Below are 241,663 nucleotides of genomic sequence, written 5' to 3'. Positions count from 1 at the left end.
CCTTCACAGAGCCCCCGAACCCTGGAGAGGATTTGTTCACCACAACCCCCTGCTCTGCCCGCAGCTCACACATCCCACCCAGTGCTGGCTTCCTCTCCAGGGATTTCAGAGCCAGGACAGGAGGGAAAATGCACCTGGAGGCAGAGCTGGTGGGAGCTCTGTGAGCTGAGCTCCTGGGGTGACAGCTGGGCAAGGATTAGCCAAGGTTTCATTTTCATTGCTTGGCTCTGCTTTGGCAGAGGTGGAGGTTTCAAATCCAGTTTTGGGATGGACGCTGAGCAGGGGATGATCCAAAGGTGGGATCCACAGGAAGCTGGGGAGCTCCTTGAGAGGCTCAAGGCAAGTGGGTACCTGGGACCTCCCAGATAAGAGCAGCAGAGGGGCAATGGGTGCTCAGCTGGGCAGTATCAGCTCCCAGAACTGGATTTTCCCCGTGTCTGTCTGGGTTTGGAGCTGGGGGAAGAAGAGCCTCAGGTGGAGGATTTACTTGGGCAGGTGTGAAACCTGGGGCAAAGAGAGGGGGGACGGTTAAGAAGGGGATGGGGCAAAGAGAGGGGGGACAGTTAAGAAGGGGATGGTGCAAAGAGAAGGGATCAGTGCAAGGAGAGGGGATGAGGCAGAGGAAAGGGGATGATGCCAGGAGAGGGGACAATATCAGGGGAAGGGGATGGTGCATGGAGAGGGGGAACGGTGCCTGGAAAGGGGGATGCTGCAGGAGAAGGGGACAATACAAGAAGGGACAGAGCAAGGAGAAGGGGACGATAGAGGGAAAAGGGGACAGTGCTGAAAGGGGTCAGTGCAAGGAGAGAGGGACAGTGCCAAAAGCAGGGGACGCTGCGACGGAAGCTGCCCTTTGTCCCGGCTGCTGCAGGGATTAGCCGGCACATCTCAAAGAGCCCAAACTGTGCTAATGTCTTCACATGTCTGCCGGGAGCCCGGGCTGGGCGCGGGTTTAACGCGCTAATCCCGCATGCCGGTGGTTCATTACAATCAGCCCCGAGACAAGAGGGCTCACGGGGCTGTTTCAATCTCGCCCGGCCGGGGGCTGAGCTGATTGCGGGAGTTTCGTTGTTCTATGGACACCTCTAATCCCCCGGGAGCTGGCGGGGCTCAGCCTCGGGCAGGACCGGGCTCCTCCCGGCAGCAGTGGGGGACGCGGCCCCGCTCCGGGGATGCTCCCGCAGGGTCTGCCCGGCTCGGCCCCCCCTGCGGGGAATGTCCGACCTGGGAATGATTTAATTAAAACTGCTGAGCTTGATCGGGTTTTTAAGAATTTACTTGTGTATGAGACGGATTAAATCACATCCCTTTGGCACTTTGGGATTTGACCGGGAGGTTTTTGTCATGGGGAGTGATAACCCCTGAGGGGGTGGCCGGGCCCGGGGGGTGCGCGGGCTCAGGATGGCTCTGTTCCCTTGGGACAGCTGAGTCACAGGGAATGCCGTGCCTTGTCCTCCTCCCACCCAGTGATTGACCTATTCGCAGGTCCCTTAGGGTGGGGAAGGGACTTTGGGACAAAGCAGGGATTGCTGCTCCAGTGGGGATGAGAAAAGCCGAGCCCCCAGGTCTGCCCCGATCATGGGATGGACGTGATGGCTTGCAGAAAAGCGGGATTCATCCCGGGCATTTTCTGTCCTGCTAAGCCCCTGCCAGCCTGGGCATCCTGGAGAGGGGGTAGGAATACAGTTTCCTTCCATCTCCCTCGCCAATCCCGCCGTCTGCAGCGCAGCCCAGCTCCTGGCAGCTCGACTGCGGCACGTGGAGTGGGATCAAGTCTCGGCACTGGAAAAGAAGGGAGAGAGACGCTTGGGAAGGTCTTGGGCTGGATCGATCCACTTGGGGCAGAGCCTTGGTCCTCTCAGCCCCTAGGAAATCTGTGTATAGAAGAGTGAGAATAAAGAGAGAATAAGAGCTGTGTGTTCTTACCCAAACCCCCCCACATCCCAAAGACCCCGCCAGTCTCTTCCCAATCCATGGCTCTGTGAAAGACGCTGGTTTTTCACCTGTCTGCAAAACCCGAGGTGGCTTTCAGTGACAGATAATTAAAAGGAAGTGAGAATTAAGCAGCTTTATTAAGGGGATAAAGGTTATCTGCCAAAGTTGCAGCGCTGAGCCCTTCCCGGCAAATCCCCTCTCGGCTCCGTAGATAAGTGGGAGGCTCGGAGGACAGGCACGGTGTGGGATGGGTGAGTGGCTGTATCAGGGAGAGGTGTTTTCCCGGAGGGACTGCATGTGGATCAGATGGGCGGGTGGATGATTGGGATGAATGCGGGGCGCTGGTGAAGAGGTGCAAATGGCTGGCTGGGTAAATGGGATGGGATACGGATGGAGAGACTGGAGAGACGATAACCAGGTGGAGCCGAGGCACTCGGGTTCTCGGGGTGCCCCTCGCTGCCGTCCTTCCCGCCGGGATTATTCCTGCTGAGCACACGGCGACGGCCGCGCTGCGCTGCCCGCGGGACGGGGCCGCAGGAGCAGCGGGACCCCCGCACCCCAAGGCCGTGCCCGGCTGCGCTCCCCGGCGCCTTCCCCGGGCTGACCCCCCCATTTGGAGGGGGTCGCTCAATGGCATTAGCGTGTGCCAAGCAAGGCCGGGCTGCCGGGGGGCGCCGGCGGAGGTTCAAGGCAAAGCCCGAGCCGGGCCGGGGGCGGCCGTGCGTGTTCCGGGCTCCATCCCCTCGTGTAATCTTGTTAAATGGTCAGGGAGCATTTCCCTGCTTCTCCCTCCCCGCTAATTCCCGATTGAAACATCAAATAAGTTTCCCGAGGCTGCTGAGCGGCTCTGCCTGGTTTCAGCGGGAATATAAAAAAGACAGCACGAGCAATGGGAGGAAATCCCACAACATCCCATATTTTCCAGACTTTCTGGGATGAATTTACCCCAAGTTGCCTCCCACAACAAGGAGCAAAGGCATCGCATTTTTACATTAAACTCTCGTGGATGCATGAAAAGAAGGATGAAATGGGGTGACCTGCCTGGAAATGCAGCAGGGGAACGGGTAAACTGAGGAGACCCCTCTATGGAGTGAGCATTGCAGTGACCAAAATCTTCGGTTTAAAACCCCTGGTTTAAACCAGTCCTGGTGAAATGAGCTGTTACGAAAAAAAAGAAAAAAAGATGAAATTTCACCATCTCCCTCTTTGCAAACGGTTTGTGGCAAAAAAACTACCAAAGCCCCTTGTCTGTGTGGCGCTGTCCTCCCAGCGTGGATGGGCCAGGATTTCCCGGGGGGGAACCTGGCACCAGACCCGCTCTGCAGGGTGTGATTTTGTTTTAAAAGCTGAATAAATCATGAAATAAGTGAGCCCTGATGCTGTGGGATGAATACGGGGATCCTGATGGAAGGTGTGGGACTGGCGGGCGGATAAAGCGCTTCCCAACTCTGCTACAACCTCGTCCTGGGGTTTATTTCGGCTGTGGCGCTCCCGTGCCTCAGTTTCCCCCGCCGCAGGAGCTGGGTGAGCGCAGCCTCGGGCACACGGGGTCCGGGCCGGGGCTGACCCCGCTCCCAGCCGGCACCCCCGCGGAGAGCCGAGCCGGATCCAAGCCTTGGATCTGCCCCATCCTTCCCCCACTCCATCTCTATTGATTTAATAAGATGGAGAGGAATTAACGGGGCCGGAGCATTGGAATAATGAAAGATGAACAAAGGGGCAGCGCTAGCAAAGATGCTGCCAGCTTTTAATGATGAGGCCGGGCAGATCCCCCGCCAGTTGTCCCTTTGGAGTGGCGATTAAGAACATACTGTTATTGTTAAGGCCGAGAGATAAATCCCTGCACCGTTTCTGATGTGATCAGCCGGGGCTTCTCCCTACAATTTGTGATCCTATTGTGGACGGTGTTTGCCCTGGGCAAGGAGAGTCTGGGAACCACTTATGAACCATCCTTTGGTCATTAGTCTCCTCATTAGGGGAGAACAATGTGGGAAAAAAAAGATAATTGAAGGGAGCAGCGGGCTGATGGTGCACTCAGGCCCGGCCCAGCGCTGCCTCAATGCTTAGTTTGTTTATAATTCCCAATTAATTTTAAATGCGCAGGTTTGGAATGCTCTCGACACCTGGAATTGCAACCCCTGTGAGCAGGGGCTCCCGGGCTGTGCGTGACGGGAGGAGCACGGAGCATCTTGAGTAGTAATTGATTTTTGGAGGCCTCCCAGACTTTGCTGTCCGCTGGATGTAGCCCCATGGAATCACGGAATTCTATGTTTGGAGGAGACTTTCAGTAAGGCCAACCCCACCGTGGACCCAGCTGATGCACTCGAGGCACGCCGTGCCCGGAGGGACCCCAGGCAGCCGGGCAGGGTGAGGGCGGTGGGGTGCAGCACGTCCCGCTCCCTCACCCCACATCTGGCTGAGATATGGGGCCAGATGTGACAGCGAGGGGTGGGGCACGGAGGAACGAGCCCGCTGGGATCACGGAAATCTCCCCAAGGAAGAGCTGGGGCAGAATCCGGCCCAGCCCCGCCTGGCTCCGGGGGCTGCCCTCGGCTCCTGCCTGGACAAGCCCGCCTGGGGGATGAATCAGCCCGGGCTGGGCGCGGGACCCTGCCCCGGGGAGGACGAGGGGGAAAAGCCGTAATTCCTCAGGATGCTCGATATTATCAAGTGCTAATGAGGCCTGGATGGGGCTGAGGTGCTTTGCAGGCCATTATCCCAAATTAACCTGACAATGAAGCCGGGGAGCGGTGTCTGAAGGGCGGCTCGGGTGTGTATTGGCTGTCTGGGCTGGGGACTGGGGGATGCTGTCCTCTGCCTCCCCCCGGAGCACAAACCAAGGGCCTGGGGTTTGCTGGGGGAATTTTCCACTGCATGAACACAGAATCATGGAATGGTTGGGGCTGGAAGGGACCTTGAAGTCCATCTCGTTCCACCGCCTGCCATAGGCAGGGACACATTCGACTGTCCCAGATTGCTCCGGACCTGTCCAGCCTGGCCTCGGACATGTTGAGTGGGCTCCTGGGGAGGTTTGGCAGGCAGGAGACAAAATGAGGTGACAGGGATGGAGCAAATGGGGACAGACGTCTCTTCAGGCCAGCGTTTGGGAGAACATTCTTCCATGAAACTCGCATGTTCCTAACTTCTGTCCATCTCATGCTGCTACTGACACCGGGCTCTGGCAGGAGTCCTTTGGGGGTGGCCTTGCCCTTGTCACCTGGAACCCGGGCTCCCCTTGCTCTCCAACACCCTCAGAGTGCAGGGTGCTGCCCTCGCCCCTGTTCTCACCCAGTCTGGGGCTGTTGGTGGGACCCTGCGAGGTGCTGAGCATCCAGGAGGTGACTTGGATCCTCCTGCAACAGGAGAGATGGGATTTGCCAAGAGCAGTAGACTCCAGCACCGTGTTCTGGAGCTCCCTGCAGCCCCCCGGGGCCTGGCTGAGGGTGACAAAGCTGAGGCAGGGTGGCTCCTCGGCACCCACTTCCAGGTGCTCCCAGCGCACAGAGCACCCACGGTTATTGCTGTTAGCCAGAGGAATTTATCTTTTCTGGGCGTTACGGTGAAGGAACAGGAACGCATCCGTTATCCTCCTTGGAGAAAACCTGCGCTCCTCTTCTCACAGCCAAGATGGATCCCCACTCCCCCCTGCCTAGAGCATTCCGTGGCATCCAGTCTGGAAAGGGGCAAATCACCAGCTCAAGGAGCCACGGGGTTTGAGGACATTCCTGATTGCCCATTACTGGTTTATGGATTATTATTTATTGGTACTGTGGATTAGCACAGGAGAAACCGTCGCAAAAATCTGACATGAGGCCAAAATCTGGTGCTCAGAATCCCATTTTTAAGGCAATTTTTATTAAAAGACATGAGCTCAGGATTTCAGCCCACTCAGGTTGGTGGTGCCGGGCCAGTTACCCTGATGAGCAGGAGCTCGGCAGCACCGGGAGCCCGGGATCCATCCTCCCCCTGACTGAAAGGATGCTCCCGATCCAGGCGGTATTTCCCCGCCGGCAGGAGGACTCACGCCTCGGATTACAGATGCACCAAATCCCCGTCACGTTTTCGCGTGTGCTTGCTGTGGGTTTGGGGAAATTTCCGCCACCTCTTTCGCCCCGCTGGGATGGGTTTGCGGCTGGAGGAGGGATGGAAATGGAGCCGGGCTCTCCTCACCGGCGGAGAGGCGAGGTGTGAAATTTCTCATGGGCAAACAAGTGAGAGCTGCGGGGTGCCCAGAAGAAGGGGGACAGAAAAGATGAAGCGGGGAGGGGGGGAATGAGGAGGAGGAGAGAAAGCAGCAGCCAGGGAGGAACAAAAATCCCTAAAGCACCAACCTGGATTGAAGAGTGGGGCGTTTTCTATGGGGGGATTGTAAAATGCGCTCTCTCTTTCCCCTTGGCAGGGGGGAAAAGGGCCCCCCCTCTATCTGATAGTCATTAGCATCAATTAGCCCCGTTTGAAGTAGGCAACATCTTTGTCTCTTTGCAAAAAAAGAAATAAAAAAACCTTTCAGGGAGCCCATAATAACATCTGGAGCAGGAGAGGCTGAACTCGAGTTCCCCACTTTCATCTCTTGTCGAGGGACTTGGAATGTTAATGCAGCCTCATTCTTTAATGGAGTTATCAGGAAATGCTTTTCACCTCCTTCCCTTTGCTCAGGGGGGATGTTTACAAAGGGCTGGGGGCTTTTTGGGGGGCTTTTTGGGTTGTTGTTTTGTTGTTGGGATTTTTTTTTTTACCCCTTCCCTAAGAAATTCCCCCTAAGAGAGTCTCCCCCTGCCCCTTTTATTTTCTACATTCTTGGAAAACAAAACGGGAATAAAATATAATGAATAGAATACAGTGAATAAAATAAAATAAATAAAATAACTACCACCAAGAAACCAAAGAGGATCAGATCCCATCCTTTCATCTCCCTTCTCTGGATGGGCTGGGGCTGGTGGCTGGAGCTGGTGTGGGCAGGGGAGGTGGGGGTCCCGGCCAGAGCCCCCTGCTCTGCCTGGCTACTGGGTGCTACATTTCCCAAGTCATTACCAGCGGGTGAAAAGTTCCAGCTTTCCCACCAAAATGCATTAGCTGAGCACACAGCACTAATGGGAAACAGGACGCATCATTAGGCAGCGCCTGTGGCCGAGCAGGAGAAGCCGAAGGGAAAAGTCAGCTGTGGTTTGGCTGGTGGTGCATCCGTCTGTCCATCCCAGCGACTCCCTGTCCACCCCAGCGGCTCCCCGTCCATCCCAGCAGCTCCCTGTCCATCCCAGCAGCTCCCCATCCATCCCGGCGGCTCCCTGTCCATCCCAGCGGCTCCCCATCCATCCCAGCAGCTCCCTGTCCATCCCAGCAGCTCCCCATCCATCCCAGCAGCTCCCTGTCCATCCCAGCAGCTCCCCATCCATCCCAGCAGCTCCCTGTCCACCCCAGCAGCTCCCTGTCCATCCCAGCAGCTCCCTGTCCATCCTGGCAGCTCCCCGTCCATCCCAGCAGCTCCCCATCCATCCCAGCGGCTCCCCATCCACCCCAGCGGCTCCCCATCCATCCCAGCAGCTCCCTGTCCGCCCCAGCAGCTCCCCGTCCATCCCAGCAGCTCCCTGTCCATCCCAGCAGCTCCCCATCCATCCCAGCAGCTCCCCGTCCATCCCAGCAGCTCCCTGTCCATCCTGGCAGCTCCCCATCCATCCCAGCGGCTCCCCATCCACCCCAGCGGCTCCCCATCCATCCCAGCAGCTCCCCATCCACCCCAGCGGCTCCCCATCCATCCCAGCAGCTCCCTGTCCACCCCAGCGGCTCCCCGTCCATCCCAGCAGCTCCCTGTCCACCCCAGCAGCTCCCCGTCCATCCCAGCAGCTCCCTGTCCACCCCAGCAGCTCCCCGTCCATCCCAGCAGCTCCCCATCCATCCCAGCAGCTCCCTGTCCATCCCAGCAGCTCCCCGTCCATCCCAGCAGCTCCCTGTCCACCCCAGCAGCTCCCCGTCCATCCCAGCAGCTCCCCGTCCATCCCAGCAGCTCCCTGTCCATCCCAGCAGCTCCCCGTCCATCCCAGCAGCTCCCTGTCCATCCTGGCAGCTCCCCGTCCATCCCAGCGGCTCCCCATCCATCCCAGCGGCTCCCCGTCCATCCTGGCAGCTCCCTGTCCATCCCAGCAGCTCCCTGTCTATCCCAGCGGCTCCCCATCCATCCCAGCAGCTCCCTGTCCATCCCAGCGGCTCCCTGTCCATCTGTCTGTCCACCCATCCTGCCAGGGGGATCCATAAGCACCCCTGCCCTGCCCTGCCCGCCCATCCCAACAGCCTCAACACAGATCCTTTAACAACCGCAGCAGCTCTGACATCACTTTCCGTGGGAGTCACGGCACCAGTCAGGACTCATTATAACGCGCAAAAATCATGAATTGATTTAACAAGCTTTTAATAAAACAACCCAAAACCTCATCTAATGACACCAGTGTTCAATCCCACACACCCTCTGTGCCAGCAAAGCAGAGAGCTGTGAATCTCCAAGGATTTTTTTTTTTCCAAGGTGTCTTGTTTTTTGGGAGAGGCTTCAGCACTCACCCAGCTTTGAACGTGTGATTCCAATTAAGGCCGTGGTTCCACGGCAGCAGGATCAGAGCTGCCTGTTTGGATAGGGAGCAATAAAGCAGCAGCTGTATTTATTCACTTATTTGGAAGCTGCTGGGGAAGACAGGATGCTAAAGGGCAGGAAAAAACATGTTTTAAAGGCAAACTTAAGGGACTCTTTTGTCTCCTGCGGGCATCCTCCTCCCCGAGGATCCTGTAGCCATCACCAGGGTGCTTCCTCGTGAGCAGGATAATCCTGCCTGTGTATTCCCATCTGCTTTGAAATGCTCAAAAATACAGAGATTTTGATAATTATTTCTATGGATTGTGCAGGGAAAAGAAACTTTAAATGGCATGAATCCCTATTTAAAGCAGGATTTACTGGATATGGCTCGTGAGCCTGTGCATGCAGGGATGGTTAATGCTGGGTTATTAAACCACAGGGGATTTTTGCTCTGTGTTTATTAACCTGGAGACTCCGGGATTTCTCTGTGTTTGCAGACGCTGGAGTGAATTTCCAGTGAGAATTTGTTGGGATTTGAGCAGGAATCCCACCTGGGAGAGGTGTCTGTGCCATCCACAGCTCCCCATCAGCCGGCGTGGCTGTGCCTGGCTCCGCGGGTGTCACACAGGGATGGCACCGGTTCCATTTCCAGAGCACAGTCACCTCGGACCCTGTGCGAGCTCCCGAGGTGCTTGTCCATATCCCAGATATTCCGACACACTCTGGCACACCTGGACAGGTACAGACACACCCCCCTTGGCACAGGGGCACGACGTGCTGGCACAGCGCGTCCTGGGGCCCATGCCCTGAGGAGTGTGGCTGGGGGATGGTGTGGGGGCTCCTGTGAGGCCTGCGGATATCGGGGCCAGTTTGGGAATGGGGCCTGGGGGATACCGTAGGTGTCCCTGTGGGTGTCCGTGGGGAAGGAATTGGTGCTGGTGTGACGTGTCCATTGGGAAGGAGGTTGGGTGTTGTTTTGGATGTCTCTGAGGAAGGTATTGGTGTGGGGGTCCATGAGGAGGGAACCATTATCCATGGGGCAGCCACGGGGAAGGAGGCAGTGTCCGTGTGGTGGTCCACGGGGAAAGAGCACAGGTCACTGTAGGGGAAGATACAGGTGTCCACGTGGTGACAGTGGAGGCGACAGCAGGGAAAGAGGGGTGTCCATGGGGGTGCCAGGGTGGAAGCAGGGGTGGCTGTGGGGTGTCAGTAGGGAAGCAGGGATGTCAGTGGGGAAGCAGGGGTGTCTGTAGGGTGTCACTAGGGGAGCAGGGATGTCAGCAGAGAAGCAGGGGTGTCTGTAGGGTGTCACTAGGGGAGCAGGGATGTCAGCAGAGAAGCAGGGGTGCCTGTGGGGTGTCACTAGGGGAGCAGGGATGTCAGCAGAGAAGCAGGGGTGTCTGTAGGGTGTCAGCATGGAAGCAGGGGTGTCAGCAGAGAAGCAGGGGTGCCTGTGGGGTGTCACTAGGGGAGCAGGGATGTCAGCAGAGAAGCAGGGGTGTCTGTAGGGTGTCAGCATGGAAGCAGGGGTGTCAGCAGAGAAGCAGGGGTGCCTGTGGGGTGTCACTAGGGGAGCAGGGATGTCAGCAGAGAAGCAGGGGTGGCTGTGGGGTGTCAGTAGGGGAGCAGGGATGTCAGCAGAGAAGCAGGGGTGCCTGTGGGGTGTCACTAGGGGAGCAGGGATGTCAGCAGAGAAGCAGGGGTGTCTGTAGGGTGTCAGTAGGGGAGCAGGGATGTCAGCAGAGAAGCAGGGGTGTCTGTAGGGTGTCAGTAGGGGAGCAGGGATGTCAGCAGAGAAGCAGGGGTGTCTGTAGGGTGTCAGCATGGAAGCAGGGGTGTCAGCAGAGAAGCAGGGGTGCCTGTGGGGTGTCACTAGGGGAGCAGGGATGTCAGCAGAGAAGCAGGGGTGTCTGTAGGGTGTCAGCATGGAAGCAGGGGTGTCAGCAGAGAAGCAGGGGTGTCTGTAGGGTGTCAGCATGGAAGCAGGGATGTCAGTGGGGAAGCAGGGGTGTCTGTAGGGTGTCACTAGGGGAGCAGGGATGTCAGCAGAGAAGCAGGGGTGTCTGTGGGGTGTCACTAGGGGAGAAGGGATGTCAGCACAGAAGCAGGGATGGCTGTGGGTGTCAGCATGGAAGCAGGGATGTCAGTGGGGAAGCAGGGGTGCCTGTGGGGTGTCACTAGGGGAGCAGGGATGTCAGCAGAGAAGCAGGGGTGTCTGTAGGGTGTCAGTAGGGGAGCAGGGATGTCAGCAGAGAAGCAGGGGTGTCTGTAGGGTGTCAGTAGGGGAGCAGGGATGTCAGCAGAGAAGCAGGGGTGTCTGTAGGGTGTCAGCATGGAAGCAGGGGTGTCAGCAGAGAAGCAGGGGTGCCTGTGGGGTGTCACTAGGGGAGCAGGGATGTCAGCAGAGAAGCAGGGGTGTCTGTAGGGTGTCAGCATGGAAGCAGGGGTGTCAGCAGAGAAGCAGGGGTGTCTGTAGGGTGTCAGCATGGAAGCAGGGATGTCAGTGGGGAAGCAGGGGTGTCTGTAGGGTGTCACTAGGGGAGCAGGGATGTCAGCAGAGAAGCAGGGGTGTCTGTGGGGTGTCACTAGGGGAGAAGGGATGTCAGCACAGAAGCAGGGATGGCTGTGGGTGTCAGCATGGAAGCAGGGATGTCAGTGGGGAAGCAGGGGTGCCTGTGGGGTGTCACTAGGGGAGCAGGGATGTCAGTAGGGAAGCAGGGGTGTCTGTAGGGTGTCACTAGGGGAGCAGGGATGTCAGTGGGGAAGCAGGGGTGTCTGTAGGGTGTCACTAGGGGAGCAGGGATGTCAGCAGAGAAGCAGGGGTGCCTGCGGGGTGCTGTGGCAGCCAGCGGGGTGTGCGCAGCCCCCGCCGCCCCCCCGCCGCCGCTTTGCATAGGAGCGCGGCTGTCCCCGGCCCCCGCCCTCCATATAAGCGCTCGGGGCGGCGGCGGCCCCACCGGCCCGGCCATGCTGCAGAGCCCGGCGCTGCCCCGGCCCGGGCCGCCGCCCCCCAAGACCCCGTTCCACATCGAAGCGCTGCTCGCCCGGGAGCCGCCTCGCCGCGGCCCCGCCGCCCCTGTGAGCCCCGGGCCGGCCCCGCGCTGGCCCGCGGCGGGACCCGCACCGGCCCCGGCCCCGGCAGCGCCACCGGCAGCGGGGCTGGGGCTGGGGCCGCTGCCCGGCGCCTGGGGCTGGGGCTGGGGCTGGCCCGGTGCAGGTGAGCGGGGTCCGGCCGGGCGGGGGTGCGGGGCCGGGCGCGGAGCGGGGATGCCGCGCACGGGGCAGGGATGCGGGAGCGGCCGCCGGGCGCTCGGCCGGCACCTCCCGCTGGGAAGTGACGGGGTCGGGGCCGCCGCAAACCGCTCCGTTCCCCCGCTGCCGCTGCAGTTCAACTCCCCGCAGCCTCCGGAGCAGCCCCGAGCTGAAGCGTTGGGCTGCGGCTGGGGGACATGGAGAGGGAGGGGGAAAACTTTCCTTCGAGGTTTTTTTTCTCCTCCGTAAGTGATCAATATAGCGAGACCAAACAATGAACGTTTTATCTGGGGGGGGGTTGTCTGTTTATTTGGGGTTTTTTTTATGTTGCGAGGCAGTTTCTAACACACCTGATGTCTCTGAACACCGAGAAAGAGCCTGTGGTTGATTCCTAAAGACGCTACGGGATTTTACTAATCCATCATTCAGTCCCCAGCCCAGAAACTGGTGCAGAATATCCAAACTCACTGTTTATATTTGAGATGGAGACAAAAACTTGGACTAGATTTAATAGTAAAGTGACAGTAAAAAGAGTATTGCAGCGCCTGGGCTGGTGGAAGGTGTCGGAGGTTGGAACTGGGTGATCCTTAAGGACCCTTCCAACCCAAAGCAGTCTGTGATTCTGTGAGGTTTACACACACTGGCATTTATTTCTGCTTTCATACATCAGGAAGGCACTTCACTGCCAGACTTTTAATCAAAAACCTGCTGTAATTTCCCAAACCCTCACTCCAAAAATTAATTTCTTCACCTCTGCTGTTGTGTGGGTCCCTCTTCTCCCAAATTTGCCCTGATCCCTCTCTAATTTTCCTTTCTCTGCAATTTTTCACTCACAGAAGTGAAACTGCCAAGTGTTTTGTGGCACCTGGCTCTCAAAACTTCATATTTTTAGTGCAGAAGCATCTAAGGAAAAATGTGTTTGCTGATTGGTGGGTAAAATTTACAGTGTGGTGATGGATGATACTGCCTGATCCATCAGGCTCTATATTTTCATTGTAACTTTGTAAAGACAACCATCAATTGATTTTAACAAAATATCTCTACTCAGAGTATTTTTTTTGAAATTAAGTATTCCTTTTTAGCATTCAGAGCGTGATCTTGCTGTTGTCCAGGCAAAACCTGCAGCCAGGCCCATATTCCATGTGTATAAGCAACTCCAGATTTGATCCTGATGCTACAGTATTCAGATACCAAAAGTATTTGCTAATCTTTTATTAAGTACTTAGCACAACTATTTTATATATTATTTCTTTCACGAGACAGCATCTGCAGAATTGTGTTAATCTTTGTATTATATCAAACATACAGGTATGAAAACACAGTTAAACAATTCACAGAGCTATTTCCACTCAGCATTTCATGTTGGAAATTACACTTGCCATTATCCCAGTGTTAAAATAGAAACAAAAAGAGATGGGTGAAACGATTTTAATGATGAAAATAGTTTTAGGTGCAATTACAGCTGTTAAGCTGTCAGGTCTCCATCCCACAAATCCTTAAACACACGCAGAACTTACACCCAATTAATGAAAATAAGTAGGTCAAGGTGCAGGTTTGTGCATGGAGAACGTGACAACGTCAGTCATTAAAGGAGAGATAAGTAGCAGGTGTGAATGGGTATCATTATGTGCAGTATTTCCATAAAATTTAGAGCAACCTGGCTGGCCACAATATTTTGGAACAGCAGAGATGGGGAGCCCTAATGGCCTGGTGCTGCCAGTGTGTTCGGTGCTTTCCACAGGGAAAATCCCACCGGTTCTTATTAGTGGATTATCTTAAAGTGAATCTGTGGTGCCAGCAGTGCTGGCCTTCCCTGCCTCCTAAACCCTCCACGCTGTGCTGTGAGCCCTGGAGGAGTTCTCCAGCACAACCACCTGGGCATGGCATCGCAGAATGCTTGGGCTTGGAAGGGATTTTCAAGGACCAACCCCTCTGCAGTGAGCAGGGACATCACCTGGATCAGGGAGGATGAGGGATCGAGGAAGGGGAGACGCCACTGCTCTTAGTCAGGTGCCAGCTGGTGCCGAGGTAGTGCTGGTGTTGGATTGTATGTTAATTTATGCTAATTACGGTTATCCTCGGGCCACAGCTGGAGAGGAGACAGAGGCCAGATACACTTGTTAGTCCTGCTAAATCCTGGGCACGCTGGGAACTTTATTGGGAAGAGAGGTGCAGGATGTGGTCCTGCATGAGCGCTGGATCCTGGACACTGAGCCCATGTGCCAAGGGAAGGGTAAAATCAGGGGCCAGTCTGGGGTAAACTCCCCCAAACTTTGAACATTTGTGATTTGGGGCTTCATGAGACAGAGATGGGATTTTTGTTCTGCAGCTCTTGATGCAATTTATTATCCTGTTACAAAGATCCTGAGCAGGCAGAGGACAAATTCTGCCCACCTCACTGAGTGCTGATTTCTTTGGGTCTGGCGGCATGTCCAGGACTGTCCTTGGTGGACCCTGAGGGTAAAACCATAGGACAGGCCCTCAAAAGATCTTCTTCTCCAGCTTTTCATGGGAAAGGGAGCCTAGATGAGGTTATGTAGGCAGGAACAGGGCAGGGACATCCCTGCTGGTTTTGCTGCTTTCTCCCAGCTCCTTTAGTGCAGACCCCTTCAATTTTTGCTGCTTTCTCACAGGTCTGGAGCTGTCTCACTGTGTCGGGACCAACTCACTGGGCCCCGCTGGGCCTTGGAGGTCGGGGGGGCCCTGCAAGATGAAGAGGGTCCGCACAGTCTTCAAACCAGAGCAGCTGGAGCGGCTGGAGCAGGAGTTCCTGAAGCAGCAGTACATGGTGGGCACGGAGAGGGTGGACCTGGCTGCAACTCTGCATCTCACAGAGACTCAGGTAAGGGATGTGGGAGCTGGGCTGGTGAACTGATCCTGGGGCTGCTCTGTGGTGATGTTCCTGCTGGGAAGCGCGGTGGGAGGAGGACACGGTGCAAAGTGACCCGTGGGACACCCTGCTGCCAGGTGACATTGAAGAGTTGTGCCTGGAGTTTGGATGGTTTCTGGATAAGATTTCTGAATCCATGAAGTGGAACAAAAAGCATTCAGGAACACAGCCCTGCTGTGCTTTAGAGTTCGAGCTGGGTTGGTTGATGTGTCTGCATTGTTACAATCCTCTGGAGACTGTGTTTCAAGGGTCCTTTCATGACACTCGATATAATTATTTCCCTGCTCTTCCCAAGGAGTTCCTGCGCCTCCCACAATAAACTGCTTGTTTAGTATGGAAAGAACGAGCCAGGTGATCTTCCACAGTGGGACCTAAATTCAGCTGGGGAAAAGGGAGAGCAAAGCAAGGCCAGTTCTGGGGGGACAAGGGATAATTTTCGGCGGTCTCATCATGTCCTCTGGCAGCTGCAGTCCTGGGGATGGGTTCAGGGGCTCCTTAGGGAGCTGCTGCCTTCACTTCCCTGGCCAGAATCTCCTCAGTGCAGCTGCATCCCCCTCTCCCCTGATCCTTTCCCATCACCGCTCTGCCCTCTGTAGTTTCACCTCCTCCTGTTCTCATTCACTGTTCCCTGAGGGAATAATGCATGTCTCCATTTCAAGGAACTCTGCTTTTTGGGGATATCCACCTCAGAAGCATGTGGTATTGGAAAAGGGCTCCTGGAGCCCTTGGATTAAGCTGTCGTGCCTTTCTCATCCAGGTGAAAGTCTGGTTCCAGAACCGGAGGATCAAGTGGAGGAAGCAGAGCATGGAGCAGAAGGCAGCAAAGCTTTCACAGTTTGGGGTGATCCAGCCTGCCAGTGCCGACTCCACAGACAGCAAGGAGCACGAGGAGGACACCGTGGACGTGGAGCTTTGAGCAGCCGAGGAGATTGGGCTGGTTTTTGATGCCTGGGGATGTGTCTGCGCTGCTTTGGTCCAAGCGAGACTCATCTGAGAGCTGGAGCTACAGGACTAAACTGCAGCCAGCTGGAGGGAACCCCCCTGAATTTCTTCGGCTGCTGTTTGGTAGCCCTGTGCTGTAACTCCTGGGGCTTCATCACTTGATGGCAGGTGATCTCCTGTTTGCTCTTGAAGCACCAAGACACACAAAAAAATTCCAGCAGAGAGACTGGGGTGACAATCAGGGTATCTCTGGTGCTGGGGTGACAATCAGAGGGTGACTTTGATGTTGGGGTGATAATCAGAGAGTCTCTGATGCTGGGCAGACAATTGGATGCTGTCTCTGATTGCTCTGAGCACAAGGGCATTTAAAACCAGGGTCACATATGTTATGTGTGGCAGTGTGCTCCAAGGAGTGAGGAGAATCTCCCTGATTGCTTTTCCTTAACTTGACTCCCGTGTTTGATGCTCAGAGCAATCACAACCAAAAACCCCCAGACTGGGGAGCCCTTTGCTCCCACCCGCAGACCCGTTGCTCCTGCAATGCGATGAGCAGGGTCTGATCCTGCCCTGGAGCAGAGGTGCCTCCTCTTGTCAGTGCCTTGGTTTACCTGTGCCTTTTTTATGGCTTCCCAAACCCGGATTCAGAGCCCAGTGGTCTCTGTCCCCTGGCACTGCCGTCCTTGCCCGAGGTGTGTACGCTGCTGCTGCTGCTGCTGCTGCAGGGACCAGGCCCCGGGCTGGCCGAGGTGCAGGGAGGGAGGCTGCTGTAAAAACCAGCTTCCCAACACCTCTGCTGCTTCAGACGACCCCCTGCCCCGCGTCCAGATGTGCCATTCTGGCCAGACAGCAGCTGCTCTGTTCTCTCCTCATTATCCGTGCAGGTGCCCTGGGACACAGCACCTGGAGCGCTCGGAGCACATCTGCAGCGGCCCGATGCAGTTACCAGCTGGATTTCTGGGGGGGAGGGAGGGCTTTGGGGGGTCAGGACTAAGGACTCAGGCTGTCACCTTGCCTTCCTACAGCTGCTCAGGGTAGCAGCCACCACAGCCCGTCAGCTCAGGATAATTCTGTCTCTTCCTGACCTAGAACACTGTATATCACTCTACTCTTATACTGTTATTTATAGAAATATCTTTTTTTTTTTGCCTTAATAAGTGTCACTTATTTATTTACCTTAATAAAAATCAAGTTAATTTTAAAAAGAGAGATGGAATGAGTGCCAAAAAAAAACCAGAAGGAAAAATTTCCAAGTACTCACTTTAATGTTCAGTTGAAATTAGTAAGAAAAAAATGAAACCAAATGTATTTTCATCCTTCTCAAAAGAGTTGGAGGATTTTTTCTCTTAATAAACTGTTTTGGACAAAAGATATACTAAAGATCTTTTTTTCAATTGATTGATGACCCCATATCAAAGTAGGTGAAGGGAGTTATTATCTCTGGGCTGGTTCCTGCAGAGATAAAACTACATTTTCATTAAGACAAGTCATGCCCGGTGAGTATGGGGTGCTCAGGCTCCTGGAGAACAAGGACCTGTGTCTGCAGGTGGATGTGGCCAAACCCTCTCTGCAGCTCCTGCTCTGCCAGCCTGAGGGGCTGGAGCGAGTCCAGGAGGGGAACAGAGCTGGGAAGGGCCTGGAGCTGGAGCGAGTCCAGGAGGGGAATGGAGCTGGGAAGGCTCTGGAGCCCCAGGAGCGGCTGAGGGAGCTGGAAAGGGGCTCAGGCTGGAGCAAAGGAGGCTCAGGGGGGACCTTGTGGCTCTGCACAAGTCCCTGCCAGGAGGGGGCAGCCGGGGGGGTCGGGCTCTGCTGGCAGGGAACAGGGACAGGAGGAGAGGAATCACAGAATTACTGAGGCTGGAAAATCCCTCCAGGGTCATCGAGTCCAAGCTGTGCCCGATCCCCCTCTTGTCCCCAGCCCAGAGCACTGAGTGCCACGTCCAGGCCTTCCCTGGACACTTCCCGGGATGGGGACACCAAACCTCCCTGGGCAGCCCCGTCCAATGCCTATTCCACTGTTTCCATGAAGAAATCACTGTGGAAACGGCCTCAGGTTGTGACAGGGGAAGTTTATATGGGATAATGGGGAAAATTCATTCACGGAAAGGGCTGTCCAGCCCTGGCACAGCCTGCCCAGGGCAGTGGTGGAGTCCAAATCCCTGGGGGGGATTTAAAAGCTGTGTGGATGTGTCACATGGGGACATGCCTCAGCTGTGGCCTTGGCAGTGCCAGGGAACACTGGACTCGTTAGTCTTAGAGGGTTTTCCCCACATAAATATTCCATGGCTCTCTGAGGATGTAACGGGAACAGGAGTCATGGCAGCGTTGTCCCACCTGTGCCTTGTCCTTGTAGCCCCTGCCATGGGCAGTGTGATGGAGAACAGCCTGCGCTGGCTCCACCGGCGCTGGATCCCACAGCACGGCCAGGGAACGTGGCCCTGGCAGCCTGTCTGTCCCTTGTCACGCGGCCGGGTGCCCGGAGCAGTGTCCGGCCCTGCGGCTACGCTGTGGGTCAGTGTCCAGTCCTGCGGCCGTGCTCCAGCTGCTGTTCTGGGCGTGGAGGGGGCAGCTTCAGCCTTGTCACCCGGTGTCGTGTCCCCGCCACGAGCCGACAGTGACATCTAGTGACACCAAATCACTCCCCAAAGCCCCGAATACGGAATCGTCCCAAATTCCCAACCGTGCTCCCGCCGCCTGCTCAGCGAGGCGCGGGGCTCAGCCTCGGCGCTCTGAATTAGTAAATACAACCAAACACGCATTTCCGTGGACTTCAACGCTTTGCAGACCCCCAAGCAGGAGGTAGCGAGGGCAGACTGGCCACAGTAGCGTGTTTTGAAGGCTTTTTTGGGGAAAGTCGGGCCAGTTTTGGGTGCGCAAGGCAGTGGGCGATGCCTCCCCTCTCCACGAGGGGAGACCTCAAGTGAGGGGGCAACTTGTGTTCCCGCCTGACAGGGCTGTGACGGCTATTCCTCTACCATTAAATAATAATTAATAATAGGGGAGAAACAGCAAACTCTTGTACGATTAGGGGCGGCAGTGGGAGCGCCCCGGCCCCGTTTTGGGGCGTTTTGGCGGTGTTTTCAGACGGTGGCAGGGGCTTTGAAAGGGGGGGCCAAGATGGCCGCCGGCCCCCGTGCGCCCCGGGGCTGAGGGGGGCGATGGCGAGCGCGGGCCCCTGAGGGGTGCAGGGGGCGGGGGAGGAGGAGGAGGAAGAGGAGGAGGAAGAGGAAGAGGCGCTGCCCGGCGGGTCAGGGCGGGGAAGTCGCCGCCCGAAGATGGCGGCCGCGGCGGGGGGACACGCCGGGGCTGCGGCGGAGGCGCGGTTCATCAGCAGCGCCAAGGTGAGCAGCCCGCGGTCTCCCCTCCGTGAGGGTCCCTCCCTTCCCGCCCAGCCTGGGGGGACAGAGGGAGTCGAAGCCCACAGGGTCCCCTCGGGATGGAGCGGTTCCCTCAGCCTCCGGGTATGACTCGGCTTCGGGCGCGTCCCTGACCCGCGGTTGTCCCTCGACAGGGGAAGGGCTTGTTCGCCACCAAAAACATCCGCAAAGGGGAAACAGTGTTCGTGGAGAGGCCGGTGGTGTCATCCCAGTTCCTCTGGAACGCCCTGTACAACTACCGAGGTGAGCGGCTGGCGCTGGTGGCACGTCCCCATCCCTGTCACCTGTCCTGGTGAGGTGACCGCGGGGCCCCAGAGGAGCTGCCCTGTACCAAGGGAAGGGTTCGGGTTTGTCTTAGTACCTCTGTAAAGGTGGCCCTGCTGCCTTTTCTACTTTTGCACGAAACTGTTGACAAGTTCAGGTGTTGTCTGAGGGATGGTGACTTCCACCAGCTCTGGAAGAGTGTGCCAGGTGCCATCACGGAATCTTGGAATGGGTTGGGTTGGGTTGGAAGGGACCTTAAAGATCATATTCCACCTCTGCCGTGGGCAGGGACACCTTCAAGCCCCACCCCCTTGTTCCTCTCTGATGTTGGTACCAGTCTTGTTGTCTTGCCCTGAGTTCTGGCCTCTTTCCTTTCCGAAGGCTTTCCTGTGGCATGTGTCTGTCCATCCATCCATCCGTCCGTCCGTCCATCCACCCACCCACCCATCCTTCCTTCCTGTCTCCCCACAGCCTGTGATCACTGCCTGCGGGCGCTGGAGACGGCGGAGGAGAACGCCCAGCGCCTGCTGGGGAAGAGCTCCCTGGTGCTGCCTCACCCGGAGCAGTGCAGCATCCGGAAAGACCTGCACCAGCAGTGTCCCCGCTGCCAGGTACGGGACTGCCTGGAGCCACCATGGTCTTCTTGGGATCGTTGAGTCCTTTCCATCCAGCCAGGCTCTTGTGCTGTCTGCCTTTCCATGCTATGGGCTAAAGAACCAGGGCTCTGCGGGTCAGGGAGGGGGCACAGCTGGCTCTAGGAGCCCCTTTTCCTGCTGCCACAGCCAATGCCGGTGCTGTCCCTCGCTCTAGGTGACGTACTGCAGTGCAGAATGCAGGCAGGCAGCTCTGGAGCAGTACCACCAGGTCCTCTGCCTCGGCCCATCGCGGGACGACCCCACGCACCCCCTCAACAAGCTGCAGGAGGCGTGGAGGTAGGGCCTGACCTGCCTGCTGCTCCATGGCCAGGGGAGGTGGCTCTCCTGGGCTGGCTCCTTGCTTTGCATCCCTGCAAAAGGGGGCTGGAGGGTGGGGATGGCCGTGGGATACTGCCAGGCTCTTCCTCCTGGTTGGGTGATGGGGTGTTGGCAGCCCAAGGGTTTGGACACGCAGCTGAGCACTCCTTGTTTTTCTCCCAGTCAAGAGCTACAAAGCACGGAGCTGCACATCCCTCACTCCTGCCGTTTCATGGTGCTCCTGCAGATCTCCACCCTCTGGGAGATCCTCCTTGTAGCGTCTCATGGGCCCATTAAATTTCTGTCCCTGCTTTCAAAAAAAATGGCCTCAGAGGAGATAAGCAACATCCCTGACCCAAGCCTTGTCCCAAGCCCCAGCTGAGTTACCAGCATGGAAGGGGATTGTTTGTATGGCTGGAGCAGGAAGGTGGCTGCAGGTTCCTCTCCACCGGATCCCCACACAGCGGTGCTGCACTGATCACTTTGGTGTGATGGATCAGTGCAGGCCTGGCCACACGTATGGCAGCTGCCTCTGCCTCCCTCCAGCTTTTCGTTCCCATGCCAGCCCTGACCTGCTCATCTCTTCTCCATCCTAATCCCACAGAAACATGCATTATCCCCCGGAGACTTCCAGCATCATGCTGATGGCCAGGATGGTTGCCACCATCAAACAGGTACAGTGGGTGGTTTCGTTACCTGTTGTGGAAGTTATTCCCAAGGCTCTGTTTCCTTGGCCTGGCTTTCTCAGCATTTATTCTGACAAATCTCCCTCTCTCTGGGCTGTGGAGGAAAGTGGTGTTGGTGCAATGCCTCTGCTTGGTTCTTTTGTCAGGCTAAAGACAAGGAGTGGTGGATCAAGGCCTTCTCCCAGTTCTGCAGCAAGACAGCGAATGAAGAAGAGGAGATTGTGCACAAGCTGCTGGGGGACAAATTTAAGGTAAGACCCAGCAGCTCTTGAATCCTTGAGCCTTCCTTCTCCTGCCTGTGTCTGTGAGCCCACAGGTGCAGAAGCCTCATTGCAGCGGGGATGGGAAACACTGGGAATTCCAGGCTTAGAGGGAGGGCCCTGCCAGTGGGGAGGTGGGCTGCTTAGAGGGTTTTGGCCTTGTGGTGCTCCCATGGGATGTGCTGCTCCTTCCCGTGGGGGAGATGTTCCTGCAGTGGGCTGGGACAGCGTGATATTTAGCTGCTGAGTAGGTGGCTTTTGCTGCTAAAATGGGTGGATTTCACGGCTATGAGGGCAGCAGCCTCCAGCCGTGCAGGGCAGGCCGAGGAGCCTGAGTCCTTCCGGAGCCTCTGGCCTGTGCTGGGCTCAGCCTCAGCCCGGGGCTGACGCCCACAGCACCTCCCACCCTGACTGTGCTGCCACGTCCTGCCAGGGCCAGCTGGAGCTGCTGCGCTTGCTCTTCACTGAAGCCCTCTATGACGAATATCTCAGCAGGGTGAGTGCATCTGCCTCCCAAATAGCCCAAGAGCATTGGCCAGGGCTTGCTTCCCCCAAAGTTCCCTGTGGCATTTGAGGCGTTGCAGAGCGAGGTGCTCCTGCAGGCCGGCCTGGACTCAGTTCCTTTCTGCTCTCCCTTGGGCAGTGGTTCACTCCAGAAGGCTTTCGATCCCTCTTTGCCCTCGTCGGGACCAATGGCCAAGGCATAGGAACCAGGTAATGGGGCTTTGTGGGCGCTCCTTGCAGGGCAGTGGAGATGTGGAGTGTAAGTGGCTGGGTTTAAGAGAGCGGAAAGGAGAGAGACTTAAAAACTTCATCCTGGCTGTGTCCCACCGTTTCACACCCCTCTGCCAGACCTTGGCTGCTCAGACCCACCTTGGATCCTCTCTGGGAGGTCCGGCTGTGTGCTGACAGCACTGTGGGACTGTAACAATGTCCCACTGCTCCCTGACAGCACGGTGGGACTGTGATGGGTCCTGCTGCTCCCTGACAGCATGATGGGACTGTGATGGGTCCTGCTGCTTCTGACACCACTGTGGGACTGTAACAGTGTCCCACTGCTCCCGACAGCACTGTGGGACTGTGACAGTGCCCGTTTCCCAACAGCTCCCTGAGCCAGTGGGTGCATGCGTGCGACGCGCTGGATCTGCCCATGCTGCAGCGGGAGGAGCTGGACGCCTTCATCGACCAGCTCTACAAGGACATCGAGAAGGGTGAGGCTCTGTGGGAGTGCAGGGACAGGACACGGAGCCTTGGGATGTGAATCTTTGTCCTCCATCCCCTCCCAGTGGGAGGGAAAGGCTCTTGGGAAGTCACCCTCCAGCACCCAGTCCCAAAGCAGTGCTGGCTGTGGGTGTTCCGTGCTGATGGACATCCCTTTGTGCTCGTGTGTGGAAGAGCTGGAATGGACTATGCAAAGCTCTAACCCCTCTCTCTGTGCTGCAGAGTCGGGAGAGTTCCTCAACTGCGAGGGATCAGGGCTCTACGTGCTGCAGAGCTGCTGTAAGTAACACAAGGACTGGGAGGAAAACCAGTAGTGAGGGGGGAAATGTCCCGTGCTAGGCTGGCTGTCTTCCTGACAACCCCTGGAGAAAGGGGTTTGTGCTTGCCATCTGTGGGATGAGATGGGATGGGGTGCATGTGATGGGTGCTGCTCCCTGTGTCCCCTGGCACCTTGCCCAGCTGTGGAATGGCCAGTCCTGCCTTGGATGTACTCAGATGTGATGTGGGTTCCAGGAGCCACTTAGGCATTTAGCAAAGAGATTGTATTGCCCGTAGGTAACCACAGCTGCATCCCCAATGCCGAGACATCCTTCCCAGAAAACAACTTCCTCCTGCACCTCACTGCTCTGGAGGACATCGAAGCAGGAGAGGTGAGACAGCAGGGCCTGGGTGACATCACACTGTGGCATCTCCCCTGTGTCCCCTCCGTCCTCCATGGACCCCAGCCCCAATACCTCCTGTGTCCAGTGTTGTCCTTACTTCAATCCCCATCCTATGCAGGGGCTGCCAGACCCCGTGTTTCTGCCTGCCTCTGAGAGGGACTGGGACAAATCCTGCTGCTTTGGGATCATGGGGAGTGGTTCTGAGCCCAGCCCGTTTCTGTTTGCTCGCAGGAAATCTGCATCAGTTACTTAGACTGCTGTCAGAGGGAGCGGAGCAGACACAGCCGCAACAAGATACTCAGGTAGGGGCTGCCCGGAGGTACCTGAGGGGGAGCTCACACCCCTTTACACCCCAAACAGTCCATCAGGACAGCACCCCCCCCCGGGCTGTGTGTGCCTTGGGGTGTGGCTGTGCACCAGCTGTGACCTTCAGTGGGCTTGTGACGAGGGGTGTGTGCAGCACGTGGTGCTTGTGGTGCTTCAAGCTCCTTGTAAAGTGTTGTAGCCTTGGGGACCAAGGATTTGGGATCCCCCCCTCTCTGCAGGAGTGAGCTGCAGAGTGGTGTAAGCCTCAAGGGTTCTCTGCCCCTCAAGGGTAGAGGTTCCTGCTGGTGGTCACTGTCCCCATGTCCATCACCCTTGTCCTGAGCCAGCAGGATGGAACCCCGAACTCCTCTGGGTTTGACACATTCAGCCCCTTCCTGGCTGTTCTCTTCCCAACCCCCTGCCCAGCAGCAGTGTGGGATCGTACCTGTCTCAACACCATCCCTCTGTCTCCTCCTGCCTGGCCACCTTCCAGGGAGAACTACTTGTTTACCTGCTCGTGTCCCAAGTGCCTCGCGCAAGCCGACGATGCCGACGTGACGTCGGACGAAGAGGAGGAGGGCGAAGGAGAGACGGACGATGCCGAGCTGGAGGATGAGATGACAGATGTGTGACCCTGGCCCCGGGCAAGAGGAGAGGGAAAGGACAGGAAGGGAAGGGCCTGGGGGTTCCTCCAAGAGGCAGCAGCTTTAATTCTAGAACAGGGTTGTGTTGTGGGGTCGGGTGGGCACCGCGTGCCGGAGGTGCCGGAGTGGGGCAGCCGGGAGCCGGAGGCAGGCCCTGCTCCCGCCTGTCCGTGTTGTCTGTGTGTGTGTGTGTCAGGCTGTCCCCCGTCCCTGTGAGGACAAGCTGTGAGCTGGTGGCCCTCCACCACATCCCAGTTCCTGGCAGGGCTGGCTGGTGCTTGCAGTGGAGGCTGGAGGACAGTGGGATCCAGCCAGCCCCTGGACACCTCACTGGTCACCTGTTGGCCACTCTGCCGTGTCTGTGCCAGCCGTGGATGCAGAGGAGCTTGTCCTTCCCACCCTGCAGGGACCAGGGGAACGTGTGGGTGTGTGTCTGTGTGTCTGTGCACAAGGGGTACTATTTAATGTCTATATTAGCACTATCTACACACACTGGAGCCGGGGCCCTTATATATCCTCCATCCCATGCCTTGGCCAGCACGGAGGGGCAGGGGGATCTTGCAGGGGACCCTTAGAGGGTGGCTCAGAGCTCAAGTCCAGCAGGGAGAGTGGAGCTGACCCTGCAGGCACCTCCTTCCCAATTCAGCCTCCTTCCACGACACAGAGCCCCAGGCAGCAACTGCAGGCCCGGCCCGTTTGGGGATGAAGAATGGCCTGGAGCTGACATGGGCTGTGGTGTCATCCAAAACCCAAAAGACATTCTGGGTTTTGCAGAGAGGGAGTTGACCCTCCCTCCAGCCGGCTGTGGGACGAGGATGTGCCCTTGTGGGAGCAGCCATGCCCAGGGATGCTCCATGTGCTGGGTGCTTCCCTGTGCCCAGTGGTCCCACATGGAGATGTGCCAGCACCGAGTGGTCCTGCTGGACGTCCCTTATCATCCATCCCACGCTGCCACCCTCAAGGCCACACCATGCTGCGGTGTCCCTGCCTGCAGACCGTGTGGCTGGAGGGCCAGCACGGCTCCCAGCGACAGGCAGCAGGTCAGGGATGCACCCGGGGTTATTTCCTTCCTCTGTGGATTCTGGGGAGCTGTTTTCCTGCCGCCCTGTCCATGGCAGCTGGATTGTGGGACCGAGGGTGGCACACCTGTGACACTGCTATCACTGCCAGCCCTGCCTCCCACTGCTTGTCCCCAGCCGTCCCGGGGCCGCGTCCCCTTCAGTGTTCGCAATAAACTGAGACTGGTGACAACTGGGGCCCTGTGCTTTGCACTGGTAAACTGGAGGGTGCTGAGGGCAGAGAGGGCTGTGACCCCGGGACTGGTCCCAGGGGGACACAGGTCTGGGGACGAGGGAACAGACACCTATGGAAGTGTGGGCTCTGGATTTGTGACCAGCTCACCCTTGGGGACAGCTGCTGGAGGCTGTGCTGTCTCACGAGGCTCTGACTGAGCCCTGCCCCAGCTGCAGGAGGCACTTGGGAAATTTTACTAGGAAAAAGTTTGAGATTTATCCCTTCATCCACTGACTGCTGGAAATAAAAGAGAAACTTCCCTTTCTCTAAAACTTACTCAGACTTCATTAGCTCAGACAAAAATATACAGACAACAGGTGAGCCCTGCTGATACAGATCAAGCCTGTGTCGCTCTCCCCCCGATCCCTGCCAGTCCTGCATCCTTCCAAATCAGCAGCACAAGGTCAAATGTTTCCTGGGAAGTGCTGGCCTGCTCTGGGCCTTCACCTCCCTCCCACACAGTCATGGTGCAGTGCCAGGCTCAAGGCTCCCCCCTGGCACTGGTGTTTGCCCTTGGCCACACACTGGTCCCAGCAGAAAGATCTCCCTGTCGCCGAATCCAGCGGGATCTCTGGAGCACGTTGGGATCCTTTCCTCAAACCTGGTCCTTAGGGTGAGATCCTGGGATCCACCAGAAGTCCTCAATCTGCCACAGCCTCTTGCTGCTACCAGAAGGTCCAGGGGGGCTGCATCATCTCGTAGGTGGGAATGCTGGTGACGTTGACAGGAATGGAGATGACGGCCCAGGGGAGCCCGTGCTGCTCCAGGGAGCGCCTGATCATGTACCTGGAGGGAGGAAGGGGTGACAGGTGTTCCCAAGCTGCCAGGGCTGGGAGTGCAGCCACACCTGAGCACAAACCACAACTCAGCTCAAACTCTGCCAATTCACCAGGACTGAATCCCTGCAAAATGTGGCTCCCAAAGCCCGGCAGGGCCACACTGATCACTGGGACCTCCCTGTTGTGAGGGCACAAGGCTGGCACCCGGCCATTCCTGTGAGCTGTCCCACCCCTGGGAAGGCAGCCCGGGCACGTACCCATCCCTGCCCAGCAGGAAGAGCGCGGGGATGTCGGCCGTGCGCCGGGAGCTGTCCTGGATCATCTCGATGTAGAAGCTGTCGTTGTCGTAGGCGTTGTCGGCGATGATCACGGCCCGCCCGCCATGCTCCTGGATCACTCGGGTCTTGGACAGGAAGGAGCAGCCCCTGTGGCACATGGTGACCACACAGTGACCAACCTGTGGTGGCCACACATAGCACCAGAGTCTGCACGTGCCAGAGCTTGCCTGGAGAAACCCAAACGAGGGATTGTCTCCCTGATTCCACACCTCTTCCAAACCCTGCTCCTCTGAGTCTGTATTTTAGGCACAAGCTACCCACGCTCCTAAAAAAATATAAAATCGTGGAAGGGTTTGGGTTGGAAGAGACCTTAAAGCTCATCCAGTTCCAGCCCCTGCCATGGGCAGGGACACTTTCCACCATCCCAGGTTGCTCCAAGCCCCATCCAACCTGGCCTTGGACACCTCCACGGATATGACGCATCCAGAATTTCTTTGGGCAACCTGTGCCACGGCCTCACCACTCTCACAGGGAAGAGTTCTTTCCCACTGTCCAATCTAAACCTACTCTTTTTCAATCTGAACCCAGACAGGGTTTCTTCCACCTTACCACAGGCTAAAAGATACAAGATGAAATGCTCCAGGGTAGGAACCCCCTCACATTTTCTTTGTTTACCCACATGGGGAAAGCCACAGGAATAATCTGGAGGTGATGCGGAGATGTGGCCAGGGCTCCCCTCCTGCCTGAGGGTCCCCCCAGCAGCTCCCATGACGCCAGACCTACCCCCTCTCCACCAAGGCAATCTGGTCCTGGATGAAGACCCCATTGTTCAGCTCTCCACAGGCTTCCGGAGGATCCGCTGGGACCAGGTGGATCTGGTCGTACCTTGTGTTCTCCGAGGAGACAGGCAGGGTGAGCCGGGGGGGGATTGGAGCTGCTTCCCCTCCCCTCCCCAGCCCCATGCCCTGCTCATCCCTGAGGGGGCTGGTTTTGGGGAGATTTTGGGCTCCCAGGTCCAGGGACGCTTGGAGCCAGCCCTGGGGCCAATCCCTGCCTCTGGAATCCTGCTGAGGCCAAGGATGCTCATGGAAGAGCAATGAGCTCCATTTTTATCAAAACTCCAGATCACTGAGCCCCATCAAGGAGCAGTATTGGGATGGAGGGGCCCAAGGTGACAAATTCAGTTTTTAATACTTACAAACACGCCACCGAAATCCTTGGCTGGGGTGGCAGTGAAGATGTAGCGGATGTCTCCGGGGCTCAGCACTTGGAAGTACAAATACTCATGGATGCGTAAACCTGGGGGTGAAAGGACAGAGCTGAGAGGCAAGGGAAACTAAAGGCAAAATCCCTGAAAAAAGGGGAAAATTCTCAGTTATCACTCCTGAACCATGGGGGAGGGAACACACCCTTCAGCAATGCCAACTCCTGGCTGGGCCCAGGACCCAAAATGCCCCAAAAGTTTTGGGGTGTTCCAAGGGCAGATGCAGCAGTTCCCAGGGGCTGAGATGGGATGGAGGCGGGAAAAGCACCGGGATTGGGGTGCACAAGGGGAAGGGGAAAATGCTGTGGGACTATGGAAGGGATAGGGGTGACAGGCACCCACAGAGGGGAAATGCTCCCGGATCACAATGCACCAAGGGGAAATGCACTTGGATTAGGATGCAGCAGGAAATGTGATGGAGCTGGGGTGCAGAGACGGGAAAGGTACCTGGATCACAGGGCCCAGAGGGGAAATAGAGGGGGGTCAGAGTGCAGCAAGTGGAAATGCTGCTGGATTGAGGCGCTGGATGGGGAAATGCAACTAGGTCGAGGTGCACCGAGGGAATTGCACCGGCACTGCGATGCAGAAGGGGAAATGCACCCATGTTGGGATGCAGGAAAGGAAATGCATCCGGATTGCGATGCAGGAGGGGAAAGACACCCGGATCGGGATGTAGGAGGAGAAACGCAATTAGGTGGGGGCGCTCCGAGGGGAATGCCCCCGTACTCCGATATAGGTACAGGAGGTGAATCGCAACAGCGACGCGGTGCCGGGAGGGGAAATACACCGGGATAGAGACACAGGAGGGGAACCGCAATGGGGCCGGGGTGCCGGGAGGGAAAATATCCCGGGATCGCGGTACGCCAAGCGGGGAGGCGGCCGGCCCGGGATGCTGGGGGTGTGTGCGGGCTCCGGGTGCGGGGTGCGGGTCGGTGCGGCGCGGGCCCAGCCCTGTCCCCGCTCCGTCCCTCCCTCCGTCCGTCCGTCCGTCCCTCACTCACCGCGGGCCGGGCAGCAGCAGACGCAGAGCCAGAGCCAGAGCCAGCGCAGCATGGCTGCGCCACGCCCCGCCCACCGGGCCGCCCCGCCCTCCCCATTGGTGGACGCCCCCGCCGCGCTCCTTTCTATTGGTCTGCGCCGCCATCAATCACGCGCGAGCCGGCGCGGGCAGCTCGCTGTCACCGCGGTGTCCGCTGCCAAATAAAGCGCCTTTCCATTTCCCCACCGTGCGCGCCCTCTTCCCTCCCTGCCAAATAGTGTTCCCTCCCGGCCCGCCCCCGGGAAGGTTCTGGGCGTGCGCGGTGCGTTGTGTGGCGGGGCCGGGAGCCAGCAGCCGCCGCGATGATGGTGAGTGACCCCCGCGCCGCCGCCATCCGCCGCCATCCGCCGCCATCCGCCGCCGTCCCCGTGTCCCGCCACCCTGCACAGGCCGCGGGGCCCCCGCCGCCCTCCAGGGACCGGGTGTGGCGGGGTCTGGGCGGGCTGGGCCGCGAGGATGGAGCCGCCCCGCCGCGCAGGCCTGGCGGTACCCGGGATGTGCCGGGGCGGGTGGCGGCCGCTCCCCGCCGGCCCCAGGCCGCGCTGGCTGCAGGGGCTGGGAGCGGGCAGTCCGGAGCTCCGTCCCGCGGCCTCCGCCCCGTTCCGGCTCTGGTCCCCGCAGCCGTACGGCCTCGGCCCTGGGTCCCGTGCCGCCCCGGCGCTCCCCGGCTCCGAGCCCCGCGGTGATGTGTCTCCACCCTCCTTTCCCTGGGGATAAACGGTTCTTTTTCCATTGAGATTCCTGCTCTGCTGGGTGTGGGAGAAGGCTGTACGTTTTCTTCTACAAAATCTTTTCAGGTTTCAGGGATGACAGAGCAGTCAGGGCTGGAGATGACTCAGTTTAGCCCCCTGCCCAGGCAGGGTCACCTGGAGCAGGTGACACAGGAACGCATCCAGATTGGTTTGGGCTGTCTCCAGAGGTGAACACTCCAGGCCCTCCATGTGCAGCTGTCCCAGGGCTCTCTCATCCTCCATGAAAGAAGTTCTTCCTCATGTTGAGGTGGAACTTCTTGTGTCTTAATTCCTGTCTTGTTGCTGGGCACCACCAAGAAGAGTGGCACCAGCCTCTTGGCACTGCCTTGGAGAGATTTGTGTGGATTGATGGGATCCCCTCTCAGCCTTTCCTTCTCCAGCCTAACCAGGCCCAGCTCCTGCAGTCTCTCCTCATGTGAGAGATGCTCCAGACCCCAAAGATGCTCTTTGTGCCCATCACTGAACCCTCTCCAGTAGCTCCTTGTCTTGTACTTGTGACCCCTGAGTGCGACAGCCAGAGTTTAATTCTCTTCTCTGCCTGCTGGCAGCTGTTCCAAACCAGTGCCTCCCAAAGTTTGGTTGTGTTTGGGCTTTGCCTGAGCTCTGCCTGTGAGATGGTTGCAGCACTCATGGAATGGTTTGGGTTGGAAGGGCCCTTAAAGCCCATCCAGTGCCACCCCTGCCATTGCTCCAAGGCTGCTCCAAGCCCTGTCCAGCCTGGCCTTGGACACTGCCAGGCATGGGGCAGCCACAGCTTCTCTGGTGCTTCCACCACGCAGATTTGTTTGGTTCCTCACTGTCTCTGTAATCCATACATGTTCTGTCTTCTCCAGCCCAGCATCAGAACCTCACTGGGCAATGCTGCCCCAAGGAGCCCCCCTTATTTTTGGGACAGTTACTGTGTGGTTGCAGAGCCTGTGGTGGAAGCAGTTGGGTGAATTCCCAGTGCTGTGGGAGCAGTGGGAGGTGGAAAGCAGCTGGGCTGTGTGGAGCAGAGGAATTACAGCGGGTCTGTAGGTCTGCCCTTGTTCTTGCACAGTTGTGTCTCTCTGGGCTGTAGGGAGTTTGCTGCGGGTTGCTGGGATGGGGGTAACAGCTGTGCCGTGGTTCTCCTGCAGCCAACTCCGGTTATCCTGCTGAAGGAGGGCACGGACACCTCGCAGGGCATCCCGCAGCTCGTCAGCAACATCAACGCGTGCCAGGTGATCGCCGAGGCCGTGCGCACCACGCTGGGCCCGCGCGGCATGGACAAGCTCATCGTGGATGATCGGGGTAGGCATGGGGCCGGCAGCAGTGCCCTGGGAGTCATCTCCCGGATTTGCTTCATCTCCCTGTCAGTTAAACCCAGCATCTGCATGTGTGTAAATGGCAGCAGCCTCACCTGAGCTAAGCTTGCCTCTCACAACAGAGGTTCACTTTCAGTTTCGGTGTCAGCTGAACACCTCGATGTCCTCTGTAGAGCAAAGGACAATTGCCAGTCCAGCCTGAGGATTCCCTGTTTTCTGCCTGCCAGCCTGGGCTGGGGCACCTGGGGAGGTCCAGGGTCAGTGGGGTTGGGTGTATCCAGTGTGAGGCTGTGCCAGACAGGAGAAACAAAGAGTCTGAACGTGTCTTTGGGTATTTTTGGCCATCTGTACTTATTTTTGAATGAGGCTCATGATACCTGTGGAGTTACTCAGTAGTTGTGGCTGAGTGTGAGGTCAGTGGATGTTCCTGGCTTGATTTTTAATCTTTTTTTTTGAGTGTGATTTAGAGATGAGCTTTGCCCTCACTCTGAAAAGACTTGTATGAAGTCACCAAACTATATATTATATTTTTTACTGAAGGGTGGGGTGAAAAGTCTTAGTATTGTCTTTAAATAGTTTTTACAAATAGGAACTGTAATAAACCCTTGTTCAAAAGGGTAATTGGATTTAAATTTATCTAACGATAACTAACACAGTTTCTAGGCTCTTTCTTCATGTGAGTGTCAGACTAGAATATGGTTTTATCTGTCTGGGGAGCCTGTTGAGAAGAGACAAATGAATTCCAAACCTTTGTTGCAGTGGAAAGTTGTTCTGCTCTCAGACTGGCTTCACTGAACCTGCTCCAAAATGGGCTGAAAAGATTCAGTTCTGGTGGAACAGACGAACCTGCTGAGATCTCCTGACACCCCCCAGAGACAGGGCTTTACCCCTGGTAGTGTAAAACTGCCTTTAACTTCCTGTTCTCCATCACTCCCAGGCAAAGCCACCATCTCCAATGATGGGGCCACCATCCTGAAGCTGCTGGACGTTGTCCATCCGGCCGCGAAGACCTTGGTGGACATCGCCAAATCCCAGGATGCAGAGGTGGGAGGGGAGCCTGGCTGTGCCAGGGAGCATAACAGAGCAGCCTGAGTGTCAGGGGTTCCCTGGGCTTTGTGGTTAATTGTGGTGGGAATTGCTCCAGGAGTGCTGGGACTTACTCTGCCTGCTCTAGAGGCAGCCTGGGAGAGCTGGGAATGTTCCCCTGGAGAAGGGAAGGAGCCAGGGAGAGCTGCGAGCCCCTTGCAGGGCCTAAAGGGGCTCCAGGAGAGCTGCAGAGGGACTGGGGCCAAGGCATGGAGGGCCAGGAGGCAGGGAATGGCTTCCCAGTGCCAGAGGGCAGGGATGGATGGGAGATTGGGAAGGAATTCCTGACTGAGGGTGGGGAGGCCCCGGCACAGGTTTCCCAGAGCAGCTGTGGCTGTCCTTGGATCCCTGGCAGTGTCCAAGGGCAGGGTGGACGGGGCTTGGAGCACCCTGGGATAGTGGAAGGTGTCCCTGCCCTTGGCAAGGGGTGGCACTGGCTGGGTTTTAATGTCCCTTCCCACCCAAACCACTCGGAATCCCTGGGGAATTCAGCCACAAATCTGTGAGCAGAGAAAATCCTGAGCTCTGGTTTCCCTGGAAGCCTTGGCGTGGTTTTGCAGCTGCTGTCGGGGGGTCTCTGCGGCGTGGGGGTGACCCAGCGTGGGGGTGAGGGTGACACAGTGTCCCCTGTCCGTGCAGGTGGGCGATGGCACCACGTCCGTGACCCTGCTGGCGGCCGAGTTCCTGAAGCAGGTGAAGCCCTACGTGGAGGAGGGGCTCCATCCCCAGATCATCATCCGCGCCTTCCGCACGGCCACGCAGCTGGTGAGGCACGGGCTGGGGGATCGCTCCCCGGGGTGCCTGGGCCAGCTCTGTGCCAGCCACAGCGGGATAATGACACACTCCAGGGAAAAGCCACTTGGGAATGGGCGTGGGCAGTGCCAGCAGCGATCTGCTCCTGTCCCCCTGCAAGCAGCAGTGCCTCTCCCGGTGCCTGTGCCTGCTGTTACCAGTCCGTACCTCTGGAGTGCTGTCGCTTCCTTTGGGTTTTTTCCCAAGGAAGAATGAATCAGTGGAAAACTCATTTCCCATTCTGCTGTTCTCTGCTGCTCCTTAGTAAACCGTGTGTCTCCTGGAGCCTGTTGGTCCCATTAAGCTGATTTTTGGAGGTTCACTCCTCAATAGCCCTTTGATTCCCAGGATCTCTGCTGAAAACAGCGGAGCAGCTCTGAGCCTCCTCCCACTCCTCATATATTGGTGTGTTCCTTGGAATTACTGCACTGGCAGGGGTGGAATAACTTAAACACTTGACACTTCAGTGGTGTTGAAGCAGAGAACAAAAGATAAAATACAGAGAGAGAGGTTGAGGATCTCATCAGCTCGGGAGCATAAATCATTAATCCAGCTGTTGCTTTTTTGCCAGGCTGTGAACAAGATCAAAGACATCGCTGTCTCCGTGAAGAAGGAGGATAAAGAGTAAGTTTCCCTCAGAGATGACCTGGTTGTGTTCTGGGCTCCAGTTAAGTGCTGTGAGGGTGCTCCTGAGTTCTGTGGCTCTGGCTGAGGTGTCCAAATGGGACCTGGAGCTGCAGCTCCCACTGGGGTTATTCCCAATTTGCCTGGAATTTCCTGCTCCTGCAGGGGCAGCGCTGTGTTCTCGCTTGGCTGCAGGGAGTGATGTAGGGCAGTGTCTCCCAGTGCTCACGGAGGAAGCTGGGCACCAAAATAAATGGCCTGATTTCTTTTCTGCAGCGGTGGAGTCTCGCAGCTCCTGCTGCAGTCAGTGGCAGTGTTAAATCTCAGCACTTCCCTGAGGATCAGATCCCTTTTTAGCTGTCACACACCGGGGTAGATAGCTCCTAGCAGTGAGGAAGTGATCCCTGCAGCTGAGGGGAGAACACTGGCGTTCCTTTTCTCCCTGGATTTTAAGTTCTTGCCTACTTGACCTTGCTAATACCTGCAGTCAATCTCAAGTATCTCAACTGCGTAAGCATCTTGAGTAAATCAAGATGGGTTGTCCAAACCAAATGCTGAACAAAGGCTGGAAAAAAAACCCAAATATGGTCCTGTGATGGGAAATAGAGTGGTTCCCATGGTCAGCAGGGACTGGGGGATAGAGCCTGGCAGCTGGATCCACACATCCCTGGTGTCTCTGTGTCACCTATTCTGCTGCACATACGTTACCTGAGTTAGTGCTTCAGGGCATGTGCTGCCTTTAGAGGGTTTCAGAAACATCCTCCTGCCTTGGGATGAGGAAAAGGACCTGCCCTTTTTTGATTTTAGGTGCCTAAATCAGTCTGGTCAGTGCTGGGCTGATGCTCGAGCTCTGAAAAGGAGACCGGGATTTGATAGTTTGGGATTTGTGCCTTGTTCTCCCTGTGGAGAGGAGGGAGCTGATCATTGCCCCCACCAGAGAGGATTTTGGGCCCCTCATGACAAGGGAGCCGTGGAGGGGCTGGAGCTGTCCAGGGAAGGGAATGGAGCTGGGAAGGGGCTGGAGAATTCCTGAGGGAGCTGGAAAGGGGCTCAGGCTGGAGCAAAGGAGGCTCAGGGGGGACCTTGTGGCTCTGCACAAGTCCCTGACAGGAGGGGGCAGCCGGGGGGGTCGGGCTCTGCTGGCAGGGAACAGGGACAGGAGGAGAGGGAACGGCCTCAGGCTGGGCCAGGGCAGGCTCAGGGTGGACACTGGGGAAATTCCTTCACTGCCCAGGGCAGGGGTGGAGTCCCCCCCATCCCCAGAGGGATTTCAGAGCCCTGTGGATGTGGCACCTGGGGACAGGGGCAGTGATGGCCTTGACAGTGCTGCACTCAATGATCTTAAATGTATTTTCCAGCCTAAACAACTCTCTGATTAACAAAGCCTCACATGGTGTCTGGAGCTTGTGAAAAGATCTGGCAGGTGACCAAATCCTTGTTTTCCCTCTCCTGCAGTGAGCAGAGGAGTCTCCTGGAAAAGTGTGCAGCCACAGCCCTGAGCTCCAAGCTCATCTCCCAGAGCAAGGAGTTTTTCTCCAAGATGGTTGTAGATGCTGTGATGATGTTGGATGACTTGTTACAGCTCAAGATGATCGGGATAAAGAAGGTGCAGGGAGGAGCTTTGGAAGTAAGTGTTGTTGGAGCCTTCCTGAAGGGATGGGAGACAGGGATCCCAGCTCTGCTGGGGGGTTGGCTCTAGCAGGAGTGCAGCCTGACTTGACAGCGCCTGTCAGGGAATTCCCAAAGTGGAACAGAGCTGTTGGTGTGAAGAGAAAGCTTGGCACATAGGGCTGGATTTCTTTTCCATAGGTAGAGAATCTGTTTTTTGAGCTAAATACACCCTTCACCTCACTGCCCTCTGCAGCAAAAGTTGTTACTGGTACAAATTCCATTTATCTCTCTGTGAATAATGATTTTTTTTTTTGGTGGGAAATCTTTGTTACTTCTGGATCCAAAAGTCCTGGGTGTATGTAGGATTACTGGGTTGGGAAAAATGCAAGGAAAACCTCATGAGGAAGCTGGTGTAGTGGTGGGCAGGGCAGGTGGGATGTGTGGTTTATGCCACAGTGCTGAGAAACCCGTTGTGTCTGGGGCTGCACCTGGGTACGTGGTAGGGATTGTTCCTGGCTGTGGGACAGCCCCTGTGGAGAGGGAGATTCAGACCCTGATTTCTCTTCTCCCAGGAAATTGAGGAGCTCATGCCAGGGAATGGTGTTGGGCAGGGCTGCCCTGCTGCAGAAAGTCTGGGAGCTGGTGATGGAACTTGGAAAGACAAACCAGAGCAAAAACCAGTCCCCAGTGGGGCTGTGGATGAGAAATATCCAAGTTCAAAGGGGAGGAATGGGAAAGAGATCAGGGAGAGAACCGATTGCTCCCCTCCTTGATCTTCAGGTTGTGCGAGGAGTTTTTGGCTGTGGAGTCTTGAGGGGTAGAGAGGAAGCTGCTTTTGTGAGCTGAAAGAAATCCTGGCTGCTTATTTCCTCTAAAAGTGGGTCAATCAAGGGAGACAGTGCTGGGAAGGCTTTGTAAATGAGGCCTCTGGAAGCAGGAAGGGAAGGCTTTGTAAATGAGGCCTCTGGAAGCAGGAAGGGAAGGCTTTGTAAATGAGGCCTCTGGAAGCAGGGAGTGTCCTGTGGGAGTTGTTACTAACCCTGTGCAGAAAACCCTGGTGGCTGAGCCTGAGGCAAATCCCTGTGTTCCAGGACTCCCAGCTGGTGGCTGGAGTTGCCTTTAAGAAAACCTTCTCCTACGCTGGGTTTGAGATGCAGCCCAAGAAGTACCAGTCCCCCAAAATCGCCCTGCTCAACGTGGAGCTGGAGCTCAAAGCTGAGAAGGACAACGCCGAGGTCAGAGTGAACACAGTGGAGGTGAGAGCCACAGGGGAACCTGGCCTGCTTCCTATCCCTGGGACACCTGGGGGCTGCTCATCCAGTGGGGTAAGGGGGAGGTGGGAGTGCCATGGACGTGCTGAGAGCCTGAGCCAGGCTGGGACAGCTGAGGGGTGTTCACCTGGAGAAGGGGAGGCTCCAGGGAGAGCTCTGAGCTGTAAAGGGGCTCCAGGAGAGCTGAGAGAGACTGGGGACAAGGGCTGGAGGAACAGGACACAGGGAATGGCTTCCCAGTGCCAGAGGGCAGGGCTGGATGGGATATTGGGAAGGAATTGTTGCCTGGGAGGGTGAGCAGGCCCTGGCACAGGGTGCCCAGAGCAGCTGGGGCCGCCCCTGGATCCCTGGCAGTGCCCAAGGCCAGGTTGGACACTGGGGCTTGGAGCAGCCTGGCACAGTGGGAGGTGTTCCTGCCCATGGCAGGGGTGGCACTGGATGACCTTTAAAAGGTCCCTTTGCACCCAAACCATTCCATGATAAATGAGTTTGCCTTCTGCACATCCTTCACCTTTGGAAACACCTAGTGGGTTGTACAGCCGCGTTTGGAATGGGGGTGCAGCAGCCTGGGAATCCCAGCAGGTTCAGGACACGTTTCTGAGCTGTCACTGTGCCCCAGCTGGGCTGGGCCACCAGCTCTGCAGTGGCTGCCTTAGGCCTAACAAGTGGCCTTCCAGGGAAAACTTATCCAGCAGTGCTTGGCGTGCTGCAAGAGCTCCTCAGGTTTGAGCAGGCATTTGGGCAGTGCCATAAAACAGGGCCCTCCTGACTGGAGTGCTTGGAGCAGCTCTGTGCCAGGGCTGCACGTGGGGCGTTCCCTGTCCCCTGGCACGGGAACACCTGTCCCTCTCTCCTCCCTGCCAGGACTACCAGGCCATCGTGGATGCCGAGTGGAACATCCTGTACGACAAACTAGACAAAATCCACAAGTCAGGAGCCAAGGTGGTGCTGTCCAAGCTTCCCATCGGGGACGTGGCCACCCAGTACTTCGCGGACAGGGACATGTTCTGTGCCGGCCGCGTCCCCGAGGAGGATCTCAAGAGGACTATGATGGTGAGCTCCCCTGGTTTGGAGTAAAGCCTCTGTACTCAGTTCTGACCCCCCCAGGCTGGTCATTCCCAAACAGCTGCTCACAGATCTCACTGCTCCTTACAAGGATTCGAAAGGCCAAGGCTGTTCCTTGGTGGGATGAACAGTCACACACTGACTGCGCCCGCGCTGCTCTTTCTTTCTCTGGTGGTGTTGTGTATAAAGATCTGATCAGTGCATCAGTAGAGGTTTATTTTCCCGAGTTCTTCCCTGTTCCATCATGAGTGGTTTTTTCCTGAGCTTTCTTTGTGTATCTCCTGGACTCTGGAGCCTGTGAATCAGCACCTTGAAGCTGCATGATCTTACTTTGCTGTCGAGGGTTGGCCTGGGTCCGTGAGATGGGAGGGAGGAAAAGGGTTTTCCTGAATCTGGTTGCAGGGTGGGTTTGCACCAAGTCAGCAGCTGGGCTGTCCCTGAAGAGTGGAGCCTGCTGGGGTGTGGATTGTCAGCACTGTTTGTCTCCATTCCCTGCAGGCCTGTGGGGGATCCATCCAGACCAGTGTCAATGCCCTGTCGGACGATGTGCTGGGCCGCTGTGAGCTCTTTGAGGAGACCCAGATAGGGGGAGAGAGGTAAAGACACCAGCTGCAAACCTGCAGTGCTGGGCAAGCCCTCTCACAGCAGGTGGAAAAGTTGGGGTCAAAGCATTGGCAGGTTCAGCCTCTCAAGGTGTTGAGATGAAAATAAGGCTGTTACAAAATGCGTATTTTATAGTATCCAAGAGCTGCTTTTTGAGGCTGAGGGAGGGGGCAGGAGCAAGATTCATTGAGCTCTTACCTCTTTTAAATCCTTTTAAAAATACGTGTGTGTGTATTCTGCAGTGCCTTGCAGAAAGCACGGTGGTACTGTTGCATTTGTGACGGAAAAGCAGCACACTTTGGGGTTGGTTGTGGCACTTGTCTGACACCCCACAGTGACACTTCCCTGTCAGGGCAGGTGAAGCTGGGGACAGTACGCTGGGGTCCTTCCTGTTGCTGGAGGAGCAGTCCTGTTTGGGGCTGGCTGCTGCCTTCTGTGCTCCTGCCAACTGCAAACTGGGAGCTCCAGTTCGGAGTGAATCCCTGGCAACAGGAAGAGAGTAGAGTGGATTTTCCTGGGTCAGCTGGAACTTCACTTCTGCGTTCCTTGGCTCTGCTCCTCCTCAGCCCAGGATCTGCTGGGGCTGTGAGGGGGACAGGGCTGCAGGGTTGGCTGTGTTCCCACACTGCCTGTCCAGCAGCAGCTTCTCCATCCCCAAACCCTCCCTTTTCCAGGTACAACCTCTTCACGGGCTGCCCCAAGGCCAAGACGTGCACCATCATCCTGCGCGGGGGCGCGGAGCAGTTCATGGAGGAGACGGAGCGGTCGCTGCACGACGCCATCATGATCGTCAGGAGAGCAATCAAGGTGAGCCCGGGGCAGCCTCCCCCTGCACTGCCAGGGGACCCTGGCACAGCCAGGACTCTGGAAACCTCCACACGCACCAGGGCTTGGCCGAGGGCTCTGTGCAGAGTGAGCAGCAGCCCATGGGTTCGCTCGAGTGCTGTTCCCTGGCCAGCTCAGCGTGGCTTTGGCAGCGTTTCCAGCTGCTTTCCAGGCACTTTCCTGGGTTTTGCCTGCACTTCTGCACAGCTGTGACTGGTGCTTGCTCCATCCTCCACCCTAAAGGGAGCAATCTCCTGGCTGTGCTGGTTGCATCTTCAGGAGATGGAACAGCAGGATTGTTGTCACATGCCTGTCCATGCCCTTAAAGCCACCCATTCCCTCTCTTGGTGCCCAGTCCGAGGGGGTGACAGTCCCCTGGCTCTGAGGGCAGGATGGCAGCACCAAGGCCCCTCTGGATGTGTGTTTGGTCCTGGGTGACGCTGTCAAGCTCTGGGTGTTTCTGGGTTACACAAAAACGTGTCACTGTAGGGATGGCTCCTGGTTAAAAACAGCTCTGAGGCTGCGTGTCCTGAGAGGCCAGGAAGAAGCACGTCAGGATTTTTGGAGCTGTGGCTTTAGAAAGAACGTCCTGATCTCTCCTGAAAAAACAGCAGAACTGATCTGCCAGGTGCTGCTGCCAATATCTTTAGTTTTGGATGCTTTATGGAAGTGAGGGAAGTTTCCCTGGCCCGAGTGGGCTGTGAGCTGCCATCCTTCCCTTGGTACAGTGTCCCCAAACCCCCTTTACCCTGTGCACAGCTGAGATGAGCTGCTGGAGCTGCCGCTGGCGATGGTTGGTGTGTCCCTGCCGCTGCCAGCAGCGCTGTCAGGCAGTGCCAGGGGCGGCAGCAGCCAGGGCTGTGGGCTGCCCTGGGTTGCAGGCCTGCAGTGCCCTGACAGAGCCCTTCCTGCTGTCCCCTGCCTGCCACGAGCGCTCCTGTGTCCCCGCAGAACGACTCGGTGGTGGCGGGCGGCGGCGCCATCGAGATGGAGCTCTCCAAGTACCTGCGGGACTATTCCCGCACCATCCCGGGCAAGCAGCAGCTGCTGATCGGGGCCTACGCCAAGGCCCTGGAGATCATCCCCCGGCAGCTCTGCGACAACGCCGGCTTCGACGCCACCAACATCCTCAACAAGCTGCGGGCCAAGCACGCCCAGGTAGGGCCCCGGGGCTCCCGGGGCAGAGCCGGTGTGTCCGTGATTCCTTCCTCCCGGGTGTTCCTGCTGGCGCCTGTCAGAGCCCGTGTAACTCAGCCAGGCCGTGTTGATGCTGTGCCCCTTTGATTAAATGCTGTGTTTGTTTCAGGTCAGGGGTGGGCTCAGCACAGGTTGCTATAAATGGAAAGGAGCTGTTTTCCCTTTGATCCCAGCTGTCGGGTGACTTCCTGAGCTGGGAGTTCTGATTTGCTTCTTAAAAATGCATCATTTGTCAGGAAGGAGCTGCTGTGTTAAACATGAAAGGAATCAGTGCAGGAGCCAGCTGAGCCGAGTGCTTTACACAGGAGCTGCAGGCTGAGGGTCCCAAGTGCTGATCTCGTGGAGATCCCAGCTCCAGGGCTTGGAGGTTGCCCCTTGGATTCTGTCACTCCCGCCACGTTTCACCCTGCTGCTGATGGTGGGGTTTGGGGGAATGCCCCAAAACGAGCGTGCAAAACCCAGGCAGTGAGGCAGCAGCACAGGGGGAGTCAGTGCCGTGAGGCTTCTACGGCTCCATGGCAGGGGCTGCCCAGGGAGGTTTGGAGTGCCCATCCCTGGAGGTGTCCAAGGAAGGCCTGGATGTGGCACTCAGTGCTCTGGGCTGGGGACAAGGCGGGGATCGGGCACAGGGTGGGCTCGATGGTCTGGGAGGGCTTTCCCAACCTCAGTGGCTGTGATCCTAAACTGGAATGAGCCTTCTCTTCACGAGGCATCGCTGGCACTGGTGGCTGAAAGCAGAGACTGCTCAGTTTGGGTTTCGTGTGTTTTCCTCAAAACGCTTCCTTCCCAGCGGAATGGGAGGGAGGCTCCAGCCTCTCCCTGCACCTTTGCTTGTCCTTCCCTCCCAGTCTTTCCTCAAGTCCCATCCAGCCCTGAGAGCAATCCCTGTCCCCTCTGTCCCTCAGGGCAGGATGTGGCACTGATCCCTGTCCCTCAGGGTGGGATGTGGCACTGATCCCTGTCCCTGTGTTCCCTGTGTCCCCCAGGGTGGGATGTGGCACTGATCTCTGTCCCTCAGGGCTGGGTGTGACACTGATCCCTGTCCCTCAGGGTGGGATGTGGCACTGATCCCTGTCCCGCTGTCCCTCAGGGTGGGATGTGGCACTGATCCCTGTCCCTGTGTCCCCTGTGTCCCCCAGGGTGGGATGTGGCACTGATCTCTGTCCCTCAGGGCTGGGTGTGACACTGATCCCTGTCCCTCACGGTGGGATGTGGCACTGATCCCTGTCCCTGTGTCCCCAGGGCGGGATGTGGTACGGTGTGGACGTGACCAACGAGGACATCGCTGACAACTTCTCCGCGTGCGTGTGGGAGCCGGCGGTGGTGCGGATCAACGCGCTGACGGCCGCCTCGGAGGCCGCGTGCCTCATCGTGTCTGTGGACGAGACCATCCGCAACCCCCGCTCCACCGTGGACGCTGCTCCCGGCGGCCGCGGCCGCGGCCGGGCCCGGCCCCACAACCACTGAGACCCCCGGCACCGCGGGGCCGAGAGCGGATCAGTAATTAATGCCCGCGTTAATTAACGGCCGTTGGCTGAGGCCGTGCTGAGGGCTCGCAGCAGCCCCAGCCGTGGCAGCCGCAGCCCCCTGCCCTGCCCTGCCCTGCCCTGCGCTGCCCACCCAGCACCGCTCCGTTCCCTCGGGACGCTCCGTTCCCTCGGGCGGAGCCAGCGCGGGGAGCGGGCTCGGGGCCTATTTATACTGGGTTATTTTTGTTCTGCTGGGCGCTCTGAACCCGGGCTCCAGCACAATAAACCGAGTTGGTCTCAGTGGCAGGTTGGGCTTTCCTCTGTTCTCTGCTTCATTCCACACGGTGGGAGCTCAGGGTTGGGGTTAAAAAAGGAACCTTTCAGGCTGGATTTTTGCCCTGTTCCAAAGCAGGTGCTGTGCTGGAGAGCGGGACAGACTCCAGGCACATCCCAGGAGTGCTTCTAGGGTGGAGCACCCACCACTGTCTCTGTGCTTGGAGCTCTCAGGTATTGCTCAGTGACATTTAAATTGGCTTTTGCTCAGTGGGGCATTTACATTTTCCGTTTGCTTCATGGAAGGAGGTTTGGGGCAGCAGCTGTGTGACAGCTCCAAGGGGCTTCAGGGATGGATCCAGGCATCTGGGGGGACTGGCAGGAAAATCTTGCCGGGAGAACACGGGAAAATTTCACTCTGGTGAGTTGGAAGGGACCATAAAGATTTTCCAGGGACACCTTGCACTATCCCAGGTTGTCCCCAGCCCTGTCCAGCCTGGCCTTGGATGCTGCCAGGGATCCAGGGGCAGCCCCAGCTGCTCTGGGCACCCTGTGCCAGGGCCTCACACCCTCAGTGCTCCCCCCGTGCTGCCCCTGTGTCCCACTTTGTCCCAGTGCCCTGTGATGCCAGACCAGTGGAGCCCACAGACCTGCAGAGGGAGTCAGGAGGACGCTTCCAGTAAGCCCCAAACAGCAACTGGTGCCACTGGTGTGGTGCTGGTTGCGGGTCCAGTGTGACCGCCGGGAGAGTGAAAACCCAGCTCGATCTCCAGAGTCTTTATTCAACACTGAATCATAAAATAGCTCTTTACACGCTTCGCTGGGGGTTGTTTCTCTGTAATTCTTTAAATACACATTGTTTACACTTGCCAAAGTTTCAAAGCAACAACATCAAAGTGCGTCTACAGGTGAGAGTTCCAACCAAAGTGCTAAAAACACGGACTCCTGGCCGGAGCTGGGCCCTGCTCCCGCCACACCCCCGGAGCCTCCCGTGCCCATGCCCGGCTGCAGCCCCGTCCCAGCGCTCCCCCCTTCCAGGACATCATCTCCAGCAGACCTCGCCCCAAGGGCCCGGTTTAGCATCGACCACAGGATGGGGGGGAAAAAGGGATGTTTGGTTCTCCAGACACTGGCATATCGCTGCGGAAAGACTAAAATAGACCTAAATTTATATAGAGTTAAAAAAATAACTTGGGAGGCCACAGGAACCTTTGGGGAGGGGAGGTCGCTGTACAGGGCCCCTCGGGCTCCGCTCACAGAGCTGCTGCCACCGTGCAGGGCTTTAGGGAATGATTCCAGCTCCTGCATCGATATATCTCTATTCTCTGCACTGATTATCTCCTCTGATTATCTCAAAGCAACTGTGCATCACCCCTTCGCTTCCCAAAAACTGCCCCACACCATTGCACCCACTTGTCCCCGGCCCCAACCTGCCTCGTTGCCCTCCACGGGGCTCAATCCCGAGGCTGCATTAGAAAATCCCTTTTTTTCCTTGCTTTTGGGCAGTTTTCCCTCCTCGCTGCTGCTGCAGCTTTTCCTCAGTGCTCTCCCACCCTCCCTGGGGATTATTTTGCCTCCCGCTCATGGGGAAGGCCCATCACCACCTCACAACACCCTGCAATGCTTCAGTCACAACAAACCGTCTCTGCTTCCCAAAATCTCCCTGCTCCCTGGGACTTTCTCCCTTTTAAAGCATTTTCTCATTTGGCACCAATTCCCAAATGGTTTTGCTCCACCCCAAGCTGCTGTTTCTCACCCCAAAATGAGGATGAAGCAATGCTCCAGCTCCTGGGCTGGGGCCTCCCCTAAGAGCTGAAGGAAAACATTTGTTAGCCACTTCAGGAGCCTTCGCCAACACTTCTGGGGTTTTTTTTGTTCTGTTTTCCCTAAATCCAGGCTCTTCTGGAGGGTCCAGCCAAGCCCCTGCCGTGGCTGTGCCCTTGGTGGCAGCAGGGACCAGGACACACGTCAAGAACTGGGATAAAGAGGTTTAAAATCCTCCTTGGACAGCGTCAAATTGGGGGTTCCCATTTCCCTCAATCCCTGACACCCTGGAGCCCCAGACCAGAGGGATAAGGCAGGAGGAGGCAGCTGATCCCCAGAGCATTCCTGGCTCCTGGGGGCTCGGAGCGTTGGAGGACGAGTGAAATCCTACACGAGGGAGACGCAAAACCACGGATTTAGGATAGATTTGGCCCCCGAGCTGGCTTTGGTGATGTTGTTCCTCTTGAAATCCCTGATCAGCACCCAAATTCAGGCGAAGGGGAATGCTGGGAATGTCGGCCATGTGGAAACTTTGGGAAAACTCGTTAGAAAAAGAATGAATCTCCTCAAAACTGGTCCTGCAGGAGCCAGGCTCAGAACCACTGTCCATCCAACCTCTGCCAGCTCTGGCCATCCCTGTGACCCCGATCCTCTCCCGGATCCACGGATTTTACTGGGGATTGTCATCGCAGAGCCCCTCTGGCACTTCTCATACGGGGCTGAGCTGAACGTGCTGTGCGATTTCAAGGCTTTCCCAGGAAATTTGGTATTTCTGTGTTCCCATCACTTCCAGAAGCTCCGTGACCGAGGCGGTGGCTCCACGGCCGTGGGCAGCGTGGCCGGAGCCAGCAGGGGCCACGCGCCAGCAGGAGGGGGGAAAGCAGCAGCGCAGGATCCATCTGACATTTCAGAGCCGTTAATGAGCTCGTTAACAAGCCAGGCAATTAGGAGGCACCAGGAGAGCCCTCGTTCCCACCACTCCTGTCAGTGCCAGCCGCCTTCATCCCCAGCTGAGGAGGAGGAGGAGGAGGAGGAAGGCATCCATTCAAGCCCTAGTAAAAAAGGGAGAAACCCCCACTTCCCATCTTCCAATCCTTGAACCTGCTCAAGGCCTTGTGTCATCAGAGGATTTTGTAGAAAGGTGGCTTTGCTGAGATGGGTTCTTGGGGAATGCCCCAAGGGGAGGCGACGGTTTGATCTGGTTTGGGGATGCACCAAAGCACCGAATGCAGGTGAGGGTCCTGCAGTGACCTCCAGAGCCCTGGTGGCAGCGGGGCTGGGCATGTCACAGAGCCACCCACGCCCCAACACCACCACACACACGGCCACTGCTGGCATGGAAGGTTTCTCTGAGAATCCTCAACACCTCCCCTCTTTCCGTCACGTCATCCTCGCCTTCCCCTCGGCCCCGAGGAGCCGGGACAGGGTCCAGGCACCGAAAAACCCGGAGCAGCCATCTCCAGGCTTGGGCCACAAGAGTCTTTAAGCATAGAGTGTATAAACATGCTGAGTATATAATTTTCCTTTAAAATCTTTTTTTTTCCTTCTTCTCTTTATAGAAATAAATACTTACTTTGTTTTTGTTTTTGTTTTTTGTTTTTAAGGGAATTTTGCAAGTCCCTGCACTGTGGTGGTGACATCTCCGCTGGGCCACGCTCCGGGACGGGGCCGGATGGTCCCCGGGGGTTGTAGCTTTGCTGGGTGGTTTTTTGCTGGTTGGGGCATCCCTTGCTCCTCTTGCCCCTGGGTTAGGAGTGTCCCAGCCTCCCCGGGGTGGAGGTAAACCCACGGTGGGCACGGCAGGGAGCTGCTCCCGGTGCCGGGGAGCTCAGCCGTGGGGACGGGGTGGGATGCAGGAGTTTCTCGCAGGCATTTTCGGGCTCCCACATTTTGTGCATTCAGGGAGCAGCCTTCTCCTGAAAGCTGCACCAGGAGGGGGAGCAGAGGCGCTTCCCTCGGGGTTATGGCCACAAAACCCTGACCGTTTGAGAGCAGACAGCGCAGGTGGGATGAAGGGTGGGTGAAGGGTCTCCTGAGGTGGGGTGGAGATGCAGGAGCTGCCTCCAGAGCCCCACCAGCCTCAGCGATTTGGGGGTGATTTTCCTTCGTCTGGGGATCCCCACGGGCTGTCTGGCAGCCCCAGCTGAGGTCAGCAGCTCTTGTGCCATGGATGAGGAATGTGGTGCTGGATCTGCAGCCTGGCTCCGGGAGGGCTGGGGAGGGGACAGGCGCTGGGAGGGGTCTCCCCACAGCCACTCCGGCCAACGGGCACCAAAACCTCCAGCGCTGGTCCACAGAAGAGGGAAAAGCCCCAAATCCACTTTCCCAGTCGGTTCCTCTCTGCTCAGCCTGGTGGGTCCAAGGACACGGGCTGGGGCTGTGGGCACGGCTGGGGTGTCCCCACTGCTGGCAGTGCTCTGATGGGTGTCCCCAGCTCCAGGGACACCTCCTGGGACTTTCCCCCAGGGGGGAGGATGGAGACGCCTGACCCTGCTGGATGCCTTTCCAAAACCTTTTCCTATGGAAAAAGGGTATTTTGGGGATGATGATGCCCTTGCAGGCAGAGGACACTCGGAAGAAAACTCAGAAACAGACAATGGTGGCCGTAGACAAGGGTCAGCCAGGGCTGTTGGTTGGTGCTTTCCCCAGGATGATTTCAGGATAATCTGGCCACGGTTTCTCCTTCAGGCTGCTCAGGAAGGCGATGGGATGGCAAACGTGGGTGTCCCGTGCCAGTCTCTCTCTCCACATGGGACAAGTGACCCGGACAGAGTCCTGGTGGTGGGGACAGGAGCGTGACCCGTGTTCCTGGTGGACGAGGATTTTGGAGATGGTTTATTGCCTTGGCAGGAGGGTTTTGGTGGAGAGGAAGTGAGGCCAGAGACCTCTGGAAGAGCGCCCATCTCTCCTGGCGTCCTCTCAAAGCCCCCGAGGAGCAGCTCTGCCCTCGGGCTTGTGCTGCGGGGGCTGCTGGTTTCTGGGGGCGTTCCCTCTGTCAAACACGGAATGGAAACGAGCGGAAACCCCGCGGGAAGGCCGGGCACTGATTCCTGGGGAGGAGCAGACCCTTCCCACCCCACCTCCATCATCCCACGGAGAGGCCGGGCTGCAGCGGCGCCAAGAGCCCCCGGAACGGGCCGAGCCAGCCCCAAATGGGCAGAGATCCCCCAAAACAGAGTTCGACGGAACAGCCATCCCCAAACGCGGATCCGTGGCGAGGAGCAGCCGCAGGGGTTCAACGCCATCTTCCCTCCTGGGAGAGAGCCTGGCCCTGGCTCTTGGGGCAGCCAAAAAATGTCCTTAAGTAGCACCTTCTCGCCCGCGAGCGGCCCCGGGATGGCCCCGGCTGCCGGTCCCGAAGCCTGCGAGAGTTTGGGGTTCCTTGTGCACGAGCCGGGGGGTCCCTGCTCCGGCCCCGGCCGCGGAGGAGCGGCCCATGCTGGGTTTGGTCTCAGGGGCCTCGGGCTCCGCTGGGCAGAGCAGGGAATGTGCTTTGGGTTCCCTGAAGGGCTAACAGCCTCCTTCCACCTTGATGTGTAAAATCTTGGAGAAGCCGGGTCTTTTCCTCAGGGCCTGGAAGAGGAGCAGAGAGTGGGGTCGGGGGGGAGCCAGCAGTGCCGCTGCTCCATGGGGCCAGGGAGGGAGAGGGGGAGCACCTCCAGTCCCTGCCTCGGGAAGGACACAGGTGAGAGAGAGAGAGAGAAGGGAATCCCTGCCACTGGAAGGACACAGGGCAAGGGAAGGAGAGGGGGGGATATCTCCAATTATCTCCGATCCCTGCCTCAGGACAGACATGGGGTGAGTGAGGGAGAGGGGGGAACATCATCTCAAATCCCTGCCACAGGAAGGAAAGAGGCAAGGGAGAGAGAGGGGGAACATTTCTGATCCCTGCCAGGGCAAGGACGCAGGGCTGGTGACACCCCTGTTAGCTGGCACTGGGATCCTTCACCTGGAGTTTGTTCACCATTTCTTCAAACATCTTCCTGGCTTCGGGGCTGTGGGGCTCCTTGAAGTAGTCCACAATCCCCACCTGCACCACGATGGACTTCAGGTTCCGGCACACACCTGGGGGCACAGACACCGCCTGGATCTCCACGCCTGGGCACAGGCAGCCTCCCCAGGTCCCACCCTGTGCTCCTCAAGGCCTCTGTGTGTGGGGAATCCTCACCCTGAACGTGGGGGAGCCCTGGCCAAGGTCCGTGCAGGGATGGGCCATGGGCTGTCTCTGGCTGCTCTGTCCCAAATCAGTGTCCTCCCGCTTCCTTGGGAGTCCCTGACTCTGCCATCCAGAGGGGTGGGCTCCCAGCAAGTCCAGCCACAGTCACCTGAGCTGTGGCCACCAGGACAGACCCTCCTGAGGCTGTGGACCTCCTGCCCTGGCCAATGACTTCAGCAAACACTGTGACCCCAGACTCAGGTTTGTCACAAGCCTCAGGCGTGTCACAAACATTGAGGCCTTGGCTACCCCGGGGGGACCAGGGAGGGAGCGGCTCCATCCTCCCTGCGGCCCGGGGCAAGATCAGCTCTCCTTGGCCCGTCCTTGGCAGGGGATGTTGGACCCCCTCTTAGACACCTTCCACCACAGAGCTCCCAGCACCCTCCAGCGTCAGCAGCTCCCGCGGATGGGGCTGGAGGGCCGGTCTGGCCCATGGGTCTGGGTCCCTGCTCAGGGGCTGCTGGCCCTGGCATCGCTACTCACTGTTGAAGTGCAGCAGGGCTTTGGGGGTCACCGGGGTGGACGTCAGCACCAGCATCTCCAGCCCCTTCAGCCCCTCCCGACACACCTCGGCAGCCACCTCCTGGTTGATCTCAGCCACGTGGTCCAGCTCCAGCACCTGCAGCCTCATGCAGTTCCGGGCTGCGGGGACACAGCATCCCCTGTCAGCATCCCACGGGGAAGGGACCAGGACAGGCAGGGGGAGGGGGGGTGGGAAGGATGGGTGGCACAAGCAGGGGCAGAGAGCACCCATGGACCTCGGGGTGGGTGAGCTTCTCCACGGAGATCCCCACGGAGCATCCCCCTGCCTACAGCAAGGGCCCGCTCGTTGTTCCATCCAAGAAGGAGGGAGGGGCTGCCCAGGGGGGTTTGGAGTCCCCACCCCTGGAGGTGTCCAAGGAAGGCCTGGACGTGGCACTCAGAGCTCTGGGCTGGAGACAAGGGGGGCATCGGGCACAGGGTGGACTCGGTGGTCCCAGAGATCTTTCCCAAGCCCAGTGATCCGCGCTGTGACCCCGGCACCCCGAGCGCTGCCTACCTAAGGACGCCAGTCCCTGCACGCCGCAGCCGGCCCCTCCGACGCCGAGCGCCCGCAGGTGCGGCCAGCAGCGCCCGATCATCTGCAGGCAGCGGTTGCTGAAGCGCGTCGGCTGCTGGCTGGGGACACGAGGGACAAGAGCTGGGGGTGGCACGGGTCAGCCCCCGCCCCCGCGGGCACTCCTGGGAGGGGTGCAGGATTGGGAGCTCTCCCACCCCACCAGCCCGGGGTCACCCTGGGGGAGGTGTCCCCATGTGAGCAGCACCCGGGGCTGGGCTGCCACCGGGACAGGGCAGCTCCGTGTGCCCAGGGCCCCAGCCCTTGTCTGGAGCAGCTGGGGCTGCCCCTGGATCCCTGGCAGTGCCCAAGGCCAGGCTGGACATTGGGGCTGGGAGCAGCCTGGGACAGTGGGAGGTGTCCCTGCCATGGCAGGGGTGGTGCTGGAGGGGCTCTGAGGTCCCTTCCAACCCAAACCATCCCATGATTCTGTGATTCCAACCTTGGAGACCCAAACCAGGCCCTGAACTCTGCTGCTCGCCCAGATCAAAGCAGCAGCAGGGCCTGGACCTCTGGCCCAGGTGGAGAGGCTGAAGTGCCCGGTGCTGCTTCGCCAGGGCAGACAGGAGCCACCCGGCCCTGGCACCCGGCCCTGGCACCCGGCCTCTCCTGCCCAGCCACCTCCCCTCTGGTGACACTGCCATGAACCTCCCAGACAAGAGCAACGCCCAGGGGACATTCCCAGGCAGGGAGCTGTGTCCTGCTGTGTGAGCCATCAGCTCCCGAGCACCCAGACATTGTGGGGAGGCTCCAGCAGCATCTCCCCCAAAATGCTGTCCCAGAATGAGAGCAGCTGCAGTGACACCCTTCCAACAACACCCAGGCCCTGCAGGGCTGCTGCTGCTGAGCAGTGAGAGCTCAGACAGGCCTTTGATGTTCAGTGCCACCTCCCAGACCCATCACAGATCCCTTTCATCTCCGAAGTGAGCAGCCTCTCTGGGAACATTCCCGGCTCAGCAGGGAGGGGCAGACACCCAGCAGCGCCCAGTTTTCACCGGGAGGCATGGGGCTGAGCTCCTGCTTTCCCGGGCTGGGCTCCAGGATTGCTGCTCATCCCATGAAAACCCTCCCTAAGGAAATCGGGTTCTGGCAGCCAATTTCTTTCCAGCACCTCACACTCAATGGCCTCCTCCAGACACAGTTCCATCCCTGGCAGTGTCCCAGGCCAGGCTGGACACTGGGGCTTGGAGCAGCCTGGGACAGTGGGAGGTGTCCCTGCCAGGGCAGGGGTGGCACTGGATGGGCTTTAAGGTCCCTTCCCACCCAGCCCATTCTGTGATTCCATGCCTTACCAGGGATGCAGGGGTGCAACCTGGAGGGAGATGATGTCCCTGCAGCCTGCTCCAAGGGCCCAGATGACTTCATGGCCCACGGGGTCTGTGGAGCTCCTGAAACAACACAGGGAGCACGTGGTGGCCCCACCAGCAGCGGTGCTGCCCCGGGGCTGGGTCTGCATCCCCCAGGGAGCTCCCTGGAGCAGCCAGAGGTCCCCATCTGGTCATTATTTACAGCCCAGGACCTGCCCCTGGAGCAGCCAGGCCCGACACCAACCAGTGCAGGAGGTTGGAGGCATTCCCGTCGGGAATGCTGCCTATGGATGTGCAACGGCAGAGCAGCGCAGAGGGTGAGGCTGAAGGTGAGGAGGAGGAGGGCAGGCTGGAGGGGAGGTTGAACACAGAAGGTGAGCTGGAGGTGCATCTTCCAGAGGCAAAGGTGACAGGGAGAGACTGCCAGGCCGGGTGTCCCTGCAGGGCACCCTGGGCTGGTGTCCCTTGCCACCTGCCCGGCCTGGATGGGGACAGTGCCAGGGGCTGGGAAGGGTCCCAGCCAGGGGCAGGGGCTGCTCCGCGGGCTCTGCCCCTGCTCTGCGGTGGTGCCACCGTGGCTGTAGGTGGCTCTTGGCCACGTGTCACTGCAGGGGTTTGCTGTGGCTCCTCCTTGGTGCCTTTCGAGGTACCAGGAGAGGCCTCCTGGGATGCTGCTCGACCCGGGCAGCGATTGGGGCAGGTGTGGGTTCATCGTGAGCTGGGGTGGAGCTCAGCAGCGAGGAGAGGTGTCAGAGAGCACCATCCTGGTGCCACCAGCCCAAACAGAGTCCCTCGGCTGTCCCACCACACCAGGAGCCTTCCAGGGACCGAGGCTGTGTTTCCCAAGTCTAAACGCCCCACTTCAGAAAGCAAGCCTAAAAATAAGGCTGGGTGTTATCTCAAGTGCTTCACACATCTCTGCTGGAGCAGGGTGCCAAGAGCAGCAGGTTCATCAGAGCGTGAGTCACAGGCACAGCTCAGGACGCACCAGGAGTGCTTGGACTTGATCCGCCGCCCTTGGAAGAGCCGACGGAGCAGCCTTGGAGTTAAACCTGGCAGCTCTGGGCTGTCTCCTGTCTCGTGGTGTGGGTCAGAGCCAGGTCTGGGCTCCTGGGGTCCACACCAGGGGAGTGGCTGGATGTGCTGTCCCACCTGGAGGATCCTCTGTCCCACCTGGGTGAGGAGCGGGTGGAATGGACACTAAGGCTGAGGTGGTTGTCTGCAGGTGCAGCAGAGCAAGGACCATCCTCCTGGAGGGTGGAGGGAAGGCCAGTCCTGTCTCCATGGGAGGCAGAGCCTCTTCAGAAGGTGGCCAAAACTGAGTGCTCAGTGATGTCCTCCAGGACCTGTGACCTCCTCCAGGACCATCATGGATCTTGTGTCCTTGACTCAGGCAAGGTGTCCAAGTTGGCTCTTTGCTCTCCCACAGCAGAGCTGTTCCTCCCTCCCAGGAGGGAGGGACCCCGAGCCTCCTCTCCCCATTAGAATCCTTCATCAGGGTGTGACAGCCAGGGGGGACCTCACTGGCACCTCCTCCTCACCCTTCTCTAACACAAGGTGGTGTCTCCTTGCCAAGACCCCGGTCACGCCTCCAGCCGGGATGAGATTGGTAACAGGACACTGGGAATGGAGCTGGAAGTGAATCACCTGCATGGGGACAACCTGGAAGGGGATGGGAGTTGCAGGGACAAATGGCACTGGGGACACTGGGGTGGGGCCATGGAAAGGTGGGTCCTTCACACCTGGACAGGTGGGCTGTGCTCTGCCAGGGAATGGGGGTGAGCCCCGCACACCCCGTGGGCATTCCCGGCCTTGTCCCAGCGCTGTGGCAGGCGCTGGTGGCCGTCCTTACCGGTAGGTGACCGCCTGCAGGGCCCGGCAGTAGCAGCTGGCCAGCCAGAGCGAGCGGTCGGTCAGCACGTTGGGGCAGTGCGAGATGCGCAGGATCAGCAGGTTGCTGCCCGTCGCCTTCAGCAGCGACTCCAGCCCCGCTTCCAGGCAGCCCCTGCCAGGACAGAGGCAGGGTCAGGCACAGGGGCCCACCCTCACCCTCCCCAGGGCCTCTTCAGGACAGTGACACGTCCCGTGGGCATCCGTGGCTCCAGGACGCCCAAAACCCACAGCCGGAGCCGGTGTGCACTGGGGTCCAACACGGAACGGGTGTCGGGGCTCGTGGAGCTGCAGCAGCATCCGTGGGGAGCAGCAGCTCCGGCTGTGGGAGGAGGGACACGGGGACACGGGCACTCACCGTGTGCTCTTCATGTAATCCTCCTTGCTCTCCTTCTTGCCCCGCTGGCGCGGCTTCAGGTTTTGGAGGGTGAGGGAATGCATCTGTGTGCACCACTGGGACAGCATGGCCAGGAACTGGGGCACAGGGGTGGCTGTCACTGACAGGGACACCCCAGCACGTCCCACCCCTGGCTGCGCTCACGCCTGACAGAAACGTGTGAAGAGGCACATACGAGGCCATGGCAGAACGTGTGCCACAAAATCATGGCTGTGACCACAAAATCGTGGCTGTGACCACAAAATCGTGGCTGTGACCACAGAAGCACATGAACACCTGTGCAGGTGGGAGCTCCTGCCCTCGAGCATTCACCTGTGCACCTGCACCACCTCCAGCACCAGAGCAAGTGCCCCCCTGTGTCCCCCCATGACCGTAATGGCACAACCATCCTGGCCACCAAGGAGATGCTTGCACAGCTCTACCCTTCTGGAAGAAAGGCTTCCCCCCAGGCAGTGCCACCCCTCCCCAGTACCTTGGAGGACACCCGGGCGTTCTCCAGCAGCACCCGTGTCCACACGGCCGGGTGCCGGGCCACGAACTTCCAGTCCTTGCACACCTCGGCCGCACGCAGCAGGGTCTTGGTGTCCAGGTAGGTGAAGATGCAGAAGAGGGCCGCCCGCATCTTGAGGATCTCGGGGCTGATGACCTCGCTGGAGTGGCCCGGGCTGCCCCGCTCCAGCCGGCACACCTTGCCCCCGGCCCCCTCGGGCCTGCCTGTGGGACACCCGGCATCGGTGGCCACTGGTGCACGGGAGAGCAGCGGGTAAGGGAAGCTCCATCCCTGTTCCCAACTTTCAACCGCCCCACCCTCCACCTCCCGACCTCCCCACCCTCCCACCCCCAGAAGACCCCGCTGTGCTCTCACCCGTCAGCCGGCAGCTGCCAGGGGGCCGGGACACGGCGGATCCCGGTGCCTCCGGCTCCCAGCCCTCGGCCTCCGACTCGGTGGTGCGGGAGCCCACGTCGGACACGTCGCCCTCCTCGCCCTCGGTGCTGTTGCGGTAGGGCCGGCGGTGCCAGTTCTGGATGGCCTGGCGGCGCAGCCCCGAGCCCCGCGCACCGTCTCGGGCCGCGTACGGGTGTCCGTCGGCCGTGTCGTCCGTGGGACACGGCTCCGCGCTGTCGCTGTCGTAGCACCCCGAGCTCTGCGACACGGCCTTGGCCCGGCTCGAGGCCCTGGGGACGGGGATGTCCGACCTCAGGGCTCGCCGGGGTGTGCGGCCCCCTTCCCATCATCCCGTTAAAATCCCGAAGAGGCGGCAGGGACGGGCACTCACCCGGTGCTGGAGGAGGAGCGCTGGTTGGACACGCCGTAGGGACCGTGCACGGCCACCCCCGGTCCCGGGTGCCGCTCTCTCTGCAGGGACAGGGGACAAGAGGAGCCAACGTGGCACAGCCCGCCGTGCGTGAGGGAGGGGACCCCGCTAACCCACCGGTGCCGGCTGCGTGCCGAGGGGACACCCTCACCCAGCGGGATGCAGAGCAGCATCTCCAGCACCGCCCAGGCCACGGGAGCACCGACCCGCTGAGAAGCAACTTCCCTTTGGGATCCCCCACCCGGGATTACCCATTTCCCATGGCGAGGAGACGGGGCACCTACACCGCCCCGCTCGGCCCCTGGCAGAGGAGAGCCGGGGCCGCATTCCCGAAGCCGAGGGTGAATTCCTAAAGCCGGGGGCGCATTCCCGAAGCTGCGAGCGCACTCCCGAAGCCGAGGGTGCATTCCCAAAACTGAGGGGAGATTCCCGAAGCCGCGGGCGCGTTCCCGAAGCCGTGCCCGTGCCTGTGCCCGCAGAGGTACCGGTCGGGCGATGGCCTTGGTGGCCGGGGTGCCGCAGCGCCCCAGGCTCCCGTTGGGGGTGGTGCCGCAGCTGCTGCTGATGATCTGGAGCTGCTTCTCGGCGCGGTCGGCGCGGTCCAGCAGCTCCTCGATGAAGTGCTGCAGCCGCACCTTGGCGTTGGCCTCCCGCGCCGCCGTCTCCTTCAGGAACTGGTCGATCTGCAGCACCTCCCTGGCGGAGGGACCCGCGGTGACACCCCGGTGCTGCCCACCCCTCCCTGCTCAGCACCCCCGTCCTCGTGTCCCAGCTGGGACCGGCGTCAGGAGTGCTCGTGCACACCCGGATTGTTCCATCCTCAGCCCGCTCCGGGCCAGTGCCAGCCCAGGGGCTCCCGGGGTGGGCTGGGGCAGGGCAGGGGTGAAGGGATGCTCCCAGCAAGCGCGGGGATGTTGCCGCCTTGTTTTAGGGGTGAGGTGACATCCCCTGCACCTTGTCCATTGCTCCCAGGACTGGAATCAGGCTCCTGAGCACGATGGAGCAGAGGGAAGAGGAGGATGATGGTGTGGGAGGGCGAGGGAGGAGGATGGCAGTGATGTCCTGCCTCACTCAGGACAGACTTAGGAAAGTCCTTAAGGGCAGCCTGGCACCCCTAAACGCTGCTCAGCCCTAATCCCTGTTCAGCCCAGTGGTTGCAGGGCCCCGGCTCCCTCATTAACACATTAATTAGCAGGTGCTCTGGAGCTCCGAGCCTCTGGAAGGGCTGTTTCCCCCAGAATGTGGCCAGCCCTGGGGTGCGGTGTGACAGCAGCTCCATGACCCGAGCTGACCCCACCCCACCACGAACACCTGCGTGAGCACATGCAGACACAGGCACAGGCACACCCCTGAGCCCACACTGCCCAAAGCACACGTGGCCACCACACCCCTGCAGGTGCACGTGCCCCGTGAGCACCCAGGCACACACCAGGTACACACACACACAGAGACCCCTGTCCTGCACACCTGAGCGCCCCACACACCTCCAGGAGAGCACAAATCCAGCACACAGCCGGGCACACACAGCCAGGCAGCATCAGGAGGGTGGGCAGGCCCTGGCACAGGGTGCCCAGAGCAGCTGGGGCTGCCCCTGGATCCCTGGCAGTGCCCAAGGCCAGGCTGGACACTGGGGCTGGGAGCAGCCTGGGACAGTGGGAGGTGTCCCTGCCCATGGCTCACCCACGGGATGAGCTTTAAGGTCCCGTCCAACCCAACTCATTCTGTGACTCCATGCCCACCCACGTGCCCTCCCCTGGCACGGGCACAGCTGCTCACAGCTCACGCTGATGGTGCGCACACACACACACACACACACACACACACACACACAACTGCTCACACCTCCCCTCAGGAGCCCCTGGAGAGGCACAAACACAGCTCTGCACGTCTGTCTGGGGCACACCTGACCTCGGACACGGGACCGCGCACACCTGGACACACAAACCCGGCCACAGAAACCCAGCTGCTCACACCTGACCACACACACCTGACCTCTGGCCCCTGGCCATGCACACCTGACCTCAGACACCTGATCACACACACCTGACCTCTGACCTCTGGCCATGCACACCTGACCTTGGACACCTGGACACAATGATCTGCTCAGAAGCACAAAGGAAAAGGAGGGGCAGCCCTTAGTGACATCATTCCTGCTGCTGGCTATCAATTACCAATTAATCACCAATTAATTACCAATTAATTTCTCCCCAACCTTCCACTTGCAGGCTGAGCCTGGGAGCTCTGGGGATGCTCTGGGAAGGCTCCTGGAAGGGGCCCCAGGGGATTTGGAAGGCAAATGTGGAGCTGGGCAGCAGCTGTAAGGTGATGCTGATGGTTATCGCCTGCGTCTCTCCCATTCCCATGGGCTGGGTGGAAAAACACCCCTGGCAAAGGAAACGGAGGCCAGCAGCCAAGGGTCTCCCAGGAGGACAACGGCTTCAGGGTGTCTTGGAGCTGGGAAATGCCCCCACAGTGTTTTCAGGCAAGGCTTTGCCGATTCAAACAATTTCTGATAACCTCCCCACATCCGGGGAAAGCCTCCTCTCACCATCAGTGCTTCCCACACTCTCCCTGCAACCTCAAAAGGGAGTTTGTCCCTTGGGGTGGAGGAGTTTGGGGACTGATGGGGACAGTTGAGGGGCAGGAGGGTTTCCCTGAGGAATGGGAGGCCCAGGAGGCAGTTTTGGGGCATAAACCCAGGGTTTTAGGTGGTAACAATGTCCAGGCTCCACCAAAAGACATTTGCCCCTCTATTTACCCTATCTGGCTGTCTCCAGGCCCTGCTCCAGACTCATCCACGCCGGTGTCCCTCATTCCACCACCACATATCCCCAAGGTGCCCCTGGACAACACCCACGGGGCAGCTGATGGCAGCCCCCAAATCCCCCACTGCCTGTCCCATAACCGTGCCCCCAAACCTGGAGGTGTCCTTATCCAGCCCCAGGGTCACCCCGCTCCTCACCCAGGACATTCCCCCACCCTGGGAGCCCCGTTTCTGAGCCAGGTCATTCTTTTGGAGTCAAAGTCATTCACAAGCGTGCAGAGGATGATGGGAATCAAGACAATTCCTTGAGGAATCCCAGCAGTGCTCCCAGCCCAGCACAGCCACGGCTGTCCCCCACTAACTCCTCACTGACCTTCTGGGCCCCTCCAGATTTGCTAAAACTCCTGAGGAGCAAGGTCTGGTTTGCTTGGGCAGCACTGATGGGCAGAATGACCCAGTGCTGGACTGGAGGGAAACTCGGGAGCAGCGTTGGGGCGGGCAGGGGGTGTTGGGGGGGAATATGGGATGGAAATGAGGATGAGAGTGTCCCAGTCTCAACAGCAAATGGAGGTGGTACTGCTTGGGCTGCCCCATGCTCCCTCTGGGAGAAAAACCTGGAATTTGGCATGGCCACGACAGGGGGTGGGAATGAGGTGGGATTTAAGGTTCCTTCAACACAAAGCAGTCTGTGACTTGGTGATCCCCAGCCTGGCCATGTCCTGGAGCACCAGGGGCTCTGGGACAAGGTCTGGCTTGTCATGACCCAGCCATGGAGGGGCCCAGGTCTGTGTGGGCACTGAGTGGGTGGGAGAAGATGCAGAACCTGCTGAGGGCTGATGCTGCCGGGCATCACCAAGGGGCTGTGCCTGAGCCCTGGCCCTGAGGGTTTGGGGGTGATGCTGGGCTCCTCTGGACTTATGGAATGGCCTGGATTGGAAGCGACCTTAAAGCTCATCTCATTCCACCCCCTGCCATGGGCAGGGACACCTTCCACTATCCCAGGGTGCTCCAAGCCCTGTCCAAGCGGCCTTGAACCCTCCAGGGATGGGGCAGCCCCAGCTTCTCCAGGAGTCGCTGCCAGGCACCCCTTTCCCCCCACCCTGCAGCTGGGACAGGGACAAAGGACTCACTGCTGCTTCCGAGTGAGCTCCTGCTCCTTCTGCACCAGGTCCTGCTTGAGGGACGCCAGCATCTCCACGCTGACGTCCACCTGGCGGGACAGCTCCGACGCCCGGTCCTCCAGCTCCTGCTTCTCCCGGCTCAGCCGCAGGCTCTCCTGCTTGGCCTTCTCCAGCTCCGAGCTCTTGCGGTCCAGCTCCACCTGGAGCCGGCCCACCTGCGAGGCGATCTTCTGCTCCACCTCCTCCGTCAGCTTCTCCAGCCGCTTGTCCACCTCCAGCTTCTCGAAGGCACGGATCTTCAGGCGGGCCAGGCCCTCCTCGTAGGCCGTGTCCATGGTGGCTGGCGGGGCGGGCGCGGGCGCCACGGCCTTGCCCCGGGTGAAGATCTCGGTCAGCGGGATCTCGATCTCGTGGACATAGCGGGGCGAGGGCGACGAGGACGGGGCCGGCTCCAGCTCGTCGGCGGGGACCAGGTCGCAGGAGAAGCGCTGGTCCTTGCCCTGGAAGGAGGTGCTCTCAAAGTAGTCCCTGCGGGCGGCCGGGGTCAGCAGGGCCCCGTCGGCGGCCAGCGGGAAGACGGCGGCATCGCAGATGCTGTTGGTCTTGGAGAGCACGTAGAGGGTCTCGTAGGTGTGGTTGTACTCCAGGTGTGCGCGCAGCGAGGACAGGCTGCGGAAGCGCTTGTGCTCGCCGCAGCGCGGACACCGGTACGGCAGGTCCAGCGAGGCCATCGCTCAGCTCTGCTCCCCGGCGCGGGGCACCCGCGGGGCCCCGCTCATGGCGCGGCGCAGACGCTCCGGGGACACGCGGGGGACGCCGGGGAGCCCCCGGCAGAGGGGTGGCGGCTCCGCCGGGACATGGCGTGGGGACGGCCCGGGATGGAAGGGGGATCCGACAGTCCTCGAGGGGATCCGGCAATCCTCGGGGGGTGTCAGCGTCGGGCGGTGCCGGGCGCTGGAAGAGATGGGGGTCAGTGCTACTGGGATGGGGGGCCCCAAAAATCCCTCCTTGGTCCTTCCTCTGGGTCCCCTCTGTGCCTCCATCCCACCCCCTCCTGTTCCTCCCACCCACACACATCCCTTGGGAGGGCACATGGCGAAAGAAGGTGCAGAGCCCCTGGGAATGTGCAGAACCCTGGGAATGTGCAGAACCCTGGGAATGGGCAGAACCCCGGGAATGGGCAGAACCCTTGGGAAGCTCCAGAACCATTGGGAAGCTCCAGAACCCCTGTGGAGACCCACAGCTTTTGGGAAGCTCCACAGCCCTTGGGAAGGCCTGCGGCTCCTGGACTCAGTGACCTTAGAGGTGTTTTCCAACCTGAATGATTCTGTGGTTCTACGAACCCTTGGGAAGATCCATAAGGGCTGGGAAGGTCTCCTACCCCTTGACAAGGTCTCCCACCCCCTGGGAAGGTTCACAGCCATTTGGGGGGAACACAGCCATCAGGAAGGTGCACAACCCATGGGAATCTCTCTCCATCCACCCCGAGCTTGTCTCACAGGAGGTGGCAGAGGTGGCCCTTGTGCTCTCTTGCCCAACCACCGCCCAATGAGCCCCTGCAGTGCCGGGGGTCTCTGAGGCCCAGGATCATCCCTGTGTCCAACACCGGGAGCAGGTGCTGGGATCCACCTTCTCCAAGCAAAGGGTGACCCATTCCTGCTGGATCAGCCCGTGCAGCCTCGGAATGGGATTCGCCCCCAAGAGTTCTCATCCATCCCTGGGCCCCCCATGCTGTCCACTGCAGGGGACATGGTGGCCTCTCCTGCCAGGGCAGGTGAGGGTTCCTGTGGGACCTGGTTCATCCCCCCCTCATGAAATCCTCCACGACACCAGTGGGGGAAACCTCACCCTTGTGAAACGGGGTAAGCCAGTGAAAATCCAGCCTGGGAGGCTGCCACAGTCCCCTCCAGCCTGGGGGGCACAAACACACCTCAGGGCACAGGTTTTTTGCTTTTCATTCATTTTTCATTCAAAAATGAACACTGCAATGCTTTCACCCCAGAACACTGAGGGCGCCCATGGGTGGGAGTATCCCTTCCTCGTCCCCCTGCAATATCCCACAAACAGCCCTTCCCACCACCCTCGGAGCCCTCCTGCATCCCATAACCACCAGCTGGTGAGCACGGAACTGCCACGGAACCTCCACCCGTCCCTGCTGGTCCCCAGGGCAGCATCCCTGGAGGCTCAGCATCCCCTCGGAGGGACAACCAGGCCACGAGGCTGGGAAACCATTTTTTAAGGGAAAAACCAGCAAAGGCAAGAAATCCATGCAAGAAATCAAAGTAAGATGAGCCAGGAGGGTCCGTGACCTGCCCGGCTGTGTTTGGGGTCGTTACCAAACACACTCTCGCACATTAACCCCACCTGGGCGACCACCGGCTCCGCCCGGCCGAAACCCGAACCCCGGCGAGCACAAAGCACGTCCGGCAACTTCGGCCGCTGCCGGGGGGATGAGAAAGCGCTTTTCCAGCGCAGGGATCAGGAATCGTGCCGTGGTGCCTCAGGCCTGGATCCCTGCCCGCGTCTCCCGGGGCACCCGAGCAGCCTCAGCCCCAATTCCCCGGCCAAAATCCAAGGCAGAATCCGGCCCAGGTGGATCGGGAAGCACATAGAGCCCGCTCCTCGTCCTGGGCAGGTCCTGCCCCGGCCGCAAAACCTCTCCTCCCTTCCATCTCCACGGCAACAGCCGGGATTTGAGGGAATTGTTCGCGGAGTCATTACTACGGCGGCCACGCTAATAAAACCCACAGGCATCCGGAGCCGGGAGCCGCTCCCGACCGCCGGGATTGCAGCATCCCCGGGCCGCTCCAGCGCCGCTACCTGCGATTCATCATGGAGCCTTTCTTCGCATTGTTTAACGCTTTTCCTGCCCACCCACCCCCCCCCCCCCCCCCCAAAATATTACCAGCAGGCAGCTCCCCTGCCTGGTTGAAGAGAGAAGGGGGGGATGGAGAAGAGAGGCGGTGGGGGATGCTGCCGGGGTGGAGAGTGCTGCCCGCGCCGCTGGTCCCCATCCTTCCCCGGCGCTCCAGCGGGGTGGGAAGGAGCGGGGTGGGAGCACCGCGGTGGGCGAGGACGGCTGGGTCTGAGGCTCAGGGGGCTCGGGGGAGGTGGGCATGGAAATCCGGATGCATTTTTTGCCGCCCAGCGCCCGGAACACGGAGCGGCGGGTCCGTCCTCACATCCTGGCAGCGGCTTTGTCCCCACTGCGTCCCCCTGCTCCCGGGGGCCCTGGGTGAGGAGCATCCTCGGGAGAAGCCACCACCTCCTAGGGCACCATCCCCTCTCCATCCCATCCCCTGTCGCCCCATACCTGCTTCTGGCCGCCGACCTCCCGCGCTGGGCTCCTCCGGCGAGGGCAGCATCTCTCCCGCTCGCCCGCGGGCCACCCCCGAGCCGGGGGGTGCGGGGTGGGGGCCGGAGCCCGCACAGCCGCTCCGCCGCACAAAGGAGGAGGCTGCCGAGCGGCTCAGGGCTGCGCCGGGGCGGGGGGATGCGGGGCACGGGGGATGCGGGCACAGGGATGCGGGGCAGGAGGGATGCAGCCCGCGGGAAGCACCCGGCTCCCTGCGGCCAGCACCTCCATGCCAGGCAGGCCCCGGGGAAGGAGGGAGGGAGGGTGGTGGCTGCGGGGTGGGGGGAGGAGGAGGAGGCGGAGGAGGAGGAGGAAGGAAGGAAGCAGAGGCTGAAGGCCCCGGCGGGGTGCGGGGAGGCTGGCGGTTCTGGGCACCCTGGGGTTGGCGGGTCCCCGGGGCGCGGGGGGCTCAGCGGGGGCTCAGCATGGCGGGGGAGGGAGGGGCGGAGGGATGCAGGGATGGAGAAAGGCGGAGGGCGAGCGCCGGCAGCCGCCTCCTCCCCTGCAGCCGGAGCCGGGGCTGTCTCGCTGCCGGTTCTCCCGCACAGCTCCCTCTGCCTGTCTCCCCACGAACACGGCGGCCCGGCTGCCATGGCACCCCCGGCCCCCCTGACCCCAGACCCCCCTGTCCCCACCGCTGAAGCCCCTGCCCCTGGCAGCTCCTGGCCGGGGTCACCCGGAGCATCCTCCCCGGGGGATGCAGTGTCGGGTGCGCGGCCGAGCCTGCGCTGCTCCTGCCCCAGCCCGAGCTGGACACACGGGTGCCAGGACACGGGCTTGGTCCCAGCACAGTCCCTGATCATTCTGTCTTCATCCCTGGCTTGATCCTAATTGAGCTTCCGAGTATTATGCCTTGGTCCTGATCCAGTCCCTGAGCACCCTGCCTTGGTCCTTGGCTTGGTCCTGAGCTGGTACCTGATCATCCTGGCTTAATCCCAGGCTTGATCCTGATCCAGTCCTGAGTACCCTGGCTTGATTCCCAGCTTGGTCCTGGTCTGGTCCCTGAATGCCCTGGTTCGGTCCCCAGCTGGTCCCCAAGGCCCCTGATTTGGTCCCAACCCAGGCACGGATTACCCTGGATCAGTTCCCAGCTTGGTCTTGGTCTGGTCCATGGCTGCCCTGGTCAATCCCTGTCCTGGTCCTGACTGAGTCCCTGAGAAGCCTGTTTTGGGCTCTGGCTTGATCTCAGATGGTCCCTGGGCACTCTGGTTTAATCCCGGGCTCAATCCTGATCCAGTTCCCGAGCCCCGTGCCAGAGGCATCCGGCACAGCCATGTTTCCTCTCCGGGGTGGGCACGGGAGGGTGGCAGTGCTGGGCCCAGGGTGCTGCTGGCACGGGGTCAGGTGGGTGTCCCCATCCCCTGGGACTCGGGGTGCCACTGCTCCTGCCCTCCTGCACATGTGCCCAGTCCCACCCCAGGCAGGAGCAGCTGTCCCAGAGGCTGTGGGGTGGCTGTGGGGTCTGTCCCATCCCTCCCACCTCCCTGGCAGTGCTGGCTGGAGGAGCAGAGGGCCAAGGCTGGAGCGGTGCCTCTGCAGAGCTTCCAGGCTCAGCATCAATTATTGATGACTTCCCGAGGGGTATTAATCAAGTCGTCCTGCATCATTCATGGCCAGCGGTGCAGGGAGAGCCTGGCTCTGCTGCCCAGGGGATCTGACATCCCCCGGAGAGGGGCCCTAACCCAGCCCCTTCCCAGAGGAAACCTGAGGTCCTTGTTGGTGTCTCCCCAGAAAAGTGGTGTCATCTGGGTCATTTGGGTGTCATCTGCACCCCTTGCAGTGGTCCTGGCTCAGGATTAGGCTCTCACACCCTGGGAGGGTTCACCCGAGGGTCACGAGCACCCTTGGGCGCTATCGGGGTGTGAGATTATAGGGACACATCTGAGGGCAAATTTGGGATTTCCCCCTCAGCCAGGTTTCCTTCTGGCCCCTTCCCACATCCCGTCTTTACTGTCATCTCCCCATCCCCTGCCCAGCCTCCCAGCCCAACTCCACAGGGTCTCTGACTCCATGCAAGCTCAGATGCTGCTGGGATACCTGGGACACTGGATTCTGCTGGGATTACTGGTGTTTAGCCCCAGAATGCTCCAGCCCACATGTTGACAAAGGGCTGAGGGGCATGGGGAAGTAAGACGGGGTTACCTCTCTCTCCTTCACAGTATGGCTGGGGGGCAGATCCCCCCTCTCCAGGGCTGCCGGAGGGGACAAAATCCATCAGAAAAGGAAAGAGCAGATTACAGCGGTGTCCCTTCCCTGCCTCAGTTTTCGCCTCTGCAAGGAAAGGACCATCACCCCTCAATCACCTGAGCATCGGTGACAAAGGGGCCCTGGCCCTGCTGCCTCCATTCCCACAGGCACCTTCTCCTGATTAACGGAGACCAGAGCTCGGCACGCCTCATCTGAGCATCTCCCTCTGGAAGGATGAGATGTTGGGATTTTGTGATGATAACTGATTTTTAACCAGCAGGGGAGGGAGGTTCTTCCGTGGAAGGCACATTCCTGGCTGCAGCAGCGTCTCCTGTGCCACCCGGCCCCCGGCCATTCCCGGGAGAGGGAAACCAGCATCCCTCCACCATCTAAAATTCCAAAAGGCAGGGAGCAAACCCCCCCCCCCCCCCTTGTGCAGGGGTCCCCATCCTGGTGCTGCCTGGATCTCTCCAGCCCTGGGGCTGAGCCAGGTGGGAAATGGGGAATGGGGATGTCTCTGATCCCATTTCCTGAGGGTGAAGCCGAGGGCGTGTGGGACGTCCACACCCCACTGGGGACCAGGAGCCCAAGCTGGGGGCTTTGGGCTGGGCTTTGGGGTCCCCATGGGAGAGGGGCAGATTCCTCCAGGAGTCAGCCCCATCGGAACAGACCCGGAGCCACGTCCTGTGTTTGGAGGGAGACGCAGCAGCAAGGAGCAGGGATCCCTGCTCTGCCCCAGGACAAAACCCTTCTCTTGGGATGAGCCCCCACCTGGGATTTGGGGCTGCTCAGGAGGTGTCACCAACCACCCCGCTGCACTGACGGATTTTTTTCTCCCTGTTAATTATGGAAGCACCTTTTTTCCCCAAAATGCAGCAGCAGAGGTCAAAAACCCAACAGAAATACAGGATGGAAAGGCAGAGAGCAACCTCAGCGAGGGCTTGGATCAGCTCAAATCTTTAATTAGAAAAATAGACACAAATTTGAAATATTCCTGATAGAGGCCTTTTCTTTTTACAAACCGAATGATAATAATAATATTAATAATATTTATAATAATAATATTATTAATAATAGTAATAATAATAATAATAATATTGAAACCACCTTTCCCAAAGGGCTGTTAGCACCGTTTGCCAGAGCCCGGTGGCGTCTCTCTCCCTGGGGAGAAAGGACCGGAGCAGTCGCAGCCCCAACCGTGCCGGCCGGAAAATCTCCAGCCAGGAACATCCTGCGAAGTGCTGGCTTGGGAAATCACAGCCCGGGCGCTACGAACGCAGAGTGTCCAAAAAACCCACCTCGGTGGTGATTGCTGTCTGTACACGGGTTTTCCTTTCCCCTCCTTGGAACAGGAGCTGTAAAATGGCTCAGTCCCTGCGCTTCGGAGATGGCTCCGGGCGGCCGGGGCTGCCACATCCCATCCCCGCAGGGAGCGGTCCGGCCCCGCGGCATCGCCTCGCCTCCCGCGGGCCCCTCTGGTGCCCGGCACGGCTCCGCCGCCGCCTCTCCTCCAGGGCCACCCAGGAGGGAATTCCCACCCCGGCTCTCCCGTGAGACGCTCGGGGGACCTCGGGAAACGCCGCCTGCCAGCGCTCAGGTTGGAGGCTCAGAGTGTCCCGAAGGAGAGCCCCACGGAAAAGAACCCCAAGCCCTTGAGCTTCTCCTCGGTCCGCGCTTTCTGCTTGAGGTGCACCTTGCTGTGGCGCTTCTTCTCGTCGCTGCGGGCGAAGCGGCGGCCGCAGGTGTCGCAGGAGAAGGGCTTCTCGCCCGTGTGCGTGCGGATGTGGGTGGTGAGGTGGTCACTGCGGCTGAAGTTGCGCAGGCAGATGCGGCACTGGAAGGGCTTGTGGCCCGTGTGGATGCGCAGGTGCCGGTTGAGCTCGTCGGAGCGGGCGAAGCTGCGGATGCAGTTCTCCACCGGGCAGGCGAACGCCTTCTCGTGGGGTTTGGGGCAGAAGCACTTGGAGGAGCACTTGCTCCGGCGCGTCTTCTTCTTGGGCTCGGCCAGGGCGGGAGGGGTGGCAGGCAGCAGGGAGGGGAGCGAGGAAGACGCGGGGTGGCCCAGAAAGTCCGTGGGGGGGACAGAAGGAGAGGGGTGAGGATGGAGGAGCTCGGCGGAGCTCATCAGGCCCGGCAGGACCTCGGGCTGGGCCAAGGAGGCGTCGAAGTCCGGCATTAATGGCGCGGGGATGTTGTGGATCTTGGTGTCGGCGAAGTCCCCGCGGGCTGGGAAGTTTTCTGGCTCGCAGCCGAAACCCAGATGGGTTCCAAAGCAGGCAGCGTCCTCTGCCAGGCTGCCGAGCTCCGACTGGCAGCTGACGGACAAGACGCTCTCCATCTTGGAGCCCAGCGGGTGGAACAGCCCCTGGCCGCTCTCTGCGGCCGGGAAGCCTTCGGGAGACTGGAAGCCCGCGGGCAAGTAGGCCTGGTGCTGCTGGGAGATGGGCTCCCACTGGGCACAGGAGGCTTTGAACTTGTCCAGGGGTGGGGAGCCGGAGGACAGCTTGATGTCCTGCTTGGTGTCCAGGAGCTTGGGCTGGAAGAAGCACTGGGAGGAGTTTCCCAGGGCGGGCTGTGCCTGCAGGGGCTGAGCCCCCTCGGCCGCAGGGAAGGCGCCGTAGCCCTGCTCCGGGAACGGGGCCGGGCTGGATCCGCTCATCTCAGGCTGGCAGGACGAGTACAGGTCCAGCTGGCTCTGAGCCACCTCGGGACAGGGGTAAAGAGCATCCAGGTGCCTCTGGTGGCCCTCGGAAGAGGCGAAGGGGGAGATGCCCAGAATCCCCGACATCAGGTTGAAGAGGGACTCCTGGTCATGGGGGTGCTCCGGTACCGCCTTGATGAAGAAGCTGCCGGTGTAGCTGAGGGAAGGGGAGGGCTGGCTGCCCAGCAAGGAGTAATCCACGGCCCCGCCGCTGCCGGGGGCACCCAGCAGCTCACCTGGAAACAGAGGAGACGGTGGTGAGGGGGCCGGAGGGATGCGGGGCTAGGGGCGGGATGCAGGCAGCAGCGGGAGGCTGTTGCGTCACTGCGAGGTCTCCGTCCCTGGAACCGCACAGGGAGCCCTGGGATTCACCCCCTCCCCCAGCAGGACCGTCAGGACCCCCAACCTGAGCTAGCGGGGGACTGTTGAACCCCCAGCCCGCGGCTGAGGGCAGAGGAGGGGAAGGTTCCCGATTCCTGGATGCAGCGATCGCTCCCAGTGGAGTCCTTCACCCCTGCCCGGCTCCCTCCCGCCCTTACCTCCAAGGAAATCGGCCTCTGCCAGAAGTTGCTGCTCAGGCTGCCCCAAGCCCTGCAGGTCTCCGGTTTTCATCTCGCAGCTCTCCTCGTACTTGGAGTAAAGCGGATCCGGGCAGGAGAAATCCATAACGTTGAGCATCTTCCCTGGAGACGCGGCCTGAGCGGGGCGGGCGGGCTGGGACGAGCCAGGAATGCTCGGGGAGAGCCGGGAGGCGCTCGGGGAGAGCCGCGGAACGCCCGGGGAGAGCCGGCGGATGCTCAGGGGCGAGGCGGGAGATGCTGCAGGCGAGCCCGGGGATGCTCGGGGCGAGGCGGGCGATGCTCTGGGAGAGCCCGGGATGCTCGGGATGAGCTGGGAATGGTGCCCGGACCGATCCGAGGGCTGCTCGGGGATGAGCCGGGGGACGCTCGGGGTGCCCGGACCGATCCGAGGGATGCTCGGGGCAGGTGCCAGGGACCCTGCAGGTGACGCTCCGGGGTGCTTGGGGCAGTGCGGGGGGTGCTGGGGCGGGGGGCCCGGGCGCTCCGGGGGCGGGCGGGGGCAGGGCCCGGGCGGGGGGGGCAGGCAGGGCCCGGCGGCGGCGCAGCCCGAGCGGACACCCGGAGCTCCCTCCCCGCCGCCCCCTTTATAGCGGGAGCGGGGCTGCTCCGACCTTCCGCCGCAGCCATTTCTGGAGTCCCCAGTGAGGCTGCCGTGACGTAAATGCCCATATATGGACTCAGGATGTAGGCTAGGGAGTCCCAATAAGGAAATCTCTCCCGTGACGCGATGCCCCTACCCTCCCCCTTCCCTCCTCCCCTCCCCCTTTTCTCTCCCTCTGTTTTTCGTTTTTTCCCCCCTTCCTTCTCTCTTTTTAACTAATAATCGCGATATTTTTAACAAATCTCTGCTGCTCTGTGTGCGTGTGTGCCCAGCATCCCCTCCCGCAGCCCGGCCCCGCACGGGTGTGCCCACGCGTGTGCAAGACCCGGGTGTGCAGGGACGAGCCTGCGCTCGCAGCCTTTGCTTTCCCCCAGGGTCGTTCGGCCCCTGCGGCTCCCACGGTTTTTGGGAGGCTGCCGGGCATCCCCGCGGCTCCGGCCCCTGCTCCGCAGCCTTGGCTCCTGTCCCACCGTGGGCCGCTCTACCCCCACATTTGCATCTCCCCAGGCTCTCCTTCGCCCCGTGCTATTTTTTCCCCGTGAATGCCTTTTGTAGCTCCTGTTCCTTCTAGAAGCGCAAAAGGTGCCGGTGTTGCTCCTTCCCTTCCCTTCCCTTCCCTTCCCTTCCCTTCCCTTCCCTTCCCTTCCCTTCCCTTCCCTTCCCTTCCCTTCCCTTCCCTTCCCTTCCCTTCCCTTCCCTTCCCTTCCCTTCCCTTCCCTTCCCTTCCCTTCCCTTCCCTTCCCTTCCCTTCCCTTCCCTTCCCTTCCCTTCCCTTCCCTTCCCTTCCCTTCCCTTCCCTTCCCTTCCCTTCCCTTCCCTTCCCTTCCCTTCCCTTCCCTTCCCTTCCCTTCCCTTCCCTTCCCTTCCCTTCCCTTCCCTTCCCTTCCCTTCCCTTCCCTTCCCTTCCCTTCCCTTCCCTTCCCTTCCCTTCCCTTCCCTTCCCTTCCCTTCCCTTCCCTCCTTTCCCTGCCAGATTTTGCGATACTTTCTGCTGGCATTTCATGTTTGTTGGATGTGGAGCGGGAGGTGGATGCCGGCTCCTCCTGCGACAGAGCTAGTGGCCAAGAGGAGAAGGCAAAGGCTGTCACCAGCTCCCTCCCTCTCCAGATTCAGTCATCCCAGTTCATGGCTCCCACCCAGGCTGGCGTGTGGCAGGCGCGGAGCTGGGCCGGAGAAGGCAGATCCATCCTGCAACCCCCACCATCTTCCAGGGGGAAGCTTTCAGAGCGGGCTCAGCACACGCAGGGATCCGGAGGGATCCTGGCAGTGCGTCCTCCCCTGAGCATCCTCCTGACTCCCAACCTCTGCCGGGGGTGAAGCCTCTGTGGGGAGCGAGGCTGGGCCGTGCTGCTTCCCCTGGTTGGCTGCCTGGAGATTTCCAGATCTCCAGCATTGACTTGGAGCTGATCCTGGCTGAGCAGGGATGCTTTGGGGAGCAGATTGTCACTGGCACAGTTTGGGTGGGGAGAGGAAGGTTTTCTCTGGGTATTTTGGCTGCTGGGCTCAAACCCCACCGTAGAAGATGTTCATACCAATATTTGGGGTACAAACCCACTGTTGTCAGCACAGAGCGGCTGAGAAGGTGACCTCGGTGTGCAGGAGGGAGCTGTGGGATGCAAAGGAGATGGGAAGGAGGAGGTGGCCTCCCCTAAATGCCTGTTTTCCCTGCCTCCAAGTGCCCTCAGCCCTGCTGGAGGGCCAGATGTGCTGGGGCTGTGCCCCCGTGCCCACAGCCGTGCCAGGCGAGGCCCCAGCCGGGAGCAGCAGGTGAAGGGGCCCTGCTCCCGTGCTATTCCTGGCTCCGGGATGAGTCACGGCGTCACCTTGGGCAGAGCACTGGGATTTGTGTCTCGAAGCACCTCCTCTCACTGGGGGCAGCTGCTGCCTCTGCAAATGCACCCAGAGCGCTGGCACAGAGGGGCAAGGAGGCACCAACCCCCCTGGGGATTCAGGGAATGAGCCATGAGGGCCAGGCTGGAAACAAAAGAGGGGCTGGAGAGATCCAGGCAATGACCAGAGTGTGGAAGTGGGATCCCACCATTCCCTGTCTGTCGCCTCACAGGAGATGAGGGGAGCCCAGGGCAATGGCCAGACCGTGGGTTTCAGTAAATCAAAGGCAAATCTCACCCTGCAGTGCTCAGTGATGCTGGAATTTGGAGCTTCAGGACATGAGGAGGAGCAGGACGGTGACCAGGTTTGAAACATTCCACCTGTGGCCACTGAGCACCAGCCCAGCCTGCTGTGAGGGATGTGCTGGATGCCGGTGGGACACGACCAAGGGATGGACCTGGGGGTCCTGGATCTCCTCTCCACCTCCCCTGGGCTGCATCACTGGACCCACCCGGCCTCGGTCGCTCTGCTTTTATTTGGCTGTGCCCATTTTGCCCGTCAGGGATGTCAGGCTTTGGGATGTGTAGGATCTCCAGTCTACGAGCTGGAGTCAGGATCTTTGCTGTGCACACCTAGGACAACTCTGCTGCCAACACATCTCCCAGACATGGAAAATACTGTCCCTCCTTTTAGGCAACACCTGGGAGGTTCCTGCCACAGCCACGGGTCAGGGGCTGCTCTCATAAACCTTCCCTCAGCCTCAGAGCTGATCCTAAAATAGGAGCAACTGTTCAGCTCCCCAGGTAAGAAAATCAACCACCATTCTGTGGTTTATAAACCTTCATCTGCTTGTGCAGGAGTGGCTGTGAAGGTCCTGTCTGATGTCCCCACCTCCCCTGGATGAATGCTTTCATCCCTTAAGCCTGATAGAAACAGAGATTTCTATTAAAAAGCTTTTTATATTACATTTCTAAATGCTAAAACCCAACCCAGTTTAAAGTGACCCTCTAGGACGGCACTGTCCGTGAAGGGAGTGTGGCTGTGGAGGTGACACCACGCATGAGGTAATGGCAAACGTGACCACGGCCGAAGCCAAGCTCTGGATCAGGTGCTGGCACCGCATTTCCCGTGCCAGAAGGGGCCCTTGGCTGCCGAGGAGGCGGGATTGCCTTCCTGGGGGGAATCGTGTCGTCACAAGGAGCAGGGAGGAAATCCGAGCCGTGTCCAGCTCCCCCCGCCGCTCACACACCCCGGGGGGACCAGGCTCAGGCACTGCTCCGGTTTTTGGGCTCGCTCTCTTTCCCCGGTCCCTTGAGGTGCTGCCGGAGGCTTTGCACGAGGTGTTTGGAGCTGCAGTGGTCTGGAAAGTGCTGGGGCAGCTCCCCGGGTGCCCGTGGGTATCTTCCCACCAAGGGTCAGCCAGGCACAGGGATTTGGGGTCCCTCCGTGAACTGGGGGTGTCCTTGGGGCAGCAGAACGACCCCAAAGCAGGGGCTGGTTCTGCCTCTGCTGGGAGCTGGGGGTGTCTCTGGGGGTGTCTCCGGGCTTTCCAGGGGCTCAGGCAGCTCCAGCCCCTCCGAACATCCCAGGGGCTGCCAGCCCGGGGCTCCCCCTGGCACGGCCATCTGCGCCCGCCTGGCACCGGCCACCCACCCTGGGCTCCTGCCCACGCCCAGGGTCCTGCCTGGCCAGCTCCTCGCTGCTCCTGCTGCTCCACCCCGCTGATTCCCCCGGAGCCGCGACCAGCTGGGTCCCAGGGCCACCTCTGTCCTGCCACGCTGCCACCAACCCACTGCAGTGGCTCAGCAGCCTCCTTCCCTCCCAGTTCCCCAGTCCGTGCTCCCAGCTGGGGTTACAGCATGGAAATCCAGCCTCAGTTCTCGGCTTCGTCTGGTTTCTCCCCTGGTTTTCATCTTTGGAGGCTTGGCTCGTCTCTGCCCCTTAATCTGGCAGGTTTTGGCAGGGGTTGGATACTCTCGGGATTCACAGCCCTGTTTAAGGGAGAAGCTGCCATGGAAAGGAGGAAAATCATCCTCTTCCTCCCGCCTTGCCTTGCCACAGGCAGAGAGAAGCTGGGGGAAGGTCTGGGAATAACTTTGCCCACTGAAACACAAGGCAGGGAAGAGCAGGCAGCCCCAGGCAGGGGCAAGGGCAGAGATGGGCAGCGCTGATGTGAGACTGGAATTCATTTTTCCAGAGGGATGGGCTCAGGGTTGGCTCATGGCAAAGCTCCTTTGGCAGCCAAAGTCGGGGCTGTGTGCCCAGAGCCCACAGGCAACTGGGGAAAAGTGCAAGTTCCAGATGTCTTCTCCAAGCTCTGAATGTTCATGGCACCTCTGCAGCACCTGGTGCCCCACATTTAGTGCTCCTTGGGGGATTTTTCCACTGATGCCTCTTGGAACCCTCTCCATTTCCTGTGCTGAGAGATGATGTCAGTTTTAGGAGAAGAAATCCCCGTTTCTGTGCCTTTGGAGCGTTCCCAGTGTTTCCAGCCTTGCAGGTTCAGAAAAGCCTCCGAGCAATGGGTGTGTGATGGATCCAGGGCTGCTCAATCCCCTCCTCCTGGGGAGCAGAGCCCCTCTGTGCCGATGGGCAGAGCTGGGAATTCCCTGCTGGGATCACCGACCCCTTCCAAGGCTTCTCCCACGGATGAGAAAAGCTCTGTTGGCTCTGATCCTCAATACTCAAGAAGACACTTCTGGAATGCCAACGTGGTTTTTGATCCTGGAAGCTGAGGGAAAGACAAGAACCCCCCAGCACTTCCCACTCCCCAGCACTCCCATCCCTCACTGCCAGCAGTGTCCCTGGGAATCCCTGCCCGTTGCTCAGGTTTGCTGTGCAGCAGGAGCGGAGCAGCCGATGGAATTGGGAATGTTAAAGGAATCCCGCTTGGAAGTGCTGCTGATACCCCTGTGGCACAGGGGGCAGGGACAGGGTGGGCACTCAAGGGCGGCTGCCCTGCAGCACCCACAGCTCCCCAGCTGCTGTGTGGGTGCTGCACCCAACCCTGGAATTCTCTCCCCACCTCCAGATCCATCTCCTTTGTACCACCCCCACCAAAGCCACACCAAAGCCAACCCCAGAGCCCAAATTCTTCAGCAAGCACCCCAGAGCTCCCTCTGCCAGGTCTCTGGGATGGAGAAGGGAGCAGCATTCCAAGCTCTTGGAGCTGGCAATGGATTTCCCAGAGGCTGGAGGGCACAGTGTGGCTCAGCAGTGATTCCTGCTGGGATGGCCACAGGAGAGAGCCCAGGGATGGAACACTGGATCAGGGAATCCCAGAATGGTTTGGGGTGGGAAGGACCTTAAAGCCCATCAGGGACACCTCCCACTGTCCCAGGCTGCTCCCAGCCCCAGTGTCCAACCTGGCCTTGGGCACTGCCAGGGATCCAGGGGCAGCCACAGCTGCTCTGGGCACCCTGTGCCAGGGCCTGCCACCCCCACAGCCAGGAACTCCTTCCCAATATCCCATCCATTCCTGCCCTCTGGCAGCGTGGATCTCATCTCCTTGCCCTCCGTCTCCCACTCTGATCGCTCCATCCATCTCCCCTTCCAGAAGAACGCAGAGCTCCGCATTTCCATGGAAACTGGCCCAGGCCCAGCGGCGCCGTCTCTCTGGGTGCCTATTCCTGGTGCCTGTAGAGGATGCTCCGGAGGCACAGGAGACAACCTGGAGAGGTGGGGCAGGAGCTCAGGGCCACCTCCCGCCGTCCACCAGCCCCGGGAGGAGAGGGGCTGCTCCAAGGATCCTCTCCAGGGAGGATTTTCCTCAGGCATGGCCGGGCAGCCCCAGCAGACTCAAGCAGCACGTGAGGCTCTATGAAACGCCTGCCAAAAGGGGCTCCTTATTTTTAATTCCTGGGCACGAGGCTGGAATTTCAGAGCCTGGGCCAGACGAGGTCAGGGCCGATGGTTATCTCCCCCCTGGTTTTAGGTTGCTGCACATCTCCACATTCTCCGGGTGCTCCACTGGCCACCGCAGCTCTCCCTGCCCTTCACATTTATGAATTCCTTCTCCTGCGTCCTTGCTTTTTTACCCCAAGCCACCGATTTTGGGGCAAAATCCCTGGAATGTGGCTGCTGCCTACAGCTCTGGAATGACACAGAGTACAGGAATGGCAGAGCAGCTTGGCAAAGCCCCGCTCCTAAAAATAGGCAACAGTCAGAAACAATCTCTGCTGCCCCCCAAATAACCAAATCCCACCCCAGACTAAAGGCAAGGCGCTAATTCCAGCAGCTCTGGCAGCATCCAGAGGGAGCAGGAGCGGGGTTTCTATTCTCTCCTTCCTCACACGCCCTAATCCCAGTATTTTTAGTGTGTTTTTGCACACAGCAGTCGGGGGCAGGAGGATTAACCGGGCTCGGGGTGAGCACGGGGCTGAGGCCAGGGCTCCCAGGAACGCCAGGATTTGGCTCTAACAAAGTCCTAAAGCATGAGGGGACCGTTTTCTCAACTTCTTTCTAAAATCACCTTTTTATCCTAAGAGTTTGTGTGCCTTGATGTAATGACTAGGAAGCTGCAAACATTTCCAAGTCTTTCAGTTTGAATGAAATGATTCACTGAGCCCCAAATAGGTCTTTCTTCATTTATCTCACGCTGGTTTTAATCACCTCTAAACAAATTGTGCATATTTTTAAATAAAGCATGTTTTAAACCAAATTACTGGACTGCTTTATTTAGAAAAAGCCTGAAGCAAAACACTGAACTTCTATTTTACAATTTTCAGCTGACGCTCCTCAACGAGCCCTGAGAATCGTCCGGCTCCTAATTAGCTGCAGGACATCCCAATGCCCATCGCGGATGCAAATCTGGAGGGTTGTGCGTCCTCTCCGGGCCCCTGCTGCTCGGCTCCGCGTGGTCTCCCAGCCTGGGCAGGGTTTTTAGGGCAGGACAGAGGCTCGTGGGCTCCCCTGGGGCTCCCGGGAGAGGAGGTGAGGAGTGGTGGGGTGGCAGAGGCCGTGCCGGGGACGTTCAGCTGTGCCGGGGACCCCGGGCCCCAAGGAGATGCAAGTGCCAGCCCTGCAGTCAGATCAAGGCGTTCATTAAGGAGCCATCGGGCTAAAACCCCCCCGGAGAGGGACAGGGCACAGAGGCTGAGCTGGCGGGACGGGGAGGAGCCGTTTCCTCGCCCCGGGACGGGAAAAAGGCTCCAGGCGCCTCTGTCCCCTCCCTTCCCAGGCAGCCATCCAGTTTCCACACCCGGTTTTCCAGTGCCCACGGGGATTACTGGGAACTGAGGTCGACCCTGGGAATGAGCAGGGAGCGTCCTGCAGAGACTCGAGGGAGGCTGTGCCAGGTCCTGCAGGTTGGTCCCAGCGTCCCCTGCAGCGCTCGGGGCTGGGGCAGAGGGGCTGGGAAAGGCCCTGGGGATGCTGTGCCAGCGGCTGGACACGAGCTCGGGGTGCCCAGGTGGGCACGAGGCCGATGGAGGCCAGTGGCCCCTGGGCTGTCCCAGCACTGGAGTGGCAGCAGGGCCAGGGCAGTGCCCGTCCCTGTGCTGGCACTGCTGGGGCACCTCCAGTGCTGGGGGCAGCTCTGGAGAGACCCTGAGGGGCTGGAGCTGTCCAGGGAAGGGAACGGGGCTGGGAAGGGGCTGGAGAATTCCTGAGGGAGCTGGGAAGGGGCTCAGGCTGGAGCAAAGGAGTGTCCCGAAGTCCAGAGGGTGCCCAGTGTGTGACTGCAGCAGGAGGTGCTGCAACAGCCCAGGGACATCTCTGGCGCCACAGGGATGGGGTCATGTCCTGGATTGGGAATGTGGGGTTCTCTGAGTCAATCTGAACACCGATCCAGCCACATTCCTCACCCCATGGTACTTTGGGGTAAAAAATGCCCCCTGGTACTTGCATTTCAGGGTGATGCTTTTCCCCTGTCCCCCAGCTTTGGGCGGCCCAGTTGAGTGAGAGGGGAAATTCTGCTCTTCCTGTGGCTGAGCTACAGAACAGATCTAATTTGTGTTCATTTACATCCCACACTGTAGCTCAGAGTTTCCCTAATTACACACGGAGACACCAAAGCAGCTCATTTGAAGAGTTCCATGGATGTCCCTGCACTCCCAACCTTTGGCATGAACATCACTGAGTTTTATTAATGTAATTAATACTGAAAAAAAGGATTGCTCTCATTTTACTCCTGGATTTTGGAGTTGAGTCAGGATCACAATTCTGCAGCCACCTGCAATAAATCAGGGCTGGCTGGATGGACCTGCCTTTGTTAGCAGCCTTTAAATTTGGAGGAGGAATTGATGGCACAGAGCTGACTTTGGAGCCTGATGGGTTTATTGCATGGAGAGCAGAGTTAATAAATCTTCCCGCTGCTCTGATTAACGATTCTGGAGAGCGTCTCTCCACATTCTTGGAAGCTTTCCTGAAAAGGAGCAATGAGCTGGTCAAGGAAGCAAATAACTCTCACAAATGAAAAGCTGTTGGATAAATTCATCTCCGAGTGGGGCTGGGCCAGGTGTGAGTTCCCTCCTTGTGATCAGAGGGAACAGGAGCTGAGGGGGGGTCACGGGCACGATTGGAAGTGGTGCTTGGAAAAGCACCAAGGGCTGCAGGGAGCATGGAATTAATTCCAGCCTCTGCAACATCCTGGCCAATTCACTGAGTGTGCCCCACTGGGTGCACAAACACAGAATCCCAGAATTGTGTGATTGGAAAAGCCGTTCCAAATCCATCGAGTCCAGTTCTTCTCCCAGCACTGCCCAGGCCAGCACTGCCCCGTGTCCCCAGGTGCCACATCCACAGGGCTCCGAAATCCCTCCAGGGATGGGGGCTCCAAACCTCCCTGGGCAGTCCCTGCCAAGGCCTGAGCACCCTTTCCACGGGGAAATTCCTGCTGCTGTCCACCCTGAGCCTGCCCTGGCCCAGCCTGAGGCCGTTCCCTCTCCTCCTGTCCCTGTTCCCTGCCAGCACAGCCCGACCCCCCCGGCTGCCCCCTCCTGTCAGGGACTTGTGCAGAGCCACAAGGTCCCCCCTGAGCCTCCTTTGCTCCAGCCTGAGCCCCTTTCCAGCTCCCTCAGCTGCTCCTGGGGCTCCAGCCCCTTCCCAGCTCCATTCCCCTCCCTAGACATGCTCCAGCCCCTTCCCAGCTCCCTCAGCCGCTCCTGGGGCTCCAGACCCTTCCCAGCTCCCTCAGCTGCTCCCACCAGACCATGGCACAGGGTCAGGTTCGCTCCCAGGTGCCCTCCAGGACTCTCCTCTCTGGGCAGACCTGGAGGCACAAGCCCTGGTTAAATCCTGCAGGAGTTAGAAGGAAACGCTGCTGTCTCCTTGCTTTGTGTCCGGAGCTCTGCTGGATGGATCCAGGGGAATCCTGGGTTACTCCTCATGGACAGAGCAGGGCCCGGCCCACTCTGACAAACACAAACAGAATTAGCACGAAGCACAAAGTGCTGCCAGGACAGTGCAGTGTCTCCATAGAAACCCCTGACAAGAGAACCTGGTGCTGATTTAGCGGCAATGCTGGAGCCTGTTGATGCTGTAAAGTTCCTTCTTTGAGCTCTCTTTTGCCAGTTTTCCCAAGGAAAGCGGGATGTGATGGCTGGAGATGCTGCTGGATGGGAGGCAGGGCACGGACACGGTGTCTGTGGTGCTGTGACAGCCAGGGATGACAGATGCAGGCTCAGCTCACACTGAGTTCTCCTTCCCTGCTCCAGTTCACAACTAAAAATAAACAGGAGAAGGAGCTGAATCTGCTTCAAGGAATTCTGGGGCAATAGATAAATAAAAATAAAAAACTATGTTCCTGCAGGCAGACACTCATAAAGCTTGATCACCTCTTTCAGGGCTGGCCCTTTAAACCTCTGCCCAGGAACAACCACCAGATCAATGATTCCATGTAAAAACCAAACATTTCCTTCCCTCACAGACAGGAAAAATACCCAGAAATGAGGATTTGCTCAGAGCTGTGGACCCAAAGTGTTCTGGTAACACAATGGTGACTCCCCAGATTGCTGGATCTGTATATAAAGAAAAGAATTTTATTTCCTGTTTTTTAAAATGCTTTCTGCTTTCAGGTCTCAGAGCAGTGCTCGCACTCAGCCCTGGCTGTTGTGATTCCCCAAATCTGGGTTAGGCAGTCCCTCTGTGCCAAACAGAGGCTATATTTTAACTGGGAAATCCTCTGGAAGTCCTGGGTCGTGTCTCTCCCACGCTCTGGCTCCATCCCAGCTCCTTACCCAGGGAATTCTGGCCAGGCACTGACCCATCCCTCTGCTCCTCTTTGTCCCCTGAGCACTGAGAAGGGCTCGGAGCTGCAGCGAGCTGGGACTGAGGTGCTGGGGGGAATCAGGATCCTGGGACAGATCCAGCCAGTTCAGCTGCACGTTTGAGCACTGGGAATTGCCACCTGGAATCAGCAGCTTTTCCTGCAGGGGATTTCAGCTCCCAGGAAAATGTTGAGTTGCCCAGGGTTTCTGGGATCACCCCTCTCCCGCAGGGCAGGGCTGCGCTCCCTCGGCCACCCCTCGGCTCTGCTGATTAAAGGAGGATTATCTCATGCCTGGATCATGCCCTGGCCTCCCGAGGGGAAAGGACCTGGTTAAACATCCTCGGTCCATGCCCAGGTCACCTCTGGAGAGGGAATCCATGAGTGCTCCAGAGCCGTGGGTTATCCAGCCCTGCTGGCTGAGGCTCCGGAGGCACCTCCCATGAGACAGGTTTGGGAGAGAATCAGGGAGTAGTTTTGGTGGGAAGGGACCCTAAATCCCACCCAGTGCCAGCCCTGCCATGGCAGGGACACCTCCCACTGTCCCAGGCTGCTCCAAGCCCCAATGTCCAGTCTGGCCTTGGGCACTGCCAGGGATCCAGAGACAGCCACAGCTGCCATGGGCCAAACCCAGGAAGGTTTTTTGATGCCCTGAGGCAGAGGAACATTGTCAGATTTAATTCATTAATGTTGGGAAGTGTTTTAGAAAGGGCCATCAGGTGAAAATCCCCCACCCAACGGGGATGGGGGATTTGGTCAGAACTGGATGGAACTGGATGATCTTCAAGGTCCACTCCAACCCTGACCACCCTGGGACAATCCTGCCCTGCCTCCGACGTCTCACACACGCAGACATCTGCTGCTGTGCGCAGCTTTGTTTCTTCAGTGACTGGAGGGAATTCTCCTTTCCTCTTTTCTCCATGGAAGAAATAAAGCTGATTTCTCAGGAAATACCCATTTCCTGCATTTCCTGATTTGTCCAAGGCATGATCCCTGTGCCCTCAGGGTCTGAATATGCTCATGACTATTTACTCTTAGCTCTGAGACAACCAGTTCTGTACAGAACATTTAAATATTTTCTATTTTAACCTCCACACAGCATTTTCTTCTCTTCCCCCCCTATTTTTAGACTTCAAACACTGACAGTAAAAGCTGCAAAGGCCAGGAAGCACTGGAAGCTCGAAGATTTCCAAGGAAGACACACACCTGTTTTCCAGGAGATGAAATTTCACTGGCACTGCTGTGACTTTCCTGTGGTGCAAGGCTTTGAAGGTGTGACATCAGAAGTGGTGATTCGGCACTTTCTCCTCGGTGATTCCAACCTCTCCCTGCTCCAGCTTCCCTGCACTCGGGAATGAGGTGAGGGATAATGTTTGCTGTTTCTCTGTGTGTTCTGTAAAATGCTGTGCTGCTTTGCAAACTTCAGGCTCTTGCCTGAGCCAAGCCTGGAATGTTTGTTAAGGACTGCCAGGTTTCACTTCCCCTTTGTCATGGGTATGTTCATGAAAAACAGGGAATACGTTCCCATTCCCACTGAATCACAGGGCCAAGCCAGCCCCTGGAGCCACCTGACACCGAGGAGCTGACTCATGGAATTAGCTGGTGCTGAATTACTCTTCCCTGGAAGAGCAAAGCTGGGGCTTTAACTCCCCAGAGGTGTTCAAACCCTTTTGTGCTCTTTGCCAAAACATCTGTGTTTGCTTTTCCTTCTTATGGAATCATTGCGCTTCCGATATTGGAAAATAATGGGATGGGGTCGGTTGGAAGGGACCTTAAAGCCCATCTCATCCCAACCCCTGCCACACTTCCTGACACCTTCCACTGGACCAGGTGAACAAGAAAAAAAGCCAGATTTCCCAAAGCTGTTCAGGAGGATTTTCCTGGGATAGGATCTCCACATTTTAGAGCACTCCAAAACGTTTTCTAATCTGGCAAAACAATGTTTATTTTCTCCTCCCCTCATTCCTGGAAAACCACAGAACTGTTTCACCAGAAACTTCACACAAAATCTCAGGTAGAGAGGAACATTTGTCCCAGAAAATTCTTGTCCAAACAATTTCAGCTTGGCAAAAGCTCTGAGCAGCTGAAAGGAGATGTTGGAAAAGGAACAGCCAGGATGCCTTAATGAGCAGCTGGAGCAGGAGGAGCCAGCAGCAGAGTGCCCGTGCTGGGTGCAGCAATTCAGCTTTGCATCCAGGAAACAACTTCACTGGAAACATTTCCTTTCTGTACCGGCAGGACTGGAGCTTTGCAGGGCCTAAGTGGGCTCCAGGAGAGCTGCAGAGGGACTGGGGCCAAGGCCTGGAGGGCCAGGAGGCAGGGAATGGCTTCCCAGTGGGAAAGGGGAGCTTGGGCTGGGATGTTGGGAAGGAATTGCTGGCTGGGAGGGTGGGGAGGGGCTGGGCTGGAATTGCCAGAGCAGCTGGGGCTGCCCCTGGATCCCTGGGAATGTCCAAGGCCAGGCTGGACACTGGGGCTTGGATCCAGCTGGGATAGTGGGAGGTGTCCCTGCCCATGGCAGGGGTGGCACTGGATGGGCTTTGAGGTCCTTCCCACCCAACCCATTCCCTGACTCTCTGAAGTGCACATTCCTCCTGTCTGCACTCTGCAGGCTTTGCCTGCAGCGTCCCTGATCACTGCCCTGCTCCAAGGTCAGTCCCATGGATGTTGTGGCCTTTATGGCTCAGCTCCATCTCAGCAGGCAAAGAACCCAAAAAGTAGGGGACTTCTCCTTCCCAGGCAATGGGATTACAGGCTCTTCAGACCTGTGCTTGGCCATGGCTTTGTTCTGCTGTAGAAAATCCCAAATTCGTGGCACACGGATTTTCAAAGGAGCTTCTAAGATCAGAGTAGGGCAGATGCCAAACAGCTCAGCCAAGGGCATCTCCCTTCACAGGTGGGAAGGCCCAGAAACCCTGCTGATCGAATTACTGAAAACTCCCACACCCCCACAACACTCAGGCTACCACAGTTCACTGCCCACATGCACATTCCGGGCGATCCTGTAGCCAAAAGTGGCAGCTGGAAAAGCCCCCTGAGGGGACCCAATTCCTGCCTGTAACTGTGTCCAGGGGTGACATGGTGTTGGGATCCGTGGATCCATGCTGAGCCAGGAGCAGTGACTCAGCTCGGCCCTGTTAGTCACTGTCAGAGATCAGAGGTCGGGATTGGCACATCGTGGGCACGTCAGGGGAATGGAAACCGAACAGGGAAAAGGGCAACGGAGTGGAAGAGGGGCTGATAAGGAGACGGAGGTGGAGAGGGCAACTTCTGACATAAAGAATTGTCTGGGAGAGGAGAGAATTCAGCCCAGGCAGGTGGGGATGGTCAGGTGGGAGCCAAGTGAGAGAAGCCGAGCGAGTGAACAAGGTGGGCAGTGCTAGGGACACCAGGGAAGTCTGCGGTCCTACAGAGCTGCAGCTCTTAATTGGGTCCCCTGATACCCCCCAGGGCTCTAATTAAGAGACTCCACAAAAATCTTTCCATGCTTGGGACATTCACAACATTTGGGTTATAAAATCATAGAAAATCCTCCCCTGGAAGGGACCCACAGGGATCATCTGGTCCAACCCCTGGCCCTGCCCAGACCCCCCAACAACCCCACCCTGGGCACCCCTGGCAGCGCTGTCCAAACGCTCCTGGAGCTCTGGCAGCCTCGGGGCCGTGCCCACTCCCTGGGGAGCCTGGGCAGTGCCCAGCACCCTCTGGGGGAAGAACCTTCCCTGATATCCAAACTGACCCTGCCCTGGCCCAGCTCCAGCCCTTCCCTGGGTGCTGTCCCTGTCACAAAGATCGGAGCTGCCCCACTGAGCTCTGCCCTCAGTCTCCTCTGCTCCAGCTGAACATTCCAAGTGCCCTCAGCCATCCCTCATATGGGTTCCCCTCGGGACTCTTCCTCATCTTCATGGCCCCATGGCTGAAGCTGCCCAAGGCTCTCAGTTATCACTTTATTCCTTTAAAATTGGGAGTATGAACAGACAGAGGGATGGATGTGCAGTCACCTAAGCCTGGTTTCCAAGGAAGCTGAGCTTATGGGTGTCTCAGGCAGCCCAGGGGATGAGGATGGATGTCTTGCGCCTCTCAGGTATTGATTCTGAGCCCCCACACTCAGCATGACCTCCCAGACACAAGTCCCCATCACATGTTCCTGGTGACAGCTCTGACAAGGGCTGTGTCAAGTCCCAGCCTGGCAGTTGGAACAGGCAGGAGAGTGAAAGAAATGCACTTTTAAAATCAATCCCCATTTTAGATTGGTTTCTGTATTGAAGGGAGTGGGGGAGAGCATGAAAAGGTTGAGGCAGCACAGCCAAAGTGACTCAGCCCGGAATAGGTCAGTGGGTGGGGATGGACAAAGCCGGGAATCTGGGCCTGGCTTTGGGGGATGCAAACCAGGAGCTGCCACTGTGGATGGGTGACCCCTCCCAGTGCTGCACTGGGGGTTGCATTTTGTCTTTGCAACTAAAACAATCAAAACCTGAAAGAGCTCACTGTGGACATTTGGTTCAGCCAGCAGCATCTGCACAAGGTAATTACAACTCTGATTTGTTTTTAAATCAGGGATGGAGTTCTGTACTGATGCAAACGGGCTCCGTGTCTGTGTCCCACACACGCCTGATCTGCTCAGGTGGGGTAAAAAAGAGCCCAGCAAAGAGAAACACCTGGTTTAGGGCTGTGGATACTCCCTAAGCTCCACTGCCTGAGCTCCACTGCCCCTCTGGCAGCTCGGAGCCATCCAGGTGGGACAGCCATGTGCTGGCCAGGACAATGGGTCACCTTGTGTGCCCGTTCTGCCTCAGCTCGGGCCAAGTGACTTGAATTGTGTTTCTGTACCCTGGAGCCCAAGGGGAGGCTTTGCTTTGTTGGACCATGGCCAGGACCCAAATAACAGCATCAAAGATAAAAATAATAATGATGATAATGATGGGGGCAGCAGGATGGGGGCAGTTCTGACCATCCCAGCAGTGACCAGAGCTGTGCCCAGGGTACCCTGGCTCCGCACGGCCGGGTCTCACCCCAGGACTGCTGGACCTGACTCCTGAGATCTGCAGGGAGCAGTGTTGGCAGGAGGTGTCCCAAACCCTCCTTGCTGCTCATCCCACCCTGCTGCACGCCCGGGTCCCTGCACGCCAGGGACAGGAACTGCTCTGTTCACAGCAATCTCAATTTCGCCTGCAGCGCTGCAGAGCCTGGAGCCAGCCCTGCCAACTTCCCTGCCTGTGGAATGCGGGAGTGATGACAGGGAGATTGGATGTGAATTCCCATCTGCCTCACATGGCTGTTTTGGGCTTTAATTAATACTTACAAACGACTTAAAAAGCCACATATAGGAGCTGTTATGTAAGCAGAAGTTATTATTATTTAAAAAACATTACGAGCGAGTTATTAGTCTGACAGATGGAATTATCAGCGGAATTATATTTTTATCAATCATCTTGCGTTTCCTTTCCTCTCATCTTTCTTTTACCACCCTTCAGCTCGAGGTTGGCAGCCCAGCACAGGGTGTTTGGAGCGTTTATCACCGATGGCTCTCAGGGCACAGGTGAGTAACTGAGCTGTTCCCAGGCAGCGCAGAGCCCGGGATGGAAAATCCTCTGGGATCCATCTGAGGCATGAAATGGGCACGAGGGATTTAGAACAAGGATGGCTGAGGCCTGGAGATCATTGCCCCCACCCCTGCTGGCTCTGGGCTCAGGCAAAGCTCCACGGGGGAGCTGGGCATGTGAGGAGGAAACCTGCTGTGGAAAACATTCTCCTTTATCTTCTGGAGACATTGGGGAGTTAATGGCACTGTCACATAAATGTTACCCGGGGGACACTGATGGGTGCTGCCTTCAGGGCAGGGAAAGCACAGCTCAGGCTCCCAGGCCTTGCTATGGGCTCTGTCCTCCAGGAGAACCTGATGCCTGCAAAGCCCAGGGGATCTCTGGGGGTGGAATTTGTGAGGGTGAACTGCCAGAGGGCAGGGCTGGATGGGATCTTGGGAAGGAATTGTTCCCTGGGAGGGTGGGCAGGCCCTGGCACAGGGTGCCCAGAGCAGCTGGGGTTGCCCCTGGATCCCTGGCAGTGTCCAAGGCCAGGCTGGACATTGGGCTTGGAGCCAGGGACAGGGGAAGGTGTTCCTGCCCATGGCATGCCCACTGGATGGGGTTTAAGGTCCCTCCCAACCCAGGCCATTCCCTGATGCCGTAATTAGGAAGAGCTCACAGTGGCTCTCACAGTGGCTCCCACAGTGGCTCCCACAGTGGGAATTGCAGAGGAAGCTGCTCCCGTAAGGTTGGTGGTGAAGCAAAACTTTCCAGGACTTTTGAACAGCCAAAGCCCTCGGAGAGGTGACCATCCCCATCCCAAACTGGAGCTGCTCCTTTTCCCAGTCTTTGGTGTGTAACTCTGAATAACAAACCCCTCCTTCTCCCCTTGGTCAGTGCTCAGCGCTTTGCTTCTGGCTGGGACTTTTACAGCTACAAGACATAAATATTGCCTTCTGTTACTGGATTTCTCTGGAGTTAATCTGTATCCAGAAAGTGAAATGTTTCTGGGATATGTGTCCTATAAATACAGAATCAGGGAATGGTTTGGGTTGGAAGGGACCTCAGAGCCCCTCCAGTACCACCCCTGCCATGGGCAGGGACACCTTCCACTGTCCCAGGCTGCTCCCAGCCCCAGTGTCCAACCAGGCCTTGGGCACTGCCAGGGATCCAGGGGCAGCCACAGCTGCTCTGGGCACCCTGTGCCAGGCCCTCCCCACCCTCACAAGAAGAATTTCTTCCCAATATCCCATCTAAATCTTCCCTCTTTCAGTTTAAAGTCATTATCCCTTCAAGAGAGAATAAAATAAATAGTCAATGTAGAAAACATCTACAGATGGCATGATCCTAACTTCTGTGCAAGGAAATCCCATTTCCTTCTTGACTGCACTGGGAATGACCAAATGGGACAACTCGAAAACAAATTCCTGGGACTCTGCTGCTTTCACACCATTCCCCCCCTGCCCAACCACCCTACCTGTGAAACCCTTCACAGATTTGTTATTTGCTCCACGTTTCCTTTTAATTGCTCTGTTAATTTATGATGCAGTTGCAGACTGAAATAGATAACCTGCTTGGCAGCCTGGGTTCCTAAAATAATCAAGTTCATTAATATGATTAAGAGCAAAATCTTTTACTGCTTCAGGTACTCGGTATTAAATTGAATGAGCATTGAAATAGTTTCTCAGGTAGGTCTCATTTTTACAAAGTATAAAAACTCAGTTAATTTTAAAGGTTTCTGTTCCAAAATAGCCCTGTACTGTACTTCAATAGAAAAGCAATAAAAAACCTTTCCACGAAGTAAGAAAGAAACACAATGTCAAGTATTCCAAGTTCCCAGACACCCAGGGCATGACTAATGCTGGGCTGAGGATATTCTGACTGGTCAGCAACCAAGAAATAATAAGAGGATGCTTGTGCAATTAACACGGGACGATGGTTTGTGATTCGTGAGATTTTAGTTACCAGGCTAAATTTAAACCCTTAATTTACCTAAATTAAAATTGCTCAGTCTGGTTACAGCCTTTTCTCAGCCAAGTCTGGAAATGAGCTCCAGTTGCATGTTATGACTCTTACTTTGGAGGTTTATAATTGTAACTTCGGTAATTTCAGGATGATCAGATGGTTAAAACTGAGGCAGTCACTCGTTACCCCTGGGGACGATTTGGGGAGGTCAAGTCTTGTACAAAGTCAAGGCTTCTCTCTCATGCAAGGCAAAGGCCAGGCCCCCATTGGCACGAGTTCAATGAAGGAACTGTTATTTATATATAAATTACATAAAATAACGGTTTGTTTATTGAACTCCCTGATTAAAGTGCCTGTTAGCCCCGCTCCCAGCCAGGCCCCGCTGCAGCTCTCGCTGCTCAGACCCAGAAATAAAAAGGACAGGCTGTGTCTCACAAAGGTCTGAGGCTCCGGCAGCACGAACAGATGGGGCCGGACAGATGGAGCAGGGAGGGAACAATGAGCCAATGTCGGCCAGCGTGAGGGGAGCAGCGTGAGGGGAGGCAGAGTGAGGGGAGGCAGAGTGAGGGGAGCAGAGTGAGGGGAGGCAGAGTGAGGGGAGCAGAGTGAGGGGAGCAGAGTGAGGGGAGGCAGAGTGAGGGGAGCAGAGTGAGGGGAGCAGCGTGAGGGGAGCAGAGTGAGGGGAGCAGAGTGAGGGGAGCAGCGTGAGGGGAGCAGAGTGAGGGGAGGCAGAGTGAGGGGAGGCAGCGTGAGGGGAGCAGAGTGAGGGGAGCAGAGTGAGGGGAGCAGCGTGAGGGGAGCAGAGTGAGGGGAGGCAGCGTGAGGGGAGGCAGCGTGAGGGGAGCAGCGTGAGGGGAGCAGAGTGAGGGGAGGCAGAGTGAGGGGAGGCAGCGTGAGGGGAGCAGCGTGAGGGGAGCAGAGTGAGGGGAGCAGAGTGAGGGGAGGCAGAGTGAGGGGAGCAGCATGAGGGGAGCAGAGTGAGGGGAGGCAGAGTGAGGGGAGGCAGCGTGAGGGGAGCAGCGTGAGGGGAGCAGAGTGAGGGGAGGCAGAGTGAGGGGAGCAGCGTGAGGGGAGGCAGAGTGAGGGGAGCAGAGTGAGGGGAGGCAGAGTGAGGGGAGGCAGCGTGAGGGGAGCAGCGTGAGGGGAGCAGAGTGAGGGGAGCAGAGTGAGGGGAGGCAGAGTGAGGGGAGCAGCATGAGGGGAGCAGAGTGAGGGGAGGCAGAGTGAGGGGAGGCAGCGTGAGGGGAGCAGCGTGAGGGGAGCAGAGTGAGGGGAGCAGAGTGAGGGGAGCAGCGTGAGGGGAGGCAGAGTGAGGGGAGCAGAGTGAGGGGAGCAGCGTGAGGGGAGGCAGCATGAGGGGAGCAGAGTGAGGGGAGGCAGCGTGAGGGGGGGCAGCTCCGCTGCCCGGGCCCTGCGGGGCAGCTCCTGCAGGAGCGGAGGTGCTGAGGGAGCGGAGCGGGGTCCTGGTGCTGAGCGGGGATCGGGGAAGGCGCGGGGCTGGAAGGGACCCTAAAGCCCAGGGAGTTCCAGCCCACCTGCCATGGGCAGGGACACCTCCCACTATCCCAGGTGGATCCAAGCCCCAGTGTCCAGCCTGGCCTTGGGCACTGCCAGGGATCCAGGGGCAGCCCCAGCTGCTCTGGCAATTCCAGCCCAGCCCCTCCCCACCCTCCCAGCCAGCAATTCCTTCCCACCATCCCAGCCCAAGCTCCCCTTTCCCACTGGGAAGCCATTCCCTGCCTCCTGGCCCTCCAGGCCTTGGCCCCAGTCCCTCTGCAGCTCTCCTGGAGCCCCTTTAGGCCCTGCAAGGGGCTCGCAGCTCTCCCTGGCTCCTTCCCTTCTCCAGGGGAACATTCCCAGCTCTCCCAGGCTGCCTCCAGAGCAGAGGGGCTCCAGCCCTGGAGCAGCTCCGGGGCCTCCTCTGGGCTCTCTCCAGCAGCTCCACGTCCTTCTGCTCTTGGCCCCAGGGCTGGGGCAGCTCTGCAGGTGGGCTCTCACCTGAGGGGCCCAGGGACAGAATTCCCACCTTTCCTGCTGCCCACGCTGGGATCAGCCCAGGGCTGGGGGGGTCTGGGTGCCAGCACACATGGCCAGGGCATGTCCAGTTCTCTTCCAGCTCATGAAGGGGAGAGAAAATCCTCTAAAGTCCACACTGAAGATGTCTGCCCTGAAGGAGCCATGGGAGAAATAGGAAGGTTCCAGAGAAGGACAAGACTTCAAGGTGAGGGTAACTTCTGGAACTGACTCACAGGTCAGGAAAGGTGAGGATGAACCACTGGATTTAACTTTTTTTACATTTTATTCATTTAACTTTCATGAGGGGCTCTGGAATGAGCATTTCTGAGGTCTTGAAAGGGATGGGCACTGGAAGAATCCTAGACAGGCTCGGTATGTCATCCTTGGAAGTATTCAGAACTTCACTGGACAAAGTCCTGAGCAATCTGATCCAGTTGGATTTGCCAAGTCCTTGAACTCGTCAGTCTGCGGTAGCAACTGTTGAGTGTGTTCAGGGACCTTGGAGGGGGAGACAGAGCAGGGTGGGGCAGGAATGGAGGTGTCAGATGGGGGTCAGAGCAGAGGGGTTTGGCCGTGAGAGAACCTAAGGTGTGACTATGGGGAGAAATTCCCAGTCATGGATGGGGTGTGGGGGCAGAGCAGGGAAGGGATGGAAGGGAGTGAGAAGGACACAGCGTGAGGTACTTGAGGCAGGAGTGTGGAACATCAAGGAACTCTTACATCAGGAGGAGAAGAGTGAAAGGCACCGGGAGGACCGGGAAGCTCCAGAGGTAGGGAAGGGTCACAGCATACGTTGTCTATAAATTCTTGGGAGTTGTGGGCAAGATCCTGTCCTTGGAAAGAAGCAGAGCAAGGAAAGGGACCCTCAAGGAGTGAGCAGTGCATCAGCCAGGTAGCAGAGCTTGAGGCTGAGTGCATCCCTCCAAAGAATGAATATATAATGGATGAAGTCACCCTTCCCCTTCATTGTTGCAATTCATTGGCCCAAAGATAGACTTTCATTGCACAGACACCTCCATCTGAGCAAGTCACGTTGGGTTCCCTTTGAAGTCAACAGAGAAGAACAGCAAATTTGAGGACATGCTTCATCTCCTCCCAAAATAGAGACTAAAACAGATTAGCTGACTCATGCCCTAAAAGACTCTGATTTTCCCCCAGAGATTACAGAGAGAGCTCACACACCTGGGCTCGGATTAGTCTGTACTGAGGGAACTGTGCTTCCCATGCCTGCCATGCTGCCAATCCAGCCCAAGTACTCTGCACATGGCCACAGATGTGCAGGGATGTTCCAGGGATGGGCTGAGACTGGGACACTTGGCAGAAGGACAGGGGAGTCAAAGGCAGAAGAGACCAAAGAGAGGGCACCAGGCCGAGGGGAGATGGCTGAGCACAGAACCAATTCCTTAATGCTGGTCATGTGGCCATCATGGGAAAATGGCCTGTGGGCTGATGGTCAGTGAGGAAAGAGAGCAGGTGGCTCCAGAACTCAGGGAAAACAGCACAAAGGATGGTCTGGAGTTCTGATCCCCTGAGTGCCACGAGGGCACTGGTGTGATGGGCAACCTTGTGGGTCTGCAAGTGAAGAAGACATTGGAAACTTAACACTTGTCAATGTTTCAGGCATTAAACAGATAAAACAGATATGAAACAGATGCCTTGGCTTCCCCAAGCCCCGCCGCAAAGCCCTGATGCTGCTGCAGATTGGATCAGGGGGGTCAGTCTGGGGGCGTGGGCAGTCCTGGCACATCTGGGTCTGAAGTGCCTAAAATCCACCAGTGCAGTTAGAGAGTCATGGAATGGTTTGGGTGGGAAGGGACTTCAAACACCATCCAGTGCCACGCCTGCCACGGGCAGGGACACCTCCCACTGTCCCAGGCTGCTCCCAGCCCCAGTGTCCAGCCTGGCCTTGGGCACTGCCAGGGATCCAGGGGCAGCCCCAGCTGCTCTGGGCACCCTGTGCCAGGGCCTGCCCACCCTCCCAGGGAATCAGGGGCTGTGGATGTGGGGCAGCACAGAGAGCAAGGGCTGAATGGGTGATGGTGCACAAACAATTCCACTGCTGGAGCAGCAGCAGAAAATGTTCTGCAGGAGCTACTCTGCATCTGAGGGTGAGAGAAAATCTCCAGTTCCCAGCACTGCCATTTTTCATCTCCACGAAATTCAGTTATTTTCTTGTTTAAACTTAGCACAGAACTCAGGGAACGCAGCGTTTCAGCTTGACAAGTGGTTTATTCAGGAGTTGATTTACCAATTCAAAGGCTACTCCCTACAGACTCCTACCAGAAATGTTCACTCGTAAACCTCTGATTTAATTAAAGACTTAGACCTTCAAACATTATCGCAGCTGGAAAATCCATAATTAGCTGTACATTTTTTGAAGGAACTTTCCCCTGATTTGCCTGAAAACCTGGGGAAGGGCTTCATATATCCATCATAATTCCCCAGCACTTTCAGCTCAGGCATTAGAGACGCTGTGTGGGCAGATTTAATCGGTTCTTTCTCACTTCCTGGGGAGGAGAGGGATTGCATAAGACGTGAGTCAAGACACCCGTCCCGAAGCTGTGCCTGTGGCAGCGGCAGGAGCTGCGCTGGCGCTCCGGATGTCAGGCCATGGAATGTTTTGAAGCAGCTCTCAGCCCACTCTGGGTCACTGGAGAAACTCAAATGTTCCCCTTTTGTCTGAAATCGGGGCTCAGCATTACCCAGGAAGGCGCTGGAGCTCCTTCTCCCATCCCAGCTGACACTTTCACACTCCAAACTGCATCTGGAGCTCGCTGACCCTCAGAGTAAAGCTTCATTTGGGGACGAGTCCTCTCAATCCCTCTCTTAGGCTCCCTGTTTATCCCCAGTACCCTCTCTGAGGGTGTTTCCCCCCCAGGTCCAGACCTTTCCAATGCAGGGGTTTCATCACTGCATATGGAACAAATTTTAACTCATGCACCATTGACACGAAGAAATCCCAAGCTTTCCCTAGATTCCAGTTCCCAAAACCTGGGTCTATTTAACCTAATTTTGGGCATCTTACCAGAGTAGCTAAAGCAGGTGTTTGATTTTCCTGGGCACCCTCTGGGCTCACTGGAAGGAGCTGTGTCCCCTCAGAGACTGCACCTTCCTGAGTCATTCTTCCCCACGGCACAGGGACACTGGCACAGGGTGCCCAGAGCAGCTGTGGCTGGCCCTGGATCCCTGGCAGTGTCCCAGGCCAGGTTGGATGAAGCTTGGAGCAGCCTGGGATAGTGGAAGGTGTCCCTCCCCATGGCAGAGGGTGGCACTGTGTAGTTTTTAAGGTCTTTTCCACCCCAAACCACCCATCGCCATGGACTGCGAGGCAGCGGCCATCCCCACTTAAATATCCCAGTCTGAGCTTTGGTGGGGGGATGCTGAGCCCAAGTTCCTCCAATCATTCTATCCCATTAAACTGTTTTCCTGGTTTAATCCTGATTTGCACTTTTCGGATCAGAAACCACAGCTAAGCCCAGATTCTGTTTATCCTTCAATCTGATTTAGCCAGAATCAGCCAATAAACCCTCCAGCCTTGCTGCTGGGATTTCAGCAATCAGGGCACTTTGCTGGTGCTGCTGCAGCCAGCCAGGAGAAGAATCCGTCCCCAGCTTTGCTCAGTGGCGTGCCCTGCGCTGCCTCTGTCCCACCGTTCCAGCTCCGGCTGCTCCACGCACGCCATGGAGCACATCCTCCCCATTCATGCTTTCCTTCCCTTCATTCTCCTCGGAGCCTGCGCTCTGCTCGGGAGCTCTACCTCGCTATTATCATCCTTCTCCTAATTCCCGGTTTCATGTCCTGCAGCCTCAGACTGAACTCCTTCGCTGGCACTAATAATACACATTTCAGCTCCTCTTTTAGCTGAGAACTCCCACTGTCCCTCACTAATTGAATCACCTGCCTCATCACTCTGCTGGTGTGTCAGCACTTGCTTTCTCCTCGCTGCCCACCCTTCTGACACACTTCATCTTCACTCACTTGCCTCTTCCTCTCCATTTTTTTAACTGGAACTGGATGTAGAGATTACCTGGATCTCTCCCATGGAACCAAATCAATTTTTTCAATCACAAACCAGGGAGAAAAAGCTCAGTCTGGTGTAGGTGTTCTTAGGTTACCTGACACTGAAATAGACAGACACTAAACCAGCTGAGATTTATTTTCCAGAACAGCTGAGGAATCCTGTTGATCAGATCTCAATAATGATGAGTTTCCAACTACCTTGGAGCACAGAAATCCTCACGTTGAAAACTTGGCAATTAACATGTCATTGGCACCAGCCACGACCTGATGTTCAAATACTCCTTTTTCCCAGGGTATTTGCAGTCACGATTGTATTTTATATTCTCCTCTGCAATTAGCACATTAATCAATCCCTGTATTTTAATATGTTACATTCCACCTTTAACAGCACCTGGGGTTGACAGAGTTTTTGGGGAAGGCAGGTTCATCTCTCTCCAAGAATCTCCCCCAGCGATGGCCTTTCTAAAAATTCCTCTGCCATTTTCATTTCAGGTGACATTTTACTGGAGAGGATTTGAGCATATTCCCTCTCAGCCTGAGTAAGTCTCTGGATATTGTTAGTCAATTAATAAAGAATGTGAACAGCTTCCTGTGTGATGTGTGAGCGATAAACATTCAGCAAACCCTTCCTCCTCCCCTCCCTGCCTGTGAATTGCTCTGCTAAAAATAAAGGGAATGACAGAATTTCGGGCTTGTGTGACAAGAGGAGCCCTTCAGTCACTTGCAGTGGAGAACAGCACTTGGCAAGTTCCTCCCCGATGACATTTGGAGCTGTTCTCAGCACTACAACCGTGCTCGTTCTGCTCGCCCTTGCACCGCTGTAACGAGGGGAAACGGCACTGAAATCAAGCAGGCTGTTCCTTGTACTTCCAGGGAAAGCAAGCATGGAACTGCTGCTTCTTCCAGCAGGATTTACTTTTCCATTGCTGCCTCTCCTCTCCCTCACCCAGTCACCCCCGCCATGCACCCCCATGGGTGTTATTTTCTTTAGCCCCACTCATAAATTATGAGGTGATGATTTTTAGGGATGTGGATAAACAAGTGCCAGGACAGGCTGAGCCAAACATGTTTAATTGGATTTGTAACAGGAGATGGGTTTGAATATCAAGCTGCATTTTCTTGTCAGCATTTAAATTATTTTAAGGAATGTTTGCCTTGCTGTACTTGAGCGTTCCCATTTATCTAGTGCTGAAAAATAACATCCAAATCACTGCAGAGACAGCGCAGACACTGCCTTTTGGGAGATGTTCCACTGGATACACGGCAGATAACTGCCCTGAGCAGAATAAATAACTCAGGAGACAGGAAATGTTATGGAGGCACCTTTATTTTCCAGTTACTTCAGCTTCCCTACTCGTAGAGGATGAAAATCGGTGCAGTTATTTATTGTCTGGTGTGCAGAGAGCTGGGCAGTCTGGAGCTAATCCATATGGACAGCTGGACACATTGCCAACGCCACACCAGGAAAGTTTAATTGCTGCTGAGATGGAGCTCAGTAACTATGAAAGATTAACTGAGGTTGTGCCAGCGGAACCTGGCTCGTGGAGCCGATGGCCCCAGGGCTCCTGTCCCTGCTCCTCGGGAAGGACTGGCAGTGTCAGGGCACAGAGCTGCACCTGTGCCTCAGCTGCCACCTGCTCTGTGGCTTCAGGGCAATGGAATGCCACAGCAAAGTAAATAAAAATCCTGATTTTAAGGGGGAATTCCTCCTTTGCCCTTGCTGACACCAGCTGAAATGTGGAATGTTAATCGGTGCTTGTATGAATGCCTCAGGGAGAGCGTTATCACAGAATCACAGAATCATGGAATGGTTTGGGTTGGAAGGGACCTTAAAGACCATCCAGTTCCGACCCCCTTGTCACAGGCACGGATATCTCCCACTGGATCAGGCTGTGGTTGTGCCAGGGGAAAGCAGAGCTCCTCCTGCCCTTGTGGCACCTGAAGGGAAGTGATGTGGGATGGCAGGGACAGGGAAGCAATGGAGGATTGCAGGGATTGGGAAGCAATGGAAAATTGCAGGGCTCAGGAAGCCATGGAGGATGGCAGGGATCAGGAAGCGATGCAGGATTGACACCCAGATCTAAAGGTGTCCATGGAGAGGTTCCTCTCATCTTCTCTACCTGCCCAGATTGCGGAGCATCTCCCCAAACTTTGAGTCTGTCCTTTCAACCCAACTGGGAAAATGGTTCCTTACAGTCCACCAGAGACCTCCACTCCTGCTGGAGAGCTTGGGAGTGAGTTGAATGGAATTCCCATGTAGGAAAATCCCATCTCATTTCCCAGTAAGACCAGCACTGTCTCAAAATGCCCGATATAGGATTTCAATGTCCATCCATCACCAAGGGGCTTCAGGAGAGCTGGAGAGGGACTTGGGACAAGGGACGGGACAAGGGGGAATGGCTTCCCATTGCCAGAGAGTAGTTAGGACAAGAGGACAAACATCAGGAAGGCTTTATTCACAGAAGGGGTGAGTGGATATTGGAAGGAGCTGCCCAGAGAGGCCATCCCAGGAGGTGTCCAAGGAAGGCCTGGATGTGGCACTCAGTGCTCTGGGCTGGGGACAAGGGGGGCATTGGGCACAGCTTGGACTCGATGGTCTGGAAGGGCTTCTCCAACCTCAGCGATTCTGTGATTCTGTGATCCTGTTAGATCGGATATTAAGGGGAAACCTTTCCCTGGCACAGGTTTCTCAGAGCAGCTGTGGCTGCCCCTGGATCCCTGGCACTGTGTAAGGCCAGGCAGGACGGGGCTCGGAGCACCCTGGACAGCGGAAGGTGTCCGTGTCCGTGTCCGTGTCCGTGTCCGTGCCCCTGCCCCTGCCCGTGCCCGTGCCCGTGCCCGTGCCCGTGCCCGTGCCCGTGCCCGTGCCCGTGACCGGCCCCTACCAGGTCTCTCCGGCCCGTGCCCCCCACCGCGCCCCTCGGCCCCGCCCCTCGGCCCCGCCCCCGGGTCCATCCGGGCATTTCCCCTGCCCGCCAAAACCCCCGCGCGCGCGCGCTCCCGCAGCCCCGCCCCGCCCCTTCCCACCCGCCAATCACCGCGCAGGAGGCGGAGCTCGCGCCCCGCCCCCGCCCCTCAGTGACCAATCACGGCGCGGGGAGGGGGCGGTCCCCGCGCGTGCGCGCGCGGGGCGAGCGCGAGTCCCTGGCGACGGGGCGGCCCCGGGAGGAGAGCGGGACAGGGACGGCGGCACGGGCACCGGCATGGACACGGGCACGGGCACCGGCATGGACACGGGCTCCCTGCCCCGCTCTGCCGCCGTGGAGCCCGGCGAGGAGGAGGAGGCAGAGGAGCGGGTTCGGGTGAGCACGGGTTCGAGCAGGCGGCCTCGGGGGCGGCGTGGCGGGCAGGCGGGAGCAGCCGCTCACCGTTCGCAGCGGTTGTGTGTGCGTGCGTGTGCGTGTGTGTGTGTGTGTGTCTGTGTCTGTGTCTGTCTGTCTGTGTGCGTGTGTGTGTGTCTGTCTGTCTGTCTGTCTGTGTGTGCGTGTGTGCGTGCGTGCGTGCGTGTGTGCCAGACTGGGGCACTCCATTGCTCCTTATCCTACGCGTGTTTTTGTGGGGGTGTGTGTGTGCGCGCACTCCATTGCTCCTTATCCGCGTGTGTCCGCGCCAGGCTGGAGGTGTGTGTGTGTGTGACACGCTGGGGCACTGCACTGCTCCTTATCCTGGGTGTGTGTGTGTGTGTGACACGCTGGGGCACTGCACTGCTCCTTATCCTGGCTATGTGTGTGTGTGTGTGTGTGACACGCTGGGGCACTGCACTGCTCCTTATCCCGGGTGTGTGTGTGTGTGTGACACGCTGGGGCACTGCACTGCTCCTTATCCCGGGTGTGTGTGTGTGTGTGTGACACGCTGGGGCACTGCACTGCTCCTTATCCCGGGTGTGTGTGTGTGTGTGACACGCTGGGGCACTGCACTGCTCCTTATCCCGGGTGTGTGTGTGTGTGTGTGTGACACGCTGGGGCACTGCACTGCTCCTTATCCCGGGTGTGTGTGTGTGTGTGACACGCTGGGGCACTGCACTGCTCCTTATCCCGGGTGTGTGTGTGTGTGTGACACGCTGGGGCACTGCACTGCTCCTTATCCCGGGTGTGTGTGTGTGTGTGTGACACGCTGGGGCACTGCACTGCTCCTTATCCCGGGTGTGTGTGTGTGTGTGACACGCTGGGGCACTGCACTGCTCCTTATCCCGGGTGTGTGTGTGTGTGTGTGACACGCTGGGGCACTGCACTGCTCCTTATCCGGGGAATGGGACAGCTGGCCCAGTGTCACCTCCTGCTCCATGAAGGGGCTTTTAATGGGTCACTCTTCCCCCCCGGGGAAAGGGGGGACGTGGCTGACCTGAGCCCCCTTCCCCTGCTGCTCCAGCAGGGGCCGTGGCCGCCCTGGTCCCTCCCGTGCCCTGCACTCTCCCCTGGGAGAAGGGCAGCAGTGACTCTGGATTCCTCCTTCCCTCCTGGGAAAAGGCTGTGTGTTCTGTTATTATCGTAATTATAATCTAATAATTATAAATTATTCTGTTTCCTTCGGGCCTTATTCTGCCCTGCTGACAGGTGAGTGCAGCTGGCTGAGTCACTGACCCTCCAGGGAAGTCAGGGATAGAGAGGCTGAAGTCATGGAATCACAGCATGGTTTGCTTGGAAGGGACTGTAAAGATCATTTAGTCCTACCCCTGCCATGGGCAGGGACACCTCTCACTGTCCCAGGCTGCTCCAAGCCCTCTTCAGCCTGGCCTTGGACACTTCCAGGGGTCCAGGGGCAGCCACAGCTGCTCTGGGCACCCTGTGCCAGGGCCTCCCCACCTCACAGGGAAGGATTTATTCCCAATATCTATTCTAAATCTCTCAGCTTTTAATTTAAAGCAGTCCCCTCTTGTCCTATCAGTATCTGCCAGTGTAAAAAGTTGGTTTTCTTTCTTAAAAGCCACCTTTAAGTCCTGGGAGGTACTGGAGGTCTCCCTGGAGCCTTCTCTTCCCCAGGCTGAACTGGCTCCATGGAGGGGTTGTACACGGCTCTGTGCACTTGGCTGTGCTCATATTTGTGCTGGAGACTGGGAGGAGATCCATGGAAACGGTGGCCCATCAGATCCATGCAGGAATCTGTGTCCTCCTGAGCTGACACCTTGTGAGAGTGCTGGGGAGATCCTTCCTGTGGTGTTGCACTGTTCTGGCACATGGTGATAACCGTGTCCCTGTGCTCACAGCCAAGGTCCCAGGGTGGTGATGGCTCCAGAGCAAGGAAGGAGCTCAGAGGTGCAGCAGCCACATGGAAAACAGAGGTAGATGCCTTATCAACTTTTAGAAACATTCCCTGGGAGGAAGGACAGACTGGTGCAGGTTCAGTCTCACCAGGACAAATAATAAAACCTGAAACAAAGGATGGAAGCGGCCATGGGAGTAAATAGGACATCTTAAAGGCAGGTCTGACTTCGATGAACATGGGCAGTCAGGGTAGTCTTAATGCAGTTTCCAGAACCCTTCTGCAGAAGGACCTGCCCTCTGTGTTTTTGGGAAGGGTAACTTGCCACAGGAGAGCAGGGCTGGATCTTGCACTGCTGCTTATTCTTATGTATATTTAAATAGAAATGAAGTTCCTTTGAGTGCTGATTTACAGGCAAGTTTCACAGTCACTTTGATTTGCAAGTTGTGTTGTTGTAAAGCAGTGGATTTCCCTCCTGTTCCTTGGGTTACCTTTGTTCTGCTCATCACAGGTCAGTTTATTTGGGTCGGTTTTGGGTGTCGGGTGTTGTTTCCTGGTGGAGTGTTGTTTCCTGGTGGCCGTTGCTTCCTTCTCTGTTTGTTGTGCTCTGGGATGTGAGTGCTGCTCTGACAACCAGAGCTGAGCTCTGGGAATCCCAGCTGGAGCTGAGCTGAGCCCGTTGCTGCTGCTCCCCCGGGGCTGGGGCTGCAGGGGCAGGCAGAGCAGCCGGGGGCATCTTCTGCTGCCCCAGGACTCCTGCTCTCACACCTCTGCTGTGTATTTCTGTTCTATTCTGAGATTATTTCAGCTGTAATTCCAACTGACGAGGAGAAAATCGCCTCTGCTGGTGACTTGTGGCAGGCGGGGCTGGCGGTTCCCAGGCGCATCCAGAGCATGGAGCCCAGCCCAGCAGTGAACAGGAGTCGCCTGTGCTGCCGTGCCCTGCTCACCTGTCCTGGCCTCTGGGGTGTTCTGTCACACGTTGTGACAGGAGCCAGCACAGATTTGCAGCGGACTGAGGTTCAAACTGGCTTAAAAACACTTCTATTTAACACTTCCCTCAAGGTTTTGCTCACTGAGGAGAGGCTGGGAATGCTCTCCCAGCCCAAGGGCCAGTTTGTGGTCATTTAACAGGTATTATGGCCATCAGAGTGTAACAGTGGGGGGCAATTCTGTAACCACCATAAGGAGACTTCTTACTGTTTATACCACTTCTGGCTTTATCACCTCTGTCCATTTCCTCTTCAGTTTATTTTTGGTGCTGAGGATGATTTAAGCCCTGCCCTACAAAGTTTCTGATTCTACATTTAGCTAAACTTGAGTATGACAAATAAGACCTAGGAGGATCAGGTTCCTGGTTTTCATTCTTAAATGCTGCACATTGCTGGTTATGTTCCAGAACGTCCATCATTCCTTCAAGTTCTGTGTTCTGCTTTTTGTTTTTTTAAAGGTACGTACAAATAACAAACTAAGGTACCTGCTAACAGAGGTACCTCTTATTTCAGTGGTGGAAAAGATAAAAGAATGAGCATTTTCCTAAAAACTGGAGGACAGTGCAGCTCTTGCAAGTATGATTTAAAAAGAGAATAAATGAAAAATCAGGGGATACTCAGTGCTTTTTAGTGGTCCAAAGCTGAGAGTGTAAAGAAGTGGTAGCTTCTCATTCCATGAAGTAACTCAGAAATGCTGTTAAATATTCATATTGGAAGTGAGATTTGGGCAGCAGGGAGTAAGGGGGCTTTGCACAGGAATGAAAATCTGATGGCAAAGCTACCCTGGGTGACTCTAAATTTTATTGGCAGTAAGCCAGGAGAAGGCTGATTTTGGGGGGAAGTTCCTGGGTTTGGTTATCAGCTGGGGGGGGCTGCAGCACTGTTAACTCTGCTTGTGCTTTTATTTTGGAATTGGGCTTTTCCCTTTCCCACATGAGGTTGGAGCAGATGATCTTTCAAGGTCCCTTCTGGCTGAGCTGCTCCATGAAACCCAAAATAGTCAGTTCAGAATTAACAGGAAGAGGAATCCAGCTTCAGTTGGAAAGAAATGGGATAAGCCCACAGTGCAGTGGAATGTTCCTCCCTGCCCTGTGTGCCTGGAGAAGAGTTCGGGGGTGAGGTGGTGCCTGGGGCGGTGGTGAGGGCTCAGGGCTGCTGGGATGAACTGGGCAGACAGCAGTCCAGAGGGCTGGACAGGTGGCTCTGGGGGTGCTGGGATGGCCCCTCGATCCCCTTTGGAAGGTGGTGGTGGGCAGAGGTGTTTGTGAGAACTGCAGAAAGGTTGGGATCTTTTTCAGGAAAGGCAGGAATGAGGGCCTGGAGAGCCACTGCCCAGTCAGCCTGGCCAGCTGCTCAAAAGGCTCCTGTCCCTCTGGGGCCAGTCCCTGGGCTGGGGCTGCGTTGTGCCATCACCGTGACCCAGGGGACGTGCTGGGGTTTGGGTGACACTGAGCTGGGGCAGTGCCAGGCTGGAGGCGGGGGCTGCCATTCACTGGGACCTTGGCCAGCTGGGTTAACAGCCCCAGAGGATCCTGAGCTTTAGCCATGGAAAATACAGAGGGTTTCTCACTGAGGGATAAAATCCTGGCACTTCAGTTCTGGCTGGTGGCCCTGCAGGGAAGAGCCCGAGGCCCTGGTGGGCAGTGAGGTCAGGGCAGGTGGCAGTGCCCTGTCTGCTTCAGGCTGCATTAATGAAACAACACTGAAGGGAAATTATTCCCTCCTTGCCCTCAGCTGGATCCTCTCTCCTGTTTGGGGCTGCCAGGACAAGGGACAGGTCAGCAAAGTGGCCTGAGCCTGGTGGAAGCACCAAGGCAGTGAGGGCTGGGGCACAGAGTGCAGCGGTCAGTCTGGGCTGGGCAGGAGGAGGAGGAAGGTGAGGAGGTGGCAGTGGTGCTTCCCTGCCGGAGCAGGGTTTGGAGAAGGCAGAGGAAGGCTCCTGGAGGTGCACAGTGATGGGTGAGGCTGCAGTGTGAGGTGTTAGAGCAGGAGGAATCCCAACTGGAGCCAAGGAAATCAGCCTTTATGAAGAGGGTGGGGAAGTGCTGGACCAGGTCCTTACCCACGGGGCAGAGCCTGAACCCTTGGAGATAATGACAGGTTGGCCCTGCAAAGCTCAGGTACCTTGTGATGAGCTGAATAAAACCTGTGCTTCAGGCACTGAGGGGGGTGACAGTGCCCACACTGTCCTACAGTGCCCACAGTGTGTGATAGTGCCCACACTGTCCTACAGTGCCCTGCCAGGGATGTGACAGTGCCCACCCTGTGTGACAGTGCCCACCCTGTGTGACAGTGCCCACCCTGTGTGACAGTGCCCACAGTGCCCTACAGTGCCCAGCTGAGGTGGGGCTGTGAGCAGGGAGTGCTGTGCTCCTTGGAAGCTTTGCTTTCCTGGGAAAAACAGGAGACTTGGTCTCAGACCAGCAGTGCTGAATTTGCCCCTTGGTTTTGGCGGCTCCATAAATCCGTTGGTGTCAGGAACCTGATGGGGGTAACTTCTGTTTCTAAGGGATCCCAAGTGATGCACTGGCAGTGCCTGCAAGGGCAGTGGATGTTGTGTGAACATCCAGGCTCACCTTTCTGGAGTGCTGGCAGCACATCCCTGGCAGTTTGTCGTGTCAGGAATCATGATTGACATCTGCTGTGCTGGGTCTCACCTCTTGTGGACCTTGGAAGCCCAAAGATTGTTACACAAAATAATCCAGTTCAGAATTTACCAGATCTGCTGGTGGCGGTGCCTTCGTGGCAGGAGGGAATGGTTTGGGTCTGGAAAGCACTGCTGGCACACCAGTCCTGACTGGAAAAACGAGGTACAGCTTCAGTAATTTGTGTTTCTCATACCTGACAGCACCAAATCATTGTTACATTTCTGTGACGCTTTTGGAAATCTGTATTATTTATTGGCACGTTCACAGATGAACTTCTAGTGCTGAACTGGTTGCAGACAGTGGGAATTTTTATCCATTTCAGTAGCTGGACTTAAATTTGAATGATTTTTATCCAGTTTGTGCCACTGGGCTTCTGGCCAAAAAAAAAAAAGATGTAGAACCTTATTTGCAGTTAAATGAGACTTTGGTTTTTTATTAACAATTTTTTGCACACGTAACAGGGTTGATAAAGATCATAAAGCCACGATAAATTAAATTGTTGGGTTGTCGTGGATTGCAGTCACATTTATTGGCATTAAGGGAACTGTGAAGTGCTGAAGGGCTTTTGCACAAGAGCTGCTTTGCTTTTCCTCGCCGTTCATTCCAGGCTGGAAGCTGCTCCGTGAAGGAGCAGCTTGGTGTCAGACAGCATGGCCTGCATCCCGTGTGTCTGCCAGAGAGATTCCTGTAGCCCATGGGGCAGAGCAGCCCATTCCTGCCCTGTTTGCCAGGTGGGTTCCTGTCTGGCCGTGTCCCTGCCCGGAGCAGCGGCTGCGGGCTCCCGGCGGCTCCGGGCTCTCACCGTGCCGTGGGATGGTGAGCAGCGCTCCCTGCTCCTGCCCTGCTTCCAGAGGCTTCCTGGGCCGGGGACAGCGCCTGGACCGGCTGGAAAGCTGCGTTTAGCTCTTATTTGTGACACCTGAGACAGTTTTGAATTACTCCCACGTTCAGTTTGAACATAAAGTAATGCACAAACAGAACCCAGAGCCTTTCAGAGTGTCCCGGCTAACAAACATCGGGACAAGAGGGAGCAGCCTCAGGTTGGGCCAGGGGAGGTCTGGGTTGGATATTAGGGGAAGTTTCTTCCCTGAAAGGGCTGTCAGGCACTGGAACAGGCTGCCTAGGGAGTGGTGGAATCACAATGCATGGAAGTGTTCAAAACACGTGTGCGTGTGGTCCTCGGGGATGTGGTTTAGTGGTGGCCTGGCAGTGCTGGGCTGTGGTTGGACTCCATGTGCTGGGAGAAATCAGGGTATTTCTGATGTCCTGGGAAGATCAGATAGTTGGGATTAGTTATCTAGGGAGATCTTTCCCTTGTCTCCCTAGGTTTTTCCTTTGTTCTCCTGTGTTCTATTGTGGGATACTTTCAGAGGTCTGTGGGGCAGAATGACGTAAGGAGAGCTAACCTGGATGTTGAAAGTAATTCAGAACTGAGTAACATTCATATTTCTTTCCATGAACTGCAGCATGAGTTCAGAGCTGCTTTTCCAGCTCTTTAATTCATGGCACTGTGTGGTGTGGGGGTGGCTGTAGTTGTTCAGCTTTATTTTTGTCTTTACCCCTCTTTATGTATTTAGCAGCAAAACCGATGTATTGAATTTCAAGAAGAAAACGTTGTTACATTTTCTTCGTTTGATTTAAATGACATGGGAGCCCTCGGAGATGATTACACTCATTTACTAAATCCTTCCCTCTGCCTCGTTCTGTGTGCTGTGCCCTGGCACACCCCGTGATAACACGGGGCAGTTTCTTACCCTGGGCTATTTCCTTCATGGTGCTCTCTGGAGTGAGGATTAGAACTGGAAGAATGCAGCGGCGTGTCTGATTGCTGCTCCCCTGCCAGGCCCTGGAAAAGGAGGGATTGCTCCTGTGTGGTTTGTCCCATGGGAGCTGCCCCTTGGAGCTTGGGCTTCTGGCGTGGGACAGCACAGCTCAGGATCAGGAATGGCAGGAGAATCCTGCCTCGGTGGGAATCGTTTGACTGCAGGAAGGAATGGTCTTTCCTTAAGGTTATGGTGGAGTCCTCATCCCTGGAGGTGTCCAAGGGATTCCTGGAGGTGGCACTGAGTGCTCTGGGCTGGGGACAGGGCAGGGATCGGGCACAGCTTGGACTCCATGGGCTGGGAGGGCTTTTCCAGCCTCAGGGATTCCATGATTCTCTTACTTCAGTGTCTCAAGCGTGGTTGGCTTCTGATCCTCTTCAGAGCATCACATGGGGATAAACGCAGGGCTGGATAAATGCACTTGTGTAAAACTTGAAATTTTGCTTTCTTTGAAAGAAATTTTGAAAGAGCAAACTCCAGAGGAGTCTTAGCTTTTTCCAGGGATGATTTTATGGAATATATTGGTGTCGTAGAATTATGGAATGGTTTGGGTGGAAGGGACCTTAAAGCCCATCCCATCCCACCCCTGCCATGGGCAGAGACAGCTCCTGCTGTCCCAGCTGCTCCAAGCCCCAGTGTCCAGCCTGGCCTTGGACACTGCCAGGGATCCAGGGGCAGCCCCAGCTGCTCTGGACACCCTGTGCCAGGGCCTGCCCACCCTCCCAGGGAACAATTCCTGCCCAATCTCCCATCCATCCCTGCCCTGTGGCAGTGGGAAGCCATTCCCTGTGTCCTGTCCCTCCAGCTGTCGTCCCCAGTCCCTGACAGTAACTGAGGGGGTTTGGGGGCACCAAGGACGTGGTTCCTGGGATGATGTGCAGGAGCTGACCCCTTTAGACACCAATGCTGGCATGGGGGAGTTGTTGGAGTGGAGATCCATTTGTCATGGCTGTAGTTTATTTTTGTAGATGTTACATAAAAAAAAAAAATTGCATTAATAAGTGGTCAAGAGTGAACTCAGCTTGCTGAAGTTCCAGTATGGATGAGCAGTTTTGTAATAGAATTTAAAACATCTTCAGCTTTTATTCACATCCCTCCAGCTTTGCATAAGGATGGAGCAGAACCCAAGTGAGAGTTTAGCTCATCTGGGAGGGAATATTCACACTGCAAGAGAACAACCTGAAATGCTGAACTTTACATTTAATTTCCATTGGAACAGCTCTGTGTTCTGGACTTTTCTCTCTTTCATTCTGGGAAATCCTTTTCTGTCTGTGACTCTTTTCCCACGTCACTTCTCACTTCATCCTCCCTGATATTCTCCAGCACTCATCTCCAGATTTTTTGGGCTGACAGCTCCATTCCTGCAACATTTCTGTGTCCCAGAAGTGCAGTTTCCCAGAGATGATCCGTGTGTGTGAACCTGGCTGACTCTGTCTGGGGAAAGCTGTTCCAGTGGCTGTGTCCTCAGGGCTGGGATGAGAGAGGGGAGAAACTTCACTGGGCTCAGGAGCAGCTTCCTCTGGTACCTCGTGGGGAAGGAAGTGTTACAGCTGCTTTTCCAGGCAGGAATCCAATTCCACTTCCATTCCTGCCTCAGAGTATGGCAGATATTGCTACATTATAATAGAGAAATCAGCCCAGGCTTGCCTGAAGATATTTACATAAGATGCCTTTTAAAATACAGTTTAAAACATTAATATAGATAAAATCCTGTTTTAATGAAATAATAAATAAACATTAAAAATAAACTTAAAAAACACTATTAGAAACCCCAGCAACCACTGGTAATAAATGAGACAGGACAAATGCCAGCAGCTGACCGTGATCAAGGTGCTGAATTTTGAGTTTTGGTATTTTGTGATTTACATGGATTTGGGAATGGGAAATTCCTGGCCCTGGGAAGGGATTGGCTGCTGAGCACAAAATGATGCTCACAGGGAGCTAAAGTGGGAAAGGAACCTGCCCCTTTTAGTAAAGTTTGGGACGTTTTAATGGAGTTTAAGTCCCTGCCCAAGTCCGTGGGGCTGGCGCCCAACCTTTCCTGTTGGGGATGGCCTGAGTATTTTCTCTATTTCATTGTCCATGGAGCACATAAACACACACTGGGATACAAAACAGTAACCTGTGTTTTTAACCAGCAAATGATCTCTCCCTTCCAGCCCATTGCCACCACTCCCCCGTGCCGTGCCTGGAGGGAGGAGTCCCTGAGCCGCAGCAGCAGCAGTGGAACCCAGGAGTGTGGGAGCAGCGGGGCGTCCCTGGGAGCAGCCATCAGTGAGGCGTCCCTGGGAGCAGCCATCCCTCAGGAAACCACTGCTGCTGCCAGGGTGTGTACTGAGCCCGTCTGCCTCGGGGGGAGCGGTAATTACGTGATTGCAATTAACAGGAGGTGCTTTGTCTGTGTGATGCCGACCTTGCACTGCGATGCAGTCGCAGGAGATCTGCTGGATGTGCTGCCAAACACTGAATTGCTCTGAGAATTCCCTCAGCTCACAGGTGTCAAAAGGCTGAGCTGATTGGTGTGATCTGAGCTGAGTAAAAAAATCGGATTTCCAAGTGGTTGTGCAGAGATTCTGGCTCATACAGCAAAACTCTGCTGTGGGAAGGAGCTTTAACACCTTGGTAGTGTCTCCAAAGGCAGAAGAGCTTCGGCAGGGACAGTGCTGTCCTTTTCCCAGTTCACTGGGACACTTCCCTGCTTTTATTAATGAATAAAAAATTCATTCTCAGAATGAAAGATTCTTTCACATCCAAAGCTGAGTATTTGTATAGGAAGTACAATTTACAGTCAATGATTGCATTGTTTCAGTCTCATGCAGCTTTGATGGTGCTGGAGCAGCTTTTCCTCCCTCAGGGGATGGAGCCGTGGTTCCGGCTCCCAGCAGAAGCAGAGAGCAGCTGTTCCAGCGCTGCCTTGGACACCAGGCTGGGCCTGAGCTGCGGCAGGCAGGACCTGTCGGAATTCCCCACGCTGGAGGAAGGGCTGCTGCCCTCAGCAGAAGCTTCTCCTGGAGCTCCAGCCCCTGCCTCACTGCTGGGTATGTTCCACGTGCCAGCTGCTGCACAATTAACATTTTACTGTTCAGTCAATCCCTGACCTGGGTCTGACTTGACTTTAGTGAGAGATGAGGTTTGCAAGGTGTGTTTGGTGTAATTTTGTTGTCAAAGCCCACCTCAGGAGGAGGTGAAGGGTTCGTGTGCCCTCTGGGGATCCTCTAACAGTCAGCAGGTTCCTTTTGTCTCAGGTGAAACTTCACTCTTGTTTTCCTGTGGAATTAAGAATAAACCTGAGTGCAGCTTCCACCCCCGGCAGTGCCCAAGGCCGGGCTGGACAGGGCTTGGAGCAGCCTGGGACAGTGGGAGGTGTCCCTGCCCGTGCAGGGGGTGGAATGGGATATCTTTGAAATCCCTCCCGACCAAACCATTCCATGATTTTTGTTCCTTTGCTATCACTGGTGTTTGGGTGCAGTTTATATTGCTGCCACCGAGACTTTCCAGTTCTAACACGTTGGCTTCAGCCAGGTTCACTGTCTCGGTTGCTGCTTTTCACATCGAATCCCAACAGCTCAGTTAAAGGTGGGTTTGAGAAATTCCAAGATGTAAAATTTCACCTTTTTGCTCCATTGGCTCCTTTCGTTTTCACATGGACTCGGAGCATCCTGGTAAATCTGTGGTAGCTCCAGCTCAGTGGGAACACAGAAATGCTGTTCCTCAGCCCAGAGGGGCTCTTTGGGCATTGATCCCTCTGCAAACCCAAGAGTTCCCTTCCATTTGTGACTCACCTTTCCAGGACGTGACTGAGGCACGAAGGTGCCTCTAAAGCTGCTGCCACCACACCGGTGGTGTTTCTTCACAAACAAACAAAATTACTGAGAGGCAAATAACACAATTGTGATATTTTAAAATAAACCTTCTGTGCTTACAGTTAACTGCAAGCTCAGCTGTGCAATTTGCCATTGCTTGTGTCACCTTGCCTGTGTGTAGGCTGCTTTTTGGGGTTTTGTTTGGAAGTTAAAGCACCCCTTAAGGGCATGGAGTTGAAACTGCCTCGGGAATTGCCTCGTAGCAGCTCCTGAGGGTTTTATGAATTTGATTTCTTTTTTTTAATGCAAAGCTCTTGGTCATTTTCATCAGTTTTTGTGATGATCTTGCTCCATCCTTTGTGAAGGAGCCTCTGAGAGGAGAAGGAACATCTTGGGTGGATTCTGGTTCATCCCAAACCCTCTGAGGCCCGAGGCTCAGTCCCTCCCACTGTGGTCTCACCCCGATGGCTGCAGCTGTCCCTGGTGTCTCTGTTACATTTACTGCAGAGACTAAGCTACGTTTGGGTAACTTGGATTATCTGGTTCAAAGAACTTCTGGTTGAGCCTCTGGACTGATTTGTTTTCCATAGGCAGGTGGTGAGGACAGGGGAGCATGGAGTGAGTTCCTGTTCTGTGTCGCAGCACAGACAGGCTGGTAAGGGCTGAGTTCGTTCACAGCTGGTTAATTGCTGACTGCTGGGCCTTTGGAACTACTTGGGAGATGTTTTTGAAGAGTTTTTCTCCTTCATGAAAGGAAAACCATTCTTGAGTGTCTCAGATTTGGGTCTGCAGGCGGCTTGGTGATGAAAAGCTGTGTGTGCACCCCAGGGAGTTGGTTGATAGTGAATAAATCCCCGTTTTTGTAGGAAATTGAGGGTCAGGACAGATCTCAGAAAGGGGGAAGACATGGAAGGCTGGCCATGCTTTGTCCTTGCCCACATCCTCTGGGCAGGATTCTTGTGATTCATGTGTTTTACAGCCCTTTTCCCCCATTACTGCTATTTGCAGAACTGGAAACCGTTTAATAAAGAAAAACTTCTTGATATTTGTCCAGCTTTGTGTTTCCAGTGCAGCTGGAATTAAGGAGCAGGCAGAAGGCTCTTTGATGTGATAAAAGATGCAGAGCCCTCTCCTCTGCTGCTGTTTTCTCTATTGCTCTCCAGAGATGTGCCAGTGGCTGCAGCTTTGTGCGTGCACTGAGTTCCCAGGTAGGGGAGGAGAGGTGAGAGGGGAGGAAGCCATGGCTGCAATACTCATTTATTTCTCCTTCTCCTCTTCAAAAAGTGCCTTGGGTTCAGCGCCAGGCGGAGTGGCAGTGGCAGTTGTACCGAGATGCTCCTGCTGCTCTGTGGAACAGCTTGACAGAGCCAAGGCTTTGTTTTTGTTTCGCCTTCCTTTTTTATCCCCCCAAATGGCAGCTTGACTGTGGCATTCTGACTTGTCAGGAGGCTGTGAGAAAAGGAACAGGCCCAGCTTTGCCTGCTCGGTGAGCCTGACTGGGGAAGCTTTTGACCTTCAGAGTGACAGCAGGAAAAATCCCTGTTTTGACACGAGATGCTCTGGGAGAGCGGGGCTGACGTCACTGCTGCTCCCAGCCTGGGCATCTGCTGCCAGCCCGGCTCTGGCTGGGCACAGCGAGCCTGGATCCCCCTGAGCGCCCCAAATGTGCCAGCAGGATCCTCCTGAGCACCCCAAATGTGCCAGCAGGATCCTCCTGAGCACCCCAAATGTGCCAGCAGGATCCCTCTGAGCGCCCCAAATGTGCCAGCAGGATCCTCCTGAGCACCCCAAATGTGCTCCCTGGATCCCTCTGAGCGCCCCAAATGTGCTCCCAGGATCCTCCTGAGCGCCCCAAATGTGCCAGCAGGATCCTTCTGAGCACTCCAAATGTGCCAGCAGGATCCCTCTGAGCACCCCAAATGTGCCAGCAGGATCCTCCTGAGCACCCCAAATGTGCCAGCAGGATCCTTCTGAGCACTCCAAATGTGCCAGCAGGATCCCTCTGAGCGCCCCAAATGTGCCAGCAGGATCCTCCTGGGCGCCCCAAATGTGCTCCCAGGATCCTCCTGAGCACCCCAAATGTGCCAGCAGGATCCTCCTGAGCACCCCAAATGTGCCAGCAGGATCCCTCTGAGCGCCCCAAATGTGCCAGCAGGATCCTCCTGAGCACCCCAAATGTGCTCCCTGGATCCCTGTGAGCACCCCAAATGTGCCAGCAGGATCCTCCTGAGCACCCCAAATGTGCCAGCAGGATCCCTCTGAGCACCCCAAATGTGCCAGCAGGATCCTCCTGAGCACCCCAAATGTGCCAGCAGGATCCCTCTGAGCGCCCCAAATGTGCCAGCAGGATCCCTCTGAGCGCCCCAAATGTGCCAGCAGGATCCTCCTGAGCACCCCAAATGTGCTCTCTGGATCCCTGTGAGCACCCCAAATGTGCCAGCAGGATCCTCCTGAGCACCCCAAATGTGCCAGCAGGATCCCTCTGAGCACCCCAAATGTGCCAGCAGGATCCCTCTGAGCACCCCAAATGTGCCAGCAGGATCCTCCTGAGCGCCCCAAATGTGCCAGCAGGATCCCTCTGAGCGCCCCAAATGTGCTCCCAGGATCCTCCTGAGCGCCCCAAATGTGCCAGCAGGATCCTCCTGAGCGCCCCACATGTGCTCCCAGGATCCCTCTGAGCGCCCCAAATGTGCCAGCAGGATCCCCCTGAGCACCCCACATGTGCTCCCTGGATCCCTCTGAGCACCCCAAATGTGCTCCCTGGATCCCTGTGAGCGCCCCAAATGTGCTCCCTGGATCCCTGTGAGCACCCCAAATGTGCCAGCAGGATCCCTGTGAGCACCCCAAATATGCCAGCAGGATCCTTCCTGGGCGCCCCAAATGTGCCAGCAGGATCCCCCTGAGCACCCCACATGTGCTCCCTGGATCCCTCTGAGCACCCCAAATGTGCCAGCAGGATCCCTCTGAGCACCCCAAATGTGCCAGCAGGATCCTCCTGAGCACCCCAAATGTGCCAGCAGGATCCCTCTGAGCGCCCCAAATGTGCCAGCAGGATCCCTCTGAGCGCCCCAAATGTGCCAGCAGGATCCTCCTGAGCACCCCAAATGTGCTCTCTGGATCCCTGTGAGCACCCCAAATGTGCCAGCAGGATCCTCCTGAGCACCCCAAATGTGCCAGCAGGATCCCTCTGAGCACCCCAAATGTGCCAGCAGGATCCCTCTGAGCACCCCAAATGTGCCAGCAGGATCCTCCTGAGCGCCCCAAATGTGCCAGCAGGATCCCTCTGAGCGCCCCAAATGTGCTCCCAGGATCCTCCTGAGCGCCCCAAATGTGCCAGCAGGATCCTCCTGAGCGCCCCACATGTGCTCCCAGGATCCCTCTGAGCGCCCCAAATGTGCCAGCAGGATCCCCCTGAGCACCCCACATGTGCTCCCTGGATCCCTCTGAGCACCCCAAATGTGCTCCCTGGATCCCTGTGAGCGCCCCAAATGTGCTCCCTGGATCCCTGTGAGCACCCCAAATGTGCCAGCAGGATCCCTGTGAGCACCCCAAATATGCCAGCAGGATCCTTCCTGGGCGCCCCAAATGTGCCAGCAGGATCCCCCTGAGCACCCCACATGTGCTCCCTGGATCCCTCTGAGCGCCCCAAATGTGCCAGCAGGATCCTCCTGAGCGCCCAAATGTGCTCCCTGGATCCTTGTGAGCGCCCCAAATGTGCCAGCAGGATCCCTCTGAGCGCCCCAAATGTGCCAGCAGGATCCCTCTGAGCGCCCCAAATGTGCCAGCAGGATCCTTCCTGAGCACCCCAAATGTGCCAGCAGGATCCCCCTGAGCACCCCAAATGTGCCAGCAGGATCCTCCTGAGCACCCCAAATGTGCTCCCAGGATCCTCCTGAGCACCCCACATGTGCCAGCAGGATCCCCCTGAGCACCCCAAATGTGCCAGCAGGATCCCCCTGAGCGCCCCAAATGTGCCAGCAGGATCCCCCTGAGCACCCCAAAGTGCTGATTTATTGCCAAATGTTGTGATCTGTGGGCTGTGTGTGTGTCTGTATATGCACATTCACTTTATTAATCTGGGTATACAAAAGGTTGGCAATGTCTGGTTTTGACAGGTTTTTTTTTTTCCCCGATTATTTTCTGCTCCTTTCCTTAGCCCTCTTTGTTTCTTCATTTCCAAAGCACACCCAGTTTTTATTGTGTGGGAAAACCTTTTCTTTAATCACTCCTGATTTTCAATTTAGCTTGAAAATACATTTTCATTCGAAGTGGAGAAGTTAAGCTGAAAATCAGAAAAGCTTGTTTTCCTCTTCCCTTGCATGACTAAAAATAAGGTGCCAGTTCTGCTGCATGAAGTGTGCCATGATGGGAGCTGACAGGTCTGATTTGATAACTGCAATTAGTATTATTTGTTCACTAATACCATTTTAAATAGAAAACAAGATTTGGGAGGGGACAAAGTCCATCTGACAGAGCTGAGAGAGTTTAGATTCCAACTTACTTAATGTTTCTTAAAAGACATGGGTTTCCATCCTTAATGCAATTCTGTGTCCAAATTAATCTGCTCAGTATTTCCAAGTGTAGCAGCAAAAGATCTCTTGGAGTAGATGTGCACTGAATGGAGCAAAGGCCTTGGGAATCCTGTGAGCTCCCAGTTCATGGCTGGGAACAGGGAATGTGAAGTCCAGGCTCTGTCAGCCCCAGCCCTGAACACAAATCTCTCTGTTCTCTGTGTGTCTGAGAGAAACGGGAAGCAGATCCCAGGGAATCAGCCCAGTCTCCTATTCCTGACTTTAAATCAGGATTCAGAGTGTGATTGAGTCCCACCATTGCCCCGACGCCACCATTGCCCCGACGCCACCATTACCCCGATCCCATCCCTGCCCCGATCCCATCCCTGCCCCAGTCCCTTCCCTGCCCCGACGCCACCATTGCCCCGACGCCACCATTGCCCCGACGCCACCATTGCCCCGATCCCACCATTGCCCCGATCCCACCATTGCCCTGATCCCACCATTGCCCGAGTCCCGTCCCTGCCCGAGTCCCGTCCCTGCCCTGATCCCACCATTGCCCCAATCCCACCATTGCCCCAATCCCACCATTGCCCCGGTCCCGTCCCTGCCCCGGTCCCGTCCCTGCCCCGATTCCATCTCTGCCCCGATGCCACCATTGCCCCGATCCCATCCCTGCCCCGATCCCATCCCTGCCCCGATCCCATCCCTGCCCCGATCCCATCCCTGCCCCGATCCCATCCCTGCCCCGATCCCATCCCTGCCCTGACCCCACCATTGCCCCGATCCCATCCCTGCCCCGATCCCATCCCTGCCCCGGTCCCGTCCCTGCCCCGATCCCATCCCTGCCCCGATCCCATCCCTGCCCTGACCCCACCATTGCCCCGGTCCCGTCCCTGCCCCGGTCCCGTCCCTGCCCCGATCCCATCCCTGCCCCGATCCCATCCCTGCCCTGACCCCACCATTGCCCCGATCCCATCCCTGCCCCGATCCCATCCCTGCCCCGGTCCCGTCCCTGCCCCGATCCCATCCCTGCCCCGATCCCATCCCTGCCCCGATCCCATCCCTGCCCTGACCCCACCATTGCCCCGGTCCCGTCCCTGCCCCGGTCCCGTCCCTGCCCCGGTCCCGTCCTTGCCCCGGTCCCATCCTTGCCCCAATCCCACCATTGCCCCGGTCCCGTCCCTGCCCCGGTCCCGTCCCTGCCCCGGTCCCGTCCCTGCCCCGGTCCCGTCCCTGCCCCGGTCCCGTCCCTGCCCTGATCCCATCCCTGCCCCGATCCCATCCTTGCCCCAATCCCACCATTGCCCCGGTCCCGTCCCTGCCCCAGTCCCATCCTTGACCCGGTCCCATCCCTGCCCCGGTGCCATCATTCCCATCAGGGGGTGCTCTGAGCCCCAGTTTTGGTTGTGCCCTTTGGTGAAACAGAGCCCTGAGGAGCTGCTGTGTTATCAGGGACTTGTCCTCACCTTGCTCCTTAATTCCTTGGCTCTGTCCCTCTGTGCCGGTGCTGCCATTTTCTCCTCTGCTGCTTTACACTTTCACGTGTGTCAGAATTAATTTTGTCATCCAGCTCTGCCTTCCAGTCCAGATTGAACCCTCTGGAATAGCTATTTAGACCTGTTTTTTAAAGCTACATCTCATTTCCTTTCTCTAAACTTCCAAAAAAGCATTTTAATCATATTTGGTATTGCAAATTCAATTATTTCTATCTGTGTAATTATCCTCTCGCTACCTAGAGTTCTAAAGTAATTAAAAATGTTAGTTGGAAGTATTAAATTAAGAATTAATAAGCAAGGTTGCCTCGTGGTTGGCTGCCCCTTGTCAGGTGATGCAGTGTGGGCTGGGGAAGCCTCGGGGTGGAGCTGATATAATGAAAACTGGATTTTTTTTTTTGTGTATAATGATCATTTTGTGATGTGATTGTGCTCCTCTAAGAGGTGCAGACTGTGGCTTGTCTGGGGTGGTTGGAATCTAATGAGCCTGGATTAAATAAATGGCATTTCTGGGTTAGGAAGTCATGCCCTTGGCCACAAATAGCTCTTTTCCTTTAAAAATAAAAGCTTGCTTGAAATACTAGGAGTGTTTCTTTGCACCCATCAGACATATGTGTAGTTATTTACACTCCTCAGATACCTTAGAGTTTAAAAAAGGAGAGAAAAGATCCCCAAACATACAGTTATATCTAACCCTCCCCTGATAATTACCTGTGTGTTGTAGTTGTTTTTATTCTTGTGCTGTGAACCATTTCCATTTGTTTTTGTAAGCAGTGAACTGGAGAAAAATCCCCAAGTACCCCAAAGAGCAAAGAAATACAGCATAGAAACTAAAATGTATTGCTGCAGTAATCATGGCTGTCTGCTAAGTTTGATTATTACTTTATCTTGAATCTGTAAAGAAAAAAATGTCAGGCAGCCTTTGCTGGAATCAGAATTTATGGGAGAACAGAGAGTAGGGAAGGCACCATTGGATCCTTGGTTTGTAAAGAAGCAAAAGGGGATGGGATAAAATCCCTGTGGACACCCCACCTGGAAATCAGGAGAGAGGTGCTGCCTGGGGTGGAACAGGATGGGGATGGCACAGAAGGAATTTTAGGGTAAGTTGGGGATGGCAGTGCCAGGAGTGAGTGGAGGCCTGGATTTGGTATGGGGTGAGAAAGCTGAATTTAATCCAGGAGGGATTTAATCTGGATTTAATCCAGGGGCTGTGGGGGTGGGACTCCTTCCCCTTCCCTGCAGCTGGGATCTCTGGGGCTGTGAGGCTGTGCTGCCAGCCCTCACTGCCCTGCTGGTGTTTTTCTCTCTCCCAGATGTCCAGGAGAGCAGATTCTCCCCCTGCCTGCCCCTGCTGCTGAGCCCAGCCCGGGACGAGACGTTCCTGCAGGGATCCCAGATGGATTTCATTGCCCTGAGGTGGGCTGGGGTTCCTGGGGCTGGTTCTTTCCCTGAGTGGCCGGGATCTGCGTTGGATAGTTGGATAATGGCAGTTTCTGGGCGCAGAAATGTGGGGGTTACACTGGTTTTGGGGTGTGTGGAGAGAAGGCACCTCTGGATTCTGCCTTCAGAAGAGTTGGAACAAGGGAAAAGCAGGACCAGGCTCTTCTGAGCTTGTCATGCTGAGGCACCCAGGGAAAATGGGAAAACGAGGAACTCCACCCTCTTCAACATCTCCGTTGCTTTCTTAGACTCTGGAATAAACGTAATGAGATTTTGGGGACAAAAATCAGAGTTTTGTATTTACAGGAGTGAAACATCCACGGACAGTGTTGTGATTTGGGTGTGCTGGAGCAGTATGTGTGATTTAAAATACAAATTTGGGTTAAAATGCGTAAAGAAAGAGCTGTTTCAGTAAAAGGCTTTGTCTCCTTCATTTCAAGGCTCTCCACTTGCATGCAGTAATATTTAATAGGGTTTGAGGGTATGTTTAATATAAAGAAACTATTAATTAAGTGATCCCCAGTAGGAGTATCAGAACTTTATAGGAATTTGTTGTTTATCTGAGACCTGGCTGCTTTTTGTATTTATTTATAAATATATTTATTATTTGAAAAATAACTGAGATAATGAACTGAAGTAGGTGATTTGCATTAATAAACCACAGGCAAGCTGAGATATGTGTAAGTACATACTGCATGTTTTGCTCAGCTGATTTTATTTATTTATTTAATTAATAACAGCCTGTCAGTAAAAAATATTTCAGCCCTAAGCAGGGTGAAAAATATTGCCATACTAAGAAATTGATATTGTTATAATATTATTTTTGAGCCTTTATTTTATAGATTTTTGGTATTTCTTTACATTCCTTCAGGTTTTGCCCCTTTAAGGGATGTGTTTGTGTATTTATGTGCATTTATGTGAGTGTTGCTAACCCCCAGTTGTTACCTGAAGTTCTTTTGCCTCTGATTTAAACCAGAGATGTTGAAACAAAAGATGTGATCAGAAATTCACCTGTCTTGCCCCTTCCAGAGGAATCCCGGATGTTTCTGGAGCATCCCTGGAGCGTTCGGAGCCTTCCCACGTCCATGGAAGCGCATCCCTGAGGGACGCAGCCCCTCCCAGAGAGCTCTGCGCTTCATCCCAGCACTGCCATCCCGTCGGACCCGCGGATCCCGGAGCTGCTTCCCAGAGCTCCCTGTCTGGGGAGCGCCTGGGCAGCGAGGAGGGGGCCGGGGACAGAGGCACCGAGCAGGAGGCAGCGGTGCCCCGGAGCAGGGGGCATCCAGCACACCCCGCTCCAGAGGAGGTGCTGGGAAAGGGGCTGGAGCGGCCCTGGAGCACAGCCGGGAAGGATGGACTCTCCCCCCCTGGCAGTGACGACCCAGCAGCTGGGTCTGAGCTTTCGGAGAAGGACAAGGAGTCCCCAGGGCAGGAGGAATCCTCGTCCTCGGGAAACTCCTCCTACACAACAGCACTGACCAAATTCTCAGAGAGGAGTGAAGGGGGGATGCGGAAGGAAAAGGTAAAAGTGCTTGGGAGTGAGGCAGGAGTCCTGGAGAAGCAGGAAAAAGGAAAGAAGATGCCTGAGCTCGATTTGCCAAACAATTTCTCCGATGGCTTGAGGAGAGGCCATTCTAAAAACTCAGGTGCTCAAGACGTTCTTTGTGCAGCGACTCCCGAGCCGGGCAGAGGAGTGCTGGAGGAGCACGGAGTGGAGCTGGAGGGCTCTGAGGGCTTGAGGCTCAGGGCTGCTCCTGGGGAACTGCAGGGAGCTCTCCTGGATCATCAGCAGGAGCAGCCATCAGGGAGACTGGGGCGAGAGGAGCTTGTCCCTGCTGTGGCAGGCACCGGGGCCTGGGCACCCAGGCAGCCACAGGGGCCGGCCACGGACACAGCTCCGGGCACCGAGGGGTCCCCGGGGGGAGCAGGGCCTGCGGGAGGCAGGGATGAGCTGACTGGCTCGGACTTCTCCATCGAGAGCGGCCACAAAGGCACGGAGATTTCCCCCTCCTTCAGTCTGGGGGCTGAGGGCTCGTTCTCCGTACACCTGCCTCATCCCAACTTCCAGTCCACTCCGGGGATATTCCTCAAGAAAGCTGGGAAGGCAGAAGGACGTGGAGTCCTGGTGATCCCTTCGGACCTTCAGGCCTCTTCTTTGTGTTCAAATGAAGAAACCTCAGGGAAGCCCCCTGCCCATACCCCTGGATCCCTTGGGAAGCAACATCGTCCCCAGAGTGCTCCGAAAGAAACGTGTGAACATTTCGAGTCCTTGAAGCCGGAATCCCCCCACCCTGGCAGGATCCAGTCCTTCCCATCGCTGAGTTTCATGGAGAAGGTGGGAGCTTGGAACATGAGCCAGCCAGAGGAGGTTCCTGACGCCGTGAGCTCCGGTGTCCCAGCTGGGCTTCCTCCTGGAAGGAAAGCCTCCAGTGCACTTGCCATGGCTCCAAGCAGTATTTTATCGGTACAGAAAAGTCTTAGAGATCCCCAGGACTGTGCTGCTCCTTCCTGCAGGGAGGCAGGTTCTCTGGGAAGTTTGCACTTCCCTCACACAGAGCCGCTGCCTGCCCCCCGTCTGAGCAGATCCCGGTCTGACAATGCCGTGAATGTTCGCAGCAGGAGCAGAGCCTGGGCTGGAGTTACCCCAGCAGCAAACTCTGCAGAGGCCCTGCAGCCTCCAGGAGAGAAGAGTCCTGCCTTGGGAGAGTTGGACAGCACCTCAGGAGGCTGCACGACACCAGAGGTTGTTCCTGGATCTCGTGGTGAGGATGTGGAAAGCACCGCAAGGCGAAGCTCAGCCCCAGCTGTGTTTGTGTCCAGTGTTGCTCAGCTCCCTAAAAAGGATGGAAGCTCCCCAGCTGATGAGCACAAGGATTGTGATGCTCAGGAAAATCAACCCCTCAGCCTAAATATCCCCACTGGACACAACATCATGGACAGCTTTGGAGCCATTTCCCTGGAGAGTCTGGATGTTCCTGTCAGTTCTGGGGAGCCTCAGGGGGCCCTGGGCTCTGCTCGGGGCTCTGCTCAGGGCTCCCTGGTGGTGCCCAGGCCCTGCCCCAGTGCAGGAGGGGACACTTCCATCCCTGCTGGAGCAGTGCTGGAGACTCCAAAGAAAGAAGAGTTTAATATTGAAGAAAGGATCCCAGTAAGTTTGGTTCTAATTTAAACTCTGGTTCCAGAGTTATCCATTTCTTTTCCCATAGTTATCAGGTTTTTTCCCCAGAGTTATCCATTTCTTTTCCCATAGTTATCAATTTTTTTCCCCAGAGTTAACCATTTCTTTTCCCATAGTTATCATTTCTTTCCCCAAGTTAACCATTTCTTTCCCCAGAGTTATCCATTTTTTTCAGTTACACTTTTTTTTCAGAGTTTTCCATTTGTTTGTCACATTTCCATTTTTCCCCACTGCTCTTTTAGGAGAGGTTTTAGTCATTACAGCCAAAATAAATGGTTTTACACAGGGCTGTGCTACAGTGAATTTCATCCATGATACTGGTTCAGCTTATCTTCAATAGAGGTGGGAAATATTAGTAATATTTAGTAATATTTGCTTTGGCCAAAGAAAGGGTTGGATATGGGAAAGGTGCCTTGTCTTTCCCAGGGACAGCTGAGTGTAGGGGAGCAGAAGGAACAAGAAATGGGAGCTGGTGGCTCTTTCAGAAGATCAGGTTCTCATGATCCAGATGTGAGGTTCAGACTCAGGTGCTGAGTGAGGAGAGCTGAGCTCCACCCCCCAGCTCTGCAGGAGCAGCAAAGCCAACACAGCTCCTTGGAAATGAAATTCCTTTTTTCCCTATGAATTCTCATTTTGCTTGTTCACCTTGTTCCAGTTTCTGAGGCCTCAATTCTGAATTCTTGATGTGTTCCTCATAAAGGACCTTCAGAGCTTCTTCATCCCTTCCCTGCTTTCCATCCTGCCTGGCTAATCCAGATTTCCCCGTTTGCGGGGCTGGAGGCAGTGGAGAGCACTGGGCAGCCATGTGAAGCGCAGTAATAGCTGTTGGGGGGTAGAGCAAATGAGATGCAGATTTATGGTAATGACAAACATGTAATTATGCTCTGAGTAAGAGGCTGCTCCTCTCACAAGATGACTCCATAATCATCAGGTCTTTGGGAATGTGCTCTGGAAGCTCTTTTCACTCTGTTGTCTTTGCAAACCCGTGGGGAAACAAATATAAATGTTGTAGGGAGGGTGTTTAGATGAAATTCATGAGGCAGAGAGATGACTTCTGTTCCTGGCTATAATTACACATTCTCCAGCCTGGTTCTGAGGAATTCTGCTCCTGTAAGTCACTGGCAGGTAAAGGAGATCAGGTCACCTATCTGGCTGTTAATGTGTAAGTTTGTAATAAACCCACAGGAAATGGAGTTGGCTGTGATGTGTGAGGTAATTGATTTAATTTTCCTGGCTAGTTTAGGACATAGTGTGGACAAGTTGAAATTAATTTGCCCTACAGGTGATGAAGTCAAGGGAAATTCTGGCTGTTTTTTTCCTGCATGTAATAATGTCTGTATGTAAACCAGCTCTGACAAAAGTGCTCCCAACTATTTGCCTTGAAGGCTTGAACAAACTTGTCCTAAAAAACAAGGAGCTTCCCTGCTGCTGGCTTGAATTCCCAAGTCTGCCAGTGTTTTCTGTGCAGCAGTTTTTTGGGGAAGGAGAAGGTGTTTAACCCAAACATTTGTGTTCTCCTCCCAGCTGCAGTTCAGCAGCCTCCCCTGAAGAATCCGAATTCTGACTCCTGCAGTGTCCAGTGCTGGGGTGAAGGAGCTCTGCCAGCCCAGGATCCACGGCATTCTCCGAGTGTTTGTTCCTTGTTTTCCCAGGTCTACCTGCGGAACCTGGGCATCGAGCAGTCCCCTGGCACCATCCTGGCGCCCTTCGTGCCCCGGCGGCCCCTCCGGGAGCTGGAGTTCTCCCCCGTGGAGCTCAGGACCCTGAAGGATCCCCTGGACAGGCTGGCCCGGGCCCCTCCACAGGCACAGGGTACGGGGAGGGGTTTGGGAGGCCTGGAGAGCCCTGACGTCCCCCACCTGTGGGGTCAGGGGTGTTCGTGGGGGTTGAGCTTCTCCCATCTCCAATAGATTCTGGCATTGGGAAGTATCCACAGCTCTGAAAAGCTGCCTCCAAGGGATCCAGGACTGTGGGGCAGCTGCCAGGCAGTGCAGGGACACTGTGTCTTTATTCCCTTTATTTCTCTGTGTACAAGAGTCCTTGAGAAGGATGTGGTTTGTATCTTGAGATTGAAGAAATGGGACCAGACTTTTTCTTCCTGGGAGAGGAATAAGTCTTGGTTTCTTTTTCATTCTGGGATTTCTTGGTGTGACAAAAAGTTGTCAGTATTTTTATAACTGACCAAATCTGCTCCTAAATCCATCCACCCATCATCATCATCAACCAAATCAGAGTGGCCTTACCAGGGCTGAGTCATTTCTGAGTGCTCAGGCAGGGTTAGGGTGGCTTCAGGGCCTTGCCCCATGTCATTAAAATGTGAAAATGTGCATGGAAACTCCTTCCAATGTGTCATTTCCTGAGAGTGTCCTGGTTTGGGATTTGCACCTGTGGGAAGCTGAAGGCTCCTCACGAGTCCCTGTGTGACCCTTTCCATTCTGACCTCAGCCCCCTGCACTGGCCGGGTTCTGTGACCAGATGTTCTCTTGTTTTCTTTTATCATTTTCCCCTTCTTTGAGGGTTATGGGAGACCTGGCAACTTAAACCACTTGGCTTTTGGGACAGGGGAAGATTTGTCCTCAGTAGAACCATGGAATCATTGAGGCTGGAAAAGCCCTCTGAGCCCATCCAGTCCAACCATCCCCAGCACTGCCAGGGCCACCCCTGCCCCATGTCCCCAGGTGCCACATCCACAGGGCTCTGAAATCCCTCCAGGGATGCCCCGGGCAGCTGTGCCAGGCCTGGACAGCCTTTCCATGGAGGAATTTTACTTTTGTAAACCAGGTGTTCATTTGGACATCCAAGCACCACTGGGTCATTTATCCAAGAGCGTTTATTTCAAATCCAGTCTAAGCAGTTGTTTAAAAGCAAGGAACTTCAGTTACCAGGGAAAGGTTCTTCCCCCAGAGGGTGCTGGGTGCTGGGCACTGCCCAGGCTCCCCAGGGAATGGGCATGGCCCTGAGGCTGCCAGAGCTCCAGGAGCGTTTGGACAGCGCTGCCAGGGGTGCCCAGGGTGGGGCTGTTGGGGGGTCTGGGCAGGGCCAGGGGTGGGACTGGGTGATCCCATCCAACTCAAGATTCTCTATAGCTCTCCGATAAGTTTTGCATTTTCTTTGATGTTTAGCTGAAATACTCTTGAGATCTTTCAGGAGATAGTTCTTGTGGAGATCTTAGTTCAAGTCTCATTCTAAGAACAGCATCCTAAATATTTTCCAGGATTTGAATTCTTCCCTCCCTTTATGTGCCCTCTAGTACAAGTATTTGCTGATGCCTCTGTGTTCTGGAGCCTCCAAATTAATGAATGTTGTGTTCCTTTGTAGGTGAATTGCTGCCAGCCTTTGAGATGTCACACATGAGCTTTGACTCTGACATCTCCACTCCGAGCGTGTCCATCCCCGTGGAGTCCGAGGCTGGTTCGGGTGCGCTGTCACCCCGGGAGCTCTGTCCCAGCTTCCCAGGGCTCTTTGGAGAGGCCCCAGTGAGGCAGGGCAGCGTGTCAGGGCCCCAGCTGGAGGTGGCTGCCCCAGGTCCCACAGCCCGGGGTGCAGAGCGTTCCACGGGATCTGCTGGAGCAGAGCCGGGCCCGCCCCGCTGCTCCTCGGGCAGGGAGAGTCCCTGGCTGGGTGGGACAAGTGCTCGGGATCCGCCTGCTGACTGTGGGCCCAGGAGCTCGGACAGCAGCCTGCAGGAGTGGGCTGCTGGAATTTTGTCTGGAGTCAAGAATAAAATGGAATCAGACAGAGGGTCGCAGACCCCCAGCATGGGAAGTGAGAGCAGCAAGGGGCAGGAAGGGGATTCCCTGATGGGCTCTGGGGCCCTGCGGGAGCTCCGTGAGCTGCTGGCGCAGGCAGAGGAGCTCGCTGCCAGCTGTGCTCATCCTGCTTCCCCCACAGCCTCCTGCAGAGAAACTGGGGAGTCTTCCCCAGTGCTGCTTAGGAAGGAGGATGATCCCAAAGATTCCAGGTTAGGGAAGGACTGGATCCCTCAGCTGCAGAAAAGACTGCCGTGGGATGAGGCCACGACCCCGAGGGGTGTGCGGGGAGAGGGGCTGGGGATAAATGCTCTGGGTTCTGACCCCTGTCGTTTGGGATGGGGAAATCCTTTGGGTGTCGGTTTGCAGCGCAGTGAAGGGCTGAAGGGAATGGCCCAGGAGCCGAGGACAGGAAAATCCGCGGGGAGGTCGGAGCCCGAAGGGTGCAGCAGCGTGACCACAGACAGGAACCAGCCTGCCCGTGTGGGGCTGGCACAGAGCAGTGCCAGCAGCGACCTCAGCACCGGGACAGCTCCGGAGCTGGGCAGTCCCCCTCCCCTGGAGCCCCTGGGCAGCATCCCCGCTGTCCTGGGCGGCTCCCGGAGCTCCTCGTCCCTGGCTGGGGTGGCTGGAAGGGCAGGAGGGACGCGAGGGAGCGACGACAGCAGCAGTGGGGATTCCCTCAGTGCCCGTGTCAGGAGCCTCCTGGGGAACCCTCCGTGCTCCCAGCAGCTGGGCAGTGCCATGGGGGCATTCCAGAGCATCCTGCCTGCAGCTGGGGCTGCCAGGATCCAGGCAGGGAGCGGCAGCAGCAGCGGGGATTCCCTGGCTGCCCGAGTCCGGAGCCTCCTGAGGGCTGGGTCTCCTGGGATTGATGCCAGCCGGATCCTGAGGAGTGCAGAGGAGCAGGAGAGGAAGATCCGAGGTAAGGACACTTCTCAGGTGGGTTTATCATGCGCTGTGTCAGAGGGCACATCTGGGGTTAGGGGTGGGTGTAAGGGATGGGATGTGGAGGCTGGCAGAGCTGAGTCTGCTCCCTGCTTCAGAGGGGATTATTTGGTATTAGAATGAGAAGCTTTAATGGGACAGGGCTTAAATGAGGGATGCTTCACTGTAATCTTCTGTGCTGTGGTAGAATGGGGATGGAATTGAGCTTTTCCAGTCTGAAAACCTTTTCCTGACATCAGCGCAAGGAAGTATTTTGTCCACACAGGTATTATCAGGAATGTGGGAAGGAATTTTGTGAGTGAGCTCTGACTTGTGTCTGAGACTACAAGGATGACAGAACCAGGAAAGGGTCTTGGGTCCATCTCACCAAATAAATTATTCAAAGAGCCATTTTACATCGTATTCCTGGTCATTCCAGGAGCTCTGGAATTTGGTGTGGTCTTTGTTCTTTGGTTTCTTTTTTGGTCTTTGTTCTCTCAGCTGGGGTAACCAGAAGTGCATGGCTTTGATTTTAAGTTAAAAACTGTTCTCATTCATGAAATGGGAAAGGAAACCTCTCCTGGTTTGTGTTTTTGGCAGCCTGGGTGAAGCTGAAACTGGCCAGCCAGTCCCAGGAGTCTGGGCCAGACTGGGATGAGGAGACCCAGCAGAAGATTGAGAGAATAAAGGCAGAGCTGCTTCCAAAGACCAGGAACGCTGCACAAGCCAAGGTACAAACCAACTCAGGTTGGGGGAAATGCTGCTGCACCTGCTCTTGGGGGGTTTTAGGGTTTTTTTATGGTTTTCCCAGGCAGTTTGGGGTGGTTTGGGTGTGGGGGGTGACACTCAGCTGCAGATGTCCCAGAGGAAGGGATGTGGGGGGAGAATTGGTGTTGCTGTGAGAAAGTGCCCACAGCTCCTGGTTCTGGATTGGCTGGAGGAATTCTTTTCACAAAATATTTGTGGAGGTGCTGATTGTGACTGGGAAACTCCTCCTGCTGTGGCAGGAGTTCAGTGTCTGTGGAATATCCTCGGGGCAGGAGGCAGGATCACCGTGCAGGTGAGGCTGCCAGGGGCAGTCGGGGCGCTGCTCACAGGGGGCTCCCACAAAGAGCTCGGGCAGCGTCCGTGGGGGCGGTGGGGGTGTCCGTGCTGGGCAGGGGCAGGGGGCAGGGCTGAGGAGGTTCAGGATCCTGCAGCTCTGATTTCCTGGGAAAACTTGCCCTGGCATTGCTGTGGTTTGTGCATCTCCTTTGGAATCTTTCGAGTTCGTGTATAAAATCCCTCTCTGGGCTGCGCTTGGTGTAAGCAGGAGTGTGTTACCTTTGTTTTCTCTGCCAGTGTCCATTTTTGGCACTGCTCTGGTGTCTGGGGTGATTATGGCAGGATTTCTAGGGACTGGTGTCGGGCGAGTGCCCTGAGCTTTAGGAACAGCTTCCTTTTTATCTTTTTTCCTTGATTTTTTCCTGTTTTCTCCTGCAGCCTGCCTGCCTCCCGGGAAGAGCAGCAGGGGTTGGTTTGTTTGTTTTAATTAAATGCCTTGCATTAGCAGGAGTGACAAACTGTGCTTTAGGAGTACTCTGTGTTTAGGGCTTCTTTGGGTCAGCAGTGCTGGGAAGAGACGCAGCAGCTCCCAGAACCCACCAGGCCAAACTTCCCAGGTATTCCTGGACTGGTGGAATTTCTGGGCAGCTGGGGGAAAAGAAAGTGACTATTTTATTAATATTTATTATATAAATATATTATATAAATATTAATATTTATATATTAAAAAATATATATTAAAATAAATATTCTAATATTTTAGAAATTCACATTTCTTAAAATTCAGATTTCTTAAAAAAGAGAACCAAAACACAAATGCAAAAGCAGAGGCCTCGAAGCTTTTCCCCCCCCAACTTTTAGATTTTGTTTGGTCACAGCTTTGTCCCTAAGATGAACTCTGTGCAGTGTGGAACTGAGGATTTTACCTTTCTGTGATTCAGTGTCAGCTGGGGATTGTTTTATCCACATTTAGAGAAAGAAGAAATTCACCATAATTTTGCAAACCCAGTTCCCAAGAAATCTCTTTAGTTCAACCACAGCACCTCGTGCTTTGATCTCGAGAATGGTTTTGCACTGCAGTGTTTTTAATTTGAGATAAAAAATGGTTTGAATTTGCAGAGTGAAGGTGACTGGGGCTTTTTTATTGTACTTAAGATAAATGTACTTTTCCCTCCAAGCCAAACACTGTCACTAAAAAATAGAGATTGTTCAAAACTACTGCACTGAAGAAACCACAGCCAGGCAAAATAATCTCCTGTAAATGTAATGGGAACTGTTGTGTGCAGCAAGTGTGGAAGTCTTAGAGCCAAAGTGCCAGGCATGGACTTAAAAAGAGCAGAACAAAGATTAGGAAAAGGCATTTTCCTTCTACAAAACTTTTACGACTGAGGAGGACAAACTGTTCCTGTTGCTCAATCCAGCAGGATCCTTGCTCAGTGCCTGTGGGGCAGGTTTGGGGTGGATGTTCTTTGGGAATGTTCAGACTCTCGTTTTCAGAGGTGACAGCTCGGGAAATTCAGGTGCCACTGTGGCATTTTATTGTTTGCCACAGGAACTGTGTGAAGTTTGTGGACAGAGGAGGGAGCAGGACACTGTGGGGAAGTTCTCTGGGATCTTTTACTTGGAAAGATTTTCCATCTTCTGAGGCAGTCGAGGGTCTCTGAGAGCTGAGTGTCACATGCAGGGAAGAATCCTGTGGATTCCCCAGGTCTGGCTGAGCAGAGGGTCCAGGAGGGGCCTGGGGTGGGCACAGACAGGGGCTGCAAACGTGGCCTGGAGGGCTCGGCTGAAGAGGGGCTCAAACCCCAGGAATATTCAACATGAACAGGCTGGGAGAGCTGGGGGTGTTCCCCCAGAGAGGAGAAGGGTCTGGGGAGAACTTCAGCACATTCCAGGGCCTAAAGGGGCTCCAGGAGAGCTGCAGAGGGACTGGGACCAAGGCATGGAGGGCCAGGAGGCAGGGAATGGCTTCCCAGTGGGAAAGGGGAGCTTGGGCTGGGATGTTGGGAAGGAATTGCTGGCTGGGAGGGTGGGGAGGGGCTGGGCTGGAATTGCCAGAGCAGCTGGGGCTGCCCCTGGATCCCTGGCAGTGCCCAAGGCCAGGCTGGACACTGGGGCTTGGAGCAGCCTGGGACAGTGGAAGTTGCCCCAGCCCATGGCAGGTTTGGAGTTGCTGTTGGATGTAAATACAATTCCAGCATCCTAAACCCGAGGATTTTCCTCCTAAATTGAGGCCCCGATCCCCCCACCTGTATTTTATGGGTGCCAGGTGCTCCCTGTTCCCTTTCCTGTGAGTTCCTTCCCCCTTGGTGCAGTGTTTTCCTCCACTCCCTGCTGTACTTTTCCACTCCTTGAGCTTTCTCACTTCTCCAGGAAGTTCAGGGAGTTGTAGCTCTAAATTTGCACTGCAGGCTCCTGTGGATCATATGGCACAGGGAGCTTTTTTGGAAGGATGACACATAACAAGCACAATAAAACATGTGAAAGGCTTGGGAAGATGAGTTTATCACAACTTCTGTGCCTGCTCTCGCTGGTGGGAGTTGCTCTGGATTACTTCAGGCCGTTGAACTGGCACGTGGTGTGGGGAGGAGAAGTCTTGGGATCATCCCTGTGCTGGCACAGCTCTGCTCCCTGTCCCTGTGTTCTTCCACAGGCCCTCGCTGTCCCTCTTGGCTGTAGGAAATGCAGGAAGCCAAATAAACTGATTTGTTGCCTTAAAATCCATAAAGGAACAGAAAAGTGGGATAATGATGCAGGCCCTGCTGGAGTAGTTGCTCCCGTCATGACATCTGGGATGGGGAAAGGCTGGAACAGCTGTTGGGAAATACTTGTTTATGTGTTTGGTTTACACCAAGAATGTTTCCCACTGCTTTTTGTTGCCAAATTCCCAGTAGCTGATGGGGATTTAATCACTCAGGAACCAGTGCTGTGCTCCATTAATGGAATGCACTCTGCTGCTTCCACACACAGTTGTTCCAACCAGTAGGGAAAAATAAATATAAGCCAGATTTTTGTGTCTTTTTTTCTCTAATGAAGCTTATCTGGCCCATCTCCATAGCAGCAGATTTATCTTGGATTTGCTCTCTGCACCTCAGTGGAAGTGCTGGAATTTTTGATTACACTTGAATTAATAAAATTATGTTGACGATTGGAATCATGGAATCATTAAGGTTGGAAAAGACCTCCAAGATCATCAAGTCCAACCATCAAGCAGCACCACCATGGTCACCACTAAGGTGTCCTCAAGTGCCACCTCCACACATCATTTGAACCGTTCCAGGGATGGTGACGCCAACACTTCCCTGTTCCAATGCCTGGTAACCCTTTCCATGGAGATATTTTTCCCAAGGTCCTACCTGAACATCCTCTGGTGCAACGTGAGGCCGCTTCAGAAGTTCCCTCCACAGGAGGCTGGTGGCCTGCACCCCACACACAGGGACATGGGCATGGGAGGGTTGGCTCCCCATGGAATTGTGTCTTTGTCCTGTCCCTTTCCCATGTTCCTCAACCCCGATTCTGCCCCTGAGGCCAAACTCACCCGTGGGACAGAGCTGCAGTGATGGAAGAGGTGCTGCTCCCTGGCAGGGGTGTGCAGGGTGTTGGGGAGTTCTGGCAGGGATGGGAATAACTCTGGGATAACTCTGTTTGATCAGTGCAGATCCAGGTGAGGAAATCCCAGCTCAGGTGAGTGCTGCTCTTGGTGTGCTCCAGGGCAGCCCCTCCTGTGGGTTGTGACCAACACTGGCAGGGATAAATTGCTGGGAATGGTACCTTGGCACTTAAAAAGGATACATTTTAATTAGTTCCGTAACAGCTGAGTTCCCTCCCTTCCTGATGACAAATCCTTGGTTATTGACAGCTCTCTTCTTACTTGGAATTTTCCCTTCCAGGTGGGAAGTTCTCCACGTGACCTCTGTGAACTGTGCTCTGTTTTTCAGGATCCATGGCTCCGTGGTTTGGAAGCAGCTTCTGAGTATCTGAGGAAGCAGGAACAGGAGCCGGAGCATTTCCAGGCTCCCACATTTCCCAGGGACAGGCACAGGCAGCTCTCCAGGGCTCAGGAGCTCTTCCAGTCCAGCTCCCGACCAGCAGTGCCATTCCCTAGGGCTGATCCCTTGGATTGCTCCCTGCTGCAGGACATGGAGCTGAAGCCCTGGCATGGTGCTGAGCTGCAGGACATGGAGCTGAAGCCCTGGCATGGTGCTGAGCTGCAGGACATGGAGCTGAAGCCCTGGCATGGTGCTGAGCTGCAGGACATGGAGCTGAAGGCCTGGCGTGGTGCTGAGCTGCAGGACATGGAGCTGAAGCCCTGGCGTGGTGCTGAGGTGCAGGACATGGAGCTGAAGGCCTGGAATGGTGCTGAGGGGCAGGACAAGCAGCTGCAGCCCTGGCATGGTGCTGAGGGGCAGGACAAGCAGCTGAAGGCCTGGCGTGGTGCTGAGGGGCAGGACAAGCAGCTGAAGGCCTGGCGTGGTGCTGAGGGGCAGGACAAGCAGCTGAAGGCCTGGCGTGGTGCTGAGGGGCAGGACATGGAGCTGAAGGCCTGGCGTGGTGCTGAGGTGCAGGACATGGAGCTGAAGGCCTGGCGTGGTGCTGAGGTGCAGGACATGGAGCTGAAGCCCTGGCGTGGTGCTGAGGTGCAGGACAAGCAGCTGAAGGCCTGGCGTGGTGCTGAGGGGCAGGACATGGAGCTGAAGGCCTGGCGTGGTGCTGAGGTGCAGGACATGGAGCTGAAGCCCTGGTGTGGTGCTGAGGTGCAGGACAAGCAGCTGCAGCCCTGGAATGGTGCTGAGGTGCAGGACATGGAGCTGCAGCCCTGGCATGGTGCTGAGCTGCAGGACAAGCAGCTGCAGCCCTGGCGTGGTGCTGAGCTGCAGGACAAGCAGCTGAAGCCCTGGAATGGTGCTGAGGTGCAGGACAAGCAGCTGCAGCCCTGGCGTGGTGCTGAGGTGCAGGACATGGAGCTGCAGCCCTGGCGTGGTGCTGAGCTGCAGGACATGGAGCTGCAGCCCTGGCGTGGTGCTGAGCTGCAGGACATGGAGCTGCAGCCCTGGCGTGGTGCTGAGCTGCAGGACAAGCAGCTGCAGCCCTGGCGTGGTGCTGAGCTGCGTGTGTGCAGCCGGCGCCCGGCCGTGGGGCGTCCCGGTGCCGTGGGGCGTCCCGGTGCCGTGGCAGAGCTCCGTGCCGCTCTGGAGTGGGGTCCCGGTGCAGGGAGCTCCGCAGCTGCCCCCGCTGCCCACCGGGAGCTGCCCCTGCCGGCTGCGGGGCTGGGGCAGGGCTGGGAGGAGCCGAGCGCTTCCCTCACCCTCTGCCCTCCGAGGCGGCCGCCGGCCCCGCTGGGAGCCCTGGCACGCAGCCCCAGCCTGCCCAGGGATGGGCTGGAGGGGATCCTGCCTGTGGGGCCTCTCTCTGCCGGCGCTGGGGAGGAGAGGCGCGGCTCAGAGCCCTGGGAGAGGTCCCAGAGCTGTCCCCCCAGCCCCACGCTGGCCAGCACGGGGGGTGACGGGGCTGGTGGTGCTGTAGAGCTTCCTCCTGTCTCTGCTGACAGTGCCAGAGCTAGAGCTCGCCAGGAAACAGCCTGTGCAGCCCAGGATCCTGGGAAAAGACAGACCCTGAGTGCAAAACACCTCGATTTTGTGACTGCAGAGGTGACTGAGGGGGACAGGCAGAGTGCCAGACCTGGGGGGCTCAATAGCAGCACAGGAGCCGGTCAGGAAATAAATCCATTGATTGAACCCCACTCTCCAAGCTCTTCCCAGCAGGAGAAGATCCCACCTGGCCACACCCAGCTCTGTGAGAGCTCGGAAGGCTCAGATGCAGCTGCACAAATGGGTTTGCTGAAGGGCCACGGTGAGGTGTTGGCAGAGGAGAGGAAAAGCCCTGGTGAGCCCCGTCCCGTTCCAAAGGAGGCTGCGAGGGAGCAGATGGGTCCTTCTCAGCCTTTACCTGCAGATGAGGCTTTATCCACCACGTCTGAGACTCCCCCATCCCCGGTGAGGAAATTCCTGTCTTGTGTCCACATCACCCTTTCCTCCAGGGTCAGGAACTCAGAGCTGCACAGCGCCGGGAATGCTGGAAATGGGATGAAGGTGTGGGACAAACCTCAAGGGAGGGCTCAGGCAGTAACTTTAAAAGCAGCTCCAGAAGCTTCAGTGGAAGGTGTTCCTGAATTCCCACCTGCTGAGGGTGTTCCAGAGGATCCCAGCTCAGCTGTGCCAGCGGCCTCAGCAGATCCCAGCCGGGTGTTTTCCTCCAGGCAGGAGCTGCTGCTGCAGGGCAGGGCCAGAGCCTGGCTCCGGGGAGACTCGGGGGCACCTGGGGCCACGGGGATCCCCAGCTCAACCCTTCCTGCAAAGCCTGGGAGGAGGACTTCTGATGCTGCCACTCAGATCACCACAGAAAGCCCTACAAAAACCACCTTCTCAGCAGAAGTCTGCATTGATCCCCAGGAGGGTGGAAATGCTGCCCAGCAGCCGTCGCTGCCCAAAGCCCCTGAACCTCCCAGCGTCACAACTTCATCCCACAAGGAGATTCCCCCCTTCCCAAGGCAGCCTGGTGAGCAAATTCCTGTCTTATGTGTGTCTGTGGACCTGAATCTGTACAAGTTCAAGATATTGACAAGTATTAAAACTCAAACCCAGCTTTTTTGTGGATATAACACCCTTGAGATAATTTGGATATTTAAGAGTTGCTCATTTGGGGGGAAACCCCAACCCTTAAACTCGTTTTTTTCAGCTTGGTGGGGAGGGATTTGTGTGGATGCAGTTGGGACTCAGTTCAGGTTTCTCTAGAATGGGTTTTATTGTGTCCAAGTGTGGTTGGAGAGTATTTTCTGGTGTTTGTATGTAGATGATTTAATTTGCTTCATTTGGAGTTCAGTGAGAGCTGGATCTGATCACTGATTTACTCTCTAGTCAAGATAACACCAAAAAGTCAGAGGGAAATCTGCACATGGCTGCTTTTAATAGAATCAAACAGAAAACTGTGCAGGGTTTGGGATATCTGTCAGCAGAGGGGAGTGGATGTTCACAGGGGTTTCCCAGCCCAGTGGTGTTTTGTGCCGGGGCTCTGTTGTTGCTTTTATTGACTTGAGGGACACATGGCTGCTCCTTTGAAATGATTCCTGAAACAGGGATCAGCTGGGAGCTCTGTGGGTACAGGAGATGTTTCTGTCAGTCAGTGTTTGCCACCCTGATCACAATTTTGGTATTAAATAGGTGAAGCTGTTTTTCCAGGTAAGTGACAGTAACCTTCTGCCTTTGGATGGGGATTACAAAATTCAAATAATTGAATGTAACTAATGAAATAATAGTTGCAATTCATTTTCCTGAAGAATGGGATTTCTCAGGCTTCAGCAGCAGGAACATCCTGAGCAGTGTGCCCAGGTCCTGCATTGCTGCACTGGGGGTTTCCAGCCTGGCTCCTGCTCATGTTTCCCTTCCACTCCCAGCCCAGCCCTTGCTGCTGCCATACAAGCCCTCGGGCAGCTCTGGCATGTACTACGTGCCTTATCAGAAGCCAGGAGCCACCGTGTCCCCAGGGGAGTCAGAGGCCAGCGGAGACAGCTCTCGCTCAGGTACGACATCCTCATCCCGTGGGGAATTGGATATTCTGGGTTGGCTTCTCTGGAATCCGTGGCTGTGAGCCCAGGTGGACAGTTCAGAGCAGGCTCTGCTCTCCAGCTCTGCGCTGGGAGGGGGGTTCTTGCTCCCTTCTGGCAGTGGGAAGGAGCAAAGCTCGGTGTTCTACAGCCTGGTCATCCCCCACTTCCCTCTGGGCATTCCCGCTCCCTTGGGATCCTTTCAGACCTCTGCCACTTCTCCTGTAAAGGATGAAGCACTGGGCATTGCAGGTTTCATCTGCAGGTTGGTTTCACTCAGAGCTTTTTAACATCCAGAGTTACCTGTAGACAAAACTCATGTCAGAGATGCCCAATTCCTGAATTCCAGCAGGGGAGACCAAGGGATCAGGCTGCTCCAGCAGTGCCAGAAGTGCCCAGGTCAGTCATTGCACCACAAATTGTGCTGGGCATGGTTTAGGTGTCCCTGCTCTTGACCTTTTTCAAGTTTATCTGGGGAAACATTTCCAAAATGAGAGAAACAAATGTGACACAAATCTGTTGTTTTGCAGCTATGACGATGCCATATATAAAAATTCACTATGCAAATGGAGCAGCACAAGGTTCTAGGAAAATGTACAGCAGGATGAAAAAATACATTTTGTTTTTCCCAGTCCCTGCTGCAGTCAGGGCTCAGCTCAGGAGGAGCAGCTGAGGGAACTGAGTGCAGGAAATCCACGGGATGTAACCAGGTGGGATTGGCAGGGATGAGAAATCGGTGGGAAGAGTTTTTTAGGTTTCTAACACTGAGACAGGGATAGGATCATGGAATCATGGAATGGTTTGGGTAGGAAGGGACCCTAAAGATCATCTCATTCCACCCCTGCCATGGCAGGGACACCTTCCCCTGTCCCAGGCTGCTCCAAGCCCCATCCAGCCCGGCCTTGGGCACTGCCAGGGCTCCGGATTGTTGGTTCATTGTGGCATTTCTGTACCTGCTTCTCCTGTTGCCTGATTTACTCCTCCTGCTCTCTCTGGGCAGGGTCAGAGGATGCTCCTCCCCCAGGGCTCCTGGCCCGAGTGCTGGCTTTGAGGGATGGTCCTCCTCCAGGCAGAGCAGCTGCCCAGCAGAGAGGGGCGAGCCACAGTCACAGGGCCAGGCCTAAGCTGGCCTGGGCTGAGGAGCAGAGGATGCCACTGGAATGCTCGTCAGGTAATTAGAATGTGGTTTTAATTTTGTTATTATTTGTGTGGTTTTGTACATGTGAAAGAAATCAGAGCAAAAGATTGACATTTCAGGATCCATGGTTCCTGTGGTATCGCTGACAGTCTCCCTGAAAATGCTAAATTTAACTCTGTTTTCTCTTCCTCACCTTTCTGCTTCTCCCTGACTGATGAAATACAGGTTTCCCTGAGAGGCTGTGGACTCTGCATCCCTGGCAGTGTCCAAGGCCAGGCTGGACGGGGCCTGGAGCCCCCTGGGACACTGGAAGGTGTCTCTGCCCATGGCAGGGGTGGCACTGGATGGGCTTTAAGGTCCCTCCAACCCCAGCCATTCCCTGATTCCATGAAATACTTGGCCATCAGTGCCTGCTGGTGTTCCAGTGACTCCAGGGCTGCCGGAGCCCGTGTGGGATTGTCAGGAATTCCCTGTGGCTGCAGCCAGCTGGGATTCTCTGAGCTGGGCTGGGGCTGGCCCTGCCCACGGATACTCTGCTGTCCTGTGATGTCACATCAGGGCCCTCTGTCCCCGGGGTGTCCCCTGACCTTCAGCCTGACCTGGCTGGTGGAGCCTGCCCAGGGAGGAGGGTCGGGATTTGCTCCTGCAGTGGCCACTCCAGGCTTTGTGTGCCGCAGGGGGATCAGGCTGAGCTCCCTGCTGCCTTTGGCTCTGGCTCTCGTGGCAGCAGCTGAGGTTCATCCTCGTGGACACCGGTTTGTCCAACACAAATACTGACGGGGAGTGGCTGAGGAGCTCCCTGGGTGTTCGTTCCTGGACACAGGGAATGGTGAGCAGAGAATTCCTGCGTGGCTGCCATCTCTCCCTAAGGCAGCTGGTGGTTCCTCAGGAAGTTGTCCTGATGTGTTGATAGGGATTGCATCTGGTTATTTTCATTTCTCACTGCAGGTGGGTTTTTTTTCTTTGAAGTTTTTCCTCTCAGAATGGAGAGATTTTGGTGTTTCCAGAAGACAGTTTTTATTTGCAGAGGAAAATTGCGATGATTATGTAAGGCTGCAACATCAGTAACCTGGATAAAAAAGAGAGGGGAACAGAGGTGTTAATATAAAATTATCTCCTAATATTTTTTTATAGCTGTGATGGTCTAAAGACCCAGGTGAGAAAAGAACTTAAGGAGAAAGAGTCTTTTGTGAAGGCAGCTAGTGCAGCTGGAACTTGAAAGAAGCTTTCGGAAGAAAGACTTGCATGTCTTAAATCTTCCCTGACTTCTTCAACTGTATTTTTAGATGATCTAATAAAAGATTACCTCTACCCACAGAGCTTGTCTAGAGCTTAAAATTATGCAAATTATGTATTTTTTAAAAAAAGTTTCTCTATACAAACTTATTTTTATTTTTTGCCTGTTTACATTCCTTCCATTTCTTGGTAACTTTCTAAAAAGCCAGGAATAGCAAAGTTCTGCCTGGCATTCCCAAGCCTGATCTCATTTGTCAGGAGGATGTGGAGGAAGCCTCTTACACAAGTTTATAAACATTGCCCTTGTATGGGAAGAAAAATTCCTGCGCTTTCAGAGTTAGCGAGGCTGGGCCTGGCTACACCATCCCTGATCTCTGTGTTCCACCAAAGCCCCGTGCTGGGAAGGGAAGAGATCCAATCATCCCGGCCTTTATCCAAAGAGCACAAGACAAAGCACATTTCTAAATGTCGTATTTTTTAATATGGAGTTACTATTCATATTATTAAATATGAAGTTATATTTAAAATGCCTTTAAAGTGTCCAAGGCCAGGTTGGACAGGCCCTGCAGCACGCTGGGACAGTGGAAGGTGTCCCTGTCCATGGCACTGGGTGGGCTTTAAGGTCCCTTCCCACCCAACCCACGGCATGACTCTAAATAAAGGCTCAGTTCAGTGCTGGTTCCTGAGGTGGAACTGGATTCCTCTCCAGATTCATTGGATATAATATTCTCTTGGATTCCATGTTGCAAATGATAGAAAACACACTTTAGATGCCTTTAATTTAACACTCAAACTGCATTTCCGAGTTCACTGCGTTTTGGGAATGAGCTCAGCAACCCTGCTTTGAATCCTTTGGCATGCTTTGGAAGTTTTAGGATGAAAATCCTCCACTTTAAGCTCAGAAACAAAATATTCAAGTGTTTTGTTCTCTTGCAGAACTCACGGATCGTTCCAAGGCTGTCAAACCCTCCCAGTCCGTGCCCGGATCCAGCCGGCTCTCCCTGCCCCGCCCGATGCCCACGAGCAGCAGCTGCTGCCTGGATTCCAGGGACTTCTGCAGGGATGCTCCTGGAGCTGGTCACGCTCCCCCCTCCTCGGGGACTGTCCTGGCCAGAGCACAGCAGCACCAGTGGGGTTCCTGTGTCCCCCTCAGGAGAGGAGGGGAGCGGGAATTCTTTGCTCTCACTGCAGAGGCCGATGAGAGTAGGAACGAGGATCTGGGTGCCAGTGCATCATCCCTTGGGAAGGAGGCAGCTGGGATGGAGCTGCACCAGGAAGCAGCTGGAAGTGATCCTTTGCCACGTGCCCAAACAACTGTCCTCGAGGAGAACATGGGGAAAGCACCACGGCAGAGAAGCCACTCCAGGGGCAGCTTGGATGAGCTCTGGGTGAAGTTCTTGGAGTGCCGGAGCAGACACCAGCAGCAGGATTTCGGGAATAACGGCGAGCTGTCCCTTGTGGAGCGCCTGGATCGGCTGGCCAGGGTCCTGCAGAATCCCATCAGGCACACCCTGGCACTGGCACCAGCTGGGGAGAAGGTTCCTGAGGAGAAAGTGCAGGGAAGGGAACAGACAGAAACTCGGCTGGCAGGAAAAGCCAGGTCTGGGAGCAGCGTGGAGCCGAAGGGAGCACGAGCGGGAGAGCGGCCATGTGAGATCCACGGCAGAAACAGCCTGGAGGGGCCAGGGGAGAGGAGGATCCACCACCTGAACAGGATTCTGGAAGAGGAGCAGTACCTGGAAGCTCCCAGTGACACCTCCTCAGAGACGAGGCGGAGCGGAGACCCCAGCAGCTGCAGCACCTCGGGCTGGGACACGGGGACCCAGGCGGGGCTGGACAGCCCCGAGGGCAGCAGCTCCATGTCCATGTCCACCATCGACACGGCCAGGCTGCTCCGGGCCTTCGGGCAGCACAGGCTGAGGCTGGCCCCGAGGCTGGCCCCAAAGCTGGCCCCGAGGCTGTCCCCGAGGCTGGCCCAGCTCTACTGTGCCATCAGCCACCAGAAGAGCCGCTCCGAGGATGAGAGCAGCGGAGCAGGGGCTGCGGGATGTCCCCAGGACGCTGCCGAGGGGCTCGGGAAGAGGCAGCAGACCCAGGTAAGTGCTCGCTGAGCCCAAAGGGCAGCTCTGAATAATCCCCAGGAGCTTCCCCAGTGCTGGACAGGCTCTGTGAGCTGGGAATCATTGAAAACCTCCAGGGATGTTTATAGGGGAGGCTTCTGCCTTCCCCCTGAGCAGCCCCAGCCAACATCTGCCCCTCCAGGAGCCAGGGCAGCACCCAGAGAGGATAAAACACCCGCTGTGCTTTCTGTCCCTTTTCTCCTTGTCTTTGTTTCCCTTGGGAAGCAAATCCTGCTGTTCCTGGATACCTGCAGGCTCTGGCTTTGGCAGTGCCCAACATGAGGTTGTAAATTTGATGCAAATTCGTGCCTGAAAATCCCTGGGCAAGGATCAGTACAATTCCTGTTGAAATTTTCCTACTGTTTGTCTTGTAAATGGGGAATTGTTTTGTCTGGCTGGCTGTGAGCGTCTTCAGTTTCTGTGTTGAGCAGTTCAGGCTTCTTCGAAGAGCTGAGAATTCCAGGTGAGAGCTCTGCAGGTGAGTGCAGCTGCTTGAAAGTGGAGGGAATAATTCCTTCAGGTGAATTCGCCCTTTGGAGGAGAAATGGAAATGTCCTTAAAGAGGGACTTAGCGTGGATTTGGTGATTTTAGTCAGGAATTGCAGAGTTTGGGGGTCTGTAATACACAGGAATGCTGAAAAGTACAGAACAAGTGAGGAATATTGAACTTCTTCTTTCATTTTTTTGTATTTCCAGAAGAAAGTGGAACTGGCATCAGTGCTACCAGGTTTAATAGAAATTAGCTATTTTATTTCATAGGAACAACTCCAAGTCTGTGTGTCAAATAAGCCAGTGAATTATGAAATAATGAAAATAACTAAATAAATCTGGGGGAGAAATGATCTTTTTGAAGGTGAAGAATGGTTTAAAAATATTTAATATTTTTATTTATAACATTTATTTAAAGGTAAAATAAAACTGCCCTGAACTTTGCAGTATGAGGATTATTGATCAGAACACTGGCATTAGGATCCAGCATTTCTGGCATGGTTGTAGAATTTAGATGATTTTATTCCACATTCCATCCACAAGATTAATTTTTCAGGGTCTATTGAACCTTAAACCCAAATCTGTTTTTTTTACCTGTTGAAATCACCTGTGAGATGACAAATGGAATTAATGCTTAGGGGAATAAACCCATTAAAGGCTCATTGAACCCCCATGGCTTTAGAAACATATCTTTTTTATCTGGTGATGAAATATTCTTTTAAAAAATCCATCTGAAGACACACATGAGCCCCCTCAAATAAGGAGTGAGAGAAAATAGATGACAAAATAGCAAATTTCATTTAAAATTCCAGTTTTGATCATTTCTGGGCGGTTTAGCTGAGAAAAAGTCAAGATTTAATTGTATTTTTAGTGCAAATGTCTGTGGTTCAGAGGCAGATCCTCATTCCGAGCAGGAGCCCAGCTCCCAGAGAGATTCCTGCCCCAGTCCTTCTGGGAGTGCTGCATTTTGGAGCTCAGGTTTCTGACAGCCCATTGTCAGCTCTGCTTCCAGAAACTTGGTTGCAGCTTTTTGTATTTATAGCTCCCAGAGCCATCCCAGGAGGTTTTTCTCCCTCCCAGTTTGTGCTCTCTCCCAGTCCCTCCCGGAGCTGCCATCTGGCAGCAGGTGCAGAGCTAAGGTTGGAGAACAGGGAATGTTCTCATCCAAGCAGGAATGTTCCTGGCACTGCTCAGGACTGAATGGCTGCTGGTGCTGCACGTGCATGGGAAGGGAATATTTTGGGGTTGTTCTCCCTGATTTTACACATTTCTGCCGAGCACGTAATTCAAATTCACACATTCACAATTCAAATGTTCCCATGTTCTGTTATCTGAAAGAAAATCCGTATCCCTGCATCTGTGCAGTGCCTCTCCTGGAGCTGGGATAGTTACAGGAAATTAAAAAAACCAGCTTCGTGAGAGTCAAAATTGCCTCCTTTCAGTATTGAACTGAAATTCTGCTTAGGGGTGACAGAACTCCAGTAAAAGGGAATGAAGAGGCCTCTGCGTTTCCATCGTGGCTGGTGTTGGGGTTACTCACAGGACACCAATTAGTTTACTAGAGGTTGCTAATTGCTGTGGGCAGGGGGGAGATGCAGTTCCAGAATTAGAGCTGGAGCTCAGGGGAGCTGCAGGGGCTGTCAGGGCCTGGCTGCTGGGCTGGGAGCCTGGAAGTGCTGCTGGGTCATGGGTGCTGATAAAGCCCCAGCCCCTGTGTTCCGCAGAGCCCAGCCTTGGGACAGGATTCTGCTGTTTAATGGCTTGGTTAATTGAAATTAGTGTTCCATCTCCAAGCTGGGCTGTGTCCAGCCCTGCAGCTTTCACACCTGGCTTGGTGTAAATGAAGGTGTGAGGCTCCTCTTGTGCCTCAGCCCTGCTCCTTCTGTGTCCTCCTGTTTCATGGATTCATTGGGTTTCATTTTTCCCACCTGGAGGACTCTGGTGAGGATCACAGGGTGAAAGGATTGTGCCTCCCCACCCTCCCAGGGAACAATTCCTTCCCAGTATCGCATCCAGCCCTGCCCTCTGGCACTGGGAAGCCATTCCCTGCCTCCTGGCCCTCCAGGCCTTGGCCCCAGTCCCTCTGCAGCTCTCCTGGAGCCCCTTTAGGCCCTGCAAGGGGCTCGCAGCTCTCCCTGCCTCCTTCCCTTCTCCAGGGGAACATTCCCAAATGAATTGGAGGATGCCCAGTGCTGTCCAGAATCTGATCCCTGCAAGCTCTTCCCCACAGAAAAAAAAGTGCTTTTCCTACAAAACCGGGCTGCTGGAAGTGCCCTGGAGCACAGGGATGGAGCTGGGGCTGGTTTTTGTGAGGGCAGGGAGACAGATCAGCCTGGGATCAGCATTAATATCAACAGAACCAAGGTGCAACAAGACAAAAGCAGTGACTTTTTTCTGTTTAAGACCTGTTTTTGCTCATTTTGGTTGGAATTTCAGGAATTTCTGTTCTCTTGCCTGTTTTTGTAGAGCACCATCCCCTTTTCCTCGGATTCCACCTGTGCCAGCAGCAATTCCTGGGGGCCGAGCTCTGCTCTCAGCAACAAGCGACGGACACGGATGCTGAACAAAGGGATCCAGGCAGGTGGGTCCCGGAATTGCAGACTCTCCTGGATTCCTCCTGCCTTTCCTCCTGTCTTTGGAGCCCATTCTCCCGAGTCTGGATGTTTCTGCTGAGGGTCTGTACAGGCAGCACCCTCCAAATTCACTTCAGATGCTGTCAGAGAAGGATGATGTGATCAGTGAACATGAGCTGTTTATTTGGCATTTTGGGGCTGCTCTAATAACCAATTTTGTCACTTGTAGATGTGTTAACCTCAGCTTCTGATCCTTTCCAATAGCAAAGGTGAACTGCCTTTTTTTATCTATTGTTTTCTCCTGAGACATCTGTTCCTCCCAGAATGGATTTTGTGGGCATATGCTATTTCAGAAGGCAACTGCAGTGTTCCGTGTTCTTCCTGGGAATATTTTGGGTGTTAAATTCTATTTCAATCCCGAGCTGCTCCTGGCCTGGTGCAGTTCTGCAGTTGGGTTTTTTCTGGTGGTAATTAACAGTTTCTTCACTGCATTCATTTCCACGCCAACTCCCCATCATCACATTGAGTAACGGCCTTGGTTTATTCATCAGATACAGCAATTATTTATTTATTACTGCTTGTGTGCAAGTGGACTGAAGCAGGGAAGGATTTTCGTAGGGCAGAGTTAGTTCCAGTTTGATTCCTACCCCCATGTAAATGTATATTTTGCTTGGGATGTTTGGTTTTCACCACTCTCATTTCACTCAGGTTATCACACAGTAACAGTCCCGAGCCACTGGAAGCTCTCCTTGGTTTGGGGATGTGGGAATATAAAAGGTTTTGACTTTTGAAGGCTGAAATGAGTTGAGATGAGGGTCATTCCCTGCCCTGGCACACGTGGATGAGATGTCCCTGCTCCCTTTCCATTCCAGGAGACCTGGAGATCGTGAGCAGTGCCACCAGGAAGAACACCCGGGACGTTGGGGTGACCTTCCCCACTCCCAGGTCCAGCCAGCAGCTGCAGGAGCCCCCGGGGCCGTGGCAGGGTGGCCGTGGAGGGGCAGCAGGAGCCTGGCACCAGCTCCGGGTGGTGCTCCCCGTGGACAGAAGGACAAAGAGGAACAGGCTGCACTTCCAGCAAGGTCAGCAACCGGGCGGCTGTGGGGAGGGCTGGGGACAGCCGGGCCTGTCCTGCCACAGTCACTCCTGCTGGGATTCACCGAGATGTCAGCCAGAACCACTGCCAGGGGATTATTGTGGTGCTGAGTCGTGATGGCACTGTCAGTCCTGGAGTGGCTGGACAGGCAGGAACGGCAGTCCCTAGGGAGGAGTAAACAGGTGAGGAAGGAGAACATGGGAATCACTTAATGTTCATTTCTGACACACAAAACGTTCTATTAAACTCTCAGTGCTGGTCACCAACTTGTCCTTAATGTCTCACACCCTGAGGCTTCCCAGAAGACTTTTCCAGAGTACTTGAGTGAAAACTGGGAAGAACTCGACTCTGAGAGTTGCATTTTTAGGCTGCTGGTGGAGCCTCCTGACATTTTAATTTCTTTTTTTTTTTGTTTCTCTTAAATTCCTGCTGCTCTTTACAACATCACAATTAAGTGTTTAAAAATATTTCCCTTACTCATCACTGTTGTTGTTGTGGGGATTGATGGTTCTCTCTCATAAGGGTTTAATATAGAAAAATTCAGAGTGTCTGCTCAGAACCCCAGCTGCTGTATTCGCATCACCATGTGTGTAAACTGTGAGTAACTGAGTTCCTGGGGACTCACCAAACACTGGGGAGATGGAAAGCATTCGATCTTCCAAAATATGGATAAAGAGCCACAGGGCTTAGGACAGCAGAGAGGCTCCTTAAAACTGTGTGATTGCTGGTAAATAATTGTTCTTTCCATGGAGAAACCTGGAAAACGAACAGTTCTGTGCTTTTCAAAAGTGGTGTTTGATAAAGGCTGGCTGGTTTTGGGACACTTGGCAAAGGAATTCTCTTGACCCTGCCCAAGGTGTTTCCTACAGGAATTCCCACTGGAATTTCTGCAGTGAGGGGTCGCTGCAGTGTTGCCACTGGTTGGGTTTAGGTGCAAAGCTGTGCTTTGCTGTGGTTTAACCCCAGCTGGCACCTGAGCCCCACCGGTCCTTCCCTTCCCGAGGGATGTGGGACAGGATGAGAAGGGTCAGGTGAGGAAACCCCTGGATTGGGATACAGACAGGTGAATAGGGAAAGGAAAATCCACACAAGCACAGCAAGGCAAGGAATTCATTCTCTGCTTGGAGAATCCTGGAATGGGTTGGGTGGGAAGGGACCTCAAAGCCCATCCAGTGCCAGCCCTGCCATGGCAGGGACGCCTCCCACTGTCCCAGGCTGCTCCAAGCCCCAATGTCCAGCCTGGCCTTGGGCACTGCCAGGGATCCAGGGGCAGCCCCAGCTGCTCTGGGCACCCTGTGCCAGGCCTGCCCACCCTCCCAGCCAGCAATTTCTTCCTGATACCCGGTGTAAACCTGTCCTCCTTCAGCTTCAGACCATTCCCCTTGTCCCAAAGCCCTCTCCAGCCTCCTTGGAACCGCCCATAGGCCCTGGAGGGGCCCTTTCAGCCCCTGCCCACTTTCCCATCCCTAGGAAAGCTCCTTTGTGCCTCGTGCTGACTTGGGAGGTCAAAGCACCATCGCTCCAAGTGTTCCCCTTCCTCTTCCCTCAGCTCTCCCTGCTGACCGTGGTGTTCCGTGGTCTGGGATATTCCTTGGGGCAGGTGGGATCAGCTCTCCTGGCTGTGTCCCCTCCCAGCTCTTTGTTCCCCCCCAGCCTCTGGGATTCCTCCAGGAATAAAGGACCATGGATGGGGATGGACAAACAGGCCCATGAACTGTCTCCAAATCGTCTCTCTCTTCTGTGCTCTTTTACCAGGGACTCCATGGCTTGTCCCAGCAGAGGACTTGAAATGTGAATCAAGGAAAGAAAACCAGTGCAGTGCCATTCCTGGCCCTGGGCCAGCCTGGTTTGAGCCCTGGAGCAGCAGCAGCAAGCCTTGGAGGGAGCCTCTGCGGGAGAAGAACTGGGAGGAGCAGCAGCAGCAGAGCGCGGGGCAGGCAGCAGCTGCACACCCAGGGGCTGCCAAGGGGCTGGGGCAGCCCCTGGGGAAGCTGACACTGCAGGTGAGGGCACCCTGCCCCCAGGGACTGCCAGGACCTCCACAGGGTGGGAATCGTGGAGTGCTCGTGGCAGTCTGGCTTTCCCCACAGCACTCCCCCAGTGTATTGCCCCGGGATTTGACCTGGGCTGGTATTTTAGGGATTAAATCCCTTGGCTTCGGGAGCCAGAGGGAATGTAGCTGACAGAACGTCCCACCACACTTGTTTCTGTGCAGAAATAATACTGAGATGTACATAGTATGAGATGAAAATGAGCTTTAATTACTATTTTATTATTATTATTATTCGAGGTTTTTTCCTTTCTGGCCAGTTCGGCTCCTGGCTGTTAAACCAGGCCTCTGAGCGCCTGCCCAGCGTTAAGGGCAGTTTTGTGTTGCACCCAGTGTTATGATGGGATGTTTTCTATGCTTTGGGGTTTGTGGCAGGTGTTCTGGGTCTCCCCTGCTGCTGCCAGCCGCAGTCAGGCCAGGCAGGGTGTGTTCTCTGTCCCCTCAGGAGTCCCTGGCCCTGCACCGCCCCGATTTCATCTCGCGCTCGGGGCAGCGCCTGCGGCACCTGCGGCTGCTCCAGGAGGAGAGGAGGCTCCAGGGGCTGCTGCAATCCCAGCAGGAGCAGCTGCTGCAGCCCCCAGGGAAGAGGAAGGACTGCAGGAGTGCAAATCACCTGGTGTCCCACCGAGGTATTTCAGGGGTCTGCTTTGAATTCTTCGATTTAAAGAATTCCACGTCATACTTAAGGGTGTATTTATTTATTATTTCTTTCTAATTAAGGCATTACGGTTTTTAACCCTATTGCCTGTAAGGTCTTACAAAGAGTTTTTTTAAAAACTTCTATAAAACTTACAAAGAACTCACACTGTTGCAGTAACAAACTTGTTCATCGTCCCCTTATCTCAAAATTTTCCGTTCAGGTTTCCTGAGGAAAGAAAAAAGAAGAGCAATTCCCAAGAGTGAAATGGTTCAAAGATCTAAAAGGTAAAGCTCAGGGAATTTTATTTCAGGTGGATCAGTGCCCTGGGTAGGGCAGAGCTTTGAATCCTGTCTGCAGTCAAAGAATTGGGTGTGCAAAGAATTCAGCTTTTTCAGTGAAAAATGCAGGTACCTTACCAGAGGGAGAAATGTCTTACTTAGAAATCCCAAGAAACAAAATCATTTTGGAAAAGTGATTTCTGTAGCTAAGCCTGAGGGTTCTGCTGCAGTGTCAGCCATCCACAGCAAACTGGATCCCAGATGGAGAGGGAATGGGGCTGGGGGACACTGGAACATCTAAATAAGTTTACAAACTACCAAAGTGGGTAATTGGGGCAGGAGTGAGGCAGCATTTCCCCCAGAGGAAGAAGCATTCTATAGAAACAATCACCCCAAGGGAATACAGAGGCTTCTACCCTTGGAAAAAACACTTGAGGACAGGTTTTGTCTTATTTTTCACTCCAGTGATTCATCCCTAGAATGCCCAGCACACTCACGGTGGATTCACCCTTTGGAGAGGCTGTGCTGCAGAGAGCATGGGAAGGCATAAAAAAATGGGAGTTTATGGCAGCTGAATTTTGCTGGGAATGGGATGTGAAGTGCTGGGCCAGGACCCCACAGAGGTGGCAGAGCCCGAATCCTTGGAAATAATCACAAGTTAAAGGGATGAGGCCTGACCAGCCTGATCCAGCCTTGGAGTTAACCCTGCTCTGAGCAGGAGCTTGGTGACCTCCAGAGGTGTCTGCCAACCTCGGTTTCCCTGTGATTCCACAAAATACCAACTGGAATACACAATATATAAAATAAACCCCTTGATGTGTTCTATTTTAGTAATTTCTAGCATTTAAAAGTATTCTTAGGGTGTAAGCCTTCCACATTCCAGGTGTGGGAATTCCCGGGCTCAGCCCTGCTGTGTATCCCGCGTTTTCCCGTGGGACACCACTAAACTCCAGACACGTTTGTCAGGGCTGTGCTTGGCCAGCAGCCCTTAAGGAATGTGGGCATAGAGCAGAGGGTGTGGTTTTTAATAGCAGCTGGTTCCAAATCACAGTTCTTGCCTTTTCTCTCCCGTTCAGGATCTACGAGCAGCTCCCCGAGGTGAGGAAGAAGCGGGAGGAGGAGCAGAGGAGGCTGGAGTACGGCTCCTACCGCCTGAGGGCTCAGCTCTACAAAACAGTGAGTGCCCTCTGTCCTCTGGGACACCCTGCTCCCTCAGGGACCTGCTCTGGGACACCCTGCTCCCTCAGAGACCTGCTCTGGGACACCCTGCTCCCTCAGGGACCTGCTCTGGGACACCCTGCTCCCTCAGGGACATCCTCTGGGACACCCCTGCTCCCTTAGGGACATCCTCTGGGACACCCCTGCTCCCTTAGGGACCTGCTCTGGGACACCCTGCTCCCTCAGGGACATCCTCTGGGACACCCCTGCTCCCTCAGGGACCTGCTCTGGGACACCCTGCTCCCTCAGGGACATCCTCTGGGACACCCCTGCTCCCTTAGGGACCTGCTCTGGGACACCCTGCTCCGTTAGGGACCTGCTCTGGCACACCCTGCTCCCTCAGGGACCTCCTCTGGGACACCCCTGCTCCCTCAGGGACATCCTCTGGGACACCTGTGTCCCTCGGGGAGTCACAGACACAAAGGAATTTGCCGGATGGGAATTCCCCGGTGCTGGGCTGCCGGGGGTGCTCAGGCTGTGTTCCGTCTAATCAGGGCAAGGCAGCCAGGCTTTGGAGTTCCCCCTTGCTCACCTGCAATCCTGCCATGGCTGTGGAAACAAGGCAGGGAGCGTGGTCCTGGCGAAATGGTGCAGGAAGGGGCTCGTGCAGGGCCTTGGGTGGGACAGAGGATCATGGAGCACGTTCCAGGAAGGACAAGTGTCCTCGAGGCTGCTGGGTTTGCTCTCCTGTGCCCTGGCTGTGGATGGGTTTGGCTCAGGGAATTGCCAGCCAGCTTCCCAGCCGTACTTAACAAAGCCTGGAGTCATCCTTAATTTACCCAGGCAAGAGCTGGCAATCCTGGTGGAAATTTAACTTTGAGGATTTCAGGAGTTTCTGTTTGCCCAGCCGATGGTGGGGCCTCCCAGCACGGGCACTGCCCAGCCAGGATCCCTGTCTGGGAGCTGTGGGGTGAACCAGGATCCCTGGGCATGGACAGGCACTGGAATTAAAACTGGTCTTTTTTTTCCCCTCTGGATCTTAAACTCGCACTTCAGTTTTAGCATTACAGCTCCTTTCCTGGAGTACTCCAGAGCTGGAGTGGTAGGCTTGCTTATTTGTTGGGAACAGCAGGAATTGGATTTTGAAAGTCAGGACTTGTAATGTATTATCCAAAACATCTTCCTACTCTGATTTGGGGAATTTACCACTGGAGAGACTGAATTTGTTGCTATACTTGTGCAGGGTATTTTCAGGACATTTTTCTTTCCCTGGTCTGAGAATTCCAGCTGCTGGTACAGTAAAGTTTGAGGAATAAATGAGTTCTGGCAGTCGCCAACTTGGAGTGGCAGAGTCAGCTGGAAGGGAAGAGGATCAGAACTTTTGTACATAAATGTGGGTTTGATTGGGGGAGAGGTGGTGATTCATGGCAGTAAACAATCCCAGTGTTTGAGTTTTCCCTGCTGATGCAGAGAAGCTGCCGAGAGGAGCTGTAAATCAGGGAATGGGGTGAGAGCACCAGTTTCTGAGGGAGGCTCGTTGTGCCTGAAAAATGAACTGCAGATTTTGTGGAATGACTCCAAAAATGAGACAGAGCTTTGGGGGAAGGAAGGAGCTGCTCCAAGGGCTCCATGAAGTGTGGGATGGATCTTAGCATGGATTTAAGGATCCCCTGTGCCCCAGGCTGCTCCAAGCATCTGTCCCAGGGCTGGTGTGGGGCAGCACTCAGGGCCTGGGACAGAGCTGCTCCTGCTCTGCTGCTGTCCCTGCAGGAGCCCAGGGAACCCAGCAGGGAGCAGCTCCTTTGGCATTTATCCAGGGAAAACATGGAAAAGGGAGCCAGAGTCGGGTCTCTGTGGGGCAGTGGTGGGGCTGGGCACGGCCCCTGTGTCCCTGACCCCCAGGGCACGGCCTGGGACGTGCCCTGTCCCTAAAATCAGAGAACCACGGAATCGCTGAGGTTGGAAAATCCCTCTGAGCCCAACCATCCCCAGCACTGCCCGGGCCACTACTGCCCTCTGTCCCCAAGTGCCACATCCACAGGGCTTTAAATCCCTCCAGGGATGGGCACTCCACCCCTGCCAGGCCTGGGCAGCCCTTTCCAGGAAGGAATATTCCCAATATCCACCCTGAGCCTGCCCTGGCCCAGCCTGAGGCCGTTCCCTCTCCTCCTGTCCCTGTTCCCTGCCAGCAGAGCCCGACCCCCCCGGCTGCCCCCTCCTGTCAGGGACTTGTGCAGAGCCACAAGGTCCCCCCTGAGCCTCCTTTGCTCCAGGCTCAGCCCCTTTCCAGCTCCCTCAGGAATTCTCCAGCCCCTTCCCAGCTCCCTCAGCTGCTCCTGGGGCTCCAGAGCCTTCCCCAGGGCCTTGAGGGCTCACAGTGGGTGATGAAAATTTGGGAAAGGAAGCAATGAATGAATGGATCCCATCCCACCCCTGCCAGGGCCGGGACACCTCCCACTGTCCCAGGCTGCTTCAAGCCCCAATGTCCAGCCTGGCCTTGGGCGCTTCAGGGGTGGACAATCTCAGTGTCCAGGCTGAGGGATGAGATGAAACTGAGTTTATTTGACTCAAAATAAGACCCCCAGTTAGTGAATCTATATGAACAAAAGTTGCTTCCCTTTTGTAAGGCGAAGTGCAACTATCCCTGCAGGACTCTGGGAGGGGAAGGGCTCTCAGGGCTGGTTTCAGGGCGTTGATGTGACAGTTTGGGGCAGCTCACTGAGGTGAAAAGAGAATAATAATAAGGTTTGTTGGCACTGAGTGAGGATGATCCTGAGGAGGAAACCACATGGGCTCACCTAGAACTGGAACCATAAAGACCCCATGGCTGGAGTGCGCAGACATTCTTAATTCTGAAATTGTTCAATGCTTCTCTTTATTGAGATAGCAAAATTATTTTTATCACAGGGTGCACGTGGGTCGGGGCTGATGTTCTGTCCCAGCAGCCCTTTTTCTTTTGTACTTTTAATTTCAAATAGAGCATAAAATCATCCCCGTCAGATCCGGGGATGGGAGCGCCCTGGAATTCTGAAGGCTTTGTAGCGGGAACAGATTCTGATCTGATGGCAGCAGCAATCAGAATGCTTTCAACCCCAGGGAGGTGGAAGTGGATTTTCTGAGTTTATCAGATCCAAACTGGTTCCATTACTGAGGCTCTTCCATTGGGTGGAGTGAGTTTGTAATTTCAGTAAATTGGGAGGACGATCCTGACAGGGAGCAGCAGTTAATGGATCGCTTCCCTCTGCCCCTCAGCGAGGGAACCCAGCCCTAGCGCTGAGGAGCCTTTCTCTTCTGTGGGATGGGAACGGCCCGGCGCCGGAGGCAGGCGGGGACCACAAGGTGTCACTGTCCCAGAGGGAAAGCGCGGGCTCCGCCGCCGGGAGCTGCGCTGAGGGGAGCTCTGGGGAATGTTCTGGAACCACTCCCTGCTCTGGCCTGGAGGGAACCTTAAAGCCCTTCCAGACCCAGCCCCTGCCGGGGGTCACAGACTGAGTGTTCTGTGTGGGGTGTGATTTGGTTTGGTTCTTTAACATCTACCAAAATTCTTCTCGGCCCATTCGGGAAGAGTTTGCAAAGGACTTTTCCTGTGTTTCGGCCTCAGGATTGTGCAGACTCCCCCTGCTCCCGCTCAGCCGTGGCTCATCCCTCCCACTGTCCTGATTTATTCCACTGTTTATGGTGGAAAGCACTTTCTGTACCTTCCACTGTCCTTGTGGCTCTTCCCTGGAACTCTGCTGCTTTTCCTGAGTCCTCCCCTAGCACACCCGGGCTGGGGAGCACGTGGCTCACAGAGGTTGTGCTCAGGAGGGGAGGATGGCAGGATCCTGCTGAAGGGAACAGTCTCAGCCACTTCCAGGGGTAATCTCTGGCCTGTTCCCGACCGTTCCCCTGCAGCCAGCACAGCGATATCCTGGTGTTCTCAGAGAGCAGCTCCTGTCCTATGAGGTGTAAATTCCCATTTTGTGGTGTTTTATTGCCCCTTGATGGCCAGGCTGGACGGAGCTTGGAGCACCCTGGGCTGTGGAAGGTGTCTCTGCCCTGGCAGGGGTGGCACTGGGTGGGCTTTACGGTCCTTTCCCACCCAAACCGTTCTGGGATTCCATAACAACCTGTTCAGAGAACTTAGGCTCAGCATTTTTAATTTTCAAAGCACTAAACCTCACCTGTCTGCCTTTGCTTTTCTCTCAGAAAATCACCAACCGTGTCCTGGGGAAGAAGGTGTCCTGGAGCTGAAGGGATGGTCTCCAGCCAGGCTGGGGTGCTGCAGCCCAGAGCAGGACCTGGTGGGAGGATGCAGTAAATGCTTCTGCAGCTTGAGTTTGTGCTACTGGGTCACTTTTGTACTAATTAATCCTGCCCTGTGTAAGAATCAATGATCAGGGGGGAATGTCGGGGTTTTAAATAAATAACTGGGTTTTTATAGTGGTGATGTGCACTTCCAGAGGAAACAGAGTCTGGAAAAACTTGCTTCTTAATGTATTTATAACTCCCTGGCTGGAATAGCAGTTTTATATATTTATTTTCAATGGGTTTTAACGAGGATTTAAATTTTTTTTTAAATTCCTGTCTCGATGTAGAAAATGGACTTGTTACCGTTTGTACTGAGAAACCCTCCAATAAAACACCTGTGTTGCAGTAACTGTTGCAGCTGTTTGTGCAGGGAGCCGGAGGCGCTGAGCAGAGACAGTTGTGCTGATGGGGGGAGTTTTTAGGCCTTTCTGGGAGAATCCCCTTTATCAGGTGGTTCTATCCTGCCAGGGCCCCTGGTTGTGCCCTGGACCAGCATCACTGGAAAGAGGCAGTGGAGAGATGTGGTTTGTAAAAGGCTGAAGTCTCAGTTTCATCTGATCACCACTGAGGAGTTCATAGGATGGATAAACAGGAAAAGACATCTGAGGAAAACAGAGTGGGTGTGAACTGTGGTTTCCTATTTTCTCTGCTTCAGATGTTTGTAGCGATTCAGGGACAGCTGTGAGGGAACACCCAGTGCTGGGAGGGCTGGGCACCACTCACACATGGAAGGTTCTGAAGAGACCCTCCAGGGCCTGAAGGGGCTCCAGGAGAGCTGCAGAGGGACTGGGGACAGGGGCTGGAGGGACAGGAGGCAGGGAATGGCTTCTCACTGCCAGAGGGCAGGGATGGATGGGAGATTGGGAAGGAATTGTTCCCCATGAGGGTGGGGAGGGGCTGGGCTGGAATTGCCAGGGCAGCTGTGGCTGCCCCTGGATCCCTGGCAGTGCCCAAGGCCAGGCCGGACATTGGGGCTTGGAGCAGCCTGGGACAGTGGGAGGTGTCCCTGCCATGGATGGGGTGGCACTGGATGGGATTTAAGGTCTCTTCCCTCCCAAACCGTTCCAGGATTCCATGATCTGGTCTGGTCTCAGAAATGGAAGTTAAAGTGCAGATTACAGCATCCCATGGCAGGGATAAATCAGCTCAGGCTGTGGCTCATCTCCTCAGACCTTCCAGCTTCCCAAAATCCAACTGTGCCTGTTTATCACGGAATCAGCCTGGCTTGGGTTGGACGGGACCTTGGAGCCCATCCAGTGCCCCCTGCCCTGTCCAGCCTGGCCTTGAGCTGGGATTTGCTCCCTCCACTGCCTTGTCCTGGGGATCACTTGGGACGGAAGTTGCTGCTTTGCCTTTGGGATTTTGTTCTGGGGCTGGAAATGAGCTTTGTGTGTTCCCGAAGCAAAAGGTGCTGGAACTGCTGGGGCTGAGCTCTGATGGATTCCCTGAGACCCACAGGGATAGATTTGTTCCCTGGGACAAGGGACTGGGGGTGTTGGAGCCCTAACGAGATCCTGCCTCACTTGGAGCTCATTCAAGGCCACTCAGCTGCTTATTTGTGCTTTTAAGCTTTCAGTGATGAGAAGTGAAGGGAGCTTGAGAGCCTTGCTGTTTCCAAATCCCTCAGAGATCTACTCCAACGTTCCCCCAGCACAGCCAAGGCCACCCCTGCGCCATGTCCCCAAGTGCCACATCCACAGGGCTTTCAAATCCCTCCAGGGATGGGGACTCCAGGGCTGGACAAACCTTTGGGTGATGAAATTTCCCCCTGAAATTGGTGGGGGGGTTGTTCCCATCCATCCTTCCCTGATTTCTCCATGGGGGATGCTCCTGAAGTGATGCCCCCCCTGTTCTGAGGCCGTTCCAGCCCCCAGGTGGGTGAAGCTCCTGTGGATGCAGAGCAGCGTCCAGTGTTTGTAATTCTGGGAAGGAGACTGTTGACATTTGCAGTCACTGCTTCCAGCACACCGGGCTGCTTTCCAAAAACTCAGGAAATTGTGCTTGTCTTGTGCTGATTCCAGAGTGGAGTCACCCCCTCTCAATCTGCTGTACACAGAGACTTCTGGGGAGATTCTGCAGGGCTCTGAAAGTGGAATTAGGGCAGGACTGGGTTTTTGAATGCTGTAGGAGCAGATTTGTGTTTTCAGTTATTCAGAACTGTCCTTTGATCAGCATCACCCCCCAGGGCCTACTGTGTAGGACAGATGTGTGTCCACAGCCTGGGCTGGGGCTGGGAAACCTCATGGATGAGATGCACAAGGCAGGGAAAGGGAAAAGAGGTGTAAAAATCCACCTTTTGAAATGTGCTTCATTTTAAAATCAGAGGCTTTTCCCCCTTCAGAAGCACCTTCCGTTTCCTCCTTTCCGACCGTTTCCCCTCATTCTTTGTGCTGTTATTTCCATCCTGAGGGGATCAATCCTGATCCTTCTCTGTCACTGCAGCCCTCTGGGTGTTTCTGGAGTCCTTCCTAGGAGAGCCCCTCTCACATCAGGGGCGATGGGCTCGGGTGGATGTCTGGGACACGTTCTCATTGCCGGTATCTGGGAAGACTTCCATGGAAACACATCACAGTGATGATGTGAAAACACGGCTCAAGTGCCCAACTTCCTTGGAAAAGGGAGATCCCCACAGTCTTTAGTCACTCACTGTTCTGTCCCTCTGCCTGGACGTGGCCTGTCCGGCGTGGGTGGCTGCTGGGGACTCTTCCTGGATTTCTGTTGCTCCATTTGTTTGGCCATTGAGAGCACAACAGGAAGGCTCTGGAGAGAAGGAGGTGAAGGATTCGCCCTGTGCCAAAGCAGGTAAGGAAACCACTTCCAGAATTCCAGAATGGCTTGGATTGTGGGGGACCTGAAAGATCATGCAGTCCAACCCCTGCACTGGCACCTAAAATTAGGTGAGTTAGATTTTATATCAGACCTCCCCAAAGTCCATCTCATTTTTTCCATGAGTGCATCCTGGATCATAATTCACTTTTCCTGAAACAATTCCCTGAGGAAGACATGACTTCCTGACTGGCTGTTCATTAGTGCAGATCCCACTTTAATCCAGTAAAGCAGATTTTAATATATTGTTTCCTTTGTGCTGCCTTTATGAGCCGGGCGGCTGCACTTCGGCCCAGCTGAAGTCAGCGCTCGGCTGGGCCGGCGCAGGAATTCAGCTTGGGGCAGGAATTCGGCTGGAAATGGGAAAGGCCCAGCTCTTTCACACGAGCAAGGTTTGAAAGTCAAGCTTTTATTAATATTTTTCTCCCTACATCAGCAGATAAAGTGAATTCTCCCGGCCAAATGGGACCCTGCGGGAGGGTGAGCGACCTCGGCGTGACAAATGGAAGCCATGTTGATTGATGCTCCTGGAAGGAGCTCAAATTCCAGGGGGATGAGGACACTCGTGAGAGTCTTCCTAGGGAAAAAGGGGATTTTTAATCCAATCCAATTTTATTCATGTACCCATGTGCTACTTCAGCAGAGCCCTGCTGCTTCAGCAGAAGCTCCTTCCAACTCGGCGATGCCAAAGAGATTCCACGTTGTTCTCCCCAGGCTGTGCTGCTCCCCCACCTGAGACGGATTCAGAACGTCCCATGAACTGTCCTGGCTGGCTCCTGGCTCCGGCCAGGGCCCCATGACTCATGTGCTGAGTAGCCAGCCCTGACCTTCCTCCGGACAGGGAAGAGCCCTGGGCCTGACCGGGCTGGACGGGGAGGAGAGGACACGGCTGAGGAGTCGAGTTCCTGTGGCTGAGCTGTCACTGGGATGGCAGTGATGGGACATCGGCTCTGAGGAGTCTTCGTTTGGGTCTGTCAGGGCACACGTTCGTATGAGCAGCACAGAGATGTTTGACTGGAGAAGGGCAACGTGTCTGGGAAGGGAACGGAGCTGGGAAGGGGCTGGAGAATTCCTGAGGGAGCTGGAAAGGGGCTCAGGCTGGAGCAAAGGACGCTCAGGGGGGACCTTGTGGCTCTGCACAAGTCCCTGACAGGAGGGGGCAGCCGGGGGGGTCGGGCTCTGCTGGCAGGGAACAGGGACAGGAGGAGAGGGAACAGCCTCAGGCTGGGCCGGGGGGGCCTAGTTGAATATTGGGAAAATTTCCTCATGGAAAGGGTGGTCAGGCCTTGGCAGGGGCTGCCCAGGGAGGTTTGGAAGCTCCGCCCCTGGAGGTGGCCAAGGAAGGCCTGGATGTGGCACTCAGTGCTCTGGGCTGGGGACAAGGTGGGGACTGGGCACAGCTTGGACTCGATGATCCTGGAGCTCTTTCCCAACCCCAATGATCCTGGGATTCTGTGCTTGTGTCACTCCTGGTGGTGTCCTTGGCAGGAGGGCCTGTGCCAGGGTAAGGGTGATGGAGTTTGAGCTGATGAAGCCCCAAGCTGTGGCTGCCCAGGGTCACCTTCCCGTGCTCCTGTTCCCGTGTGCCTGGGACAGGGAGCGCCTGGGAGTGAGAACCCCCCGCAAACACACGCCCAGGGCCTCTCCTTGGCTGGGACTCCAGGGCTCTGAGTGATCCCCGGCCCCGCTCCCCACGTGCTGCCCCAGGCTCGCTCTGGAATCCCGGGCTGGGGCTCAGCTGCCAGCCCGTGGAGGGTGAGAGGGGACAGCGCCTGTTCCTGCCCACAAAAGGGCCTTTTGTAGGCTCTGCACAGCCTCCAGCTGCTGCTCCCAGCCCGGGCAGGGCCAGGGGCTTCCCGTTCCACAGCCCTGCTCACGTTCCCAGTGGGAAGCACTTCTGCCTGGCTGAGGAAGAGGGGGAATGAGGAGAAATGTCCCATTCCATGGAGTGACAGCGAGGCCACGCTCTGTGGTGGCTGCGGGGGGACACCGGGGCCTGTCCCCTGCCCAGGGCTCCCCGTGGCTCCCGCTCCACACCAGCCCTGGCCCCCGGCTGCCCTTCATTGGAAAGCCCTTGCCAGGCTCTGCTGTCCCTCTGGCCCGTGATGGTTTCCTGATGGCTGCGAGCCCGTCCTGCCCTGGAATCTCTCCCGGTTGTGTGCCAGGCTGCTCATTCCCAGCTGCTCCACTGAACCCCGCCGTGGGTTTCCACCATGCTTCCACAGGGATCCTCTTTGGAGGAACTGGGTTTTGGAGCATTTGTCCTCTCGTGGAGACGGCAGAACCTGCAGGGTGAGTTTCAGCTTCAGGGGGACCTGTGCTGTGCTGAGAGAGTAACGCAGAAAGGGCAGGAGTTCATGGAATCCCATCCAGTGCCACCCCATCCACGGGCAGGGACACTTCCCACTGTCCTAGTGGCTCCCAGCCCCAGTGTCCATCCTGGCCTTGGACACTGCCAGGGATCCAGGGGCAGCCACAGCTGCTCTGGGCACCCTGTGCCAGGGCCTGCCCACCCTCCCAGGGAAGAATTTCTCCCTAAATGCTTCCTAAAGGTGCCTGGGGAGAGCTGGAGGTGACAGGAGGAGCTGCTGAGTGCCTCTGACCCACCTGAGGGATGCTGGAGGCTGGTGGGGGCTTGGAGGTGCTGGGGAAGGCTTCACCTCCATCCAGATGTTTGCATCTGTGGGCTGCACCTGAGGGCCCCAGTAACAGGATCCCAACGTGTTCAGGGCCAGGAGGGCTCTGACTGCTGCTGCCACGGCTGCGCTCTTTCAATTCACCTTTTGTGCCGGGAAACCCCAGAAAAGTCCCCTGTGCCTTCCTGTTCCCAAATGTCACCTCGGGCCACAGGTCCCCAGAGCACTCTGGGTAGGGGGCCTGGAAGCTGTCCCCATTTCCAGCATAAAATCATTTACAAAGCTTTAATTACTACTGTTAATCGATACTATTATTGGGATTTTAATAACTATTGATGAATCCTTGCCCTGACTGTGGGAGGGAGAGTTGGGTGACCCCAGGGAAGCACCCCAAGGGGCTGAGAGTGTGTGCAGGAGGAGTGAACACTCTCTTATCCCACACTCGCTGTTCCTGCACTGATGGGTTTGGGTTGATGATGTCCATAAAAGCCATCCCTGGAAGTGTCCTAGGCCAGGTTGGACACTGGGGCTTGGAGCAGCCTGGGATAGTGGGAGGTGTCCCTGCCCATGGATGGGGTGGGATGAGTTGAGCTTTAAGGTCCCTCCAACCCAAACCATTCTGGGATTCTGTGATTGATTGCATTAATATTATTAATTAATATTATATATAACATTATAAATATGAATGTCATAATCAATGTAATTAGTATTAATAATAACAACTGTGGAGTGGATTGAGGGTCACACAGGTGTCTCCACTGGGATATGCAGAGTTATTTAATTGCTTTAATCACTTTCCCCCCCCTCTCCTTGTACAGGCAGCCTGTGGGGAACCCCCCGGCTTTCCTCTGGCAGGAGGGGTGAGGGAACTGGCGGTGGGGATGGATGGATGGATGGATGGGTGATGGATGGATGGACGGATGGATGGATGATGGATGGATGGATGGATGGATGAGGGACGGACAGATGGATGGATGGATGGATGGATGAGGGATGGATGGATGGACGGATGGATGGATGGACGGACGGGTGGATGGATGAGGGACGGACAGATGGATGGATGGATGGATGAGGGATGGATGGATGGACGGATGGATGGATGGACGGACGGACGGGTGGATGGATGAGGGATGGACGGACGGACAGACGGAGCCGCGGCGGGCGGGGGGAGCCTGGGAGCCGGCGAGCCGCGGGTCTGGTTCTCATTAAGCGGCCGTGCCGGGCCAAGAAACACAGCAGTAAATAAGGGCGAACAAAGCCGCCCCCTCCCCGCCGCCCCCCGGCCGGGCCGGCCGCGCTCGGGCTCCGCGGCGGGGGAGGGACCCGGCGGCATAAAGAGGAGGAGGTCGGGCCGGAGGCGCCGAGTCGGGGCGGTGACAGCCCGGGAGCGGCGGCATGGCCGGGCCGGGCCCCCCCGGGCCCCGCCGGGGCTCGGCCAAGGGCTGGGGGCTCCGCCTCGCCCTCCTGGGGGTCCTGCTGGGGCTCCCCCCGCGGGGCCGGGCGGGGCCGGCAGGTAAGGGGGGCTGGGGGCGCGGGGGTGGGGATGGGATCGGGAGGGGATGGGATGGGGATGGGATTGGGGATGGGGATGGGATTGGGGATGGGGATGGGATCGGGAGGGTATGGGATGGGGATAGGATTGGGGATGGGGATGGGATTGGGGATGGGATTGGGGATGGGGCTCCGGGCAGCGCTCGCTCCCCCCGGTGCCCCCAGACCCCGCGCTCGGCGCTGCGGCTCCGCAGGGTCCCGTTGGGATGGGAGGGCATGGGGTAGGATCGGGCACCCCCGGCACAGGGACGGGGCCGGCTCTCACCCCCCAGAACTCCGCCGGCTCAGAGCCCCCATCCCGTGCCCGTCCCGTGCCCATCCCGTGCCAGCTCCCGGCCGTGGCTCTCGGGAAGGAGGGAGCTCGGGGTTGTGCTGCCGTGCGGGTTTGAGCGTGAAACGCGGCTCGTTCGGTTGGTGAGGAAATCCACGATTTTCTCCAGAGGTTCCTGTCACTTTTTAAATGGGAGCCGGAGGAGGAGAGGGGGGTGCCACTTTCACTTCGGCCGCCTGTCCCATCTTCCTCATCCCGATTTCCTTCCCCAGCCCCTCCGAGAAGTCAGGGCTGATGTTCCTCCGCCCAAAACACATTTTTTGTTATTATTTTCTCGCTTGCGAGCTTTGCCGGGTTCTCGGCTGCTGCTAAGAGAAGTTTTCCAGCAGCTCCAAGAGAGCTGTGCAGCTGGGAAGGGAACAGGGAGGGCGGTGGGAGCCAAAGCTCTGTTTGGATAAAGAGAGGAGAAGGGAAAGCTGCCTGCTCCGGCGGGACTCCGGGCTCTGCAGGGCTCCTTCGGGCTTCCCCCCCAGCCCCACAACTCGGGCTGCCAACATCCCAAACGCCAAAGCAGCGCTGTTCCCCGCAACATTCCCAAAAAGGGCTGGGGATGAGTGTTTTCCAGGAAATCAAGGGAAGGGGGGTGTGGGAAACCCTTTCTGTGCTACATTTGGGTTTATTTGAGTAAGATTGAGGCCCCGTCTCATGCTCCGTCTCTCAGATTCCCAGCAAAAACTATAGACAAAGCAGTGGGAAATTTGAAGTATCTTAACTTAAATCTCATCACTTAAATCTCCTAACTGGGGGATTTTTGGGACGTGGCCCAAAGCCCAGCCCAGCAATCCCAGCAGTGGCCGCCCCTCGTGTCCCATCCTCTCCCCAGCCGGCGTGGGAGAGAGCTGGGACCGGGACAGGCAGCAGCTCCCTGCCCTCCTCCCTTTGGGAATTAAAAATAGTGGGGTTTATTCCTGTGCTCTGTAATGGGAGGGCGCCAAACCCCACCGGAGCTGCTCCCCCAGCGAGGCTGAACCCGTGCCTCAGTTTCCCCACGGAAAACGGGGCTGGTGTGTGGCTGGGCTTGGAGGGCCTGGCTGCTGCTTTTGGAGGAGGTGAGGAGAAGGAAGCTGGGGTGGTGCCACCCCTTATCTGCAGTTATTCCTGGAATCTGATTCCGGGCTATATTTAATGGCACTGATTAAATACCTTGGGGCGATAGCGCCGGGTGCTCCCGGGGGACAGAGGTGGCCGGGCAGGGTGACCTGATCCCATCAAACTCCAGCAGCGATTCTCAGCCCAGAACTCCACCTTTTCTCTTCTTTTGTCTTTTCAATAACTTCATCTTCCCTCAAGCCCAGCCCCTGGGTCGCAGCACGAGGAACCCAAACAAGCCTATAAAATCATAAAGCCCTGAGCCCTGTTATTCCACTCCCTGAGTAAATAACTTCGTTGGGGAAGATAACTCCATCCAAGCTTTCCCCCTGACAACATTTGGCTTGGCGAGGTGGCCCAACCCTTGACATTTTTGTTCAGCCTCAATCCCTGTCTGCAGCAACTTCAGATTTTAATTTTTTGTTCTGTTGTCATCCAGGCTTAAGTCATCAGTGGCTGCTCCCTGTGCTGCAGTCAAACCCAGCCACATTGTTTAGGAAAAAAATAATCTTAGAAAGTCTGTCTGCCTTGGATTGAGCCAAGGAATGGCTTGTGCTGCGCTGCCCGGGGGGCTGGGATGGCTCAGACAAACCCTGACGTGCCACAGCCCTTCCAGCTCCTCTGCTCCTGCTCCTGCTGCAGCCCAGCTCCGGCTGCAGAGCATGGCTGCATTTGGGGTGATGGAACCGCACCTCCCTGTCTCACAAATCACAGAGTCATGGAGAGGTTTGGGTTAGCAGGGAGCTCAAAGCCCATCCAGAGCCAGCCCGGCCATGGCAGGGACACCTCCCACTGTCCCAGGCTGCTCTGAGCCCCAATGTCCAGCCTGGCCTTGGGCACTGCCAGGGATCCAGGGACAGCCACAACTCTCACGTGCCATCTGGTTCTCCAGGGTGGGTTCCAGGGGATTTAGGCCACAGTTTTGGGACCTGGGTGGGAGCAACGCTCCTGGGAGCCTTCCAGGATTAAGGCTGAGCCAGCGATGAGGGACTGGGCTGGGGAGGGGGTGATGCTTTGGCTTCATGCTGGTGTCCATCCCCAGAAACACCTGAGAGGAGGCTCTGGCTGTTGGTCCTCAGCTCTGTCCCTTCCCAAGTTCCCTCTGGTGTGGCTGTGGAGGAGCTCCAGCTCTCGAGGTCTCACAGGGTCTGTTCACCAGGTCTTCTCTTCCCCAGGGCCACCGCTCCAAGGAGAACGAGTGACCCCACACTGGCTCCTGGGGGGCCGTGTCCGCAGAGCCGTCAGCCTGGAGGAACAGGTAAGGGCAGAGCTGCTCCCTCCCCCCTCCCTCCCTCCTCTGCCTGGAGGTCTTCCTGGTGGGATGAGGATGGCGGTGCTGAGCTTACAGGATCCGTGAGCGAGATGTGGAGTTCGCAGGATCCATGAGGAGCATGTGGAGGGTCAGGATCCATGAGCAGAGTGTGGAGGGTCAGGATCCATGAGCAGGGGGTGGAGTTTGCAGGATCCATGAGCAGGGTGTGGAGGTTCAGGATCCATGAGCAGAGTGTGGAGGGTCAGGATCCATGAGCAGGGTGTGGAGGTTCAGGATCCGCCACCGTACGCAGGTGATGAACAGGGAAAGCAGAGGATGCAGTAGTGAGTTAATTAACACGGTGTTAATGACTGCTGGGCAGGAATGACTGCTGGCCAGGACTTCCAGGAGCTGCAGGGTGAGTGAAGGGAGCTGGGGAGCTTGGAGAGAGGAGCTGGAGGTGGTCTGTCAGCTCCTGGTTTGGCCAGGAGAGCAGGACCAGCTAAGGGAAAGCGCTGCTGGATTTGGGAGCAGTGGCCTTGGGCAGAGGCCTGCAAGGAGCAGAGGGCATCCCTTCCCAGATGTCACCCCCTCCCTGCCACCCCCACTGTCTCACATCCCTGGGTGAGGTGCCTGTGGCCACCCTGGCCGGGCTTTGGCCCCTTGCCCAGCTCTGGGCTCAGCCAGAGCCGCAGCTGCCCCTTGGCCGGGAGGGGCTGGGGGCTCCTTTGGGCACATCCAGTCCCTTCCCAGCACGGTTGTAGGCGGCTCTGAGGAGCTGCTCTGCTTTGAGCTGAGCTGAGAAGACCCTGCTGGGCGGGGACTCTGGTGGCATCTCACCCGAGATGGTCCAGGTGAGCCCTCCTCGCTCCAGGCAGGAGACGCCCGAGGCGGGGCCGGCTGTGCCTGGGAGAGGGGTTTGTGCTGCCCTGGCCCCTCCGGTGCCTTTTCCAGGGGAATCTGGGCTGGCTGCTCCTGCAGGAGCTGGAAGAGCCCATGTGGGTGCTGCGGTCGGCCTGGAGAAATGTCCCCTCCCTGCCGGGCAGCCCCGGACCCGTCTGTATTTAACCTGGAAGCCGCTTGAGATGGGGAACACGTGGCAGGGGAGGTTTATTTCTGCTCCTGCCACACACCGGTGCCCCAGACGGTGCTGGGGGTGCAAATGGCAGCTGGGGGATTTCGGGGGATTTCGGGAGCCACGGGGGGACTCCGGGGCTGGGGTGGCTGGGCAGGTCCCGCCGTATTTCCTGGCATCTGCTCTGCCTCCAGCTCCAGCCAGCCTGGAACAAGGAGCCTCCTGTTCCTGGGGGAGGGGAAGGAGGGGAGAGGGGCGTGGTCGGTGCGGGGAGCGGGGAGGTTTGTGGGGGAAGGATGGGGGCAACCGGGCAAGGGATGGGACAGAGCCCCACACTGGCCCTTTTTGCCCTGGTACTGCTGGCGTTCATATTTATGGATCGATTTAATCCGTTCCACCCCCACGCTGTCTGCTCCTGCCCTCCAGCAAAGATCCTGGAAATAAACTCGTCTGTGGGAATGCCAGCAGCCCGCCCTGCCAGGAGACAACATTCCAGCCCATGGAATGATGGGTTCAAGTGTGGTGACCCCCCAGGCTCCTCCACCCCTGCCCTGGGGCTGCTCCTCGTGCAGCACTGGGATGCTGCGGGATGCTGGGGGTGTCCCATGGTCCCTGGGGACATCCCCGTGTCTCCTTGTCCCCCAGCAGCGAGGCCGGGCCAGCAGGAGGAGGGTGGCGGTGGCCCTGCGGTGCCATCGTGTGGGGGCTGGCAGCGCTGGGTGGGCCGGCCCTGCCTTCCTGCACCCTCCTCCGTCCCATTGTTCGGGCTGAGCTCCCCGGGCTCCCGGCACACATGGAAGTGATTCGGGAGAGGCCGGGAGGAGGTCGTGGGGACCCTGACTGCAAACAGCTCCCTTGCCACCACAGCCTGCGGTGGGACCCTGCCCCGCATCCTGCCCCACATCCTGCTCCTCCTGCCCCACATCCTGCTCCTCCTGCCCCACGTCCTGCCCCTCCTGCCCAGGGATGTGGAGCAAAGGCTGCCGGAGCTGACCCGGGGCTTTTCCAGCCCTTCAGAGATGGAAATAGGGGTTGCACCCGGCATTCTGACCTGGGCATCCAGCCCTGAGGGACGGGAGTGCCCTGTCCCCACCCCGGGAGCCTGCTCAGCCCGTGATGTTCCCTGCCTTTCCTTTCCCTTTGGAATTGCTTTCTTCCAGGTGTGGTTTCTTGCTGCAATGGCTTCCCACTGCCAGAGGGCAGGGATGGATGGGAGATTGGGAAGGAATTGTTCCCCATGAGGGTGGGGAGCCCCTGGCACAGGGTGCCCAGAGCAGCTGGGGCTGCCCCTGGATCCCTGGGAGGGTCCCAGGCCAGGCTGGACATTGGGGCTGGGAGCAGCCTGGGACAGTGGGAGCTGTCCCTGCCCATGGCAGGGGTGGAATGAGATGCTCTTGAGGGTCCCTTCCATTCCAAACCTTTCTGGGATCTTGAGGGCTGAGGAGTCCCAGGCACAGGAGCTCCTCAACTTCCCTGTGGGTCTTCCTGGCATCCCGTCTGTGTGCAGGGACACCCCTTGGCATCGATGGAGCTTCTGTCCATCCACTGTTCCCCTCACACCTCGGGCTCGTCCATGAGGTCCCTGGAGCAGCCCCTGGCTTCCTGTCCTGGGGGTGGCCATTCCCGTCCTTCTCCCCGCTGAACGGGGATGCAGAGCTGGAGCATCCCGTGCTGCCGGGTCAGGGTGGGACACCCCGATCCCGGGGATCTCTGCACACCGCGGGGAGGTCCCGGCCCTGCCCCGGAGCAGGAAGGGAGGGGAGGGCAGGAACAGGCTGCCCGCGGTTCGGGATGTGCCGCAGGTGCCGAAGCACCTCCCTGCCCTGCTCCCTGCAGGGAGTCCCTCTCCCTTTGCGAGGTGTGGCCGGACTGAGCAAACCCTGCCAGCCTTGTTTTGAACCAACCCAAATCCTGCCTCTGCCTCCAGGGCCTGGGCTGCCCTGCTTCCCTGACTCCCCGGGATGCTTTTCCAGCGAGCAGCCGGCGCGAGAGGCTCGTCCATGAGGTCTTGGCCAAGTGATGCAATCCCGAGCTGTGTTCCTCAAAGCCTCAGTGCTGCCGGGATCCAGCTGCCTGGGGAGGCCCTGGCGCAGCCGAGCTGCTCCAGCTGCAAATGCCATCACCAAATCCTCCACGGAGCATCTCCTGCTAACTTCCATGCCTGTCCTCCCCGTCACATCCGGGCTCTGGGAGCTCCCTTAGGAACTCGTGGGAGCTGCCTGAGAGTTGGCCAGGCCGTGAGCTGAGTGGGGCTTTGGGACTCGGCTTCACCGGTGATTTCCCAAGGAACTCGGTGCTCCCTGAGCCCGCTCCTGGGCGAGCCGCTCTCCTGGAGCGGGAGCTTCCCAGCAGGGATGGAGGGAGCCTGGATGAGGAGCATGGCCGGGAGCTGTGGGGAAACAGGGAAGAGCAGCTCAACGCCCTTGGCCCTCTGCAAACAGCGCTGAGGTTTTTCTGATGGATGGAGTGAAAAATAAAACCAGACTTGAGCTGGACCTGAAGGGCTCCCGGACCAGTCACAGGCTGGGGCCCAGCCAGGGCAGAGTCATCCCAGCTGCAATTCCACAATTCCAGCCTCTCCCAGCCCAGCCCCTGTGGGACTGGCTGTGCTGGGGCATTCTGTTTGTGGGTGCTGGGGAAAGGGGGTCAGGGAGCAACAGGAGCCTGGGAAGGTGCTGGAGCCTGGGAAGGTGCTGGAGCCCAGGATTTTATCGGAGTCTGTGAGGATTGCTGGGACCCAGGAGGACGCTGGAGCCTGGGGCGATGGTGGAGCCCAGGAGGATGCTGGATCTTGGAATGTTGCTGGAGCCTGGGAAAATGCTGAAACATGGGATTATATTGGAGCCTGGGATGATGTTGGAGCAGGACGATATTGAACTCAGGGATTACACTGGGTTTTGGGATTATGCTGGAGCCAGGATGATATTGGACCATGGGATGATACTGGAGCTTGGGATGATGCTGGAGCACAGGACTATGCTGGAGTCTGGGATGATGCTGGAGCCTGAGACAATGGTAGAGCCCAGGATGGTGCTGAAGCCTGGGATGATATTGGAATTTGGGATGATGCTGGAGGTGGGAATGTCCTGGAATCCAGGATGATGCTGGAGCCTGGGAAGACGCTGAACCCAGGAGGACGCTGGAGTCCAGGAAGAAGCTGATCCCGGTTCATTTCTGGTGTGCGGCACCTTGGCAGGAGCTCTTGGGGCCCCAGCTCCCTGCCAGGCTTGAGGCAGAACAAGCAGTGTTCAATGAATGCGGGCAAAACGAGCAGTGTTTAATTAATGCCATCACCTTGCCTGGCCTCAGAGTCCTGCCCAGCACAAGTGCTCTTCGAATTCCCCTTTCCCTGCTTTTACTGCTACTGGTCCCTCCAGGAGCTGAGCTGGGCCCATCCGAGCTGGAACCAGGATCCATCCCCTTCTTGCCACTGCCCCTCCAGGAGCTCTCAGGGGAAACTGAGGCACGGAGAAGAGGAGAACTTGTGGCACATCCCCTCACAGGGAGGGGACACACATCCCAGCGGCAGCCGTTTGTTTTCCAGCCCTTGGCAGCCCGGGAGATGGGATGGGAGCTGAGAGCGCCGGGATAACCCTGGACATGCATGTGTCCCTTTAAGACGGCAGCTGGGAAAGAGAATTTTGCCAGCACCGGCCCTCAAGGCGAGGCAGGGAGTAATTGCTGGGGAATTCTAAACCGGGAAGGAGCCGGCCGGGACTCGGGGAGGAGGAGGAGAGGGCTGCGGGGAGCGGGTGTTGGGGAGATCAGAGACGGGGAGAGAAAAAGGGAGGGCAAGAGGGGGGAAAGGAGGGAAACGGCAAGAAAAATGTACAGACCATGTTTGGCCAGGGAGCGATGTTTGTACAAGATCGTGTTCCAAAAATACCGCCCGTTCCCAGCGCCGCCGGAGGAGGGGATGGAGCCCCTGCCCGGCTCCTCCCGGCTTCGCAGGGCCCCCCCAGCCGGGCCGGGGCACCGGGGCCCCGCTGCGGCCGCGCCGAGCCGGGGGGACTCGGGGAACTGCCGGAGCCGGGGCTTCGCCCCTCTCTGCTCCGGGGCTGTGTTCTTAGAGCGCTGCGTCTGCTCGCCTTTTCTGGAGCTGGGCAGACGGAGCGGGAGGTGGAGAGGGCTCAGCCAGCCCGGCTCCAGCCCCGGCTCCATCCCCGCATTCCGGTTCCATCCCCGCATCCCGGCTCCAGCCCCACATCCCGGCTCCAGCTCCGCATCCCGGCTCCAGCCCCGCATCCCGCGCTGGAGGGAGCGGCACCTCCCTGTCCTCTGGAATTGGGGCCGTAGGACCCAGCCCCGGGGGCTCCTTGGAGCCACAACCATCCCATGATGTCTGAGCAGCTTTGTGGGGTGGCACTGGAGCTCACTGTGGGTGGAGGTGCAGGAACAGCCATCCCGGGAACACAAACCCCACAGCCCGGCCGCAGCAGCGCTGGTGTCCAGCTGCTCCACACCCCAAAGGGCTTCGTCCCGTGAAGCTGCCCTTAACTGAGGGTGAGGGTCCCCTGAGGCTGCCAGGCCGGGGGTCCCCTGGTCTCCCCAATACCCAGGGCTGGGGGGGCTGGGTTGCAGAAGCAGCAACAGCGCAGCCAGCTCCACAGGAATTAGCGGGAAGCAGATTTAACCTCTGCTTCATCCCGAGTGTGAATCACCCAGCTGTGCCCCCTCCCTGCTGCATTCCTCGTGTTCCAGCTGCAGAGCCCTGTGATGCCAAGAGCAGCCAAAGCCGGGCCCTTGCGGGGACGGCTCCTTCCTGTCCCCTGTCCCTCCAGGGCCATGGCCAGGTGATGGGGTCCCGCGGCGATCCCCAGGGCTGGCAGCCTGCTGGGCTCCCTGCGTCCTTCATGGACGGGGAGGGACCGAGGGACACATCAGGGAGAGTCCAGGCCATGGACATCAGGCAGGGCAATGCTTTCAGTGTCCCCAGCGCTGGGGACGGGATGTGGGGACACAGGGAAGGGCAGCACTTTGGGCTCCAGCCCATCCTGTCACGGGCAGCTGGGCCGTGCTGCTGTGCATCTAAAGTCAGCTTCCCATTTAACACCCTCCAAAGAGAGGGAATGAGTAAAACCACTGGCATCCTGGGGAAGCTGAGTCACTGTTTCCTTTCTCTGCCCGGTATTTTGGGGTATTTTTAGCAGCCCCTATCCGGTGCCCGGGGGTTGGTGGTTATTTCCATCCCCCCCAGAGGTGCACATGGGCACCGACCCTCCCAGGGCTGAGGCTCCATGGGATGGAGCACACAGAGACCCTGCTCAGGATGCTCCTGGCGCTGCTCCCCATCCCGGGTCCCTCCTGGCTGTCCCTTGCTGCCTTTCCCTGGGGAAGCTGCCAGCAGAGCTGGGATTTGCTGCCTCATCCCTGAACCTCAGGGTAAATCCTCCATTATCCCTGCTGGGCTGGGAATTCAGGGAAATCACCTTCCACGGCTCGTGGCAGGGGTGCAGTAGGTGGAGCAGACCTGGGGAGGAGAGGCTGGGATGCCCCTGGAGCTGGGAGCAGGGAAGGTGCTGGGGACAGGGATCTTTCCTAACCCCATTCCCTCCTTTCCTTGCAGGTGCCGGCACCTGCCCAGGCTGAGGTGGCTGTGACGGCCGAGGGCAAAGAGCTCGTGCTGGTGCTGGAGAGGAACCAGTGAGTGTCGGGGCTGGGGCTGGGGAGGGGACACTGGGGATCCCTGCCAGGGTCCCACTTGGACTGGCAGTGTCCTGGCCACCCTGTCCAGCAGGGGAAGGGACAGCCCGATGTGGCTCCATTTGGGCTGAACTGCTCCTTTTGCCGCCTTGGTCGCCTCTTTCTGGGCTCTGGTTCAGTTTGGGTGCAGGTGGCAGCAGCCTCTGTCCCCTGTGCCACTCGCCCAGCCTGGCCTGCCCTGGGGCAAGGACCACACTTGTGCCCTGCCCTGCCCTCCTTGTCCCTCTGCCTGAGACCTCGTGGCTTCCACAGAATCCCAGAATCCCAGGGTGATTTGGGTTGGAAGGGACCTTGAAGATCCAGCGCCACCCCTGCCATGGCAGGGACACCTTCCACTGTCCCAGGTGCTCCAAGCCCCGTCCAGCCTGGCCTTGGACACTTCCAGGGGTGCGGCAGCCCCGGTGCTCTGTCCCTTGGTGGGTTTGTGTCCCCGTGGTGAGCAGGGCAGAGCTGATCCCTGCAGGATGAGGCTCTGCTTCCACTTCTGCCTCTCACCAGCAGCTGTGGGAGGCTGGGCCTGGCAGAATCCCCTTCCTGCTGCTGTTGGGGTACAGACCCGGCCACCACGGTGTCCCCCAGGGCCCCCAGTGGCTGCAGGGGAGCCTCTGGTGTGCAGGAAGGGGAACTGGGGGTTCCTGTGCACATTTTAGGGCTGTGGGCAGTGGGGGTTGGTAGTGGGGGTAGAAAGCTGAGGAGCAAAGCTCAGCCCTGTGTCCGGCTGGTGCTCTGGGCTTGGAAGTGTCAGAGTGTCCTCTCCTGACCCTCGTTCTGGCTCAGTGCCCCTTTGCCTGCTGGAGGGGGGCAGGAGCGTGAGGAGCAGCCCTGGGGGCTCTGTGCCTGGGTGGGCCCTGCTCTGGGTGGGCAGGGCAGGGCAGGAGGGTGAGCTCTGGGTGAGCTGAGGGGACAGTGGCACAAAAGGGACCTGAGCACCCAGAGCAGTCCGTGGCACCCAGGGCACCCAAGACTGGCTGCAGGGACAGTGTGGGGACACAGTGTGGGGACATCCAAGCTGCTGCCTCAGCCCTCAATGGCCTCATGGGCCAGTGAGGCCGGGCTAGACCTCGAATGTTCTTTTTCCTGGCCCTGGGAGATCTGCTCACTCTCCAGAAGTGTCCTGGGAGTGTTTTCCTCCCCCCGTGCTGGAGGAGAAGGCTCATCCTGCCCTCCCTTCCCCAGGGCCTCTGCCCTGCCTGGAGGGGACATCCCCCTGGACTGAGTCCTGGGTCAGCCCGGGATGTGCCCGGCTCAGCCACCCCAGCTCCCGTTCCCTGGGCATGGCAGGAGGATTTGGCTTTCCTGTGTCCACAGCCCACCTGTCCATCCCTGTCCCCACGCTGTCCCTGTGTCCCCACTCTGGCCAGGCCCTTGCCTTGCCAGCCACCCACGTGTCCCCTGCCAGGAACCAGACTGAGCGGCTCTCTCCGGTCTGAGCTGTGACTGGAATCGCTGGTGCCAGGCACCCGCTCACAGGCGGGCTGGGAAGCCACAGACGTGCCCACAGTGACATTTCTGGGGCCAGACTGCTGCGAAATAGAAAGCGAGAGGCGGGGGGGCTGTTCTGGGAGTGCTGCTGCTTTATGTTCTTCCTCTGCAGAATTAAACCTTTGGGACAGGGCCAAACCCCCAAAACTGAGAGCTAAACTGAGAGCAGGGCAAAACCTGGCCCTCCTTGTTCTTCTTGGGATGACTGAGTGCCCTGCAGGGTGCTGCCCTTCCACGGGGACCTGCCATCCCCACCGGCACCTGCCATCCCCATCCAGACCTGCCATCCCCACTGGGACCTGCCATCCCCATCCAGACCTGCCATCCCCACTGGGATCTGCCATCCCCACTGGGACCTGCCATCCCCATTCAGACCTGCCATCCCCACGGGGCTGCAGGCTGCCAGTGGGATGCCCATCACCCTGGAATCTGGGCAAGGTCACACAGACCTGGCCAGTGCAGGGTCACAGCGGTGCCAGCTCAGGCCTGGAGCTCTGCAAGGGGGACAGGACGGGGACACGGGGATGGCTCAGCTGGTTTGGGGGTGCTGGGGGGACACGGGGATGGCTCAGCCGGGTGCCGGGGGAGCTCAGGGGGACACGGGGATGGCTCAGCCGGCTGCCGGGGGAGCTCAGGGGGACACGGGGATGGCTCCGCCGGGTGCCGGGGGAGCTCAGGGGGACACGGGGATGGCTCAGCCGGCTGCCGGGGGAGCTCAGGGGGACACGGGGATGGCTCCGCCGGGTGCCGGGGGAGCTCAGGGGGACACGGGGATATGGCTCCGCCGGGTTCAGGCTCAGAGGTTCGGTGTGTCCCAGTGCCGGGAGCCCTGGAGCAGCTCCGGGCTGCTCACCCCGCTCTCCCCCCGCAGGCTGTTGGCTCCGGGCTACACGGAGACGCACTACAGCGAGGACGGACAGCCCGTGACGGTGACCCCGAACCACACGGTGGGTGCGGGGACGCTCACCTCTGTGTCTCGGGGGGTTTTGGCACTCGGGACGGAGCCAAAGCGTTTCCCTGGCAGCATCCCCGGCGCCCGTGGCAGCAGGAATGCGGCAGCACGCGGCTCCTGCGGCTCTTGGCCCCGGACAGCACCTCGGGACACAAACACAGGCAGCACCCGGCCCTCCCGATGTCCCCCACCGGCCTCCTGTCAGCCTTCCAGCGCCGCGCCGGGCGCTGGGCTGCGTCCCGGGCCGAACTCCGGCTTCTGGCTCCTCCCGCTCCCGGTGCAGGGGACTGCGCCTGCCTGGCTGGGAAAAGGAAAAGGGGAAATGGAAAGGGGGAAATGGAAAAGGGGTGCTTTTCTGGGATCAGCGCACGGGGATTGTTGCCCCCAGCCCTCGAAGGAAGGCCTCCACTGTCTCCCTCCAGGAGCACTGTCACTACCACGGCCACGTCCGCGGCCACGGCGGCTCCTGGGTCGTGCTCAGCACCTGCTCGGGAATACGGTATGGGGGAAGGGGCAGGGTATGGGGGAATCAGGATTGGAGGAATGCCGGGTCGGGGGGTTGTGGAGCTGGCAAAGGGGGGGATGGATCCACTGCTCCTTCTCCCTGCAGGGATCCCCTTCGGGACCACCTGGAGCAGCACCGATGCTCCTGCAAGCGCCGCTCCAAATGCTTGACCTGGCTGATTTTCCCATCACTCCCATCTTGTCCTTCTTCCTTCTCCCATCCTTCACCCAGCCCCAGCACTGGGCAGGCTGGGGCAGAGTCCATATTTCTGGCAGCATGAGCTTACTCCCAGGAATTGTATCCCTGGAGGGGGCAAGTCCCTGCACCCAGAGCAGGGTGTCCCAGGCTGGGCTTTGTTCCTGTGCTCTGACCTGGGGAAGTTTTGGTGCCGAGGGTTTGTTTGCCCCTGGGGCTGTGTGGGCAGAAATCCCCAACTCTTGTCCCTGCTCCCACTCGGGTATGGACCAGGCTGACGTGCCATGAGCTTGTGGGGCCTCAGGGGCTGGGGGAGCCGGAGCGGGAGCACCACAGGAGCCATCGGGGCTGTTCCTGTTTCCAGGGGCCTCATCGTGCTCAGCAGCAACACCAGCTACTACCTGAGACCCCTGGGGAGCCCTGAGCCAGGTCTGCACCTCATCCACCGAGCAGAGCACCTGCCCGTGCCCAGGGGCACCTGTGGGCATGGCCATGACCTCGGGAGCGCCATCGGTGGCATCGCCCAGCTCTTCCAACCGCAGCACCCACGGGTAAATCCTCACGGGTAAATCCTCATGGATAAATCCACCTGGGTAAATCCACCCAGGATAAATCCACTCAGGGTAAATCCTCACGGGTAAATCCACCCAGGTAAATCCACCTGGGTAAATCCTCACGGGTAAATCCACCCAGGTAAATCCACCTGGGTAAATCCTCACGGGTAAATCCACTCAGGGTAAATCCTCACGGGTAAATCCACCCAGGTAAATCCACCCAGGATAAATCCACCTGGGTAAATCCTCACAGGTAAATCCACCCAGGTAAATCCTCACGGGTAAATCCTCATGGGTAAATCCACCCAGGTAAATTCACCTGGGTAAATCCTCACAGGTAAATCCACTCAGGGTAAGTCCTCATGGGTAAATCCACCCAGGTAAATTCACCCAGGATAAATCCACCTGGGTAAATCCACCCAGGTAAATCCTCATGGGATCTGTCTGGGGACAGGCAGAGGGCCATGAGGGGCTCTTGGCACCGCTGACAGCTCCCATGTTCCCAGCAGCTGGGCGGGGCTGTGCAGGCAGGTGGGGTGGGAGGGTCTGTGTGGGTGGCTTGCCTGGCTGGAGTTTGGGCAGGAGACCCCAAAGAGAGGACGCGTGGGTTGGGTCCTGGTGCTGTGTCCTACAGTGTGGGACATGACGTGAGGTCATTTGGAGCCACCCAAATGTTCCTTGTCACCTCGTGCCTCAGTTTCCCCTCTCAGCTGTCCCTCCTGAGCAGCTCTGTGGTGTCTGGAGGGTCCCAGAGCTGAGGGCTGCCCCTCTTTGCTGAGCCCTGTGTCTGCCTGCAGGCCAAGAGAGATGCCTGGAGGACCATGAAGTACATGGAGCTCTTCATCGTTGCTGATCACACCCTGGTGAGTGTTGGGGGGCAGAAAACCAGGGTCCCTCTCTGCCTCCATCCCGGATTTTCCCTGTGACCCTTCCCCATCCTCACCTCTCTCCAGTACAGGAACCAGAACCTCAACCTGGGCCACACCAAGCAGCGCATCGTGGAGATTGCAAACTACGTGGACAAGGTGAGGGACCTGCCAGGCCCTTGTGTGACCCTCAGGGACTGTCCCCGTGTCACCGGGCAAGGAATCACAGAGTTACCGAATTGTTAATGTTGGAAAAGATCTCTAAGTCCTTCGAGTCCAACCATTCCCCAGCACTGCCAAGGCCACCACTGACCCTGTCCCCAAGTGCCACATCCACGCAACTTTAAATCCCTTCAGGGCTGGGAACTCCACCCCTCTGCTGGGCGGCTGTGCCAGGGCTTGGCCACCCATCAAGGAATTGAGGAGTTCTCTGAGCGATGGTGGGAAGGGCTCTGTCACCCGTGGGCTGAGCTCAGCAGGGAAGCATTCACTGGCTCCTGCCTGGGACAGTGCCAGCCTCTTTGGCAGAGAAGGGACACACTGAGGTGTTGTCACTGAACGTCACCGTGCCACCCTGACTGGCTCCTGTGCCCACACCTGTGCCTGTGGAGCCCGTGCTTGCAGGTGGGTTTGGGACAGGTGTATCCTGGAGTCACACAGCTGGAGGGAAACACGGAGACCCACCAGCTGCAACGCCACACCAGGGATGGAGGATGTCCAGGGAATTCCAATCCCCACGCCCTCCACCCGTCCCCTGCTGCAGTTTTACAGGCTGCTGAACATCAAGGTGGCCCTGATCGGGCTGGAGGTGTGGACGGAGCGGGACCAGTGCGCCGTGAGCAGCGACGCCAACGCCACGCTCTGGGCCTTCCTGCAGTGGAAGAAGTCGCTGAGGGCGCGCAAGAAGCACGACAATGCCCAGCTGCTGACGTGAGCCCTGGGCTGGGGACACCGGGCGGGGCTCCCAGCGGGGCTGGGCACTCCAACCCCCCCGGTGCTGAACTGCGCCTGTTCTCCTGCCCGGGCAGAGGGAAGACCTTCGGGGGCACCACCATCGGCATGGCTCCGCTGGAGGGGATGTGCAGCGCCGATAACTCCGGAGGGGTCAGCGTGGTAAGGGGGGCTGGGGGTCCCCACCGGCCTGGGGGAGTTCTCCATGGGGTTGGAGGAGCAGCCCCCTGGGGCTGGGGTGCAGCCTGAGGGTGAGGGGTGGTGCTGGTGGCTCCTGACCCCCTCAGGTGTTGGCCAGGTGCAAAGGGGGGTGAGAAGGGGCTGTTCAAGGTCTCCCAGCCCAGGTCCAGCCCCAGCTCCCAGCTGGCAGCAGCGTTGGGATCTCCTGTGCACTCCATGAAGTGCAGCACTCCATGCTGCTGTCCCTCATGAGGAGACCCTGCCTGAGCCCTGCTTGTGCTCTCTGGATTTCTCTGGATCCCTGCCCAGACAACTTCTCCTCCTCCATGGTGGCCCTGGTCACCTGTGATCCCTGGGTGGGGTGGTGGGGGCACCCAGGTTTCTGGTTTTTGGGATGTGCCCTGAGTTTTAAGCAGTTGGCTCCAGCCAAAGAGCTTCCCCAGAGCCAATTTCAGCCGACCAAGCCCCACTGCTGCCATGAACCTTCCTCCAGCCCCATCTCCCTCGGGATCCAGCTGCATCCCGGGGTGTGTGGTCCCTCCGTGGGCCCAGCCCCATTCCCGGCTGTGGGATCAGCCCGTCCCTTGCTCACGGTGGCTGTGCTGACCCCTCCCCTCGCGGTGCAGGACCACGCGGAGCAGCCCATCGGAGCCGCCGCCACCATGGCCCACGAGATCGGCCACAACTTCGGGATGGTCCACGACACCAAGGGCTGCTGCGTGGAGGCCACCCCGGAGCAGGGCGGCTGTGTCATGGCAGCAGCCACGGGGTGAGTGGTGCTGGCCCTGGGATGTGTTCCCAATGCCCTGGATGTGTCCCCAAAGCCCCCAGCAGGCTGTGGGTGCTAGGTGGGCTGGGAGTGGGCAGGGAATGTTGTCACCTCTGCTCTGGATCAGGCTGGGAGTGCTGGGAGTGTTCCCCTGGAGAAGGGAAGGAGCCAGGGAGAGCTGCGAGCCCCTTGCAGGGCCTAAAGGGGCTCCAGGAGAGCTGCAGAGGGACTGGGGCCAAGGCCTGGAGGGACAGAACAAGGGAATGGCTTCCCAGTGGGAATTCCTGGCTGGGAGGGTGGTGAGGCCCTGGAGGGTGGTGAGGCTGCCCAAAGCTGCCCCTGGATCCCTGGCAGTGTCCAAGGCCAGGCTGGACACTGGGGCTTGGAGTAGCCTGGGGTGGTGGGAGGTGTCCCTGCCCATGGATGGGGGGGCACTGGATGGGCTTCATAATCCATCTGGTTGGCGCCAGTTTCCTTTCCAAACCCCTTCTCCCGTTGGGTTTTCCCTCTCCTGACGATACGCTCATCCCGGATATCCCTGCACTGCTGAGGAGCAGCTGTTTATTCCCTTTTTTTGAAGCCACCTGCTCTTCCAATTAGGAAAGAGCAGTGGGACCCCAGTTGTGGTTTCAGGGTGTTCCCGGGCTGTTCCCTCTTGGCTCTCAGGGCTGCCAGACCCTGGTGTTGATCCCACAGGATTTAACCTCTGCCTGGGAGGATTGTGGTGGGGAAAAGCAAATTTTTGGCTGTGTTCAGCCCGTCCCTATTTGCACATTAAATGAGTATATAAAAATATATATAGGGTATATTGGCTTGCTCAGCCTCAGTGACCTGCAGGCACTTACAGATTTCCCTCCAGCTCAAGAGACTTCAAAACCTCTGTTATAAAATGTCCTCTGTATCATCTCGAGAATGAGATGTCCTGATATTAAAATAAACTTATTTTTCAGTGTTAAGAGGAAATGAAACCTTTTCTAAGAAGGAGGAAATGCTTCCTTCTTCTTAAACCACCAAAACCCCACAAACTGTGAAATTAGAGAAGAATCTTGCTCAGAGCTTCTGTAGAAAATGAGTGCTTCTCCTGTTCCTCAGCTCCTTACACATTGTAGGCTCCGACTATTTTATTTTTTGCAGCTCCCTGGGTCCTTTTTGGTGTTTTTTTTATCCATATTTCTTTAATTTTAAATTATTTCACCCATCTCAGCCGGGGGATGTTTCACCAGCCCAGGTGGGTGTTTCCTGTCCCGGTTGAGTGAGAACAGGCAGGCTTGAGGTTTGAGCTGTGGGGAGCAGAGGGTCCCTGCCGGAGGGGGCACCTGCCTGTGGGGGCTCGGGGGGGCTGCAGTGTCCCAGGGCAGAGGTGACACCTGCACCAGCGCTGAGCTCAGGCTCTGCAGGGTGGGGCTCACACCAGGGGGTTCCAGGCTCAGGAGGTTCCGTGCAGGGGGGTTGACGTTCCAGGGGCGATGGACAGGGGCTCTGCCTGCCCCCATCCCATTCCTGAGGATTTTGGGTTCAGTGGTGTCCCCTGGTTGTTGGTCTGGCTGTGCCAGCTGGGGTGGGAGATGTTCCTGGGCTCACTGAGCCATGGGGAATCTGCTCTTGGCAGGGTTTGTGCCGGTTTGTCCACGTCCCAAATTCCCAGGTCTGACCGATTTTCCACCTTCTCCTGGCCCTGCTGCCCCCTCTCCCCACCTGTCCCGCTCTGTCCCCACACAGCCACCCCTTCCCTCGCGTGTTCAGCTCCTGCAGCAAGAGGCAGCTGGAGAGCTACTTCCAGAAGGGAGGGGGAATGTGCCTCTTCAACCTGCCCGACACCAAGGACCTGGTGGTGGGACGGAAATGCGGCAACGGCTTCCGGGAGGAGGGCGAGGACTGTGACTGTGGGGAGGTGGAGGTACGGAGTGAGCCCCCCCTGGGAGGTGGGGGTGCAGGTGGGCCCCTCCTGCAAGGTCGGGGTGCAGGTGGGCCCCTCCTGCACAGCTCTGCAGCCCGGCTCAGCTGAGGAACTCCTGCACGGGGGGTTTCCAAGGGAAGGGTTTGCAGTCACAGGGACTCCATCCCAAGGGCTCTTCCCAGTCCCACCTTCGTGAATCCATTTATCCCAGTCCTGACTTTCTCCTTGACCTTTCCCTTAAGTGCCCAGTTCTTCCTCATCCCCTCCGTGCCTCAGTTTCCCTGCTGGCGGGATGAGAAGGGCAATGCTGTGATGGGTGGAGAAGGGGCTGGGGGCAGTGCTGGGGAAGGGATGGAAGCACTGCCCATGGAGCTGTCCTCTCTCCATGCAGGAATGCACCAACCCCTGCTGCAACGCTCACAACTGCACGCTCAAGGAGGGGGCCCAGTGTGCCCACGGCGACTGCTGCCACAACTGCAAGGTGAGACCCCGCCCTGCCCTGCCCTCCCCGTGCCCATGGGATGAGGTGGAGACCTGGCCCCACCATTCCCTTGGGACTCCAGTGCTGCTGGTCCATAAGGTCACTCCCTGTGCCCGAGGAGGAGGAGGGTTAATGTGTGACCTTGTGTCTGCAGGAGAATCATGGAATGGGCTGTGTGGGAAGGGACCTCAAAGCCCCCCCAGTGCCACCCCTGGCATGGCAGGGACACCTCCCACTGTCCCAGGCTGCTCCCAGCCCCAATGTCCAGCCTGGCCTTGGGCACTGCCAGGGATCCAGGGGCAGCCCCAGCTGCTCTGGGCACCCTGTGCCAGGGCCTGCCCACCCTCACAGAGAACAATTCCTTCCCAATATGCCATCCACCCCTGCCCTCTGGCACTGGGAAGCCATTCCCTTGTTCTGCCCCTCCAGGCCCTTTTCCCTCTCCGGGAGAATTCCTGACCCCTTCGTGGCTGGGGTCCAGCTGAGGAATGTGTCCCTATACCTTGACAGCCCCCAACACGCTCACAGGGGACCTTACAGATGTTTATGGCCCCCAGCTGCGCACCATCAATCCCCCCTCATCCCCTTGGCTCAGTGCCGGTGCTCTCCTCTCCCCCTGCAGCTAAAGGTGGCGGGGACGATGTGCCGGGAAGCCGCGGGATCCTGCGACCTCCCGGAATTCTGCACGGGAGCCTCGCCGTACTGCCCAGCCAACGTGTACCTGCTGGACGGCTCCTCGTGCGCCTACGGAGAGGCCTACTGCAACAACGGCATGTGCATGACCCACCACCAGCAGTGCGTGCAGCTCTGGGGGCCAGGTCAGTCCCGCCAGCCCCCTGCCTGCTTCCCACCCCTCCGGAGCAGGAACCCTTTGGAGTCTCACTGCTGGGTCCCTGTAGGGTCCCCGTGGCCCCTGCCAGTGGGGCTGGGGGTGGTGGATGAGGGAGCCCTGGCACAGGGTGCCCAGAGCAGCTGTGGCTGCCCCTGGATCCCTGGCAGTGTCCCAGGCCAGGTTGGACATTGGGGCTTGGAGCAGCCCGGGATGGTGGAAGGTATCCCTACCCAGGGCAGGGGGTGGAACTTGATGATCTTTATGGTCCCTTCCAACCCAAACCATTCCATGACCAAAATCCTCCACGAGACTCCAGAGAAAAGGGAATTTCATCCCTCCTGTCCTTGGGCCGGCACCCACAGCAGCAGCTCTTGGGAGACTTTTCCTCAGTGTTTTCTCCATGAGCATCCAGCTGCTGCTCCTGCTTTTGGGATTTCTGCCCGCTGCCTGCTGTCCCCAGGACCTTTCCCCTGTGTGCAGGAGCATGGCCAGCGCCGGATGCCTGTTTCCAAGACGTGAACACGGCCGGGAACACCTACGGCAACTGCGGCAAGGACAGCCAGGGCCGCTACGTCAAGTGTGACAAGAGGTGGGTCCCATGGGGGTGCCCCGTGTCCCCCTCCCGCTGCCCCTGCCACCCCTGCCAAGGGACTGGGAGGGTCCCACCTCAGCCTCCAGGCACCAGCCCTTGGGGCAGCCCTGTTTGGTACCCGAGGAAGCCACCAGGTCCTTCCTGGGCTCTGTCCCCATCGCTGCTGGGAGGTTGGACTTGGTGATCTCCAGGTCTTTTCCAGCCAAAACGACCCTGTGATTCTGTTGTCCCACCACGAGCACCTCCCAGCCCAGCCTGATGGAAAATGAAACACAGTGTCAGAGGGAGATTCGGGAGTGCATGCTCTCCAGTATTCCCAGTTATTTTGGGATGTCAGAGCCTCCCGCTCCCCCGGCTGTTCCCTCCACCCTTTCTCTGTGCTGTCCGTGATTTAACCTGCAGAGCCTCTCTAACGTGGCCATAAATTCAGTGGGATGATGGGGCTGGGAGGGTGAGAGGCTGCTGCCCCCACTTCCCAGCTCCCCTCGGCTGTGCCCCCCCAGGGATGCCATGTGTGGGAAGATCCAGTGCCAGAGCTCCGCCAAGAAGCCGCAGGGGACCAACACGGTGTCCATCGACACCACGATCCGGTTCAAGGGCCGGGAGGTGAAGTGCCGGGGCACCTTCGTCTACAGCGCCAAGGACGACCAGGAGGACCTGTCCGACCCCGGGCTGGTCCTGACGGGCACCAAATGTGGAGATGGGATGGTGAGTGCCCCTTCCTGGGGTGGGCTCTCCTGCAGGTCACCGTCTCTGGGCTCTGACCCAGCTCCAGGGTGCACGTGGCTCTTGCCACGTCACAGCCAGGCCCTGGGATGGGGTTCCTTCCACACTTGCAGACATTGCATCAGTGACACCTCAACTGCTGTCACCAGATGTTTGTAGGCCACCAGAGTCTTCTCACCTGGGGCATTTGTAGGCATCACCAGATACTCACTCACGTTTAGGCCACCAAATTGTTCTCTCAGCCCTCCAAGCTTCTTCACCAAATCAGTTCAGAGTGAAACAATCCCAGCGGGAACTGCCCCAGGACTTGGTGGAGGAGGATTCCTCCTGTGGAGAGGTTGTTTCCCAGAGGAAACAGGAAAGCTCTGTCAGGAATCAACGTGACAAATCCAGTGCTAGCTGGGCACTGGTGTCCTCTGCAGCCCCTGCTTCTCCAAGGACCTTAGAGAGGGTCAGCAGAGCTGAGAGAGGGCAGAGGCTGGTGGAGGACACGGAAGCAGGGATGTGTTCCAGAGAGAGTTGGCTGTGGAGACACAGCCTTCCCTGTTTGGCATTTTAGCAGTGACATTTTCATTGGGAAGGCCAAAATGGTGACATTTTCATGAGGAAACACGGCCGGTTCTGAAATCCAGCATTGTTTACTTTGGCCAGTGCCTGGGTTTTGGGGCCAAATGGGAAATGGTTTCTGCAGGAGCTGCCAGGTGGGTTGTGTGGAAGGCTCTGTGTGGAGGGCTGGGAGTGGTGGTGGCTGGGCTCTGCTGAGCCATCCTGGATAGGGAATGGCAGAGGCTTCGTGGCTGTGCTGCAAATGGGAGTGAAATCCATTGACTGGAACAATGCAATTTAACCACCCTGCATTTTCCAAGGAAAAATCCTTCAGAGACCCCCACCAGTGCCAGCAGCCCCCCCTCCTGGGTCCTCCTCTGACCTCAGCCCCTCGTCTCCCTGCCAGGTGTGCAAGGACCGCCGGTGCCAGAACGTGTCCCTGTTTGAGCTGGAGAAGTGCGTGTCCCGCTGCCACGGCCACGGGGTGAGTGGCTGCCCGGGACCTGCTCAGGATTCCTGGGATGAGGTGCAGGTTTTTGAGCCAAACCAAATGTCTCACACAGGGATGAGCCCTTTGATCCAGTAGATTTCTGCCTTTCAGAGCTGTCCCATGCGTCAGCTCCAGGTGGGGCTCAGCTGGGCTCTTTGCTCACCCGTGTCCAAGTGAGAGGAAGATTGTTTGTGGTGTAAGGACCATCTGCAAAACTTGAATCAGGGTCTGATTTGAGCTGGAGAGTGTTTGGAGCTCAGAGCAGGTGCCTGGTCCCCCTGAGAGCAAAACAAGAGCTGGAAAGACAACTGGGACTGCAGAAAAGCAGGGAAATGGTTCAGGGAATGGGAGGAGACACTGTTCTCCAAAGCAGAAAGGTTACAGAGGAGTGCAGGGCTTTGTCAGATGAGGCAACAGAAATGGCTGTGGGAATTCCTGCTGAGTTATGGAAAGGATGTGACAGGTAAAACCATCTGATTTACCCTTTCATGACAGGCAAAACCATCTGATTTACCCTTTTGTGGCAGGTAAAACACTCACATTCATCCTTTTGTGGCAGGTAAAACACTCACATTCACCCTTTTGTTCTGTCCAGCACCGTTAAGGCTCTCAGAGCTGGAGTTGATCAGCCTGGAGAAGAGAAGGTTCTGGGGAGACCTTCTGGCACTAAAAAGAGCTTGTAAAAAAGAGGGAGAGTGACTTTTGACATGGGCAGATAGTGACAGGACAAGGGGGAACGGCTTCAAACTGAAAGAAGAGATGTAGATGGGATATTGGGAAGAAATTGCTGGCTGGGAGGGTGGGCAGGCCCTGGCACAGGGTGCCCAGAGCAGCTGGGGCTGCCCCTGGATCCCTGGCAGTGTCCAAGGCCAGGCTGGACATTGGGGCTGGGAGCAGCCTGGGACAGTGGGAGGTGTCCCTGCCATGGCAGGGGTGGAAATGAGATGAGCTTTAAGGTCTCTTCCAACCCAAACCATTCCATGATTCTGTGATGTCCAAGGGGAACACTGTCAGTGGCGAAGCTTCTTCTGTCACCATCTGTTCTCATCCCTGCCCCACAGACCATCCTTTCCACACCCCCCTGGTGGTGGCCAACCCTCTCCTCTGTCCCCAGGTCTGCAACAGCAACAAGAACTGTCACTGTGACCCTGGCTGGGCCCCCCCGTACTGCGAGAAGCCGGGCCTGGGTGGCAGCGTGGACAGTGGCCCCGTGCAGAGCCACAGTGAGTCACAGCTCGGCCCCAGTGCCCCGAGGTGCTCCTGGCCTCCAGTGGTGCCAGGGGAGGGTTGGGTGCTTACAGAGGGGCTGGGTGGGGTCTGTTCAGGCAGCCCCACGCTCTGTGCCCAGCTCTGGCTGGTTGGTGGCCACCCACTGCCACCAGAGGCCACTGAGGGCCTGTTCCCTTCCCGGAGGTGTGACCAGCAGGGGTGTCTCCAGCTCAGGTGACCAGGAATGGGTGCATGGGGTCACTGCTGCCACTGAGTGAGGCCAGAGGCTGGTGGCTGTCCCAGCCCCTCACTCGTGCCTGTGCTTCCCCTGCCAGACCACGAATCCATCTTGATCGCCCTCGTCGTCATCTTCCTGTTCCTGCTGCCCGCCCTGATGCTGAGCATCTACTACTGGTACCGGCGGGAGAACTCCCTGCTCAACAGATGGGTCAAGGAGATGAGGCACAGGAGCCAGGAGGCCTGCAGGTGTGGGGGGCACCCAAATCTCTTCTCTCCCGAGCACCCAGTGGGACTCTGGGACTTGTTCCAGGGGGGGCTGTGGGGAGCTGGTGGTGCACGGACCCTGTCCTGGTGGGAGACCTGGTCTGGAGTCTGGACAGCTTTGTCCTGGGAAATCTGAGGCTCTCAGCAATTCCCTGAGCCCAGGACGGGAATGCTCCTCTGGATAGGACAATCCCAGGGGGTGGTGAAGGTGACCTGGTATCAAGGAGAATTCTCACTCCTTGAAGGCTGCCCATCACAGACTGACCCTCCCTGCTGCCCATGACAGACTGCCCATCCCTACTGCCCATCACAGACTGACCATCCCTACTGCCCGTCACAGACTGCCCATCCCTATTGCCCGTCACAGACTGCCCATCCCTATTGCCCATCACAGAGTGACCCTCCCTATTGCCCATCACAGAGTGACCCTCCCTACTGCCCGTCACAGACTGACCCTCCCTATTGCCCATCACAGACTGCCCATCCCTACTGCCCATCACAGACTGCCCATCCCTACTGCCCGTCACAGACTGACCCTCCCTATTGCCCATCACAGACTGCCCATCCCTACTGCCCATCACAGACTGCCCATCCCTATTGCCCATGACAGACTGACCCTCCCTACTGCCCATCACAGACTGACCCTCCCTGCTCCCCATCACAGAGTGACCCTCCCTACTGCCCATCCCTGCTGCCCATGACAGACTGCCCATCCCTGCTGCCCATGACAGACTGACCCTCCCTGCTGCCCATGACAGACTGCCCATCCCTGCTGCCCATGACAGACTGCCCATCCCTACTGCCCGTCACAGACTGACCCTCCCTACTGCCCATGACAGACTGACCCTCCCTACTGCCCGTCACAGACTGCCCATCCCTACTGCCCGTCACAGACTGCCCATCCCTACTGCCCATCACAGGCTGACCCTCCCTACTGCCCATCACAGACTGCCCATCCGTACTGCCTGTCACAGACTGACCCTCCCTGCTCCCCAGCAGTGAGGGCTGGCTGTTAGTGAGGTGTTAATTGAGACAGGAGCTGATGGGCAGCGTTTTGGAGGCAGCTGGTGCTCACCTGTTGCTTTGCCGTGTCCCTCATCCCCAGCAGGAACAAATCCATCGGTCGGAAGTCGAGCAGCGCCCATCCCAAAGCTGCTTTCACCCTGAGGAACATTTCAGCCTCCAGCCACCCCACCAAGGTCAGTGATAGCTCACTAGACTCAGTGATAACTCACTAAAGTCAGCGATAACTCAGCTGCTGGCTTGTTTTCCCTCCCGGGATGTGAAGCCTGTGGATATCACACCCACGCCCTGGAGCCGGGCAAGCCCTGGTGCCTGTGCTGGTCCTGCCTCGTGTCTGCACTGAGTCCATGGCCAGGTGTGCCCACCCCTCCTAAAACTGAGTCTGTGGAGCTCAGTCTCCCCTGGTGATCACCAGGAACCTCCACTGGGAAATTTCCCATATGGAGAAGGGATTGATGGGAGTGAGAGATGATCACAGCCTTTTTTTTTGGGGCGGGGTATTTTCTGATGTTAATGAGCCCAAAATTCAAACAAAGTTGGTCTTTGGCTTTGTGGTTTGATTTATGGTGTCCTCCTGTTCTTCCCTCTCGGGTCATTGCTCTTGGCACCTGCAGGTTTGGTTATTCCTTCATTTGGTTACTCCCCCATTTTCCAGAAGTTCTTTTACTTGTCCTGTACCACACATCAGTGAATTTTTAACTTTTTAAACTTCACCTGTGCTTTTTGAGCACCAGGGCTGAATTTAGGAAGAATTCAGGTTGTTTGAGCACAGCCACAGTGTCTGGGAGCAGGGCAGAGCTGGTGATGTCTCCCATCTGCTGGAAATCTGGTGTGGATTCACAGAGCTGACCCTGCTCTGTATCTCCAGCACCTGTCTCATCCCTGTGTGTTCTCATGGGGTTAGTGAGGAGCAAACACAGACTCACAGGGTCAGGAAGGTTGGAAATGCCCTCTAATGTCCTTATCTAAGATCATCAAATCCAACCATCAACACTGCCAGGTTCACCACTGAACATACTCAGCTTTTGGGTGGGATGGTGGTCCCAGAAAGTGGTTCCAGTGCTCCTCCTGCAGCTCCCCAGGCCTCAAGGGGACATCTGTTCTTCAGCACCCAGGAAAACTGAACCCAAGGATGTTCCCCACAGTTCTGCTTTTCTCCTTGCAGCCCGGCCCACGGACCGCGTTCCTCCCCAAATCTGGCGCTGCCCAGCCCGGCTCTCAGCCCATCAACGTCGTCCACCCTCTTCGCCCCGCTCCTCATTCCATCCCTCCCCGCCCCAGAGACCCCAAACCTGCCAGGCCCCCTCCCCCAGTCAGTAAATCACCCCTGGTCCCCACCAAAGCCGGCGTCTCCCAGGCCAAGCTCCCACCTCCGAAGAAACCTCTTCCCTGCAGCCCCGTGAGGACCCCGCAGGTGAGCATCGCTGCCTGGCTCTGCTCCCCTTCCAGACTCATGGGGCTGCCCTGGGCTTTGGCTGGGTTTGGGCTGGGCTCTGTTGAGGAGCTGTCACAGCACCCTGAGGGCTGAACCTGTTCTAGCATTGAAGGAAGCCCGTTAGATCTGAGGACGTTTTAAGGTTTTTTGGGTGTTCTGTGCTTTGAAGCAGCTCTGCAGGGGGAGGAGGTTTGTAGGAGGTCCCTGGATGTTCCTCTCAGGATTTTGTCTCTCCCCGTGCCCTTTGTGATCCCAGGTGGTCCCCAAGCACCAAGCCCCATGCCGGCCGCTGCCGGGGAGTCCCCTCCTGGCCAAGGAGCTGCCTCCTGCACATGGACAGACCCTGCTGGTCATGGTCCCTCCTACCAACTTCAAGGTGTCGAGGACGAGTGGCTCGAGCCACCCCACGAGGCCGCTAAAGTGAGTGGGGGAGGAGCTGGGTGTCCCCCACTGCTGGGGTCCAGCTGGTGGAGGCACTGGGGTCTCATGGGTGGGACATCCCAAAGGGCTGCAGCCATGGCTCCACCTGGAAGGACCCCACAGGTCTGGCCAAGGCTGGGTGGCGAAAGGTGCTGGGATAAGGGAGGTGCCACCCTTGGGAGTGCCCGTGGCCTCCCAGCCCAGAGCTGGGCAGGAGCTGCTGGGGCTCTGCTGGGGGATGAAGGGGTGAAGGGATGGACGCTGATGCTCTCTCATCTTTCCTCCCTGCAGACCGATGCCACCTCAAAGGTGAGTAGAGGACATTTAGAGACCCTCATGGTGGGGTGGCCTCTGGGTAAGCACTGGGCTGGGAAATGGGGGACTGGGGATCAATCCACCTTCCCAGGGGCTCCTGGATGAGCAGGACATGGTTCCTCTGGGCACCCAGCAAGGGCTGGGGCACCTGTGTCCCTGGGAATGGAGGATGTGGGTTTTCCAGTTTGGAGTTGGGAGATAAAGTCCAAGTCCTTTACAAGGTCACTCCTGCTCCCAGCTCTTCTGCACTGCTGAATCCTCTGGATGTGGGGCAGTGGAGCCTCAAGGGATCCGCTCCTGACAGCCAGACTTGGGGGCCTTATCCATGAGGAATTCCTGAGCTGGGGACAGTGGTGGTGGAGCTGATGGATGTCTGGTGTCTGCACTCAAACCAGTTGTCTCCTTTCTCTTTCCTCTTGCTCCAGGCCAGTCCCAGCCATCAAAGTCCAATCCACCTCCTTCTCCTCAAAGAAGTGACAATCCCAGGACACCTGACCCACCCTTCCTGAGCTGGCTCTCCTGATTTGCACTGCTGTGGCCACAGGGCTCTCCTGTTCTTCTCGTTTTAGTAACCCTTTTCATACCAGAGGACTATTTTTGTGAGACAGAATTTGTATTCAGCACACAAACTGTAGTGGTGGGGGTGCAGAGGGGACATCGGAACCATGGCTGAACCAGGGGGTGGTTGCGGTGGGGTTTCCATGACCGAAATCCCACCACAGCTCCTGGCACTGCTTTCTGGCCAATTTCCCTCCCAGCTTTAGTTCCTCTTGACATTGCACATGGGCTGGGAAGGGGTGACCCGGGGGAAGTGACCATCCCCACCAATGGAAGATGCTGGTGACAGTGTGATGTCCTTGTAGCTACCTCCTCCTTCTCCTCCAGGCCTGGTGAGCCCCCAGCCACTGCCACTGCAGCTCCATCCATGCTGGGCATCGTCTCAGGGAGACGTTTGCCATGACAGAAACGTGGTGCCCAGTTTGGACTGGGCTGTGCAGTGCTGGGACATTTCCATGAAGGATCCAAGTTCTCAGGCTCCTCCTGACCTCCTGTCCGACTGCACAAGGAAAAGCGGTGACGATCCTGGGGTCACCTGGAAGGAGAAACTGTCTGGGAATGTTTGAATGCCCCAAGTGCCGGTGGCAGCTGCTTCCCAGGGTGCTTTTGAGGGGCTCGGGAGCCCTCACAACGTTGCCTGTTCCCTGCTCCTGGGCCAAGCCCAGCAGTGGCTCCGGGAGCTGCTCCCACTCTGCTGTCCAAGGGGAAGGAGCCACAAGCCGAGCACAAGAGCAGGAAAACTCCTGCCCATGTCATTGGCTTGTCCGAGGCCTTGGCCAAGCCGCTGCATTTCTCTGTGCCTCAGTCCCCGTGTCGGGGGCGTTTCCTACCTCACAGGGCTGTTGTGAGGTTTGACAAAGGGACTCTTGGAAGGGCTTCCCAACCCTCCGTCCAAGGTGCTGTTGACCTGCACAGTTTGTGCCATTTTCCTGTGACTTGACCTGCGGCTCGATCAGGGTCTGAAATGACAACAAAGACTTTGTAAAGTCCTCTGGCTCCTCTGGCTCTTTTCTTGCTCCCTGTCCCCTGAACCTTTAGAACCTTTAGGGGATCTCCAGGTCTCTGACCACACCAGCGCAAACAGGTCCCAGGGGTCTCTTAAACCTGGGATCCAGCTGTGTGAGGTCTGTCAGCTACACTGGCATAGATCCCATCTGACCTGGGACAAATCCTTTTGGGATGTGTCCAGCCATGATGGAAGTTGCTCTGGTGTTCCACTGTCCCCAGTGTCACAGAACAGGTGATTGCAGGTTGTGGGTGAGGCCACCTTAACCCAAGCTGTCCTTACACTCGGGCTTTGTTTTGAAGTTGTTGGTCTCGCACCTGGGTCTTCCCTGAAGCATCTTCAGCAGGAATTTCTCCATGGAAAGGGCAGTCAGGCCTTGGCAGGGGCTGGCCAGGGAGGTTTGGACTCCCCACCCCTGGAGGTGGCCAAGGAAGGCCTGGAGGCAGCACTCAGAGCTCTGGGCTGGTGACAAGGTGGGAATTGGGCACAGCTTGGACTCGGTTACCTTGAAGGGCTTTTCCAAGCTAAACAATTCTGGGATTCTGGGATTCCTGGTACCTCTGTATCTTTCTTGGTTCGTGGATATCCAGCTGGGATCAAGGATCCAGCATCCCCTCTTACTCTGATAACAAGTCAGAAAACCCCAGTGTCACTGAGGTTGGAAGGGACCTCTTGAGATCATCCTCAGGTGAGCTCCAGGACAGGATGAATGAACTGATCCCTAAACATTCCCAAAGCTGAGTTCCAGGACAGGATGAATGAACTGATCCCTAAACATTCCCAAAGCTGAGTTCCAGGACAGGATGAATGAACTGATCCCTAAACATTCCCAAAGCTGAGTTCCAGGACAGGATGAATGAACTGATCCCTAAACATTCCCAAAGCTGAGCTCCAGGACAGGATGAATGAGCTGATCCCTAAACATTCCCAAAGCTGAGCTCCAGGACAGGATGAATGAACTGATCCCTAAACATTCCCAAAGCCGCATTTTTTTTAGGGATCTCCCAAGGACTTCTGACATGGTCAGACTTGAGGAAGAGCCTATGGAGCTGCTGGAGAGGGAGCCCTGCCCCCTGTGGATGTCCTCCCTTCTCCTGCCCAGTGCGGGGGTTAGCAGGGGGTTAAACAGCTGGAGAGGGTTTGGAGAAGTCCCTGCAGTGATGAAGTGGTTGGAAAAAACTTCTCTCAAGGATCAGACCATTCAGCTTAATGACACAGTGAGGGGTGACAGTCCTGTGGCCACAAGCCCTGAGGGACAAGGGACTGACTGATCCCACTGAGCTGGGGCAGTGTCCCTGGGCTCTTGCCCATCAGTGGCACCATCCTGGCCTCACAGTCCCTTCACTGGCTCCTGGTGTGGAGGGAGGGCTGGGAAGTTCCCCCTCCACAGTGCTGGACCGGGTCACACATCTGGGGGCTCAGGCTGAGCTCCTCAGGCTGGGGAGGAGCTGGCAGAACCCCATTTGTGTCTCAGGGCTGCGGCAGAGCGGGGCTGAGCCGGGCTCTGCTCAGCAGCACCATCAGTGCTCGAGATCCCTGCACCGTTCCCAAGGCCCTCTCCCTTCCCGGGATGTCCCTGCACACCCAGGGCTGCCCTGGGGGCAGACTGGCCCTTCTGGGTGCGGGATGAGCCCTCCCATCCCTTTTCCCGGGCAGAGGGAGCGGCAGGGCCGGGAGTGGGAGAGACGGGAGCGGCGGGGATGGGAGCGGCAGAGACGGGAGCGGCGGGGATGGGAGCGGCAGGGACGGGAGCGGGAGAGACGGGAGCGGCAGGGACGGGAGCGGCGGGGATGGGAGCGGGAGAGACGGGAGCGGCAGGGATGGGAGCGGCGGGGATGGGAGCGGCAGAGACGGGAGCGGCGGGGATGGGAGCGGCGGGGATGGGAGCGGCGGGGATGGGAGCGGCAGAGACGGGAGCGGCGGGGATGGGAGCGGCAGAGACGGGAGCGGCGGGGATGGGAGCGGCAGGGACGGGAGCGGGAGAGACGGGAGCGGCAGGGACGGGAGCGGCAGGGACGGGAGCGGCGGGGATGGGAGCGGCGGGGATGGGAGCGGGAGAGACGGGAGCGGCAGGGACGGGAGCGGCAGAGACGGGAGCGGCGGGGATGGGAGCGGCAGGGCCGGGAGCGGCAGGGCCGGGAGCGGCAGGGCCGGGAGCGGCGGGGACGGGAGCGGCGGGGACGGGAGCGGCGGGGACGGGAGCGGCAGGGATGGGAGCGGCCCGTTTAGCCCAGCCCAGCTCCCCGTCCCTGAGCTCCAGGCTGGATGGATCCCTGCTCGGACAGGGGACAGACCCTGGTGATTCGGGGTGAGGCCCGACGGTCTCTGCCGGCTTTGCGGAACCCAGGGTGGTCCCGGGCTGTGCGGGTGGGTGTGTCCCTCCTGGGGCAGCCACAGATGTAAGACGTGACCCGCGGTCCGTGGGACTGGCAGGGCTCGAGTTCATGGCTCAGGGAGGCGGTTTGGGTGTCCAGGTGGCACTAGATGGCAGCAGATGGCCACGAATCCTCTGCTCAGCCTCTCTGAATTGTTGGGATTTCCAGGGACCGGGTCCTCAAGTGCAGCTTTTCTCCTGGATCTTTCTCCCCTGCCCCATCATTTACAAATCCATTAAAATCATCAGCTGGGCGTGAAAGCTGCTGAGTGTTTCTGATGACTCGTTGAGCTTCCCGTTTGTCCCAGCGGACCTGTCCTTTTATCAAGTGGAATATGTGAAAGGCTGGGAGAGCTGGGAATGTTGCCCTGGAGAAGGGAAGGAGCCAGGGAGAGCTGCGAGCCCCTTGCAGGGCCTAAAGGGGCTCCAGGAGAGCTGCAGAGGGACTGGGACCAAGGCATGGAGGGCCAGGAGCCAGGGAATGGCTTCCCAGTGGGAAAGGGGAGCTTGGGCTGGGATGTTGGGAAGGAATTGGGAAGGAGGGGCTGGGCTGGAATTGCCAGAGCAGCTGGGGCTGCCCCTGGATCCCTGGCAGTGCCCAAGGCCAGGCTGGACACTGGGGCTTGGATCCAGCTGGGATGGTGGGAGGTGTCCCTGCCCATGGCAGGGGTGGGGCTGGTCCCTTGCACCCAACCCATTCTGTTGTTCTGTGACTGCACCTCCTTGGCCATTCAGGGGGCTCTGTCACCCACCACACCCTGGTGAAGCTGGTTAAGATCTCCTCGACCTCGGGCAAGGTGTTGCCTCTGTCTCCATGTCTTGGTTCCCTCAGATGTCAAATGGAGTCTCCAGCCCTCCTGTCCCACCTGTGCCCTGTCCTGCCCACACCAGGGACTTGTGACAGGCTTGGGCTCTCCAGGGTTTTCCAAGGGATGGGACATGGGAGCAGGGCCAGGTGATGGGAGGGGGCGGGGGGGTTCCCAGTGGCTCCCAGGGAGCCTCAGCAGTTGGGGGCTTTCCTGGGGCACTTTGGCAAAGCCCCCATGGGACAAGAAGTTTCCTCCTTGGCTCCCTGGAGCCTGAACTGGGAGCTGCACCAGGTTTGTCCAGTTTGCTGTGGTGTCCTGGCCCAGGCAGGCTCTGTCCCCCGGGGGGCAGGACAAGGTGATATTGCTGATGTAAACTGTAAAACCATCTCATGGAATATCCTGTGTTGGAAAGGATCCACCAGGATCATCCAGCCCAACTCCTGCCCTGCACAGGACACCTCAACAATCCCACTCTGTGCCTGAGCATGCTCCTGAATTATTTTTGAACAATTCCTTTTATTTTCTGATCCTTTTCTTTTTCTTTTTCTTTTTTTTTTTTCAATTTTCTCTTCCCTTTTATTTTTCTCACTTCATGCTTCATCCTGGGGTGGGAGAGATGAGGGGACGGACACCTGGAACAGGAGCACCCAGCCTCAGGCAGGCAGCACATCCTGGGCACACGGAGCTGCAGGCAGCCAGACACGTGCAAAGGAAAAAAACCAAAGCAAAAAGGGGAAAAAAAGCAGTGGAGCGGTTAATGAAGAGGCTCCTGCACCGGGGAAGTTGGACCATTTATCATCTCCCAGCCCTGTTCTTTCTTTCTTTCTGCTGTGTTTGTCTTCTGCAGAAGGGGATTGCTCTCTCCAGCCATCCCTACCATCTAGGGCTGGTCACTCCCTCCTTGGAGCCAGGAACGGGCCCATTAAAAGTGAAATTATAAAGCACAGCTGGATTTTAGTTCTCTGCATCGACTCCTCTCTGTAGACGGAGAGAAGGAGAAAAATCCCTTTATGATATTATACAACACATGTCAAACACTGAGGTCCTGTTGAGAGCTGTCGCTGAAGTGTTGCCTAAAGCTGATGTCTTATCTCCCTAATTCTTGAGTATTCCTAAAGACGTGAGCGCCTTTCAAGTCCCAGCGCTGTGAAGTCCAAGGTGAGCTCGGGGACGCAGCATTCCCGTGCCAGCAACGGCAGAGCCGGGGCAGCTCCCCCTCCCCAGCCTTCCCTTGGGGCTCAGAGCCTTGGCAGGGAAACAAATGAAGAAATCAGGGTGACTTTGGACAACATTTGGAGCTGGGGCTCCGTGAGGATGAGGATGAGAATGAGGATGAGGATGAGGCATCTTGATGGAAAGGAGCTGCTTCTGTGGGCCACTGTGGTTTGGAGAACACAGGTGAGTGAAGACAGGGGTGTCCCCGGCAAGCACAGGGTCCCTGCAGAGCCAGGAGCACGTGTGATGCGCCTGGTGGGGATCCAGATGCTCAGCTGAGATCACAGAACCACAGAATCATGGAATGGTTTGGGCTGGAAGGCACCTTAGGGCTCATCTCAATTCCCCTGCCATGGGCAGGGACATCTTCTGTTGGACCGGGTTTCTCAGAGCCCCATCCAGGGAGAATCAAACCAGGCCATTCCAAAGAAGAAATGTGGGAAGTTTGGGAATGTAGAAGTGGGGGTGGAAATGCCACACTGTGGCTCCGGACTGCAGGACACCAGGTGTGCAGCTCCTGTCAGCAGATGAGGTTTGTAATTGAAGGAGGAGCTGTTCTGGCCTAATTAGCAGAGACAAACTAAATTACTGCCCCCAGAAACATCTCAGAGTTCTTTCCGGGCCCCTCTCCCCCGCGGCTGCTGCTGCCAAACTCTGAGGGGCTTGCAGGGGACAGTCATGAGTAGCCAGGGACTGGGGGGTTGTTGGGGTGTCTGTGCAGGGCCAGGAGCTAGACTGGATGATCCTTGTGGGTCCCTCCCAGCTCAGGGGATTCTGTGACTCTGTGGATGGGGCTGGCAGTCTCCAGAAGAGCTGAGGTTGTCCCCCCCAGTCCACGCCTCCACTGGGCTTTTGTCATCAGGAAACCATTTTGTCTTTACTGGGTTTGCATTAAATTTGCTAAAGCAGCTGTTTGGGTCCAGAGCAGCCTCCTGGGACTGGTGGGATCCCTGTCTGAGCCAAGGGTTTGGGCCCTGTGTGTGCTTGGAGATTAAAACGTGCCTGGGAATGTTCTGGGGGTCCCAGGGAGGCACAGAGCCCTCTCCAGCCGGGTTATTGCCTCCTCCCACCTCCCAAAGAGCAGAGGCTGCTGGGCTGATCCGTGGGCCATGGCTGAGCCAGGCAGGACCCGCCCAGGGCTCTGTGCTGATCCCAGACGGGTCAGGAGGGTCTCAGAGTCTGCAGGGTGAGCTCAGGCCCCTGCTCAGTTCCCAAGCACGGACACAGCTCTGGGACTGTGCAGATTTCACCTCTGGGCTCTCCTCAACCCAGGGCTTTTCTTTACCAGGATTATTTTTTACTAAGAGGGAGATGAGGCCCTGGCACAGGGTGCCCAGAGCAGCTGGGGCTGCCCCTGGATCCCTGGCAGTGCCCAAGGCCAGGCTGGACACTGGGGTTTGGAGCAGCCTGGGACAGTGGGAGGTGTCCCTGCCCATGGCAGGGGTGGCACTGGATGGCTTTGAGGTCCCTTCCAACCCAAACCATTCTCTGATCCCATCATTCTAAGGAGGGTCCATTTTTAGCCCTCCTGAGTCTGCTGTGGCTGGTAGAGAATGGGGCAGGACCAGAGAAAAGAGTCCCCAAGGCAGCTTGGACAGTCTGGTGCCAAACACTGCTCCAAGAGGGGCCTCGGTGTCCAGATGGGGAGTTCCTGGTGCCACACGCACGTCCATCGTGGACAGACAGTTATCCCCATGGTCAGGGTGCACATGAGGAACAAGAAAAATGTGAGGGCCCTTAGCACAGAATCACAGGAGGGTTTGGGTTGGAAGGGACCTTTAAAGGCCACCCAGTCCATTTTCCATATCCCAGGCTGCTCCAAGCCCCAGTGTCCAGCCTGCCCTTGGACACTGCCAGGGATCCAGGGGCAGTCACAGCCTCTCTGGGAACATGTGCCAGTGTTTTACCACACTCATCATAAAAAACTTCTTCCCCCAATCTAATCTAAATTGGCCCCATGTTGGTACAAACCCATCATCCTTTGTCCTGCACCAAAGGGCCCTGCTGAAGGTTTGTCCCCATTTATGAACTTGATCCATGTCCAGGCTGATTGTCCAGCAGGGTGTGAATTTACCTGTCTGGGCTGTGCTGACAGGAAGAGGGGCAGAGAGCAGCAGGGAGGGGCAGGCCAGGGGTGACAGTGCAGGCCAGGAGCTGTGACAGTGGCAGTGAGGGTCCCAGGGCCTGGGCCCTGCTCTCGTGGGGGTCCGTCATGGCCGGCGCTGTGGGAGGGTGCCCGGGTATGTGTCAGGGCTGGGTAAATCCAGAGCTGAGTGAATCCATCAGCTCACACACGCAGGACAGGGGTACAGGCGTCACCCAGGGATATGTGACAGGAGGGACCTGGTCTCCACTGCACCTGACCAAAGGCCCCTCTGCTGCCTTGGCTTAGCGAGTCCAGAACCAGCCCTGGACGAGCAGCTTCATTTCCTCCTCATCACACAAATACAGGTGGTTTTTTCCACTGTTTTTCCTTCTGCTCCATTCTGTCGGGTTTTGTGCCCCTGGCTGCCCTTTGCAGGAAGAAAAGCCGTGGCTGTAAGACAAAGCTTAGTCGTTCTTTGAGCTCCAAATCATTCCTGGCAGGGCTTTTCACGGCACAGGCTCCTCAGCAGAGCCTTTCCCGGGAGGGTTTAGCACGTGTGAGGCTTTTGTGTTGCAAACATCTCAGGCCTGAGTCAAGCCCTCTGCAGGGCTCTGTTCCCGGGCACTTTATTATCATCACTCGTGCAGTTTGGTCTTTGTGTGGTTTTCGTTTTTACAGCAGCAGTGAAAACCGCTCCGTTCCTTTGATGTTCCCTTGGCTGGAGCTCTTTTTGGGTTTTATTTTGTTGTGTGCTCTTTTCCCCTTCCCCTTTTTGAGCAGAAGCAAAAGAAAATCAATTTAAACAAGATGCAGGAAGGTTTCAAAACACAGCATTAATCAAGTCAGCTCTGCTCGCGATCGTCCCGCGGCGCAGCTCGGAACCAGCCCCCAGCCCTGGCGGCTGGCGATAAAAGCGAGTTGGCGATGACACCCTTGAGATGCCTGGCACCGAGCGGCGGGCACCGGGCTGAGTGAAAAACAGACAATTGGCTGGAGAACTTCCCCCCCTGAACTTCAGAGCCCACGTTGTTGTCTGGGTCAGGAACAGGCCCTGGAGCGTGGATGAATGGAGCTCTGGTGTGCTTCCAGCAGGAGGCCGGGATCTGCTGCAGGACCTGCAGAGCTGGGCCTGGGCAATCCCGAACATCCAGGCGTTCCTGCCCCTTTCATGGAATCAGGGAATGGGATGGGTGGGAAGGGACCTCAGAGCCCATGCATGGGCAGGGACACCTCCCACCATCCCAGCTGGATCCAAGCCCCAGTGTCCAGCCTGGCCTTGGGCACTGCCAGGGATCCAGGGGCAGCCCCAGCTGCTCTGGCAATTCCAGCCCAGCCCCTCCCCACCCTCCCAGCCAGCAATTCCTTCCCAACATCCCAGCCCAAGCTCCCCTTTCCCACTGGGAAGCCATTCCCTGCCTCCTGTCCCTCCATGCCTTGGTCCCAGTCCCTCTGCAGCTCTCCTGGAGCCCCTTGAGGCCCTGGGCTGCTGGAGGAGGCCCGAGCAGATTTAGTGCCAGAGCTGCTGTGAGGTGGGCTCTGCTCTGTCTCCTCGACCCCCAGTGCCCGGGCAGAGCCAGGCAGGGCTGGGAGCAGGGCTGGATCCCTGAAGCAGAGCACAGCTGCGATGATTGCACACCATGGGATGGGTTTGGGGGCGGCTCTGCCTTGTTTTGCCTCCTGTCACTCCGTGATCTGTGAGCTTGCGCAGCCTCAAGGACACCAACTCCCTCCTCCTCCTCTCTTCCCTCCTTCCCTTCCCGGGCACGGATGGGAGCTTTTGTTTTAATGGAATCTAAATGACAGGTCTGTGCTTTGGACAGAGTTCAGGAGCCGTGGCAGGGACAGCAGAGCCACAAGTGTCCTGTGGATGATTTCAGCTCTCCCTTGATGAGGGGTGACCTCTTCCAGGGATGAGCTGTGCTGTGCACATTCCCTCTGAATTGGCTCCGAGTGCTGGCTGGAAATTGCACCTTTGCTCCTGACAGGAATGAAGAGCTGCTGGGCTGCCTGCTCTGCCTGCTGTCCAGTGGGATTGGGAATGGAGGAGTCAGGGGTCTCTTCTTCAGCCTGGAGAAGAGGAGGCTTTGGGAACACCTTACAGCACCTTCCAGGACCTAGAGGGGGTTACAAGAGAGCTGGAGACCTTTGACAAGAGCAGGGAGTGAAAATCAAGGGGGAATGGTCTCAGGCAAAAAAAAGGAAGATTTGGGCTGGAAATTGGGAAGAAATTCTTCCCTGTGAGGGAGGTGAGGCCCTGGCACAGGGCAGCTTTGGCTTCCCCATCCCTGTCCAAGGCCAGGCTGGGCAGGGCTTGGAGCACCCCGGGCTAGGGGAGGAGTCCTGCACCCATCTGGGCCTCTGGGATGACACAAACTCCTGGTTCAGGTCACTGAACTGAGCCCTGGGTCTGCACTGGCTGTGACAGGAGTGGTGACGCTGAGACACGGGAATTTCTGTGTTCCCATCAGCCAGGGGATCCTGCCTCAGGGAGCCAGCGTGGCTGGGAACGGCAAGTGGCTGCCAAGGCAGGAGGGAAGTGTCGCAGTTACTGGGCTTATTCAGCCTTGAGAAAATAATTTCTGCACCGTTGGGCAACCTCTGGGGCCGGAGCCACTCGTGGGATGTCCCAGGGATGTCCCAGGGATATCCCAGGGATGTCTCAGGGATGTCTCAGGGATGCCTCAGGGATGTCCCATGGATGTTCCAGGGATGTCCCAGGGATATTCCAGGGATGTCTCAGGGATGTCCCATGAATATCCCACGGATGTCCCACGGATGTTCCAGGGATGTCCCAGGGTTGTCTCAGGGATGCCCCAGGGATGTTCCAGGGATGTCCCAGGATTGTCTCAGGGATGTCTCAGGGATGTCCCAGGGATGTCCCAGGACATGCCGGCCCCGCCAGGGGAGCTCCGGGGCTGGACAGGGGCACACCTGGCAGCTGCCTGGAGGGGAACAGACGGAGAGCCCAGAGCTGGGCTTTGGCTCGTCCAGGGGGGGACCCGCCCGGGAAATTCCACACAGGAGTGGCCCCGGGGCAGAGATGCCCCAGTGCCCGGGGGAAGGCAAAGCCCAGCCCCTGATCCCTCTGTCCCCCCAAGCTGTAATCCCGCTGCCTCTGCTGCAGGAGTCACTTTACTCCCATTTTTCTCCCCCTTTTGCCCCATCCGTGCAGGAGGAGTTGCTCCATGGGGTGGTTCCAGCTGCTTTCCCCAGCTGCAGCTGCTCCTCACTCACAGCGCCCGTGCTGCAGGCGGGGCCTTTTGCTTTTGCTTTGTCTTCACCTTCCAGATTCCTCCTAAGCCTCCGAACGAAAAGATTCCCCCTTCTCTGTCCTTATCTGCAAGGTGAAAGGAGGGAGGAACTGTCTCCTGCCTCGGGGAAGATAAGTCACGTTGGCCTCTCCTTCTTTAGAAAACTCTCTAATGCCATTTATCAATTAATTACTGGGTTTCATTTATGTCCATTAATTCCCCCTGCTGTCTCTCACTTTTGGAAAGGCCTGTGATGCTCAGGCTCTAATTGTCCTGTTCTCACCCTGCTTTCTTTCTCATTTTCAAGTTAAGTGGATACCAGAGCCTTCTGTACCTGCTCCTTTATTTCCCCTGCAGATTTCTCTGCCCCCCCTTCTCCTCCTCTGCCGTCGTGTTCCAAAAGGATTTCACTGGGTGTGGGGGGAGTGGATTAAACTCTGTGGCCCAGGCTTTAAATCCCAATTCTGCTCAGGAATCAATTGTTGTGGAGCCAGGAAAACATTTTCACTTGGAACTTTTTACTCTGGCAGATCCCCTTTGAGGTCACCTGCAACATGCTGTGGTTTTATATCAATCTCAGTCCCTTGTTTGGGTTGAAATAACCAAACCAGATAATTTTGAAAAAGAAAAGCTTCAATTTACCTTTACCCCCCTCAAAAAAAACCCATTTGATGTCTCTGTTTGAAACAATATTTCTCTTGTTTCACTTCAGCTTCAAACACAAAAGTATTTATTTTAAATGGGAAGAAGTTCCCACATAAACAAAATGGGTTTATTTTGTTCCAACAATTTCCCAGTGAAAAATGGAAAAGTACAGCTCTGGGATAGGCCCCAAAGGAGATCTTCCTTCAGTTCAAACACTTAATCACAGAGCTTTCCTCACCACCTCCCCTGCCCCAGGATCCCCATCCCTGCTGCCACGCAGAGGGGCAGAAACGCTGCCCCGTGAGCCCTGCTGTAGCAGGGAAGGATTTCCTGACCCTGCCCACGATACCTGGGCCAGGTTTCCACACCTGAGCGGGGCCAGGGCCCTGGAGGAGGTGCTCAGAGCGGAACTCAGCCAGAGCTCAGCCTTCCAGGATCCTTTTCCCAGGGAGCCTGTGGATTCTGGGGGACATCACATTGAAAGCCAGTGAGAAGAGAATCCTTCACAGAGCCCTCAGCTTTGGTCAGGATAAAAGGAGATTTTCCCACTGCATCCAGATCCCTCTGGTCCTACTGAGCTGTCACTGGGGCACAGGGGTGTCCTGGACTGATGATCCCTATGGGCCCCTTCCAGCTCAGGATATTCCATGCCTTTATGATCCTGAGAGGTGCAGATGTGTCTGTGGGCACAGACGTGGCCGTTGCCCAGGCGGGTGGGGTTAAAGCCCTGGGAGTTCTCCAGGTCCCATTAACCCTGAGATGTTCGTCCTGAGCCCAGGCCAGCACCCTGCCACATCTCTGTTTGCTCCCTCCCCAAAAGCCGTTGGATTTCTCATCCATTGGGTTCCTCATCCCCATCCCCTCTCCGAACCCTTCCCTCCTCCAGGCTGTTGTTGTCCCCTCTTCCATGGGAGGATCCCTTTGCTCCCATCCCAGCCTGGCTGGAGCCAGCAGTTCCCTCTGCACTTCCAGGCCCCTCTGCAGCTCCTTGGCTGGTGCTGGCTCCTCCCCATATTTTACTCCATGAATGGAGACCCTCGGAACACTCAAAGCATCCCACAAATGTCACCCTGCTGTTATTTTTTATGATGAAGAAGCTGATTTGATGTGGAACTGAAGCTGGTCCTTCCTCTGGGCCTCCCTGCTAAGTGAGGGACCTTCTGGTTGCACTTCCAGTCTTTCTGCTGCCTTTGTGGAAAACAGATCCATTTGCTCAGCTGTGGACGTGGCTGAGCTGGGAGAGTTTCTGTGTTTGCATGGGAAAAGCAAACGCAGGGTGTCTGTTCCTGCTTTTCCTGCAGTCAGGGGAAGTGTGAGAGAAGGGTGTTAATTGGTGACAGCTCAGTTCCTCCGGGTGGGGAGTGAAAAGAGAAGTAACCCTGGCAGGATGTGGCTGGAGAGGAGCTACAAAGAGCCCTGAAAGCTCCTTGGCCTCTCCTGTCAGGGTGGAGCAAAGAGTGGACACAGCAGTGAAATCCAGGTCTCACCTCCAGAAAATTGATTTCCTTCTGTTTTTGCAGGATGTTTGAAAAATGGTGGGATGCAACTCAGGGTCAAATTGAGGATGAATAATGGGGAATATGCCTGGATTTCCTTTTATTTCCTACCTCCCTGGTGCGCCATGGTGGCACACCAAGGCCAAGCTGGTACCCGAGGGAAGAGGGAAAGGTGAACCTGTGACAAGTGGGTTCAGCTGGACCATGGGATGGATTTAGGAAAACCTGGCCTTTAAAAATCAGATCCACAGAAAACCATAGAAAGTCCCTGCGAATATGTAGGTTGGGAACCTCTGGAGGACACTGAGAGAGGCATGGAGAGAAGCTCATGGGGCACATTGTGGAAGGAGAAGAGTAAAGAGAAACAGAATTGGTTGGGTTGGAAAATCCCTCTGAGCCCATCGAGTCGAATGTTCCCCCAGCACTGCCCCGTGTCCCCAGGTGCCACATCCAGAGGGCTTTGAAATCCCTCCAGGGATGGGGACTCCACCCCTACCCTGGACAGCTGTGCCAGGCCTGGACAGCCCTTTCCAGGAAGGAATATTCCCAATATCCACCCTGAGCCTGCCCTGGCCCAGCCTGAGGCCGTTCCCTCTCCTCCTGTCCCTGTTCCCTGCCAGCAGAGCCCGACCCCCCCGGCTGCCCCCTCCTGTCAGGGACTTGTGCAGAGCCACAAGGTCCCCCCTGAGCCTCCTTTGCTCCAGGCTCAGCCCCTTTCCAGCTCCCTCAGGAATTCTCCAGCCCCTTCCCAGCTCCGTTCCCTTCCCTGGACATGCTCCAGCCCCTCAGTGCCTTTCCCAAACGCGGCTGGCTGGGCCTGATCCCTGGTTGGTTGTCCTTGTACACCCCAAGGGATGTGATCCCAAGGGATGTGATCCCAAGGGATGATCTCTGTGAGCAGATGAGGTGCAGATAAAGCAGCAGCTGTTCCATGCATTAAAGGTTTAGCAAAGCCCCTTTTCCGAGTGGGGGGACAGGAGCTTAAAGAAAGCACCTGGAAGGCTGGAAAGGAGTGGGATCTGCTCTGCCCTCCTCAGAGCAAGAGGTTCCTGGTGTGTGTGAGGGGAAATGCTGTTTATACTGCAGGAAATCTCCTTCCACCGGGGCTGGGGGCTGCAGGGGAACAGGGAAAGGCTCTCTGGGGCAGGAATCAGCAGAGGGATGGAGGAGCAGGTTGGTGAGGGGGGTCCTCTGCCCCAGGAGAGCTCAGCCCCTGCACAGGTGGGATGAGGAGCCATCATCATCCAGGGAATCATGGAATCAAAGAGTGGATTGGAAGGGACCTGAAAGCCCCCCCCAGTGCTACCCCCTGCCACAGGCAGGGACACCTTCCACTGTCCTGGGGTGCTCCAAGCCCCGTCCAATCCAGCCTGGAGCATTTCCAGGGATGGGGAGTCCACCCCTAGTGTTTCCTGTGTGCAGGAGAGGATGGGGTCACCTGAGGAATCACCACCTGTTGGGCACAAATGCCCAGCCTGGAGGGGTGAGAAAGGTGATGGACACAACACAAATTTCCACACAGGGCAGTAAAGATCCCTGAGCCCCAGATCCCGAGTGCATCCGTCCCCCTCTGCCACATCCCAGCTCCAGGCTGTGTGTGGATCCCAACGTCTCCACCCAGCACCCCCAGCACAGGATCTGAGGAGGGCAAAGGATGTTTGTTTTCCTCAGGAAGCTGAGGAGGCCCGGGTGCCACCTTTGCCAGGTTGATGCAGGCTGCCCTCACCCAGCCTCACCACCTGGACTTTAATTTTCTTTTCCAGACCCTCAACCAATGGTTCCTTCTTTCTTCCAGGTGGGAAGGCCAGGGAGCAAATTCCATCCCTCGTGCTGGCTCCTTTCCATCCGTATTTTGCAGCAGCTGTTGCCCACTTTAGTGCACAAAGCTTCGCTCGCTCCTCTCTTCTCCTCCCTCCCTTCCTGACCCTTCCTCCTCCTCCCCCTCCTCCTCTGGCCCTTTGCCGATGCCAGCCCAGACTCCAGACAGTCCAAGGGGCACTGTAATTGTGTCCCTGGCACGGGAACCGCAGAGTCCGGGTTGTGTGAGGACAGGCACGGCAAAGGAGGAGGGAAGGAAGAACGGGATGTGAGCTGTAAAGCTCATGGCTGGTTTGGAGGGAGTGCTTTGTTCCTCCAGGACTGGAAAGCCGGGATTTGGTGCTGGATGCTCCCCTTGGGGTGTCTGGCCCCACCCTGGTTTGCCGTGGCCTCCCTGGGGAGGTGCAGGTGCGGCTGTGCTGCCGCTCCATGGGGTCTCTATGGGGAAGTGGTCCAGGGAATGGGGGCGGGTGAGCTTCCATCAGCTCCAGCCATCCACACAAAACCCTTCTAATCCTCCGCGGTGCTGGCATCCCCCCTGCTCCACGCCGGTGACGCTGGCTCTCCCTTAATGCCCACGTTCAATAACTCCAAGGGTGGCTCTGGAATTCCAGCGAAGGTGGGATGGGAGGCGTGAGCGGGGAGAGGAGCGAAGGTGTAATTGGGCTTAATCTCCCTGCGCTCACGGAAGCAACAAAACATCTCCGTGTGTCTGTTTAGTCAAAACACAGCCACATCATTGCTCTGCTGCTCGAGAACAATAAAGATGCAAATAATGTCAACATCTCCCGGCTTCGGCCGCTCGGATGCTGGGGAGAGTTTTATTGTGTTCTGATTGCTTTGGAAGGAATCCCTGCCAGGGCCCGCACGTGCCTCCGCTTCTCTGGGATGCGGAACTGACCGGGAATGGGAACGAGGAGCGGGGTCTGGCCGCCCCCGGCCCCGGGGAATGTTCCCCCACAGGCAGAGCCGGGAGCGGAGGGGTTTGTGCCGGCTGGGGGGGTCTGGTGCTGGACGGAGGGATGATCCTGAAGGGAACGTGGTCACTTCGTTCCCAGGCTTCGTGGCCGCACTGACGGTGGCAACAGCGGGGCTGACCCAGGGCTGTCGGCAGCTGCGAGCTGCAGCCAGCTTTGCCTTTCACTGCACTGGGAATTGCTGGAGTTCAATTTTCCTTTTGGCAACCCCTGGGACAGGTTTTGAGGACTGGTAGGAAAACAGCGGGGTGAGCTGTGATGAGGAGGCCGGGCTCAGGGTGCGCAATCAAACCAACCTTTATCCGTCAGAGAGAGAGAGAGGGAGATTTGTGTCTGTGCGTTGGACCACATCCATCCCTGGGTCTGGACCTGTCCCACACAGAGCCACGGGGATGGGACAGCCTGGACAGGGCAGATGGGCTGTGCTGGGTGGGGATGCAGGAGGTGGCCGGGGTGGGAGGCCAGTGGGATGGAGCGGGAAGGTCAGAGGACCTTTAAAGAGACATCCCAGAGCTTTTCTGGCCTCGGGGCTGAGTGAAGGACGCTGGGGCCAGGGAAGGAGCGCCCCGAGGGTGAATCCCCGATGGCTCTGAGCATCCCAGGAACAGCGGGCTGGGGGATCCCAGGGCCTCTCCCCGGGAGGATCCAGGAGCTGGCAGTGGCTCCTGGCAGTGGAATATCACTCAGCTCCCTCCCAGAAGAACTTGTTACCCGTGACGAGAGGCACGAACTGCTCGTCACCTGTGATGCTGAGAGCTTTAATTGCTGCTGAGAGGAGACAGTGACAGCCATTTATCCCAAAAAAGAATTCATTGCTCCTGAATGAAATGTTTAGCTGAGAAGTGAATGGCACCTCCGAGAGAGGAGCAGGAAAGAAGTCAGCTAAGGAGGTAAAACAAAGGATGGTAACCAATAAATAGCTGGCACAGGCGTGAGGTTCATATTCTGATACCCAGCGTGGGAGGGTTCTCGCTGTCACGGGATGCTCTGGCTCTGCAGGAGGAATCAGTTTCCAGTTCCAGGGGCTAACAGGCAGAAGTGGGGTTTTCACTGTTCCCCCAGAATAATACTGATAAAAAATAAGATTAAACTTTAAATGGAAAGCTTTGTAATTTTGCCAAGGTTTACAGACAAATAAGATGTGCCTTCAGTCAGGCTTGAGTTGAATTCCCCTCCTTTTTAATTGGTGAAAAGGTTTCTCTGAGGGAGAAAGGGAAAGGCATAAGACTCATATTTCATTTGCAAGAGTTGTCCTGGATACTTCAGTAATTCCAACAACACAAATAAGAAAAGGTGAAATAGGAGAGCTCTCCCAAGTAAACAAAATCACACAAGAGGTTTCCTTTCAAACACCAGCATGTTTGGATCTGAAATTCTATTTGGCTCCACCAGACTGACAGATCCTGCCTCTGCTCCTCACCCCTTGCTTCAGCTCCTGTTTCCCTCTTGCCCTTTTGATAGAGGAGCTCTATCATAAATATTTCACTCAGTTGTGTCCCAGCCCAATGGGTTTCAGGGGCACTCTTTGATTTGTTTGGTTTATTTTCCTTCAGCTCTGCAGGAGCTAAAGGTTGTTGCAAGGCCTGTGCCTGCACTGCTGACAGCCAGGAAAAAAGGGCTTGAAAATATGAAGGAAAAACCAGTGCAGGTGTCCAGATCTGCTCTGAGAATGGATTTAGGCTCCTTAGGTCATTTCTGTGCCCAGGCCTGCTAAAAACCCTCTGTCATTTGCTGCCTTCCTCCTGTAAATCCCAGCTGCCCCTTGGGCTGTGTCCAAGCTCTGTGTCCAAGCTCAGAGGGCTCCACCTCTGGCATTCCCTTCCTGCCTGTTCCCTGATCCGTTCATGCTCCAGCCTCTGTTTTTCCTCCCTTCCTCTCACCCCCAGCCCTTCCCTTCGCACGTTTATCTCCAGGATGAGGCCTTTGGAGCTGCTCTTGGAGAAGAACCACCAGCACAGAGTCGTTTCCTCCTGACACCGTGGCAGTGACACCTTCAGAGAAGCTGGATGGATCCCTGGCTGAGGCCTCTGCCCCTGCGCCGTTCTCTGCAGCCAGGACGGGATTTCACCCGGCTCTGGCAAGCACTGCTGGTGGGGTTTGGCTGGCTGAACACAGCCAGGAGGTGTGAGCTGGAGAGAGCTGAGTTGTTCATTTTGCTCAAAGACTGGGAGGAGCACAGAAAGGATTTGAACTTTCCCACTGGCTCCAGGATTGCCAAACACTCCAGGATCAGGGACCTGGCTGCCCTCTCCGTGAGGAAATGACCTCAAGTTGCACCAGGGAAGGTTTACATTGGATACTGGGAAAAACTGCTTTGCCAGAAGGGCTGTCCAGGCCTGGCACAGCTGCCCAGGGCAGGAGTGGAGTCCCCATCCCTGCAGGGATTTCGAGGCCCTGTGGATGTGGCACCTGGGGACATGGGGCACCTGGGGACTGGCCTGGGCAGTGCTGGGGATGGTTGGACTCTGTGATCTCAGAGGGCTTTTCCAGCCTAACCACTTCTATGATTCCAAAATCTGCAGTGGGTATGGGACCCTTGGATGACCCCTGGGGATGTCCAAGGGTGGGCAGTGAGGTCAGTGGATTAAACCCCCTCTGGGGAGCTGTGCTCAGCCCCTCTCAGCCCCCCAGGGGCACCCTGGCAATGCCAGTGCTGGGCAGGCAGGGAAGGATCAGCCACCTCCATCTCCACCCTGCAGTGCAGGCCAGGATCCGTCCCAGGGCTGGGATCCTTCTGGGAAGCTCGGACAGAAGCAGGATCCTGCAACATCCTCAAACCCACCAGAGCTGCTGCTGAAGAGGCACTACCCAGCTGCGCTTGGAATCCCAGAATCCCAGAATCTCAGAATCCCAGGCTGGGTTGGGTTGGGAGGAACCTGGAAGCCCCTCCAGTGCCAGCTCTGCCATGGCAGGGACACCTCCCACTGTCCCAGGCTGCTCCCAGCCCCTATGTCCAGCCTGGCCTTGGGCACTGCCAGGGATCCAGGGGCAGCCCCAGCTGCTCTGGGCACCCTGTGCCAGGGCCTGCCCACCCTCCCAGGGAACTTTTCCTTCCCAATAAATTAAATGCACACTTACCTTAGAGCATTATCACACAGGAATTCTCCCCCACAATCCTTTGCCACCCACACTTTTCCAGCCTCTTTGGGTTCCCCAGCTGTTCCCTCTCGTGACAAACCTGTCCTGCCTGTGCCAGCTGTGCCAGCAGTGCCCAGCCTGCCCCGGGCTCGTGTCCTGCGCAGCACCTGAGCTGGGCACCCTTCAGGGGAGGCTCTCCTGGAGCCTGCCGAGTGCAGGACCAGTGCATTCCGTGCTGTTAATAGCCAAAGCTCCCTGCGGTTTGTTGCACATTATTTCTGTTTGCTGCCCTAATTAACGATGGTTTGTGTTCTCCCTGCTGGTGTCGTGGCTCCCACTCTCTTCCCCCAGCTCAGCCTCTTTGCTGCTTTTCCTCTCTGATGCTGCTTCCCCCACCTCCTCCTCCCTCAGCATTATCTGTTTGCTCTCCTGGGGGGTTCCTTTCCAGCTAAACGCTGCCATTTCCAGCGCACCAATTCTTTTTCCACATCTACATCTCTGTTTTTTGGTTGTTGTTGTCCTTTTGATTGCTTTCTCCCCAACTGTTTCCTAAAAACTCCTTGCATTTCTGCTTCCTGAGCATGCAGAAATTGCCCAATCTGCTCCAATTTACACTTGGGTTTGCATTTATAGAAATTACCCGGAGGTTTTGAGTTGTTTTATTTTCACAGAGGCTTCCAGCTGGTGGTGTTTCAGATCAGGGATGAGGAACCTTGGACACAGAACAAGAGAGTGTTCAGAGGGCCAAATGTGTCATCTTTCTCCAAACTGGGGATGTGACAGCTGAATGGGGAACCCAGGATTCAAAAACCACATTGACCACTTGGAAAGCATCCCGAAAAGTGCCACTGGAAGGATCCATGCTGTGACACCCTTGCTGTCCAGGGAAAGGCCCAAAGTGTCAGAGTGGATGTCACTCTGTCACTCTGCTCCTTGCTGGAGCCAGCTCCAAACAGCTCCGGGGCAGATGTGAGGCAGATTTGGCAAACTTGGAGGCTTTCCCAGGTTCTGAAGCTCAGCAGTGCTCAAATGAAGCCTGGTTTGGGTCAGGCCTGGCCTGGGCAGCTGAGCTGGGTGTGGTGAGCTCAGCTGTGCCCTGGGAAGGAGCCCTGCAGGTGCCAGGGGTGGCAGAGAGCCCTGGGCAGGGACTTCCACCTCTGGCCTGGTGTCCTTCCCTCAGCTGTGGCTCTGCTGGGACCTGCAGGTCCCTCCCAGCTCCTGGGATGGGGTGACAGAGATTTCTCACCCTTCCCCTTCCCCTTCCCCTTCCCCTTCCCCTTCCCTTCCCTTCCCTTCCCCTCTCTGCTGCTGCCTGCCTGGGAAATGGGGGCAGATGGGCTTCAACCCACGGGGATGAGGCTCTGAGGCACAGCCTGTTGTGTCCCTGTTTCCTCAGGGATTTCCCCATGGAAAGGGTGCTCAGACCTTGTCAGGAGCTGCCCAGGGAGGTTTGGAGTCCCCATCCCTCATCCCTGGAGGTGTCCAGGGGAGGCCTGGATGTGGCACTCAGTGCTCTGGGCTGGTGATGAGGGGGGGATCGGGCACAGCTGGGACTCGATGATCCTGGGGGGCTTTTCCAACCTCCATGATCCCGGGATTCTGCAAACCTGCCCTTGTACCCCAGCACCCCCAGGCCTGCTGTGCTTGGGAAGGAGCAAAGCTGTTCCTTGGGAAGGAACACGGCCACCCAGAGATGGCCTTTGCCTCTGGCTCCTGCCCTGGCCTGGCTGAAAGGCCCAGCAGGAGCCCCGTGGTGGCACCATGGACTGTGGCAATCCGAGCTTTTCCCTGGGCAAATGTTTAGCATTCCCTTCTGCTCCTTTAAAATAATGCAATTTAGCCTAATTTTTGGTGTCAAGGCACTTGGTTAGGGAAATTATATTCTGTCACCAAGGTGTCAGGCTTGTCGGGGGTTTAATGAAATTATGACACCCTGTGTGAGCTGGAAACGAGCCTGTCCCTGCTCCAGCCCGGCCTCAGAGCAGGGATATTTCCTGCAGAGCCAGAGCAAACACTTGGTGACAGCCCTGCAGCAGCACAGCAAATTCGCTCTGACTCAGAATCCCCTGGCACATGGCTGGGAACTGTGGGACACAAATGTGTTCCGGCACTGGCAGCAGGTCCCTTGGAACAGGTTTGGGGAGTGAGAGCCTGGAACTCACAGGTGATTTATTGTTAACCCTTGCAAGGGAAGAGGGAAAATGTCTGAGCTGGGAGCGTATCTTGAATGGCCAGAGTGCAGCAGGAAGGAACTGGGGAGACTGGGAATCCTAAAATCTTGGTTCTGTCCTGAGGATGGAAAGAAATGGGAACCTGAGGGGAGCATTTCAGTCAGAACTGTTCTTTGGGCATCAAAATTCAGGCTAAAAATAGGAAATCAGTCCCTCCCTGTTGTAAGGACATCCCAAAGCTGTGGATGTGGAGCACGTGGACATTCCCCTTTGGATGCAGAGCTCCTGCAAACCCCTGCTCAAGCTGGGGGACAGGAACACTGGTCTGGGAGGAGAGAAGGAATTTGCTGCACTCTCTGTCAGTGCCAGTCACACCTGCCTCACGTTTGGACTGGAAACTGAATCCCGGGCTGGAGGAGGAGTCAGCCCTGGGCAGGATGAGGAGCTCGGGCAGAGCCGCTCCCGTCCTGCTGTTCGTGCCCATCTGCTGCTCCCCAGGGTGCTCCTGATGCAAATCCTTCCTCGCATAAAACAAACTGTGTCAGGAAGGAACATATGGTGAATAAACCCTGATTGCCCAAATGGAGATTTAGGGCCTGTTTGGAGCCAGGGCCAGCTCCCTGCTGGTTGCAGCTTGGCACTGTCCCACTGGATTTGTGCTGCTGGGAGCTGTGGAGCAGCAGGGAAGGACCCGGCCCTCAGCTACACTTCATCCTGGAGCTGCTGGAGTTTGTGCTCCAGAGGGTAAGGACTGGGTTTGCCACTGGAAACCACATCCACCAGTGCTGAAGGGCTCCTCGGGATGGGGCTGCCCCCATGGGAAGTGGCCAAGCGGGTTGATTTTTGGAGAGGGTTTTTCTGGGTTACCCCAGTTCAGGTCTGAGCTCCAGGTTTGCCATGATCCCTCCTAAATCCAGGATTTCCAGCACCCCTCCTGAACTCCTAAACCTGACGCAGGGCTCCCGGTTTCATGGGAAAGGCTGAAATTTCCATCCTGGAATGGCCATTTCCTGGTGTTTGCTGCTGAGCAAGGGTCCCATTTCCAACTAACTCTGCTCCTCCCAGTTCTGTTTGAACCCTTTTTCCTTCAAACCTGACAGGTTTGAAGTGATAGGGATATCACTGCTTGGGGGGACCCTGGGATAAGCCTCAGGATGCAAAGGAAAATTACCTGGGAAGGATTTCAGAGTCCCCTAAGGAGTGGCCCTGTAATTTACAGTATCTTCCATTCTTTTTGTCTATTCTAATGCAGATCCCTCAAGGAAAAACGGAATAAAACTCGAACACGTTACAGGGCCTGTTGCATCACCAGCGCTTAGCTTGCTCAATTGACTGGAAAATTCAAAATTCACATCCAATTTCACCACTGAAGGGGAAAAACCCATCCCTGTCAAGAGCCTAATACCAGTTAATATTAGTTTTAAAATTAGGCTGGTAAACAAATCAACAGTGGATCTGCAAGGGGCAGGGGGCACTTCCTGGAGAGGGAACCACAGGATTCGTGTCCCTGGTTAAATCCTGTGTGGAATGCTTGGCTTTTATCCCATCCCCAGCTCCAGGAGTGGACAGTGGGAGCTCCCCCATGTCCGTGGTCGCTGACCTCCCCCAGGCCACTGTGAGTCAGCAGAAGAACCGTTCAGTTGCAGTGGATTGGCCTTTTTGGGGTGAGGACAGGGAGTCCTGTGGGGTCCCAGAGCTGGTTGGAAACCTCTGGACACCGCAGTGGGTAAATGGGATATTGTGGCCACTGACATCCAGGGAGGGATGTGCTGACTGGGGGCTCTGATCTGCCCTTCCTGGGGCTGTTTCTGTGCACAATGTCACCCATGTCACCCATGTCACCAGTGTCACAGTGTCACCAGTGTCACCCCAGCGTGCCACAGCAAAGGCTGGTGGTGCTGCTGTGTCCTGGCAGTGAATGGCTGGACTTGATCTTTGAGGACTTTTCCAACCTAAACAATTCTGTGATCATACAAAATGTTTTTAAACTGATAATTTTGTTCTCTTTTGTGTCAAAAGCACTTCAGGAGAGATTCAGCTCCAGATTCCCACCCCTGGCACCTCTGTCCTTGCAGGCATCTCTCGGAACAAGGCAAGGAGCCCATGCTGGAACTTGCTGGAAGTGGTCGGTGTAGTCCAAGGAATTCGGGGAGTTCTGCTCCCTCAGGAGCACACACAGGCTCAGCTGGACTCCTCCCCACCTCCAGTGTGTATTTATTAAGGGCTTGACTCCTTTCCTGGAAGGCAGACGTGTGGTGGCATTTAGGATGTGCAGGGGTGTCTGAGGCAAAGGGTCCCTGCATGGAGAGGGTCCAGGGCGGATTGCACCAGGACTGGCACAAGAAATCTGGAGAGGGACTTTGGACAGGGGCCTGGAGAGTCAGGAATGGCTTCCACAGCAGGGAAAGATGGGATATTGGGAAGGAATTCCTGACTGTGAGGGTGGTGAGGCCCTGGCACAGGGTGCCCAGAGCAGCTGGGGCTGCCCCTGGATCCCTGGCAGTGCCCAAGGCCAGGCTGGACATTGGGGCTTGGAGCAGCCTGGGACAGTGGGAGGTGTCCCTGCCCATGGCAGGGGGTGGAATTAAATTGTCTTTAGGGTTCCAAGCCATTCTGTGCCTGCAGACCATGGAAGCTGTGCCCCTTTGTAGCCTGGTGCCCTGTGGATGATGGACAGCACCTTCCCTGTCCTGGGTCACATCCAGCCCCTGCCTGGAGCACCCCTCACACAGAAATGCTCCTGGGCAGGGGCTGGGCTGGGGGCAGAGGCTCCCCCTCCCACCCATCTGTCAGAGCTGAGTCTGGAGTGAGGAAAGGGCTTGGAGTGAGGAAAGGGAAATTCCACAGGGGAATTTTGTTCTGTCTGGCACCTCCATCCCACGCTTTTATTCGGATGAAGGGGGGGAAGACACCCAAGGACTGCAGGGCCCCGACGTGTGACCACCAGAAGGGACCTTTTTCCATCAAGGAGCAGCTGTGAGCAGCAGCTGTGGTGACAAAAGGCTGTTGGAGTTTGTAACTGTTCCCATCTAAATGCAAATGCTGCCACAGCCATGGGCTAGCAGGGAATGCTGCATCCCTGGCTCGGAGCTGGGACATCCTGGATCGCTGGGCCTTCCCCACAGGCAGCCCAGGGAGATCCAGAATGGGAAAATGGAGCATGGAGCATTCCCACAGCTCTTCCCCACACCGTGTGCTCCATCCTTTGTCTTCTCATTTGACCTCCTGTTTTCAGGAGCCTGCTCTGACTCCAGTCCAGCAGAACTGGGCTGGGGAAAATGCCAAGGGGAACTCTGGCACTCAGGCACACCTGATCTGAGCCAGGGAGCCCGGTCTCATCACCAGCCCGTGGAACCCTTGGCTGAGGACAGGTCCAGGTGCTCACATCTGGCACAGCCCCTGCAAGCACTGCAACCTCAGTGAGAACAGTGAGATTTAGGGGGATACAGCCTGGAAAGCTTTGAACATCCTCTGGAAGGACAAGAGGAGTCTGCATGGATTCAGCATCGATTTAGGACCATACAAAGGCAGGGAATTTGTTAATTGGAAAAAAATCCTGTCTGTAAAGTATTTCAGTAACTCACCCACAACATCCACTGAACAGCCCAGCGTGGTGAGCTCAGAGCCAGACAGGGCTCAGGAAAGGGGCTTTCCAATGGGAAGGGCTTGAATTTCCCTTGCCTTGCTCATCCTGGGAGCTGCAGTGGGAGGTGTTCAGTCCTGGGGCAGGAAATTCATTTCAGGCCTGTGTGGGAGCAGGACCTGGGCAGCCACGGGCTCTGCCTGCTGCCTTCCATGACTGCAAGGATGTGGTACAATACCAAATTCATCCGCAGCTCCTTCCCTGCCCAGCCTAGTCCTCCTGCCCTGCAGGTCCTGCCCCTGCTGGGCCTGTCCCCTCGTGGCTGGCTGTGGGTGTTCCCCTGGTCCCACTGCCCTGGAACAATCAGAGCAATGCAGGGCTCAGCCCTTTGCTCTCACAAATGGTTCTTGCTCTGCTCCCAAAGCTTTGTGCCATGTGAATCCTGGTCTGTGGCTCCCTTGCTGGGTTATGGGGTTACCTGCACCCCCGGCTGTTGTTATTTCCCTGCCTGAGTATCCAAAACCCAGGTGACATCTCTGACCTGCAGGTCCAAGGTCTCCCTGGACAAGAGAAGGGATGGGGATGGCCCCGAGCCCCGTGGGAGCTGCTCTGCCTGTCACAGTCGGGGTTTATTTAATACCTGTCTTGTGTTTGAGGGTGTGTTTGAACTGAGGTGCAAATCTTCACCCAGCCTCTCTCTGCAGCCACTCAAACCAGCTCAGCCTTTCAGCCATTCCCTGTCCATGGCCGGGGCTTGGTGAGGAAGCTGGGAATTGCTTTCTTGCAAACAAAGAGACAAAGATAAAACTGTTGGATATTTGGCTTGGCAAACACTCGTTACCTCAGTAAGAAAATTGCCTCGGCAGACAGGACCCAGGGCTCCTCTGACAAGCCATTGCTAATTCATCAGCATGGATTCACCTCCATGGGGATAATCAGCAGACTCCAGAAAGGAGTTTATTAAACACTCGGTCCCAGGGAATGTGTTTATCTTCTGAGCACATGCACACACAGGCACAAAGTTGGTGTTTAACAGGACTCTTTCAGCCCTGCTGATCCTGGATGAAAATGGGAAAAGATTCCGCTGGCACAGAGATGTGACCAGGTTTGGTGGGCTGGGCTCAGGCCCATGGAGGGAAATGCCAGGTGTTACCCACAGGGCAGTGTTTGTCCCTGGAGGTGTGGGAGAGAGGGACGGGGGGGCACTTGTGCCACCATTCTCCTGACACCCTTCCCTTCCTGAGCCTCACCACCCCTCGAGCTGGGCTGTCACGGGCCACAGGATGGGGAATGGGTGTCACCCAGAGAGTCCTCACCCGGGGGGTTCCTGCAGCTGAGCTCCTCTCAGCAGCAATCCCAGAACCATGGTTTGGGTTGGAAGGGACCCCAAAGATCATACACTCCCAACCCCTTGCCTGTGGCAGGGACAAAATCCTCCTTGGTCATTTGTGAGCCGAGTTTAACTCGGCCGGAGGGTTTAATGGGACTGCAGGGCTTTCCCCAACCACCTCCCACAGGGATTCATCAAATCCCAGCTGTGCCCATCGGTTCAGCAGTGCCCAGCTTCGGCCTTGCGGGGAGAGTGTGTGGCACCACAAAATGTGGGCAGGGAGAGAGGAGCCTGCAAGAAACCAGAAACGAAAACTGGAGATGAGGAGAATCTCAGAGGAACAAAATGCTGAAACTCTCAGCTGCCAGAATGAGTGTAACTCATGTTCCAGGAGTAACATCCACGGGCAGAGCTGGCCCACGACCTGCACTGGTCAGGAGCTGGGCTGTTATTTCTGATTGAATTGCCTCTGACATTCCAGGGTGGCTGGTGGGGACCTGGAGAGCAGGAGGAGGTGATGCCTGTGCTGGTGGGAAATGTCCATGTAAAAGTTACTGTGAGAAACCATGGGATGCCCTGGAGATCCGGAACTGGTGAGTCTTGGAGAGATCACGGCTTGGGAAACATCAGTCCTTGGTCTCTATTTTTGTCACTGTTCCCAGCAGTTTTTTTACAAGTCACGATGGAGCCCAGGGACTTTGCAGCCAGGTCAGGTGCAGGTATTGCTCATTTTGGGTGAGATTTTTGCCTCTCCTAAGCATTCTTGACCTAAAAGGCCCTGGCACAGATTGCCCAGAGCACTTGTGGCTGCTCCTGGATTCCCAGAAGTGTCCAAGGCCAGGCTGGACACCAGGTCTAGTGGAAGGTGTCCCTGCCCATGGTGATCTTTAAGGTCCCTCCAAACCCAAACCATCCCATGGCTCTTTGAAAAGACTCCATGGATTTCCTGTGCCCTGACACCAGGCTGAGAGAAGGGAGACACAATTCTTGGAACGCCAAAGTCTAAGTCTGTCCTTGCCCAAGCACAAACTGGGCAGCCCTGCTCTAAATTTAACTCATTGATATTTTTTAATGCAAAAAGCCTCATGGATCCTCTTTACAAGCAGCACCAGCACACAAAAAATATAATAAAAAAAGCAACATTAAAAATAAAGAACAAAACAAAGCAAAACATAACTGTGCAAATAAATACCCTTTTCAATTTGGATGCTTTATGGTGAGGGAAACACTCTGAATATCTAATCCAAGCAGTTCTATTGCCAAGGAAATGTCACATAAAACCAGAAGAATCATAGCATAGATCAGGGAGATAAAAAAGGACAACACAATCTAATCAGATGTGACAGATGCAGCACAATTCCACATAACAACCAGAGCCAGCGGGGATTTGTTCGGGATGCACCCTTTGCTCCTTCCCAACCTTCTTCTCTCCTTCCAATATTCAGTCCTGGGTTCATCTAAAGGGAAAATAAATTGCATTTAAAAGCTCTCTGGAGGTGTCCAAACTGTTCATGAGACAAGCACTGAGAGCTGGGAATGGTCTTCTGAAAATCACGGAATCCCAGAGTGGTTTGGGTTGGAAGAGACCTTAAAGATCATCCCATTCTCCCCTGCCAAGGTCAGGGACACCTGGATTTTGCTTTTTCTTGGCCTAAAAGCCAAGAATGTGTGGATCAGTTTGCTGGGGTTGCTCTGGGCTCACGGCAAGGAGCAGGACACGACCAGTCCCAGCTCTGCCAGAATTCCCTGTGACCGCCAGTGGCGGCCACTCCAAGGCCCCCAGCCCTGGCAGGTGACTGGGGACAGGCTGGAGTCGAGCGCAGCTCTCACACTGGGGGAGGGTGTAAAACCATTCCCAGGCCTTGGGGTTCCATTTATTTTGCGTGATCCCTACAATGCACACAGGGAATGATGTAGGATGGCCTGTGAGATGCCAGGGCTGGGCAGTGGAGTTGCTGTCACCTGTGGTGGGTGATTTCTGTGTCCTCGGACATCCAGCACAGCCACCGGTAACTGCTCCACTGCTGTCTGCCCTTCCCAGCAAAGGAGCAGCTGGGTGTAATTTCTGGTTTGATTTTTGTCCTGCTCGGACCTCTGCCCTCAGGATCCTGTTCTCTCTCTGTCTGACAGGGTGACAAGTGATGCCACATCTCTGCACTTAATGAGGGGTCTCACTGTGTGCCCCAGCCACCCCCTGGCCTTCCTCTCTCGTAAAAACCCAGCCTGAGCTCCCAGGCCCTCTCGGTTCATTCCCACTTTCCAATCACTCCTCTCTCTCTCTGGTCCTGCTCTCAGTGACACCAGCACGGGAGGCACGGCCCAGGCACTGCTGCCCTACTGCTGCATTCCCGTGGGATACTTGGGCCTCTCCTTGCAAAACGCCCGGCTTGGCATCCACACCTCACACCATCTTCATCATCACATCATCGTCACTCTGTGAGCCTCGGACAGTGTTACAGTGGGATGGTTTGGGTGGGAAGGGACCTCAGAGCCCCTCCAGTGCCACCCCTGCCATGGCAGGGACACCTCCCACCATCCCAGGCTACTCCAAACCCTGATGTCCAGCCTGGCCTTGGGCACTGCCAGGGATCCAGGAGCAGCCCCAGCTGCTCTGGGCACCCTGTGCCAGGGCCTGCCCGCCCTCTGGATAAAGAATTTAGTCCTCACATCTCATTTAAATATCTCTGCCCATCTACATGATCCTGCTCAGGGATTGCTCCTGTCCTTCTCCCTGTATCCCCTGGGCTGTCCTGCGTCTGCAGGATGTCCTGACAGGGTCTGGTTCTCCTTCACCAGGGAGGCCTTGGTGCTTCCCTGAGGGTCACTGACTGTCACAGTGAGAGCTCGTGGATCCCTTGGGCACCACCCCTTCCTTGGAAGTGTTTCCCACCTGTTGGCACAAGCTGAGGTCAGCCAAGGGCTTTGAATCCCTTTAATGTGGGCCATGTTCACCCAGATCATCCCAGCTGTCCCTCAGAGGGCTGGAGGTGGGAAAGGTGCTGTGTTAGAAAAGCAGCTCTGCTGTGAGTAACCCCCGTGCTTCTCGGGGCTGCTCTGGCATTCTCACACAGACACTCCCCAGAAAAAGGTGTGACTCCATCACTTGGGTTTAGTTTGGTTGCTGAGGCCTCAAATCCAGATTTTTGCATGCAGTTACCCAACCAGAGCATGACCTGGAGCAGAGCATTTCCCGGGAGCAGGAGTGACTCTGCAACCCCCCCTCCATCCACCTCCTCCTCCCTGGGTGTCAGCCCAGCCTCCTCCAGCCCTCCATGAAGTGTTTGATCTGAATCCTTGAGACTGCACAGCCTTCCCTGCCCTGGGCTCTTCCCTCTGGCTTTCCAAAGCTTGGAAAACATCCTCAGTTAGAGAGAGAGATGTGCAGAGGCTGGGGGGGGGTGTCTGTGTCCATGTCCATGTGTCCGTGTGTGTCTGTTCCCAGGTGGGGATGGGATGGGATGGGATGGGATGGGAAGTTGTGGGAACTGTCTGATCTGATCTGAGGGGATGAACAGCACTCCCTGGCCACGCCAGGGCTGCATCTCCTGGTGTTTGCCAGGAGCATCCTGGTAAATCCCCAGCGCTGTGAAGCTTGGAGTGCTGCAAAGAGCAGCAGTGCCCAAAGCACTGCCAGGGCCCTCCTGCTTTTCCACTGCCCCAGGCCCATCCCCAGGATTCTTAATTTTATTCAGAACTCTCTTTACAACTGATACAAACCTACAAATATGTGAGGAAATATGTGTACCTCTGGGAGGAAGCCCCGAGTGGGTGTGTGCCCCCCTGGGCCAGGCAGCACCAAAGGGATGGATCCCTCAGGCACATGAAAACAGGGAAAGTGCCAGGACAGGAACCAGCTTTCCAAATTCAAGGGCTTTTCTTTGCATGTGGGACATTCTCTGCCACGAGACAGAGATCACCTGCAGAAAAAGGGTGATCCAAAAGTCATGCTGGACATAAATTTATGTTTGGACATAGGTTCCATATGTCCAAACCCTTACAGGAGCCCTCAGCTGGCAGCACAGTTTATCAGGAATATTTCAGCACCCACTTCCAGCACTTACATGATTATGCTTTTTTTTTTTCCTTCCCTCTCTGTAATTAATTTGTGAAAACTCTTGTAATTATGGAGGAAAGCTGAAAAGTGAGGCCTCAAGCGACTTAAATATGAGCAGACTGAGGAGTAGCACACATTCTGGGTCTTTGTGAAAAGACTTTAACCTAAAGCTGGTGATTTGGGAGAGGATGGTGGGTCTCACTTGTGGTTTTGTTATTGCGGGTGGCACTGATTTCCTTAGCACTGGATCTGCTTGGGCCTTGCTTTGTGAAAAGACCTTTTTAGACTCAAGTGCACTCGTTTTACTTCCTAAACACCAGTTGAGAGACAAGGGAGCTGAAGCAGCACCAGTCTCATTTGTGCAGTTTGGAGAGGACACGTGACAATAACTCGTTCCCGCAATTAGAGCAACACCTCAGTGACAGCAGAAGCAGAGCTCAGGGCAGAGAAAGAAAGCAGCTGCCATAAAACCCTGGTGGGCAGTAACCCCTCTGTCCTGCACAGCATCCACCTGCAGTGATTCGAGGGGCAATTCAGAGAAAATCCAAAATGAACCTGGAAACGTTTCCTGAGCACGAAGTGATGCAAACCCAGATGTTGCCCCTCGTTACCATAATTGAGGAGTGAGCACTGAGCTTTTAAGTGCCCTTTGCTAAACCCTCTGTGCCTCCCACAGTGCCTTTAGAAGCACGTTGTCAAGAGAATTCAGGCCTTTATGTAAGGCCAGCCCACCAGCACAATTAAATCTGTGCTGGTCACTTTTCAGTTTCCACAGGCAGGAAAATGCCTGAAAATGTCACAGCAAACATCAGCCACTGGTGTTTTTCGGCCTGAGGAGGAGGAGGGCCGAGGCAGAGGGTGGCAGAGCTGTGGAATGGAGCTGTTGATCTTGCAGCAGAGGACAAAGCAAGATGGGGATATTCACCAGCACAGGGGGATTTAAGAGGGTGATGGGGAAAGCCTCTTCTTTTCCTGCCAGTGCTGCCCAGAGGTGAGGCACAGGTGTGAGGGGGGCTTTGCAATGTGTCTCCCGTCACCCTGGGGAGATCCGTGGTGCAAAGATCAGCCCTGCCTTGAGTGGACGGGGAAAGCCCTCCCCTCCCGTGGTTAATGCCCTGGATCAGTCGCGGTTGGCCCTGACGCCTCTCCTGCCTCTGTCCCCTCAGGAGGGCAAGGGAGCCCGTGCCCTGGGCTGGGACACCCTGGGACACTCCTGGCAAAGGCTGCTTTGCAGCCCAGGGGTTGCCCTGGCCCTAGAGAGACTCAGGGTGGCCACTGTCACCTCCGCAGTGCAGCTGGGGCTGGTGGCACAGGCTCCCTGTTTGGTGGGGCTGGCTGAGCCTCCCAAACTCCTGCCCTCCCCCTGCTGATGTGAGGCTGATCTTTGAAGGTCACAGAACCGTAAAACCCCACACGGGTTTGGGTCAGAAGGGACCTTAGAGCCCAAACAGTTCCAACCCCTGCCATGGGGTATCTCCCAGCAGCCCAGGCTGCCCTTCCAACCCAAACTATTCCAATTTTATAATTCTCAGCTGCCCCTGGCACATCTGGGCTCTGCCCAGCCCGGAGGGAAAAGGTGAAGCCAGGACCATGTGGAGCAGTGGCCACCACCTGGCCTGTGGGGCTGAGAGGGCCCTCTGAGAGCCACCCTCAGGCCTTTCACCCAGCTGTCATTTGGGCTGAAAATCCTCCACAACTGGGGGGCTTTTGAGACTCAACTGCTGCAGCCTGTGGACATCACACAGGGCACTCCCCTGATGCAGCTGCCTGTCTGCAATATCTCCAGTGACAGCCAGAAAAAAGCAAATAAAAATTAAGCAATTCCTCCAGAATGCTGGTGTCTGCAGGCTGCACACACTTCTCTGTTGGAGGCAAAGCAGGAGAAGGGTGAATTGCACATGACAGAAGTTGTCACTTGGAGCAGGATTCATTTGTCCACACTTAGATTAATCTGACCCACTTTCAGCTGTCTACCTGCAGAGGGATGGATGGCAGCTGAAAGGGAGCTCAGCCAAAGGGACGGGGAGTGTAAATACCTGCAGTTATCAGAGCTGGGAGATAGACAGAGGTGGGAGGAGAACACAAACAGAGCCGTGTTTCACATCACAGGAACCTGCAGAGGTTCCTTGGCAGAGCAGGAGCCGTCCTGGATCCCTGTGTTTCCTTTGTGTCCCCATGGCCCCATGGATGTGCATCCACCTGGCTTTCTCTCGGGCTTTCCACAGAATCACAGGAAGGTTTGGGCTGGAAAGGAGCCTAAAGACAACTTAATTCCACCCCCTGCCATGGGCAGGGACACCTCCCACTGTCCCAGGCTGCTCCAAGCCCCAATGTCCAGCCTGGTCTTGGACACTGCCAGGGATCCAGGGGCAGCCCCAGCTGCTCTGGGCAGCCTGTGCCAGGGCCTGCCCTCCCTCACAGGGAACAATGCCTTCCCAATATCCAATTCTCCTGCCAGGGACTCTGAAAAAGCAAGACTCTAGGGAAACAGAGTTTCTGTGTTTTGCAGAAGCTTCCAACCCAGTAAAAGCCCTCCAGGAGCTGCAGCTTAGTCCTTCCAGCAGGACTTGGGCTGCAGCTCAGAGCTGCTAACTCGGGATGACACCAACTGTCAGCTCCTATCAAGATTAGGATAAAGGCTTTATCAGGCAAATTGGTGCTGTTGTCGCTGCCCTAATGTTATTTTAAGTGACTCCTTCTCCATTACAGTGAAGGACAAGGAGTGGTCCAGAGTGGAACCACTGGGCTTCTGGCTCCGGCTGCTCACAAAAACCCTCTTCTCACAAGGAAAGCTCCCCTCTGTAGGAATCCTGTCCTGCTTCTCCACAGTCTCATGGTTATTCCATTTCCTTTTAGGGGACAGCGTGTTTCAGCACTTATTAAATTGCCATTTGTCTCAGCAGGCTCTGGGCCTCTGCTCTCTGGCATCCGAGGAAGAACAGATCCCCCTGTGCTGGGGATTAACTGGCAGCTCCTGGCCATGTCCTGCTGTCCTTCCCTGGGAGCTCCCCACAGTTGAGCGAGGCAGGGAATCACTCCTGGCAAGGCAGCACCGGCCGCTTCATTCCGGGCTCACCTGAGCGTCGCTGCTGAAGCCCTCGGTGCGCTGGAGATGGGAAGGGCAGCAGGATTGCTTCTGACAGGAGCAGTTTTTCCTCTCTGTTCCCATTACAGATACCCTCTTCCTTGGCATTTGGCCATCTGGGAGAGTTACTCTGGCTCTCAGCCTCAGCGTGGGAGGTGCTGAGTGTTGGGCTGCCCGTGGTAGGGAGAGCTGGGCTGCCGAATAATACAGAGCTGGAAATGCTCATGCAGATGGATTAGAGGATGTTTCCATTAAAATCCTGCCTGCCTTTCCACTCTGCGGCATAAATAATGGTGGTGTGAGTGTCAGGATGCTGAAGGCTTAGGAGAAATATTCACCAGGCTTTGGCAAAACTCTTATCCCTGTTTAGTAGAGCAGGCAGCTGCTCTGATGTGCAGAACTGGAAGCTGAATCCCAGAATCCCAGAATGGTTTGGGTTGGAACGGCTAAAGCCCATCCAGCCCCACCCCTGCCTTTCACTATCCCAGGGTGCTCCAAGCCCCATCCAGCCTGGCCTTGGACACTGTCAGGGATGGGGCAGCCGCAGCTGCTCTGGGTAACAGAGCAGGGAAACGCTGCAGGAAGTTGGAATGAGTCAAAAAACAGGGGTGGGGGCAGAAAAGGAGCAGCAGCTTTGAGATCCACACTTCTGGATGCAGAGAGCCTGGAAGGCCCCAAACCAGGCTGGGTTTAGGACCTGGCAGACAGGGATGGCAAAACATGCTCAGAACAGCCCCGTGCCAGGGTGACACAGGGACAGAAGGTGATGGCACTGGGAGAAAATCCAGCTCCCAGCAGCAGCTGCTGGCAGGGTTTGAGCAGAGCAGGACACCCACACCCTCCTCTGCTCAGGTTCCTAATGCGCCTCCCACCTCGCCACAAACCCATCTCAGGCTGCCCAGTGTGTGGCCAGACCTGGCTCCCCAGTTCCTGACCCCAGCGAGCCAAGAGGAGCTGAAACCATTTTAGATTTGCCTAAACCAAGTCCTGGGGTTTGGCATTGAAAGGTGACCCCGTTCAGAGGCCAGGAGAGGAGCAGTCCTGTCCCAGCAGCAGGGTTACAAACACCACAGGACTCCCTGCTTTTGCCTTCCAAGTCTGTCCCAGCTAAAACAAAACTGCCACAAGCAGCAGATGAAGCAGAGTTCAGGCTGCAAAGCACAAATCTGGGAAAGGCTGGCTGGGCAATCTGCATCCCCCTCACTGCACACTCGTGCAAACCCCGGCAGCTGATCCCAGATGGCTTTTTCCATTTACTCCCTCTTGCAGAGCACCAGAGAGAGAATTTCCAGAACAAAAGCCTTACCACAAATTGATGGATCCAGGCAAACCGGGAGATACTCCTTTAACCTTGCCCTGGAAACAGCTGAGCAGGTTCTGCAGATGAGGTGAACCCGAGGTAAAGCATCCTGAGTGGAAATTTTTGTATTATCTGATTGGAGCTTTGCAGAGTTAGAAGTTGCTGCAGATCAGCTCTTGTAGTGGGCAGTGCTGGGAGGTCTGAACTACAGCTCTCCGTACCTGCTCTGGGTGGAAAATCCATGTTCACACAGCACGGATCGACTCCTTGGGCTTCTCAGCAATTCTTTAAAAATTAATTAAAGCAGTTTTTCACTTGTGAAATCACAGCTCATCAGCAGATCTCTAAAACAGGGTTTTGGCCACTCTTCCAAGCTTCCATCAACCCCAGCTTAGGAGGGGCCTTGCAAAGCAATGTTTTGCTTTGTGAGACAGGTCCTTTCCTCCTGCTATCCCCCTCCGTGAGAGGAGCAGCCTTGGCACGCTGTGGGATGATCTCCTGGTGCCCAGAGCTGCTCTGTTGTGCCCTGGAGGTGACTCGACCGTGTCAGGACCACAAGAAGAGGACAAAGTTCCCCTGTGGAGGTCCCAACACCAGAAACCTCCCTGACCTGGGTGTCAGCAGGGCGAAGGCAAAGGGAAGCGAAGGGGACTGGGAATGTTCCTTGGGAAGAGTTTCTCTGAGGGCTGGGAAATGCATGGACTGCTCTGGGAGATCACAAAAGGCTGGATGCTGGGATTGTGCTCAGGAGAGGCTTTGTCTTGGTGCTGCCAAGTTCTCCCAGAACCTAAAGGAAAATGCTGGGGGGAGTATTTCTTTCAATATTTCCTGCTCAGAGCAAAATCCTTTTGCCATCGCTCAAGGATTGTTACAGAGAAGTGGAAAATCGCTCCATCTGTCCAGCCAAACCTCTTATCTGCCTTTCCTTCCTCCACTGACAAGGATTGCAGGGGATATTTGTGAATCTGGCCTCAAAACACCTCGGTGATCTGAGGCAGTTTTCTCCTTTTGGATGAAGGGAGAGAAGCCCTGGGGTGAAGAAGGGCTGGGTCTCCACCAGCCCCTTTGAAGGTCTGTCTCTTCATGTCACAGCAGGACTTGCCAGAGGCCTCGTGGTCAGGAACAAATCTGGCTCTTTTTTTTGGTGTTTCTAACAGGAACGAAGCTCTTTGAAATCTCTGGCCTGATAAAACTTGTTAAAAAATCACACGGGCAGCCTGAGACAGAGCCATGTTTTTTAACTCTTTCCCAAATCCAGTCACTGAAGAGAGGAAAAATCTCTGCCTGGGAAGATTTGCCTGACTCCTCATCAGCCACAGGCAGGGAAATGGGCCCGAGCAGGGAAGGGGAATATGGAAAAGGTTGCATCTGCTGCTGAGCCCACCTTACACCCCCCAGCTGGTAAGGAACATTTCACAGAATCATGGGATGGGATGGGATGGGATGGGATGGGATGGGATGGGATGGGATGGGATGGGATGGTTGGAAGGGACCTCAAAGACCACCCAGTCCCAATCCCCCTGCCATGGGCAGGGACATGTCCACCCTTAGGAAAGATTTAAAGGAGCCAGGCTGAATGATCCCAGTCTGAGCTCGTCTCCAGCCTTGCCCATGTCTCCTGGAGGTGCTGATGTCCCTCCAGTGACTGAGAGGAACTTGCAGCAGTTTGAAGGGTATTCCTGAGTATCAGGTGCCAAAATTTGCCTTGTGAGCCCTCACTTTGGAACTGATTTTCCTTTAAATCTTGGAGCTTCTTGAAGTCAAGCAGAAAACAAAGCACCAGTGGTTTAGGTGGTAAAAAGATGGATTCTGGTCATTGTATTCTGCTGGATTGCCATGGATTCTGGACTGGGAAATCAAGAACATTTCCCAGCCCTGGCAGTGCCCAAGGCCAGGTTGGACAGGGCTTGGAGCACCCTGGGACAGTGGGAGGTGTCCCTACCATGGCTGGGGTGGGACTGGATGGGCTTTAAGGTCCCTTCCAACCCAACCCATTCCGTGATTCCATGATCCATGAAGGATCACTGGCTGGAAGCCTGGAGACCACCCCTGTGTGTAACTGTGTTCAAACACGGGCTGAGAGCTCTTTTCCCTCTCACTCTGTGAACATTCCCTGGTGCCCAGATTTCCAGTTCAGCTGGGCCATCCAGTTGGGCCACCCCAACAAGGGATATTTCTGCATCAAAAATTCCCCACTCTCCTCTCCGTCCGTGGAGAGACTCTGACACACATTCCTTTGAAGACAGGAAGGTGCCAAATATGTGCCAAGGATTGAGAGCACTGGAACCCTTAGGAAAGCAAGGACTTTGGCAGTGCTGCAGGAGAGGGTCTCATCTGGTGTGTGACAGCTCAGTGGCAGCACTGTCACCCGCTGCCGGAGCCAGGCTTGGCAGGGAAATGTGCTTCTGCGAGAGGTTTAACTCCCTGGAGGCTGTGCCAGTGTGGGGTGACAGGGACAAGGGTCAAACGGGGAGGAGGATCCTGTGCAGCTGCTTTAACTCACTGGAAAAGGGGAATTCAGCAGAGGCTGCTCTGCACCTGACTTTGATATGGAGCTTTATGGGAGATGGTTCTGTGGGACCCGGTCTGGCCAAGTGGGGAGATCTGCACAGCACCGGGAGCTGCATTGGGACCGTGGGATTCACTGCTGGGCTTATGTTCATGGGAGAGTAAAGCCCGAACTGGGAATCCAGTTTAGAGGCACTTACACATCTTAAAACATTTCTGGGTCTGGAGAGGCAGTTGAACAGCTCAGCAGATGGAGAATCACAGAATCATGGAATGGTTTTGGCTGGCAGTGACCTTAAAAACCATCCAGTGCCACGCCTGCCACGGGCAGGGACACCTCCCACTGTCCCAGGCTGCTCCCAGCCCCAGTGTCCATCCTGGCCTGGGACCCTGCCAGGGATCCAGGGGCAGCCACAGCTGCTCTGGGCACCCTGTGCCAGGGCCTGCCCACCCTCACAATAAAGATTCTTTTCCCACCTACTCCTTTCCTGTTTAAAACCACCCCCCTTATCCTATCACTGTGTGAATCATAAAGGTTGGAAAACACCTTTGAGATCCCCAAGTCCAGCCCTGAACCCACCGTGTTCAGCACTGACCACATCCCCAAGTGCCGCATCCACAGGCTTTGGGACACCTCCAGGACGGTGATTCCAGCACTGCCCTGCACAGCCTGTTCCAATCCCTGCCCACCCTTCCCACGAAGGAATTTCTCTAATACCCAACCAAAACCACCTCTGGTGCACCTCAGGCCATTTCCTCTGGCCATACCCAGCCGGAGTGTGCAGAGGGACCAGAGGCAGTGGAGCCCCTGAGCAGGAGCTGTCACAGGGGGTGTCAGAGCCCACCGAGCATCTGGGCAGGGTCTGGGCTCAGCTCCTGGGCTCTGTCCATGCTTAAAGGCTGTCAGAGCACTTTCCAAGCAGCAGAAGTTGCAGAAGTCCCAACGAGGGGCTCCTGGGGCTAAACAGGCTTGGGGCATCCTTGGCCTTACAAACAACGGATGCTTTAGTGGAAAAAGGAGGTTGGATCAGCTCTGCTCCTGGAAAGGATGCAGGAAGGCTGTGTCCAGGCTGGGATCAACAGGTGACTGGGGAGGGTTGAGGGAAGAGCCAAGAAAATGCTTAAAGGATTGGAAACCTGCTTATTGTGAGAAGCTCCAGGATCTTGGTGTGTTTAGCTTAACAAAGAGAGGATTAAGGAGGGACTTTATGGAGAGCAGAAATCGATGACAGAGGATTTCTGACCCTGCAGAAAGAGATGTAACAAGAGAGAGTGACTGGGAGCTCGAGCCAGATGGATCAGAGCAGGAAGAGGTGCCTGCTTTTAGCAGGGAGGGGATCGCTGACGGGAGCAGCAGCCGGGCCGGGCTCCCCAGCACTGCAGGGGCTTGCACTGAGCCGGGCTGAGTTTCAGAAGGAGGGATTCTCCTTTGATCCCCGTTACTGGATCTGAGGTGGGAATTAGTGCACAAAGCTCAGGGGCCAGGCTGACAAGCAGGTCGGAGAAAATGATCCTGATGGATTTTTTTCATGCTCTTCTGAAAAATCTGTGAAGTCCCAAATGCAGCTGGTTTTTTGGGGAGGGAGCTGAGAGGGGACTGAACCTGCTCTGAGCTGTTACAGACAGAGCAGCAGAGCAGAATCAATCACCCTAATCAAAGCAGAGCTGCTGATGGCACTGAGGGCTGAACAACGAGCATTCACATAAATCCACTGCACTGATTAGGCAGAAAAGCCCAGATAGTCAATATTCCCATTAAACATCCATCAGAAAGTGCTTCCCAAATTGCACTCCCATCTGGGAATTTCTCCATTTCATAGGTAATTGAAGCTGGTTAGCTGATGATTGCTGTTGGATAGCACCACCTCCCTGGGATGTAAAATCACCTGGGGAGGGAGTGTTTGGATAACTGGGGCAGCTCTGCTGGCACTCAGCAGTCGGGGGCTCATTTCCCAGCCAAGGTGTGGCTCCTCTGTGGGATTTCCCTTGCCTTTGGTGGGGTAGAAGGTTGGTGCAAACAGGCACACATGGAGAGGTTCACTCCTGTGTTCTGGGCGTTTTTTGGGACATGGCATTGCCGTCTCTCAGGCTGCTTTTCCTGAGGTGGGGACAGCTCTCCAGGAAGTCTGCAGGGAGGAAGATTTTGGCTTCCAGCACCCAACCTGCTGAGGAGATGCAGCAGGGCCAGCTGTGGGGAGACTGGAGATGGGAAAGTGAGTTCAGAGGAGTGGTCAGAGCCATCCCAGAGGGATGACCTGTGCTGACCCTTCTGCTCACTGTGCACAGAGCCAGAGCTGCCAACTTCCCTTCTCTCTGCCACATCCTGGAACGGTTTAAATGCCAAGGATTTTAAACAACCAACGGAGGTGTCTGATCCAGGACTGAGGGATATCAGTGTGAAGAGAGAGAAGCACCTCAGCACCAGTGAGAGCTCAGCAGGTCACCCACAGGTCACAGCTGTGGCCACTGGTGGACCTGGGTCAACCAGGACCTGCCACATCCCATGTTCCAGCTCAAGTCTAAGGGCCACAAATGCCAGGAGGACGTGGGATATTGGGGAGGGTTTTCTAAGAGACCTAATGCAGGCAAAGAGGTGAATGGAGAAAGGGTCAGAAAGAAAAATGGAAAAGGGGAGAAATGGGAAATAGAATAATTGGTGCCACAGAGCGGGGAAGGAGGCACCACTTCTGATGTGCTTTGCTTAGCACTCCCATCATATGCAGCACAGAGCAATCAGCATTCCTGGAAACTTTGGGTTTTAATCTCTCTGAACCTCAAATCTCCATTTGTAAGTAGGGATAATGTACTCAAAGGACAGGAAGATTAGTTAATTAATGGGTTGTGACATACTCTGATGCTGTGATAATGAGCACTGCTAGGAAATGTGTGATTGAGGCTCTGCTTCAGTGTATTTTATTTAGATCCGAACCTCGGGATGGGATCAGCCCCTGAAGCAGCTGAGGTTTCCACCTCTCTGTGTCCCTCTCTTCTGGGATTGCCATCCTGTGCTTCAGGAATGGATTGGAGCCTCCCACGAAACCACAGCCTGAAATGCTGGCATGTCTGTGTGGGAGACAGATTCCCAATTTACAGTGGATCTCCTAAAGCTGCTGGCTCTGGGGCTCAGTGTTCCCAGCAGGGTTTGGACAACCTCTCAGGGACAGCCTGGGACTGTTGGGGTGTCTGTGCAGGGCAGGAGTTGGACTCAGTGTTCCTTGTGGGTCCCTCCAGCTCAGGAGATTCCATGATTTAGGTAGAGAAATCCTGGTGCCACATCCTGCACAAGGGGAGGTGAAGGCACTGAGTTTGTTGGGAAACACCTGGGAAGGCTGATGCCATCCAGTGCTGCACAGCTCCTTGGGAAGGGGTGGAACACCTGGGAAGGCTGATGCCATCCAGTGCTGCACAGCTCCTTGGGAAGGGGTGGAACACCTGGGAAGGCTGATCCCATCCAGTGCTGCACAGCTCTTGGGAAGGGGTGGCAGTGTCCCACCTCAGAGCTGTGTCAGGACATCCACATTACACACACAGGCAAAAATCCAGAGGAAAGATGTGCTGGATGCCCTGAACCCAGGAGGCTGCAGGGCTGGGAATGTCAAGGACAGACAATGGGAGCCGTGGCTCAACCTCCAGGGTTCCAGCAGAGTGTCGGGTGATTTGGAGCGAGGACTGATCACATCCAGCACTTGCTTTGGGCAGCTGTTGAGGGAAATGAGAGGAGACTCATGAGGAATTGCCAACAGGATGGTCCAAAGCAGCTGAGAGTACTGAGCCTGCCGGGCAAGGGCCAGGGAGCCCAGATCTCTGTGCAGTGCCGGGCTGGAGCAGCATGAGGGGTGCGGGCTGAAGGCAGCATCCTTCCCTTGCCCTTCCCAAGGGGAAAAGCAGGGCAGGGAACCAGAGCGCCCCATGGCCCCGTGAGTCACCAGGGCCCTCAGAGAGGTCTCACGGGGAAAAGGCTTCCCCGGAGCCTCCTGTGAGTCAGGCCCTGCCACCGAGCCCGTGGCTGGGAGGCTTCGGAGCAACGGAGGGTGAAGGCAAAGGGAGCGAACGTCCTTCCCTGCCCCCTGCCAGCGGCCCTTCCACAGCTCCCTGCCCCGGGAACGGCTGCACAGCTCCTCCTGCCACGGGACATGACCTCAGCGCTCCCCAGTCACCTCTCCTGCTTTACTCCTGCCACCAGCATCCCTGACACCCACGGACAGGCTCTTCCACCTGGCAGGGGATGCTCCAGCTGGGCAGCTGCATCCCCCCGGGAGCATTTTCCAGCTGCAGCCAGTGCAGGAAACACCCAGGTCCTGTTCCTGGGGACTGAGCCAGGTCTGGCTGTAGTTCCCACCCTGTCCCTTCAGGCTGCCAAAATACAGGATCACGATGTGTCCAGGGGATGCCTCAGCCTGGGATGGAGCAGGAGCCTGGGACAGAGCCAGGCTTTAAACTCCCCCTGCACACAGAACTCCTCCATCCTCGTCTGCTCCCATTAGCAGATCTCCCTTGGATAACTCATTGCTGGAGCTTCCAGCTTACGCTTTGTGGAGCCTTTTCTCCCACTGACTCTTGTTTTCCCTTGGCTGAGGCTTTTCTTTCAGTGACTTTTCTAAGTCCCAGAGGTTTGAAAGAAGGTGACTCATCCCCTCAGAAGTCCTGGCAGCTCTTATCTCCTCTTTGGCACCAGCTGGGAGGTGGGAAAGTGGGAAAAGGAATTAAGAAAAAAGAAATCAATACATCCTTTGTATGATTTTCCACAGCTCACCTGTTGTCTGTGCTCTCAGCTGGGGAAGATAAGGTGATTTGCTTGGTGGCAACACTTCTGCCCTTTCAGTTTGTAAAATCCTTAGTTCATTAGCAGAGAGGTACAACACGAGCAGACCAGGAGGATGGGAGTAGCTCTTTTGGGAGCATTTTAGGCTCTAAGGAAGGAATCTTTCCTCTCATTTTTATATTAAAATATGCATATTTATATATATGTATATATTGTATATATTTCTGTGTAATTTTAATTTATGTGTGAATGCACACACTGACAGTGCTGACCAGTACGAGGGTGATCTACAAGATCATGATGCTTGTGGAGAAGATGGGTAAGATTGACCATTCAGAGACTTTTCCATGAGGGACAAGTGGGATGCAACAGGTGCTGCCCCAATGCACAGAGCAGGTGTGTCCTGGGAGGGGAGTTCAGCCCACGGCCCTTTCCTGCAGGATGCGGGGGTGAATCATGCTGCAACTGGGCCAGGAGACGCTTCAGAGACAGAGTCAGAGAAGTGGGTATTTGCTTTATTCGGCGCGCCGGGTGTGTGGGGGTCGCTCCTCCAAACACACACACCTGGTGCTCTCTACAACACAGTATTAAGGGTTAAATTATGAATATTCATCACATTCCTTTGGGCAGGCATGGTTATACAAATTATTTCTCGGAAGTCATTAATATCATTAGCATACAGCTCACGTATGCGCTGTGTGTCCTGGTGGTCCCACTGACGAAGGCTCCTCTTCTTCCTCGGGGGTCTTTCTGATGAAGGCCAGTAGTCATCCTCCTAGTGCACTTTTCACCTTTCTCCCTGGGCATGCGTAGTCCTTTGAGGAATGATTCAGCAGTCTCTGGGATAATCCTTGTCCCCTCTCTCTTGACAAGATTAGGGTGAGTTCGGCTTCTCAGGCTTTGTAATTAACATCTTTGTCTGAACTAACATTTGCTGTCTCCCAATAGTTCACTTGTGCTTCCATGAGTTAGTTATTGACTGCCCCTTCTTCAGTGCCATGAGCAATGTCTCCCTCAGGAATGAGGTGGTTCCTGCCGCTGGGACGTGGCCAGGGGCAGGGCAGGGGTGGAGGTGGCTTTTCAAGGCCCACAGAAGCACAAGGAGCACAGGATGGAGATGTGGCTCTGCTGCAGCTCACAGCATGTCACCAGTGCTGCCATCCCGCTCAGATATTGGGGACAACAGCAATTCCACTTGGGAAGCCCTGGCACAGCAAGGGTGAAGTGTCTGGGTCTCACACTGGCCCTTCATGTTTAATGTGCTGCCAGGAACAAACACCTGACATGCTCCTGCCCTGCAGCCCATTCCCCGAGGAGGGGCCACCATCACCAGGACACCGCTCCTGGCGTGTCCTGAGCTGCTCTGGCAAGAGGGAATCACGGAGCCCTGCGCTCCAGGGCCGGGGTGTGGATCCAGCAGGCGCTGGGTGTGGGAAAGGGACACTGGGCAGGAATCTCTGTGTGTCTCTGAAGGCCAAGGGGATGGAGGGGAGCTGCACTGGGGGGACACGGAGTAAAAACACAAAGTCCTGAGTCCCTGACTGGTTTTGTTCATATGGTTCATGTGAAGTGTCATTTTGGGAAACCATGGGGTAAAAAAAAAAAAAAAAAGCCAAAATAAATAACAGTGTCTAACACTGTGTCTAACACTGCTAACAGTGTCCCCCACTGATCAGCTTTAACTACAAAAGCCTCAGAATTGGCCTTTTAAAGGTCAATCGAAGTGAAAATCTTTGCAGAAAATCTCTTAAATGCTTGAATCCCTCAATTGCTTTGCCTCAGGCTTTGGGAAGGGACCTTTCCCTCTGCCTGTGGAGAGCTGACCCAGAGCTGCTCTGGGGATGGCTGCACCCATTAAAGAGCCTGTGCTGTGCTAGGAGATCATTCCCCACAGGCTCCAGACTCATTTCCAGCTCCACCATAGACTCCCCTTCTGCTGGGAGGCAGAGACAGGAGGGATGGGAGGGAGGGGGTTTCTAGAAGGGAGCAGCAGTTCCTACATGACCTCCCCAGCATCCTGCCATGTCTTCTGGATGATGCTGCTCCTTTCTGTAGATCTCGAAATGGGTTTTGTGGCTTTATTTAGTATCCCAGAATGGTTTGGGTTGGAAGAGACCATAAAGATCATCCAATCCTACCCCTGCCATGGCAGGAACACCTCCCACTGTCCCAGGGTGCTCCAAGCCCCAATGTCCAACCTGGCCTTGGACACTGCCTGTGCCAGGGCCTGCCCACCCTCGCAGGGAAGGATTTCTTCCTAATACAAAATTAGGAAATAATTCCTTCCAGCATAGAGGAAAACAGTTATGGCTTTGCACCATAACGCTGTGAAGGATCAGGATAAAACTCATTTGGTCTGCTCGAGGTTTTAGGAGGACTTCTCTGGAAAACCTGTGTCAGTGCAGCCTCTGGGGGACTCCAGCAAAGTTAAAACCCAAACAAAGCAGGAATGAGGAGCTCTCTCTCCTCTTCCCCTCCCTGCGTTTCTGGAGGACAGGGCTCTTGGGAGTGGCAGAGCCACTGGTGGCAGTGCAAAAGCAATGCTGCCATTCCCGAGGGGGCCTGGGGAGAGCCAAAGGCACTGCGAGCTATTTCAGGCTGCTCTGGCTGAAAGAGAAATTAAGATTCCCTCCTGTCAATCCAGAAGTCAGAGTTCGTTGCCATCCAGAGCGGAGAGAGGGATGAAGGCAGTGCTTTGAGGCCGAGCAGCTGCCAGAGCTCTCCTTGGAGAGCTGGCAGAGCCCTCCCTTCGTCCTTGCAGTGCCACAGGGGCAGGAGGGGCCCTGCCAGAGCCAGATCCAGATGCAGCTCCCATCAGCCGGGGCTGGATCCAGCCCCAGACCCTGGCTCCAGCACCGGGCAGGGAAGGAAGCCCCTGTCCCCCCTCAGCTGTGACACTTCAGAGCCCTGGAGTGCCCCCACGCCTCCCTCCTGCACTGCTGGCTCCTCTTGGCACCCCCAGCACACCGGCTTGCAGGGAATGGCACCGGCTGGGGCGGCCTGGGAAAAGCTGAGATGGGTATAAGGGAAAGGAGAGGGCTGCAGTGGGTGTGGCCAGGTGTGCCCAGGGGTGCGCGGAGGGGACACTCCAATACCCGTGACAGTGGCAGGTCAGGTGCAAAGTGTCCTGTTTGCTGCAGATGCTTTGCCAGGTTGTGTTTCTTGCTGGCTCTCCCCACACCATGCCCTTGCAGGTGAGGATGCGGCTCCTCCCAGCCCTGGGTCATCGTTTCTCGTTGTGCTCTCTGGGGCCGGGCCCAGCAGGAGCGCAGAGGGTGCAGTGACAGGAGCCTGGCTCTGCCCCACGCAGGGCACAGCCTCCTCCTTCAGCTCCTGGCTCTGCACAGGCTGTGGCTGGGTAGCACACCAGGATCTTGAGGCGGGGCTGGGAGCAAACAAGCAGGAGCATTCTGGAGACAAACAGGCACAAAAAGGTCCCCTTTCCAGCCTAGGCTAGGAGGAGAGGATGCTGTGACAGCCTGGAGCCCTGCTCAGATCCAGGGTGCGGGTCCTCAGCAGGTGGGGGAGAAGCAGACGGAGGTACCAGCAAGGCACTCGGGCTGTGAGGACACAGCGAAGCAGCAGGAGGACGCCTAAAGGCAAATTCCAACAGCTGTCTCTGGGAATGGCTGCAGTTTCCATGGCCAGTCTCATGAACCTGGACAGCGAGAGGGCTGCCCTGCACAAACCCCGTCCTAATCTCCCTGGAAATTCACAGATGCTTTGAACAGCGTTCAAGCAGTGCCCGGAGCAGGCAGCGCCTGCTGCACGAAGCTCTCAGGCCTGAAGGGGCACTCGATTGCCCACGGGGGCAGCAGGACAGGGGCTCCCATCCCAAAGGGAGAGGCTGCTTTGAGAACGGAAAGATTCCAGCACGCCAAGGGGAGGGCAGGGATGTGCCTGTGCTCCTGGCTCGAGCAGAGCCAGCTCAGGGACACTTCCCAACAAGTTTTCCATAGGAAATGAGTGTTGCTGATTATTCTCCGTGTGTGACCATCCATCTCCTCCCTCCACAGCAGCTCCAGAGCCAGGGAGGCAAAGCCTTGGAGCGCCAGACTGCCCTGGCTGCGGGATGTTGGGGCATCCCCTTGCTGATGCTCACCCACTGGAACCGGGGTGAAGATCCTCCTGCTTTGGGTGGCAGCTCTCCACATCCCTCTGCAGTGCTTTGGCTCCACAAAACCTTTACCCATCCCCAGTTCTTCCCTGTGGCCATTCTGTTGTTTCAGTGTCAGGTGCAATTTGGGGTCTGGGACAGAAGACACCTCAGTGATGGGCACAGGGCAGGCAGGGACGAGGTCACCCTCCCACCCCGTGTGCAGCCCTCCGAGGCACGTGGGGCAGTGCTCAGCTCTGCCCGATGTGCGCACAAAGGATGCTTTGCTGCTGAGGAGTGCGGCACACCGGCTACCCTTGAACTCCCAAAATACCCTTCAAAGGGAGGCTGCTGTGCCTGCCAGGCTCCCCACTGGCACAACTCCCTCTGATTCCTTTCCTCCCTGACCCACCTTGGAAGGGCTGGCCCCGTTCCCCTGTGTGACAACACAATTCCAGGGCTGTGACCAGGGACTCCTGCTCAGTTCAGAGCGATGCTCTGGGCTTTGAACCAGCCTGGCCTGACAGGAGCAGGCTGCTGAAAAGGAGGGCAAGGAGCTGAACAGTGAACCCCTCCAGTCCCACCCAGCAGCCTCTCCTCTCCTCTCCTCTCTTCTCCTCTCCTCTCTTCTCCTCTCCTTTCTCCTCTCCTCTCCTCTCCTCTCCTCTCCTCTCCTCTCCTCTCCTCTCCTCTCCCAGTAAAATTTGTGATGATGAAAGAAAAAACCCCCATGATGGATGATTGCTTGGCACTCAGCAATGTTAAAATCTCCAGACAAGATTTTCAACCTTCTGATTTTCTTTCTGCCTTTCTCTAATAACAGCCAACCAATTATAAATATTATTAGCCAGGTAAAAACTGTTGGCTCAGACACAGCTTTCAGCCACACCGACTCCCAGATCCTTGTCACTCCGGCTTGCTCCAGCTGCCACAGAAACAAAGGAGCTGATAGCTTCAGAATTAGAAACCCTCTGCCACCTTCTCTTTGCTGGAAGCAGTGAAAGCTTTGTTTTTTGGAGAGAAAGATTAAAATAAAGGTGGTTTTTTTATTAACCCAGTGTAGCTCAGGTTCCAGAATTAGGAGACTACCCTGGAAACAGGTGGCTTCAGAAGTGGGTTTAGAAGCAGGGTGGAGGAGTGTGGCAGCAAATGCCTTCAGCAGTCAGGGAACTGTGGAGGGTTTTGACATTTACTGCCTCAGTTCCCAGAGAAGTGGTGCTTGGTCTCACAAAACTTCCAGGGGAGCAGTTCTAACATTTAGTGGCTGTTAAGCTTAGCTTAGCTAGGACAAAGCCAGCCTGTGAGGAAGGGCTTGTTTCAGCACACAGCTTTGCACTTATTCTCATTTTGGGCAGGGTCTGGAGCTCCGAGCAGCCTTGGCAGCACCGGACAAAAAGGAGAAGGAGGGAAAAATTTGTCACAGCTTTGTTGTTTTCACATGAAGTTGTTCCGAAGGCTGAGGGAAGCTGATGGAGGGCCCAGCAGAGCTTTGGAGAGGAGGATCTGGCTGAACCAGGGGTTTCCTCAGCCCCACCTTCATCCCCCTCCCCAGCCCCCCCCCGTGTCCCTCTGTGGCTGTGACCACTCTGTCACCCTGTGCCACCCTGAGGTGTCCCCAGACCCTGCCCTTCAGCACATCCTCCCCCTCCCTGCTTCCTCCAGGCCTGGCTTCAGCATTCCTGCTGTGGGAACCAAAGCAGGAGGTGAGGGGACTTTGTGGGAGTGGAACAAAAGAGAAGAACAGGTGGAACAGGCTCTAAATGGGAAGCACTTGGTGCAGAGGAGCTGGGTGGGTTCCCAGGGCACTGCCTGGCAGGTCCCTGCTGAGCTGGCACCTGGGCCATGAGGTGCACGCAGCTGCTTGCCCAGCACCAAGATCAGACTAACAGGTGTCCTCAGCTGACCTGGCCCTGGGCTCCTCAGGGTATTCCCAGTCCCTCCTGGCTTTCCCCCAGGCTGGGTTTTATGGCTGGAGTGGATCCCAACAGAGCCCCTGGCTGTGATGTCCTTGCACTTCTCGAAGGTATTTGTGCCCTTTTTGGTGGCTCACGCTGCTCCAAACAGAGAGGGGAGGGTGCCCTCCGTATTCCCCTGTGCCTCAGTCACAATTCTGAGCATTCCCTCAGCTCCAGCACACCCCGGGAGTCCCTCTGGGGCCAGACCCACACGTTGGGTGCAGTGGCTCTGGTGCGGGAGGTACAACAGCAGCACTGGGAACTCCCAGGAATGCTGTGAGCCAGCTCCTGGGCTGAGCTTACAGAGACCTGGCTGCAAGGTCTAACAAAGCCTGTCCTGGCAGGGTGTCCTGGCCCTGAGGTGCACTGAGCTCATGGGGTCAGAGTGGTGTCGCTTTTCCCGACGGCACCAGCCAGGAACTCTCCAAAGAAGCAGACCCAGCAAGGGCTGGGAGAGAAAATGAGCTGTGCAAGGGGAATAACAGGGCCTGGCTAAGCGAAGATGTTTTCTCTGGAGGAGGGGCTGCGATAACAGATTGCACAGACTCCCCACATGGGGAACGTGTGTTTGCAGGCGTCGATGTTGTGTGAAGGGCACAGGAAGTGCTTCAAGCCTGGTGCTGGAGATCCTGACACCTCCTGCAGAGCTGCTCCCTCTGGTTCAGCTGGAAGGGCTGGGCTGTGTCATGGAGAGGAATTCGGCTTGTTCCCAGGACTGTGCTGTCTTTCCTGACTGAGTTACTGGGAGAGTTGGGAGCTTTCCTGCTGCTCTGCTCTCTCAGCCAGGCCAAAGACTGCCAGGGACACCAAGGCTCGTGCCCAGGGTCTGGACCATTCTCATGATCCCCCTGCCTCAGAAAAATCATCTTCCTGTCATTCCTGAGAGCTTTTGCACATCTGTGCATGGAGGGGACACTCAAACACTCAAAGACACCTCCAGGGAGCTCGCTCCACTGGGAGGATGCAACACTCCCCCAGGGGAGCTGCAGCAGGAACACAACTGTGGATTACACAGACCTGGCACTTCCTGCCTTAAAATCACTCCAGATTCTTGTGTGTTGTCTCTCATGCCCCAGCAAGGGGCAGGAGCTCAGCCCAGCCCTGGGAGCTGTGGGTTTGTCCAGCCAGGATAATGCAGGAGGGAGCACCTGTGGGTACCCCAGCTATGGGCACATCCAGGAGTTCCCTTACATCCATTGTCCATTCCCATTGCCTGCCCTTCCTTTTCCATGGGGAAAGAACAGCTCCTAAGGGAAACCCATGGCAGAGAAGGTGCCCGGATAAAGCTGTGCCCTGGCTGGGGGAGTGGGAAGTGTTTCATCCTGACAAAGGAACCAGCACTGAGAGCTGTCACCCTGATCTCCAGGAGGTGATAACGAAGCCAACGCAGCATGAAAGCCTCTGGACATGTCACCAGTGGATCCAACCCTTCTGTGATGCTGCACTCACCACAGAAAGGCTGGAAAATGTCTCTGTTCCATGGCAACATTCCATCCAGAGCATCCTGCTCATCCCTGGAGTCCCTAAAAGTGCTTCTGTGGAACAGGACCCAGTGGAGACCGCTGTGCCACCATCAGCCAGCGCAGGGAGGCAGTGCCAGGAGGAGCTTTGGCCCTCACAGTCATGGAATCCCAGAATGGTTTAGGTTCGAAAAGTCCTCCGAGCCCATCGAGTCCAACCCTTCCCCAGCACAGCCAAGGCCACCACTGCCCCATGTCTCCAAGTGCCACATCCACACAACTCTGAAATCCCTGCAGGGATGAGGACTCCACCCCTGCCCTGTGCCAGGGCTTGACCAACCTTTCCATAAAGAAATTCTTCCTGATATTCAAACCAAACCTCAGGGACTTTGCAGCTCTGGGGAGCCTTTGGGCAATGGAAGTTGGCTGTCCTGGAGACAAAGGAGTAACAGAATCACAGAATGGTTTGGGTTGGAAGGGACCTTAAAAGTCATCTTGTTCCACTCCCTGCCATGGGCAGGGACACCTTCCACTGTCCCAGGGTGCTCCAAGCCCCAGTGTCCAACCTGGCCTTGGACACATCCATCATCTGTGGGTAACCTGTGCCTTCCCTCCCTCACAATAAAGAATTTTTTCTTTATATCCCACCTGACCCTACTCTCTTTCAATTTGAAGCCATTCCCCCTTGTCCTGTCCCTCCTGGCCTTGTCCAAAGTCTCTCTCCATCTTTCTTGTTGGCTCCTTCAGGCACTTCACTCCAAAACTTTGTCTTCTCCGGACTGAACAATCCCAGCTCTCCCAGCCTTTCCTCCCAGCAGAGCTGCTCCATCCCCTCTGGTCTTTGGTGCCTCCTCTGGACTCGCTCCAGCAGGTTTTGGTGAGTTCTGCTCCACAGCCACCTCCTGTAGCCTCTCCTGTCCTTCATCTCCCCTGGAGCTCAAGGCTGTGTGAAGGCAAAGGCCTTGGGGGCACAACTCCCCACCTGGCAGCTGCTCCTGGCCAGGTTCATGTTCTCCAGAGCAACCCGGACAGCTCAGGCCAGGCTGGGATCATGGGCAGGGAGGTTTCATCCCAGGAGGGCTCTTCATCCCATGAAGACTTTTCTCACTGCTGAGAAGGCTGCCAGGTCGGGTTATTACTGCCTGGAGCTCCCCAGGAACCAGCACAGCCCCTGGTACTGCTCTGTGCCTCCTTTCAAGTTCCTGATAAAATAATCTCCCTCATCCTCCCTTCCCTCTCCAAAGGCCCGGCCTTGCAGCTGTACAAGCAAATGACATCCCCTCCATTTATCACCATCAAAGGGACAGCAAGAAGGGGAACAACCCAACCCTCAGTGCTAAGAGCGTGCATTAAAGTGTTATTAAGTCTCTTGGATTTCATTTGCACAGCTGGAGCTGTCCTGGTCTCTCCGGAGAAGCACGACAGGAGCGAGCTGGAGGAGAGGACGCCCCTTCCCTGCTCTCTGCTCTCCAGTGTGTCAGGGCAGCATCTCGACAGGAAAAATGTGTCCCTGTGCTTCCCACGGCGCTTTTCTTCTCCCTGCCTCAGCCAGGTGTGTAAACAAACTGAAGGGGCAACTGCAGGGTACCTGTGGAGCCGGGAACCTGCTCGGAACATCTCCTGCTCCCAGCTGGGAGTGGAGAGTGAGAGGCGTCTCTTCCTCCCGGGGTTGCGCTCCCTTAATGTCCCAGCTGTCAGTGCCAGATCGAGATGGATTGTGCACCTCCAGACCTGTTCACTCCAGATCTAATCCAGCCTGAGAAGGCAGGAATAACAATCCAGCTTTTTCTAAACATGCAGGCAAACCATGGGCTCTGTTTTACTCTTGGGACACCTGAGACCCCCTGATCTGGGCCTGTCTTTGCACCCCAGAGCTGGAAATGCTGAGGCACCTGTTGCAGGGATGTCTTGCAGTCACTCACTGAAGGTATTTCAAGGAAATACTGAGGCCTTTTAAATGAAACCTGCCCAAATCTCTGCATTCTCCTCACTGCTGACTCACAGTGCCCACGCAGAGGTGGCCCTGCTGTGAGGACTGACGGTGTTTGGGGGAATGAGGCTGCCTTACAGGCACAGGTGCCTCTCCAGCTGAGACTGGAATGCAGTAAAATGGCATTAAAATGGTCTCACCTCTGTGTCCTCTGCAAGGCTGGCTGTGATGGACAAAGCCATGGCCATGGATTGAGGGATGCAACTTCCATCTCACTGCTGGCTTGTACAAACCTCAACATATTGGCCTTTTCCTCACTAAATCCACCTTTCATTACCCAGTTTGTTCCTTTTCCGTGTTATTCGTTCCTCTGGAGCTCATTGTGGGCTGCCATGGGGCTCTGCTGTCCCTGCAGATCCTCTGGGACAGGGTGAACTCACCACGCTGAGCTGGGAAAAGCCAGTTCTGCCCTGCAGAACACCCAGTGCAGGCCTGGCAGGGACCAGTCAGAGATAAAGACAAGTCATGGAGTTTGGGCTGGGAAAGAGCCTTTGCTGCTCTGCACCAGCTGGGACTGCATGAGGCTCAAAGGACCAGTGGGAATTGCTCACCCCAAGCCTGGGCATCAAACCCAAAAGTTGAGCTGGGCATGGGAAGGGGGAGGCAGCTCCAGGTTTAGCCTGGTCAACTGCAAAGCAAAAGGGCCAAATTCATCACCTGGCTGTGACAGGGTCACCTCCCCGGGCACCCAGCTCTGAGAGGGGCGGTGGCACTTGGGAGGGTGGCAGAGATTCACACTGAGCAGTGACCCCTGGGGAAATGCTCCTTGTGCCACAATCCCAATGTCCCAAATCTGAGTCTGTAGGAGAAGCTCCAGGTAGACTTTGGAACAGAGCAAGCCAGACCTCCCGATGCAGGACGGGATCGTGGATGGGCAGGTTTGGGGACACTGGAATTTAAAGGAGAGTTGTTGTACCAGATCTCCAGGGATGTGGTGCCACCACCCCGGGCTCCAGGTGAGATGGTGACAACTCATGTGCCCCTGCTCTGTGCTGGATTCCCTGCAGGAAAGAGCACAAAGCCAGCTCCTTGGAGCAGCAGCCGGAATTCATTGCCGTGGATGTGCAGGGAATAAAACCAGCCTGCGTGTGCGTCACAGCTGGGGACACCCCGAGGACAGGCCTGGCCGCGGCTCTGCCGTCCCCAGGTGCCACCTCTGATTAAAGGCAAAGCGAGCTGGGAATGATGGAGGGAAAGCCCGTGGAGGAAATCAAATCAAAATTCATGACAGCTCTGCCTTTTAATTTGAGGATTTCAGGGCCGTTCATAAATTTACATATTTAATTAAATGCTACAAGCAAATGATTTTTCCATTAGGCTCTGTGTTCCTTATTACACTTCACAAGGCTTGGGCTCTCCTTCCTAGTGTGCAAGGCCAGATAAGGCTCCCCTGCCATTCCCAAAAGCAGCAGGAGCAGCTTTCCAGGGGTTTTAATGCCGGGTGGTTTCTCTCTCCCCCTCTCCTGCTTCTTTTCTGAACAAGCCTGAAAATAAAGAAGAAGGAATTTTCCATGGGATTGTCTCCCCTCTCTGCCAAAGGTGTCTTTGAAGGCATGAATAAGAAAAGGAGGAAGAAAAGGAAGAAAGAGGAGGCTGAGAGCTCTACAAGAAAGGAAAGTGGAGATAAAACAAATAAATAAAGCCAAAGGGAGGGAATACAAAAGGGAGGTGAAATGGATCCTTCAGGCTCAGAGTTACTGCTCCAAAGCTCCCTCCTGGCAAAGGAGATCCCAGGAAGAAAATCCCCTTTCCCCATACATCAACTGTCCCCCTTTGAAGGAAAAGTAACTGCCAAGCTCCCTGTGTGGGCTGCACCACGGAAATAAAGGTCGCTGGGATGAGGGGGGCTCCGGTGCCTCCCACCTGCTCTTGCCTTTCCATAATTTCTCATCAGTGTGGACTTCGTGGCTTGTTCCCAGAGGAAGGGAATGTGCTCCTTTGAAGTGCTTGGGGAAGGGGAAGGGGAGCAGTTGGCTCTCTTCCTGTAAGCCAGAGACTCTTCACTTCTGCAGATGGAAGTCACTTGTCAAAACTACAGCAGGAGCCTCATGCCATCCTTGCTGGAGCCAGCATGCTCAGTGGCTCCATGCACTTTCCCATCACAAAATAAATGAGGCATTCAGCCTTTATTCCCAGGAAAAGACCACAAAACCCCACTTCCCTCCTCAGCAGTGCTTGGATGCTTTGGCCCTTCTGCAAGGACAAGGTTCCCAAACACCACCAGGCAAAGGTTTCCCACAAAAGCAGCAGTTCTGGCTGGGAAAGGATATTTAGAAGTTATTTTGCTCCTAACGTTGCTGGAGAGAGCGAGTTACACAGCAAACGGGTTCTTAGGATGCATGTGACACTGCAGGGAGCCGGGTGTAATAAGGCAATGTGATCATAAAACCTCTCATTTCATCCTTAGAAAGGAATTTGACCCTCTCTGGAATTTGTCATCGGGGTTTATGGATGATTTTGTATTTCTTTTTAATGCTTGCAGCAGTCAGAGCTGGGTGAAGCTCCTTGGAGCCGCTCTCACCCAGCTCAGCGCGGGGACAGATGAGGGTATGTAACATTCTGCTTTTTCTCATTTTCCCCTCATCCCAAGGAGTCTCATTTCCCTGCCAGGCTGGTGGGAGAGGAGCCACAGGACTTTCCAAGGCTCTGCAGCATCTTCCCAGGGCCAGGAATGAGACCTCTATTAGAGCAGAGGGAAATTGAGTCACCTCATTGGCGAGGTCCGGCAGCCAGGCTGGACACCAGCACGGGTTATATTTTATATTTATACAAACCCGTCCACTGTCCCCTCCTGAGCTGCAGCACATCCACCCGTGGGCGAGGCTGGGTCAGTGCTGGATCTCGGTTGGCAGGTGGCAGGTCCCACCTCAGGGGTCACAGCTTATTAAAATGTAATTGCATTGTAAATTGGATGCACTGAACTATTGTGTGATCAGCGGCCCGGTCTCTGCCCGGGATGGTGGAGAATGTTAATGATCCCGTCTCCACACCAGCATCCAGAGCGAAGTTTGGCTCCAGACCTCCCTCACTTCTTCCTTATGTCCACCCTGAGCCTGCCCTGGCCCAGCCTGAGGCCGTTCCCTCTCCTCCTGTCCCTGTTCCCTGCCAGCAGAGCCCGACCCCCCCGGCTGCCCCCTCCTGTCAGGGACTTGTGCAGAGCCACAAGGTCCCCCCTGAGCCTCCTTTGCTCCAGCCTGAGCCCCTTCCCAGCTCCCTCAGCCGCTCCTGTGCCTCCAGCCCCTTCCCAGCTCCCTTCCCCTCCTGGACTCGCTCCAGCTCCCCTGGAAGGTTCCAGACGATGGAGACGCTCAGTTCAGCTCATTTTCTGTCATGGCTCCTTCTCCCCTTCCATCTCCACCCCGGCCCCCACAACATCCCGGGTCTATCCAAAGCAGGGGAGCTCTGGAGCGATTTCTCTCCCGAGCTGGGCTGGGATGGAGCCGGTGCCATCTGCTGTGGCATATGCCGCTCGCAGGACGTGCCCACCGCGCTGCCGAGAGACACAATTGGATCGGCGGGAAGACGGGATCCATTAACGGAACGGCACCAGCATCCTCTGGATCCCGCGGAGCTGCGAACATGCTCGGCCTGGGGAGGCTGCGGAGGGGACGCCAAAAAGGCTTTTGGGGAGGGTGACGCAGGCCGTGGCTCAGATCCTGTCCAAGGAGGGGGATTTGGGAGAGATCTGAGAGCAGAGAGGCAGCGCATCACACACAGGGGCAGGAGAGAGACGTTGTGGAGCTTAGAGCCTCACTCTGTTAATGACAGCAATTAGCACAGAGCTCCCATTAAAAGAAACACAATTCTGTTGTGTACACAGCGGAGAAGAGTAAATACCCATTACTTTATCCATTTTATCTTTGCAGGAATGGGGCAATCAAAGGCTGCTGCTGACAGACGAGCTCCTTCCCCGCGTCCCCCCCGCGGGGCTCCGGGTCCCCCCACACCCTGTCTCGTCCCTCTGGGCTGTCCCCCGCCTGTCCCCAGGTCCTTGGAGCCCCTGAGTGCTCCTCCCGTGCGCCATCCGCAGCCCAGCTGTGCCCCCCGTCCTGCGGGGAAGGGAAGATTCCGTGGCAGCTCGGGGATGCTGCAGCGGATGGGGCTGGGTGGGACGGTCAGTGGCGCTGGACATCTCCGGCCTGGATGTGTCAACCCTCCCTCCACATCCTGAGAAAGGAGCACGGCACGCGTGAGCTCGGAAAGGGTTCCCGGAACAACGGGAGAAAAGGCGAGTTCGGGGCTGGAAGGGGAATCAAACCCGGTGCATCAAACCCAGAGCAATCCGCTGTCCCCGCAGGGTTCCCGGCGAGCGGGAGACGCTCGTCTCCCATACAGTGTGACACACAATGTGAGAAGAGAAAACGAGCACCAAATTGCCCCATTAACAGCACATCCAGCTGGGCAGGCTCTTTCCTAAAGCCTTCCTACGGATCCGGAGCACAGGGGCCGCTCCAACTCACGGAACGGTGTTTGGTCAAGCAGCTGATTATGCTGGAAAATGGAGATTTGGCTTGAGCGAAGCTCTCAGCAAACGAGCTCTCCAGTCATTTGATCAAAAGCCACTTATAGGATATTTTTTTCCATTTTTTCGGGGCTGTTTTAAAAAAATTATTCTGAACAGGCACAGCAGTTCAATTGTAATAATTTTGTCACGTGGAATGTTTTGATTTTTCATTTTCATTTTCCAGTGCTGCTCCATTTCAAAATTTATCAAAATGCGATGATTACTGTATAGTTAAAACGAGGGGAGGGAAGCAACAAGCTGAAACCTTTCCTCTGAGATAGGAAAAAAATAATATCCTATCACTGTGCATCCGGAAATGATATTTTTTTCTGATTTGAAGGGGGGGACGGGGTACTGCTGCATTTTTAATTTTGTTCTATTCTTTGGGTTTTATTCTGAGCCCAAAATGCATTTAAACAAGTTATTTCTGCAATTGTCCCAATTAAAATGGAACAGCTTATTTCCCACAGCAGAGAACAGGCTGCAAATAGAATCCCAAGGAATTAGGCGGAGCAGGAGCCTTTCTTATGAAAATGCAGAGGTTTCCAGCCTGGAAACTGATGGCTGCTTTGCTCTGGGATGGGGGTTTGGGGCTTATTTTCATCTTGACTGGTGCAGAGATGTTTCCTGTGCAGGGACAGTGAGATTCACCTCTGCGGCTCCTTAGGGGCTGCTCCCGGGTCGTGGCCGTGGCCTCTCCCTTCCTATGTCCCAACTGCCTCCAGCGGCGGCAGGAGGAGCGTCCCTGCTGCCTGGGGACAGAGCCCCATCCAGAATCCTGCTGAAGAATGAAAACAACCCCAGGTCATTCACTTTGCTCATCCAAATGGCTGTTATCACATTTGCTATCTGCTTATCACACCGCAGCTGCCCAGGGCAGGGGTGGAGTCCCCATCCCTGGAGGGTGTCCCAAGAAAGCTGTGGAGTGCCTGGGGCACGGACATCGCTCTCCCGGATCCTTAGGCAGATGCCCAGATCATCCTTCCCAGTGTGGGATCTCTTCCCAAGTGCTCTCAGTGGCCGGACACGCCCTCTGCCCCCGGCTGTGGTCAGCTGTGACCAGTGCCCTCCCTGCCAGGAGTGGCCGGAGCGGCCGTGCGGGCACAGCAGCCCAGCTCTGCGGCCAGGGCCCGCTGCAGGACGGTGCCTCCGGGCTCTGACGGCACCAACAGAGCGGTCTCCTCTCCAGAATACTGATTTTAGCGGTGCTGGGCTTTCTGGGAGCAGACAGCCCGTTCAAACTGCTGCTCTTCAGTGTCCTGGGAAGGGGAAATGAGGTTGTGTTATCACAGCAGGAGCCGCACAGGAGGCCAATGCACTGATGTTTTAAAATGAAAACTTGCACAGAGGGTTTGAGGTTGGGGTTCTTGGGAAGTTTGGGTGGTTTGCTTTGTTTTGGTGGTTGGTTTTTTGTTTTTTGGGTTTTTTAAATTGGTTTGCTTTTAAATTTTTTCATTGTTAGTAATTTTCTTTCACAGAATCATAGAATGGTTTGGGATGGAAGTGACCTTAAAACCCATCCCGTTCCAGCCCCCTGCCACGGGCAGGGACACCTCCCACCAGGTTTTCCCCAACAGGAGATGTGCCCCAGATGAAGTTTGCAGGGTGCCCACTTCCCAAAGGATCGATCTCACAATAAACCGTGGATCCGACAGCCCTGTCAGAGCCGCCCATCCCCTCCGCACACTGAAGCGCCTCTACCAGAGCTGTGTTACTCACCCCAAACGAGAAACCGCCCGGGGCTGTACCGGCCTGGAGGCAGACAAAACGAGGCTGAATTTTTATTTCTAAGGTACAGACCTGGAAGTTCTTAAGTCCACACAAAAGGTGGCAAAACCACAAGGCATCTCTCCAACAGGAGTCTGTAATTCTGCTTTTCTTTCCGCCTCACAAAGGGCCACATCAAGTGTCCAAATGAAGGATGTGTAAGTGCAGGGAGGGAGAGAGAGAACAAGGCCCTTCTCCGCCTGCCTGCAGCCCAGAGCACCCTCACCTTTCCCCGTCCGCTGCCCATCCTGCCTCCCCCCCGGCTCATCACCCAGCCCCGGTGCCCGTCCGTCCGTCCGTCCTTCTGCTCCTCCCTGGCGCTGCCCCAGGGCTGCCTCGGCCACGGAGCGAGCAAACCGCGGGTGCTGCTCCCTCTCAGCTCATTTCCCGGCTCACAATAAACTCCGTAATCCTCCCTTTGTGCCGGCAAAATGCAAATCTGCCCCCACTGCACGGCCCCGCTCCGTCACTTCTGCGGGCTAAAAATCACAGCTTGTTTGACACAAATGGCATCAGCCGGGCCCATTACAGCCCCCGGCCTGCGGGGCCCGGCTGTAAAGCCGTGTCAGGAGGAATATCTCTCCCTGTGTTATCAGCTGATTTAAATACTAATGAGCCAATAACCACGTTTGAGTAGAATAATGGGCATAATAATGGAAGCCATAAAAACCAGAGGTACCTGCAGTGCTCTCAGGAATGTTTCCAGGCTCCTTCCCACCCAGGTATTAACCCTGCTTGTCGCTCTCCCTGCCAGAAGAGGGGAATGGATGTCCAGCAGTGCTCAGAGCAGCTGCAAAAAGGTGTTCCAGGGCAGCACAGCTGGCAGGAGCCATGGATGGGTTTGTTCTGTGCTGCGGCAGAAGGGAGAAATCTCCCAGGTGTGGGTCTCTCTCCGTTTGCAGGTTGACGGCATTTCCATGCTGGGGTTTGTGCCCTCACATGGAGGTCAGTGCAGACATTTGGAAGATGTTTTATAGAGCACAGAATCGTGGAATCATTGAGGCTGGAAAAGCCCTCTGAGCTCATCAAATCCAACCATCCCCAGCACTGCCAGGGCCACCCCTGCCCATGTCCCCAACTGCCACATCCACAGGGCTTTAAAATCCTCCAGGGATGGGCACTCCACCCCTGCCAAGGCTGGACAGCCCTTTCCAGGAAGGAATATTCCCAATATCCACCCTGAGCCTGCCCTGGCCCAGCCTGAGGCCGTTCCCTCTCCTCCTGTCCCTGTTCCCTGCCAGCAGAGCCCGACCCCCCCGGCTGCCCCCTCCTGTCAGGGACTTGTGCAGAGCCACAAGGTCCCCCCTGAGCCTCCTTTGCTCCAGCCTGAGCCCCTTCCCAGCTCCCTCAGGAATTCTCCAGCCCCTTCCCAGCCCCGTTCCCCTCCCTGGACAGCTCCAGCCCCTCAGGGTCTCTCCAGAGCTGCCCCCAGCACTGGAGGTGCCCCAGCAGTGCCAGCACAGGGACGGGCACTGCCCTGGCCCTGCTGCCACCCCAGAGATGGCACAGCCCAGGGGCCACTGACTGGCACTGACTGGCACTGGCTGCCACTGGCTGCTGTGTTGGAGGAGGATGAAGGGTTGGATAAGGCTGGGTGGTTGGGAGTCCCCACATCCTGTGCCCCATATGATGCCATGGGCCAAATCCCTGATTTCCATGTACTGGCAGACACCTGGACGCTGCCCCAAATCTCTGCCAGCAGCCCTTGGAGGATTCCATTATGCAGAAGAGCTCAAGGGCCTAAAATGTGTGGAGTTTGGTGAATAAAGTCTGCTCCAGAGCGCAGAGGAGGATGTCCATGTTCACAGACCTCTGGATCAGTCCACGGCACAACATCAGCTCCCAGTGCTGCTGTTTATGGCCACTTCTCTGCCTTCAGGCTGCCACAGCTTTATCTACTCTTGTTGTTGCTATTATTATTATCATCATCGTTATTATTGCTATTTTAATTTTCCTTCTCAGATTTATGAATCTCAGCTGTGAGCAGGGGCTGGAAATGGGAAAATCCACTCCTGGGTTACATCAGAGAGCCAGCACAGCAATAGAATGTGAGATGAGGAGCAGCAATAAAATGGATTATTAAAAAAATAATATTCCTATCCCTGAGTTCCTTGGTCAATTAGTAAGACCACAAGTTATTAAAAAAGGAATAAGAGAATTAAAAAGTGAAATCAAGTGAGGGATAGGAATTAATTGGAGTGGAATACAACAGTGGTAAATAAATGAGGCATTAGGGAAAGATGATCAGGGAGTGGGAAGTGACACATTTGCTTCTTCCACCTGGCCAGGGTGTCACAGGGACGTGGGACACTCAGGGACACTCAGGAGCACAGAAGTGACCCTCTAGAGGAGCTGCCACCCTGGAGCTCAGGGCAGCTGTACATATATATAAATATATTAAAAAAAAAATATATATAAATATATATAAATATATATAAATATCTGCCCCATCCCTGCATAAATCTCTGAGTCTCTCTACTGTTCTTTCCTTGGGGTGATGATAAATTAATTGGAGTTTCTGAGGAGCCTGGGACTCATCTTTCACCTCCAGAAGAGCCCCCAAACGTTCCCCAAGGTCTGTCTGTGTCAGAGCAGGTGCTGAGAAGGGAAGAGGGGGGGACTGATTTCCCCCAGGTTTCCCAGCAGAAAAGCGACAAAGGGAGCCTGGAACAGGGCCCAGGATTAGATCTGCTGTATTTATTCCTGGCTCTGCAGCGCAGGAGCTGTTCAGGCTTTTCCTTGTTCTGAGGAAAGCTGGATCCCGGCTAAGCCCAGCCTGGGGTGGGGAGGGGACCCTCCGTGCTCACTGAGGGGACGCTGCCTGGGTCCTGCAGGGCTCAGGACCAGGGCAGGGCACGTGTGGGTTTAGGGGCTGAACCACGTTTGGGGGGTTTGTTTTAATATCCCAGTTGTGAGGTCTGCCCAGTTTGCTCCCCGTGAGCCCAAAGCCTCCTGCTGGAGCCACCAAAGCCCCGTGGCTCTGTGTGTGCAGCAGGGTTCTGAACTGCCCCTGGGCAGCCCCCGGCCCCAGAGATGCTGCCAGAGATGGAACCGGCTGCAGGTGCCTGACGGGGCCGGGGAAGGGCTCCAGCTTCCCGTCAGTCACTCCCACTCCACGTTTGGTACCAAAAGCTGGAGGAACAGATGACTCTGACAGGAGCTGTCACATTCCCTGGGGGAAAGGTCAGGCCCAGCTGTCACATTCCCTGGTGCAGCAGAGCCAGGCTGGGCGAGGGGACACGGCAGAGCTTTGGAGAGGAGTGGAAGGCAGGGAATGTGGGACGTGGGAGAAGCCAAGGATTCCTGTCAGAGCCTGTGCACAGCAGGGACTGAGCGTGGCTCAGCTGAGACCCACCACGCCATGGAGGGATGGGTTCTGCCCCAAGCACCTGGGGAGGCTGGGGTGAAGCTGTGCTGCTGAGTCCAGCGATGGGAGCCTGCAGCTCTGGCACAGAATGAACCCGAGACGCTGCACAGGAGCCTTGGCATGAGCAACTTACACTCACAGAGGGATTTAGCTTTGAAAAGGCCTCTAAAATCCTCTTGTGAGTGTTGGTGAGGTGGCTCCAGCGAGGCTGAGAGGAGTCCCCATGCCAGGATGGGCTTCCTGCGCTCCCAGCCAGCCCCACCCAAGAAGGGCAGGCAGGACAAACAAGCCTCAAACCCCAAATGAACATCTCGAGGGGTGTTACTGAGTCCAGCCCAGGTCTGAGAGGGGCTTTTGGACACAGCCTTGCAGAGGGCAGGGGAAGCAGCAAGGCTCAGTGAGCTTGTGAGTGACTTGACAAATGTTGCCTCCCCGAAGTGATGCTGTTGTCGCTTGCAGAGCTGGGTTCAGAGTTCCCAGCCTGGCAGAAGTTCCCCTGGCTCTGCACAGGCACGGCACCATGCTGATGCCCTGCCCTGGAGGCCCTGCCTGCAGCAGGAGGTGCCTGTGTGGCCAGGCATGGTTTCCAGCTGCACAAACTTTGTAACCAAAGGGTCTCAGCCTGAGCCCCGAGGCAGCTGGAAGGGTCCTGAGCTGGGGCAGCCGGGCAGTTCTGGTGTCTCTGGGATCCAGCAATTCCTGGCAGGCACAAGGACTTCAGGATCCTTCACACACAACCCTCCTGTGTGGAAATCCTGGGGCAAACCTTTCAGCAGGACCTGCTGGGACAGGACAAGGGGGGTGGTTTTACACTCACGGATCCATTTAGATACAAGGAAGAGATTTTTTACAGTGAGGATGGTGAAACACTGGCCCAGAGAAGCTGTGGCTGCCCCATTCAACGTGAGGTTGGATGTGGCTCAGAGCAACCTGGTCTGGGTGAAAATGTTGCTGCTCATTGCAGAGACTTGGTCTGGATGACCTTTAAAGGTCCCTTCCAACCCAAGTCCTTCCATGATTCCCTGATATCTGCATAAAGCAGCAGTGAAATAACTGATTTTTTGGCCCAAACAAGAAGCCAGGCGTAGGAAATCTTCTTTGCCCCGGCAGCTGCTGCTGTGCCCATGTCTAGACGAGGAGAAGATCATTGTGATCACACAGATAACGTCCTGCCTCGCCAAGGAGCCCTGCTGAGGGCAATTGCGGGAGCAGAGAGTGGCTCGGGCCCACGGATTGTGCT

The 241,663-nt window shown here is 56.4% G+C and overlaps 9 protein-coding genes and 1 long non-coding RNA gene across 14 annotated transcripts; 6 read left to right on the top strand and 4 right to left on the bottom strand.

The window, feature by feature from the left end:
• Nucleotides 1-11,296: 11,296 nt before the first annotated feature.
• On the top strand, nucleotides 11,297-16,989 carry LOC116444051 (homeobox protein not2-like). The gene is made up of 4 exons (XM_032109107.1): nucleotides 11,297-11,572; nucleotides 13,488-13,587; nucleotides 14,287-14,588; nucleotides 15,394-16,989. The coding sequence occupies exons 1-4, from the start codon at nucleotides 11,297-11,299 to the stop codon at nucleotides 15,550-15,552; spliced, it is 837 nt and encodes a 278-aa protein (XP_031964998.1). The 3' UTR covers nucleotides 15,553-16,989.
• A 1,819-nt stretch (nucleotides 16,990-18,808) lies between these two features.
• SMYD5 (SMYD family member 5) lies at nucleotides 18,809-25,204 on the top strand. The gene is made up of 13 exons (XM_032109713.1): nucleotides 18,809-18,916; nucleotides 19,087-19,195; nucleotides 19,688-19,827; nucleotides 20,027-20,148; nucleotides 20,774-20,843; nucleotides 21,002-21,106; nucleotides 21,549-21,611; nucleotides 21,759-21,829; nucleotides 22,220-22,326; nucleotides 22,559-22,615; nucleotides 22,892-22,986; nucleotides 23,230-23,300; nucleotides 23,798-25,204. The coding sequence occupies exons 1-13, from the start codon at nucleotides 18,851-18,853 to the stop codon at nucleotides 23,934-23,936; spliced, it is 1,215 nt and encodes a 404-aa protein (XP_031965604.1). The 5' UTR covers nucleotides 18,809-18,850; the 3' UTR covers nucleotides 23,937-25,204.
• Nucleotides 25,205-25,502: 298 nt separating this feature from the next.
• Nucleotides 25,503-28,645, bottom strand: PRADC1 (protease associated domain containing 1). 2 transcript variants are annotated; one of them, XM_032109715.1, is made up of 5 exons: nucleotides 28,564-28,645; nucleotides 27,497-27,597; nucleotides 27,082-27,191; nucleotides 26,278-26,445; nucleotides 25,503-26,027 (listed from the first exon to the last, which is right to left on the bottom strand). In XM_032109715.1, exons 1-5 carry the CDS (start codon nucleotides 28,613-28,615, stop codon nucleotides 25,907-25,909), a joined length of 552 nt encoding a protein of 183 aa, XP_031965606.1. In that variant the 5' UTR covers nucleotides 28,616-28,645; the 3' UTR covers nucleotides 25,503-25,906. The 2 variants fall into 2 exon arrangements, with proteins under 2 accessions (XP_031965606.1, XP_031965605.1); XM_032109714.1 differs by having other exon boundaries at nucleotides 27,082-27,183; nucleotides 28,564-28,644.
• Nucleotides 28,646-28,804: 159 nt separating this feature from the next.
• CCT7 (chaperonin containing TCP1 subunit 7) lies at nucleotides 28,805-41,488 on the top strand. Its single transcript, XM_032108785.1, has 12 exons — nucleotides 28,805-28,909; nucleotides 30,472-30,625; nucleotides 31,577-31,683; nucleotides 32,365-32,490; nucleotides 33,089-33,141; nucleotides 34,597-34,768; nucleotides 35,844-36,008; nucleotides 36,888-37,076; nucleotides 37,587-37,684; nucleotides 38,366-38,498; nucleotides 39,468-39,674; nucleotides 40,956-41,488. Exons 1-12 carry the CDS (start codon nucleotides 28,904-28,906, stop codon nucleotides 41,178-41,180), a joined length of 1,635 nt encoding a protein of 544 aa, XP_031964676.1. The 5' UTR covers nucleotides 28,805-28,903; the 3' UTR covers nucleotides 41,181-41,488.
• On the bottom strand, nucleotides 40,652-40,965 carry LOC116443912. The gene is made up of 3 exons (XR_004240097.1): nucleotides 40,868-40,965; nucleotides 40,747-40,830; nucleotides 40,652-40,677 (listed from the first exon to the last, which is right to left on the bottom strand). It is a non-coding gene; the product is annotated as an uncharacterized LOC116443912 (long non-coding RNA).
• A 729-nt stretch (nucleotides 41,489-42,217) lies between the features above and the next one.
• On the bottom strand, nucleotides 42,218-61,201 carry FBXO41 (F-box protein 41). Of its 3 annotated transcripts, none has more exons than XM_032108782.1 (13): nucleotides 60,640-61,201; nucleotides 57,336-58,280; nucleotides 53,927-54,137; nucleotides 53,403-53,482; nucleotides 52,991-53,301; nucleotides 52,598-52,866; nucleotides 52,087-52,202; nucleotides 51,691-51,843; nucleotides 49,824-49,919; nucleotides 48,475-48,593; nucleotides 47,919-48,077; nucleotides 47,169-47,284; nucleotides 42,218-46,792 (listed from the first exon to the last, which is right to left on the bottom strand). In XM_032108782.1, exons 2-13 carry the CDS (start codon nucleotides 58,055-58,057, stop codon nucleotides 46,730-46,732), a joined length of 2,415 nt encoding a protein of 804 aa, XP_031964673.1. In that variant the 5' UTR covers nucleotides 58,058-58,280; nucleotides 60,640-61,201; the 3' UTR covers nucleotides 42,218-46,729. The 3 variants fall into 3 exon arrangements, with proteins under 3 accessions (XP_031964673.1, XP_031964671.1, XP_031964672.1); XM_032108780.1 differs by having other exon boundaries at nucleotides 53,909-54,137; nucleotides 60,640-61,200; XM_032108781.1 differs by lacking the exon at nucleotides 60,640-61,201 and adding an exon at nucleotides 60,232-60,331 and having other exon boundaries at nucleotides 53,909-54,137.
• A 2,613-nt stretch (nucleotides 61,202-63,814) lies between these two features.
• Nucleotides 63,815-66,792, bottom strand: EGR4 (early growth response 4). The gene is given in 4 exon segments (XM_032108784.1): nucleotides 63,815-65,805; nucleotides 66,109-66,541; nucleotides 66,543-66,581; nucleotides 66,583-66,792. Coding segments are annotated over 4 exon segments (1,998 nt in total). The 5' UTR covers nucleotides 66,778-66,792; the 3' UTR covers nucleotides 63,815-64,474.
• Nucleotides 66,793-93,429: 26,637 nt separating this feature from the next.
• On the top strand, nucleotides 93,430-146,140 carry ALMS1 (ALMS1 centrosome and basal body associated protein). Its single transcript, XM_032109106.1, has 20 exons — nucleotides 93,430-93,615; nucleotides 103,135-103,302; nucleotides 103,830-104,013; nucleotides 112,099-112,201; nucleotides 113,255-115,373; nucleotides 117,056-117,215; nucleotides 118,722-120,077; nucleotides 120,680-120,810; nucleotides 125,062-126,072; nucleotides 126,229-127,678; nucleotides 128,574-128,699; nucleotides 129,724-129,894; nucleotides 132,034-133,193; nucleotides 136,173-136,287; nucleotides 137,152-137,361; nucleotides 139,131-139,378; nucleotides 139,871-140,054; nucleotides 140,286-140,349; nucleotides 141,420-141,519; nucleotides 145,690-146,140. Exons 1-20 carry the CDS (start codon nucleotides 93,517-93,519, stop codon nucleotides 145,732-145,734), a joined length of 9,204 nt encoding a protein of 3,067 aa, XP_031964997.1. The 5' UTR covers nucleotides 93,430-93,516; the 3' UTR covers nucleotides 145,735-146,140.
• A 6,493-nt stretch (nucleotides 146,141-152,633) lies between these two features.
• Nucleotides 152,634-180,726, top strand: ADAM33 (ADAM metallopeptidase domain 33). Of its 2 annotated transcripts, none has more exons than XM_032109651.1 (24): nucleotides 152,634-152,766; nucleotides 155,400-155,482; nucleotides 162,118-162,194; nucleotides 164,608-164,683; nucleotides 165,111-165,187; nucleotides 165,753-165,939; nucleotides 166,740-166,805; nucleotides 166,896-166,967; nucleotides 167,572-167,738; nucleotides 167,837-167,921; nucleotides 168,566-168,708; nucleotides 170,428-170,605; nucleotides 170,997-171,086; nucleotides 171,709-171,904; nucleotides 172,399-172,507; nucleotides 173,014-173,218; nucleotides 174,189-174,266; nucleotides 175,387-175,495; nucleotides 175,817-175,967; nucleotides 177,094-177,184; nucleotides 178,174-178,422; nucleotides 178,700-178,863; nucleotides 179,155-179,172; nucleotides 179,604-180,726. In XM_032109651.1, the coding sequence occupies exons 1-24, from the start codon at nucleotides 152,649-152,651 to the stop codon at nucleotides 179,653-179,655; spliced, it is 2,841 nt and encodes a 946-aa protein (XP_031965542.1). In that variant the 5' UTR covers nucleotides 152,634-152,648; the 3' UTR covers nucleotides 179,656-180,726. The 2 variants fall into 2 exon arrangements, with proteins under 2 accessions (XP_031965542.1, XP_031965541.1); XM_032109650.1 differs by having other exon boundaries at nucleotides 177,091-177,184.
• A 1,642-nt stretch (nucleotides 180,727-182,368) lies between these two features.
• On the top strand, nucleotides 182,369-182,971 carry LOC116444049 (octapeptide-repeat protein T2-like). The gene has a single exon (XM_032109105.1). It carries the CDS (start codon nucleotides 182,369-182,371, stop codon nucleotides 182,969-182,971), a length of 603 nt encoding a protein of 200 aa, XP_031964996.1.
• The last annotated feature ends 58,692 nt before the right edge of the window (nucleotides 182,972-241,663 follow it).

The sequence above is a fragment of the Corvus moneduloides genome, chromosome 5, assembly GCF_009650955.1.
Source record: "Corvus moneduloides isolate bCorMon1 chromosome 5, bCorMon1.pri, whole genome shotgun sequence".
Taxonomy (NCBI): Eukaryota; Metazoa; Chordata; class Aves; order Passeriformes; family Corvidae; genus Corvus; species Corvus moneduloides.
This window is presented reverse-complemented; position numbering and strand designations above follow the sequence as displayed.

What these genes read in the sequence shown, in the direction of transcription:
- LOC116444051 (XM_032109107.1), top strand. Translation starts at nt 11,297, where the DNA reads ATGTCAGCAGAGAAGCAGGGGTGCCTGCGGGGTGCTGTGGCAGCCAGC. An exon ending in GCCGCGGCCCCGCCGCCCCT is followed by an intron (nt 11,573 to 13,487) that starts GTGAGCCCCGGG and finishes TGCTTTCCACAG; the next exon opens with GGAAAATCCCACCGGTTCTT. An exon ending in TAAACCCTCCACGCTGTGCT is followed by an intron (nt 13,588 to 14,286) that starts GTGAGCCCTGGA and finishes GAGGTTATGTAG; the next exon opens with GCAGGAACAGGGCAGGGACA.
- SMYD5 (XM_032109713.1), top strand. Translation starts at nt 18,851, where the DNA reads ATGGCGGCCGCGGCGGGGGGACACGCCGGGGCTGCGGCGGAGGCGCGG. An exon ending in AAGCTGCAGGAGGCGTGGAG is followed by an intron (nt 20,149 to 20,773) that starts GTAGGGCCTGAC and finishes CTAATCCCACAG; the next exon opens with AAACATGCATTATCCCCCGG. An exon ending in ATGACGAATATCTCAGCAGG is followed by an intron (nt 21,612 to 21,758) that starts GTGAGTGCATCT and finishes TCCCTTGGGCAG; the next exon opens with TGGTTCACTCCAGAAGGCTT.
- PRADC1 (XM_032109714.1), bottom strand. Translation starts at nt 28,615, where the DNA reads ATGCTGCGCTGGCTCTGGCTCTGGCTCTGCGTCTGCTGCTGCCCGGCC. An exon ending in CTGCTGCTGCCCGGCCCGCG is followed by an intron (nt 27,598 to 28,563) that starts GTGAGTGAGGGA and finishes TTTCACCCCCAG; the next exon opens with GTTTACGCATCCATGAGTAT. An exon ending in ATTGCCTTGGTGGAGAGGGG is followed by an intron (nt 26,446 to 27,081) that starts GTAGGTCTGGCG and finishes CATGTGCCACAG; the next exon opens with GGGCTGCTCCTTCCTGTCCA.
- CCT7 (XM_032108785.1), top strand. An exon ending in ATCTCAAGAGGACTATGATG is followed by an intron (nt 37,077 to 37,586) that starts GTGAGCTCCCCT and finishes CATTCCCTGCAG; the next exon opens with GCCTGTGGGGGATCCATCCA. An exon ending in ACCCAGATAGGGGGAGAGAG is followed by an intron (nt 37,685 to 38,365) that starts GTAAAGACACCA and finishes TCCCTTTTCCAG; the next exon opens with GTACAACCTCTTCACGGGCT.
- FBXO41 (XM_032108780.1), bottom strand. Translation starts at nt 58,057, where the DNA reads ATGGCCTCGCTGGACCTGCCGTACCGGTGTCCGCGCTGCGGCGAGCAC. An exon ending in GCAGGGACTGGCGTCCTTAG is followed by an intron (nt 48,078 to 48,474) that starts GTAGGCAGCGCT and finishes GTGTCCCCGCAG; the next exon opens with CCCGGAACTGCATGAGGCTG. An exon ending in AGCCCTGCTGCACTTCAACA is followed by an intron (nt 47,285 to 47,918) that starts GTGAGTAGCGAT and finishes CTGTGCCCCCAG; the next exon opens with GTGTGTGCCGGAACCTGAAG.
- ALMS1 (XM_032109106.1), top strand. Translation starts at nt 93,517, where the DNA reads ATGGACACGGGCACGGGCACCGGCATGGACACGGGCTCCCTGCCCCGC. An exon ending in CAGGCTGCACTTCCAGCAAG is followed by an intron (nt 137,362 to 139,130) that starts GTCAGCAACCGG and finishes CTCTTTTACCAG; the next exon opens with GGACTCCATGGCTTGTCCCA. An exon ending in TCACCTGGTGTCCCACCGAG is followed by an intron (nt 140,055 to 140,285) that starts GTATTTCAGGGG and finishes TTTTCCGTTCAG; the next exon opens with GTTTCCTGAGGAAAGAAAAA.
- ADAM33 (XM_032109650.1), top strand. Translation starts at nt 152,649, where the DNA reads ATGGCCGGGCCGGGCCCCCCCGGGCCCCGCCGGGGCTCGGCCAAGGGC. An exon ending in CGGTGACCCCGAACCACACG is followed by an intron (nt 164,684 to 165,110) that starts GTGGGTGCGGGG and finishes GTCTCCCTCCAG; the next exon opens with GAGCACTGTCACTACCACGG. An exon ending in TCCAACCGCAGCACCCACGG is followed by an intron (nt 165,940 to 166,739) that starts GTAAATCCTCAC and finishes GTCTGCCTGCAG; the next exon opens with GCCAAGAGAGATGCCTGGAG.
- LOC116444049 (XM_032109105.1), top strand. Translation starts at nt 182,369, where the DNA reads ATGAGCCCTCCCATCCCTTTTCCCGGGCAGAGGGAGCGGCAGGGCCGG.